General features: G+C 47.7%; 7 protein-coding genes and 1 long non-coding RNA gene across 38 annotated transcripts; 7 read left to right on the forward strand and 1 right to left on the reverse strand.

Moving 5' to 3' along the window:
* The first annotated feature begins 4,070 nt into the window (after positions 1-4,070).
* On the forward strand, positions 4,071-44,918 carry CORO2B (coronin 2B). 4 transcript variants are annotated; one of them, XM_065076799.1, is made up of 14 exons: positions 4,081-4,314; positions 11,086-11,175; positions 16,639-16,705; positions 24,414-24,614; positions 36,518-36,634; positions 39,460-39,609; positions 40,314-40,478; positions 40,993-41,109; positions 41,207-41,311; positions 41,668-41,764; positions 42,260-42,372; positions 43,011-43,101; positions 43,184-43,323; positions 43,829-44,918. In XM_065076799.1, the coding sequence occupies exons 3-14, from the start codon at positions 16,655-16,657 to the stop codon at positions 43,958-43,960; spliced, it is 1,479 nt and encodes a 492-aa protein (XP_064932871.1). In that variant the 5' UTR covers positions 4,081-4,314; positions 11,086-11,175; positions 16,639-16,654; the 3' UTR covers positions 43,961-44,918. The 4 variants fall into 4 exon arrangements, with proteins under 4 accessions (XP_064932873.1, XP_064932874.1, XP_064932871.1 ...); XM_065076802.1 differs by lacking the exon at positions 16,639-16,705 and having other exon boundaries at positions 4,078-4,314; XM_065076800.1 differs by lacking the exon at positions 11,086-11,175 and having other exon boundaries at positions 4,085-4,314.
* A 5,562-nt stretch (positions 44,919-50,480) lies between these two features.
* Positions 50,481-71,515, reverse strand: ANP32A (acidic nuclear phosphoprotein 32 family member A). Its single transcript, XM_013369961.3, has 8 exons — positions 71,034-71,515; positions 56,780-56,929; positions 56,506-56,628; positions 54,863-55,061; positions 54,558-54,656; positions 53,009-53,106; positions 52,081-52,141; positions 50,481-51,884 (listed from the first exon to the last, which is right to left on the reverse strand). The coding sequence occupies exons 1-8, from the start codon at positions 71,085-71,087 to the stop codon at positions 51,823-51,825; spliced, it is 846 nt and encodes a 281-aa protein (XP_013225415.1). The 5' UTR covers positions 71,088-71,515; the 3' UTR covers positions 50,481-51,822.
* Positions 71,475-117,880, forward strand: NOX5 (NADPH oxidase 5). Of its 13 annotated transcripts, XM_065076803.1 has the most exons (23): positions 71,912-72,661; positions 72,938-85,839; positions 87,742-87,793; positions 88,723-88,800; positions 89,170-89,290; positions 91,058-91,162; positions 96,668-96,737; positions 97,152-104,108; positions 104,513-104,663; positions 105,659-105,869; positions 106,713-106,947; positions 107,368-107,521; positions 108,346-108,521; positions 109,086-109,268; positions 109,888-110,020; positions 110,673-110,815; positions 111,240-111,359; positions 112,037-112,081; positions 112,364-112,488; positions 113,224-113,308; positions 113,469-113,568; positions 113,712-113,878; positions 114,159-117,880. In XM_065076803.1, exons 8-23 carry the CDS (start codon positions 103,800-103,802, stop codon positions 114,288-114,290), a joined length of 2,469 nt encoding a protein of 822 aa, XP_064932875.1. In that variant the 5' UTR covers positions 71,912-72,661; positions 72,938-85,839; positions 87,742-87,793; positions 88,723-88,800; positions 89,170-89,290; positions 91,058-91,162; positions 96,668-96,737; positions 97,152-103,799; the 3' UTR covers positions 114,291-117,880. The 13 variants fall into 13 exon arrangements, 1 of the variants encoding a protein (XP_064932875.1); XR_010475442.1 differs by lacking the exons at positions 104,513-104,663; positions 105,659-105,869; positions 106,713-106,947; ... (10 more) ...; positions 113,712-113,878; positions 114,159-117,880 and adding an exon at positions 85,954-86,040 and having other exon boundaries at positions 72,938-85,044; positions 85,751-85,839; positions 97,152-98,221; XR_010475448.1 differs by lacking the exons at positions 104,513-104,663; positions 105,659-105,869; positions 106,713-106,947; ... (10 more) ...; positions 113,712-113,878; positions 114,159-117,880 and adding an exon at positions 71,475-71,613 and having other exon boundaries at positions 72,159-72,661; positions 97,152-98,221.
* A 3,345-nt stretch (positions 117,881-121,225) lies between these two features.
* GLCE (glucuronic acid epimerase) lies at positions 121,226-170,362 on the forward strand. 8 transcript variants are annotated; one of them, XM_065076816.1, is made up of 6 exons: positions 121,231-121,369; positions 135,044-135,146; positions 161,035-161,386; positions 161,461-161,576; positions 164,160-164,405; positions 166,574-170,362. In XM_065076816.1, the coding sequence occupies exons 4-6, from the start codon at positions 161,513-161,515 to the stop codon at positions 167,596-167,598; spliced, it is 1,335 nt and encodes a 444-aa protein (XP_064932888.1). In that variant the 5' UTR covers positions 121,231-121,369; positions 135,044-135,146; positions 161,035-161,386; positions 161,461-161,512; the 3' UTR covers positions 167,599-170,362. The 8 variants fall into 8 exon arrangements, with proteins under 8 accessions (XP_064932882.1, XP_064932888.1, XP_064932887.1 ...); XM_065076810.1 differs by having other exon boundaries at positions 121,226-121,369; positions 161,035-161,576; XM_065076811.1 differs by lacking the exon at positions 121,231-121,369 and adding an exon at positions 121,643-121,704 and having other exon boundaries at positions 161,035-161,576.
* Positions 170,363-171,686: 1,324 nt separating this feature from the next.
* KIF23 (kinesin family member 23) lies at positions 171,687-188,876 on the forward strand. 4 transcript variants are annotated; one of them, XM_065076805.1, is made up of 24 exons: positions 171,687-171,840; positions 171,967-172,033; positions 172,166-172,294; positions 173,674-173,779; positions 174,393-174,529; positions 175,169-175,278; positions 175,803-175,973; positions 176,952-176,993; positions 177,413-177,525; positions 177,665-177,786; positions 178,343-178,445; positions 178,579-178,658; positions 178,742-178,861; positions 179,379-179,538; positions 180,082-180,249; positions 180,483-180,640; positions 181,019-181,192; positions 181,935-182,114; positions 182,487-182,792; positions 184,698-184,928; positions 185,921-186,003; positions 186,297-186,378; positions 186,485-186,555; positions 188,066-188,876. In XM_065076805.1, exons 1-24 carry the CDS (start codon positions 171,797-171,799, stop codon positions 188,079-188,081), a joined length of 2,973 nt encoding a protein of 990 aa, XP_064932877.1. In that variant the 5' UTR covers positions 171,687-171,796; the 3' UTR covers positions 188,082-188,876. The 4 variants fall into 4 exon arrangements, with proteins under 4 accessions (XP_064932877.1, XP_064932879.1, XP_064932878.1 ...); XM_065076807.1 differs by lacking the exon at positions 182,487-182,792; XM_065076806.1 differs by lacking the exon at positions 176,952-176,993.
* Positions 188,877-195,240: 6,364 nt separating this feature from the next.
* Positions 195,241-208,447, forward strand: PAQR5 (progestin and adipoQ receptor family member 5). Of its 5 annotated transcripts, none has more exons than XM_065076818.1 (9): positions 195,241-195,598; positions 197,681-197,732; positions 198,441-198,673; positions 198,986-199,113; positions 199,199-199,404; positions 200,151-200,277; positions 204,334-204,430; positions 204,940-205,081; positions 205,708-208,447. In XM_065076818.1, the coding sequence occupies exons 3-9, from the start codon at positions 198,623-198,625 to the stop codon at positions 205,929-205,931; spliced, it is 975 nt and encodes a 324-aa protein (XP_064932890.1). In that variant the 5' UTR covers positions 195,241-195,598; positions 197,681-197,732; positions 198,441-198,622; the 3' UTR covers positions 205,932-208,447. The 5 variants fall into 5 exon arrangements, with proteins under 5 accessions (XP_064932890.1, XP_064932891.1, XP_005511299.2 ...); XM_065076819.1 differs by having other exon boundaries at positions 195,250-195,598; positions 198,966-199,113; positions 206,006-208,447; XM_005511242.3 differs by having other exon boundaries at positions 195,252-195,598; positions 206,006-208,447.
* On the forward strand, positions 207,436-239,897 carry LOC135580532 (uncharacterized). Its single transcript, XM_065076351.1, has 9 exons — positions 207,436-207,683; positions 209,140-209,710; positions 209,816-209,882; positions 222,844-222,987; positions 224,226-224,279; positions 234,598-234,643; positions 235,828-235,923; positions 238,921-239,110; positions 239,618-239,897. Exons 1-9 carry the CDS (start codon positions 207,436-207,438, stop codon positions 239,651-239,653), a joined length of 1,452 nt encoding a protein of 483 aa, XP_064932423.1. The 3' UTR covers positions 239,654-239,897.
* A 32,965-nt stretch (positions 239,898-272,862) lies between these two features.
* LOC110365234 (uncharacterized) lies at positions 272,863-279,784 on the forward strand. Of its 2 annotated transcripts, XR_002424575.2 has the most exons (4): positions 272,863-273,381; positions 276,445-276,667; positions 277,453-277,589; positions 278,419-279,784. It is a non-coding gene; the product is annotated as an uncharacterized LOC110365234 (long non-coding RNA). The 2 variants fall into 2 exon arrangements; XR_002424574.2 differs by lacking the exon at positions 276,445-276,667.
* The last annotated feature ends 1,872 nt before the right edge of the window (positions 279,785-281,656 follow it).

The raw sequence follows: 281,656 nt of genomic DNA on the forward strand, positions 1-281,656 counted from the left end.
ACATCTTGCTTTCAAGTCAAAGGGTTTGGGTTTTCAGTGCAGTCAAAGTGCCAGGTTCTACCAAGTATTGTTATTCCAGATGAACTTTCATCAAAGCAGATGAAAGCCTGTGCCTGGACTTCTCTATAAATTATCTGGTATGACATCCAAACACGAACCTCTGTATAATTCACAGCTGCAGTAACTCTGGGGATAATCCAGGACAATTTGCCATGCACAGACTGTATGTGGTGTCTGTGCTATATTTATTTCAATGTAATTTTAGCCAGCGCCAACAGTGCAATCAGCTTTGGCCACTCTACTACACCAGTCCAGTGATGGGAATGTCTCTGAGAACTGTAACTTTTTCTCATGGGGCAAAGAACCAGTTTGGTGGATTTTTCCTTCAGAATCAAATATTTGCTAAGGGGGGACCACACACTCTTCATTTCAGTGGGACTGGCATTGCTGAGAAAGAGCATGGACCTGGAAGATGTGAAGGTTTGTTTCACCTGCCTCTCGGGCAGCTCATGCCCATGGCAGCACTGGGGCCACCAGGTCTGATGGCAGCATCGACCACGGTCGGTCCCTCCAAGGCTAAGGGAGCCCAGCCAGTCCCAAGCACCAAGAGGTCTCATCTCTTGGCCAGCCAGGTAGACACCTCGTGTGGGAGATTTGGGGCCTGACCTGTATCCCCAGAGCAAAACCATCCTGGGCTTGCAGCAAGCGACTTGCCTGGCTCCATTCATGAATCACCTTCTAAGCAGAGCTCTCTGGTGACACAATCATTATGTGTTGCAGCGTGGCTTTGCTATTATTCTCATATGTCCACAAGCACAGCCTGGTGCTATAGAGATGTGTTTTTCCAAGAGTTTCATCAAGTGAAGGGCTAAACTCATCTGTGGTGTCACCACGTCAAGCTCGGAGCTTGCCCCACAGCTGAGCCTGGCTCAGGCAAGCCAAGTAGTGAGTAATGGGTTGATGAATCTCTGCAGACGTACGATTCAGGATGGGTTCGGCAGTGTTTCTCTCAGGAGCTTTCCTGAAGACAGACATGCGTCTGCAGCGTCACATGTCCCAGATCTCCTAGACACAGGCACCACGAGCTCAGTTCTTCCCGCAGCACAACCAGACAGGCAGGCTCTGATTTTCCCCACAACTTGGTTTAATCGGTCATGTCCACCCAGGCAGCATCTCCTTCCTGTCTCTCAGCAGCGTCAGTAAACTAAACACGTGGATAAACAGAGGCATGGGATAAGCCGCATGGCAGGAAGGACGGAAACACAGCCGTGCTCCATGCGTGAACTCCAAATGCTGCAAGGCAGGAGGTGGGGGGGGCACAGTGACCCCTCAGCTTGGTTTTCAAAGGGCTTTTATTAATTAGCCCAGCTCAGTCGCCTGAGCATCCATCTGCCGGTTTGCTCTGCTGCAGCAATGGTTATGGACTTCTGCTTGTCCCAAGGGATATGCACTGCCACCTGCCACCCCGCAGTGTCCCTGGTGTCCCCTGGCATCCTCCATCCTGCCCCCACGTCATCCGTATCAGCCAGCGCGTGCTCACAGGCTTGTGAGCTTCTCATCACCACAATACACGCAACAATTTCATCTCGGCAGAGCCGGGAGAGGGAGCCCAAGTCACCCCACAGCTGTGCTGCCCCCAGCACCCCCAGAGCTACTCACCCACCTCAGCACCTCACAGGTTCCAGCATCACCCACCGACATACCCAGCACACCACCCTCCTTGGTACCCAATCAAGTCTGGGGCTTGGATGGGGTCCCCAACAAACCTTCAGAGCAAAACCCCAGTAACAAAGCTCCTACAATCTATCACCGGCTTAATTTTGATCCAAAACATAATAAAATCCTTTCCAGTCTGACAAAAGCTGGATGATTTGGGGTTGGAGTTGCTGTGCTGCACTGGTGAAATGAGGAGCCTGGGCTGTTTTCCCAGCCATGGGGAAAAGCTAAGGGCCCATTTGTCCCCCCAGCTCTCAGTGATACCTCACAGTTATTAATTCCAGTTTTTGGTGGGACTTGTGCAGAAATGGTTCAACGGGTGCCCTCAGCAGGTGCTCAGCCCAGGGAATTGCATTTCTGGGCTCCCCCCTAGCAGCAGCATTTGGGGCTTGGGGAGTGCTGGGGGTTAGCACCATATGGAAAGGCCATATGGTCACAGTCTCCTTCCATCAGCAGGATTGGGCCCCCAGGAGCCAACCAGAACATGGACCTTCCCAGCAGCCTGTCCCTTCTCACCCTACCTTCACCAGATGTCCTAGTTCCCCACCCCAGGCAAGTTGTTTTAATCAGCTAATTGGTGCTAAGTAATCCCAGAGGCTGCAGACAAGCATAGGGGGTGCAGTGGCCCTGGGGGGCTGCTACTTCCATGGCATGAGTGACAGTGGCCAGGGCACTGTGGCACTCCTAAGGCTTTGCAAGAGCCTGGTTTTTTCCTGTTTGGCTTATCTGGGACTTGATGTCCTCTGTCTCGGCTACCTCCCCAGCTCTGTTTAATTTTAAGCATCATCTCTGCCCACAACAAGATTCCCGCTTCCACCACCGGCTCCTGGTAAAAAGGGTTTTTTGTTGGGAGAGGTCATTGCTGGGTGGTTCGGGAATTAGAGATGGCTTCTTCTGCTGGCTAATGTCATTAGCTGTACATTAATTGCATTAACCTCTCACAGTTTCCAGTCCAGCTCATGGCACATGGTTTAAAAACGGAACTGTTTTTCAGAAGAATACCAGAGGACAGACTTTTTTTACAACTTTTGGTATTCCCTTATTATCAGATCCACTAATATTTTATGGGAAGTCTCAGCACTAGAATAAAACTCAGTAATCTTTCATCAGACTCTTGGCTGAATAATCTCCTTATAAAAAGGAAATCCTTTGTTTATTGGCAGAGTGCTTTTCTTTAAGGGGAATTGGAAATGCCTTTGGTATTGGCCTCAAGTATTTTTAATTCAGCAACAATAAAATAAGCTGGTGCAACATCTAATCTAACAGCTGGATAATTCTGCACCTGGGCTGTATCCTGCTGGTTTCACTCCCATGCAAATGCAACCAAGAGAAACAAGCTCAAATGTTACATATAAGTGCTGTTTCTCTCATCTCCAATTATAGGGAATTTAAAAAAATGTGAGAAAATTCCTGTTTCATGGCTGGGGAAAGGGTGTGCAAGGGTATTCTGTCATTTCTGCCAGGTGACGCAGGCCGTGGCTGGCAGGGATGCTCCAGTGCCTCCTGGTACCCTGCACCCTGAATTTATTTTAAGTCATTGCTGTCAGGAGATTGGTTTGCTCAGCAACAAGAAGAGGAAGTGGGATAAAATTACATGGATTTTTTTTCCTGCATCACTGGCCTTGTAGAAGCTGTTTGAGTCCTGGTCTGGGGGTGTACCTGGACACCCCCCACATGCTAGGACATCAGAGTCCTATGCCATCCTGTGTGCCAGAGTGCCACCGCCAGTCTGGGCCACCCGTCATTTGTTTAGAAAATGGGAATGACAGCTCTGGGACAAGGCAGTGGTCTCTGCGCTTGTCACTTGTCACTGTTTATAATAAGGGGAAAAAATAATAGTCTTGTATATGAAGGGGAACAAGCACATGGATGGATGCTTATGGATGCTATAGGACCCCACCATGATGCCCAGCTGGGCCAGCAAGCAAAGTGTGAACCCTGCAGCAGAAATCTGATGATAAAATAAAACCTGTGGCTTGGTTGCAATCGTGCTGCAGAAGCTGGAGACACAGCCTGTATCTGCTCCATGCCTGGCAAACAGCATTTGTTTTTATTGTTTTGGAGAAAGGACCTTCTATACACACTGGTCTGACTGGTCCCCACTGTTCTGGGGGCAGGTCGGTGGCCGCTCCCTTGCACATTACCGCAGGGGGGGCAGCAGGTGCCTCCCCCCGAGAAGGGCAACTCGGGTTGGCAAAGAGTTAAAAAAAGGCTTTTTCTCCCTAAAGCCGAGCGCGGGGAGCCCAGCCAAGGAGGGACGCTCCCTCCGCCCCCCCGCCCTGACCGGCCTTCCAGCCCGCCCCGCCCTCCCGCTGCTACGTCACGGCGGCGAGGGCTGACGTCACCCCCGCCGGCTGATGTCATGGGTGACATCACCGCCGCCGCCGAGCACCGAGCGCTTCGGGCGGGCGGCGGAGGCTGCGGGTCCAGGCTCTGCTGCCGCTGCCCCCCCCGCCCTGTTCCTCCCCCTTCCCCACCCCCCGGCGGCCTTTCTGCTTCTTGATTTTTTTTTCTTTTTCCTCCTCTTTTTCTCTCTCCTCCCGCCGCCCGCGGAGCTCGCTCAGCCCCTCCGCGACATCCCGCATGATTGTCCCCAAGGTAAGGACCTGCCGTTCCCCCGGCTCGGGTGCTGCGCCCACCCCCACGACAAGGTGCTGCGGAAGGGGGCCCGGCCACCGCCCCCCTCCCCCGCCCGGGTTTTGCTTTTGATTTGTTATTTTATTTTATATTTTATTGTATTGATTTTTCTCGCGTTTCCCGCTCGCTCGCCGCCCTCCCCAGCTCGCAGCTCTGCTGCATTTTTAACCCTTGGAGCCGCCGGGAGGGGCCGGGGGGGCTGAGCATCCCCCCGCGGGCGCACCCCGCTCTAAGCCGCTTTTCCGCGGCCGCTCGGCAGATGCTGCCCAGACCTCTACAGGTGGCTGCCGGCTTGGCTAGGAGGGGGAAAGACCTCGGGAATGGGGCTGAGGGGGGATTAAGTAGCGGGCTGGGGGGGCTGCGGGGTGGAAGGGCTCGTTAAAGCCACCCCGAGTGGAGCTGGTGGGTGTGGGAGGTGATGTGGGGCTGCTTGGGTCCCCCCAAATCTGCCCAGTGCTGGAGCAACCTGGGAGCTCTGCTCTCCCAAATTGCTGCCGGGGCTGCAGAGGGGAAGGTTTTGCTCTCTGATAACTGTTTTCTCCTTTCTCCTCGTCCCCATGATCCCTCATACTGAATTCATCACCTCCCACTTGCTCCCATCCCGCAGTGGGTCAGGGTTGTGCCAGGGTGAATCTGCTGCCCTGATGGTCCAGAGCACACAGCATCCTGCTGAATTAGTGTATGACACGGCAGTGTCTGGGGAAAGGGGCCACCTCTGGGCTGTGTGAGCCATGGGACTTTGGGAACAGAGCGGTCCGAGCTGGACCTGCTTGGCCCCATCCTTCCTGCCATCCCGACACGGGGATTCGGTTGTGCTGATGAGTCTAATGATTCACGCACTTGAGGGGAAACAGCAGCTGCCCTGCCTTGGGAAACCCCCAGAGAAAAGGTCTGATGAGCCTGAGGATGCTCCAAGGGAGAAATCACTCTCTTCAGTCTTTGTCCTCAGCAAATAACTTGCATTTTGCCTGCTTGGCTTTTGCTGGGCCCTCACCAGTGTCTGCATTTGCCGTTGGGTGTTTCTGTGCTCCTCATGCTGCATCGTGCTGTCCCGCACCTTCTGCAGCTCAAAAGATCCACCAGCACCTGTGTTCAAGAAAATGTGTGTTTGCAGCAATTCTGAGTGCTGAGAGAGGGATTGATGGACTGACCCGAAAGGTTGGGTTGCAAGAACTACAAACTTACTGATATTAAGTGTCACAGTTTTGAGTCAGGCTGGCTAATTTGTAGTGCTCATTAACAGCTTTTTTTTTTTTTTTTTTCCTGAGTGCAAAGAGATTTATTCACAGTTACATTGAGAAAAGCTGCAGGGCTATAAGGAAAGTACCTTCAGTAGGACAGGGAAGGACTCGGCTGTTAATTTTCAAGGAATAGAGGTGTAAACTGGGAAGATCTATATCATGTGTACAAACTATGCTTTCACTGAAGCAGTATGAAGCTCTAATGCATCTGGTAGATTTTATTTCCTGCAATATGGACTATCCTGATGCAAGGTAAAGTGGGGGGTTTAGGGACTGGGAATCGTGTGTGTGTGTGTTCCCATGGTGGGGCAGATGAATGGCGGAGTCCCGGAGGACTTGCGGGGTCTTTACATCCTGCCCAGCTGTGGGTGTCTAGCTAAAACCAGTAATGGTGTCTAACTAAAACCAGTATAGCCCACAGCTCCCAGTGCTGCCAGGGACAAGCATTGACTGTGTTCCTGCAACAACTCCTCCCACGCTGGGACCATGTCCCAGGGGTTGCTGTGAACAGGAGCCATGGGTAGGATTTTACAAACTTTGCAAATATTCCTGAGCAATTCATCTTTAGAGAAAAACTGATTTGAAAATCAGGTACAGGTGCCTAATGCCACGCAGAGATGTCCTAACGTTGGCTCGAGGTGTGGGGAGGCACAAAAATCTTTTTTTGGGGTGTGTGGGAGACTGGGGAAAGGTAGGGAGGGGGCAGAAATACCTGCTATCAGTATGTGAAACAAGCTGGTGTCATCCATGTCCCAAGCCACCCCCTTCCTTCCCACAGGAAGAAATGCAAGCAGCTGCAGCACGTTGCCAGACCTCGCTCTTGGGAGAGTTTGCTACCCGGGAGAGAGTTTAGGCAGGTTATAAATAGGATGGAGAAAGATGGATTGAAGTGCAAAAAGAGCCCACGCCTCATGCTTAGGGATGTACCCACATTTTGATGCTTCCCCAGCATCATTGCATGGCCGGGCACGGTACAGCATTGCATGGCATTGCATGGAAAGGCACAGCTGTGCATGGCATTGCGTTGCATGGTGTCCCCTGGCATTGCATTGCACGGCATTGCATGACTTTGCATGGTATTGCATTGCATTGCATGACTTTGCATGGTGTTGCATGGCATTACATTGTGTTGCATTGCATTACACGGCATGACATTGCATGGCACGTGATGCCCTGTGATGCCGGGCCATGCTGTGCTGTGTGCCATGCTGTGCTGTTCCACGCTGTGCTGCCCCTACATGAGCTCTGCCTGGCCAGGGCTTTCTGTGGCTCTGCAGCAAAAGCCACCAAGGTCGTGACCTTCAGCTGAGAAGGAATCAGGGACAACTCCATCCCTGCTGCAGATCAGCTGCTCCTTGCGAGGGGCTGGGACTCAGGTTTGGTCTCTGTTGTTTGCAAACAGAAAACCAACCCGGATGTGTTCTGTGTAAAGAAAAAGGTTCAGATGTGTTCTGTGTAAAGAAAATGGTCCATGTGCCAAAGCTAAACAAGTCTGAAAAGCAGCAGGCCATCAGTGCTGACAGGCTTGGGCCTCGTGGCAAACAGGGAATTGCTTGTTGGCTGTGGTTTACCAGGGTAATTCCTCACCCCAGATGACTTTCTGCTTTCCATTCGTGAGCAGGACGAGCGTGGAGCTGGGCTGGTAGGGAGAAGTGATGTGAGTCATGGGACAGAGAGCAGAAAAGGGAGGAAAGAGCCCATGGTTGGGCTCTCTGGATTTATTTGCCATTGAATGGGATCTTTGGGGATACCCAAGTGGGAATCCAATGGTCAGAGAGGGCCCAGACAGATTTAACCTCCGAGCAGGGGTTGTGCTGGGTGCGTTTTGGCAGGCAGAGGCATGGCAGGAGTCCCTTGGTGTATCACTGGTGCTTCCAGCTCCCACCCATTGCTAGAGGGTGTTTCCAAAGACCTAAATATAATTAACCATGAGCACAACTTAGTGGGAGCCTGGGGGCATGTTAATATGGGGAATATAGTTTTAAAATGTCTGGAGGTTTTTCTAAAAGACACTGTTTAAAAGAAGATGCCATATGGGAGGTCCCACGGTGTGCATTAGCCTGAATTATCCTGTGGTCTCTGCTGGCTTTATTATCTATTAATTGGCATTAGTTATTGAGCCACGCTGCCTCGATAATGGCTTATCCTTGCAGTTCAGTGAGCAGACGAAGCCAAAACCAAGACCCAGAGACGAAACTGCAACTACAGCCTGTCGTGATCAAACACAGTAAATAAATTATGCCTGAAGAGGGGTAAATAGTAATTACCGCAGAGGTGCTTGATTGGGCAGTTACGGTTCCAACACCGTGACGGCGGCAGCCGAAATGACATTCTTGATGGTGCTGAAATGACGTTCCTGATGGCAAATCACAGTGTTCTCTTCTCGGTGGTCTGGGGCAAAGGCTGATCCCATGGAAAAGCTGATATCGGTTTAATCGATAGGAAGCGTGACTGAAGGCACTGGGCCATGTTATCAGGGAAAACGGCTTTGCAGAAATCAGGCTTTGGACAGCACAGCTTAATTTCATTTCTGGGGAAATAATGGATGAATTCTTCTCCAGGCTGTTCGCTAAAAATGAATTTGATGAAGCACTCGGTGTGCTCTGATGCTTGAGAACCAACTCCAAATAATATTAATAAAAGTCATGTTAATGAATTGGGTGCAAGCTAACTGACATCTCTAGGAAACAGATTAACAGGATTCATTATTGCATGGGGTTTTGCTCATGGTGTGCAGATCAGTTGGGTGTTTTTAGCTCTGAACCCAGCCATGGAGGCAGCAGTGAAGGAAGAAATGACACATGGAGGGTGCGGGAGGAGCGGTGCTTTCTTTGCCTCTTGCTACCTTAAAATCCATATAGTTTTAGTTGGGTTTCAGCAATGTGGCGGTTGGAAAACCCTCATTTGTTTGGGTTGCCCAGGCAGATGTTGCTCCTAAATAAATAAATGTGTAAAATGCATTGCTGAGGTGGGTTCAAGGGAGGGATGGAGATCATGTCCTGGTGTGCGGTGCCACAACTGGGAGAGGGGAACGAGGCTGTGTTGCTTACCAGCTGCTCTGCGATGGAACAAGGCGGTCAGTGCTGAATTGTTAATTAAGTACAAAACAAGTTGCCTTGTCTCTAGCAGCATGGATGATCGCTAATCGTTAGCTTGGGTGGGATTTCTGGGGGTTGGAAACAAGCATAACGGGCCTCTTTGAGGCTAAAAATGGAAGGTCCCCATTTCACCAAGTATTGCTGTCATCAAAGGCAATTTGTCTGGCCCGCAGCTTTTTAATGAGTTTTAATTGTGATTCAATGCAGTATTAATATTGCCCGTCTGTGGCCAGCGGGCTCGCTGGGCACTGTAATTCATACCCTGCAAATGTAATGTGGGATCGCCCCCCTTCTTCTTCTTCTTTTCATGGAAATTTTATCAAATGATGAATAGTCCAATTCATTACTGAGCTCACAGAGAGCTCGAAGGAGTCGAATCCTGGATTCCTATCTCCCGAGTCAGTGTGTAATTATCCAAATCTGGCAGCAGGCAAAAATCTACGTGACAGAGCCAGCTGCTCAAGTCCCCCACAAATCTGTGAATCCCATCGTTCCCGAGCTGGGAAGGGACCAGTGCCAGGCTGGGAGGTGACCAGTGCCAAGCTGGGAGGGGAACGGTGCCAAGCTGGGCTCCCAGAAACCCTGCACTCCTTTTGTTCGTCGCAAAGCTGTTGGCAAAGCTCCCTTGCTGCAGCTCTCCGGCCTCAAGCATCGTTAGGAAAAGCTCCAGGGGCAAAACTGACCAGGGAGAGACCGTGCCAGGGCGGTGTGAGAGCAGCTGAGGTGCTGCTTGGGTTTCCGAGACCAGAGAAATAAGGTTAAACCTTTCTGATTGCGGTCCCACTATGGCAAACAGCTGGTGAGCACGACAGGGACCCTGCTTGATGGGAAATCTGGGCATCCATGAGCTGGCCAGGGCTCCCCAGCTTAAGCAGGACAAGGAATTACTGGAAAAAGTCTAGCGGAGATGCTGAGGGGTCTGGAGCATCTTTCTTAGAAGGACAGACTGAGAGAGCTGGGGCTGTTCAGCTGGAGAAGAGAAGCTGAGAGGGATCTTATGTTGATCGATATCTCAGGGTGGGTGTCAGAGGATGGACCAGACTCTGTTCAGTGGTGCCCAACGACAGGATGAGGGGCAATGAGCACAGACTGAAACACAGGAGGTTCCGTCTGAACATGAGGATAAAATGCTTTACTTTGAGGGTGACAGAGCCCCGGGACAGGCTGGAGAATAGAACTATAGAACAGTTTGGGTTGAAGGGACCTTCCCAGCTCCCCCAGTGCCACCCCTGCCATGAGCAGGGACATCTTCACCAGCTCAGGTTGCTCAGAGCTCCGTCCAGCCTGGCCTGGGATGTCTCCAGGGATGGAGCTGGGGGGGATGAGGGTTCCCTTGCAGCTGTGGCCATCCCTCCAGACAGCGCAGCCCCGGCTGCCTTCTGCTCTGAGCATCCGTGCTCTCCCCGTGTACAATAGCTGCTCTAAATTCCCCATGGAATAATGGGCTGTCTGTCCCAGAACAGGGCTCTCTGTGTGCCCACCCCGAGGCACATCGGCCCTTGCAGGGGCTGGGTGGTGGTGGTGCTAGGGACACATCCTGACCTGTTGGTGCCAGCAGCTCCAGGGGGTGGCTGTGATGCTCAGGGGTCCTGTAGCTGTGAGCAGGATGGGGCCATCTGTCTGCTGGCACCCAGAGCCTCTGCACTGGGTGATTTGGGGCTCCACATGCTCACTGGTGGAGGCTGGGGCTCACCCCATGCGATGGAATTCTTCCTTGCAGGGTGATAAGCAACAGTTTTGCCATGTGGAGCTGGAGGCTGGTGATGAGGAGGGGGGCTGGAGCTAATCCTGATACCACTGGCTGATGTGGGGGCTGGAGCACAAGTGTGATGGGAGCGGCTGAGGGACCTGTGGGAGTCAGCCTGGAGAACAGGAGCTGAGGGGAGACCTTCTGATCTCTGAACTGCCTGAAAGGATCTTGGAGCCAGGGGGGGCTGGGCTCTGCTCCCCAGGAACAAGCGCCAGAATGAGAGGAAATGGCCGCAAATTGCACCAAGGAAGGTTGAGGTTGGATCTGGGGAACAATTTCTTCCCCAAAGGGCTGTCAGGCATTGGAACAGGCTGCCCAGGGCAGTGGTGGAGTCACCATCCCTGGAGGGGTTGAACAGACAGAGATGAGGTTCTCAGGGACATGGGGGAGTGCCAGGAGTGGGGGAATGGTTGGTCTCAATGAGCTTGAGGGGCTTTTCCAACCAAAATGATTCTATGATTGATTCTATCATCAGCAATTAGCTGATGGCAGCTGTGCCAGCGGCTGCACCCCAGTTCATTTTGACAGCCAGTGTGTCTTGAGCACGTTTGGTGAAGCTGAGGTTGGGGTTTTGTGCCTGGCCGGGGCTCGGGGCAGGCGGCAGCAGTTGCTGCTGTAACCAAAGGGTTTCTCTTTCTTCCAGGACCGAGGAGAACCCACGGTTCCCTGAGCCCCTCAACCATCTCAGGGTGTCAGGAGGCACCCGCCAAGCCCACGGAGAAGAGCAGGGCAGGTGAGCACCCTGCACCCCAGTGTACCCCGGGATGGCCCTGGGAGGGGACCCCAGAGGGATGGAAACAGCCCAGGGACATGGCAGCCCCTCTGATCCCCTCTGTGCCATCCCCATTTGAGGCAGTTCCATGTCCAGAAAAGCATTTTTTATCAAGAGGAGTGCAGCAGCTGCTGCAGCTCTCCTACCCCCAAAATCTGACCCTGTACCCCAGAGATACTCCATGCACCTGATGAGGGCGAATCTGTGGAAGATTCGGTCCTTATAGAAATACTGAGTCCTTTAAGCAAGCGACCGAAAAGCTGAATGTACAGAAATATTTCTGGGTGAACACAGGTGAGGCCAGGGTGTGCATGAGCATCCTGTGGGGGCTCAGCCTGTGGGACACCGGCTCCCGGGGGGTTCACAGCTCCAGGGCGCTTCACTGCAAACCTCTGGCAAAGAGAGTTGCTTTGTCTGCTTTTATAATTATATTAAGTGCAAAGGAACCTGATTCTAGAGCACTGTGTGCTAAAACACAAGGAAAAATAGGGAAAAAGTGATATTTGAGGCTGTGGGCATCACGAGGCTGGGGAGGGATATTGCAAATGTTCCTCTGTGAGCTTCCCTGCGCTTTTGTTCGTGCCTGAATAACAAGTCTCCGTTTCTCTTCGGTGGCTGGTTTCCCCCTTCCTGGGAGCCAGAGCACAAGGCAGAGCTTGTCTGGGCTCCAGCTCCCCCCGGGCACCGTGGGCTGGACATGGGGGGGTCGGTGCCTCCCGCATCCCGGCCCCGGCCGCCCCGTGACCTTCATCCACCCCGGCTCTGGCACTTCCTCACGCTGGCCAGGAAACAGGTTCCTGAAGCCTGAAATATTTAGAAAATAGTGTTTGTTTTTCTTTTTTTTTTTTTTTTTTTTTTTTTTTTTTTTTTTGTTGTTGTTGTTTTCTCTTTTCTTTCCTTCTTCTCTTTTGGAAAACTTTTGCCCCCAACTGGGATAAACTTCCAAAAAACTCTTGCGGTTTTGTAAGCTGTCCAGGAGTGAATGGGATGGGAAAGGAGCTGTGGGATGCTGCCCCGTGCCCCAAGGAGCCCCCCACAGTGCTTGTTCCTGGGGAACATTTTGGGGCCTTTGGGTTAAAACAGCAAATCAAGGAGAGATGCCTGAGCTGCTCACCCGTGCGCTGTCTCCCTGCTTTAGAAAACGCCTCTTTGCCAGGATAAATAAGTTTCTATGGCTCATGTCCTGTACAAAGTTGGGGCTTGGTGAGGATTTTTTTTCAGGCTATCACAAAAGTAGAAATGTTAGTGCTCCCAGCAGTCCTTTTTACCTGATTTTTTTACCCTCACCCGTCCCACAGCATCTTCCCAAGCAGTTTCTTACCCATGGGGTCCCTCCAGCCCTTTAATACCTGTGCATGTGGCTTTTCACCTCTTTGCAATTAAAAAGCAGGGGGGTTTAGGAGGGGTTGGATTCATGGCATCCTCCCACCGGAGGCTCTTGCTTGTTATCCAGGCTTATTCTGGTTAAAACTGATGGATCCTGGGTGGAAAAAACCTGTTGTAACCAAGTCTCGACTCAGATTTCTTGATGACGTGCAATGCAATGTGAAATAATGCTCATGGATAAACGGCTAGCTTGGTTACCCGCTCATCTCAACACATGGACAGAGACTTCCTTTCTCCTCTCTGAGTTTCCTAAAACTCACTCAAGTTGAGAAAAAGCAAGCAATATTTTTACCCTCAAGGAAACATTATTCCAAGAAGCTGGAGGAGGGTAAAATCCTGTGGTCAGTGACCCAGGGCAGCTCTGAGGGCGAGAAACGCTTTGTGCTTCATCAGGATGTTTCTGCTGGCTTCACGGGGTGGGAAGGAGTTGGGAAACAGAGTGGGAGGAAAATCGTGCTTGTTTACAGAATTTATTGACGAGCATGAGATTTGTGTTTCTTCTCAGTACGCGGGCCCAGGAGAGGTTTGATTTGCCTCCCCCAGAAGGTTTCCTGGGGGGAAAACGGTCCAAAGTGGGGCCTCTGATGGTACCGCAAATGCTGGTGCCAGGGATGCTTTTTGCATCGTCCGTGACATCTGCGGGAATATGTGAAGGGCCTGGTGTGTGTGGGAAGCAGCACCGTGGGCAAGGAGGGATGGGGACTCATGGTAACAGCCTGGCCCCATGTCTAGGGGACATCTGGCCTCGCTTGGTGCTTTTTTCCCAGCGGTTTGTGGGGAGGAGACAGACAGTCAGGGGTCTCTAGAAAGAAGAAATCATTGAAAAGTTGAGCTCCAGGGAAATCCCAGTCACTTCCTTCCAGGCTGGAAAAAACTCAGCTGGCAGATATCGCTGCAGAAATGTTCATCTGACTTTTGTCCTTTGTTTAGACCACGTTAATGGGTTTAATCCTTAATATTTATTAAATCATCTATTGCTCTTCACAAGTTTGAGAAACACAGAGCTCTCTTTGCCTCTTCTCATCCGTGCACTATGGACAAGTGGCTTTCCCAAAGTGAACTGTACCTGCCAGAAATGCCATTTTGCCCCCTGCCCCCAGCTCCGGGGTGACCATCGGGGAGCTGGGGTGCACCCACCACCCCAATGGGTGCAGAGGCAGAGATCTGCTCTGCATCTTGGCAACTCAGCCCCGCTTTGGGGGGACCAAATCAGAGCTGTGGTGGGGGTCTCAGCCCCTTGGGAGCCTTGCCCTTGGCTGTACTGGTGTCCCAAGTCTCTGCCAGAACATTGTCCCAGTGCTAATATCATCACTGCATCACACATCTGTTCAATAGCATCCATCCATCCATCCATCCGTCGTCTCACCGTTGCCCTACAGCAAACAGGCAAATGCAAAACCCCACAAGTAAGGGCACAAGGAACTCAGCATTAACTCCCAAGTCTATTTTTTTAATGCAACCTTAACGCAATGTTTGGTCTGGGGGCTCTGCCGAGTCCATGCTGAGGATGTCCCACATCCCAGCAAATGGGAACATCCCTGGAGAAGACAAGGCTCCAGGGAGACCTTATTGCAGCCTTCCCGTACTTAAAAGGGGTCGATAAGAAAGATGGGGACAGACATTTTAGCAGGGCCTGTTGTCATAGGACAGGGGGTGATGGTTTTAAACTAAAGGAGGGAGATTCAGGCTGGACATGAGAAAGAAATTGTTGCCCCTGAGGGTGGTGAGAGCCTGGCCCAGGTTGGCCAGAGAGGTGGTGGATGAACCATCCCTGGAGACATCCCAGGCCAGGCTGGACGGGGCTCTGAGCAACCTGAGCTGGTGAAGATGTCCCGCCTCATGGCAGGGGTGGCACTGGGGTAGCTGGGAAGGTCCCTTCAACCCAAACTGTTCTGTGACTCCATGATTCTACGATCCCCGGCTGTGGTGTGGCCTGTGAACAGGCTGGTGCTGCCAGTGGGAGCTGCCATGGGGATGCTGGATATGGTGACACCCAAGCTAAACCCCACACTGACCCCAGCCACCTCCATCAGATGGAGGGGATGGGAACATGACAGCTGGTTTTATAGAAACATGCTTTGTTTTTTTGGGGCCCTGCTCGGTGCATTTATTCCGGTGTTTATGAGAGCCCCAAGGTGTTTCCTGTGGTAGGCAGAGCTGAAGCATTCCTCCGCTTCCCTCTGCCACTCCAGCTGGTTGTACCATCAGCCAGATGCAGAAATAAGGAGAAAACGAGGAGCTTTGCTGGTTACTGGAGGATCTGGGTCTCTGAAGTGTTGTCAGGATCCGGCTGAAGGGCTCTGCTCTGCTCTGCAGACTGTGTGTGTGTCAGGGGCTGGTGGGTTCCCTGGGGAACCACACTGTGTCTATAAAGCAAAAATTATGCTATTGCACATCAGACTTTTATGGGGATCAAACTCATGTCAGGACCAGGAAAAAAAGGCTTCTTCCCAAGGAGGAAGAGACTCTTTTCTCTGTCCTTGAACATTAATAACTAGTTTGGGATATGTTTAATAATTTTTTTAATGAGGGATCAAAAGGTGTGGACTACGTCTGAAAGGAAACGCAGCTTCAGGATGCTGATGGCATTTGGGACTGCATCCCTGGCAATGGAGCATTTCCAGGTGACATTTCTGCCTTTTGCGTCATGGAGGGGCTTGCATGGGTCTGTGTGAGACCCTGGGGCTGGACCCTCACTGTGGGGACAGAGCTGTGACTGTCCCCAACCCTGGCCCGGGATGCCCCATGCTCTCATGGCAGTGGAGATGGATGGGGTCCTGTGGCACTGTGATGTTATCTTGGAGCCAAAACCACTGAGACATTCCAAACCATAAGAGCTGCGTTGGAATTCAGTGGGGAGCTTTATTCTTCATTATCGACATAGTTATTCTGTAACGGGATGTGCAGTTGTGCCTGTCTCATAAATACCCATCATCTGCTTTTTAGCAATCAATAAACCTGAAGTGACCTCACACAACTATCAAACCCCTTCTTTCCCTTCCCACCCCTGTAACTTTCTCCCACCAGCAGGACTTGGTTTCAGGGTTCTGGGCATCATCGCTGCGTGTTGTCAGCCCAGGACAGGTGTGCGGCGCTCTGGTCACCGTCCCCAACCCCTGCATCTGCTCCTCTGGGGACATGGGCTGGGAACACATCAACGAGCTGCATCCATCAGCCTATGCTGAATTTCATGCAAACCACCTTTTTTGAAAAGTCAAGCAAGGGCTTCTTGCAGAGAGGAACAATTCTAAGATTGCAGCCTGTGGAACCGCGCCATTTAAAAAGTTTTGCATGGTGTCATAGTGCAAAATGGCTTTTTCCCAGAAACGCCCCAAAACAGCATTTCTGGTGCTTGCAAAAGCTGGTTGTACTGCAAATACCTAGCAAAAAAATGTTCTCCCTTTTGTGCTCCCCCAAGAAAGGGGCTGCCCTGGGTGGGGGTTGTGTGGATCAGCTGCTTGGCTGTCACAGCCACTGTGGCCCCACTGATGTGTCACATTGTCCCTGTGGAGATTTGGATCCTGCCCTGGCCGTGGCACACGAGGGGTGATTGTGCCCACACCGCTGCTTTGGCAGCTCTGAGCAAGCGGCTGGCTTGCCAGCAAACTTTTTATGAATAGGTGTTGTTTTACATCCCGCTGTGGATGCCAGGGTTTCTGGACAGGTTAATGGGCATGTTACTGGGCTGGGGATGAGTCAGGTAATGTACCGGGTACGTAAATGCCTCCGTTTGCTATCGGTCTCAGGAGCATAAACTATTTGTGTTGGAATTACAGTGTTCTTTAGAAGAAAGTAGGCGGCAATACGTAATTATGCTAAACAGGCCTGGCAGTCACCGGTGGGGAGGACACAGGGGTCGGTGTGACAGCTGTGGCCGGTGGCTCGTGGGGCTCGGCATCGTGTCCTGCCACCGGTGATGCTCCGGCTCCTTCCAAAATCCCCCAGGAGCGTGTGGAGAAGCAGGAAGGGTTTGTGTGTTTTTTATCTCAGCCTCCTGGGATGGTGAATTGAATGTTTTTGCTTTCCCTCTCTGCACAGAGCTCTTGTCGAGTCAATGAGAGACCTGCTCAAGTCTAGCGTGCTGGGAAGCAAGCACGGCAGCCTGGTGAGTGTCCCGCGCTGGGCATTTTAATAAGGCTGGGACAGAGAGATGCAAAGAGCCAGCAGCTGAGCCTGAGCAAGCCAAGAGCCCAGCCGGCTGGCTCTGCTCTGAACACTCCCTGGCACAAAAGAGAAACCACTTAATTTACACCGGCAGCTCGGCATTTCTTAGCCTGTTTGCTTTTAAGTCAAGCTGGGGCTACAAACACACCAGGTGCCCTGTCTGGAGCGTTGGTCAGTCCCGCAGCAATGCTGAACAGGGACGTTGAGACACGTTCCGTGGCTGAATTGCTCCTGCACACTACGAACATGTGTCACTCTCTGTGGCAGAATTGTTATTAAAATGAAGAACAGGATGTGCCTAAATGTTAAATCTTCCCGAACCTCGTTAGTGTGAAAGCCATTAATGTGAACAAAAGCCGTTTTCAAGCTTGAATTGAGAAGCATCAGAGCATTAGAGTGCTGGAGAGATTAAAATCAGCATTTGTTTGGCTCTAATCTAATGTGCATGGAACAATAAGCATTTGATGACTAATTTGGGGAATGCTGGGTATCTTATCAAAATATAGCTGTTTAATTTCAAGCTTTTTTTTAGGTAGTGCATTCCAGCAGCATAAATCCTACATAAATGCTTTGCTAAGGCACTGGGCATGCAGTGAGCAGATCCCATCCTCCGGGTGCAGAGCAGCCTGGGCAGGACCCGTCTCGTGCCAGCACCGTCCTGCCACCTCCTGCTTGTGCGTTTTCCCCTCTCAGTGGAAAAAATATTGCTTTTGCTCAAGCAAAGCGAGCAGGAATGGGGTTGGGACAGGGAGGTGGCTTTGCAGTGGCTTCCCAATCGCATAACTGTTGCAGGGACAGTGTTTTGCTTGGTTTAGGTATGAGCACAGCCCTGCTCATCCCATCACTCCACAATCACAGGTCCCTGGGGCCTGGGCTGCCCCTCAAGTCAATGGCCAATATGTACCACATCCTTTGGGAAGGGATTTAATCCTAAATCCCCAATTTCCCAGTGCTGATGCTCTCGGTGTGGAGGGGCACCAGGAGCAGAGCAGGGTTGTCCTCACCTCACGGGGACTTTGGGGACTTCAGCTCTGTCCTGGGAGGGTGCTGGGTCTGGTAGTGACTTTTTCCTCTAAAACAATCCCTGGTGAGCTATTTTGATGTTTCCTTCCCTGCTTGCTGCATGAGGGAGCTGTGGGGAGCATCCCTGGGCAAGGGCAGGGGGCATCGAGCAGCCCTGTGCTTCCTACAAATGAAGCTGTCTCTTGGTTAAAACCTGCCAAAAAGCAGCTCTTCGGTTTTGTTTTTTTTTTTTTGCACAGTAACGCTTCGTTGCCTTAATGGCTGATCAATATTTGAAATGTCAAACTCGAGCGCCGCTGACCTTTCTGATGGAAAATAACTTCTGCCCAGCGGCTCCCAGGGATGCGCAGGCAATGCGTTGGCTCTGGAGAGATGGAAAATAACCCCACGCAAGGGGGGAATGAGGGGGTGGGTTTCAGTTGGATTTGGTTTTGTTCATTAAAAACTGTGCCTTGACTTTAACTGGAAGTTCCTGGATGGGGGATGCCAGCCAGAACCTCTGCCCGTACCAGGAAGGGGCATGAAAAAAAGGAGTAATGTGATTGTGGATAGTCACTGTCTCCTGCGGTGCCACAAAACCCCTCCTGGAAGCCCTAGATTTTCTAGGTGAAAAATGAGTGTTGGATTTCCTTTTCCCAACATGCTTTTTCATGCAAATATCTTTTTCTTGCTAGTCAACCATAGCTCTGATACTTAACCATGGGCAAAACAATAAATCGGGGAGAAGGAGCACTGGCTTCCCATTAAAAACCTCTCTAAGGCCATGGGAGACGCTATGTGCCATCATGGTAACCCAAAGACCCCCCTTGTCACCCCTAGCATGCTGCTGGGGGGCATGAGAAGGGGGTATTTCCAACCCCCTAAAATTATTGCTTCACCCAGGTGAAAGCAGAAATTCATTTATCTGAAAGCTTTCACGATGGAGGCAGATTAAATGGCGCTATATATAGGCTACACCGATCTTTTGGGGGATTACAGTCGCTCTGTAAGTGCCTATTGCAGCGTGAGGCCTCTTTGCGCAAGCTCTCCCTCCCAGCTGCTGTTGCCAAGACTCCCGATGCTTGAAAAGATGCATTTAAAAATAAACACATAGAGACAAGAGCTGTGTCCTGCTGCTGCTGGTGGGCAAAGGCTGGAGCTGCCAGCAGATCAGAAAAGCCTCCAAAGAGGAGCTGTGGTTTTGCTTCTTGGTTCTTTTTTTTTAGTTTACTTTAAATGCCATTGCTCCTGAAGCTGGTATCTGCTAAAAAACTGAATGGCAGCCTGAGAAGGATAGAATATATGGAGTTGGAAAGGACCCATAAGGATCATCAAGCTCAGCTCCCTGCTCCGTGCAAACTGTATGTGACTTTACACAACTGTAAAAGATTTCAGTTTGCTTTTAAATAATCTTAAATTTTTAATTGTGACAATAAATAAGAACAATCAATGCAGGGTAAAGAAATTCTGCAGAGCAAGTGGAAGCTGTTGCACAAGGTATCTGCCAAACCTCCTGTGACACAAGGCCTTGGATTTCAGTTTTTGGCACTGGATTCCAACAAGTCTTTTGCTTCATTTATATTTTTATTGCCAAGTAAGGTGATCCACCTTTGTCAGGATTATTCAAAATCATGATTTTTCTGTGGGCTGCTCTGATTTTGGCCTTGCCAGCAGATGGACTTACACCTAAAACAGGACTAGCTTCTCCTACCAATTTCCGGAGGGTTTTTTTTTCTCATTTTCTACTCATTTCTCCCCATATCTGCTTTTGCAGTGGGGCAGGGCCAGAGTAAGATATTAATATAACTTCATCCTGAGATGTGGATGCTGGATTTTGGGATACGCTCCTCCTTTCAAGCACTTAAATAAGTAAAACATTGCAATGAGCCTGAAAACACCAGAACAGAGAATTTCTCTGCTGGTGCTTGTTTCGTGAGGTTAATGGTGATGCTGGGTGTCGTGATTGGGGATGTGATGTGTTTTATTGCCTCATTTCAAAGTGTGTTATAGGATTCTCACTTTTCATGTGAGTTCTGTTCAACCAAAAACAAGCGAGGACATTTGCAATGAAAGGAAAAAACAGAGTCCAAGAATAATGCAGAACTAGAATGAACGTTGGAAATGGTGGCACATTAGTCGGATTCTGGAAGTGGATGGAAATGACTCCAATAAATCAATAATGTTTTTTTTTTTAATGCCTCTGAGCCATTGAGAGTGAAGTGATGGAAAAGTAAAAATACCCATTAGTGTCAGCAGAATGTAAAGAATTACTCAAAAAGCGAGTTTTGTAAATATATATATATTAGGAGGATTGCAAATGCTCTGGAGAGTAACTTCCAGAAGGGCTGGATGTGGCACATCGCACAGTGACAGGGCTGGTCCCTCTCTGACGGGAGTTTGATCACGGCTCCAGGGACAGCTGTGGCTTCATGTGAATGCACCAGGGACAGCACAGGAGCTAAAATGAGCAGGATTGTTTTATTTTTTCAGCAACGTCTGTCTTCACACAGAGCAGCCGGCAGCCGCACATACATCGAGATGGTGGCCTGGGGGGTCACAAGCATCCCTGAATTCACCCCGAATTTCTTTTTTGTTTGTTTTTCTGTTGTAAGGCAGAGAGAAGGTTGTTTGTGGGGGGAAAATAATTTGCCATGAAAACGATAGTTTCTGAGCAGACATAATTTTGCAAAATTAAAGTGAAAATCCCGCGAATAGCTTGTGTAGGAGAGGAGAAAAATGAAAAGAAACTCGGAAAAAAAAACCCAAGAGTTTGAAATGCTGTTGCTGAAATGCAGATAGAGCAAGGGTTGAAACTCCAGGGGAAAACAACAAATGCAACATTTCTCTTTAACCCGTGCAGAGCCCCTGGCCGCCGTCGCCATCTCCCCCGGGAGGAAGCGAAGGGCTGAGGGGCTGGCGTGGGACCGCAGCCACCGCGCTTTTTCCAGCTTTTCCTCTGTTTCGGGCTTTGTCTCGCCCGAGTTGAGCTCCTTTGGGGAAGGGGCTGTTTTTCCTCCCTGTCTGGGAAATGTCGGCACCACCTGCAAAATACTCGGTGCCGGTGCCCGAAGCATCCCTGCATCCCCCTCCTCCCCACCCCTCCTCCTTTTCAAAAGCCTTTGGTCAGGAAAGAGGACGTTTGTCCTCCAGAAGGGCTCTGCAAAGCAGCATGTGGAGGGAAAATAAATACGTGAATAACAAAACTATTTCCCATTTGAAACTATGCATCTACCCTGGATTGCATAGCCTGCGGGATGAGAGATTTTCATTCTCCCGGCTAGAAAATTTGGCTTGTTTTCAACAGTTTTCCATCAGAAAGTGGTGTTTCTTGTGAAACTGCGTATTTTCCTGGCAAGACTTCCCCACGTGCAACCCATCAACAGCCGTGTTTGTAGCATCTCCCTTTGCACATTGGTTTTCCATTGACTTTCTTCATCCTGGCATCTCCCAGGTCACTTGGTGGCCTTGTGTGGGGGCTTGTGCCCTTGTCCGCATCCTTTTGGAGCAGCCGGGTGCCAGGAAATCTTTGCAGATCGGATCTTTGGTGTCTCCAGTGGTGCAGCCACCATGGGCTGCCCGCAGAAACCAGTGGGCTCGGAAGCCCCATGCGATGGCACTAGCTTTAAAGAGCAGGTTTAAGTATATATATATACACACAAATGGAGGAATGAATAATAAAATTAAATGGAAAAATGAAGCTTGCTTGTAAACTCAAGTATTTCATCAATCCAGAACTGAAACACCGCTCACAAAACACCCAAATGTATAACGCGATGGGAAACTGATGATTTTTCAGCCAGAATACCTTTCTAGGGTTTTATTTGTAGGCAATGCCTCCTGCACACTGCAGAGCAAGACCCCACTTTTGCAGGACACACAACCCCTGCCAAAGCCTCTGCTGAAGGACCAGACATGAAAATGATGATTTGGAAGTGGATTTTTCCTGCTCATCACCTTGTTCCAGTGATGGGACCAAACCCCAGCAGGAGCAGCCAGCTTCTGAGACAGACAAAGGGGCAAAGGATGCTGAGCTTTTTATTTTTCAACCCCAACTCGGTGCAAAACTGTCCCATTAGCTGCCTTTCCCCGCAGTGCAGTACTCTCTCCATCCAAAGGCTGATGCTCCCCACAGCTGGTGGGGATGGGACCCCCCGAGACCCCCGACTCTCCTGCATGTCACAGGAGCTATTTCTGGTGTGGAAAAGCCTCCACCAGCTGCCAAACCCAGAAATATGCCCTTTGTCAGGGATTTTGCCAGTGTTCCCGTGCTGTCTGCATCCCTGGGGTGATGTGATGCTGCTTACAGGAAATACTGGCTGAGGTTAAAGGAAAGAAATTCTGGATTTCTCCAGCGAAACAGGCACTTGAGCTTATTGCTTCCTCCTGGCATGGTGGGGGCTGAGTGGAGACTCGCCCAGATTTGGGGGAAAGAATAAAACAGGGAGGGCTGGAAAAAACAAATAAAAGAGATGCCAAAGTGCTGAGGTCCTGGGAGCAGCATTGCTTTCATGTCTGAGACCACGACAAGGAGGGAGCATCCGTAGCGCATGCACAAGGATCCAGATTAAGGGTAAAAACACATCTCTGGGCTGCTTGGAGCTTGTTTGTGCTGGAGCTTCGTTTGGCAGCAACTCATTAAGCTGAAGTTCTGCGTGCAGAAAATATTGTGAGCCCCATTTCTGCTACCCCTGCACGCAGGAGGGGTTTCCATATGGGAGGTCGGGGGTTTTCTCCTGCGTGGGGATACATGACGAGGCATCTGGAAAGATCAGTGGGGGAAGGATTGAGCAAATGGCCCTTTCAGTAGAATGTGGGGCTTTTTTTGCAATAGGTCCAGATCAGAGAAGCACAGATGGCAGAAACGAGAGCAAAGTCAAAGTCCTGTGATGATGGAGCAAATTGAGAGCTTAAAAAATATCAAAATACATTTTTGTGGTTTTTTAACATTATTAAAAAAGTACTTTCAATCTGAAAACTCATCTGTTCAGATAAAGGAGAATGTAAGATGTAGTGAAAGTCTCCAAAGCCACTCCTCAGCTGTGGTCGGGGTGTTTTTCCTGCCCTGCCTGGCTCCCACCGCTCTTTGGCAAAGATTCCCAGTGCTTTGCTGGACGTGAGGCTGCATTTCTTTTCAAAGCAGAAGCCTTTTCAGCGAAAAAAAACCATCTCTCTGCTCTCATTTTGGGTTAAATCCTTTAGGATCTCTGTCCTTTTTTCTTTGCAGCCTGGGAATGCTGACAGCCCTGCTGCATCCTCAAAAGGATGCTCACAGCATCTGGGCTGCTGGGGGGTGGAAAATACAGCTGGGATTTGGGGTGTGATTCAGTCGGAGTTATTTAAGATCAGAGCAGCCACTGGAGTGCTTTTTCTGGTGTTGTCCCTCGCTGAGAGACGCTTGCAGCACATGACCCAGTGTTTAAGTACAAAATTACATGATTTTATCAAAAGATGCTGGTTATGAAGACGTGAGCAACTACAAGGCCCTTAGGTGTACGATTACTATGTGTGTTGATAGAGCTGAGTATTTATGTTGCTCTAAGGTGGCTTAAGTGCTTTATGCTCTTCTGCACACCCAAAGTGCCTTAAATCTGTATAGATAGAATCACAGAATCACAGATGGTTTGGGTTGAAGGGACCTCCCCAGCTCCCCCAGTGCCACCCCTGCCATGAGCAGGGACATCTTCACCAGCTCAGGTTGCTCAGAGCCCCGTCCAGCCTGGCCTGGGATGTCTCCAGGGATGGTTCATCCGCCACCTCTCTGGGCAACCTGGGCCAGGCTCTCACCATTCTCATGTCCAGCCTGAATCTCCCTCCTTTAGTTTAAAACCATCACCCCTTGTCCTATTGCAACAGGCCCTACTGAAAAGTCTATCCCTATCTTTCTTATCGGCCTCTATTAAGTACGAAAAGGCTGATTTTATCATGAACACTTCTGCTACCATAAGGATTGTTCAAAAGAAGACCAAAATGAAAAATGCAGTCTTTTTTTTTTTTTTTTTTTTCTACTTAGAAAAAGCAAGGTAGTGAAGACAAATGAAAACACACTCATTTCTGTGCACGCACCTTGGACTTGGGGTGTGGCAGCAGGATGAGCCAGTGAGTCCTTGGGATCCCTAATTCCTTTGGGATCCTTGAGAGCATCTCAGCAGCAGCAATGCTGTGATGCTCTGAGTCAGCCCACCCAGGGACCCCCCCGCAAAATGAGCCGAGACAACTGAATGCAGCATCTCCCAGCTCTGCGATGCTCAGTCCCTGCCCGAGTGCTCTTCTTCTGCCCCGATGCTTTCATGTGCTCCAGACCAACCTATTTCCAAGTCATCGCATTAAAAGCCTTAATTCTTTTGTCATACGTACATGAAGTAGTAGTGCTGTGCGTTCTAGATAGGCAGAAAAGGAGATCAGCTTAAATTTTGCAACAGTCGAGAGCCTTTTAATGTCTTTTGTGAGTTGTACCTTGCACCAGGGAGACATCTGACATTTTTTCAAGGGTATTATTATATATTTGCTGATCTGGGCTGCTCTGATACTGCTGTACCTCGTCAGGCAGAACCCCTGTTGCAGGACAGCTTGGAAACTGGAAAGCAGCTGGGAAGCAGCCTGGGGTGGGGTATTTTTGGAAGGCTAAACCCTTTGTGTTTGCCTGGCAGATGTCATGGCGCCCGCAGTACCGCAGCTCCAAGTTTCGAAACGTCTATGGGAAGGTGGCGAGCCGGGAGCACTGCTTCGACGGCATCCCCATCACCAAGAATGTCCACGACAACCACTTCTGCGCTGTCAATGCCCGCTTCCTTGCCATCGTGACAGAGAGTGCCGGCGGCGGCTCCTTCCTTGTCATCCCCCTCGAGCAGGTAGGACGTTTGGCCCCAGCCGAGGTGATGCTGATGCTGATGTGGAGCCGGTCCCTGAGCGCGGGTGTGCGGATGCAGTGGGATGTGTCCCAGTCTCTGCTGTACTTTACTGGGGTTTTCCCATTTGGGGAAGTGAGGATTTACAGCTGCCTTTGTGAACTGAGATTTTTCCTTTAGGAAGAAAAGGAAACATTTGTTAAAGTGTTTTTGGCATCTCTCAGAGAGCATGTGCTGGGCAGGTGCTGGGCACGTCTCCAACCTGTCCCTTCACAGTGACAGAGGCCACTTGGCTTTGTGACCCCGGTATTGAAAGGGCTGTTGGGCATTGGAACAGGCTGCCCAGGGCAATGGTGGAGTCACCATCCCTGGAGGGGTTGAACAGACAGAGATGAGGTTCTCAGGGACATGGGGCAGTGCCAGGGGTGGTGGAATGGTTGGACTTGATGGCCTTGAGGGTCTTTTCCAACCCAAATGATTTTATGATTCTATTTCCCAGAAAGCAGGGGAGTCCCTGTAGAGCCCCTTGTCCCATGGAGCAAGTAGCAACCCTTACCTGTCATTTCAGTTTGTCCGTATAATCTCAGCCCTCAAATTTCACACCCTGCACAGCCCAAGAAGGTGAACACGGCTGTGCACCCAGTTTTCCTGTTGCAAACCCCAGGGTCTTTTGCTTTGTGCCCAGCAGCAAATGGCACCTCATGTCAGATTTATTTTTAAGAACCCATCGCCAAGCAGGAGCCCCCCAGGAGCAGCCGATGCCCAGGAGCCATGTGCTGTGCAGGGGGGGCTTCTGTGTGCAGCTGTACCCACCTAAAAGCACTTTGCGGGGAAAAGCAGCACACATGCTTCTGCGCTATCGATCCCCTTTGCAGCACATAGCCTTTCTCCCCACTGTGCTGAGCTTCTGCTTCCACAGCTAAGACTTTTTCCAGCTCTTTGCATCACTGCCCTTGTGAATCCACACATCTCCTGCTCATGCAATTTTAAATTCCCGGCAGTTCAGCTGATGCTTCAAAAGCCGCCCCACGGGACCACGCTTGGTGTGCAGAAAGCAGTGCCCAATGGGAGCAGGAAAGCCAGGCAGCAGTGACCTTGAACGTGAAATAAATATTATCTTTGCTTTGCTTTTCTCCCGAAACCTGAGCACAGGGCACTGCTGCACAGTACCATGGTTGTGCTGATGCTGCTCCTCTCCCACCGGTGTTCCAGTGTGTGGATCAGCAGCTCCAAACTGGTACCTGCATTCCATCCCCAGGCATTTTTTTGCCCCTGAGGGTGGTGAGAGCCTGGCCCAGGTCACCCAGAGAGGTGGTGGGTGAACCATTCCTGGAGACATCCCAGGCCAGGCTGGACGGGGCTCTGAGCAACCTGAGCTGGTGAAGATGTCCCTGCTCATGGCAGGGGTGGCACTGGGGGAGCTGGGAAGGTCCCTTCAACTCCAACCATTCTGTGATTCTGTGACCCTGCCCTTGCCCCATGGGCTGCAGGAGGGGACATGGGGCTCCCAGTCACTCATTTTCAGGAGTATTTTTCGCATCAGAGGAGCTGCACCCCTTAAGGATGCACCTACCCCATGTAATTTAAAGACACACTGCGTGTGAAGATGTACGATGTGCATGGGGAGAAGGTCGTTGTCTCTCAGGCTCCCAGACAGAAAAATTGCCATGCCAAACCTGCCAGGATTTCCAGGACGGATGGGAGCTGGTGGAACCAGCTGTGATGGGATGGGCATTGCTCCCCTCTGAGTCCTGTCTCTTCACACCCTGGCATTCCTCTGACTTTCCTTATGTATCATTCACATCTCTTCTGAATCCCTCTTTAATTTCTGGAGCAGAATCAGCTACAGATGGAAGAAATTATAATCAGTGCTTTAATTGCCGCGCACAGCTTGACTCTTATTAATATTCGAAAAAGCAGGAGCTTTGTCTGAGCACTCAGATGCTCCAGCCCCATCTCTGTCTCCCTCCCACCACCAAGCCTGCCCTGGGAGGATCCATCCACACACTGCTTGCTCCTGGTCCTAAATCCTGAGCTAATAACCCCATATTGCCAGCTAATTACCCTTTTTTTCCTGGCAAACGTAGCCCAGTCCCAGGGGGATAAGAGCAGAGGGAGCGTGATGCCGTTTGCAACCTGTTCCGAAGGGACTGACAGCCCCACATGGAAATCCTGGCAACATCGCACCCAATAAATCCAGCTTGGCGCCCCATGTCAAGTGGCTGCATACACCTTTGTACAATCTAATAATTTCATTATTATTTTTTTTAAATACAGACTGATTAGCTCATTAAGAGTAAACTAATTTTCTTTGGAAATCAGCAGCCCTCTAATTAATTGGCATCCATATTTAGCTGAACATAATTAAGGTAACCTAGATACTGCAGATCTACTCAGGGTTTGATTTGTTGCCATCTTTTTTTTTTTATTTTTTTTAACATTTCTGCCCTCTATTCAGCTCAGAAATGCTCACCAGAAACCTCTCTGCTTTATGCTCCAAGTGACAATGCATTTGCATACGCTTGTCCATATGCCCCTCTGCCTGCACACCAGAGATGCCGGTTCCTCACATATTTATGGAGCGATCAAGGGGATGGGTAACTGCTTCTGCAAGGCTGCGTAGGTTGGGAAGATGGAGCACGGCTGCATTTTGCTCCCCCATCCTCCCCAAACTAGATTCACTCCCCAAACCGTAGCAACAGAAAGATTTGGTCCAGGCTTCAGCTGAAGGGAGACCACATGGAAAAATGGTTATTTTGAGTCAGCAACAGCAGGTTGAGCTCCATCACCACGAGCAAAATCCAGCCTTGCTCAGGCAGTGTGATTTTGCAGGAAAGCAGCTCAATGCAGTTATGTCCTGGTCCAGTATGGACCAGGATTCTGCTCTACCTCCTTCAGGCATGCACCCAGCACCAATTATTAAATTAAAAATAAATGGGTGTGTTTGTGCTGCAGCTCCCCTACAACAAGAAAACTGGAAAAGCCCATATGCTTGGGGCAGCTCTGGGGCTTTATTAGTCCTGGACTGGGTGAAACAGGTGGGGAAAAACAATCTCCAGCTGTATGTGGATTTATCTCAGCTGTGCCTGATTTGATTAGCTGCATATAAACTGGGCTGGGGGGGGGTAGAAGGGTACTGGAGGCAGTATTAGAATCATAGAAGGGTTTGAAAGGATGTTCCCAGCTCCCCCAGTGCCACCCCTGCCATGAGCAGGGACATCTTCACCAGCTCAGGTTACTCAGAGCTCCGTCCAGCCTGGCCTGGGATGTCTCCAGGGATGGGGCATCCACCACCTCTCTGGGCAACCTGGGTCAGGGTCTCACCACCCTCAGGGGCAACAATTCCTTCCTCATGTGCAGTCTGTGGAGGTAGATGTGCTGCAGTTGCTAGAGAGTGGCGGGGGGGGGTGATGTGGGGTCCCATGGGGCAGTGGGTGCAGGAGGAGCATGGCTGCCATCGCTTGCACAACAGGATGGTTTTTATTTCTGTAAGGGATGAAGATAACTTGTTTTGCAGAGCCAGACAATGTTATCTGCCTGCACGCCTGGAGGAAGCAGTGAGCAGGAAGGGGGAGTCTCTGTTTACACATAGGAAGCTCAAGTTCCCAAGTTGTTGTTCCCACCAGCGCTGGCTGCTGTCGCCATGGCTGGTTGTGTTGGAGCTGCTGAGTGTGGGGCAGGTCCCTCATCCCACTGTGACACGGGTGGCTGACCAGGAGGTCCTGGGGGGCTGGCAGGTGACTGAACCCCCTCTGTGTCCCCATGGGACACTGGTGTCCATTGCTGCTGCTGGGGGGTCTGTACAAGCCTACCCACGGCAGGGGCAGCCTGTGGAGGTGACAGACCCATTGCCAGTCCCCACGGAGGTCCCAAACCTCCATGGCAGCCCTGGGGACAAGAACAGTGGTTGGGCAAAGCCTAAGTCGTGCTGTAGAGAACCGCTTGCAAGTATTGTCTGTCCATTTGTCACCAAGGGATGGCACAGAGGGGCAGCCCCAGTGTCACCAGGAGCGGTGTCACTGTCCCCTGTGTGTGCTGGACAGGTGGCAGCTGGCGAGCGGGGGGGTGGCTGTGTGCCTCCCGCTGTGTGTCCTGGCTCTGGGGTGGCTTTTCTTGGCTCCAGGTCCTGGTGGCATCTGCTCATGGCATCGCCTGAGGGACCCCCTTGCATGTCCCCAGTCTGCCGGGACACCTGCTTGCCAAGGCTGGGCAGAGAACGGGTGAGCTCATCACACAGCTGCCCTCCTGGCTTCCCCGAGTCTCTGCTTCTGAGTACCGGGAGGTTTTCTGCAGGAAAAAAATAAAAAAAATACAGCATTTTCTCCTTTTCTCTGTACTATGAACCAATTTTAATGTCCTTGGAGATTTTCTACCTTTTAGCTCAGGACACATGAGGCTCCCTTAGTCTGTGCCACTTTTTTGCGTTGTGTGGATTTTTCTCTATCTGATTTTAGTCTGCAGGAGGTATTTCTTTTAGCCTAGAGTTGGCCAGAAACAAACAAACAAACAGACCTGAGGCTTACAAAAAAGCTGACACTTCAGCATCAGTTTTCCACATCGGAGCACAATCCAGTGTCCCTGGGTTTATCAAGGAGATAACGGGAGAGCAGCTGTGGGAAGCCCAGAGCTGGGATCTGCCTGGTTTGAAGTGTCGGGATGAGTCAAAAACTGTCAATGTGAAATTTTAAGGTTGCCCTGAGAGCTGGTGAGGGATCAGAGGAGGAAATGAGGTTTGAAAATGCAGGTTCTTGGAAGGGAAAACCTGGATTTTTGCCCCATTGGTGCTGCTGTGTTTGCAGCAAAGCCTGGGGTCGAGCCTGGGGAAGCTTGGCTTTGCCTGGGCTGCCTGCATTCCCTGCCCCCTCTGCCGGTTAAACTAGAGAGAAACCCTGTCCTCGCTGGGGAAAAGTGGCTTTTTGTTACCAGGAAACATGAATTTACCTTTAGTGTCTGTAATCCCATTTAACAGGGGCATTATATGGGTTTTTGTCTTTTTAATTAACAAGCTCGAGCCTGACTACTGGTTTTATGGTGCAGATAAATACCTCTGCAGCAAGGCTTCGATGTTTTAATCAGTGCAAATTGTTGGTCAGGAGCTGCTGTGTGCATTTTTGGTGGTTTTTAGGGCTTACAGTGTCTGGCATGGCTGAAGCAGCTCTGTGATGGTCCCTGGGCACAGGGAGCTGAGTGCTGCTCATGGCTGGGCACAACCTGGGGTGCTTACAGCCCACAACGGGATTTATATTTAATTTAACAGTATTTCCATCCACACAAGAGGACTAACTGATACTTAAACCTTCATCCTGGCACGAATGACATCCAACAATGCTGATTTCTTTTCCAGTTTTTTGACTTGCAGGGTTCGGTTGTATAGCAAAAAGAGTGACGAAGGCGTCTATCAATTGATGTAACTTTTTGTGGCAAGTAACCTGTTAAATCTGGGACTTTATTCCAAAGAACCCCCGAACATGGAGTTTGCCAGAGACATCTCTCCTGGGGAAACTGAGGCACAGAGGCTTGTGGTGTTTGCTGGGGGCGGGAGCTGCACAGGCTGTAAAATTCATAGGGCTGAGCAGAAATCCTGTGCACCTCCTCTGCTTGTTTAAAGAACACAAACACTGTTTTAGCAGGTGCCGGAGGATGCACAGAGCACGTCTCCATCTCTTCCCTTGCCCACTGGAATTTCCCAGGTGTTACAGGGAAAAGGGGCAGCAGTTCCCACTCTAGGCGGTATTTTCCTGGGATCTACACCTGGCTGAAGAGCTACCTCCCTCCAACATGCCACAACATGAGCCGAGCTTTTAGAATTAGTTTACTAGAAAGCCTGGGCTAGCGTTTGGCTTACTGCTCTCATTCACAAGAGCAGTTGGAAGCCTGGCAGCAGGTTCACAACAACTGGGTTACTCTCAGTAGGACCCAGGAGGGCATTCAGACATTTCCAGCACCTGGAATTGATATTTCAATGAACGATACTGTTGATTGCATGCATGGATTTCTTTGGGTTTTTAGAATCATGGAATAGAATCATAGAGTGGTTTGTGCTGAAGGGACCTTCCCAGCTCCCCCAGTGCCACCCCTGCCATGAGCAGGGACATCCAGCTCAGGTTGCTCAGAGCCCCGTCCAGCCTGGCCTGGGATGTCTCCAGGGATGGGGCATCCACCACCTCTCTGGTATCTCTGACAGTGTCCATTCTTAAACCATGTCCTCTGTGGTTTGTATATACTTATGTATTTATTTATTCCCCCCCCCCCCTAAAAAAGGAAAACAAAATCTTTCACTTCTTAGCTCTGTAGATGCCCTGCTTGGTGTCTTCATTTCAGCATTAAGGCACTTCAGAAGAAAAGCACTTTTCTTAACAAGCCCCCACCCTGCACCAAAATCACCCACCAAAAAAGCAGGAAAGCTCCTTGAGTCATCTGTCTTTGTATTTATTCAGTTGTTGGAGAGAAACATCTCCAACAGCAGCACACTTCCACCGGCACGTGGCTATTTCCTCAGGGAATTATTTGTGGCAGCATCGTGGCAATGACTTTTCTGGGTCCCTGCCAAGGGTTTGCCCCATTTCTCTCTCGTTTGTGCTGCTTTTGTTTGATTTGGTTCCTAATGAAGATGGGTGAACCTACAGCGAGCTTCCCTTGTATGAAACCAGCCAGGGATCTGCCCCAGGGCAGGGAAATCTCTGTAATTTCCTCCTCTTTGGCTCTCAAGCAGGACAGACCTTCTTTAAAAAGACAGCAGTAAATGTATTTACTCTTAATCTCAGCCACTGGAGGCTGGTGTGTACTCAAGGATTTCCTAGGAAACCCTGTAATTCCCCTTCTGCTCGGGCAGCACTTCCCTGAGCCCCTTGAAAAGCTCATCAGGGTTTCAGGGTAGAACTGAATGAAGGTTTTTACCATGATCGTAGTGCTTCATGGGAAACGTGAGGGTTTGGAACTGTTCTGGGTTTGTGTTTGCAGGGAAACTGGTGAAAAGCAGGTTTTATGAAATACATATATTAAAGTGATTTATCTGAGCTTCCTTCTGATTGATTGTAAAGTGAATGTGGAGTCTGGAAAGATTAAAGCAAATGGTGAGACTGGAACTTGTGCTGCTGAGAGGGTCTGAAGTTATAATGTGTCCCATGGCCCCAGTCTGGCGATGGCCAAGAGGTTCCCAGGGATGCACTTTGGAATCAAAATTGCTCATCATGAGCTCACACGATTCCCAGCAATGTTTTGATGCCTTAGAGTCCTTAGAAGTGATGCTTCTAAGGATACAGAGGCTTTGCTCCTCCCCGTGACAGTGTTCCCCTTCCCGGGATGGTCTGAGCTCCTGGGACCGTGTGTCCGTCTCTCCTGCTCCAACCATTTTCAGGGCAAGGTTTCCTGCTCAGCCACCAAGCAGCAAAATCATGTAATTAAACCAACTTTAAAACTGTAATACAACATCCTTCCTCCCCCACACGTAATACAAATACTTTTCTCCCTTTCAGGTGCTCCTAATTGTTCCAGTGAAGGGAGGGCTTTGAGGGGCTGAATTTGCTGGAATATTTGCAATTTCCAGCCCATGCCATGGAACACGTCAGAGCTGCTGGAGCCCAGAGAGCTGCGACATGTCAGGCTCCGGCTAAAGGGACGTATCTGGGTCACTGAGCTTCTCCCAGCCAGGGATCCAGATTAGGATTCACTGTGGCTTAATGCTCGGCAGTTGGTGAGGTCCCTCTGAGAGTGACTCCATGGGAAGCTAGAGCACGAATCCCTGAGTTTTATTTATTTATAAAATTCTTTATTTCCTTTATTTGGCTCATTCTCCTCTTTCAGGTGTCCTGAGCATGAGCACAACCCACCCCTGCTCCTGTGCGGTCCTTTGCTGGATTCAACTAATTTTAATCAAAACTCTTCATTTCTTGGGCAGAAACTATCCCTAGTAACCAAACTCTTGTTTTGTCCTCTTGAGAGCCTTATGAATTTTAACAAAAAACATCAAATCCACTTTGCAAAGGAAATCACTCGGGTGGTTGCTCAAAATTGAAGTGATTGCATATTAACTTGTGCTGTTAAAAGGTCCGTTCGCCTGGAATTTAACAGCTGCTGCATGAATTTCTGCTCTAGACAGTGTGTTAATAATGTCATGGTAATGCAAATATGAAAACAGGGGGAAAGCTTGATAATCTGAGCCATTTGGGTAAGTGATGTCTGCTAGCGTACTTAATATATTAACCCATAAAGCTGTGCTTTGCATCCCATTAATTCGCAGGGGGCAGAGCTTTGTGCACTAACGAAGCATGGGTGTTGCTGTGTTTCTTTCCACCTTCTGTGTCTTATTTTTAGGTTTTTCTCCCCAAATCTTGGCTGCTTGTCCCGGGGCTGCATCCTTGCAGCTCGTGTTTTGATCTATGTGATGCTCAGGTGCAGGATGGGACCCAAAGTGCCTTGTCCTCTGCCCAGGGCTGTGGGACTGAGCTCTCCCCACCTGTGAAAGGAGAGGAGAATGTTGTGAGTTTTTTTTTTTTTCCATGGAAAAAACTTAAAGAATGTGAAAAATCAGATTTTTCTTCATAACTTTGCATGGTGTCGTGTTTGCAGTGGAGTTTGGATGGAGGCAAAAGCTGCCCTGGGTGTCCCCAGACCATGGGCAGCTCTTGTCCCATGTCCCCAGCATCCGTCAGGACAACCAGCCCCTCCTGAGTGACTGGCAAGGGGCCCAAGGAAGCAACTGCTGACTGTGAATGCTGGTTTTAGATATTGAGATGCTTTTAATGAAAAGCAACATTTTTGTAAATCATCCCTTTTTGAAGATTCAGTTCAGTGGAAAACTGATTTTTTGATCAAAGCTGTTTTCTAGGCTCTGCATTGGAAAGACTTGATTTTTGTTTAAATGAAGGGTTTATCTTCTCTAATAATTTCCCTTGCATTATGACCTGTATACTCACAGCACTTGGTCAGTCAATGCTTCTCCTTGGATGTCACTTTTCCTGGGGACCGTTGGCTCCCCTCATGGAAATCTGTACCTTGGGGGAATCCCTGGGACACTGGGGGCTGTGGCAGGTTGGGTGTGACAGGGACTTCCCAAGGGGTTGTCCTTGCCACTGGAAAAAGGAAAATTTAAAATCCATGGGTGATGCATGCTTTAATGCATTGCCCGTCCTATGGGATGCTCCAGTTCAGGGGACCGTCCCTCCAGCTGCGGCTCCATCTGGAGTCCTGGGTCTCCCTGGCAAAACTGTCAGAAAGTCACTTTGCTTGTTTTTATCCTTTCAAACCTGAACGGATTTATGACAGCACTAATAAATCCCAGGTCTGGGGCATTAACCAGGAAAACGTCCTTTCAGCTGTTCGATAATGTCAGAAATGTTGTGTAGGTCAATCACGACTACTTATGTGGGGTGAAGCTGCCAGGTAAATGAGGGGAAGAAACCACGTCAGTGGAAGGCAAGAGGCAGTTCAGGGTCCAGGGCTCACGTGGCAGCTCAGATCTGAGCCACATTGTTGCTAATGGTCAGTATTATCAAAATTTGGGCTCTCTGGGCGAGCAGAAGTGATGCTGTCGGCAGCTGAAGGAGGAGACAGATGCAGCTGCCTTGTCCTGGCACTTCCATTCATGCACCCATCCATCCATCCACCCCTGCCCTGGCACCCCTGAAATTTGCCCTAATGGGGGTTAAAATCCCCTGGGCAGGTACGAATCACTGCAGGGAAAATGAACCCTGTGCCCTACAGGGAGGGAATTTGCGTGATGTGCCCTAATTAGAAAGAGCTTCATGAGTTAGAAATCAGCCTTGCTTTAAGTGCTTGTCGCAGAGTGGTGAACGAGGATGCAATCCTGTGCTCATCACAGGCCAGGGAGTTAATGAGTGTTTGTGAGACTCTGTAACGAAGGGCAGAAGTGAACGACTGACTGGCTCTGACCCCATTACCCAGCCAGCGATGGAGCTGGAGGTGTCTGTGTGTTCATGGACTGAAGGCAGTGAAAGAAAGCACCAATTTTATTTTGTCCTTTACCTCAATAACTAAAATGACCCATATATGTAAGTCCCCAGTGTTTTAAGCCCAGCCCAGTTCTCATCTTATATATGGGCTGTGTCCAAGGGATGACTTAGAGCTGCTGTAGCAATTTGAGCAAGAACGAGCTTTCCACTCTAATCATAATGCCCATGAAAAGTATTTTAAAATTGATAAAGCTGGCTGAGGGAGGGTTGTGCTTGCCAGTGTTTCTCAGTGCCTTGTGCGATGGTTTTGAGGCCAGACCTGAGAAGAAATGTTTACCACTGAGGGTGGTGAGAGCCTGGCCCAGGTTGCCCAGAGAGGTGGTGGATGCCCCATCCCTGGAGACATCCCAGGCCAGGCTGGACGGGGCTCTGAGCAACCTGAGCTGGTGAAGGTGTCCCTGCTCATGGCAGGGGTGGCACTGGGGGAGCTGGGAAGGTCCCTCAAACCCAAACCATCCTGTGATTCTATGATTCTGCATTGCTGTCCCTACTAGACCGAATCCAGGTGGGCAGACCTGCCCTGCTCATGCATCCCATGCTGCTTCCAGCTGGTGTTCACTGGGACTGCCTGACAATTAGTGTCTCCCTGGGACCAAATTAATTCAAATAAACCTTCCCAGCAGTGGTGGCACAGGGGTGAGCCCCTGGGCCTGATCCGGCCACCCTGAGTATTCCTGGTTGGTGAAAACGCTGTGTGTTCTCCTCAGTGGTTTTCTTTGTTCATGTTTAAACGGAGGCAGGAGCTCGATACGATAAAAGGTCAGCACTGGAAGGGGCTATGAAATATTTAGTGGCTGTGTAGTGCTGATCTAGTTAGTTTGCAGGCTCTGAAGCTCTGGGCTGCTCAGGAAGATGGTGCAGGGGACGGAAAGTGGTGGGGGGCCATGGAGGGACCTGACAACGTCCCTACAAAGAGCTTGGGCTTCCTGAAACCCATCTCAGGTCCTCGCTTGGCTGGGATGGCAGGACTGGACTGGTCATAGAAGCCTTGTAAAGATTCCCATAGAAAAGATGTGGGGCAATGGATACAAGGTGCTCCTGGGGAGATTCTGATGGGACATAAGAGCGAAATTTTTAACAACCAGATGTTGGAATAATCTCCCCAGGGAAGTGGTGGATTCCCCAGCACTGGGCATGTTTAAGATTCAGCTGGACAGGATGCTGGGCCAGCTTGTCTAGACCGTGCTCTTGCCAAAAAAGGTTGGACCAGATGATCCTTGAGGTCCCTTAAACTTGGGATTCTGTGATTCCATCCATGTGGAAGGATCCCCAGAGAGGTAGGTGGTGGATGTCCCATCCCTGGAGACATCCCAGGCCAGGCTGGACGGGGCTCTGAGCAACCTGAGCTGGTGAAGATGTCCCTGCTCATGGCAGGAGTGGCACTGGGGGAGCTGGGAAGGTCCTTTGCAACCCAAAGCCTCTGTGATGTTGTAAGTGATGTACCATCTGGGTTATTAGCATTGTTAAACAAGTGTTCATGATCCCAAAGTCACTAGGCATATGTTCTCTGGAGTAGACGTGCATCCCTTGCTCAACATCACTTCCAAAGTCTGGGAAGAAAGTACCGAATATCTCATGCATGACTCAATGGCCGATTTGCTTTGAAGATCAGTTTGGAGCCTCTTGAGTCCCTTCCAGCTCTTTTTGCCCCTGTTTTTGGATGGTCATGCAAAGATTTCCTCCTGGGGGTGGGCAGTCCCATGGGGTTGTGATTGCAGAAACCCCTTCTCATACCTGGAATATCAATGGGGTAAAACCCATCCCCGACTCAGCTAGGCATCTCCTGTGGCTAAAAGACCCATCCCAGCATGAACTACAGAGCTCTCTTCCCTAACAAGGCTACAGCCATAAAAAGACCAACTTTAACACTAAACACTAAACTTGTTTGTTTGTTTGTTTGTTTGTTTGTTTGTTTGTTTTTATTTAAAATTACAGACAGGCCGAATCGAACCCAACTACCCCAAAGTCTGTGGTCACCAGGGCAACGTGCTGGACATCAAGTGGAATCCCTTCATTGAGAACATCATTGCATCATGCTCCGAAGACACCTCGGTGAGCTAGGATGCTTGGGGTTGTCACCTCCCAGGGGGACAAGCAGCTCCATGCACCCCCTGCCTTTAATTTCTGCGCCTGGAGGCAGGGAAAGGGGCTGTCATGGGTGGGAAATGCCTCAGGAACAGAGAGGGGGTAAAGACTGATGCAGAACAGTAGGAAAATTGTGCCAGTTCTTGTCTCCTGTGTCATTGGTGCAGGGGCTGCAGTTGGTGCCCAGCTCCTCTGCTGTCCCCCGTGTCACTTATTGTCACAATGCTGCTCTTTCTGCGTCCCCTGCTGCAGATAAGCCATAGAGCTGTGCACAATGAGGTCTTTTTTTTGGCTTTTCAAGCCCAACAGCAATGCTATTATTAATCCTTGTTGCCATCAGGGACTGCAACTGCTCTCATGGCTTGATCCATCAAGCGACATGAGCCAAAGGCAACTTTGCAGGCAGGGGGATAATGAATCAGGTCATCTTTATGTAGCTGTTATTTGCATCCTCCTCCTTTTTATTTTCTGGACAGAAGTCCATCCCAAAGGCTGTATCATAAAGCAAAAAAAAAGCCTTTACACAAGGGAGAAGACCAGAAACCACCACCCATTCTGCATGGCAGAAGCTGGGACTTGGGCTGATCCAGTTTTTAACCAATTACTACAAATCTGCTTCGCCTGATCCTTAGCGTTTCACTGTGTTATCACCTAATGACTCATCCTCTCCTTCAGTTCAGTATATTGGCATTTTTTTTATTAGCTGAAAGCTTGTCAAGGAAGATATTGAGTGGGGGGAAAAAAATTCAGATCATGGCCATGAATCATGCTGAGCTGTCTCCTGCTTTAAATCATAACCTTTTATATACAGTCACCAGGGAATAGAAATGCTGGGAGAGAGGGAGGGAGGGGGAAGGCTTCGTGAGCCATCGTTAAACCTGGGAAATTAAATTAATTGCCCCTGAGGCTGTCAGGTGCGGGGGTTCGCTATCAAACCCGGATCCATCTGTATCTGTCTGTCCCCACGCAGATAACGGTGTCTGTCCTCCCTGATGCCCTTGGGGCACTGGAACCATTATTTCATTAGTGTCCTTGCAGGACAATTAGCGGCAGGGCTGACCCTCGAATCGCCCTTCCCGCTGCAGTGCTGCGAGAGGTTGAAATGTTGGGATGGATTTTTGGGAAGGAGCTCTTACAGGGCAGGACAAACCATGCAGGAGGATTAAAAGAGGAGTTGCCTGATCACCGTGAGTGTTTCCAGCTCGGGCACAGTGAGCCAATGTGGAAGCAGAGCTGGAGCGGGGATTTTGCAGCACAGTTGTTTGTTTGCAGGATCCATCTCTTAGTGGAAAGGTGTGTTTCAGGGGCAAATTTATCAAGAAGGTTTCTTAGGATGGGTTGGGAGAGGAAGGCTCTGGTCTCACAGGCTGTTCTCCCTGGTGTCAAGGGAGGAGGGTGGGAAGAGGCACTTCTGGGGATGTTCCTGTTTTTAAATTATAATTTTTCAAAAGCATTTTTTCCATCCCAGGATGGACCAAGAATATGAAACGCAATGCTTGAGTTTTGGAGCAGCTCCAGCTCTGCCTGTACTGGCACCAAAATGGCATTAGGGCTGCAACTGGTTCCAACACATCGAATTTCAGGTCATAGTGACCGCGGTAATGGGGAAACCTGCCTAAAATAGCCTGTCCCTGGCACTCACCTCCTGCTTTTGCAAGACACAAGGAGTGATGTAACTGCATTTGGAGCAGACCGCAGAGGTGATGCCACGCTGCAGAGCCCCAGCGATGCTTCACCGTGGATGCAGGACACATTTAATAACCATCCTTTAGAATCACAGAAGGGTTTGGGTTGAAGGGACCTTCCCAGCTCCCCCAGTGCCACCCCTGCCATGAGCAGGGACATCTTCACCAGCTCAGGTTGCTCAGAGCCCCGTCCAGCCTGGCCTGGGATGTCTCCAGGGATGGGGCGTCTACCACCTCTCTGGCCAATCTGGGCCAGGCTCTCACCATCCTCAGAGACAGCAATTTCTTCCTCATGCCTGGTATGAATCTCCCTCCTTTAGTTTAAAACCCCCACCCCTTGTCCTATCACAACAGACCCAGCTGAAAAGTCTGTCCCCATCTTTCTTGTGGGCTCCCTGCTGGTGATGTGGCTCCTGTTTGAGCATCCCCTGGCGATGCATGGAGCTGAGCATATGAAGGCTTCCCTGTGTCCCCCAGTGTGACAGGGCACCCCCTGAGCAGCGGGTACCACTCCGGGGTGCAGAGGTGGCCCAGAGCCTTCAGGGATGCAGATCTGGGGATTTGCTAACAGTTGTTGCATAACCCACCCTTTCATAACCGTTTACTTCAGCATCTGGCAATCAGGTTTCTGTCACTCGTTGCTCATCTTGTGCCTTGTCTGAAAACCGCTGATGCTCTCAGAATCATCCCTCTGAGCCAAACCAGTCTCTTAACCTTGTCTCTCTCATAAGGCTGTTTCCTCTGCACACTCTGCAACCTGCAGAGCAGCATCTCCCACCTCTAAATGTGCAGGTTCAGGCAGAAAACTCACTGCTCCACCCGTACATTTCTATGCAGATTTTTCACTGCAATGTTGCAAATTAGTTTTTACCCTCTGGGGAGCTGTGGGGCTGGCAGGACCCTTGGTCTCACTGCTGTGATGGGTGCAGACTGAGTGGGTTAGATAAAAGTGACCTGTCACCTTGGCTTTGTCTGCCACATCAGGATGCAGGATGATGCTGCTGACATTGGGGCACTGCAGAGATTCGGCAGCTCAGAGCTCCCGGGGCAGGTGTCGGGTCCTCCCGGGGCTCCCAAACCCATCCTGACACCATCCCCGTCCTGCAGGTTCGGATCTGGGAGATCCCCGAGGGCGGTCTGAAGAGGAACATGACGGAGGCAGTGCTGGAGCTGTATGGGCACAGCCGGCGTGTCGGCCTCGTTGAGTGGCATCCCACCACCAACAACATCCTCTTCAGTGCTGGCTACGACTATAAGGTGAGTCCTGCCCATCCTGCTCCTTGTGCTTGGCATTGCAAAGGCTTTTGTCGCTTGTGGCGTGGGTGGGAGTCAACCAGGGCAGGATCCTCCAGTCAGAATAAAACCGTAGAATCATTTTGGTTGGAAAAGAGCCTCAAGATTGAGTCCAATTGTTACCCCACTCTGGCACTACCCCATGTCCCTGAGAACTTCATTTCTGCATCTGTTCAACCCCTCCAGGGATGGTGACTCCACCACTGCCCTGGGCAGCCTGTTCCAATGCCCAACAGCCCTTTGGGGAATAAATTGTTCCCAAGATCCAATCTCAGCCTCCCCTGGAGCAACTTGAGGCCGTTTCCTCTGCTCCTGGTGCTTATTCCTGGGGAGCAGAGCCCGATTCCCCCCTGGCTCCAAGCTCCTTTCAGGCAGTTCAGAGATCAGAAGGTCTCCCCTCAGCTCCTGTTCTCCAGCTGAACCCCCTGGGTCCCTCAGCCGCTCCCATCACACTTGTGCTCCAGCCCCTTCCCCAGCTCTGTTCCCTTCTCTCAACTCGCTCCAGCACAAGGGCTTTCTTGGCGTGAGGGGCCCAAAACTGACCCCAAGATTCACGGTTTGGTCTCCCCAGTGTCCAGGACAGGGGCTGGTCACTGATGTAGGGGCTCAGAAGGGATGAGGGGTCTCCAGGAGTGGAGACGCTGGGGCAGCCTTCCCACTTCCTGCAGGTCCTCATCTGGAACCTGGACATCGGGGAGCCAGTGAAGATGATCGATTGCCACACGGACGTCATCCTCTGCATGTCCTTCAACATGGACGGCAGCCTCCTGGCCACCACCTGCAAGGACAAGAAGCTGCGGGTGGTAGAGCCGCGCTCGGGCAGGGTCCTGCAGGTGCGGTGCTTGTGCTGGGGGGGTTAGAAATAACATCTTGGGGAGGAATCCTACTGAAAACGCATAAAAACATTTGCAAGGTTCTGTACATACTTGTGATGGGATGATTTGCATGTGTCAGTGTCTGCAAATAATTCTCTGCTGTGTGGAGGGGCTGGTTGTTTTAATGAGGTGGAGATGATGGAAGGGGCTTGGCCTCATCCCAGCACAGAAACTGGAGGCTTTTATTCCTTTATTGATTAAGGACTGGTGGAAAATAGTAGAAATTAGGCTGGGAGGGTAGCAGAAATTTACAGAAAGAGACACAATTTGGAGGAGGACAGTGGTTCCTCAGCAAAGGTGGCACCCGATGTTTGGGGAGATGGGCATTTTCATTTTGCTGAATCGCGGTCCCTCCTCCTGGCATGGAGCCGCTTGTGACCGGGAGAGGTGCCGGGAGCGGCAGGGGGTGTTCAGCCACAGCTGGGTCTGGGGGCTGCGGATTGATGCTGACGAACACGTTTGGGTCTGGCAGGAGGCGAGCTGCAAGAACCACCGCGTCAACCGTGTGGTGTTCCTGGGCAGCACGAAGCGGCTGCTGACGACGGGGGTGTCGCGCTGGAACACACGGCAGATCGCTCTCTGGGACCAGGTGGGTGCCAGGACCCCCACTCCATCCCCACTGGGACCCGTGCTCAGCACCAGCACATCCTGGTTAATAAAACGTTTTGTTTTTTCCTGTTGGGCAGGAAGATCTGTCCATGCCCCTGATAGAGGAGGAGATCGATGGACTCTCGGGTCTCCTCTTCCCATTCTACGATGCTGACACACACATGCTGTACCTGGCTGGCAAGGTAGGGGCTGCACATCACATCCTGTGGCTGCGGGGCTGCAGCGTCACCAGGGGGGCAAAGGGGCCTCTCCCCAGCAAACAGCACAGGGAGAAGAGCTGGAGTTGCAGCAGGGCTGTGCTGAGCCCTGAGCAAAGCGTTGGGCAGCTCTTTGGCCACAAAATGCTGTTTTGGAGAGGTGCCCACCACTGGTAGCGGGGTGGGGAGCATCCTGCGGGGTGATAACCAGGGCTGCAGCATCCCCAGCCTGTATCCCCTCAGCACCTCCCAAGGACAGGGCACTGGGGGCTGTTGTCACAGTCTTTTTTCAGCCTTGTGTTTGCCAGAGTAGTAAAGCATCTTCCACATGCTTGTTCCAGGGCGACGGCAACATTCGTTACTACGAGATCGGCTCGGAAAAGCCCTACTTGAGTTACCTGATGGAGTTTCGCTCCCCAGCTCCGCAAAAAGGACTGGGTAAGGGTGGTTGTGCTGCTGAGCAGAACCCTAAATCACTCATCCACGACAGCGCGGAACACTCAAAAGGTAGATGATGGAAGGTGCTTAATTAAATGCTCCAGTCAAATGGGTTTGGAGAATCAAGGCTGGCTGCAGTGCCGGCAGGGCAGCGTTCCCGGTGCTGTGCTGTCCCTCCTGCCGTGATGCAGTCTGGCTGGGCACATGCTTGTGACACCCTTCCTGCTGTCACACATCACACAGGGCTTTACCGGGGGCATCAGTCAGTGATTCCTGTGATTTGTCCTTGATAAAAGCTACTCACTCCTTTCCCAATATCCTTGCGAACACCCCTGGTGTGGCCCAGGTCCATGCCCCAGGGTGACAGCAGGGATTAATTTGGTAATGAGCTAGGTCTCTTGATGGAGAGCGAGGACATTTTGGGGTGCTCTGTGCTGGGGATGTGGATGGGTCCCCGCTGGCTGACCGGAGTCACTGTCTGTGCCTCCTCCGCAGGGGTGATGCCGAAGCATGGGCTGGATGTGTCAGCCTGCGAGGTCTTTCGGTTCTACAAGCTCGTGACCCTCAAGGGGCTGATTGAACCCATCTCCATGATCGTACCCAGGAGGGTGAGTCCCTCACTGCACCCCAGGGCGCGGGGACAGGGTGTCCGAAGCGGGTCCAGTGTGATGGAGATGTCCTGACCTGTGCTGACCAGTCCAACTGCCGGATCACTTTGTACGAGGCTTAGCCCTCCCAGTCGTTACACTTCTCCAGGAACGGGCTTGCCAGGGGATTTTCACGCAGGGTTTAATGGGAGTGTTTTTAGGAAATGCATCTCTGCATCGCTCCTGGCCTTGACACACTTAGTTTGTGCAAAATCCACTCGGCCCAGTGCGATAGGCAGCAAAGGCCTTATCTCGCCTGAGGTTTGGGGGCTGTTTCTGGTAAAATACACCTTGGAGCTGGAGCAGGGTTTGGCTTTGGCCTTCCTGTCTGCGCAGGAGCTGGCCCCAGGCTCTGCCACTGCTCAGCAGCCCCTGCCTGGGTTTCCAGATCCACCTCCCGTGCCGTGTGCAGGCAGCGCTGGCGTTTCGCATTCAGTAATGGTGCAAACACTGATTTATTACTTCCCCAGATGCCCTGGGCAGCTGCATCTCTGCATGCCAAGGAGCAAGTGCAACCCTTTGCGGCACATCGCAACACGTAGTTAAAATCACGTGTGGATTCACAGAGGCATTTGCTTTTCTTTCCTCGTTGCTTTTAGTCAGAAACGTACCAGGAGGACATTTACCCCATGACGCCGGGCACAGAGCCGGCCCTGACGCCCGATGAGTGGCTGAGCGGGGTGAACAGAGGTAAAGCCACCCGCAACACGTTGGGGGGGACACAGAGCCCCCAGACTGGCCGGGCTGACGCCTCCCATTCTGCCCCACACAGATCCCATCCTGATGTCACTGAAGGAGGGCTACAAGAAGACATCCAAAATTGTCTTTAAGGCACCGGTGAGGGAGAAGAAGAGCGTCGTGGTTAATGGCATAGACCTGCTGGAGAATGTGCCGCCCCGGACGGAGAACGAGGTACCGGGGACATGGGGATGGGAGGGGACAGTCCCTGGCTGGGGGGACATTTTGTGGGTGCAGCTTGGGACACTGCCACCCTGCAGGGCTCTGCCTGTCTTCCCAAAGTCACGTACCTGGTGTTTCGCAGCGGCTGCAAGCATCCCACTCCACATTAACCACAGGGCATCTGAAAGGAGCAGCGTTAAGCTCCGAAATGTTATTTTTTTTATTAAAATCCTCATCTGGGAACAACATACGGAGGTGTTGGGGAAACATCAGTGCTTGGTCCTGGGAGGGATTTGTTTTGCTGGAGCTGAGTTTGCAGATTACATGCACAGGGTATCCCCAAGATGGTGAAATGGTAAATCCGAGAGAACGGGCAGCACAACAGATGAATTATAGAGTCCCCAGGTGGTTTGGGTTGAAGGGACCTTCCCAGCTCACCCAGTGCCACCCCTGCCAGGAGCAGGGACGTCTGTACCCAGCTCAAGGGGGTCCCTCCAGCTCCTTCTTTCCCTTCCAGCTCCTTCGGATGTTCTTCCGACAGCAGGATGAGATCCGGCGGCTGAAGGACGAGCTCTCGCAGAAAGACATACGAATCCGGCAGCTGCATCTGGAGTTGAAAAACCTGCGTAACAGCCCGAAGAATAATTAACTTCCAGGGACATTTTATAAATAAACTTTCTTTGTTTATACTCGCTCTTTAATTTTATTGTATCCACTTACACAGAATATGAGCCAGAAGCCAAGTGACCTGCCAAGAGCCCACTCGCTAACTGGAAACACGTCCTTCTCGTCTCGTCTAGCGCTAAAACCATGATAACCGACAGCTACTGCATGAGAGGCGGCTGGGGCATCCTCTGTGCACCCCGGCGATGGGCTTGGAGTAAGTAGCCAAGCCGGGTCCCCTCTGATGGGACAACCTGGCATGGAGGAGCTGCGGCAGCTGCTCCCCGGGAAAGCGTCATGCTTCATTGCTATTAATTTGTTTTTTTCCTATGCAAAAATGTGACAGTGGGTGCGGAACTGGGAAAGGGCTTAATTCACAAGAGCTGCCTGGGCAGCAGCTCAGGACCTTCCCGTGGAGCTGCCGTGGCACTGGCAGGAGCAGCCGGTGACCATCCCGGGCACAGCCCGGGTGGAGATGCTCCACGTGTGTGTGTGTGCATCCCTGCACACACCTACAGCCTGGTTTCCCAAACAGAGAGGGATATTTGCTCCCTCCACCTCAGTGCAGAGGGACATGTCCTCCTGGCGCTGGGACACCCACAGGGAGGGGGACGATCCACCTGCTCGCCCCAGGGATGGACCCCACAGGCACTCGATGGGTTCGGTATATATGTACAATCATGTTGGGTTTTTTTGTGGATTAGGCCTGTAGCACAGGGAACAACACCAAATACTGCTAGTTCACCTATATGTATATATATATATTTTCACTAAATCGAGTTGCTGAACTGCCCAGCACTCCCTGTGCAACAGTTTCCCCTCTCTGTTAATTTACCTTACGCACCCACTGCTGCCTCCCCCTTTACCTTACATGTGCTGTCATTGCCTCTTATTTATGCTACCATGGAATAGTGATGAAATAAAATGTTTTCAAGATACCAAAACCTTGCCCAATCCTTTATTTGCTGGAAGTGTGGAGGGGGGATGCTCACTAGAGGCACTTTCCAGCCAAAAATGAATCACAGGATGGTTTGGATTGAAGGGACCTTCCCAGCTCCCCCAGTGCCACCCCTGCCATAAGCAGGGACATCTTCACCAGCTCAGGTTGCCCAGAGCCCCGTCCAGCCTGGCCTGGGATGTCTCCAGGGATGGTTCATCCACCACCTCTCTGGGCAACCCCGGCCAGGCTCTCACCACCCTCAGAATAAAACATTTCTTCCTTGTATCTAGTCTAAATTCTCTTTTCTTTTAGTTTAAATCCATCACCCCTTGTCCTATTGCTACTAAAAAGTCTGTCCTTATTTTTCTTATAAACCCCCTATGCCAAATCCAGCCCCAAATTTGTAGGTAAAATGTCACAGCTGGGCATGCACCAGGCAGAGGGTAGTCCCAGGGATGCCAAGATGGAAATAGAGCTTTAAGCTTTATTTCCTTCACTTTCTGGCCTTGAGGAATGTGTTACCCTTTAGTGTCAGGACTGGAGATTCCTTGTTTAATTCTGGCTCATAACTGGAAGGAGAAGCTGCTGTTGAAGCGTGTCTGGGCTGCTCCGTGCAGAGCGGTGACGTCTCAGTCCTGGTTGAGGTTATTTATGTCTTGTGGCCTTATCCAAAGTGGGTGTGTCAAGATTTACTGTGCTAAATTATCACTTCTAAGGAAAGAGTCAATGTTTCTCCAAAGCCCCTCAAATCAATGCAAAATGAGCCCAATTACAGCTGCGGGTGGTGATGATTAATGAGGCAATTAGCATATCTGCAAACATCAGCACGAACAGTGCCGTCTCTACAGGTGATGGGGACATCCTGGGGTGCAGAGGTGACAGACACAGGACAGCTCTGGGGGGGTTTATTGTGCATTTATTTGCAAAGTGCTCACAGGGCTCCCAAAATGTTTGGGATTCACTGCACATGTCCATCCCGAGCCCTGGCTCTGAAGTTTCCAGGGCAAACCCTTCACCAGGTTCTCACTGTTCCCCTTCTTGCCCCTTTCCTCCCCAAATCACCTCCCTCAGTAACAGCTCCAGCTTTTCCCGACGCTTCCTCCTGCACCATCTGGGCGCTATTTAAAGCAAAAAGGCTCATTTTAGGCCACTTGATACATTCAATTTTAGCACTGAAGTCCCTCTGCTGTTGCAACCTCATGACTCGAGCGTGGAGCCAGGTAAATCCTCCATTACTGCTTTTAAGGAAAAAAAGCTTGAAAATCTCAGCCCCTTCCTTCTTCAAACGGGTGATTTCTTTCCCCCTCTGTATTAACTCTGTCCTCCGTGCTCATCCTTATCGCCCTGACCTACTTTCTGCCTCCCGGAGGTTTCGCTTTGTTTGAGGCTCGGCCTCCTCGTGCGCTTCCTCGCTGCGGGATGGTTGTTAGTTCTTTGTTTTCCAACATTTTGAAAAGATTTCTGGTGTTTAGCCTCCCCGCCCCCAATTTACGGATGAAGGTATATATCTTCTACACATTCATAAAATGATTTCAGATCTTCTAAGAAAACATATATATAAAATACTGAAATCTAAAATTAAGCAAATGCAGGAGAATCCAGTAGGGGTTTATTTTAATTAAGTGGGAGTTTCCCATCGATTTGCAGAGAACTCTGCTTTTCCCTTCTTTTTCTGACACCCTTCAAATCCAGAGGTGCTTTGCACTCACAGAACTCAGTTCAGCAGCTCCAGTTCGGGGACCCCGTCAGGAGCAAAATATCACTAGACATTTTTACAAATTTAGTGCCTTTTTAGAAATTATGCACTGCTGCCTTTTAACCTAAAGAGAGATCCCCAGAATCCAAGTTTTCAATACCCTCCCGTGGCTTTTGATCACTGAAAAGGGGAATGTGATGACCGACGGCCACGCTTGGATGTACCTGCCTCAGCCAGACGTGGCCACTCCAGATGTTTCACAGCATCTGCAAGGGCTCAGCAGGGAAACACATATCATCTGCCCTATTACCCAGCAGTGACTGGCTCTGAACAGCGCTGGAAAATCACAGGAAAATGAGCAATTGCAGGGATTTTTGGTGCAAGGAGCGGTGGTGTTCTCTCAGGGGAAGATGTCCACGGTGAAATGATGGGCAGGCACATCCTCTGCTGCCGCCTCCTTTCTCCATGCATGTTTGGTGAGCGCCAAGTGTAACGGAAAAATCAAAACTCCAAACAGAAAGCGTTAAAAAGTCTTGCCAAAAATTATTTGCTGGGTTTTTATTGGCTCCAGGCAGACGGAGAGAAGCCAGAAGTGACAGCAACAAGCTGAAAGTCGCACGGTGACGTTATCTGGACTGAGCAAGCAGAGAGTGAGAACTGCCAAGTGGAACAGAACAGCAGGAAAAATCCACTCGGGGAAGCACCGGTCAGAGCTACAGGGAGATGCTCGGACCAGAAAACACCACTCCAGTTTTCCAGTTGAAAAGGGAGCGATAACTGCAGCTCCCAAACCACACACACACACACACAACCTGTGTTCCCCCCAACACCAGACAGCGTTAATCCCCCCATCTCCTTACCCAATGCACGAAGCGAAGGAGCTGCTGAACATTTAAATCCTCCCTGTCCGATGCTGCTGCCGGAGCCTCGCTGGGAAGACAGGTGAGCGCTGTCGCAAGCAAAACAGGGCGATGGCTTCACCCGCCACCAAAGAAGCATTTGTCAGCAAGGAGAAGAGCTTTCCAGCGGTTTGGAAGGCGGGAGGAATTGTTTAGAAGAGCCAAGGAGGCAGGAAGGCAGGGAGAGCAGTGCTGGCTGCCCTGGGCTCTGCAGGCACCAGGGGAGCATCGCGGTCCTTGTCCCCGACCCACCTGCCGCCTCCCTCCAGCAGCATCTCCATCCTATCCCAGGCTGCCCACTTCTCTCTGTGGGAGCCAGGACATTTGTCATGGTCCAAAGGGGATTAGAAACAATTATTTTCACATCAGGATGAGCTTCATGCAGCTGGATCGCTAATTGAGTCTCATTTTTTAAGCACTCTGCAGTACATTTGTTCCCTTCACATTGCAGATTGAAAATCTTCAGCCATCTCACTCCCAGGGCTGAATTTCTTAACTGATATGATATCTGGCATCATCAGAGATTTCTAAATTTCAGCACAGGGTGATTCACTCTTACTAAAACACGAGACATCTTTAAAGACAACTGTAAGAGATTTGTGGTTGAAGCAGGATTGTCCCGCAGATGATTTAACACCAACCTGGGCACTGCGGGGCAGGAGACCCCAACTGTCATTGCTCCACATTTGGCAGGGATGCTCAGTTGTTCCAACAGGCAGCAAACCAGTGGATTTGCTGCTCCATATACCCAAATCTCAACTCAAAGTGACCTGGAATATGTATGTGGTCAAGCAAGTCACTGCCCTCACCTTGGGCAATAGGATGAAGGAACAGTTTTCCCTGTTTTTACAGAAATATCATTTAAACTAACGGGGGGACCCACTGCAGAGTCTGGAGCGAACTCGCAATCATCTCCTCCTGCATAACTGGGTAACGTTGACTATCTGGACTTGCAAAGCCTTCCTGCCCTTCACCAGAGTCTCTGCTTTAACCACAAACATGCAGCTACAAGAAAGCATTATCAAATCAGCCGAGGAGGAGCCGTCCCTGCGGGTGACAGCAATGCAAACACCCCGGCCATTATGTTATTGAGACTATAGAATCTGCAGTCCCCATACGTTCAGCTTGGCACGTAAAAATTGTCACCGAGAGCATCTTGTTCCCGCCTTGCTCACTGACAGGCACAGTGCGAGACCCAGAAAAACAGGAGGGGGTTTGTTTGTGAAAAGGGGTCACAAACGCAGCTGTGAAGCCCCAGCAGGACATTTGAGGTGGTTATGAGCTTCAGAACAGGCTCAGGACAGCAAAACAAAATAAAGTTCCCCAGGAATAAACTCTTGGGGTGTCTCTGAAACAGGAGCCGGGGTGGGGCTCTGCTTTGCCATTAAGTTTTCCCCCAGCACCTGACGTGTTCCAGGTAAAGCATAATTTCATGCAACACGTCAGGATGATTGTACAAACGAGAATAGTTTGGGCATCTGGAAAACACTCTGGGCTGCTGCATTATGGGGGCTCTTCAAATCACCCTGTGCTGAAAGAGCAAAGTGACACCAAAACTTGGCATTTGAATGAGCTGGACTCTCCCATTTTTCATTTCTGACAGTATTTCTACCTGGGTTTCCCTGCTGAACTGTTACAAAATATAGGGGTTTGGTTTTTTTTCCCAGGAGTTGGTGAGTTGCTGAGTAGCTTCAGCCAGCACTTATGTACACACAGAGCACTTGGAAAGAAAACAAGACCTTGTTCCTCAGCATGCCAAGACTGTACTCACATACTGTGAAATATGAAATAACTATGAAATTGTCCACACTGTGCAAACCTCAGTTTTGTTTTCAGGGGCAGGCAGAAGTCACTTGGTTTCCCCTCTCCCGGCACACAGAGCCAAAATCTTGTTCGAAATCTTTGTTCAAAATCCTGTGTCCCTCTTCACTCTCCCATATCTCCCAGATTGGTGCTTCAGAACAGGGAACAGGATGCTGCTTCACGGGGAAAGCAAACAAAGCTCTTACGGCTGCCATTTTCTTCAGAAAAACTTACTAATCTCAAAGTAAGCGTTGAAACAATTAATGCTACAAAGAGAAGTCACTGAAATGACACCGAAGAGAAGTTACTGAAATGACACCGGGCCATTCACTTACAAGAGGGGAGGAGCCGAAGCTTCTGAATGCTCCCGGGATTCAAAAAACTGCCTCGCAAGCCAACAAGTGACAAAGGTTCAACCAAATATTTGTCACCTCAGCATCACGGCATGAGCCTGGTGTTGCTGCATCCACTGCGCACCAAGGGGACGTTCGTCTGGGCATCCTTGTTTGTCACATCTCCGGGACCTGCCGAGGCTCATCGGGCAAAAAAGGTCGAGTCTGGCTGCTGCGATTCCTTCTAACAGCTCCAGGAAAAAGCTGAGTCTTTGGAAAACCTCCCGCGTGGCACAGAGACTTTAAGTAGGCAGGAATATGCTACTTGCTATGTCATTCACCTTTAATATGCGACTTGTTCACAAGAGAGGAAAACATGAAGATGTAGCTCTGGGCTGGCAGTAAATCACAGTCTGAGGTGACCAAATCTTGATATACTGACCCAAAACTCCATGTACTGACCCCAAACTCACACACCGAACCACAGCACTTCTCTCGGATGAAGGAAACCAAGAGTTGGTTCTTTTGGGCCTGGATAAACAGGGACAGGATTAAACAGCAGAAATGAACACGTTTAACTGCAGTAATTGTGCTGGTAACACAGGAAAAAGCCTCAACCTGAAAGAAAAATGGCACATGGTTATTTGCTTTAAAGCCACAACCTCTCCCTTGGTTTCACCCGACTGTGGTTAAGAGTAGTTTTTATGGAGCAAAACGCATCATCAGACTACTAAAAATATCAGGGAATTTACCAGACTAGCTTAGTAAATGGCTTTTTTCAAAGGTATGTGATTCCTTCCCAGTGGCCCATTTTACTCAAATAAGCCACAGAAAAATTGTATAAAAAGATTTATTGAAATTCATCAATGACAAACAGACATAAAACTCAAAGTTTGGCTCTTCTGGGAAAACAAAAAAAACCAAAAACCAAAACCAAAAACCAAAACCTGTTGCAAATGTATTTATACAGATGAAATATTGACTAGGAAATACAAGTCACTTCTAAAGCTATTTTAAAGAGGGATATGAAAGTAAAACTGTACATTCACTAGGTATTTTCAGTCATTTTACTGACTTCCACTAGGTAAGAAAATACAATTTTGTATTAGTATCTCGTGCTTGAGTGTATGAAAAGAAACCTCCTACCCTACATGCGGAACCGCCTCCTGTATTTAGGTTTGTAAAAATTTTCAAAGTATATAGCACAAGTGGAAGTAGTTTCTCATCACTTAAAATTGACTAGGTGTTATATATTACAGACCAAAATAGTACACACCTTATTTAAAAGGGTTGAAACATTTTTTTATTACAATTGTCAAATTCATTTCACTAGTAACTCAGGAATTAGGAACACTTTTTATATATATTTATATATATACTTAAATGCCTGCCATTTTCAGTGTATTGGCTATACCCTAGCCAAAAAAAAAAATATAACCCCAAAACAGAAAGGAAAACACACAACACACGGGGCAGGAAAGGGAACGGGACTGCAATTCACCCCACAAACCAGATCCAAAGGAACACCCCCAAAAAACCAACAAAAACATTTGGTCACTATTTACAAAGAGTGAAAGAAAAGGTACCTAGAAAAGCAGGGAAAGCGCTGGCTGAAAATGGCAGTCATTCACGGACAGGTCACAATGCCGCTCTCACCCTGTTGCTGCGGGGGGACGTGTGGCCGAAATTCGTAGCATCCCCCAAAAACACGCTCCCAATGGATTTAGTCACTGGCAGCGGTGGAAAAATCCCAACAGCCAACGCGATTCAGCCGCCTCAGAACAAAGTACGTGTGCTTGGGGTTTCATCCACTGATCTTGAAACTCTTATTTTTTTCTTAAAAGATGTCAAACTATCCACTCCAATAATAAGAAACAAATTACCACTTGGTTTATACTTACTATTGCAGTTACAGGGACTAAGAGAGGGACAAAAAGAAAAAAAAATCAAAATGAATAGGAGGAGGAGTGGCAGTAAAAATAGTATTTTATTCCCTTGCCCACCCAGTCTGCTTCTCCCTCTCGTTCCCACAGCAACATTACAATCAGAAAAAAAGAAAAAAAAAAGAAAAAAAGAAAAAAAAAAAAAGAAAAAAAAGGGTTGGGGGTGTGGGGAGGGGAAATACAGGGTAGAAACAGTCAAATCACAATAGGAAATTTTCAAAATAGGTTATTCAGTTTAGTCGTCTTCGTCCCCTTCATCTTCAGGTTCTCGTTTTCTCTTCTGTCCCCGTTCTTCATCTAGAAAATAAAACACAACTTGGATTATGTGACTGCGGAGAAGCTGAACAAGTTCAACAAGCTTCTGCTTTGGCAACTGGCTTGTTACCAAAGGAGCAGGAACACAAACACGAGCCTGCTTTTTACAAAATGGTATTTTACTTTTTAAAAAAATAAATTATTCTTATCTCTAGCAAAAACTGGATTACTGGCGTACCGGGCTCATCTTCATCTTCATCGTCATCTACCTCACCGTCGTTGTAGCCTTCTTCATCCTCCTGGATTATAAAAGGAAGAATTTAAGAAGTCAGTTTCAGTGCAGGACCTCTCACAATTTGGCAACGTCCAAAAGCATTTTACAACTGAGGGAAAGTCCTTGAAGCATCCTAAACAAAAACTGAACAAAGAGGCACACACTTCCCACATGCTTACATAAATGCAGAGTTTTGCTGCAGTATAACTGGACTCTGGCCCAAGTTTTATTGCAGAAAATCAGAAGCGATCGTAGCAGTCACTTCTAGATTTAAGTCCTCAATGAGAAAAGTTTTATACCTCACGTTGATACATAACTGAAAATTTTGTTACGATGTCCTGAGTTTAGTAAAGCTGGATGGCTGGTCAGCAGGAGACAGCACAAGTTCTGAGGGCAGAGTTAAAACACAACCAGACATCCCCAGAGCCTGAGGAGCTGCTGGTGCCATTGAGAAGAGACTGATCAACCATTCAGGAGTTAAATATTGATACATGGCTGGCTCAGCACACCCCACACAGAGCTGGACCGCACCATGGGGTTCAGCGTCCTGAGGAACCACAACGTACACGGCCAAGGAAGAACCTCGTGAGAGCCCCGAGTCAGTAATTCACGTACCACTCTCTCATCTGTACCCCCAGCTCTTCTCGGGACCCACAAACTTCCCTGCGGACGTTCCTGACAGCATTTTTGCCATGAGCCCAGTAAACAGAATGATTTCACGTCACTGGTCACTAGATGGCAGCTGGCTCATATGCAGGGATGCCTCAAAACCTCCCCCACCTCAAAAACCAACCACATGCTTCAAGTATGCTCCAACTTTTGGTCCATTTCTTGCCCAACTGTTCCCAGTTAGAGCATGTTCACAGCCATTATTAACTGCATAAATCCTTACCTCCTCTTCTCCACTCACATCCTCCTCTTCTCCTTCTTCCTCCTCCTCCTCATCTTCTTCATCTTCTACTACCTGAGCGTCATCATCATACTCCTCTTCTACACAGACAAACAAGATTAACCACTCAGACATTGAAAGTTTACTGTTTTTTTTCAACATTTCCACCCAAGAAGTGACCTCCTATTGACAAAAGGAGTGAACCGAAAGCCTCATGTAAGGGCAGGACTGAATTAAAGGCAGCTCTGCAGCTGCCAGATGTGGTCCTGAGCCACTTTAGCCTGGTGACAGGGCCGTGCGGCAGCTGCCCGCATGCTCTGAGGCGCTCTGGGGCTGTGGGGACCCAGCAGTAAGTCACGACAGCCTCGGGAACGCTTTACATTCAGCTGCTCCACTTCCCACTACTAATATTCTATCATTCTCATACGTGGTTTCGAACTCATGGGACACTCGCAGCTCTTCATCTGCAAGTGTCCATCTGCTCCCACCAGAACTTGGGCAGCAGAACTTTCCAATCCAACTGTGCATGGGGAACCCTCCCCAGGGGACACCCCTCATCTTGACGCTGCCAGAGTAACACTCAAGGGTCACACAATCCATCCTGAGGTCTGCAATCTCATTTCAAGAGGAAAGACATTCAATGCAACTAACACAAGCAACAAATCAGATTTCCCCCCCCCCCCGCCATGCTGCAGGACTGGTATTATGGAGCTTTTTTCATGCATTTGAACACAGGCTCAGACTCGTGCTCTGAAGCTGTCCCTGCGGAAGCCGCGTGCTCTGCCAGGCCCTGCTGCGGCACTCACCCCTCACCAGCGCTCTGGGGAAAACTGCAAGTCCAGCTATTCTGCTTTTGCTGTGCAGCTGGGTTTGGAGAGCCCAGCAAATTCCCCAAACTCAGCCAGATCCTCATCTAACGGGTACACTAATGCCACGGAGCCAGACCAGCACCTACAGCATGGTGGGACCCACCGTGTGTTCTCCTAACATTAAAAAGTTGCTGCTTCATTAGTGCTTGTCACAGACCTGACCCAGAAAGGCTCCAGCACACACTCTCCTCTCTGCCTGATACCAACCGGTTCACTTTGTCCCCACAGAGCAGCTAGTGCCTTAGCTTCCAAATTCCTTGACTCAGATACATTTTTGTATGCTCGATCTGGTTCTCCACCCGATCCTTCTCCACCAGGCTCTACAACTGCTCACCCTTCCCTGGAAAACCACAGCATGTCCTTTCTCACCTATTTCTCCCTCACATCCTCACCCCCGGGGTTTACTGTTCCCTGAACTCTTTCAGTGTCCTTCTGCTTGTCTTACTGCTCCTCCTGGCCCCTTTCTTCTCCAGCCTTTCACTAGAGGTACAGCTGAGAAAGCAGCTCTTCCAGGCCCTGCCCATCTCCCTTCAGAGGACACCAAGGTCCTTCTGCTGCACATCAGTGGGAAGGAGCTGCTGAGAACACCCTTCTCCTGCCAACACCCGAGCTGGAAGCAAAGCATACCACACAGCACATCAACCTTCCAACTACTGCACGCAAAGCTGCACAAATTCACGTACCATCTTCATCTTCCTCCTCGTCGTCTAAGCCCTCCACGTAGCCCTCGGCATCAGAGTCCGGCGCTTCTTTATCGTCCCGGTCTTTCACTAGAGATAAGACTGAGAAAGTAGCTCTTTCAGGCCCTGCCCATCTCCTTTCCCCTCGTTCCTTCAGAGGACACTGAGGTACTTCTCCTTTACATCAGCCAGGAAGGAGCTGCTGAGAACACCCTTCTCCTGCCAACAAGTCAGAGCTGGAAGCAAAATGTACTAGGCAGCATATCAATCTCTTAACTTAGGTACACTAAATAGCACAATTCACATACCATCTTCATCCTCCTCCTCGTCGTCTAAGCCCTCCACGTAGCCCTCAGCATCAGAGTCCGGTGCTTCTTTGTCGTCCCGATCATAGCCATCGAGGTATGTGAGTTGCGGGAGGAGCTTGAATACGTTTTCTCTATAATCGTTCAAGTTGGTTACCTCACAATTGAAAAGATCTAGACTCTTCAGGTTTTCTAACTTTTTCTGCAAAGAAAGAAAAGTCTCTGAAGTTCAGTGTCACAATAATTTTCTATCGAGCAGAGAATGCAACAGCAGCCGGAGTTACTGTGCTCAAGTGCTTCCCATAACAAAAGAAAGGGTTGTCTTGGTCTCTGCCTACTAAACTGGCATGGAACAGAAATCCACAATGCTTGGCCACTGCTGCTTTGGTGTCTGAGAGGGGAAAATCCTCTCTCTCACATTCAGCATCTCACAAGTAGAGGACTGAAGTCTGGAAAGAGGCAATGTGCAAAATTACACATGCTGCTAAGAATAAAGAATAGTCCAGTCAGTTACCCCAAAAGCACAAGGCAAGATATCAGAGCCAGCAGCCAGGTGTATTTAAACTACTCCTCTCCTTGGAAAAAGAAACAGACTACTCTGGACACAAGAATTTTGCTAAGAGATATTTCAAAAAACTTTAATGATTGTACCTTAGCCTTCTGAAAAACAGAAAAAGGCTTAGAAATGCAATAGGAATTCAATTCCTGGTTTGAATATTTTTTTTTTTGGTAGTCTGCATTGCCCACTGCACTTCAAAGGCACAAGCAGCTGAGGATTTGTAGCAATACCTTCCTTCTGAAGTTCACCATGTAGAGCACAGTGGCATTAAGAAAACAATGAGCCTGAAACCAGGAGCAGTTACAATCCTTTCTCTCAACTGTTTGCTCTGTGAGTTTAACGGTTCTGCTCTTCCCTTCTGCTGGGGGAAAGGAGAGCTGAGATGGACCGGCTGAGAACTGCTCCGAGACATTTTAGCAGCAAGTATTTTGGAAATAAGCAGGAGCCAAACCTCTTCATTTTTGGAGAGCAAAGGGCACACAAAGCAAGAACTAGAAAACAGCATGACCAGAATTGCTTTTTGGAACTGCAACCTGACAAACTTGATCTCAGCAATAAGCAGCACAAGGAGGGTGAGCAGGGGATGGAGAGCAGCAGGAAGGAGCTGGGAGCTGGGTGAGGACATGAGGAAAAGATTCTTCACCCAGAGGGTGCTGCACACTGGAACAGGATCCCCTGGGAGGTGTCACAGCCCCAAGCCTGACAGTGTTCGAGAAGAGACTGGACACGTCCTCAGACATATGGTGTGAACTGTGGGGTTGTCCTGCGCAGGGACAGGAGTTGGACTCTGATCCTTGTGGGTCCCTTCCAGCTCAGGACATGCTATGATTTTAGGGAACAGAATTTTTAGATGTTCAGGGAAAAACACACCGAGCTCAAGCAGAGTGTCTGGGATCCAGCCCAGGCCGCGGTGGAAGCCGCTAGAGGGAAGCAGTGCCCAGGCTGGCGGGACAGCCCCGGGCCAGGCTGAGCCCGCAGCAACCTGCCCACGGAGATAAGCTCCAGAAACGCCCCACTGCAAGCTGCTTCGGGCCTTCCGAGCCTGAAATGCCTCCTCACAAAATGGGGTTTGGTTTCAGCAACTTACCAGAGGTTCTATTGTACCGAGATCTTTTATTTTGTTGCCACTTAGATTTAGATGCGTGAGGTTCGGACACTTTTCTGCCAACACTTCCAGTCCTCCTGAGATTCTGTTGTCGCTTAGCTCGAGCTAAAAGGCACATAAACATCTTGAGTTTTTAGTGCAAACATGTACCACAAAGCAGTTTGGCCAGCTAACTGACATTTTTATACAAACAGCTATTTCACACATGCAGTATAGTGCAAAGAAGGAGGGATATAGCATAGGACATTTTATTTACCTTCTTAAGTTTGTTTAACTTTGGTAAGTTTGCCACTGAGGTTAAGCCTACGTTGATTGTACTTAAGAATTCCAGCTCTTCAAACTCATCTGTGAGGCCTTCAATTTTGCCTTCGTACGACCTACAGTTGTCAAGAACAAGTTCTTTAACCTGGAAAGACAACAAAGCAAGATGCGCATAAGACATTCTGTGTGGAAAACATGAAGATTTCACTTGCAAACAAAGGACGACACGGAGCAGGCAAAAATGAAAGGGATTCCGGTAAAGTGGCAAGTATGCAAAAAGTTATTTTGAGCGTCTGACTCCTTTTGCTGATGCGGTTAGCAGTGTCTCAGAAGCACAGATATTTGTCTATGCCTCAACTGCCCACCTGTGTGTTGTTCTATAAAAGATGTAGACAGCTCAAAAAATTAATCCTGGCTTAACTGATTTGGTTGTTATAAGTAGCGTGGTAAAAGTAAGCAATAATCAGACTGAAAAAAAAAAAAAAACAGGAAAACAATCTATTTATTTTTAAACTAACCTACAACTTTGACACTCCATACAACTCGTGTGCTATTACAACGTATCGTCAGTTGTTACAACAGCTTCTCTCTGCATGCAAAAATTATCAGAGCTTTTCAAGCGCGGAGAGATCACCATCTGCTCAGACACTCCTGAGACCTGCAGGAGGTTCTGGGGACCCTAAGCCAGGTTTTGGTGAGCGCTCAGCGCAGCCCTTATCTCACTGGCCCCTCTGCAGCAGGGAGGCTGCAAGGGAGAGGTGGAGATAATGTCCCCACGTCCCCGAGCAGCACAGGACCTGCGGGACAGCCAGAGCCGGGCGGCCCCACTGCTGTGTACAACTCACAGGCCGCACGGCTTTGTTGGGATTTTTTTTTTTTTAACCAGAACACCGCTCTTTTTGCAGTTGCTATCTTCAACAGACACAAACCAACAGCATTGATGCAAAAGAGATGCTAAACACACCCCACCCTGAATAAAACCGCTCCTTTTCACCATAACGCCAGGTCGGCCTTGCAGGATTTTGGTCCCTCAGCAGCCAACACGGTTTTGTGGGGCTCCAGGGAAGCTCTGTCACCAAGGACTATCACCCCAAGGGTGGGCCCACCCATTCAGGGAATATACAGACATGTTCACATCAACAGAGAATTTCTAGAGTTTATTTCTCTTCTATAAAATACCCAGGAAACCCATCGTTCCACATGCACCACAGCCCCCGTCCCGTGCCTGAGGTTTGTCTGTAGGTTTGGAAAGGGGCGGGGGGGAGGGTGCTGCTTTACCCCAAGGATCAAACAAACCTGCAAGAGCGGTGTGTGCAGGAACACGAAGCAACTCTTCCCCTCACACCAAGGACAGTTAATATGCAAATATTTAATTTTCTTAATTTTTTATTACTGTAATCCCGCAGCACAGAGAAGCAGCCTATGTAGCTTTATAGCTCCAAACAACATCCCTAGATTTCTAATTAAATCCCAGGCACTGAAGTCAATAGGGAAGTCGGCCCAAAGCAACATGAGAGCACAAGTGATTCATTGAGAGTAGGAGGATCAGCGTTAGACAGGAAATACATTTTCCAAGACTCTACAATTTTCCTAGAAGAATTATGATAGGGAATGACTACCCAAAAGTCTTCCAGAAGAATTTTAGGCTGTTAGAAAAAAACAAAGATCCAAGTCCCGATCCCACATATGTCTATTCCACTGAGGGGGAACAAAACCCCCAAGATGAACTACAAAAAAAAAATCCTCTTTGCTATTAAATTTGGACAGCATGAAATCATTTTAAATGCAAACATGCGTACCTTCTTACTGTAACAGTATTTAAGTATCACGAACCTCCAGTGAGATACATTTGGGAACAAATACAGAGTTTTCTCAGTCATCTGCTTCACACACACACGGAGTACCCGCCAAAAAAAAAAGAAAAAAGGTAAAATAAAGAAGCTCCACCCCAAAGCCAGAGCACAGAGCCTCCGCTCCCCGTTTGTCTCCTCACCCAGCAGCACCAGAGGCCCCTGCCCGCCCAGTTATCACCCCAGCCAGGGAGCAGCACCCACCTATGGACACGTTTTGGGGGCAGGACGGCAAATGAGAGCCCGTGGTGGTGCACAGCTGGACAGCCCCGATGTTTTTTCTTGCCTTATCCTCCTCACAAAGGAAGTTTGCAAGAGCGGGCACGGGAAGATGAAGCAGCGAGGCAGGAGGGAAATGCTCGCAGCAGCCAGCATAGTTTAGGGTCGGTTTTAGCTCCGAGTTATGCAGGAGACCAAAGGCACAGAGCTAAGCTGCACCTAAACCCCACACTGAGAAAGAACCGGCATCTGCTCTCACCCTGGAGCTGGGACATCCAGCGCTGCATCCTCCCAAGGATGGAGAAGAGGCAAATGGGAAACCAGACAGAGCCTTTCTGGGGGTGGAAAAGAGATTTGAGGGGGAGCTGGAAATAGTCACGGATGTAGAAGAAAAAAAAACCAAAAAAATACAGTGGCATGAGAGCCAACTGTCTTCTACGTTTAGTTTGCTCTTTTTAGCGCAAGACTGCTGCTTCCTCTCCACCTTCCAGAAAACTTTGACACAGACCTGCAATCCCCTCCTTTGCCAAGACCAGTACCAAGATACCAGCTCTAATGGGAAGCTCTCACAGTATAAAACCGGTCAGGTTTGCAGGGGGTGGAATGCTTGGTGGAATCGAAGGGCTCGTTTAGGAAGCGGCAGAGCAACAGGCTCCGAACACCCCGCAAGAACAACCGCAGCAGCGTTGTCTCAGTGATGTGGTCAGTGCTACAGTAACACGCTGAGTCGCTTCTGAGAAAGCCTGACTCCACAATGTAAAATTAAAGTCAGGATTAAGATGATTTTATGTTTGAAGAGATTTAAGAACCCTGTAGAAAACACACATGTGCAAAAGGAGGATGAACTGGGCTCACGGGGCTTCTCCCAACTCTGCTGCCACGTGCATACTCGCTGCACCATATCCGATTCTCTCACATACACTACAAGCAATAAAAACTACCATCAATAAGTACTAAAATTAGTCTCAGCTATTTGCCCATAACCCCTCAGCCTGCAGTCCTGAGAACCCCACTCTCACTTCCCATCTCCTCCCCAAAAACATGCTGTCGTGCTTCAGCAGCCACACTGTCCTCCTGGGGAGGGCATTGCCCCCAAGCCCGCTGGGGAATTCACAGGGCACTTTTCCAGGGTCTCTCCTCACCCCTGTGTGGGGCCGCTGGGCCACGTCCAGGCCCGTTCCAGCCCCGATGGGCTGTGACCATGTAGCCATATCTATACACAGATGGGGAGAAGAGGGAAGGTGATTGCAGTAAAGCTGCATCCCATCTAAACCAGCTCACTACCACGAACGTATGACAGGAGGGCTAAAAACCGACTCCTCGTTTGTTTTTTTCAGAAGTCTTTGTAATCTTAAAGGAAAATTCCAGCTCCTGAATCACTCTCCAAACATCTACTAACTTCCCTGAGAAGGCACAGTTAAGATACGGCTTTTACATTTCTTTCCTCAGATTCTGTCACCAAAACACAGAATAAACCTTTGCCGGATGGAAGCAGCCCCGGTGAACACGCTTTCCGAGTCTTGTCATGTATTAATACCTGAAGGAGATGAGTGGGTCTCAGCCAGTCTGAACTCATTTAGTTGTATCGCACTGCGGTCTCCAGAATATCAGACACAGAGAGGAACCGCCAGAATTAGGGAGGATGATCCGTTTGGAGAGATAGGCTATGTGTCCTCAGCTAATTTGTGTTTAGCTGCACCAAAGACAGGAAGATCCAACTTGCAGAAGTTTACAGGGTCAACACATAAGCAAATCAAAGCACTAATTGGAGTAAGTGCTAGTACAAGGTAAGGACTAGCACAAGATGAACCACGAGCTGTATTTTTCTTCCCTCTCCCAAAAATACCGCTCCATGGTGAGAAAGGGTGGAACAGCAACATGCCATCGGTAACCAACCACCCCAGATAACACCGCAACCCTTACCCAGCAGCCAAGAAGGCACCCGCAGGTCAATATCAAGCAGAAACCCTCAGGAGCAGCTGGTGAGGTTGGTTCCCGTGGTGTACAACCACATCTCCGATAGCATTTACGATAAGGCACCACCAGTGCTCGGCCGGGGATGTTACAGATCGTACAGCTCCCAACAGCCCAGCTCAATGTCCTGCCCTGTCCCCAGGGCTCTCCTGTCCCTGTCCCCCACCCAGTGGGTACCATCCCCTTGAGCAGGTGCCCCTGGGTGTCCCCACGCTCTTGCGCCAGCTGCATGCTGTGGCTTGCTGCTCTCAGCCCTTTTCTGCAGCCACATACAAGCAAGTAGATTGCTGCTTCTCCAACAAACTCCCCAGCCCACACACCTCGGAACTGCTCTCCCTGCTCATCCCAGTTTCTATTTCTGATGGTCCCAGACGCTTTCAGCACATGACATCACATCTCTGTTAATTGTGCATGACAGCATCCTCCATACCTCCTCATGACAACACACTCTGCATTACTACCTGCTTGATAACCAGGGGCTGTTATCTGTTTCCTAGTACAGTCAATGCATTATGCTGTGCTCCCAAATGCATATATGGTGTCCTTAAAATAGCCACGGGGTGCACTGTGGGACTCCAACCAACTCCTGGGTTAAGTACAGGCAACCACGTGTGAGCAGCCACTAGATTTCATGGGAGTCACCACAAGTGACATCTAGAAAGAAATTTTTTCCACTGAGGGTGGTGAGAGCCTGGCCCAGGTCACCCAGAGAGGTGGTGGATGAACCATCCCTGGAGACATCCCAGGCCAGGCTGGACGGGGCTCTGAGCAACCTGAGCTGGTGAAGATGTCCCTGCTCATGGCAGGGGTGGCACTGGGGGAGCTGGGAAGGTCTCTTCAACCCAAACCATCCTGTGATTCTGTGACATCTGGGACTCACCATGCAGGGTTCCCATCAGACCTTCCTCTGCCTCTCCATGAGGGCCCACACTCTCCAGTTATCAACACATCCACGATCAATAGAATATAATTATACAAAGATAACTACTAAGCTGCACACATTATCACCTTAACCTTTAATCTACATTTTTGTTGTAACATGTAAAAAGGCAAAGTCTCTTACTTCACAAAGACTACAACCCCTGGGGAACAGAGACCCACGAACTTGGGACCGAGTTCCCGAACCCTGCTCTGTAATTGACAGCTTAACAAGGTGACAGAAGGACACAGCTGTGAACATCACTTTTAAAAGATAAAAGGCAAAATTTACAAGTACAAACACCATTCTGCTGGCTTTACAAGCAGGAACAGCAAAGGCTGTAACATCTCATTTTCAGCACAATGGACCAGATGCTTTTGAAGTGTATGTTGCATATGGTACCCCTAGGACAGGAACATCCCACCGTGTGGCATTTTCATGGAATAAGGCAGCTAAAGGCAAGGGTGTTAACTCTTGTCTTGCACTGCTCCCAACCAGGTGATCCAGGGGAGCACTGAGAGAAGTCCTTCATACCCCTGAACCCAATGGAAATTTCATTTGGAGGAGGGCAGAGCTGTGGAAAGAAGGGAGGAGAGAGCAACGGAAGCCTGTTGTGGTAAGTGGAAACAAGTCCGAATTCCTTTTGAAAGCAGAGACAACTTGATTCTCTCCCAGATGCAGCAACATTTCTTCAAGACACCTGGGGTTGTGTCTTTGGGGGTTTTTGGTCTCAAAAGCCTGCAGAGTCCATGCCAAGCCCTGCATCGCCCCGTGGTACAGACTGACCGTTACTGCCAGGAGCTGGCTCCTTCTGTTCCCAGACTGGGTTCTAGATCTGTACTCACAGATTTGGGGATCCCTGACCAGAAATTGATCTCCTTGGGTTTCTATTCCACTTCATTTGTGCAGCAAAGTTTAGGAGAAGCCAGCCCTCCACAGTCACGATATTCCCGTTTGTTGGGGAAGGTGTGGGTGTGAAAAGGCTCAAGATAATGCCCAAGCCTTGCTGCAGCCCATCGTTCAAGCCTAGCTCCACAGTGGTGGGAAGCATACGATGTTCTCCATGCTCAATTTTACAAGCTTCCCCCAAGGTACCACTGGAATGAGTGAAATGTTGCATAATTTCCATTTCAGATACTATGTGGAACATGACCAGGCCAAAAAAATGCTTCAACAAGCGGCCTACTTAATTCCTTGGGCTAATGAAGCTGGTCTGAAGGCTCAAAGACACGATGCTATGTCTGCTTGAAGGTGGTCACCAAAATGTCACCAACTTGAAGAACCGATTTTATTTTTTTTTTTTTAAATGAAGACAGCACCGCATGTTATCTGCCACCTGCATTCAAGGCAGATCACAGAACAGAATCAGAGAATCATTTTGGTTGGAAAAGACCTTTAAGAACATCGAGTCCAACCATAAACCTAACACCAAGATCTTCCGTTTCATTAGGGATCCCCTAAAGGTTCCCTTCCACCAGTGCTCTGCAACCAGCCCCTTCGGTCCCCAGGAATTCACAACTGCTGAACAAAACAGCATCCAGCACAGTCCCGTTCAACAGCAACCTGCTCCACTTTTACCTCTTTTGCCTATTTTATATCCATTCGACCAAGCTGGAACTCCAAATTCTTGCAACGAGGTCATGTAAAACTACTGCTGGACCTCAGAATTCAGCTACGGTTTCTCCAAGTGATGCAAACCCATCGAACTTTCATATTGGAATTCCTCTTCTTCATCTCTTTCATGGAAACTCCCACCAATACTCTTGGATGCTCCAGCAGAGGGTTTTAGAAGCCCCAAATTGAGCATCTAGTATCACTTAATACAGTTTTGGTGCCTCTCACGTTTTTCCCCTACCAAGTCACATGGACATGCAGGGACACTGATGCTGCTCTGAACTATAACGCCGTGGTTCTCACACAGGTTTACTCCACGTTTGTAAGCTACACCCTACCAAGCACTTGGTATTTAATTCAGTTGATCCAACTATCACATGATGAAGAAATTCAGATTTACTCCAGACAAGGGTGCAACCAAGGAACTGCATGAAAACATTTGCTGAGGGACCAAGAATGATGCAGTGACAACATGGACATCTCTGTGGACACGCGTCACAGCTTGTTAAGTCACTGTCACCAAGTTCAAAGTGATGCAGTGAAACAGCAGTTTAATGCCACCTTTTCAACTCCCCTAAGCTGGGCTCTGTTTACAATAACTCCCACAAGGATGAGCACAATTAGTGTTCTTCGTTTTCCTGCGTCACCCCTACCCCGGCAAAGGGACAACAGCAGGGGAGGATAAACAGAAAGAATTTCCTATTTTATTTATTTGGTTGCTGTTGTGGGGATTTTTAAACCAAAGCTGCTCTGTATTCAGAGACAGCTTAAGGCTGCTCGCACAGCTCAGAAAAAACGTGGCTCAATAGCAACAAATTCATTTTAACCTTTAATATTTTACATAGTATAGCTATCAACCCTGAGAGCTATGCATATGGCTCCAACAAATTTTACGTCCCTTTGCTCTGTTCTGAAAGAAACTAAAGGTCCAAGGGAAATACAGAAGCGGCAGAAGGGTGAAGAGTCTTGGCAATTCTGCGTCTTACACTCGTATCTAATTACAAGGCATCTCCGGTACTAAAAAACTTCCAGAAAGAATAATCTACCGTTTTCTTTCTCAAAAAATAACAGCCCCAACCAAAGAAGCCCATGAGTCACACAAATACACTCTCACACGTTGAAAAGGGTCAGTGTAGCCATATGCATAAGCAACACGCTAATTAACCAATCCAGAACACACCCCGGTGACATGGAAAGCTGTTTCATTCAAAAGCGTGTTGCTACTTTTCATTTCAGTTCCTACTGTGAGCAGCATAACTTTGTAAAAACTCCAAATGTTTCTGTACACAGATTGTTTCCACTACCTAAGTGGTTAAATTGCTTGACCTTTGCATTAAATGCAGTTTAATATTCACAATAACGTTGCTTGCTTCTCTCTTCTCTACAGATGGAAGCAGCGACCCGCAGAGTGCTCTGTCACTGTGGGGGACTGCACACCAGGACTTTGCTCTATGCCTCAGTTTCTCTCTGTCTGAGAAACTGAGCACCTGACACCACATTCAAAGTGCTTTTCATTCACTGCCAGCTATTATTGAATAAAACAGAAGCAGAACAGAAGATTGCCTTGCACCTTTAGTTTGAAAATTCTTCGGCGAGAAATTTTAAGCGTTTTTAAGCTGAACCGCGCGGTTTGTTCAGTAGCATGTACTTTGATTTGCCCCCAGCAAAGGGCTGATGTAGAGACCCACGTAAAAAAGAAACACTACACTGAAATTAAGACTAAACTTAAGAGCTGCATATTTAATATACAAAGCAGTCTCTGAAGATGCTGGCTGCTATAGAACACACTGGCCAATCACACTTGCAAAAGGTAAGCTTTTCCCAGCCTTTTTTATGGCTTTGAAGGGAAAGCGTTGAACAGACCAAGTCACTGGACAAGTGAGTGCTCTGATAGAGAGCACAACTTTTACACAGTGGTGTAAAGGCAAACCACCAAGGTTTTTTTCTTCCTCTGGAAATGTTTCAAAGGTTGTACTTACATACCCAAGGGCTTCAGGACTGATTTTAGCAACCTAGTCAGAAAACACAGACTACATATTTACTAGTGATTTTGTCTGAAGGAGAGAGCAACAGAGGAAACAGGGAAAAATTATACACAGAACAAGTCTGGCAGTGTCACAGAAATAGCCGAGAAGTGCCCATCACTCCAAAGCACAACAAATCCATCGCTGCTCTGTCCCCACCTGAGAATCGGCCCTCGCTGCAGACACAGGGTTTGGTTCAGGGAGCTCAGCGCTTTGTCAGCGAACAGTGGGGTGCAAGGACTGGGACGTCCCTTCGTCCCGCCCTGCTCCCCCCAGCACAGCACTGGGACTCCAGAGGCGCCTGGGATCCTGGCCTGCAAACCACAACCACTCCCATAACCCTCCCTTACTTTTAATACAGTCCAAAAAGATTCAAGACATCATACTCAGGCATGTCTCACAGGTCTGTTTTTCCATTTTCAGGCTTCTCCACCTTACCAACACCTCTACCTTTATGGCAGGAGGATGGGGGGAGTCATCCACAGAATATATGAAGTGGGAAGCATCAGTCAACATCAGTCTTACGGGATGTAAACATCAAAGAAAACAGCCATGGATACTTTTGCCACCATTCAATGTACATTTAAAGAGGCATTGCTGATTTTTTTTTTAAATGCAGATAAATAATTTTAAAAGCCCTATATCCCTGCATGTGATTAATAGTATCTTGAAACGCTCAAAGCTTTTGGCGCACATTTCCAACAGAACGGCAGAAAAGTATATTCTATTTATTGATACACAACATACAAATCCTGCTCCAAGAATGCATTATAACTGCTATGCTTAACCCTGGAAGGTTTGCACTAAGAAGCTTTATTTTTTTTCCTTGTTTCAACAACTGTTTCATCTGGTGGGCAGGATAAGAACCCTCGTTTCTTCAGGAGATGTGTTTCTTGCTGGACTAAAACACATCAACTAAACCCCAGCATTTTTATTACGCCAGTAGTGGGACACAGACCTGAATCATACAGGAAAATTAGTAACTGTGACTGCGCTTTATGCTGGTCAAAGGGAATTCTCAAGAGGAGAGTATTTAAAAAAAAAAAGTACGGTTGGTACTTTCTGGCAGAACCACAAAGAAATGGGAAAGTTAGGCAACCAGTTTTAAATCCATATACTGTGTTTTTCAATTCTAAGTTCATTGCCCCTTTAATATGCTTTAAAACTTGGTCCAGGTTAAGGGAATTTGCCAAATACCCCTCTGGTCAGCCATGAAACGAGCCTAAATTTCAGAGAGGACAGCTCTCACATCGCAATCCTCCTCCAGCCTCATTTCCGTGGGCTGCCACCCCTCCCAGATGAGCATCCACGCAACAGGACCCTTGTTTTAGAGGCTTGCCTCTGGAAATGCAGAGCCACGAATGCCACCTGCCACACACACCTGGGGAGGCTGCAGAAAAGTCAGCAACACCCTGTGCACAGACATCCGCTGTCACCCACGATAACCTGTGCACACCGCAGTCTGTACGTGCTGGTCTCGTGCCCCCCAAAGACTACCGTACCCCCCTCTGCTGCAAACCAACAGTGCATCCCCATCCCATTCTGAGCTCGTTCAGCCCGCAGAAAATAAAAAACTATGTATCTGCACCCATACACAAGACCAAAGTATTTTATTAAATGCAGGTCTTTAAGTGACGCGTATCACTTTAAATTATTTACTCTTATTGCAAGTATCACAGCAAGGAACTAGCTAGGGGAGAAGAGCCTTTTTATTCATATTCTTTATTTGCAAGACGCTTTGTATAGATGCTTGCACTGAATCTCCCTTCAGTGTTAAAATCTACAGAAAAACAGACAGAAATCAGACTAACGAGTAAGTTTTAAAGTGCAACATAGAAGAACTGTAAGAAATACCTGGTGCTACAGTCAGTATTTTACCACTGTCCCAATTTCGAGCTGCTAAAGCACTAAATCCTCAGACTAAATGAACTGGCGTGGTAGCACTAAACCAAGGAAGATGAGTTTTGTGTGTAATTTCAAAAACCTACCTGTGCGTCCCAGGGCTGAGAAGAGCCTTAGCATGGAGCTTGTTTCACAGTCTTTGCGTTTTACTAATGAGTTTACGATGGGAATTAAACAAGAACACCCACAAACGTGCCCAGGCAAGGTCAGTACTTACACTGCTACCAGGTGATGGCTCTGGGGGAAACCCACATAAAATAATTGTACTTGGCCAATTTCAAGCATGAAGTTAACTATAATCGAAAACCATATTGATAAGGTAAGCAAAGTGACAAAAGCTACAGCAAGTGCACTATCGTAAGTGGCCATTTAAAAAGAAGTTGAACTATCTGGGGAGAAAGTAGATGCACAAGCTCCACTCTGGCTGTACAACACAAAAAAAAACATAAAAAATTCAAGCAGCAAAATCCCAGACCTCACACCAACACTGAATGATATAAAAATGGAGAGAGAATTAAAAAAAAGACAACTAAAAAAGGCTGAGGAAGAAAAGGAAGAAACAGCTGCTATACAACCCACTTCAAGACATTTATATTATGTTTTATTAGCCAAGATGTAAATATGATTTAAGGGCTGGCATTAGCTCGCTCAGATGCACAGCAGCACCATATTCTACACAACAACTGTATTGGCCAGATCGAACTATAAGATATCAATATAGGCACAGAAAGAACCACAACACCTTATCAACATCCTCTTATCTTTGATTCACAAAAAGTTTTGATCCCGCACACTCTGATATCAGCATATATTAAATACAAGACATACCACAAGACTTGAGCACATTTGGGTAGAAGCTTCAAAGCAATTATATTCACTGTTATTTTCACCAAGATTTATTTATATTGCACTTGAAAGTTTGGAAATAATGATTCCCCACAGAAGGGGAAATACTGCTGTAAGAGACTAATGAAAACAATTTACAGAACCATCCTGCTCATACCCAAACACTTACTAAAATCCATAAATAAAGGACACTGGCATCGGAATAACTTCTAAACTCCAGTTCCAAGTATTTTAGCTAAAGCACTAGCTGGATTTAGCCAAACTTTATTTTAATAGGTATTTTAGAGCAACAGACTTCAAATCGTATGCTGAATTCTCCACCACGCAAACGTCCATGCACACATCTGTAGTCAACGGCTTTACAAAGCGGAGTCTAAACCAAACACCATTCCCCAACGGCATCTCTCTCCCATTTCATATGAAATCAGGAAGATTTGGCTTTACAGCTGAGGGGTCACATCTGCTACCTTGGCAGGACTGACACACAGAAACCATCGACACAGGTAAAGGCTGGCAGGTAAAAAGTGTCAGATTAAATAAGCCTTATTTACAACTAACTACTGTATATTTCTGAGTTACAATGAACTCCCACTGGATCAGAGGTTTCCCAACTTTGGCATAAGCCAGAACTGAGCAAAACCTGATCAAAATCCAAGCGTAGAGGAAAAAAAGTCCAGTTTAACACCTAACACACTGCGGATCAAGCCTTTGAACGGCAGGTCTGTTTAAAACGGTGAATAAACCTCCAGTAGCAGGAGTTACAGATTAATCAGCCGAAACTAAGGAAAAAAAAAAAAAAAGAAAGAAAAAAGGAGGCCCAAAAGCTGAGACCTACGTTCGGCAGGGCCCTGCCCAGGGGGAAGGCGCGTTCCCCGGCCCCGCTCCCGCCCGGGCGGGGCTGCAGGTGCGGCGGCGCTGCTGGCCCGGTGGGGCCCGCTCCCCGCGGCAGGCCGGGGCGCGAAGGCGGCCTGTGCCCCAATTCCCCCACGAGATATAATAAAACTAATAAAAATAAAGGGGGTGGGGGAGCGGCGGCTTTTTACCCTCCTGGCTCGTCCCGCTGTGGTCGTCACGAGCCTCCTCCCGCCCCGCGCTCGGCGACGGCGGCGACAAAATGGCAGCCCCGGCGGCTGGCAGTCATGTCGGAGAGGGCGCCCCTCCGCCCGGCCCCGCCGCCGCAGTCGCAGCGCCGGCAGGAACAGCCCCTCCGCCAACGCCTCATGTCGCACTTCCACACACCGCTGCTACCCCCGACCTGCCAGACCGGGAGCCGCCGGCGGTGGGGCGAGCCGGGCCGGGCGGCTCCCCCTCCTCCACGGCACGGCGGGCACAGCCGCCGCCCGCGCCCGCTCGTTCCCTCCGCCGCAGCTGAGGAGGAGGAGTGGAAGAAGCGAGGAGGGGGGGGGGGAGGAAGAAAAAAAACATGGCGCCGCGTCCTACTTGTGGTGTGGCGCTGGCAACGCGGGGCCGGGAGCGGCTCGGCGGGGCGGGGGGGGCGCTCGCCTACCGGCCCGCTCGCTTCATTGTGCCCCCCGCGCCCGAACAATGAGCTCTCGCGGGCCGCGCAGCGCCGGGTCGGGCCCCACCGCCCGCCGGGGACGGCGGCGTGTGCCGCGGCGGTGGCGGGAGCCCTCCTCCTTCCCCCCCCATCCTTCTCCTCCTCCTCGCCCAGGAGTTTTTAAACTTTAAAGAGCAGGTTCCATCGACCTGCCCCGCCTTTGTCCCTCGGACACCGCGCTCGGCCACCGAAAAGCCGCGGGGCCGCGTCCCGCCGGTTCGCCTCCGCCCTCTCCCCAGCGCCCCCCGGAGAGGTACGTTCCCCCTTCCTCCCCTTGCGCGGCGGGGCCGGGGCACACCTCGCCCTGCCCGGCCATTATGCAAGGGCCTGGCGGGGCGGGGAGGGGAGGAGGGGGCTTCCCCGCGCTGCCTTCCGCCTCCCCGCGCCCCGAGTTCGCGCCCCGCCTGGCTCCGGGCACCCCCCGCCACCGACTCATTTTTGGGGTGGCTTTTTTTTCCCCCTTCCCCTTCCCCCCCCTCCCCGCCTTTTTTTTTTTTTTTTTTTTTTTGTCCTGACAAAGTTTTTCTCTCTCTCGTTTATTCTCCGAGACGCGGAACAACAACCTGAAGTCCGGCCCCGGGGAAAGGCGCGGGGAGGGGGGGTGGAGGGACAGAAAAACACGCACACGCACACATCCAGCCTTTTTGTGCGTGTGTGGGGATGAAGGGGGTGGAGAGTGCGTTTTATTTCTTGCAATATTTTTTTTATTCAACGCTCGCGCTACCGGCGGCGATACCCGATCGCCAAAAACGCTAAGCATTGGTTTAAAATTCTTTTCTTTTATCTTCTCAGCATCTGGAGAGAGGGAGAGAGAGAGAAAGGGCGCGTTCATGAGGACTACAAAGTTACAAATATGGCTCCCCAGTCTCTCTTGCCTGATCACTGCAAAGAAATGAAGACGCACTTTAAACTAAACCATTCTCAACTCACTCGCAGTCCCTGTCTGCCTCTCCCTGCCCAGCACCCAGTACAAATATTTGCCAACTAAACACGCTGAGAGAGGAGCAGCAACTTATTTTTTTTTATTTAATGCACGGCGAGCACCCTCCAAGGCATCGCACACCGGCAGAGTCAGGAACAGCCTCTAGTTTCCCCCTAGACCACAACGCGTGCGCCTCCAGGCACCCCCAAATCGGGGGGCCCCGCCGCACACACACACACACACAGGTAGGCACCTCAAGGGCAGCAGCAGCGGCCCCGTCGCCCCCCCCTCACCGCCGCTGCCCCCTCCCCGAGCGCCGCGGGGTTGGGATGCATCCCTCTCCCCCCACCAAAAAAAAAAAAAAGTGGGATGGATTTTTATTATCGTTATTATTATTAATTTTTTTTTTTGCATTGCTTACATCTGAGGGCGTCCTGTTCCGCAGCTCTAAGTGGATCCTTTTCTTCATGTCCATGTCCGTGGCTGGCGGGAGTCGCTTGCTGTCCCCGGCTCCGCTCGTGCAGTGACACCGATGTGGACCCCCCCAAAGCCAGCGCGGTCAGGGACTTTGAGGGCTCAACCAGCTCCGCTCGGAATCCCGAGCCCCAGCACCGCGGCGAACACTAACCTGATAACTGCGGAGGCGGGCGCTCCCGGGGGCTCCGGCCTGATTGACGTCCTTCCCGACCAACCGCGACGCCGCAACGCGAGGCCAGAGCCAATGGGGCGGGCAAGGGGAGGTGGAAGCCAATGGGGGAGCGGCGAAGCCGGCCAGGGGGACAGCCCGGCTGGGAGCGGAGGATCATTCCGTGCTGGTGGCTGATGGGGAAGGAGCGGCGGTGGCTCAGCCGTGGGGATGGAGCGCGCCCTGATTCCCCCCCGCGCCGCTCCGCTTCCCCCGCCTGCCGGATCCTGGGGGAGGCGCCGAGGCGCGGGGCGGGGAGCGGCGCTTAGAGCCGGAGCCGCCCGGGCAGGGGCGAGCGGCCAGGAGGGAGGGAAAGGTGCGGAGCGGGGCGGCTGAGGGGCGGCGGAGCGCGAGGAATGGCGCGCGGGCCGGCGGCGGCGGGGGGCGGGGAGAGCGCGAGGCGGGCGGGCGGACCGGCGCGCGGGGGTGGGGCGCCGATCTCCTCAGCGCGGCCCTGGCCGGGAGGGGAGGGGACGGGAGGCGAAGCGGAGTCGAGCAGCTCTGACCTTTCGGGAGCCCCGCGGGCCCTGCCCGCGCTCTGCGGGGTCGCCCCGACGGCAGAGCGCGCAGGGTGTCGGTGCCGCTTGGCGCCGGACGGAGGGCAGTTGGTCAGCGCGGGGCGGCGGCGCTCGGGCCCGCCCGTGGGTGAAGGAGCTGCTGAGGGCTCCGGGCAGGGAGAGGGAGGACAGAGATCCCGGGCCGGTGGATTCCCGTTCTTGAAAGCTGCTCTGGATGGGGTGTCGCCTGCAGCCGAGCAGTCTCTGGGTAGCCTTTTGCTGTTGTTAGTGTCCAGTTGTTGGATGAAGCGGTGGGGCAGGGTCTGTGTTGCCAATGGGAGGTATGTTCTCTGTCCTCTGCCAGGCAGGCTTCTGAAACGAGGTGCCAAATATGTCCTGGCAGGGCTTGCCGTCTGCATCAGGTATTGGATCCTCCGGCGGTGACAAACCCCCGTGCTTGTCTCCGTGTACTTGTGACTGCTTTTAGCAAACATACGAGACCGTTTTCATTGGGTTTCAGTGGTAGGTAAAATGTGTCTCATTTGGTTAATGAGATTTTGGCTTGTCCGTTTGTGCAGTCACTGGAGTTGGGGTGGACTTGTTAACCTTGCCTGCACCTCAGGTTAGAAAAGGCAGGGCTGTAAAAACCCTGAAGAGTTGTTTGAAACATTTCTTATTCAGTATCAACAAAAAGGTGAGAATTGCTGGAAAACTGTCTTGTCAAAATATTTTGCAGTACAGGATGGAGATACTTCTTTTACCTGCAACATTTGTGGATAAACTCTAAGGAATGCAGTTGACAACTAAACGCAAGATCTGTTGAGAGTGTGTGAGCTGGGAGAAGGGCCGTGCTGGATCCAGCCTCAGGTAAAAAGTGTAACTTACAGTATGATATCGCTTATGTTCTGCAATAGGTTAATGTTTTTGAGATGGTTTAGGGTCTCATGGTTGAGCTGTTAGAGTCGCTGGATTTTGGTTCCGTCTGTGGCATGGACAAGTCATTTTATTTTTTGTTGCATGGCACTGGTTTCAACATAATAGGAGTTACTGCAATAGTTTTAGAATATAAACTTTACAAATCATTTAGGACTTCCGGATTAGGGTGAATTTTATTTTAGCTCTGTTTTAAATTCTCCTTCACAGGTGTGAACAAAGGTGGCCCCTGGGCTGAGGCTTCACAAAGGAAGTTTGGTCTGGAATTTGTTTTCATGGCACGGGTGAAGACCTTTGGAAAAGAACTTTTACCACGGACACAAAGTGTCTATAAGTATTAACTAAACAAACATAATATTAGAAAAAAGTTTCAGAGGATACAGAGATAGTTTTTCCTTTGTTTTCTCAGACAAATTGTGTTGTGTGTTCTAATTGCATAAAGTTGTGTAGAATACCCTCTCCAAACTATTGGGTCAAACTTAATCAAAGTTCCAAGCCAAAATGAAATGTTTAAAAGTGTTGGTTTCCCCTCTGCCCTATTCATGTGCATGCTGCTTGTATTGCAAGGGTTTGAGAAGTCTTGAGACCTGTCCAGAGGACTAAAAATGAGTGGAACTGTTCCACGGGCCATGTATCTCTGTGTCCTATCACAACGGTAAATAAATAACATCTTTACAGAGTACAGGTTTTCTTAAACAGCGACAAAAAACTGACTAATACTTTCAGGATACAAAACCAAAGTAAATCAGCTTTAAAGATGGATATGATTATGCCACTTAAACAAAGGATCTGGTTTTGTTATCTTTGTAGTAGAGGAAGAAGCTGTTACATTTCGATGAAGCAATCCTAAGTCTCAGCTGAGGAATTTTTATGATGTGTTTCTGTGAATAAAGCTGTCAACTATCTGCTCTAGATGTCATTGTTTAGAAATGCTGCGTACTGACAGTATATGGAATCCTGTCTTGCTGCAGTCCTTAGCAGAGCAGAACAGCAAAACTGGTCTGAGCTCTGCTTACAGTGATGGGAAACTGCTCTGGAAGATCCCTGGTCGGTCTCCCAGATCAAAGAAGAGATCAAAATATTCTCCGTTCTTATCTATATGTTCTGTTTTTTAAAGCTCAAGTACAAAGTAGTTCATATTGTAATTCCTGTGATTGCTACAGTTAATGTGTGATTTTTGTACATGGTTCACATATTTGTCCAGTTTCTTCATTGGTCAAAGTAATCGGTTGTTAATTATATGAAAAGGAAATAATAAATACAGGTTTGTGTGTTGAAGCTGATCTAAACACCCACTGTAGAAACTCTTCAGCTGTTGCTGAGCCTGAGTTTGGTTTTCATGCACTTCTAGATGATTATCTCTCAGGTTTTCTTTTTTGATCTAGCCTTAACACCTATTTACTGTAATTGCTGTTTGGTCAATTATGTTATTTCATTTTGTTTATGTTTTGTTAAGGGTGGTTCTCCATGTTTCTCTTTTTTTTTTTTTTTTTTACATGAATACTGCAGCCTTACATTAACACAAGTTTCTAGTGAAGTGCTGCCATACATTAAGCACATGGATCATGTATGAGATCCTCCCGTGTTCTACGTCTGTAAAATGCCTGGGTAGCTGAGCGTTTGCTAAAATGAGCTGCCGATTGTGTTTTGTGGCTTATAATACGCCTTTGTAAATGTGCTGGGATCTTGTTTGTCCCTGCTGCATCTAGACAATGCATTCCTTCATGTTTTCTGTAACATCTTCTGCAGTAATTTCTCTACATGTAGATATGGTAACTGGAAAGAGAAAATTATGTTCTTAAATTGTTCCTCTTCCCTCCCTTAACTTTCCCACCCCCCAGTGTAGCTAGAATGTTGGTCATTAGGGGGGGATTTAGAACAGCATTAGTTGCTGGTATCCAGGAATTCTGTGGGAAAGGGACAAAAATGAATGTTGGGAAACTATACAAATTTTCTGTCAACACAAACTTACAGTGTGAAGCTCTTAAAAACAACAGGGGAATGCTCCAGGAAGAATTAAAAAAAAAAAAAGACAGAAGAAGATCTCAAGATGTTGTCTCTGGAGCTTATGGCCGTTGTGAGAGGCTTGGATGTTGGTGCTATTTCTTCTGCCTGTTGTTCAGTTTAAATCTCTCCCAGAAGTGGTTGGCAAGGTGTAAACTGGTCAAGTCTAAACCCAGCAGGGTTCTTGTCTGCTGCTATTTTCACATTTTTTAAATGTAATCAGCTCTTTGAGAGAGTAGGCAAGTTCAAAAAAAGTATGGTTTTCAGTGCTTGCTTCTGGGAGCGGTGTATAATTGCTCTGGCTTATGAGTGATTCCTATTGGTTTCTGCATTAATTGCTTGCAAATAATTTACATTTGTGTCACAATATTCTGTTTTCTAGCAGTGTTTCAAGTGAGAGATTGATACTCAACTGGGAAGCTCAGAGGAGAAATGAAGAAAGATTATTTGAAGCAATGGATGGAATGGGAAGCAGCTCTTTTAAGTTAGCAAATTAGGAGAAGAAGAGGTGAATACTTTTGGTATGTCTCAAAACTGGCTTTTTTTTCCAGAGTTGAGTGTAGGATGCTGTTTCCCTTCTTATTTGCCCAATATCAGGCATACCAGCAGAGCCTAGAAATACATAATTCTGTAAAATATCCATTCCCTTGTTTTGTTAGTTATGCTGGTCTGTGGGAATAGACTGATCAATATATATGCTTGTAAACCTTCCATAATGTGTACACCAGTTTTAAAAATAGTTTAAATAGTTTTTACAAGTCTTCTGCAGTGCACCACTTCCTCCCACCTGTCCTTGTCGCCCAAGTCCTGTTTGTCAAATTTGTTGTTTTATTTTGTGCCTAAATGTTGGTGTAGTTGGCATGCTTTTAGGACAGGATTTAGATGAGTTTTGGAGGTTTGTTTCACCTGGGGATGCACTGCATATATTCTAGCAGAATAAAACAAAAAATCAGAGGTAGGAAAGAAACATGACAGTTTTTAGTACAAAAAGTTAAAGAAGGCAACAAACCAAAATTCAAAGCTGAAAATACATGTTAATGTATTTTGGTGGGAAATACAGTTAATGATGATGTCAAAATAAAACTGTATAAAATGAAATTTGTTAAAATGAGTTTGCAGGATTGATTTAGCCATTCCTGAGGATGACAAGAAACACTTGGAAGACTAATTAAGATAGAAAATTTGGAGATACTTGTCAAACCTGTGCGTGTTTGGATAAATAGAAAGGTGGTGGGGTTTTTTGTTTGGTTAGTTTTTTGGTGTTGTGGGGTTTTTTTGTTTGTATGTTTGGATTTTTTTGTTTGTTTTGTTTTTTAATGGCAGTTTGTCTGAGTAACCTAAAGCAACAGAACATTATGTTGGGTTTTCACAAGGCCTGTGCACCAGCATTGTGAATGTACTTGAAGGTACCGCAGCCTTACTGTTCCACTAGGACTTTACAAGAACTTTTGGGAGTATTTGACCGGTTGTGCTCTTTTCAGGGGGAGAAAAAGGAAATGTACTTGTAGTTTTATACTTCACAGAATGATTAGGTTTTTATTGAGCAGAAGTACTTCAGAAGAACAGAGTGCATTTCTTTCTTGCACTCAAAATAAGAAGCACCTGCTGTAGAAAAAGCATATTGTACAGACCTTGCTGCCGTGGATGGGGGAGCGTTTAGGTCTGACAGTTTAAGTGGCGAAGACAGAAGTGAGGACAGTTCTTGGGCAAGGGACTTGGAGAGGAATGTGATTCATGGGACATCGTTACTGGCGTAATTACCGGTGCAGCTGCCGTAGTAACTTCTGCCAGTACTAAAAAAAATCTGTCATGTCCAATGCTTTACTGGTCGTAGTGTAAGTAATAAAGATGGGTGCTGTAGGACTGCGATATCTTGTTCCATTTGCCAACTTCAACCCAGCGGACGGAACCATTTCTGCTGGGCTTCAAACTGATGCCCAAGCTTCACAGGGCTTTCTGAAGTGTTCAGGCTGGGCTAAAATTTTGAAATTGTAGGTGGTAAGATTTTGGTTTGTCGTTTCTGTAAATAATAGTGAAAGGGCAGAGACTGAGTTACTTCGATAAAGAGTAAAACCTGTTGAATTCACGCAAGAAAAAAACAACCCTTAAACATATATCTTCTATTTTTGCATTTCATTACACAAGGTTTTATTTCAGTAATAAGTTTATTTGTTTCAGTATTGTAATAAATAGGACCTTTCTACTTCTCTGTGTGATAATACTTTCTATTTGCCATTCCTTAAACCATAGGTCATATACCATAGGTAATTTAGAGTGAGGAACTCTTGGAAAAATTTGGACGGATGAGGGATAAGGAATGTTCTGCTAGACACAGGATTCCTTCTAATATCAATACTAGTACAAATGAAAAAAGGTTTTACGGGGAAGTGGAAGCCTTCTGAAATACCCCAAAACGTTATTTTCTCTAACGTGTCATCAAAACTCACTGTTCTAGCATTTAGTAAGTGCAATTTCCACTTCAAATTGTTGAAGTGACTCACCAGAGGTCATGCATCAGTCTAGTGTCAGAGCTGGGGCAGGAATTCAGGAACTCTGCCTCTTCCAGGCAGCGCAGTCTATTGACCTGCCCAGCCCAAACATCTGCATTAGCGGATCATAAAATTTTGTCTATGCGGTAGAAATAATTCTGTGCTATTTCAGAGAATCCTTTGCTTCTTTCCCACCTGTTCTGAGTATCAGCAGCACATAGGTGCACACACGCAACCTTCCTAATTTCGTTCAGTCTTCCTTGTCCTCTTCAAAAAAATCTCCAGGTTGGTTCTTCTCAGCCTCTCATCTGCTGGTTGCTTCACTTCTGTCATTTCCACCTCCTATTTCTGAAGCACTTTCCTCCTACAGCTTGTTCGGCATTCTTGAGCAAAGGCTTTTGTGGTTTGATTCAGGAAAAAGGTAAAGGAGGGGATCAGAAGTTCCAGTATATGAAGTTATCATGAGATTGTTAGTTGTTCCATAAAAAATGCTCTGTAAGCGTCTCCTGAGTGCAGTGGTACCATTCCTACAGACTTAAATTCAGGCACAAGTCTTACAAAAGCCCTACTGCAGGACTGAGCTCTACTGTAGAGTGAGACTCCCTGTACTCCTTGAAGGCACCTCCTGACCGCACACAGAGCCATAGTAGTTAATGTATTTCTGTAGCTTACACATCTGGCACGTATATGTGTGCATTGGGGCTCAGACCAAAGAAAAAGACCTTTTTGGGGGCAGCTATATTGCATATTTTCTTTGTTATAGATCAGTTTATGGAATGAGACTCACATGGCGTTTTTGAAAATGCCATTAAAAATTAAGATTCTCCACAAAATTTATTTTTGCCTGGAGGTTGTGGGTTTGTTGGTTTTGTTTTTGCTTTTTTAAAACAATGAAAACCTCAGGCCTGAAAGTTGTAGTTTAATGTTTTTTCCTGTGCCATCTTCAAACCTCTTTCCAACACAGAAAGCAGAGTGAAAACAGATTATTTTAAAAACTTTAATCTTTCAAAGCGAATGAAACTGAAGTAGTTCTAGTTCTAGAGTAAAAACTACGGTTTCAGCTGGTGTAGAAGATCAGCTCATCCCTGAGTGGTTTTCCTCAACAATTAGGTCTTCAGTCTCCAAAGTAGGTTAATAGAGTTTAATAATCCTTCGGTTTCTCTGCTTTTTTTTGTTACATATTAATTTTCCTGCCTAATGTAAAGGTATGGTGCATTATACATCCATCATATTTTTTTTCCCCTCAATTACATAAATAATTCTGTTGTTAAACTCTGAGGTCAACTACAGGTGGTGAAAGGATACAAAAGGGAAATCCAGAGAGATCAGGATTTACAAACCATGACCCAGCAGAATTCCCCTTCCTGCCTGCCCAGAGGGACTTGGTGCTGCTTAGACACGCAGGTGTGTCTTCAGGTGCATCTTCTACTGGTTTTTATGCCCAGTTATAAAAATAACTGCAGCTACTTTTAAAATGCAGAGGAAGAAAATGAAAAGTTAATATAAGAAATTGAAGATTTGTGCTAGATTATGTGCATACTTCCTTTATTCAGAGACAGAGTGAAGGAGGAAAGAAGTAAATTCCATAGTGTAGAAGCTATTATCAAAACCAAATTAATGTTAAAGTAGATGGGCCTTTTTAGAAAGTTAGAAAGCAGGATTCTTGTGTGCCTACACCTTAAATGGAGGTGATGTGTTGGAATAGGTGTGAGTTGGTGCTGACCAGGAGGTTGAGTGCACACTGGATGTGGTGACCTGGCTCATTGAGTTAACGGAATTGTTGCCATTGGCCTCATGAGCGCTTTGGTTTGGCCTCATAAGCCACTTACAGTTCAGCTTTTGCAGTGACAATAGTGAAAATAAAGAACAATCGGAAAGTTTGTACAGAAGCTGCTGGTAGACATCAGCCATGAGAGCTAGCCTGGCATTTAATTAAAATGTAATTAAACAAATGTTTTTCTGTAAAGAATTGAGAATCCTAATCCTCTGGCTGCATTGTGGTGTTTTCCCTCCGAGGTGCATGTGGTGTTTCTGGGCGGCAAAAGCAGGAGTTTTACAAGTAAGCCCATGCATTCTGTGCTGTGCCGCTGCAGTTCAAGTCCATTTGTGTCTGCTAACACAACAGTAGCTAGAGAGTGAAGGAGGACTTGGACAACTCATGTTCATTTTTATTGAGATAATAGAATGAGGGTCCCTACCTCCTCATGGAAAGGGAACCCTAAGTCATCAGAAGTGCTTCATGCACCCCCATGTAGATGGCGGCCTCTGCCAAAAGCTCAAATTCAGTACACTGCTCCACTGACACGCGTCACACATTTGTTATTTTCTGGGTAATGGCCAAATCATCTGTGGTCCCTCCCCGCACATACTCCCATTTATAAAGGAAGTCTTCTGTCTTTTGAATGTCACACAAAACTGTTCAAAACCAGACTTGAGCAACTGAAATTCAGTTAGTTCAATCAGAGCAATTCAATTGATGCAGCTGAGTTCTGTGATCTGAACAAAAGATTTTGCTTTAATTGTGTAGGAGTATATAAATGGTGATGTGATTGTCTTGCTCACAGCCCTCCAGATCAATGTAATGCATTTTAAAGTTTAGTGGTATACACCCCATTCTGCTACTTGAGGTTTTAGTGGTGCCTCAGCCTTTCATAAAATTGCAGGTGAAAACAGTTCCCTGGAAAACAAGAAAGTATTTGGGTTTAATGTGGGCAAGTCTGGTGAATGTTGGGGATTAACAGATAATACTACAACTAAATTCAGTAAATGGTCTGGTCATCCATTCTGTCTTGAGATGTGGTGTTGTAACATCCATTTGCAGATGATAGATTATTTGAGGTTGTGATGATGTTCAAGTCAAAAACAGAGCCTTATCTCAGAGCAGAAGAGGTTATGATGTCTGATTTTTCTTAAATCTATTTACACTGGTCATTCTACAACATCCAAAGGGGTGCAAAGCCAAGTGATGCTGCGGAGGGCGTTGCCCAGGATGATGCTTTGACATTTTATCCCTTTCCTGTGCTCTGCTCTCCTGCTGTCAACAGGGAGTATTTTTCCTGATCTTGGATCCCCCACTGCCTTATTTCTCATCACCTCACCTTAGTCACCCATGTTTCCTGATGCAGTGTGCCATCCTCCCTTGTCTGCTTGTTGCATTTAAACCATCATTTTCATAGGAGTATCCCATAAACAACCCCTTCTCCTCAACAACCCTTAATTTTCCTTTACTATAATGACTGCAAAAGTCTTTATAGTTTTTTGTTGTTTGGGGGCTGTTAGTTCTGTCAGTGCTCTCACGATTTCTCTGGGCCTCCCTGTCTATTCTGCTCTTGCCTCTTACATTTCTTTTTTGTGCCCATTGTGGAATTTCTGTCACATGTTTATCCTGTCCCAGGATTTGCCATGACTCAGTGGCTACGCTTTATAGACATTATAGTAAAACAAACAAATAATGACAGAATATGAAATAATCAAACATTGACTCATGAGTATGCTGTCCTTGCTAGTTGTAATGTCTAACCCGACTCTTCCTGCAGTGTAAGCTCATTTATTCTCATAGAGGTCAGGAACAGGGGGGAAAAAAAAAAACAGGGTTTGGGTGTTTGTGTGTGCCTATTTTTATTGTGGTTTTGTGGGTTTTGGTTGGTTGGTTTTGGGGGGTTTTTGTTGTGTGTTTTTTTTGTATGTGTGTCTGTGTTTTGGTTTTGTTGTGTTTGTTTTGTTTTGTTTTGTTGTGTTTTTGTTTTTTTCAACACTTTAGAAAGGTTCTTACAGAGTTTGTGCATTTATCAGGCTATCCTGTTTTTCTTCAGCCCTTCCTTCTAGGCTGTTTGCTGAACATTTGCTGGTTCTTGCTGGTTCTCTGTACATACTCTGTGTCAGGTTCACCTCTTCAAGGCACTGCATTCCAAGGCTGGGTGCTGCATACAGCTGAGACCTGCGTTACATTTGTCTTTGATCCCCATAAAGTGCAGCGCTGCTGTCAAAATAAATAAACACCATTGACCCATTTTCACCTTGTAATTTCTTTGCAGCCATTAGATTATTTTCTGTAGAGTTATTCAGCTTGTTCTTTCTGTCCAGTATTTGTGATGGAAGTGGCAGTAATAAGAAGCAGCTGTAGTTTTTCCCTCTCAATGAGGGTCTCTGTCTGGATGGTCAATATGTCAATGAAAACTCTTCCTAGAGGAACGTGTCATCAGCACGAGGAAGTGGCCTTGAACTGGAAACAGAACTGGAAAAGATGCTGAAGCTTTTCAAAGGCCTCTGGTGGATATAAGCCATCTGATTTTTTCATGATGCCTTGGCTGTATCCCTGTAGTCATGATATTTCTTAGATCAAACGCTATCGCCTCACTGATATTTATCCCTTGGGTATGTAGAGGGAGGAATTTTTATCCTTTTTCATGCTTCTTTGTTTTTGTGGAGTGCCCATATTTGATGAGATCTGTTACAAAGACAATCTTACCTGTTCTTCTCTGGACTTGTTCTTTGCTATTGAGAACAATTACATTTTTACTAACTTTCTGCTCTGTTTCATCCTGGTTGTCACTCGGAATGCGAGGGATCCGGGTTTTGTTGCTGAATCTTGAACCTTAGAGATAACATGAAGAAAAGTAAGTATATCAGATGGTACTTTGAAGAGGGAGTCAACTGGCCAAGAGGCTGAAATCCATTCTTCCCATCCACACATCCCAGGGTGCTGCGGTGGGTGAGGAGCAAACTGTGCTGATACTGGAGCCAGCAAAAGCTGACACGGATTCTCAGCCTGGGAAGAAAAAAAAAAAAAGCCAGAGGTGACAGAGAAGGTCTGGATAGAAAAAGAGAGGAGGGATTTCTTGTTATGGATAGTGATTAATATTGAGTGCAGTGCTACTGCTCTAGCCCTTGGAAAATGGCATTTTGTTTTCTTTCAAATATGACAGAAGCAAAACCTAGGACTAAGTGGTGGATGTTAAATATTGAATATTCTAAAAGGGTTTGTCGTCTCCTAAGCATAAAAAGACTTCAAAAAGAAGGAGGCTGGTTAGGTCCTATATGTTTGTTTATTTTTCTTCATACATATCATGTATTCCCATTTCTGTTTAAGCAACATTTACATTTGGGTAAATGGAAGCACTTTGCAGAAATGCTATTACAAAAATATTAAGTGATTTAATCAAAAGAGCTTCACAGAATATTCACAGTTCACCCTCTTGTGAGTTCAGTGTTGGACAAACAGTATCAGAAACATTTTGCTTAGCTGGCAGCTGGTTAAGTCAGATGCACGAAACACCCTGGTGAGCATCCGATGCCGAAATAAAGTTTTGATAATTTAGCTTTCTTCCCCACTGCATTTGTTGTGGGGTCAGACTTTTCAGATAACGCCTCAGTGTTCTGTGCATCTTATGTGGGAAGCTCAAAGCGCAATCTTTACGCTGCAGTGTCTGCTTGGAGATGAGCTCGGGAAATACTCTGAGGCTCTGTGTGTTACTGCTGCTTATGTGCCACATTACTCCTCTTGAAAATTCGCAGAGCCTGCAATGTGTATATTTTAAAGCCCCATGAGGGGAGGAATAAAATACATTCTTCTTTTTTCCTCCATACTTTGTGAATAGCTTTTTTGTTGAAAATATAAAATGATATAACCTTGTTTATTTTTGTACATCTACTGTTTTTAGAGTAATCTTAAAAATGTACTCTCTCTGTCATTGTTCCTTAAATATTTGCTTTCCTATCTCAGCCTCACAAGTGGAAAGCCAGAGGAAATGGATATTTGTGGCTTATTAATGTTTTAAGTCCTGGTAATTGAGAGTTCTAGAAATCACTGTAGTATGGGCAAAACAAGTAGAGTTGCATTTCCAAATATTGTTTCTGTATGTGGCAATTCTGTGGCCACCCTCTGTTTTTTTTCAAGGCGGTTCCACAGGTCAGTCGAGCATTCAGAACTCCAATTATTGTGTGTGAAAATGGATTTAAAAAAAATCAGTTGGAAGTTATGGGCATCTTGCTACAGGCATCAGAAAACAGAAGAATGCCAGCCAGCATGAAAGTGTGTGCTTATAAAAAAAGGTGTTCATCTGAGGGAATAGATAGACTCATAGGATCAGATTCTGAAAATACAGCAGGGCTGAGGGAGCATGTGCAGGTATGCAGTGGTGTGTGCCAAACGGATCTGCGTGTTTGCAATGGCTGTCCATGCAAATTGAGCTTTTGGAGATGCAGATGAACTATACTGGTTTTACTGGGCATATCTGATTCACACGCAAGTTCGTGATTAACGATTTTACAAATGAGGAGTCAAATGAGTTGGTTTGTGTTGATGAGTATGTTCGTGAACTTCTAGAACACTGTGATACATGTGGTCACATATATTTGAAGATACAGCTCTGCTTACAGGTTACTAAAGGTAAGTTCTAGTACCCACAAAAGTGTTAGAACGAGGACAGTACAATGACATAAACAAGTCACATTTGTGTTTTATTCTGTGAGGCAAAATGGAGGGATTCTGATGTATTATTTACTAGCTAGGAATGAGTCCTAAATGTGGCTTTTCATTCCACTCAGACAGTGGCTCACCAGCTTCTGGTTTGCACACAAACTAGCAAAATATCTTCCTCTTGGTTTAATTTCCAGCTTGTTCCAGCTTTCCACCTTCCTTCTGTAAATACAGTGTGTCTTTACTCAACATCTCTGAACGCAAGGGAAACTTGGGTGGAACTCAGAGCTATGGGTAGGAAGTGAACTTAAGCTAAGGGAGATACTACTTGAATATTTTATGTATTTTTTTCTTCTTCTTCTTCTGTCACAATTGCACTTTATAACCGTAGGGCAATGTTGCACTCTCCAGAAATATCTGAACTCAACCCCAAAATGTCCACAATACAGGAGGGACAGGAGTATAAAAGTACCTATGCAGCCTGTTTTTCAGACAACAGCTGTGAAGTGCCACAGTGGTTTTAACCTCCCCATTTCTTTTTGCTTCAAGGTAAGTGTGTGTGACTTGGTGTCATGTGGCTGTAACTTAGCACTGGAATGAATCCATTGCCTAGTATACGTAGTCAGATATTCCAAAAACAACAGAATAGTCTTCTCTTTGTGCAGTGACTGTGACTGTCTGGTGAATGTCATCTGTGTTAATGTGCTTTTAACTTGTTGCCCAACAAAAAATGTGTTATAGCAGCACTTTGTTAGTATTAACATTTTTCTGGCCATATCCGTTGCAGTTTCCAGGGTCTTATCTTATGTTTCTGGCTCTGGAATTTGACATCTCTGGATTTCTAGAAACAGAGTTTGTTAATCTTTCGTGCATTTAATAAACACATATTCCACAGCAGACTTTATTTTGTCTTTTGCCTGGGGGCTATGCACACACAGCACAGCATAAACTTTGCTAGCTGTACTTGATTTCAAGAAGTGGAAGTAATTAATAAGGTGAAATCCTTAGTGTACACAAGTTTGGACCAGGAGGGATTAATATTCTATGAAGTTTGCATTAAAAAAGGGCATTTCTGGCTGTCTTTAAATGTAACATGATTTCATATAAATATATTCCTAAGGCTTTTGTATTGACATTTCTTTTTGCCAGTGCTCCATGATTTGCAGATGTGTTGTTCCTCAACAGAAATAACTGGCTTGGCTATTTTGTAATGTTATTGTGAGAAAACCCCAAAATAATGCTATTTAGAATCACCTTCTGTGAAGTTTACTATTCCACCGATACTGATCTTTGGCAGATGCAAAAGATTGCAGACTGACAGAATTGACCTGCCGGAGCACTTAAACAGGAGTGAAAAGAAGGAACAGGGGGATTGAGCAATCTGTGTGGAACATTGAGTTCTCCAGGTGGGACTTCGCAGCCACGTGTCCCCAGGAAGGGGTTACCAGTATAGATCAGGCATATGTAATACCTAAGGAAGCATTAATCAGCTCCTCGACTCGTTAGCAGGCTGCAAAATGCTCTCAGGAGCAGTCTGCCAAAGAATGCTGATGATCAAGTGATTCTTAACTTGCATTTCATTGGGGAAATGTGGTGTCAGTCAATATCTCGCCAAGCAGGTTTAATGGGGTAGAGATTCTGGGAAAACTGGTGGGACTGGAAGTAAGTAGCACTCTTCTAATATTAAAATTGAGTTAGGCTTCTGAATAGAAAGTGATTATTTGCCTAATTTCCCCTCAGATGTTCTAATATACACATGGGTCCAAAGCTAATTCTCTGACTATTTAATAGCTTTCAGCTGGTTAAGATGCAGACCTTGGGATGGGGGGGGTTGGGGAGCAATGACAGCTTGTGGCTGGGAAATCAGGTAAGTAGGAAACTTGGGAGGTTTTTTGTTCCTTCTGTAATATTTTTCTTCATGGTTTCTTTTATTTCCAGTTCTTTCATTCCTTTGTGATTTATTATTTCTATGAATGTTTCTCAAAAAGCTGCTATTCCTGCTTGTAGCATAGAGCAGAATGGTGAGAAGTGGTTTGTAATGTCATTTAAAAAAAAAAATTTCCATGATGCCTAAAAAACAGGATGGATGAGAAATTATCTTTGTCTTTTCAGAAAACTGGCTTACATTTGTTTTCCTGTTGGGAGACTGTGGATAACCCAGAGATGGGGGCTGTTGGCTTTGTAAGCCCTTGCTTGGAAAGGTGAGGATTTGAAGTCTCAGCCAACATTACTTCTCCCCAGGTATCTGAGTTAATGAACATAAATAGAAACCAGATAATTTTAAAACACCTGTAGTAAAGCAATTTCCTTTACAGAGCAGATTTTGCTGCCATCTCTCAGATTCTGACTACGTGTCCCCCATGGGAGAGGAAACTTCAGCATCCAATGGAAGATCTCAGCAGGCAGGATTTTTTTAAAAATTATTTTTATTTTTAAACAAAATGTAGCTAGTTACACTTCCCCTTTTGGTTTTAGGGTATGTAAAGAAACTTCAAACCAACCCAACCCAGCAAGCAAACGAACAACCTTTATTTCCCCCAAATGAATCAATTTGGAATATTTTTGAGCAGACTGACTTTCCCTGTACCTGCGCGTGCCTGGTTTATAGGCTGTTTGCATTGTCCAAAGACTTCCCAGTATTTAAGATCCTCATTCCTGAAGGTACCATGTTTAAAAAAAAAAAAATCCACCAACCTATTGAGGAGTTCCTCGAGTGCATCCACAACTGAAACTGGTCTCAGTATTTGCATTAAGCATTTTGCATTTCAGTCATTGTTCAGAGAGCCTGTGGTATACAGGTACGTGATGATTAAGCTGTTTTAAGTAATGCTGTAGCCAAAGAGCCCAGTGACGTTGAGAAGCAGGGAGTTGTGGCTGTGGTGGAGAGGTCCCACGTGTTCTGGCAAAACGTGTTGGTGTTGGATGAGTTGTATCGGGATAATTGAAACTTGGGGCTTCATCTCAAACTGAGCAAGCCCTGTGGTGCTTCTTGTTTTATACTGTAACTTTTCTTGACATTACCCCACCCCGAAGCAGAGGTGGGCCTCAGCAAAGAGGAAGAAAATAATGAAATCATTTTGGTTGGAAAAGACCTTTAAGATCATGGAGTCCAACTGTTCCCCACACCTGGCACTGTACCATGTCCCCGAGAACCTCATTTCTGTGTCTGTTCAACCCCTCCAGGGATGGTGACTCCACCACTGCCCTGGGCAGCCTGTTCCAATGCCCAACAGCCCTTTGGGGAAGAAATTGTTCCCCAGATCCAACCTCAACCTCCCCTGGCACAACTGGAGAGATGTGCATCTGCACCACGTTCCTCACGCTGGCGAGTTCAGGCCAGCTGCTCCAGCCATGTGTAAAGATGGGCAGTAGATCAGGACCTGGTGACACTGAGAAAGGGGCTGATGGGGAAGAACATGCTGCTTTTTTTCTGTTTTATTTTGTTTTTGTTTTTTAATGGAGAAACAAATGCCAGTTTGGGAGTCAGCCAGCTGACCCTGCTGGGGGAGTGCTGTAGGTCTGCAATAAGAGAAGCTGAGGATGTCTAGAACGATTTTTTTGTCTGTCACAGACCTTGCTTTGTGGCTCCACAATATTTACATGCATTCACTCCTGCCGCCTCTCCATCAGCAAGGCCAGATCCAGCCAATTCAGTATTGACAGATAAATCACTAGGGCTTTTCTAATGGAGCCAGCGCTGCTGACCAGGAGGTGTTTGTCCCCCCTGGTTTATTTTTGTCTGAGTAACGCACAGGAACTTGATAATGCTTTGAGATTGTTTCTCCTTTTTTTTTTTTTTCCCCAGTGGAATTTCCGAATTCCACAAAACTCCGCAATGGGACTCATTGCAGAATCATTTAATTTGGAAAGGACCTCCTCAGATCAACTAGTCCAACCGAAGCAGGGTCAGCTGCTGCAGGTTGTCCAGAATTGTGTCATGGCAGGTTTGGAGACTTAGACCTTCTCTCTCAGCAGCGTGCTACAGTGTCTGACCACCCTCACAGTAAATTTAACAAACAAACACACACACAACAATAAACCCAAAACACAAGTGGTTTCTTGTGTGGAGATGACACTTCCTTTTTATTTTTTTTTTTTAACAGTCTGACTCCAACGTGTTATTCAGGAAAACCTTGGCTTTGTCAGCAATGACAGGTAACTGACGTTTTCTCTGTCCTCTCTTCTGTCACACTTTATGGAACTTTTATGCCATTCTTCCACTTTTGCGCTCTGCTTTGGCCAAAGCAGGCTCTCATTTTGTGCCATTTTGTGCCATTGTTCCTTTAGTGTAGATTAGCCAGGAATTTGGAGACATCAGCAGCTTTGTTAGTAGCAGTTACCAGCATAGTCAAGTAGCTGGGAGCAAAAACAAGAAAATGAATTTTGATGGTCAGGAAGAACAAACCAGTGGAGGGTCTGACGGGGGGAACAGCCCTTGGGGTCCCGGTAAAATCCCAAGTGCTTCTAAATACCTGTTGTTTCCTAAAAATTCTTCTGTTTATCAGCACAGGACACTTTGTAACACCAAATGGCAAGCACAGCTATAAGAAATTTCTGAGTATAAGCAAATTGTTCGGCTGAATGTATTTTTCTGGAACTTATTGCCATCTCTGTGTTCCTGTTATCTCATATTCCTAATTTAGATTTGTGATCTCCGAGGGGTTCATTTGAACATACTCTTTACTAGCACTTTAAAAATGTCAGGCATATGCTTGTCAAATTTAGAGCTGGTTTAAGCACAATTATGCATGCATTTAAGCATAGTAGTTAAGTGATTTCATGAACTATATCAGTAAGTTTATACTAATATAATTATACTGATACTAGCACGTTTTATGAATTAACTGTATTTGTTTCCAAACAAGTGTAGTCGTATTGGTACAAAATCTGTGCACAGACAAACCTTTCCTTTTGCTAATTATACAGTATTACAGAGGTGGGATGTGCTTTGTAAGCTCCTAGAATCTCAGCATCATTTCAGTTGGAAGAGACCCTCAAGAGCACTGAATCCAACCGTTCCCCCAGCCCTGGCACTGACCCATGTCCCTGAGAACCTCATCTCTGTGTCTGTTCAACCCCTCCAGGGATGCTGATGCATCATAATATCCTTTTTCTTAAACAAGAGGACACCGGGGACTTGGAACAAGATACTTTAGTAAAAAGTGGGTGTATATTTTTTTTCTCTTTTATTTTTTTCGGGGGGTGTTTTTGTTTGTTTGAGGGGTTTGGTTTTTTGGTGGTTTTTTTATTGGTTGGTTGTTTTGGGGCTATTTGTTTGAGGGGAATAGGGAACCGTAGATTTCAAGGAAGCAGCGTGCTTAGCAGCAATCCATGAATTATTTCAAATGTACCGTAGTCAAAAAAAAGTCAGAATGAGTTTCTCCGGATGCTGACGGGGAGGTCCTGCTGCAAGAGCCCCATCCCTCTGCTTGCTTCTCTCTGCATGCTGAAGTAATGTGACAATCTGCAGCCCCTGGTGTGACGTTCCCAGAATTAAATATCAAAATTAGCCTTTTCCTTCTGTTTCCCAGCTCTGCAAGCCCTGTGCAAGCGCTGCCATCTCCAGCCTTTGGGAAAACTACTCTACTTGTCTGCTGCTGCCACCGACAGCTGTGTCAGCCCCAATCCATCTCAGAGATGCATCTTCCAGGGGTGAGCCTACATTTCTGTATTTGAACAGAACAGAAAGGCAGGCCAGAGCCTGAGCTGCCAGCTCTCTCCACAAAAAGAAATTTTATTTTAAGAGGAATGCAGTAAAAAGTCCAGTCTTGTCTGGAGCAGATGTCATCTCCACTCCAACTGCTTTGCTGGGAGAGGAGCCTCCCAGGATCAAATTCTCAGTGATTCACTTTAGGGACTAAACTGGCATGGGCACAAACATTTGGACAGAACTTCCTATCAAAGCATCTGTTTTTTAAAATTAATGTGTTTGTTTCAGTAATGTTTGGAGGGGGAAAATGTAAAATCTTCAAAAACTGAAAGTGTATTTTGGTTTGCCTTTCCCATCTCATTTTACATTTGATAGTGTAAATGGTCTTGCTTGACTTTCAGACTTCAGCTGTAATTATTTTCTGTATTTTGAGGTGGTTCTCTTTTCAGCAGTTCCAGCCAGGTGCCGGAATTGCTGTTTGGTCCCAGCTGACTCTGAAGCATTTCTTTCCCTCTGGGTGCGGTGCCGATGTGCAGGATTTACTGCGCGGGTGCTTGGGGGGATGTGACAGTTGTGTCCCCTGCTCCCAGTACAGGGCCACCCGCTGACACTGGGGCCGCTGCTGGCTAGCCCAGTCTTTTCTCCTCTGTTTGAAATACAAACATCAAAGTGAAAGAAATGTTCTAGTAAACTTGTTTTGAAACTCTGAAAGAAAACTTTCCTTTTCCCATGTGTTTTCTATTTTGTTAGTTTTGCAATATCAACTTTTTATCCCAGTTCAGACTTTTTTTTTTTTTTTTCCAAAAACAAAACAAAAAAAATCTAGTGTTTTCCTGGAACAGAAATCCCATTTTCACACATTCATTTCCATTGATTTTTGTGAGACTACTCACGTACATAAACAGCTACAACATGTTATTGAAATCACTGCCATAAATCTTGAAATAGGTTAAAAGTGTCCTCTCAAACTGTGGATAATAAATTCTGGTTCTAATGAAATTGTTCATAACTTTTTTTGGAAAAAAAAACAAGACTGCATTTCCCCTAGTGATTTACAACAGCTAAATTCACTTTACATTTAAAATTATGTAAAATACTTGTATAAACAAGCAGTGATGCTGTGTTGGCCATACTGCCATCTAATTAAATATTTACCTCTGTATGTGATGGTTGATGCGCCAGCTGCGACCTTGGCCAGCCGACCCGTGCCTCCGCACCCTCGCCGGGCTCTGGCACTTCTGGCTTGGATTTTATTGCCAAAAATCTCTTTGCCAGGTGAAAACGCCTGTCTCTGAAGTTCCCCGGAGAGGCAAATTCCCCTGCGCTTGGCAGTTTGCTGCACCAGTGCCTCCTCCTCTCTGTGTGTAAATGTTTCTGTTTGCTCTACGAGCCTTTTGCCTCCACTATGCTCTAAATATTCTTCATTTAATGAAGTGAAGTTCTTTAATTACTATTTTTCATTGTGGAATGGCTCATGGTCCCTTGGCTTTTTGATAGTATCAGACTGAAAGGGAGAAAAAAAATCCTTTAAACAATTTTCTGACTCCCTCTAGAGGATTTCTCTCCAAGCCCAGAAATAGCTTCGCGGTGGGAGAAGCCGAGTGTTTAGTCCCTGCTCTGGCACAGCCAGGTTTCAGTGCCGGTTACATCTTTTCCAGTACCCACAGACTGCCTTTTTTTCTTTTTCCTTGTCAGTTGCTGCTAACGTCTCCCACATTTTATTCCCACTGTTCTTTAAATATAAATACTCACCATCTATTTTTCCTTAGGCAAGGCCAGCCTGGCGTTCTCTGCGGCAGGGCCATGCTGCAGCCATCGCTGCCCATGAACAGCCGTTCCTGTGATGTGCTCGCTCCTCTGGACCAAATTTGCAGGTACTGTCAAGTAGAAAGCTTAATTTTAACACCTTTTTCTCTGGCACGTGTTTAAGTGACAAGGAATTTATTCCTCATATTTCAGATGCTTTATCTTATGTAACCATTCAGTACCATTATCTTATTTAACCATTTCAGATGCATTATCTTGTTTAACTAGGGGAATATTGCTAGCAGTGGTAGGAACAAGCAGTCCCAGACTCTTCTTACTACTCCTTTTCAGTCGAAAATTCTTTCAGGCTTTTCCTTAGCCTGTGGATAAGGGCTAAGGGCTGGATTAATGCTGCACTAAATCATTCTCAATTTGATAGAGGTTGCAGCCACCTCTAATTCACCCTCTTATTTCCTAAAGGAAATGTTAACTAGAACAATCACTTTAAAAGCAGTAGCTAGTGATGGCGAATATCATTTGATTCTTTTAACATACTTACAATCGAGAGAGAAGTAAATCACAGTGTAACCAACTAACATTGCCATGGGTCCCTTGGACAAGGAGTCTTCCTCCTCAATCCTGTATGCCCAGTTCCACTGTTTGGTTTTTGCTTCTTTTTGGAGATCTGGGAGGTGAGTCCTCAATCTGTTTCCCATCCCCGTGTGTGGGGCAGGGGGTACTGGGTTGGGTTTTTTTCCCCTTTTTTTTACCCATACCCCACAGGTCTGATGTTTTCTGGAGGGTAATGCAGGACCCAAGCAAAGGGGCCGTGGTCACTGATTTATCAAGTAGCCGGTCCTGAGTTCATATGCCTGTTTACTTCCCCATCCTGGCTTGTGCTGTGCCTTATTAGTGGTGAAAAGCATGTAAAAACAGATAGGAAGCTTTAGAATTATCCATAATGGAGGTGCTGACCTGCTTAGCCACATATGTTTGGACAGAAATTGTGTACAGAATCATAGAAAATGATTCTATGATTCTATACACAATTACTCCTGAAATTAAAATGCTGAATACCAAAATAAATTTTAAAGGAACTGTCATGCTAGTGATGTTAGATATACTCTTTTTGATATTTCCTAAAACTCCTTTTTAAAAGGTGCTTGTAAGTGCCTAGAAGCCATGTAGATTCTGTGTGCTTATAAAAGTTTATTTATGTCCTGTCAGTTATAGGTTAAGGGTTGTTACTCCATTGCATCACGAGGGGCCCAGAGGAACATCATGTTCACGTATTTAGGGAAGTGGGGAGCCGAAATAGCTCTTCTGTAGCACTCAGAGCACAATCTGGAGCGAATAGTTGAGCTTTTCTGCCACCAAGCGAAGCTGAGCGCAAAGTGATGAGTGACTGGCCCGTCTCCTCCCCATAGGCATCATCTCCTGTGAGTGATGGTGCTTTAAAATTTCATTTTCTTCATTACAATTTCTACTTGTTTCTTCAAATTCTTCTCTCATTTCAAAGCTTGTCATTTGATTCACTTAAAGCATGCATTTGGTTATGCCCCAAACCACAGGTGTTTGCTTAGTAGTAGTGCATTATTGTTAATGGAAACAGTAAATAGATCCAGAGTCCTCTTCGTGCTGTCGAGGAGGCGGAACGTGTCTGTGACCGCAGTTACCAGCCTGGGGAAAGCTCATGAATTTATTCCACTTTGAGCTCACATCACTTATTAACCTTTGAAAGGAGCAGGCACAGAAGAGATTTTATATTTCTGTTTGTACAGGGGACCCTGTCTGGTGCTTAATTGTACGAGTGCCTGCGGGAAGCCCTCATTTGTATTAGTTGTGCTGCATAAATCACCTTTCTCTCTTTGATTGTTTGCTGAGCAATGGCTTGTTAGAGAAGGCCAAAAAACTTTACATTTTTACTCAGAGATTCAATGAACCAGAGAGTAAATCTATGGCTTTTTCACAGAGTCTTCTGTGTGCTTTTTTACAGAACATATATTTTAAATGTGTAGCCATTATAGGAAATGGTACAGAAATAAAAACAATACTAGGCTTTGCCTCCTGTATAGTAATAAAACTTGTATGTTGTCTCCACTAGCTTGTACCTGAGTAGGCTGTTAAAACACTGTTCATACTGCAATGCAAGATAAACCTGTTCAAGGGCATCTATTACCTGAAACCTCTCCTTGTTTCCATATACTGTTGCCAGTGGGGTAGAAATTCACAGAATCATAGAGAAGTTGGACAGCTGTAGCTGTGTAAGAGATAAGGAACATTTGGAAAGAGCAGAAGGCACCTAAACATGCCACTCAAGTTATAATATTTCTGTTCAGTTGGCACTTTACTCAATGGTAGCATTTATAAATGTTTTCTGTTGATCTAGAGGAGGAGAAATACCTTGTTTTCTTTACAGGCCGTATGATAGCTGTACCTTGGAGTCCCCAGCTGACGGTGTTCAGTCCGTCAGCATCTTTATGGGCTGGCAGCCGCCGTTTTGGGGGGTGGAGGGTGTTTGTGGTGAGCCCGTGGTGTCCAGCACAGCCCACGGCCCTTTGCTCTTGCGACTTTTGCTGCTCTGCGGAGCTTAGGGGGAAACGTTAGAGAAGACAGCTGAGCACAAATCAATATTTTCTTGACAGTCTTGATCCTCTTCCTCTCTTTCCAATTTATATCTGTCCTCCAGGGATGACAAATCGCAGTGTAGGAACCAGAGAGGTTTTCCATCTGCTGGGTTACGGTGTGGCTTTGGGGGTGTTTTTTTTCTTGTAATCCCACGGACAAAATGGATTAACCGGTATATTTCCTTCACTGTTAAACTCTTTGGGATCCTTTAGATTTTTCAAGTTCTCCCATTGCTTGAATAGGAGTGAAGCTGTAATTATTTTTTCCCTGTTCTCAGGTTAAGTTTTAGTCATTAAGATTGTTCATCTAAATTATGAAATTAGAACAATTCATGCTATTGGAAGCGCTGCATGAAATCTCACTTGTTACAGAACTGATCATGTGAGGAAAGCGCTCTATCATCAAAGGTCACATTTATTTTCTTTTGTGGTTTCAGCCTTGCTCCAAATGTGATTTCTTCTGTGGATGCTGTTCTTTAAATACAGCTTTAGCTGAAAAAGTTACAGAGTCTTATTTATTATGTACATGTTGAGGTATTGCAAAGCCTCACGAAAGACATGGGACAGCCAGAAGTTTATTTGCATTCTTTCAGCAAAAAAATTACACACCCTTTTTAGCAAATAAATGTTTGCGTAACATTTTAATTTGATTTTATAGCAGTTAGTTTTGTTTGCAGCTCTGTTTCCTAGATATTGCTTCCTGATTAACCATGAAGATTTCAGCTGTGACATTCTTATTATTTTACGTTATCTGTCTCTCAGAAAAACATAGAATTAGGAAATAATTTAAAGTATTTTATGTTGAGCAGTTACTGTAAGACAGCCTTGCTGTTAAGCTTCAAGGTTCAATATTGCCTTTGACATTTTTCCCTTTGTGTGTCTCTTTAATTTTAGAGCCTTGCTGAGGTGCAGTTTTTAAATTACCTGGATAGTGCTGTGGCCATTGTACCCATCACATTGTCGAAGCAGCTGGACAAACGCGGTCCAGTCCTCTTCTGCCATGCAAATAATTTAATAGCTGAGGTGGAAACTTGCAGACGTCCTTTATCGAGCAGGAGAGATCAAATCTCATTTTTATATTGCCTTTCATGTATTTTTCCCAAAGCTGCTTTTTTGTATGGCTCAGGAGGGACCACTCAGATTTTTCTGTACTTGTGCGGTGTCACACAGGCAAATTGCGACCAGCTTTATTTCTGACTCGCTCTGGAATTAGGATGAACTGATCATGGGTGGTGGAAGTCAATCCCACCAAAATAAACCTCTGAGCTTTTGTGAGCACTTTGAAATATGTACCTGGGGGATCATGTAGGGAAAGGAGATGTCATATTATCTACAATTGGGAGTGGTTAGACTGCATTGAACCACGAGATAAGATGCTTCAATATAATATCATTATTAAGATGTTACATGGGGAAATAATTCATTTTCTCTTCTTTTTAGAGGTTCTGATCCTCTGAATCAAATTCCATCTTTGGAAGGGAACCCGTGTTTCCAAAAACAATCCATACAAGTTTCAGAGGACTCATGGCTATAAAAAGCACCACTCTCTTCTGTTCTTGTACAATAAAGCTGTGCAGCTCTGCTCTCTCAGAACAGCTTATGACATGGCAACTTCTATTCAGAGCAGAAGATTATAAAGTCCAGAGAACAGCAAATTCAAGCCTGTGTATCAAATTGAGATCACGTTGTTTGTGTTTGTGCTGAGTGACTGATTATGTTTCTAAAAAATTCTGTTTTTTTTCTTTTTAGCATTGCAGCATAATTTCAGGCACATGAAACATCTAAAGATAATTTTAGCGAGGGGATTTTGGAACATGGATGTGTTTATTTCTTATTGATGAACCGCTGTTTTGGTACTACCGTGTATACAATAAGCCGAATTCTTCTGCTCTTCAGACTATTAGGAAGCTTTTTATGGGAACAGTTTCAAGAGAGACAAAAAGGAATCCTAATATGTTCCCAGTATGGAAAGACTTGCATGAATTTAATTTTAAAATCCGCAAGGTGGAACCTTTCATGAAGACACTTATTCCTAACAAAGAGGATTAATTTTACCAAGTGGCAGTGCTGTGTCACACTATTCCAATGCTGGAATTTTAATGGTGATGTAGGAACAATAACCATAACATTCTTTTCTCATTTCATGTTTTTCAAATGGAACAATGTGGTTTCCATGTTTTTTCAGAAGTTTGTGACATGCTGTGAATTTTATGACATTTTATTTTAATTGTTAGTGATGACCGACTTGGTTCAGTATTTCAGAATCACTCTGGCTAGAGAAACTTTGCTGCTTCTGGGATGCAAGTAAATTTTAAAGTAATTTTAAAGAGTGCACGGTAGTTCTTGTAGTTTTACATTAATCTTCAAAAGTTGAGCTTTCTTAGTTGTGCCGTACTATTAAAAAATACTAAGTCTAATGATAAGATAATAGACTATATACATGTATGTCCACTGACCTTATATGAAGCTTTTAGGCCTGAATGGACATTAATTCGTATTCAAATTTTTGAACCTGTTGAAGTTTGTACATATATTTCTTGCATTTCAGCACACAGACCAGGTAGATATTTAGGATCTACCTCCTGTAATCTTTTTCCAATAAAAAAGGCAGGAAAGCAAAGTCTAAATTAAATTGTTCAGTTGAAAGCGTTCATTTGCAAGTTGGATTTTGACATTTTTAAACTTGAAAACCTATCTTCTCCCCCATGTAGTGCATCTAGAAGAGAGGCAAAATTATGAGTTGTGAGTATTATCAAGAATATATTTATGAATATACTGGGGTTTTTCTTCTTGGCCTGGTTTGTTTGCTTCTTTACTAAAAATAGTAGCTTTGAGTTTCCAGGCCTCTCTTGGCATGTTTTGATTAAAGTTGTCTCCTTCCACCCCAGTTTTTTACAGTAGCTTGTCTTAATTTGAACCTAAAAAATTCAGAGCGATGATACGGGGATGGATATTATCACTTTGAGTGGGAAGTCCTGATGTGACTGAAGTTGTTGTGTTTGACAGATGATGGCACCTCATCCATTCTCATCTCCGGGGATTTCGGCTGCAGCCACGGTTGGTGCTACAGTCCATGGTAAGAACTTTTGCACAGGAAAGATCTGCAGTTCAGTTGCGCGTTAAGCATTAAGGACCTTCTTCAAACCAAAAAACTCTTAGGGAAGGTGTCCTGTGGACATTCCCCATGCTCATTAGGGCATAAAAACTTCAGCTTTCAAGAGTGGGGTGGAAAAAGCTACATTTCACTGCAGAGACAGAGTGAACTGGAGGATCCACTGTGTTATTAATCTGTTCAAGAAAGCAGGGCCACCATCTAGTATGGCAAAACTAATGGGTTTCCTGTAAAGATGAAGATGATAATATTCTAGCAAAAGTGCATTTGTACTGAAGGTTGTGTATTTGCGATGGGACTGCATGGTGAGCATGGCAAATGTATCTCTGATATCTGCATGAATGCACAACTTAAAAACCATTTAATACTCTTTTGCAGCATCTCAACTCCCTCTAGGACAGAAGTAACTAAAGGGGAAACCTTGAAGAGCCTCATGGACGTTCTGCAGGATGTAATGCAAAACGTGTCCACGCAGGACACAGCAGCTCCATGTTTCGCTGTGACCATGCTCTTCATGCTACTATTGATGCTCTTTGGTTAAAAGTCTACAGGAAACATGATAAAAAGAAAAAAAAAAAACCTAGAAAATGTCACGATGACAAGAAAACCTCCTCCATCTTCACCACCATCAGTTTTGACACTCCAACCCAGATATTTCTGTATTTTATGTGTTTATGAGTCTACTCAGCTGGCAACAGCACCAAAAGAGCTGGTCTTAGTATTTCAGACTGCTGCTGCAAAAAATTAAAATAAGACTCTTGAACAGTTAGTAAATGGATTTAGTGAAATCTTGGAAGAATGGTTTTCCGAAAAAGAGTGTTAAATATCAACCCAGAATCTACCAGCAAAATGATGAAAACATTGCACAAGCCTAAGAAGGTGGAACATCGAGCTGTAGACAAAGTCACCTTGGGTATGATGGACACGTTATAGAGAGAGTGTTAAACAAACTGCATCTCCCTCTCCATCCCTCTGGCCACTCAGTCTGGGAGAGAAACTGACATCAGGAAAATAAGAACTTGGATTAACCTACTTGATGATTTTGTCATCAATTAAATATATATGGTGACAGTTATGTTGAGAAAAATATTCCAGCTTTTAAGAATGGTGAAAAGACTATAAAAATAGTTAAATACTAATATTTGGAATATTGTTGTTGTCTTTCTTTGAGGTTTAAATGATCGATTTTCAGTTTTGTTAGCCATCCAAACCAGATATAACTATTTATCCCAGTAATTAACATTTATCATTCCTAACTGCTTTTACTTACATGTGTTATGTGGCAATGGTAAGTTGGAAAATACAGAGTACTGCTCAGTGGTTATTTTTCCAGATTTTACTGTTTCACATGTGCAGGTAAGAGATGACGACTCCAGTCACTCACATTTTTACAATGCACTTGATGTTCTATGCTAATGGCACAATAATAAATTTGGTCTCATAATTTCTCCTTTTTTGTGTGTGTGGACATATTCCAACTTAAATTTCATCCTTTGAAAATATGTTCCTACTTAAAAATAGCACCATGCGATATTTACATTTTTCTGCTGCTTGTTGCCAGATTTTTGGAGCTCTAGACTGCTGCTGTTTTCTTACTGTTTATTTGGCTTTTCTTTTGGTTCTGGTTAAATTCTTAGAAGGCTTCTGTCAAATATTGTTCTTTCTTGAAGCGTAGCCTTCTGCATGGTTTAAAAGCTGAAAATGGGAGGAGTTTTTTTAATTTTTTTTAAACATAAAGATGTTTTTAAACTCAATATATTCACCTGAATCTCTTAGTTCAGTACCCATGATGTACTTCAGTGCTTTTTCCATCAAAAATGGGTTCATACCATGATACAAGACTTGTATTCAGAGAAGTACAATGTGCACATTCTTGGTATTTTAATACCAGATAAAGAAAACAATTTTATTTTATATTTAATTTAAAAATATGTTTCTAAATTTCCATTTTAGTCATTATTTCATAAATTGGGCATATTAGTTAAAAATGTTTTCTCAAAAACATGTTTTTCTTCTGCATGATGAAAATTAAAAGCTTTAAACCATTGACCTTTAATGGATGCAAATAGAAGTGGTAAAGTAAATAAAAATACAATGTGGAGAGAGCAAAAAACATCCCAGGAAGCAACAGAGTTTTGGTCCTGACTGTTGTGGGACAGAGTTTCATAAATATGGAGAAGCTTGGTCAGGGGGATGGAAACTGAAGTCAGTGGGGTCAGAACTGACCTGATGAGGGAAAGTTTGGGAAGAGCCAGGATAAGGAATTGGGAATCTCATTTGTCTGCTCTGGGAGGAGCAATCACAATGAATTTTTCTGCTTTTCCGCTTAGAACTGTACAGAAACAAATGGGCTTTTTGATTGTGTGGAGTAGCTGCGTAAATTCTTAATGAGAAACAAATGAATTTTCAGTATGTGGTTTATTTAAATTGTTGACAACTTTGATTTTTCATTTATGATTTATTATTATTATTGATGTTTCTTGTTGGAAGTTAATAATTCCTGTCCCTTCAGTGGGTCGCTGCAGCTCTGAGGCAGGAAAATAACAAACAGTGAATACTCTGAACCACAGGGTTTATTTGAAGTGCAGGATTTTTGGAGAGTCACGTTCTTCAGAACAGGCACCTTATTTTCTCCTGCTTGTACCCATATAGGCTGATATATACGTGTGTTTTGGTGAGGAGAGGTATTTTATAGCAAACACACCGCCTCTATTATGCGGGAGCGCAACTCGTGGCAGAGGTTTGTGGCCATAACGTGCTTGGACTCGCGCCCGTCGAGGGGAATAAATGGTTTGTAAGAATTTCTGCAGGACCCGGGGAAAGAGTCCCTTGTGAGTTCGCAGGGTTTGGATGCAGAAATGGAAACAGCCTCTGTGGTGAATAGATTTCATGCATCCGAGGAGCCATGTGCTCGCTGCTGGTTTGCAGAGCGTTTAGACGAGGACCCATAAGCCACTTTCCAAGTCCTTCAGAAATAACCAGGGAATGATGGAAATGTCGCAACCAGATGCTCCTTAATTGGCTCCATTTAATCCTTTTTTTTTTTTTTAATTTGACATGAAAAGCTTTACCAGGGCTGACTCGGTGTAAATCTTTAAAAGGGGACGTGGCTCTGGTACCGTCATTAAAGGCTAAATCATCTAGATTGGAATCCACAGCGAACTGAAGAGCTTCAAAAAACGAGAATAAAAGAGTTATCAAACAATTGACTTCAGGTGAGTGTAAGTATTAACATTGTAGTAGTGTGTTCTTCAAAGCATTGTCATTTTTTGCCACTCTTCATATAATTTAAACATCATTAACTTTTCTGCTTTGCAGAAACATTTGTATAAATCTGAGCAGACTTAAATGTTTGTAGGTAATAATTGCATAATTTGTTAATATATGCATAAATTTGTGCAGTAGAGCAAATACTCTGAGAGTTGGTAAATACAAGATCAGCTTGGTTGGTTTTGTTTTTTTTTAAAGGAAATAAAATATTTTGAGGAAGGTTCTTTAGATTGATACATATTGCCCAGTTGTAATTTTACGTGAATTGTGCTTAGTTTGAGTATGTAGATTTACATTATAGACTATGGTTTGTGGGATCATAAAGGGATAAAGTACGTTTAACTTAGTTCTGAGAAAAGCAATATAGCACAGCACTTCAATTGTGATGATTTGTGCGTATTTTTACCATGAAACAAACACTAAATTGTCCTGGTGAGCAATTATTTAGATTTTGTTTCCTCAGAAATTTTTTGATAGGACTTAATATATCTAAAAGTTACTCTCCATTTAAAAGATATTAGTTTGTCAAATCTAATTCTAAATTTGTAAATATTTTATTTTTCCCATGTCTATGCGTATTTCTTTTTCGTCTGTCTTTACCTGGAACTCAGCATTGAGCGAATACACTGATAGATTTTCTCCATTTTCCTTTCAAAAGGTGCTGCCAAAGTGCAGTTTTTAATACTATAATCAAACATGCCCCTGGGATTAGGCTGAAGAACTTCAGAGTATTCCCAGAATTACCAAACACCCTGAAATCACGAGGCGGATCCTGTAAAAACTGGGCTTGTTTGGAAATGGAGATTTCTGATAAATACCAAAAGTTGGGCCCTTTTTAGCAAACTCCTGGTTTGGGGCATTAAAATTTGTGTTGTGGGGACATTGCTTCATCCGTGGGATGCTGCCTTCGATCAAGTGACTGACTCACTTCTCACCTAAATTCTTGCTCAGCAGCATCACAGGGACATTCCTCGTCTGCACTAATTACAGCCTCTTCATTAAGCGGGTTTGAGCCTCGCTCCTGCCTGCCCAGGTTTTATCTGCTCATCCCCGGGTGTTTTGTCCATTCTCAGAACATTAAGTGTGTTGGTACATTTGATTTTGGTCCTGGAGTGACAGCCAGTTGAGACACCATCCTATAAAGTTCTGCAGATGTTTAATTAGTTTCTAGAAAGTAGCTATAATTAGCAATTTAAAGGGAAACAGACTGCACTGGGCTCCACTCTAGGCTTTTGTAGGACTGGTCCTTGCCTTTAACTTGCATGGCTTGGATCACCTTTATATAACACATTCCTGTGCCAGGCAGAAACTCTGGCTTTGCGGTTGTCTCCGAGAGGGGAATCTCTGCTGGCAGAGAAAACAAGGGGCTTTTTGAGAGCTTGACTCCCCCTGCTTATTTTCCTAAACCTATATGAGGAATTTAAGACAAGAACTGCAATAAAACCGACTTGTGCTGGTACCTCCCCCAGCTCCAATGGGAGTAAATAATCCACATCCCACCCTGCGCAATGTCTGATGTCTTTTTATAATTTATCATGTTCTCTTTGTAGCAGCCTGACCACAACTTATTGAGTCATATTAGCAAATTTGAGCTCTCTTTTATTTTAGATATTTACAGTGTGGTTGTATAGGTGAAATACGAGGATAAAGGGACTTGTGTCTGTAGGATCCAGCACACGCTTGAAGATGATTTATATTTTACGCTTTTTTGCCTGGTGAATTTTGAATTTCCCGATATTTTTCCATCGTGATACCGACTCTGGAGGGAAAAGGTCCCTCGGGCTCTGGCGAGGAAGCGAAATTCTGCCGCTTAGTGTACAAACCATCTCCCTGCTTGTTGTGTGCCTGGAGCAGCTGTGACACCAGCCGGAGTAAAACAGAAATGTTTTACTACCTGGTTTCTGGTTCTGACATCCCCATGGCAACCTCCTCCCCAATTTAGTCGCAGCTTAGTGCCGCACAAGTCGGGTTTGTTCAGCGAGGAATAAAGGTGGCAGTATGGAAAAGACACTTCCCCATGTGTTCCTGGCGGACGGTAAATAGAGATGGAAGCGCCGGGTGAACACGAGGCCTTTGGGTTTGGCAGCGAGAGCTTCCCAAGGTTACGCTGCTTAACAGCGCGATAAATATAAAATGAAAGAAATTTAAAGAATAACATCCAGCAGCTGCAATTAGCGACATTTTAAATGTTATGTAGCAATGGCATAACCGGGCTGCAGCGACAGACTTGGTGGCAAAGCTGGGTTTGATGGTAAAACAGGAGAAGATGATAAATTAAACCTGGTGTGAAGCAGGACGGGGCTCAGGATCGACCTCCCCGTGTGCGAGCAGAAGTTCGAGCCTTGTTTGCAGCTGTTTTGCCCAGATTTGCTCTATCCTGCCCGTTCTCCCTGGGAACACTGTGTCCCTCTGCTGAGACCCCCGGTTTACGTCCCACAGGAGCTGTTTGAGCAGGTAAAGCAAAGGGAGTCGGGGAAACACAGCACAGGCTGGTTCCCTTGTAAAAAGGCTCATTGATTTTTCTCTTCATTTCCCAAGATAATGAGAGCTGGTGGTAATTTTGGGTTCTGTTGGCAAAGCTGCTGACAGAATCGTGGGAAATTCAGAGATGTGGAGATGGGAAGGGGGACGGGGATGCAGGGACCGAAGGGAAGGGGATGCAAATGCCAAAGTGATGGGGATGCAGGGACTGAAGGGATGCGGCCAAGAAGCAGCAGCAGAGGAGAGGGAAGGGGAGAGACACCCAAGTGCCTCCAGGGTTCAAAGTTTCCCACCTTCCTGCTCCATTTTTGTTTGCAAAGGAAACCCCAGAGCATCTTGCTGCTGCCACCCCTCTCGACAGTGGAGCGGCACCTCCTGTCGCTGGGAGCTGAAAGGGTTTGGGAACAGTTCAGTCCGTAAAACAGAACTCAGAAAAGCTGAAGAACTCCTGGGATTAAGGTGGGGGTATAACAAGCAGCTCAGCCTCTCCGAGGGAACACTAAAACACGTTGGGGTGTGCGATGGGTGATTAAAGCACCTGATGCACCTGGTTAACCCGACAGACGAACTGCAGAGGCTGCAGAGCAGCCTGGCAAATGCATTCACTCTTATTAATATCAACTTGTGTGCTGGTGCTTGGTAATTTGGGTCCACAAACACAACCTAGAGTCTCACATGGGGTGCAGGCAGGGAGTGGCTCCAACAGCCTCATCGTCCCCCTATGCTGGGCACTGGGGAGGCCAAACCTCGAATCTGGGGGTCAGTTTTGGGCCCGTCACATGCCAAGAAAGGCCTTGAGGTGCTGGAGCGAGTTGAGAGAAGGGAACAGAGCTGGTGAGGGGCTGGAGCACAAGTGTGATGGGAGCGGCTGAGGGACCTGGGGGGTTCAGCTGGAGAACAGGAGCTGAGGGGAGACCTTTTGATCTCTGAACTGCCTGAAAGCAGCTTGGAGCCAGGGGGGGTCGGGCTCTGCTCCCCAGGAACAAGCGCCAGGACCAGAGGAAACGGCCTCAAGTTGCTCCAGGGGAGGTTGAGGTTGGATCTGGGGAACAATTTCTTCCCCAAAGGGCTGTCGGGCATTGGAACAGGCTGCCCAGGGCAGTGGTGGAGTCACCGTCCCTGGAGGGGTTGAACAGACGGAGATGAGGTTCTCAGGGACATGGGGCGGTGCCAGGGGTGGGGAACAGTTGGACTAGATGGTCTTGAGGGGCTTTTCCAACCCAAATTACTCTGATTCATCCCAGAGCAGCTGCTGCAGGACACAGTCCAGGCTCAATGGTGAGGGATGGTCAGGAATGCTCTGTCCTGTGGGCAGAGAGCAGCTGCCCCTTTGCTCTACAGCATGAGGCTGCAGGTGGTAAAATCGTGTCAGGAACAGTAAAAAAGTGGATTTTGAAGGCTACAGGGGGGGTTCTAGGGGCTGCTGCCCATTCCATGCTGTGCCCTCTTGCAGGTTCCTGCACCATGAGCGCGGCCAAGGATGCCGAGTGGCTGCGGTGGGTGACGAAGCAGTTTGGGAACATCGCGGGGAAGGACAAAGAGATCAACTTGGAAGAGTTCAAAGCTGCTCTGCAAGTGAAGGAGGTGAGTGCTGGTACGGGGTCCCTTCCTTGGGGCAGCACTGGCTGCCTGATACCGAGCTATGGTCTCCTAGAGAAAATTAAGCTTAAAAAGTAGAATTATTTGATGTTGTGAAAGAGAAACCTCATAGCACTCTGCAGCAAACAAGAGTGGAAAACATGGATTAACTTTCTGCAGTGCAAAATCGACTGGATATCCACAGTCTGTCTTTGAACACGCTTGAATATTCTCTTCAAGCCACCTGCCACCCCATCCATCCCCACGTCCATGTCTGTCCCCAGCACTCCCTCCCTCCCAGGGCCAGGTGATTCCCATCGCCAGTGGTGGCAGCTTTGGTTGTAGCATCAAGATTTGGCCGGTGGAGAACATCCCACTGCCACATGAGAGCGTTTGTCCTCCTCCTGCAGTCCTTCTTCGCCGAGAGGTTCTTTGCGCTGTTCGATGCAGACGGGAGTGGGACCATCAGTCTGGAGGAGCTGCTGAAAGCCCTGAGTCTGCTCGTCCACGGGAACGAGATGGACAAGCTGCGATTCCTTTTCCAAGTGTACGACGTGGATGGTAAGACGGTGAAAATTAGATTAATTTGTGTTTTTTTTGAATAAAGTTGTGATTTTCGGGGCAGCACAGTTCTGCTCTGAGCATCCCAGTGTGGGCATTGGCCTTCAGTCCTGGTGTCACCTATGAGGTTGAGCACAGCTGGGTAATGGGGTAGGTTGGTCTTTGCTGCTGGATCTTCACTAAATGTAAGAGTCTCTCTGGCATAACACTGCTGCCTTCGTCCTGTGGTGAAACCACCAAAAATCCATCTGAAAGACAGCAATTAAACTGGCCGCACATCAGGATTTCCCACAACTGGCTTTCACCCTCGGCCATGGAGAGGAGCAGCCTCTGCTCCGCTCACACATCAGCTCTCCATCCTGTTGACATCTGTGAATCCCAGCATGGTCTCTTCCTATATCACCTAGGAAAGCTGGAAATAACAAAAGCATAGAATCATAGAATGATTTGGGTTGAAGGGACCTTCCCAGCTCCCCTAGTGCCACGCCTGCCATGAACAGGGACATCTTCACCCAGCTCATGAGCTGCTTTTCCTGCTCTTACCTGCTTGGGTATTAAATGCTGGCCAAAGAACTGCAAGCCAAGCCTCTCACCTCTCTGGTTTGCTCTCCTACTTGGTTGCTGGATCATAAAATCATAGAACAGTTTGGGTTGGAGGGGACTTTCAAAGCTCATCTGGTCCAAGCCTCAATAAGATAAGTGGGTTGGCAGCAGTTTGCTAGTGCCAAACTCTGCCAGACGAGGGACAACACGGCTGCTGCAGGTAAACTGCCGATTAGGTCACCTTTTTATTTAAAACCAGATGGTTTATGAGAAGTGGCACAGACTTGCTCTGGCTGGGCACAGTTTCCTCCTGAGGAGCCTGCATGGGAGGAAGGGAGGTGATTTCTGAATTAAAAGGAAGTGGTTTTTGCATTAAGGGTGCAAGATGACAGTAAACTCGCGGGGTTCCAGGGCACTATGAGGTCCCTGCCCTGAGCCTGGTCCCCACGCAGGCAGTGGCTCCATTGATCCCGAGGAGCTGCGGCTGGTGCTGCGCTGGTGCCTGCGGGAGAGCGCACTGGCCCTGCCAGAGCCGCGCCTGGCAGACCTCACCCGTGCCCTCTTCGAGGCCGCCGACAAGGACCACAGCGGCTCCATCACCTTCGAGGAGCTCCAGCAGGAGCTGGAGGCTTTCCCAGGAGTCATGGAGAACCTGAGCATCAGGTACCTGCTGTGGCGGGTCCCTCCAGCAGCACCCGGGGCCGTGGGTACCCTGTGAGCACCTTTTTCATCCTGCACAGAGTAAAAAAAATGGGATTTGTGCTCTCATGGGGTGCCCAGATCCCGAGGTGCTTGACCAGCACTGGGAGCAACCCAGGCACCCTCTGTTGCCAAACGGGGTACTGGGTTGGGATGCAGGTAGAGGTGCTGAGATGGGTGCAGGGATGGAGTTGCGGTGGGTGAAAGGGTGGTGCAGGGATAGGAGTTGGGCTGAGTGCAGGGATAGGAGTTGGGCTGGTGCAGGGATGCTGCTGGGCTAGCTGCAGGGATGCTGCTGGGTTGGGTGCAGAGCTCAGACACAGAGCTGGGTGCAGGGATGCTGCTGGGCTGGGTGCAGGGCTCAGACACAGAGCTGGGTGCAGGGATGCTGCTGGGCTGGGTGCAGAGCTCAGACACAGAGCTGGGTGCAGGGATGCTGCTGGGCTGGGTGCAGGGCTCAGACACAGAGCTGGGTGCAGGGATGCTGCTGGACTGGGTGCAGGGATGCTGCTGGACTAGGTGCAGGGATGCTGCTGGGCTGGGTGCAGGGCTCAGACACAGAGCTGGGTGCAGGGATGCTGCTGGGCTGGGTGCAGGGCTCAGACACAGAGCTGGGTGCAGGGATGCTGCTGGGCTGGGTGCAGGGATGCTGCTGGGCTGGGTGCAGGGCTCAGACACAGAGCTGGGTGCAGGGATGCTGCTGGGCTGGGTGCAGGGATGCTGCTGGGCTGGGTGCAGGGCTCAGCTGGGTGCCCGCCTGGGTGCAGAACTGCCCCAGCTCCCCATCCCTGGTGCCTTTGCTCCCAGCGCAGCGACTTGGCTGCAGCCCCAGCTGCCTGCACAGAAGAGTGGCCGCCCACAGTACCTGACCTGGCTGTACTGGCACAACCACCGCAGCACAGTCGCCTTCCTGGGGGGCTACATTGGCCTCAACCTTCTGCTCTTCGCCCTGGCCGCCCTCCATCACGCCGGCCTTGGTGGGTGGCTGGTGGTGGCCCGGGGCTGCGGGCAGTGCCTGAACTTCAACTGTGCCTTCCTTGCAGTGAGTGGGGTTCCTGGAGGGTGCTGAGCTCGAGGTGGGTGCAGGGTGATGGTTACTGGCACTATTTACAGTCATATTTACACCACAACCTTCTCCCTGTGCTGGGGGCTCTGTGGAGGGCAGTGGTGGAGCCTGTGAACTTCTGCAGTTGTGGGACTAGGCTGCGTCTTCTAAATAACGATATATAAATCCTGGGTTAGGGAGGCTCTGAGCTCCCTGGGACAAGAGAATTCATGGCACCCTGCAGATGGGTCCTTGGTTTCTGTCCCTGGGTGCTCTCCAGGCTGACACCCTGTATTGGGCGGAGCTGGCTGTGGAGCCCCAGGGGACAAGCCCCTGGCTGAGCCCCCCAACATCTCCGATTGTCCCCCAGCATCTCAAATTGCCCCCCCAACATCTCCAACTGCCCTTCTCCCGGAGGTGCTGATGCTGCGGAGGTGCCTGACCTGGCTGCGAACCACCCCAGTTGCTGAGGTTTTGCCGCTGGACCAGCACATTGCATTCCACCAGCTGGTGGGGTACGTGGTGCTGGCACTGGCAACCACTCACACGGGCGCCCACGTCGCCAACTTCAGTGAGTACCAGCCCTGGGGCGGTGGGGCCCTTGGGTTGCAATGGGGGGATCTCGGGAAACACCCCCTTTAACCCTGCGGTGGGTCCTTTCCAGTACTGCTGCTAAAGTGGGAAATGCCCCTGGGTGCCGGGGGCAGCACCTGCGCTGTGCTGAGGAAAAGCTGCAGGGGTCTGGACTGAGGCCCGAGAGGGGGTGCTCATGTTCCAGGGGAATGCTCGTGTCCCACAGGGATGCAGATGTCCCAGAGAGGGGATGCTCATGTCCCAGAGGGGTGCAGATGTCCCAAGGAGGAGATGCCTGTCCTCCAAGGAGGGGATGCACGTGTCCTGGGGGGTGCACAGGTCCCAGGGAGGGGGGTGCAACGCCTGGAGAGGGGATACACATGACCAAGGGGGGCTGAGAGGTCCCAGGCAAGGTGCAGGCAGTCGGAGGAGGCGTGCGGTATCGCACGGTCTGTGCGCTGGCTGTGATCCCCCTCTAGTGGCTTCCCAGACAGGCAGCAAAGGGCTCTTGCTGGCCCCACGCAGCACCTGAGTGGGGTCTGCACCCCCAGCTCGGGGACATGAGCAGCACATGGGGGGACCATGTCTGTTTGCACCACCGGCTTGCACAAAACACCTCCCTTGCAATGATGCTGATCCCCTGAACAGGCTTTGGAGAGGAGGGATGTTGCATTTTGCAAAATGTCAAAAAAAAATTTTGCAAAAACGTCCAAGCCAAGCACTTGGGTGCTTCTTAGTTAAATGATTTGCAGCAGTTTGGTGAGTGTAGCAGAGCTCTGCGTGGGTGCTGTGGGTGCCCTGTTCCCAGTGCGGTGTCCCCAGGCAGGCTGGCACAGCAGGACGGGCGTGATGTCCTCACCGAGTACCTGTTGTACCCCCATTCTGGCACGGGGGGGCTGGGGGACACGGCGGCACAGACGGGGCTGGTGCTGCAGGGGCTGCTGGTCGCCATGGTCACCTTCTCCTGCCCCTGCATCCGCCAGAGCGGCCACTTCCAGGTGGGTCTCGCTGTGGCCCCAGGAGACCTGGAAACCCTGCGGTGCCCGATTCTGTGAGGGTCCAGTGGGTGGGTGCCCGTCTGGGTGCTGCCCTGTGGGTGGGGGGAGCTCCTGAGCAGGTGTGGTGCCCCCTATCCTTCCCTTGGATACCGTTACACTCCTCAGTTTTGCAGTTTTGGGGTTTTCCCGCTTTTCTCCATCATTTGGGCTGCCTTTGCACATGGGGATAGAATCATCAAATCATTTCTGTTGGAAGATACTCTCGAGATCATCGAGTCCAACTGTTCCCCCAGCCCTGGCACTGCCCCATGTCCCTGAGAACCTCATCTCCACATCTGTCCAACCCCTCCAGGGATGGTGACTCCACCACTGCCCTGGGCAGCCTGTTCCAATGCCCGACAGCCCTTTGGGGAAGAAATTGTTCCTCAGATCCAAACTCAATCTCCCCTGGTGCAACTTGAGGTCATTTCCTCTCATCCCATGCCCTGGCACAACCCCACCACAAAGCACCATTTGTTTCCACCACCTTTTTTTCACACTTTGCCTCCCACTCCCTGTCCGCAGCTCTTCTACTGGACCCACCTCTCCTACATCTCCATCTGGACCCTCCTCATCCTCCATGGCCCCCACTTCTGGAAGTGGTTTGCGGTTCCCGGTTGCCTCTTTGTGCTGGAGAAGGTGGTTGGTTTGGCTGGGTGGCGCACGGGGGGGCTGCACATCGTGGAGGTCAACCTGCTCCCCTCCAAGGTCTCTGTGCTACAGAAATACCTGTAATATCTGAAAAGGGGTTCATAATTTGGGGAAAAGCACTTTGCAAGTGACTGCGATGGTTATTTGTTGCAGGGGAAAAGGAGGGATGGTGGGACATGGGAGGAGTGACAGTTTGCACGGTGAGCTGGAAGGGGGAGGGATGAGGGGCAATTAGTAGCTTATCTGGAAAATAGGCAGGTTTGGGTTGCTGCAAGCTGCACTGGTGAATGTTTGCAGCAAGAGGTAAGAGATATTCCTTTGTTTTCAAGGCACTATTTTTTTAATTTAGATTTTTTTTCCCTATTTTTCAATTTAAAAAAATCTAAACTCAGGACAACTGGAGACTAAATGACTCTTGAGTCTTAGTTTATTCAAAAAAACTGTTGTTTGAGGCCAACCCTAACTGATATTTTTGTTTGATAGCAAAACTGGGTAGTGAACAGAACAAACCCCTTTTTTAGGTCAAAGCTGTAAGTCCATCTCATTCTGGCCACTGTTTGAAATGGGAGGCAAGCATAGGTGCTCCTGGGCTGCAGGGCACTCACCCAGCAGAAACCGGCCAGCGTGATGTGTTGGCTGGATGCTCCGAGCTTTCCTGCTCCTCCTTTTCCTCCAGGTCACCCACCTTGTGATTGAGAGACCCCAGTTCTTCCACTACAAGCCTGGAGACTTTGTCTACCTGAACATACCGGCCATTGCTACCTACGAGTGGCATCCCTTCACCATCAGCAGCGCACCCGAGCAGCGAGGTGAGCGCCAAACCTTGGCTTGGTTTTTATTGCCAGGTTGTTTTACATCACTGGGATGATCATAGAATTGTTGAATCACAGGATGATTTGGGTTGAAGGGACCTTCCCAGCTCCCCCAGTGCCACCCCTGCCATGAGGCGGGACATCTTCACCAGCTCAGGTTGCTCAGAGCCCCGTCCAGCCTGGCCTGGGATGTCTCCAGGGATGGTTCATCCACCACCTCTCTGGGCAACCTGGGCCAGGCTCTCACCACCCTCAGGAGCAACAATTTCTTCCTCACGTCCAGCCTGAATCTCCCTCCTTTAGTTTAAAACATCACCCCTTGTCCTATCACAACAGGCCTTGCTCAAAAGTCTGTCCCCATCTTTCTTATCAGCCTCTTTTAAGTACAGAAATGCCACAATGAGGTCTCCTCGGAGCTTCTCCAAGCTGAACACCCCAACTCTCTCAGCCTGTGCCCAGCTCCACATGTTCCCAAGTTTTGGGCTTCGGGCTTCACGCAGCTCCTGGAGCAAACCCATGCTCTGCTGCAAGCCTGGGGCTGACATGAAGGATGTCGGTGGGGATCGCTGCTGGTTTCTCAGGGATGGAGCTGTGCGGTACATGGATCATGCTGTGCAGGATGCTCATCTGCTGCCGCTCCATCCCGCAGAAACCCTCTGGCTGCACATCAGGTCGCTGGGCCAGTGGACCAACAAGCTGTATGAATATTTCCAGCAGCCCGAATTGCCCAGCCCAGAGCTGAAACCGCTCAGCAGGAGCCTGAGGGAGAAGAGAAGCTGGTGCTGGACACAGGTTGGTGGGGATGGGGCTCAGCTTTTGGCAAACGCAGAGATTGGACCTTAAAATGCTGCTGGTTGGCAGATGATAGAATCATAGAACACAGAGAACACATAATTGTTTTGGTTGGAAGAGACCCTCAAGATCATCGAGTCCAACCATTCCCCCACCCCTGGCACTGCCCCATGTCCCTGAGAACCTCATCTCCATCTGTTCAACCCCTTCAGGGATGGTGACTCCACCACTGCCCTGGGCAGCCTGTTCCAATGCCCAACAGCCCTGTGGGTTTCAGCTGTGGGGTGTCTCTTCTGGTGTGTCCCCCCCTGCAAGGTCCTTGTGTCACCTCAGAGGGTTTCACATCCCACCTGAGGCCGGTGACCCTGAGGGATGGGGCAGCAGATGCCCATGAGCAACACTGCTTTTGGCCTTTGGCTTCCAGGGAGGTGTCTGCAGCTCAGAGGGGGGTTCAGTGGCCACTGGTGGGGATGGAGCCATTCAGCTGACGTCATACAGAGCCACTGATGCTGCCTTGGGACAGGAGGACCCACCAGTGGCGGGGGTGAGCACCGTGTCCCACCCCAGACACCCAGTGCCTGCAGGGAGGGAAGGGGGTCTGTGCTCTCAACACAGCAGCTGCCAGAGGAGCAGCCTGGAGAACCATGGGGAAGTATTGCTTCCCAAATGCCCAAAACTCATTAAAAAGCTCTTTTTAAGAGAAACTTCTGGGACATAAATCATGGCAAAGCCAGGATGCTCAGAGCCACCGTTAGCAGCTTTTATCCCCCAAAATGAGAAGCTCTCAGGATATTGATTCTGCTAGGGCTGGAGGAGCAGCCCTTGCAAAGAATGAATTTACATACACTGGTTTTAATCAGTTTCTCCCCTGTTCCTCTTTTGCTCTTATTTGTCCCCTGGGAAGCAGAGTTTCCCCATGCCTGGGGCTCCACCCTCTAAACCTCTTCTTCATCCAAATTCTCACACAAACTGGGGGGTAATTGCCTTTTTAATCAACACTCAGACCAATTACCATCCAGATAATGTCATCAGGTGGCATGTTCCTGATGTTGGACATCAGTGAGGTTCCCACCAAAGCACTGGGCTTGGCTCGAGCATCACCCTGGGTCGGACCAAGGGAACGTGCAACCCAGATAAAACCAGATGGAAAAAATACAGCATTGGCTGTTATGGAGCAGTTGGGGTGGGGAGGAGTTGGTCGCTGCTCTCTTTACCTTGCAGGACTGTGCTGGGCTGAGTGAGACCCATCGGCTCTGCAGCGTCAAGGTGAGGGACGTCCTGGTCCTCCCCAGCCCCACTCACCCCACACGTGCGTCCCAGTCACCCCACACGTGTGTCCCTGTGCACAGGTGCTCCCCCTGGGGCTTTTGCAAACCCTACGCTATTGGGGGTTTGGTGCCCCTGCCCAGCCCTGCTTTCCTCTGCTCCCATAAAACTCCCATAAAAGACCCCAAATTCTGCACACTAACCCTGCTCCCATCTGCAACCCAACAGTGGTTCCAAAACCCACGGGCTGCTGGAATTCTCCCTATTTCTTGTCTCTCCCAGTGCTACGTTGACGGACCGTACGGCACACCGACACGGCAGATCTTCACCTCGGAGCATGCCGTCCTCATCGGCGCTGGCATAGGAATCACCCCCTTCGCCTCCATCCTGCAGAGCATTATGTACAGGTTGGTGCCATGGCAGCAGCTCAGGCTGAGCTCCAAGGTGGTTTTGGGAGGCACAAGACATGATGTGCGCCATGGTTGAGCTGTCCTCCCACACTTCTCCCTGTGAGATGAGCAGCATGGGCAGCACCCATCATGGGTCCTCCTCAATTCCAACCTAACTTGGACTGAGAGAGCTGGGACTGTTCAGCTGGAGAAGAGAAGCTGAGAGGGATCTGATCAATGGGATCAGTATCTCCAGGGTGGGTGTCAGAGGATGGACCAGACTCTGTTCAGTGGTGCCAAATGACAGGGTGAGGAGCAACGGGCACAGACTGAAACACAGGAGGTTCCATCTGAACATGAGGAGAAACTTCTTTGCTTTGAGGTGCCAGAGCCTGGACCAGGCTGTCCAGAGTGGGTGTGGAGTCTCCTTCTCTGGAGACATTCAAACCCGCCTGGACACATTCCTGTGTGATCTGCTCTGGTGATGCTGCTCTAGCAGGGGTTGGGCTGGGGGATCCCCAGGGGTCCCTTCAGCCCCAACTGCTCTGTGATGCTGTGATACTGTGACTCATAAAACGTGGCCACCAGACCCACAGCTGGGTCCTCCCTTGGTCTCATGCTTCTCCATGGGCATTTCTGCTGCAGAAAACCCACTGCACCCGTGGGCACCCACCAGGGCTGGTGGCTCAGGGTTCCCCTGCAATGGTCCGAGGGTGCGGGCCGGGGCAGGCAGGTCTGTATCTCCCTGTGCAGGTACCGCCGGCGAAAGCAGAGCTGCCCCAGCTGCCACCACTCATGGTGTGAGGACCTGCGGGATGAGGAGATGATGCTGAGGAAGGTAGGAGCAGGTGGAGGGGGATGGGGGACCAAGGTCTGCCCTGGGGACAGGGCCAGGAGGGCTGCAAGACCCCAGGGGTGAGAGCCATGAGCACCCCTGCCTGGTCTGGGGGTGGGGGGCTGGATTTGGCTCCAAAGCAGAGGCTGCTGCATCATTCCAGGTTGACTTTATCTGGATAAACCGCGACCAGAAGCACTTTGAGTGGTTCGTCAGCCTGCTGACCAAGCTGGAAATGGAACAGGCAGAGCAGGAGCCGGGAGGTGAGTGGGGAGGAGGGAACAAGCCGGTGCAGCCCCCAGCCCTGTCCTTGGCATTTCCCCTGGGACAGCCCAGCCCGACCCAAGGGGACAATAGTGCCGGGTCAGACCTCCCAGTCACAGCCAGGCTCCTCTTGAATGCCCAGGACGGTTTTTGGAGATGCATATGTACATGACATCAGCCCTGGGCAAGAATGACATGAAGGGCGTGGGGCTGCAGCTGGCCCTGGACCTGCTGGCCACCAAGGAGCAGAGGGACTTGATCACGGGGCTGCGGACCAGAACCCAGCCCGGACGTCCTGACTGGAGCAAGGTGAGGGCTGAACCTGCCCTGCTGCCAAAATCATCCTCAGGCAAAGGGAACCGTGATCCCCAAACCCGCTCTTTGGGGGGACACCATGGGAGAGCCCCATTTTGGAGCAGGAGGATGCACAGGGATATCCAGATGCAGAGAATCTTCACTTCACCATGGGAAAGCGAGTGCTGGGGATGTTGAGTTGTGCCAGGCAGTGACTGCCAAAGGGATCTGGCCATCCCTGGGGCAGGACCAACTGCCCCCCCCGCCTCCTCTGCTCCTCTTGCCTGTGCCCCAGGTCTTTGGGAAGGTGGCGGAGGAGAAGAAAGGGAAAGTCCAGGTCTTCTTCTGCGGCTCACCAGCACTTGCCAAGGTCATCAGGACGCACTGCGAGCGCTTCGGCTTCCGCTTCTTCAAAGAAAACTTCTAAGCGACAGCCCTTGCCTGCCTCTGCCAGCCCTGACACGGTGCGATGGGCTCCAGGGGCCAGATCCTGCTGCATTGTCCATGTGGGCACCTGGCTGCTGCTGGGTCAGGGCTGGGGAGGGTGGGATGGATGAGTGAGGGACAGGGAGAGCAAGGGGCTGGGATGGACCACGGGGCTTCGGGGTGGAGGGGACAGGGTCTGGGAGCCATTTGGGGTATCCTGGAGCATCAGTGCAGGGGTTTTGAGGGGGGGGAAAGGACGAGAGTCCCAGAGCACTTTGGGAGGGGGGCACAGGGTCCTGCATCACTTCACAGGGCTTTGGGATGTCGGGACAGAGTCCTGCATCACTTTGCAAGGTTTTGGAATGGAGCCCTTTGCGGGGACGGGGCCAGAGTCCCGCAGCCCTTTGGGATGGGGGAGCCGGCTGTCCCCCAGCACCTCGCAGGGCTCCGGGGTGCCCACAGGAGGGCACTGCAGACCGGGCAACCGGGGCTGTGCTGCCCTGGGACTGACTCCCTGTCCCATCCAGTCCAGCTCCGGTTTGCAGCGCTCAAGGGGGATTTGCCTCTTTGCACCAGGGAAACAGATATTTTGGCGGTGCCGAGGGGGCTCAGCACAGCCCACCTGCCTCAGGATGGCTGGTGGGATGGAGCCGCTTCCAGAACACTGGACGCAGTGTGCGGGATGTCCCCCTGTGTGGCCAGTGGTGCTGGGACCAGTGGTGGCCCATGGGGACCTAACAAAGTTCAAATGAAATGGTCGCATGAAGCTGCCTTCCCTGTCTGATGGATACAGCCTTTTTAGGGGTGCCTCTGCCATGCACTGATGCTTTTGTGTGTGGGAAAAAAACAAAATGTAGGTGACGCACTGGTCTCAGCACAATTACTGGGCTGGGTAATGATCCCCTCTGGGTTACGTCCAGGGCTGATGCGTGATGGATGGAGAGGCAGCGGTGAGTGCTCAGCACCCCGCAAACATGCAGCACGCAATGAAGATCCCAAAGTCAAGTGTCAGTTTTTCTTAACCCTGGCTAATGGGGCTCCTCACCTCCTCCATTAGCAGCAGGATGGAAATGTAAGGCTGAATTCAGCTCCTCCGTCCTCTTCATCCCACTGCATCCCTCAGACAAGGGTTACTCCAGCTTCAGCTCACTCTGCAAAGAGTCTCATCAGCTCCATGCTCCCCCTTCCAAGCTTCAGCCGAGGAAACCAAACCCACTTAGAGCCTTTACCAGAGCCCCACACTGTGACATGGAGCCGGGATGTGACCCCAAACCCATGAACCAGGGCTCCTGTTCACCAGCATCACTGCAGTGGCAGCCCACGCACCATAATTAATGGGGCTGTTTCAATCAGGGGATGATGGAAATCCTGTATGCAATGTCCAAGGGAAAAATCAGGACAGCTGCAGGGAAATAAATCGCCCCCCCGCACACGGAATTTTGGTGGTTTAGAGATATCTTCCAGCTATGTGCCCAGATTCACTCTGTTTCTGGGCACACATCGACACTTTCATGTTGCCAAAGATGCCAGGAAAACATAACGTGGCTGGATATGGCAGCGTCACGTGGCCAAGGAAAACACACTCATCTCGGTCATAAAGAAGAGTTAATTACATCTCCCCGTTCTCCCTGTGTTTTGGAGCAATTATAAACAGAATGAATCATTATGTGGCTGCTGATAATCATTTCCATTCCGCATCCCCGCTGAATTGCAGGGTGCCGAAGCACTCTGGTGCTCGCAGCTTCTCCCAGAAAAAAAAAATAAAAAGCAGATTTAGCTGGTTTTGAGCATCGTGGCACCTGGGCACCCAAAGCAGAAGGATTTTGGGGAGAAAATAATGCAATAAATGGTGATGCCGCCTTGGTGAGAAGCTTTCAAAGGGCAAGAGGGTCCTGCAAGGTGCTCAGCAGATGGTGAGGAGACGTTCTCCAAGGGGGATGGAGGCAGCATCAAGGTCACTGCTGACATGCTGAATCCTGAGCTGCTCACATCCCAGCCACAGCCATGAAAAATTAATTAATTTCTTCCTTTCTATCTGTAGAAGCTCTGTCAGCTGCTATTTTGCCCTGGATCTCCGGTCTGTCGGATGTTTCCTTTGGATTCGAGGAATAAATGATTAAATTATGTGGATGGGGAGGGGGAGTTGGTGCTGGCAGCAGGGTACAAGCAGCTTCAGCTCCTTGACCAAACCAAACCACGGCTGGGAAGTGGTGCTGTAGCCTCCAAACCTGGGGTCTGCTTTGGTTTTGGGGTTGTTTTTCATCTTAAAGCAACAGGAGGCTCCAAATCGGGATCTGGGGAGGCAGGGGGTGAGGCTGGATAATGATATCCCTCCTGATTAATGCCTTCCCTTGGCTGGCTTCGTTAGTGTGATTACACTCGGGCCGTAGCATAGCAACAGCTAATTGTTGGTTGGATGCAAAGTGCATCATTCCCCATATTAAAATTTTATTAAGATATAATTGCATTCGTCTTGCAGGAGCGGATGCTTCAAAGATGCCGAGAAGAGGCAGCGGCACTGGCTGGGGCTCTAAGCTGGGCTCACCCTGAGCTCCAGTTCATGGGTTTTGGGTGACAGTTGATAGATTTTGGATGACAGTTGATGGGATTTGGGTGATAGTTGACGCTCAGGACACCAGGTCTCATGGTTGGTATGTGGGGGCTCCGGAGAGGGTTGGGTGAGGGCACCCAATCTGTGACGCCTCTTGCACAGAACATTGTGTGCAGAATATTCCCCAACAAACCCTCAATATAGAAATTTTTGTCCTTTGACAGATGAAAACGAGGATTTGAGAGGTGATGAAGTGCTGCTGGGGGGCTGCAATGGGTGCCTGCTATTGGCACGGGGAGGGGTTTGCAACCTGGTGTTCAGAAGAAACTAAAATGAGAGTTTGAGGAGGAAATTTTTTATACTGAGGGTGGTGAGAGCCTGTCCCAGGTTGCCCAGAGTGGTGGTGGCTAAACCATCCCTGGAGACATCCCAGGCCAGGCTGGACGGGGCTCTGAGCAACCTGAGCTGGTGAAGATGTCCCTGCTCATGGCAGGGGTGGCACTGGGGGAGCTGGGAAGGTCCCTTCAACCCAAACCATCCTGTGATTCTGTGATTTACAGCTGCTGAAAGCCCTTTGCTCCCCTCAGCTCCTCTGAAATCCAGACAGAGAGGAAAACCTTAACGCAACTGTATTTATTACCAGTATGATCACACTTGGCATATTGTATCACTAAGTGGTCCTGGTACATAGATATTATTCACTTAAATAATCAATCACTGCCAACAAATTACAGGATACAGGGAATGGAATTAGCAAAGTGAACTATGGATGTAAAATTCATTTGAAATTCAATTTAGGAGCAACATTAGCTTTCAATTAGTCTGCCCAACTGTTTGAGCATCATTTTGTCTATCAGATTTTTAAATAAATGTAATTAACCTTTGCTGTTAAATTGTTGTTGATTTCATCGATATAATTATTATGCGACTCCTAATATTTTGCTTGGATGATATCTCATTAGCCAGTGGCTTCTAATTAGGGAGATGAAGGACCAGTGGTGATTTCTGGGTTTTCTTGGTGGTGCAAGGGAGGGAGATGCTCCAGAGACAGGACTTTGCGTGTGAAATTTTGAGTTTGCATGTGAAATTTTGCACAGGCAGGGGATGTGACCAGCCCCTCCTGTCCCCAGCACAACTGGTCCCAAACTGGTGGAGCTGGGGACTGAGGGGGGATAGGGACATGGGGCGCAGGACAACAAGGGTGACGGAGGGTCCTGCAAAGGAAAGCAGCAGCATCCAGATGTTCAACACTCCTTGGGCACAGCTGGAGGGGCTGACAGCACCTTTACCCTGGGCTATTTGCAGAATGAAATTAATTTCTTATTTTTGGGCAGGAAAAACTGTTTTTAAAGCCAGATTCCCCGCAGGGAGGTGGGTTGGGCAGGGGGTAGCGAGAGGCTCAGCCCTGGCCACTGGCTTCCCCTGCCCAGGAGATAGATGAGACAAGGAGCTAATTAAAGAGCAATAACTTGTTACAGCCCTGTTTGGAGAGTGGGGATCCCCCCGTCATGGGCAGCCCTCATCACAGCCAACAGCCCCAATATTGGCTTCCCCTCTCCCCCCCAAAATAATACCTTTGACAGTCGCTCAATTCCCACCAGTTATTTTTAACAGATGCAGTTTTTCCCCTTTAGCTTTGTGCAGTTCTCCGAGGTTATAACTCAAGCTAATATCTGATCTATAGGACTAATTCTGCCCCTGCCGAAGCCGATGGAAACGTTTCCATTGACGTCAGTGGGAGCAGGATTGATCTCCACGCGCGGACTATTTGTTCCTGAGGTTTTAAGAATTCATTTCCTCCTTGCATTGCCAGAGACAGATAGCAGCAGTGGAGGCAGAGGAATCATCTAATAACCACATATTAATACATGAATCATCAGCTTAGAGCCCAGCGCGGAGGGATGCTGGAAGGAGAATAACCGAGCTCGATATCGGGCTGGTGAAAAAACAATAAGGATTTTGCAGACAGGGTGCAGCAGCTAATCGGGAACACGATAATAATTGCAATGTAAATTTTTTTTACGCTAGCATCCCAACCACATCGTTTAAGCTCTATTTAAATGCATTACGGCAGACAGGGCCTCTGCTGAAATCCCCTGTCCTGGGCTGGAACAAGAGCACCTGCGATATTTCTTTACCATACACTTTGAGAACATTATTTACCTTTGGACAGACTCCAAACAGCACTTAAACAACCCAGGGTACCCAGCATAGGGTAGGCAGGAAGGGGCCTTGAAGTTTTACCCAGACACCTTATTTTTACTTTTGCATTTTAATGAAGGAAACTGTGTTGATTTGTTGTTTTTTTTTAACTTTGCCTCCTGTACAGCACTTCAAGAACTTCTCATATGAAAGCAGAAAGATGTATTCTGCTCGACCTATTATATCCAGCAAAGGATGTAAAAGCGTTGATGGGATGTTGAGCTCATTTGCAATGGAAATTTCCCGGCGCGGCTGGCTTGGGTCGCCCGCTCCCCCCGCACACAACCAGGAACAGCGGAAGGCAATAACCTTCCATTATCTGAAAACCTCTTTGCATTTCACCCTATGATTTTGTTTTCATGGTGTGTGACAAATAAGACTAACGAATAACTTAGACAAAGGAGTGGGGTGTGTACGTGTGTTTATTGCCATGGAAACAACCTTTGGGCCAAGCTAAAAGAATAATTCTTTGAAGACTATTCCTGCTCTGCAAAGCCACCAGAATCCCAGCGTTTGCAAGGTTCCTGCAGCACACGACCTTCCCCAGCTCATGCAATGTAACCGAAGGTCAGCAGCCAATTTTCCACCTTTTTATACCCATTCTTGCGTACTGAAGTGCACCCCAAAACGCCCCCAGTGAGCCCCGCACCCACTTCTGCTTGTTTCCCAGACCTGCACCCCGTGTGCTGGAGCTCTTCTCATGTTTGCACAGGAGATGAGAGCGAATGATGGTGCTTGGGAGCCCCGGGGTGAAGTGGTGAGGGCAGCACAACAACGCTGAGCCCTTGCCGCTAGTAATTACCTTCCTGAGTTTGCTAATGAGTGGTAAAGATAATGCTGTAATTAAGACACTCACTGAGTGTCTTCTTACTTGGTTAATTTAAAAATCAGTGGAAGGTCAATCCACCCGTTCCAGCTGGAGATCCTGAAACCTGGATTTTAGCCCGGGGAGTCTGTAGAGGTAGAGAAGACGCAGAGGCAAGTAGGCTTGGATGATGGATCTACCTGGAGTTGTGCAAAGCATCTGACACTGTCTCTCACAACATCCGTGGCTCTCAGCTGGAGAGACGTGGGTTTGAAAGGTGGACACTCAGTGGATGTGGAAGTTGCTGCTGGTCACACTCAGAATTGGGGTCAATGGCTCGATGTCCCAGTGGAGAACAGTGGTGTCCCCAGGGTCCAGCACTGGGACTGGTGCTGTTTAACGTGTTTGTCAGTGACACGGACAGTGGGATCGAGTGCCCCTGCAGCACATCTGCCCACAGCGCCCAGCTGAGCGGTGTGGCCGACACGCTGGAGGGAACGGAACATCCAGGGGCACCTGCCCAGCTGGAGAAGTGGGACCGTGTGAACCTCGTGGTGTTCAACAAGGCCAAGTCCAAGGTCCTGCACCTGGGTGAGGGCAACCCCAAGCACAAACACAGGCTGGGCAGAGAATGGGTTGAGAGCAGCCCTGTGGAGAAGGACTTGGGGGTGTTGGTTGAGAAGCTCAACATGACCCGGCAAAGTGCACTCGCAGCCCAGAAACCACCCATGTCCTGGGTGGCATCACCAGCAGCGTGAGCAACAGGTTGTGGGAGCCAATTCTCCCCCTCTGCTCTGCTCCCTTACAGTAAACGGTTGCGGCAATGATTTCTGCATACTGAATAGAAACAGGTAAAATTTAGTTCCCATAGTAAGTAGTTACCTTTAGTTCAAAAGAAAACTAGACAAAAATGTGCAATAAAATTTGTAAAAGGTGAAGTTTGCAATTGCTTCAGAAACCAGACTGCAGCTGCCGAACAGCCCCCTCCCAGGTCTTACTGACAGAATTCACACCTAAAAGGAGCAGAGCCTGGGAGTGGGGAGAAGTGTCCACACCAGTGCACAGCGCAGGTGGGACATGTCAGCTCCTCAGTAGGAAATCGAAGGCCCTGCCACAGGAAAACAGCTTTCTACAGGGATGCTTAAAAAATGTCAGGTTATTTTAAAACAAACAAGCAAACAAACAAACGAGCAGGCTGAGCAGCGAGCCCCGGCGACCGCTCCCAACCTGCCGCCCACGTGCTCCGGGCGCGCCCCCGCCACGTGCGCGCGGCCACAGGGCGGGGCGCAGCGCAGCCAATAGGCAACGCTCCGCACCCGACAAGCCCGCCTCCCCGGTTCGCGCACCCCATTGGCCAGCGGCAGGCCCCGCCCCCCCCGCCGTTCTCGCGGGAAGTAGGGGCGGGGCTCGGCTGCCTGTTCCCTCTGCTCTCCCCGCCGGGGCTCCGCTGCGGTCGCTCAGCGCTGCCCGGGAGTCCCCGCCGCCCGCCCCAGCCGCCACCCATGTCGGCAGCACCGCGCAGGTAGGGGCGCGCCGGTGGCTCGAGCGGGGTGAGGCCGTGGCTGAGTGGGAACGGAGTGGGGGCAGCATAGGGGGTGCCCACGGTGCGGGCGAGGCGGCGGGAGCAGCCCCGCCGCAGGGCCAGTCTCCCCGGTGCCACCGCCCCTCCCGCCCGCCGCTCCCCGCCCTGCCGCTGTCACGGCGCGGCGCGCTCCCCGCGCCGCTCTCTCCCATTGGCCAGGGCCTTCGCCGCGCCCCGCCTCCTTCGCTCTTATTGGTGGGAAGGCGGGGCGGGGCGCGGCCTCTCCGTGCGCTCCCGCCGCCGGGTTCCGCCGCCAGCGAGGCCCGTGCCCGCAGGTACGACCCGGCCTGGGCTCACGGCCGCTACCCCGCTCTCCCCGTGAGGCCGCTCTCAGCCCCTCCGGAGGAACCACGGCCCCGCGCCCCCTCCTCAGGCCCCTGCGGCCGCCTCTTCCCTCAGCGGGTGTCCGGTAACCGCGGCCTCGGGGCGCTCGGAGCGGCATCCAGCGGCTTGGGGAGGCGTCTGGGCCGCCTGGGGGGCTGGGGAAGGGGCCTGGGGAGGGGGCCTGGGCCAGCCGGCCTAGCCCCGCGCCGTCGTGTTCAGCCCTGTTTGGGAGATACGGGATTTCTGGTGAGAAAAACGCAGGAATCGGGGCTGCGGTTTGCGAGGGCACGCGGGGGGGACCCCGTGTCTTCCATCCGCTGGGAGCCCCGCCGGGAGAACCTCCAGCTCAAGGTGAAACAAACTCTAGAAAGGAGTAATTACACTAATTGCGGCCTCCCCATCCCGGTAAAACCTGGCGTGTCCCTGCGGGGGAGGCGATTTCTGTGTGGGCTTGGGGAATAATCATTAATTGTGTTTAATCACACCGTGCAATCCAGCTTCTGCCACCGGAGAGGGAGCTGGTGTTTTTGGAGGTGCCGGACACAACTCGGGCAACCTGAGTGAATGGATTTATAGGAAGAGCACCTGGTCGGGTGCTGGGTTGTCCCTGCTTGGCTGCTCTGCTCTGTTAAGGTGTTTTGCGTGTGTTTATGTCCATACTCAGGACGCTGAGGTGTAACAAAAACAACGTGAAGGCTCTGGCAGTAAGGCTGAGATGCTTAGTCTGGTGTCCACAAAGCTTAGCTCAGAATACTTTATCGTTCTGTAGTTTTTCACAAGGAGCTTCAGGTGCATCGGACAAGCTCTGAGGCTGCTGCTACACCAGCAAACAGCGGGTTCCCTTTGCTGGGATTGGCAAACAGCCATCTGTACGCTTACTTACGTGAAGCATCTGTGCGGCAGGTGTAACCAGGTGAAATTATCTGTGTTTGGCAGGCTGCAGCTCAGTGAGTTTTGTGTTGGAGCTTTGTTAGTACGTACGTCACCTTCTTTAATGGGGCTTAATTCAAAGAGATGCGGCCTGTGTGTGCTCTTCATTTTGCCTTCTGGAATTCACACCCACTTGGACAGTGTGAACAGGAGAAAACCTCATCAACGTGCTCTCTGGGAAGGGGAAAATTAAAATAATACCTGTGGGTTTTGTCAGAGCTGGGGTGAGTGACTGCTCGGATAATGAGGACAGCACGTTCCAGGATCATACATATTGTGTCTTTATTTCAAAACACAGCGTGCAGATCAGCTGCTATGGACCTTGCATGTGAGATTGTGAAAAAAGTCTCTTGTAACAAAAGAGATTTTTGGATGCTTCATCGTCAGGCGAAGTCACAAGAACGCAAACAAGACGTGCTTATGCCGCAGTTGCAGATTGGAGTGTCCGTGGGCTGTTCTGCTTCTGCACGTTTTGAGAATCCTAAGAAGGATGCATGACGGCAGTATGATGATGTAAAGTTTCAGCTCATATATTATGCCTTAAAGCAAAATGTTAATGTTGCAAGGGCAACTCCCTGGTGGGTTCCCAGGCAGTGACGAGGATCAGGGCACATGGAGGACTGTGATCTTCCAGTTCTTCACATGAGGCTTCGGGGAGGGCAGCACCTTCAATCCAAAAGGTATCTTTGGCTTTTTAAACCTTTTGGCTTGTTTGTTCAATACAGGAATTGCCAGTAGTTAATAGTTCTCCTGGTTAGAGCTGGCCAAACAAGAAAGGTTTTTAAGGGCCTTATGGACCTCTCAGCTTGGCCAGCTGTCACAAACCTTAACTATATTTAATATGTCTGTGGAGGCATCTTGTCCTGCTGCGATGTTCTTTGGCATATTGTGAGGTCTGGGTGAAATACCACACTTGGTGTTTATTTAAAGGCTTTATTTTCACTCTGGTGAACTGCTAACCCTTCTGATACAGCTTGTGATCGATAAGTATAATTAAGGTCAAAGGCATCTCGATTATCCAGGTGCTCTTTGTACCTTTTGGAAAAAAGAAAACACAACCAAACTTAATCCCTTTTTTACTGAGTTAAAGTGTAACTTCCTTGACTCTTTTGTCTGCCCAGCTTGTGGAATGGCTTTTGATATTGAGTTTAATAAGGCAGGAAAACTTGCTTTAATAAGGAGATATTGGCACGTGTCCCTTCAGGTGGTGCCTTAGGAGGCTCTTTAACTTTTTCTGAGGTATAATGTTTGGGATGGTAGCTATTTTTTTCTTTTAATAATAAAAGTATCCTAAAGCTCTGCCTGGATTAATCCATCCCTTTAGTGTCACACAGCGTGTTACACGGCTAAAAATTAGTAGAGACCTGCAATGATTAGTATCTGGCTGGTGGCCCAGAAAGAGGGAAAGCCGGGGCTGGCAGCATCTGACAGTAATTTTCTGTAAGACAAGTGTCCTTCGCTCCTTCATTGTCCAATTGATCCTCTAACAGCAGCGATCCCGTTTGTAACGCTGAGTCTATAGTGCAGGAGGAACGAGACGGGCACAATACACAAAAAAACCCAAAACCCAACCCAAACCAAGAAAACCTGTTACTTTCTGCTCTTTTTGCCTAACAGTCTTCAGCATTTTTCTTCTTTCTGTTCAGGATCTCCACTCCTTTGGTAAAAAAGAAAAACAACAACAAGCTACCAACCAAACAAAAAACAGCTAAGTTGGATTTCATGAGGTGACATTGAAAGTAGCTCATTCTCTCTGAACATTTAATTGAGCCATAAGATGAAAAGGCCTGTCCTCACGGTGTTTTCAAACGGGTTGCTTTAGCATTGGGGTGTGTTTTTAATGAAGATTTTGTGTCTGAGACGCAGTCAGAACTTTAAGGTCTCATTTCTGCAGCTTTTCAGAGTGAGTTGACTCATCAGTTCAGCCTTTGCTGCAGACCTAAAATGTCGGGAGATGTTCCCCTTTCACAGTATTGCTGTTTTGTGATCCTCTCCCTCCTTCCCAACTCTAAAATTATTATACTCCGTAATAAAATTTGGGGAATAAACAGAGTTTGGGGAGTATTTGCTCCTTCAAGTAAGCCTAGTGCAACTTTAGCTCTTCTGTAATTATGCTGGATTTTTCCAGAATGAGATGTAAATATGTTTTCTTACCAGCACTAGCTGTTTTCTGGATTCTCCCCACTTCGTGCTCCAGTCACAGCTTTTCCTTCTGTGTTTTTCACCTTGTCTCCCCACCTGGCTGCTGTGTTTTAAATGTTCATACTGAATTTGAAATATTGGAGGTGGCAGATAAAGTGCACGGTAATGAAATCCTTCTAAAGAAAGCTCACCACTAATTCCAAAGGAAATGAACTTTTAATTAGTGTCTTATCTCAAGTGTGCCACCTTTTTTTTTACCTCGTAGATATTGCTTGTGTTATCGAAGACCAGCTCGTGTTCCCTGATACGGGAACTGGTTGGGTGGTGTCTTGTTATAAAATCTGATTTACAGCCTCTTGATTTCTAAATAAATTGTTTTGGCCATGCTCTCAGGAGTTAATGTTTATTATTGCCTAAAGTCGCACTTTTGGAAATGGAGATGTTCAGGGAATGCCCATGTTGCTGCCCGTGAAATATCTATGATATAGATACAAACTTGAGAGCATTGAGTATTGGCTCTTTCAGGAGTTACATATTCCCTGTTTAGTTATAATAAAAACCTTAGCGCAGAGTTTTCTGAAGCAACTGTAAACGCCGCACAAAAAAACCCACAAAAACCCTTTTATGACCTCAGGAAGGTTGAGAACAACGCGGTTTATTTTCGATTACATTTCTTTTCGAACGGCCTTTCCACAGCAATATTAGTGTAAGAACGGGTAAACCAGCAGGTACGGGGCTTAAATTCATGGTTTGGATCAGACGTGTGTGGGTGGGTTGGATTAAGGAGCAAAATCAGCCTAACGAAGCTCGTTGAGCAAAGGGGTTTGTGTCTGGCAGGGTCCCATGTTTCTGCTCAGAATTAAAGCTTTTCTGTGTCCCTCGTAGGGAGATTTTTTGCTTAGTTTAGCATGGGAAACGGGGCTGTTGGTGTGTTTCTTTTCCTCTTTTTAATTGCATTAGGGGATGCAGGAAATTCCAGAAGGTTTTGAAACAAAAGCGGTTTATCAGGAGCTCTTGGGGCAGCTGACGTTGTGGGGCTGCCCCGGGAGGTGAAAATTCAAGATCTTTATTTGCTCTTCTCAGTGCTGGAGATACGGAAGGTCGACCTCGCCGCAGTGAGGGTGTTTGGTATGTGAAAAGGCAAATTTGATCCCCTTGAACTTTGGTTTCCATGCTGAAAGTGAAATGATTTCTCCATTTCTTCCTGGTTGTGGTTTTCCTGAATGATTTTGCTGTTTTCCTTCTTATGTAGAAAAAAAAATGAAGTCTGAATCTGAACAGAATCAGCTTATTTTGGCAGTTTTTATAGTTAATGAATGTATGAATTTCCTATAGAAATCTTCTCAATGATACCAAAAGACACCAGATAAATCTTTCGAAAAATGCCTGAAGAAATTAAAACTTGTTTCTCTCGGTCAGTCAAATAGGCTTCCCAATCTGGGCAGCCAGTATTTCCATTTAGTTTTTGAATGCTTGTAATATTTGCGTTATTTTTAGATAGAATGGGGTTATTTAAGTGGACCTGAAGGTTTTCCAGTCGGGTAGCTTTCGCACAATATTTAATTTTACCTCTGTATGCATGCCAATTTTCCTGGAAAGCTGTTGGATCGCCTTATGTAGTTTGGTGTTATACAACCTGTCCAGATACCGTTTTGACTGAATAAGAAATAATGGGTGGCTGCCGGCTTAATTTTCTTTCTAATGGTTTGTTTTAAGCAGCATTCAAACAGATATAATGATTAATTGTCTAGTTGTTTATTGAGCTGACTCTGGTTTGCATTTGCAAGGGGAAAAATGAGTGACCTGACTGGATGTGTTTAGTTGCTCGGTGTCTCAGGACTAAATGGAGAGACGATGTGGAATATCTGCAGAAGCCTCTGTCGAACCAATGTACTTTTCTGAAAACAGGGTTCTGCGTTGTGGTTTGAACTGGAGGGGACTTGGAAAATACCTTTGTGTTTTTTACTTTGATAAGCAGAAAAATTTTTCTTGAGCATATGTTGTTTTAAAAAGTCAACTTCGATTTTTGGACGTCTGAGCTCCGACTTCAAGATGTATTTATTCATCAAGCTCTCCTGAATGCAAAGGTGAATACAGAAGGTTGTTAGTTGTGTTGTCTTAGCTGATTTTTGTTAAGTTCTTTTTAAAAACAAAGTGTTAAAGTGTAGTGTGTATCTCAAGCTGGAGGACTAATCGGCTCTTGCCGTCCCTGCTGTTTAATGTGGGCTTTCTTAAACACCCTAAGAAGCTTTCCTCTGCTCGCAGGGCTTTCAGATGTCTTGTCCTAATGATAAATGTCAACAAATGGGATCAGAGCATCTTCTGCTGCGGGAAGGGAGAAGTAATTTTCTCCATGCGTTGTGTGGTAGACTTTTTTTTTTTTACATACTCTTTCTCCATGTAGCTGAGAAACCAAAATAGGTCGCGCACTGCAAAGATGACGAGTGTTTTGGCGATGGGTGGTTGCCAGTGGGATTCACTGGCTGCTCTGGCACCATCTGGTTGTACTGGGGGGAAAATCCATGTACAGCAGAGCAAACCCAGGCCATGCACGGGTTGTTCCAGGGATCAAGAAAACGAGGGATGAGACACCTGAGAAAGGTGCCGAGTGTGACTAGCACTGTTGTGATTCTTTTAATCTGTTCTTAAATAGAGTTGTGTGCCTCTATTTCTCACTATAACTGGTTTAGAGCATGTTTTTCCTTGCCCACGTGAGGTATTTGCGCTGGAGCTGCCACGAGGAAGATGAGTTTTGATAAAATCCTGGTGAGATGTCAGTCCCACAACGGAGGTGTTGGAGATCGGCAGGTTTTGTGCAATGACAGCCACCGTCCTCCACATCTCGGTGGGTTTTGCTGTATTTTTCATGCACTGGGTATTCTTCCAGAAAAAATCTGAATTTCTGAGGAAGTTAAACTGTCAGAAAATCGACTCACTTTTGGGTGGGTGGGGGAAGATCTTCATCTTGCTCAGCCATATGTGAGCAGGAACCTAAAGCCAGCAATGTTTTGGGATTGGAAAAGGATGAGAATCATGGAATCATAGAGTAGTTTGGGTTGAAGGAACCTTCCCAGCCCCCCCAGCGCCACCCCTGCCATGAGCAGGGACATCTTCACCAGCTCAGGTTGTTCAGAGCCCCATCCAGCCTGGCCTGGGATGTCTCCAGGGATGGGGCATCCAACACCTCTCTGGGTGACCTGGTACAGGTTCTCACCACCCTCAGGGGCAACAATATCTTCCTTGGAGAATCTGGTCACCTCCACAAGCTGGACAGACCAGGATCTTCAGCACTTGGTGTTACAGATTTATTTCTTTAGCTTGCAAAAATGCTCCTTCCTTCTTGCTCTTTCATTTTTCTTAAGCATTGCCACCTTGGGCTGTTTCTCACCCAAATGTGCCGCTTCTGCTCCAACTTGCTCTTGTGCTCATCTCTCTGCTCACCCAGGATTCTCGGACGTGTTGCATCCAAGGGATGTGTTGTTCATCTTTATTTTTTTAAAGCTATTTTCAGCACTTCTCCCAGCAAACAACCAGCTTTCTGCACATCCCTGCTCTGCAGCTGAAGCTTCGAGTATCTCGGTGCATAAGAACATGGCACCGACAGCAGGGCCAGCCGGGCCGCAGTGATTCCCTGTGATGAGATGTGGTGAGGGTAACTGGAACTCCATGCTGGGAGGCCTGGCGAGACCCACTGTGGCGTTTGGAGGGCATCTGGCGATTTTGGCGTCCCCATGATGTGGGTTTGTGCAGTGACGTGCCGCGAAATCTCATTGTGTTACCATGGGGGTGATTCATGGCGTGGATGCTCACGCACAGCCCATCCTGGCTGGCCAAGCAAAGTAGGTCGGTTATTTTTAAGTGTTATGATTAATTTATAAATGCCATTATTTCTCAGAGGTAAGGCAGGTCTAAATACTCAAATATTGTGTGATGGGCGGCTGTTTGCGACAGAAAACCGGTGCTTCGCAGCCAACACTTTTTCAAGGGAGAACTTGAAGTAAGCGGAAAGGATTATTTTTAAACTTTAAGCTTTGCGTGCCTGGAGATTTTTCTTTAACATGAGATGGTTTTAGAACAGAAAAAAAATCTTTCGTGGTATGTAATGCTTCCAAAACCCTTGGCAGATGGGAAACTTTGTTTCCAAACATCAAATGTTGTAGCTGTTTAATGCCTGTTTTTGAGCATGAGCAGCGCTCTCAGAGAATGTTCATATTAAGCCTATGGAGAATTAGACTTTTAAAAGAATTGTTCCTGTTATCATGAAAAGTGAAGAATTAGGGAAAACTTAACACTTGGGCTCCTCTGCATAATATGTAAAATAACATCAGACTGGAAAAAAAGAGGGGAGGTACAGTTGTGTCTTGGTGTTTAACCCTCTGTAATTGCTGAACGGTGTATATTTGCTTAGGGAAATTTGCCTTGTATCAAAATAAGCTGCTCATGCTCAAAAACCCCATTTTTGACATTCAGCATCAAAAAATCTTCAATGCTTATTGTTAAGAGCAGGATCAGCGTCTTGCTGGGAGGTGAGAAAAGGCAGAGTTTTGGGTTTAATGTCTGTCAGATCCTTTCTTCGATAGTTACGGGTTTTATTTCCATGAGGTGTTTCAATAGTCTGGACAGGAGGTTGTGTGTCCCTATTGGTGTGATGTGGAGAAAAGCAGTCACAATACACATCTAGTCCTTAAAGTCATGTTTGATCTTTGAGCTACGTCTACAAGTAAATATTTGGTGCCTTGTATCTCGCAGAAGATGAATTTCATCCTGAGCTTTAAGTGTAGCAGCAAATACCAGCAGTGAATGTTACTCGTTAGACAACAGATTTTGCCCAGTTCTGGCTTTTTTAGAAAGGCAAGTCTTGGCATCTGCGTTCAGTAACAGTGAAGTGTCCTTGGTATTTGTGGCGTGTCACATTTATCGAGTAATAGCTATGCAAACAGGCTGCCACAACGCTGTACGGTAACGCGGAGCTGTGATGTGTTTTTTGCTGTTAGCAAAAATTTGCTTTTTTTGCAAAGTGAGATTTATCAGGTCCTTACCTTTTAAAGATTAATTCTCAAGCCTTTTACCTAAATATGTTGGGGTGATACACTTTATGGTATTAGTGTCTAGGGAAGATGAAAGCTCACGGAACCACCATTGTTCGCATTCAGAAGACTTAAGGTGATGCTGCGTTTCTCTGACACTTCATAAATTGCTTCATCTCCTGTCAGGTGTGTTTATAAGAAAGGGCACAGTATCAGGAAGTCAAAAATTGATCTTTTCCATGCCGGGAAACCCCAGGAACAGCCAGGTTTGCTGTTTCAGTGTTTGCTGGGGGTGCGATGTGTGCGAGGTGCATGTTCTTGTGATGGTGAAGCAGCACAGTGGGTTCTGGTTTTGTCAACCCAGCATTCCCTTTTTGCCTTAAATCCACATCTGTCATCCTAAAAAACTACTTACAAAACCCATGTAAATGAAAAAAGCACAACTATCAGTCTTCCAGTCTTCCCCTTTTTTATAGTTGATGTAAACGTTTGCATTTTCCTGACATGGGTTGTATGGTGTGCGGGTCTCATCCCCAAGGGCACAGCTCGTGGCTTCTGCTTGGAGGCTTAATCCTTGTTGTGACAACTGCTTTAAAATGAGCACCTGTAATGCTCTGTGGTGATGTTCCTTGCTCCAGAAGGACCATTGACCAATTAAAGTTTTCTTTCCCCCCACCCCCAAGCAACTACAATTAAACTGGTCCTGCCAGTTCCAGTCCTTACATTGTTTCATTTGAGCAAATGGAGTTTACTTTTCTTGGATTTGACCTGTGATGTGCTGCATTTTAATACTCACGGGATTGTTAACAACTTCCCTGCCTGCTTGACAGTGCATTTCAAATTTTGCTGCTAGAAAGTTGTCCTCTTCTCCAAGAAGATTTAAGCTGTCTTTGCAAAATGTTGCAGCATAAAAAATATCTAAGACAACATACATCTAGATCAAAGATGTCATAATAGAACCCAAATCGGCTTCTTAAATGAGTATTGATTTAAAACAAAAACATTTTTTGGGGGGATGGTACAGTATTAGTGCAGCTTTGTTGCATGTGGGTTCAGACAATTAAGAATCCCACATCAGCTTTGAATGTCTCATGAATATTAACGCCGTCCTCCTACTGAGCAGTTAATTGGGTGCGATCACTTTAACTACCTTATTTAAATTGAAAAGTGCTCTTAATAAATGACGAATGTGTGAAATTTGGGGTGTTTGGGGCACTGAGAGCAGGATTTTCTCCTCTGCCCTCTTCCAGCAGAGGGTATAATACGTAATAACCCCAAACCCTGAGATACCAGGTTGCAGGTTCCACGTCGCTCACCTGGGAGGTGACAGAAGCTCTGCGTTATGGAGTAAACCTCTGTTGGGTTTTTGACTAGGGTGGGAAAATGTTTAAAGGCAGCTGGAGAAGGAGCCGTCCTGCCTGTGGCTCAGTGTCAGGAATGTGCAACAGCTGGAAGCAGAATGGAGGTATTTTTTTCCCCTCTTAAAAGTCGTGGGTTGTAGAAATAACTGACAAAATTCTGTTTTGTAGATTGCCGAAGTAAAATATATGAGGTTTTGTTGTTATTTTTAATAGAAACCAGATAAAATCCTCCTATCAGGGCATGAAGAGAAAATGTTATTTTTGTAGATTCATGAGAGTAATATGAACAAAATTAGTTAAACTGGTTCTGGACCGTCTCTTGGGATGTGTCCTGAGAGGCTTAGGATGAGATTCTGTCGCTGCTCCTCTTTCAAGTCCTTCCTTGGGCGGTTGAGTCCTTGTCTCCTCGATTCCCTGTCTGTGAGCTTTGCCTCCTGTCAAACCTCCCGTTATCAAAGATGGGAAAGTCTTATTCTTCTGTGTGAGGCTCCCTCCAGGGAGCAGCTTCAAACCTCGTGCCAAAGCTGGATTTATGCTGTTGTCCACTGGAAAGGCTGTGCTTCCTGGGGCAAGCCGTGGGCAGTTACAAATAGTCCTCTTTTTTTAATTAGAAAAAAAAAAGTAAAAAAAAAAAAACAAACCCACAGCAAATCCTTGCTGTTTTCAATGTATTTTAGGGTACTGCTTTCCCACAGTGTTCTATAGAGTGCTAGCCTGTACCTAGAAACAGGATTTCGGCTTCGGTCAGGAGTTTGGAATTGTGTAAAATCGGCGTGTTGGGCTGTTTGTGTTGTCGTTCTGAACCCCCGTTGCTGTAACACCGTATTTAGCCCCAGCAGGTTATTAGCACGTTATCCGATCGCACTGCTGTGCTCGTGCTGAAATTGCAGGTTGCAGGAGAAGGCTCCTAATCGCCCGTACGTGAATTAACGACTTGCCAAACTGTGCTGGAATCACTATAATTTCAAGAATACAGCAAAAGGAACCCAAAGCTTTGTTTTGGTGCCGAAGCTGGGTTTGGAGAAGTGAAGCTGAGCAGAGCAAGGCTTAAAATGAAGCAGGTGCCTTGGACCAGAGCGCAAAAACTTGTCTTTACCTATGGTTGGGAATCTTTTATGGATGTATTCATAAAAGCTCTTGGTAAATGTGCAACTGCTGAACGTCCAGCTGCACTGAGATCTCCATCCCCTTTGGAGGCACCGCGGGGGTTTCGGCGCCATCACAGTGATGTCCTGGTCCGGTGTGAGCTGTTTGTGTGAGCAGTGGGGCAAAGCACCTGCTCGGTGCTCCCTGGACCATCTCCTGGGGTTATTTCCAGGCTCTGCAGCTGTTGTTTCTGCAGACAGAAGCATAACTTGGCCAGATTGCCTCTCCTGACCGTGTGCAAGCTGTTGCGGTGATGCTTCTTGTTTATTCTCCGCTGACCTGTTTGTAAGGGACCAAGGGAGACCTGATCTGTGTGTAGGTGTTGAACAGGATTACAGTGGTTTCTGGAATTTAACCAGTTATCTTAGAGGGATTTCTCTTCGCTGAAGAGATGCAGGGAGATTGCTGCTGCAGAGAAACAAGTGTGCAAATCTAAAGTGTCAATGTGTCTTGTCTTTTGAGTCAAACACCTCAAATGTGTTCGTTGCTTTTAAAACTTGGTCATGAGACACAAGGTAAAAGGATTTTATGGGCAGAATCCTCCTGATGGGTTCAATTTGGGCAGGAACTGCGTTTCTGCGGGGCTGGATGTTTTGTCTCAGGCTTGGGCTGGTTCAAATGGTTCCAAGATTCAACCCTGTTGAAGGAAATTTGGGCACCTTTGGCAGTAGGTGGGAGTTTAAGAGGAGGAACCTGTGGTGCGAGAAAGTCGATTGACTCCCAGATAGAAATATTGTCAAAAAATGAGGTGTTAAAAATCCAGAGCACCCTTAGGAAATAACTGCAGAGAACCCCAAGCCATCATCTCCTCAGTGTGGGACATGTAGCGTGAGGTTGGCACCATCTTTGTGTGCTGTCTCAGATGGAAATATCAGTGTCTTCTCCAGTTAAAAACTTGGATTTCTGCTCTGGGAGTAGTTTCCATACGGCCAGAGCGCAAAATGGGTGAGTTCTCACCTTGGCACTTGAAGGCTGTGGGGTGAACTCTTAAATAATAAAAGTAAATGTCCTGGGGGAGCCAAGTGGAAGGTTTTCTGGTGGATGTGATGGGGCAGTGTTTAAAAATCCATGTTGTGTGGAGGGCGGTTCTCATTGTGCAACCTGCTGTAAGGAAAATTACACGTGGTTCTTTAGTGGGATCTTGGCTTTGTTTGCTTCAGTTTATAAAGAAGTGCCACGGAAATGATTATTTTGTTGTCAAGATGTTTTCAAGGCCACATTTTTTTTCTTTAAAGAGAATCGTGGAAGACGAACTGACAATTTAATGGTGCGTGGTGCACTAATAAAAATGTCTGTGCGGTTGCATTTAATCCTTTAAAGGAGAGAAAAGAAGCGCAGGAGTTATCAGCATTCATAAGGCAAGACAGGGGCTTAAAAGTATGCAAAGCCTTGGAGAGAGACGGGGGAAACGTTCTGACTGCTGCTGAAAGCTCCTGACAGGCACGTCACATCTTTGAAAGTAAGATTTGAATTATTAGAGCTGCCTTTGTTTATTAAATAGAGCCTCCAGCCAAAGGATTATAGGAAGAAATACTGTGCAGGCTCACGTTGCGTTTGCATAAATTTTAATGGGTGATAAAATTTATTTTATTGAGCTAATTCAGTAAGAAAATTCAAATGGATTTTTTTTTAAAGATCCAGGTGTGTATTGGATACCTAAAGAAATAGACTTCAAGTGCACAAATAAGCCTGCTTTTGTGGAATCCAGTTTGCTTTTGGTGACGGGTAATCCTTTTAAAACAGGGCTTCTCCAAGGCAAACTCCAACAGAAGAGGTTTTGTTTAATTTAAAATTGGGAATGCGAGGGAAGGGTGCAGAGGGCTAATAGGAGAGTAATTATACACACTATTGCCAAGCTGAGGAAGGGCAGAGACCATTAAAATGCCATTTCAGGAGTTAATTATGTGGTGTTTCAAGTCGATGCTGGTGTCCTGATTTCCATTTAATCCACATATAGCTTGTGTTTAGGATGTTGTGTTCATGACTTCTCTTTTGAGGAACTTTAGGCCACTGTGTTTTGAAATACTGTCCAAAAAAAATAATAATCTTCCAGCCTCCATAGGGTTTGTGCCTGTTGGGTTTGATTAGGAAAAATGCAAAAGCAATAAAGGAGATGAAAAACCTTAGCAAATATTTTGGGAGCGACACACACACCATAAATAAAGCGTTGCAGTGGCATTTGCTTAGTTAAATCTCTTCTGAAGCTCATTTAATAATTCTGGAGCCTGTGCTAGCGCTCAGACGCAGGCGGCTGTAATTTGTTTCAAGGTTGGTCTCTGACTTGTGTTTTATGAGCTTTTCCGTTTATATTCTCCCACTTGCGCAGCTCCTCGAGTGAGACAGCGTAACGGCTTAGCTAAAACCGGGATCCTTTCCACGGGGGTTTAAACGGGGGTTTGAGCGGCGTTTGGCGGCAGCTCTGCGCGAGTTCGCCTACGGGTGGGGGGAGCGGACCCGGCCCCTCCGTGGGGATGTGACATTGATGCTCTTGATCCTTCAGTGATTCTGCACATCAAGAGCTGAGCCTTGGAAGCCGTCAGCGATGCCGTCTTAAGAGCCGGCAGGACTGAATGAGGGGATTTTTACAGACATGGGAAAAAATTCAACTCTGGCTGTTGCAGATCCTTAAGTACTTCAATTCCACCCCCCCCCCCTTTTTTTTTCTTTCCACATCTTTGCTGTAGGAAATCAGAGAGGGGAAATCGCTTTAAATCACCAACCAAGATATTTTTGAAGTTGGAAGCAATCTGAGATGCATTAGAATTCAGAGACTTCCCTTTGCTTAAGGTAAGAAAAGAGCTGATTCTCCCTTTCCCGTGCTTCTTAAGTGTCTGTATCTGCTTAACTCTGTGTCTGGAGTTCCTGTGATGTGTTTAAAACCTGCTGCCGATGTCTAAATGGTTAAATGTTCATCCTGTTTAATAACTCACAGCTGCAGGAGGCATCTGGCTGGGGGTTTGCGGGGGTGGGCGATACCCGGGGGAGGGACACATGGGGACCCCCCACCCCAGACATGGACGAGCTGCTTGCTTATTTTTGTTCTCCAGCTGAAGGGCCGTCATACCTAAAAACCTCAATATTTAGAGGTTTTTATTTTCCCTGTTTGGAAGGTAAGTGAGCTGGGTAACTTCTGAAGGATGCTGGTGGGGGGAACAGGGTGGAGGTGGCAAAAAAATCTGATTTTAGGGAGGTGGTAGTTGCGTGAATTTGCTGGAAGGTGAGACTTGGTGAGCTGTAGTTACGTTACCATGGCATCCATAAATTACTCCAATGTGAGGGCTTGTGAGTATCAATGGAGAATTATTCCGGGTAAGGTGGTGCGTGAGAGCAGGTCTGCATGCTATTAGCCTGGCTGTTTGTTTTTATGTGAGAAGTATGTTAATTACCTTCTTTTGTACCTCCTATGGAATTATTCATGCTGTAAGCATGAGCTGGGTAGCACAGAGGAGGCAGCATTTTTAACCTGTTGTACTTGCAAAGAGCCTTTGGGATAATATATAAAATACACGTATTAAACCGAAGCTTGGCTTTCTGTGACTTTCGAGTAGAAGTTTCTCCTCATGTTAAATGTAGTGGTTATTTTTCGTACCTAAATAGTTTCTTTACTAGTTGTGGTGTGTCTTGCTGTGCACAGCTTTAGGAGACCCTGTTTAGAAGGGGAGATGCCGGAACTGGAAGGTAGAAAATATCGTTTGGGGTTTCCAGCGTTGGCTCCTGTGTCACAGCTGAAGAGATAAAAGCTCTTTCAGAGCTGCTCCACCAGACGTGATTTCAAAGCATTTCAAAATGATTAAAGGAAACTTTAAACTTCTGCCCAATAATTAATACATGCTGCTCTTGTGTGTTTAATCCGAAATCGGTAAGTTTTATTTTTTGCAGGCTTTTGCTGCCGAGTTTGTTCCGCTCGGGGTGAGTACTGCGGTGGATCTGCCGGGGTTTATTCCAGAATTTGATGTACAAACGTCAGGCGTGCGCTGGGGGATGTGATCTGTCATTTCCAATTACTCTGTGCAGCAGGACTGTCTCAGGCACAGAATGGCTTAAATCCTCTCATTACTTCTGAATGAGCAGAAAAGAGCATCTCTGTGAGCAATTAAAATCTCCAGTCAGAAGTAGGAAATGAATTTTTAACCGGAGAGACAAACCTGTTTGGAAATTAAGGTGTTGTCTGCAGAAAAGCATCCATTTTGTGTTATTGCACTGTGCCTTTCTATCCTTTGTGCAGCTGGAGTGGAAAACAAACACACCAAATCCCTTGTGGTGGGGGTGGTTATTTTTTTTATCAGTTGCTTAAAACGTTCACTCCTCTATCACTTGCTGTGTTCTCCAAGTCTACTCCTGAATTGTTTGACTTGTCCAACTCATCATCCTTCACAGATTTTTTCAAGCTTAACTGATCGTACAATATGCTTTTTATGAACATCAAGGCAATAGAATCTGAGAGAATACTCCTGTTTAGTAGGGGAATAAAGTTTTGCTGCCAGGTTTTAAATATATATCCTCTTAAAACATGCTTAGCAATCTGCTTATGTGAGCATCATGAGGTTTTATATTTAAAGTGGAGTGATTTTTTTTTTTTTTTTTTTTTCTTTAGGATGAAAGTAGTTGAAGATGGGAATTGTGAGGGACAGATGAAATTAAGCTGCAGAAGCAGTGATGACAATCTCCAAAGCTTTAATGTGTTAATGTAGTTTAGGCACTATACGTATTTAGAAACAGTCTAGATTGAATCCTGGAGAAAAGCAGAGTTATTCATAGACTTCTGTCTTGATCGTGTTTTCCTGTGGGTGATGGACAGTATGAAGCAGTGCTTTGAAGGAGATGCTAAAGATGATTTTGCTGCTGTTAGAACTGTATGGGATATTAATTGCCCTCAAGTTCAGTATTGGTTTAAAAAAATACAGGGAAGGGTGGTAGATGAAAGAATGATGTTTGTAAAATCTCCCAGCTTTGTGTAGACTTTTTTTTTTGCCTTCATGATTTATTCACATTTTCAAGTTTGGTATATTCCTGCATGTAATGTGTTTTAACCGACATTGCATCAGTTAATATGGTGATGGAGAAAATCTGGGTGGACTGATAATTAATCTACTAGGGGAACAGCAGCAGAGAAGCTGTTGACATAGACCAAACAGTTTATTTTGTACAAACAAGGAGCGTTTTGGCATCTGCTAAAAGGGTGTTTTGCTGGAGCAGGACTGGGAAGGTCTCTGGTGGGGGTATCTCAATTCCAGCACGTTGTCCTGGCCCTGGCTGGAGCCTCGGGATGCCCTGCGCTATAAAGTAATAATTGATGGGCCCCCGGTGGGGTCGAAAGAGAATAAAGAGTGAATGCATTGAGTTTCTGGATGGAAAAGGGAGCCTGTAGCATCCGGAAGAAAATAGGTTAGTATTAATTTTGGTTTTATGCTTGAATATTGAACAGTGGTTGGGCAGAAACTTGAGGAGAATACTCTGTTCCTGGCCATGAGGCCTGTGTGTGGATACAAGTTAGTAAAGGAACTTTTATTGCTGAAAACAATGTTTTGCCTGCGCGTTCACTCGTCTCACTCGCTACTAGAGGCACCAGGTTACTACAGGTAGAAACAACTCGCTGGCTGCCCGTGAAGATCAGGTATTGTCTTCAACTTCTGCATCTGTCCATCCTGTGTGTAACATCTGCAGGTTGATACTGCCCTTCCAGCGCAGCAGGGTGCTCTAGATTATTGTTGGAATCTCCTCATCCTGGTTGGTGGCCTCAGTTAATGTTTCCAGGCCTGGTTGTTCAATGAGCTTTTTCTGTAATAATTCTGTGATGGTCTGTTATTCTCCTTGTGCTGCCTCAGTGGTAACGGTTCAGCTGTAATAATGAGATGAAGTCCTTCTGGGTTGCTTGATGTATCGTTTATTTTAAATAACTGGGTCTGTGCATCCACAGGGCACCTGCTGAAGTTCAGGATCCTCTTGGTAAAACGTGGGTGGCCTTTAGATTGCAGAGGAGCTTTAAGCTTTTCATTTTGTATTTCTGCTTGGTGTTAATCATGGGGGACTCCAGATGGGCAAATCCAGAGCCACTTCTCCAATGGGGTGTGTGGTGTTCGCTTTTGGTTTTGTTTTATACTTGTGTGTTGGTGTTTTTATTATTATTTTTTTCTAAAGGACCATCCTCTGTTTGGAAATTTCCCCAAGCTTGGTGTATTTTGTTTTTCCCCTGTGGAGATGAGCTGGGCTGTGTTTTGAGGGCTGTGTCCAAACATACACCTTTCTGTAGCTACTGTGGAAATATCACATTACCATATTCTATTACCCTAACGCAGGAATTTGTTTCTCCAAGCAGATGACAGAAAGGTGGTTTGGTGAATTTTTAGCTACTTGAAATAGGTCACTAAATGTGCATTAAACCACTCATTTATTAGGCGAGAGCACGTTACTGGTGGATAAGTGGTGGTGTTAGATTAAGCTCAAACACTGAGGAACTGGGCTGGTTCTGCAACTAAACCAGAACCAAACTGTTAAACTGTCTCACAGCTGTTGGAGCCTGCAAATAATCAGACTTTACAAAGGACCGTGATGGCCACTTACTCTGAGAAATACTTGCCTCACAAAGAATTTTTCTAGTAAATTTGGTGTTTCTCCTATAAGATCTCTCTTGGGCTGTTTGCTTGTGGACTTGGTTTGTAGGGTGAGATACATCTGATGGTCATCGAGCTGATAACAGGTGCACTATGGCCTTTATTTGACTGTTGTGTATAGTTACATGCTGTCCCTAGTCTAGAATTAATCTTCTGTCATGGCAAAAATATAGAATCATAGGATGGTTTGGATTGAAGAGACCTTCCCAGCTCCCCCAGTGCCACCCCTGCCATGAGCAGGGACATCTTCACCAGCTCAGGTTGCTCAGAGCCCCGTCCAGCCTGGCCTGGGATGTCTCCAGGGATGGGGCATCCACCACCTCTCTGGGTGACCTGGGACAGGCTCTCACCACCCTCAGGGTTAAAACCCTCCGCCATTGCAGTCAAAAACTGGTCTTTCAACTATGGCCTTCAGAGAAGATGAAACTGTTTTATTTTTTTTTTCCTTTTGGAGAAAACATTTGGTAGAAGGGATAAAATCACTTAATAGTTTGCTAACCCTAATTCTGTGAAACCTGCAGCTGAGTAGTGTTTTCTGTCCAGCATTTCAGACTTTGTAAAGCGTGGTCTATAAGCAGGTGGTTCTGCTCCTGTGCTGCAGCAGGTACCAGGTACAGCAGAGATGCTCGTTCTGTTCTGCACAGCTCTCATTGCCCCGGGAGTCAGTAATGCTCCAGGTGTCCTGATGGGACTCGCTGCAGCTGCAAATCTTCATCTTCCCGCTGTTCCTGCGAGTACGCGGCTGAGGAAAACATGCAGGCCGACTCAATGTGAGTGATAAAGCGTGATTCAACTTTATTGCCCGAGATAGCGTGCATTTATATCAAATACCATAATTATGCATACTTGTCTCTATCTAATAGGCTAAGCACTAAAAGGTTACATTTACTTACTCCACCTACTTGGGTTTAGCTAGCTATGCGCATCCCGCATTCTTCTGACTCTTATCTCTTCAAGGATATCCTGACCCTGCCTTAGTTAATACTTTTCCGTTCCCCCCTTTCCCATGGCCTAATAGACAAGTTAACTAAGGCCTACTTATGTCAACTAAAATGGGCTCTGCTCGTGCAGTTGCTCGGTGGACTCATGTCCACGCTCCTTGAGCCAATCCCTGACAGTTCCCACCTTGGCAGAGCATCTCTGAGCATCGCCAAGTGGTGTAAAACGAAATAAAGCTGGCCCTGGAACCAGCTGATGGCTCGGAGACATCACTGTGACCTCTCCTGATTGTGTCCTGAGCTGGGTGAGCAGTTTCTGCTGGATACAACCCTCACCACTGAGAACAAAAGGGAGCTGAGCTAACAAGAATAGCAAAAGGGAAACAAAAATATTTTTTGGTCATGTAATAACCTGTTGTCTTCTCTTTGGCCAAGTGCTTTTTAAATTCGACCAGAGAAGCAGCAGGAAATACTCAACACAGAGTGTTTTAGAATGCTTGATGCATTTTGAGGTTTCCATTAGTGCCAACTAATTACGTGGGCCATGTTGCTCTAGAGTTGCAATTACGTTGACCGATGTACAGTAATTAGCTTTAATACACGTTTCCATGCGTAGGGGAGATTTAACTGCTTGCTGGTTTTTGACGAAGATATTGCTATTTTCTGTAATTGGGTTTCTCCTGTATTCTGCAAGTGCCTCTCAAAAACCAGCAACCACTCGAACAGGAAGATACAGCCACTGACAATTTCTTTGAGATGAATATGGCATTAGAATTCTCACTGGCAGCTTTGCTAATGGCATTTTCTATGTCTTTCTCACAAGCAAATACTTTGTCTTCACATCCATCTACCACCATGAAGCCTTACAGGCTGTAACACAGTGCTGGATTCAGCTAAAATGGGTAAAGTAACCAGGAGTTTTAGCTTTTCCTGCCTTTACTTGGGATCTTGCAGGCACCATATTTTCTGAAAATTATCAGCAATGCTAGGAAAAAAAGTCAAAACTCTATTTGCATTATTAGTCAGTGCTCATAATGGGTAGAATAGAAATGCTTATAAGGCGTAAAACAGAAATGCTTATATATGCATAGAATACTGCGGAATGCTTATGTTTCTGCTTAAAATGTTTACTTTGAAAATTCTTTTTGTTTAAATTTTGGGTAAAGCTGCTAGCGCAGAAGTGGATCCCTTTATCCCGTGTGCGCAGTCTCTTTTTGCAGCGCATGTTGCTGAATGTGTTCGGCATCAACGCTGTAATCAGCGCCGCTATTGTCAGTGCTTAATTGCGAACTGGATCTCTGCGTGTTTGCAGAATTCTTTGGCAGTGCCGTTGCCAGTCGTTTGAAAGAAAAACACCTCACAAAAAGCCCACTTGTGAGTGGATTCTGCTCGCCGTGCTACGTTTGTCAGCGGCAGACCTGTCACTAATAATACAAACTTCTAAAAGTAACTCAGATACAAAAATAAAGCCACAACAAATATTAAATACACACTAAATAACTTATAAAATTTCAGATGGTGCTTTGCAGTATGTTGCTAATAAACCACTTTTACAGTGGTGTGATGAGCTCCATCTGTAAAGTGATTTAAGTGTCTTCGTCTTAACGGCTCTTTTGCCTGTAGCGATGATACGTGGTCAGGATTAATTATGAGGTAGAGCATCATTGTCAGTCCTGACACATTTTTTGATATATTTTCATTAGATTAATGACCCCATTGTAGGACAGACATAACCTGTCTATAAAGCAATCGTTATGTTTGTATATAGATTGATAAAGCTCTTCTGTCACCAGCACCAGCTTTTTCCAATATTGAAGTTTTCCCCTCTCTTTTCAGTGGAGAGGGAGGTTTTGAGGTCACCTCGTGCTGTTTCCAAACACTCTTGTCTACGTTTCCCATTTATAGAGCTGACCTGAGTGTCTGAACTACGAAGACGTTCCTTACATCTTTAAAAGAAAACCTGTTGAATGGATTTTCATCAAGTGGAGATTTCCTTAAGCTTGTTGAATGCTGGAGGATTCATTCTGAATATATTTTGCCATGGTTAAATAATTGTATGTTCTTGTATTTTAGTCAAGATATTTTCTTTTCATTAAAAGCTCTTCCACCAAGGGGTAAACTTATTAAAATCTTAAAAGGCTTCAAATCTAACCTCTCTAACTATTTGTGGAATAGAAACTTGTGGTCTCTAGAGTATCTCCTGGTGACCTGAGCATCTATAATTTTTGCTGTTCTGGGATGCAGTGAATAGCACTGGTTGTTCTCTGTGAACCAGCAGGAGTGCATGTAAAGCACTGTTATCAGAGGGCTGAACAAAGATATTCAAATATTCTATTCCCAGTTTAGAGCTGGAAATACTATATTTATTTTCTGAAATTTGCGCAGCAAAACCAGATATTTATACTAATGTAAAAATAGGTAGAAGTGTTGCAGTTTGTATTTAGATGAGCACTTGAGGACCTGCTGCTGCAAAATCTTTCTTGCTCTAACAACAAAAGGTCTTCTAGGAAACCTAAATAAGTGTTTCAGATGAGGAGGTAACATTTAATTAGATCATCTCTTCTCCCTCCCTGGTTCCTCTGTTGATGAGCTGCGCATTTCATGGATTAGAATAGATGATGTGGAGAGGAGGGAGAAGGTCAGTGCTCGTGTAACCAAATTGCTTGGGAACCTTCCTGCCTCAGTATTTTCTGATCAGTTTTAGTGTTTGTAACTTGGGACTTTGCTGGGCAGAATATCCTCTGCGTGGGTTCTAGGTTTCTGCCCCAGTGTCTTAGGAAAACACTTTTTTACCATTGGAAAATGTGTGGGATTTGAGGGGAAAAAAAAGCCATCAGTTGAGTCATAGACACATCAGTGGCTGCAGGTGACATTTGGAAGGTTGAGGGTGCGCAGAAATTGAGTTCATCTTCAGAACGACTGTGAAAGTGTTTGGAGTTGGCTTGGGGTGTTTTCCTTGCAAACAGAATTTTTGCTGATCATTTTGGAGATACTTTGCAATGAAGGAGTTCTGAATTATATTGAATTTACTTAAAGGAGCTTTAACAACAGCTTAAAATTTTAAGTTTGCTTTGCTTCTCCCCAAAATAGTAAACTCAGTTGCATCCGTCCTGTTGGTTCCTCCTGCCTTTGGAATCTTGGGTGTGATGGGCTCATGGCAGCGATGCCGCTGTGGGGAGGGGGGAAATAGCTGGGTGATGGTTCCCAACAGTTTATCTAAAATAGAACAATTGACGCCTACTCCTGCACAGCAGAACTTGCGTCGGAAAAAACAGGTAAACCACAAAACTCAGTTGTTTTTAGCAACAGGAACAGATGTGTAAAGTAGGGATTATTAAACCTATTTTGGAAAAAAAGAGAATGTTTTCCTACCAGTTCTGACTTGCTGTCCCAATATGTTATAGGTGTGTGTTTGTATGAATACATATCCATATGTTATTTATAGGCATGGGAGGGGTTGGTGGTTTACAGTCACTGGACTCAGTCTCAGAGCTGTGATCAAAGACCAACATCTATCGCAAATCGTTCCCTTTCACCTGCAGCGCTGGCGGGATGGAGGGAATTGTGGCCTCTTTTTACAAGGAAATATAAGAGAAAACTGCCTTTATCCTGCTTGTTTTGTGTCAATAGCTGTTTGTTTGTTTTTCATAAATGGAATTCTATAACAAGTGGTGGGTAAATCTTGGGATTATGAGGATTTACATTGTGTGGTTTGTGTGAAAACGTCCCTGTCTTTTGAGGGTGTTAAATGCATCTTTGCTGGTTTAAATGGGGTTATTCACAGTATTTGCTGTAAGTCATTCGTCTTTGCCCCGCGACAGGGGGGCAGGAGGACTTTGCAGCTCTGGGCTGGTGCCTGCCTGGGTTTCCAGAACTGAAATTGGGTTCTTCCTGAAGTCTGTAGCAAAACTCCTGTAGGTTAATTTGTGTAAAATAAGGTGGAAGAAGATGATAGAGGAAAAAACCTCCATGTTGGGGAGTTGGTGCAGGGAAAAGTCAGGATGCCAAGTGCGGGAAAAAAAGAACAAACTGGTCTGTTCCCTCAACCGTGTCTCCACCAGAATCCCACAGTGTTTTGATTAAGTTGCATGGCAAGCTGCAAGCCAATAAAAGGTCTGTAGTCAATGGAGCTGAAGAGTCAAAGATGAAGAAATGTGTGCTGATCTCATGGTTTGTTTGGTGATACGGCTTTTCCAAACAAATCACCTGCTTCTCTGGGAAAAAGGGCAAAGAGCAAACCCGCTCCTAGTGAAACGGGATTTTTCTCTGAAGCAGACAGTGGCCTTCTCCCCAACTATTCACTTTTTTTGACATTTGGTGTGTTACAAAGCAGAGGAGACCCAGTGCCAGGTCACCCATCCCGTGGTGCCAGGTGGTTGTAGTGTGACAGGTTCAAGGGTTTGATGGGCACGAGCATAATCCAGACAGTGTTACATGCAAGCGTGTCTGACAGCCAGGCCATGAGCTCAGCTCATCTGGGGTGTTCGGAAGCGTTTAGGGACGAGAGTTATTTGGAGAATTCATTGACAGCAGCTGCTCGTGTGCCGAAATAGTTTAAAGATGAATCGTTGCTGCAGGGGCATCGTTGAGCACAACGTCTCACCCTGATGGCTGCACAATGCTCAGTGTGTCCTCCTGGCACTGGAGGTACCAAACCCCCAATCGCAACCCAGCAGCAGCTCCAAAAGCCCCATCTCGCTTATTTTTCTGGTTTTTTTTTAATGCAGAAATCCAGCTGGGAGTATCGCTGGAGGGGCTGCAGCTAAAAGTTAATCCAATCAAGCTAAGAGCCTGTAGAGGAAATAGAAACCATCGTGTAGCCGCAGACCCAAATAGGCCTGTGCTTGTGAGGATGGAGGTTATTCCGCTGCCAGTTATTTCCCTTGAAACACGTGAAATATCTGTTGTCCAGGTCCTTTGTTTAATGATATCGCTAGACTCTACAATTGACTCTGGGGTTCTTTGCATGAGACTGATCCCAAGCAGAAAAATTACGTTGTCAAGAGAAATAAGTTCAGGTTGCAGCTTTTCTATTCTTGTGAGCTACTCAACATCAAGAGGTTGAAGCAATTTGAGGGCCACTTCTTAAAGAATAGCGACTATACCTTTATACAATTATAATTTGGCGTATTGCAACAGGAAGAACAGCGAAAATCTATCTGGAGAAATGGAGCCAAAGATGATCGTTAAAGTCCCCCTGGATTAGTGTTGACTGTAAATCTGCATTTGGAGCCAAGCAATGTCTCTTCGTAAATTATTTTATTTACTGAATATACGAAACTGCAGTTGAGACATCTTCAGTCCCCTAACTACAGAGGTGGAAGCGAGGAGGAGTCTTGGTTACAAAGGCTAATGGAGAGCAGTTTTCTAAGGAAGAACTGTTGCATATAGTCAGGATATTTGTGTAAGTTTATGATTTCTGGGGTTTTAAGAATTCTTTTTTAATTGCTATGACTGAACTAGTCCAGCACTTGCACAGATGGGGTGCGATTGGAGGGATGGTGCAAACCTCCCGGAGATGATTCTCATCTTTCGGAGTGAGCCGAGGACTTTGCATGGAGACAAAGAGCTGCCTCCTGCGCATGGACGTTATCAAAAGCCTTTTCTCTCCAAATGGAAATGATGCAAGCCTCATCTTCCCAACCCATTGTGAACCCGTGGAGTTTGGAGCGATTTCAGCTCTTTTCTGAGGCCGTGCGAAGCGATCCAGCGCAGCTGTGTCCCATTGGGGGTGGGGGGGGGCGGGACGTGGGGCTGCCAGGGAACCCCCGGGAGGGCTTGGGGTTCTCTGCACACACCAAAAACCATCAACCCCTCTTTGCAGGGGCCTTCAGGACCCCCTGAGGGCAGGGGGAAAATGACCCAAACCCACCTCGTTGTGGTGGGAGCGGGTTGCACCCTCTCCTAATTATGAGAAGGTGGCAGGAGGGAGCAAAATCCAACTGGATTGTGCTCCCACAAAGAGAGAAATGGGTCCATGGCACCCAGAGCTGGCTCGATGGCCAGAGGCAGACCAGGAGAAAATCTGTGACACTTCCATCTCTTTATGTTCCAGGATATTAATATTTTCCCCCCTTTTTGTCTTGAAAGGCTTTTTTCTTTTTGAGGTTTGAATTACTGTGTCTTGATGTTGAGCTACAGAAGGGGAACTTGCTCTGGGAGGGAGTCTGAGAGTTTAACTATTTGTTAGGACTTTTCTTTCTGTTAGGTTAAGTGTGAGTTAACCTAAATTCTGAAATGCAATCTGGAAAGATGTGTCCACCAGGCCATTTCTGCCACAGTACAAAAGCAGCTTCACAGGCCTGGACTTGAAGCTGTTAGACAAGCTGAATAGAACCATTATTGTAATATCTATTCTCCATTGACTGTTTCTAAATCTTGTAAAGCACTGTGAATTTTTTTTCTTATTTCAGTGCAATTATTACCTCTAGTGAAGGATATGAAAAAAGGAGTTTCTGGAGGGGATGTGTGGACACGCTGCCTCTTCTAAGGACAAACCACTTAAACTGGTTCGAGTCTCATTAGATGGGGATGAAATTAAATCAGCTGCTCCAGGAAATGACATAAATATTCAATTTAAGGAAGAAAAAAAAAAAAAAAACATGAACAAAGCAAAACAATGAAAATCACACAGACAGAAAAAACAACAAACAGCTTTGTCTCATGTTAAGAAATGGTTTTGGTACCCAGGCTGGAGCAGGATCCTGCTGCATCTCCAGCGATGCTGGGCAGAGCAGTTAGTTCAGCTCCTGCAGCTTGCAAACCATGGCCACGGGTACCCCCATCCCCTTGTGGGTTTTACTTTGACAGCCTGCTGGGGTTGGGATAAAAACAAGCACCAGAGCCCTCCTGTTTAGTGGGACTTTTGTCTTCTCGCTGTGCAGCTGGTTAGTCCCATCTGAATAACTTGCATTTGTTGCATTTTTTTTTTTCCAGACTGCTTTCTAGTTTATTAAGCATCCTGTTTTCCACTGTACTTAAATGCTTTCCCAGCTCTGCAGATGTTCTGGGCAACGGAGACTCATTGTTAGTAGAAAACATGGGAAAAACCCCGCAGATGATGCTCTGGGCTCTTCCACTTGATGCTTTTGCTGGTGATCTCCAGGATGGTGCACAGGCCCACAGGTCCATCCTCACCTGGCCTGGAAGCTTCTGCATGTAAATGTAGTTTGCTGTAAGTCGGTGTTGCTGCTCTTGGTCAGGTAACACACCCCGGGACCTGCTTCTGCTGCCCTGGAGTTGCTTCTTAGGCTCATCTGTGGTGGGTTTTAAAAGTAGAGGTTTAAATCATGGGTGAAACACTCCTGTCTGCAAATAGTAGAAGAACTGAGATCCTGATGCTTAAAATATCAGGTTAGAATGCTTGTAAAATGTGAATTTATTTTTCAAGCAAAGATAGGCACACAAAAGTCACAAAAATGAAGAATTTGGCACTACAGTGGAATTTTGATGTCTGGTATTTCCTGTTGCCTTTAGGAGTGGAGTCTGTCGTTTGTTCCAGCTGGCAAAGCTGTTTCAACTTGGCCATGGCAGCAGAGCTGGGGTGCGGGGGGTCCCCACCAGGTCTCTGCTGCTTTTGGTCTCTGGTCCCACCTTGTGCCTCTGAAAAAGAATTTGGAATTCTGTTCCTCACAGGGAAAAGCTGTCTCGACTGATCAACTTACATTTTGTTTGCTAGAATTTTAAAGCTACAAATCCTGCCAGGCCTGTGTTATGTTGTGTTGTATGTCCAAATCTATAATAGCCATAGCTGTGCATTCAGGTTTTGTTGGGAGCAAAGAACTGAAGGAATCTCAAAAATCAGCGGAACACAGGAGCCATGGCCAAAATATTTCATTTCTCCCCATGCAACAGTTCTCAGCACTTTGCTGACTGTGTCTCTTCCTGAGGAGAAAAGGCTTCTCTGAAAACGTTTTATCTCTTCTCAGCAGTTGTTCTGACCTTTCCTTTCACTGGTAATTTTATTTCTTGTCTATTGATGTTTAATAGTAATCACCTCGTGTACTTCAAAATAAATAATTCACTGTCATAGATATACAAAATAGCAAAAGGCTTTGGCCATGAATTATCAAGTAGCTTTCAGTGTGCTTTTATATTGCTTCTAATTTTGTTCTGCCCTCCTTTTTCATCAGCTCTTCTAAGGAGCTGAAAAGTGGGATAAAAAAAATAAGGTAAAATAAAAGGATATCTTTATCTCATACCTTATTACATGCCTATGTGCGTTGATGGGCTGTATGCTAAAAAACGGAGTTAAAAGTTCCTGTTGCACCTTAAGTGAAAGGCAGCTCAGCCTTTGTGGTGAACTTTGATAAACCAGGGTTTGTCTTGGTGTCCCCACCCCAGCGCTGCTGCCCCCCAGTGACCTCTGGGTGCTGAATGTGAAAAGAAATCTCGAAACAAGTTTCCAAACACATTTGCCAGAGTCTAAACATAAACTCTGTTGGGACACTCTGTTATTTGGAGAATGAAGTACCGGATAGAGCTTGATTCACAGGATTAGGAGAAGAAAACACAGCAATTCTCCCCAGAAAGAGGTGTCTCAGAGTTGAGATCCCGTTCCTCGCTACCCACAGTGTGGACACTGTTCCCTCATGCATATATTTTTGAGTTGGAATCCTTAGAAATTGCTATTCCAGAAGTGGGGCTGTGCACGGGTGCTACTTTATTTTGGTGTGTCTAACTAAGCTGAGCTGGAAAACCCACGGCAGTGGTCTCTGCCCTCACTATATGTTCTTCAAACCCATGCGTATGGAAAACTCGGTGCTTTCTGGTGCTGCTCAGCTCACGTTTGCTGATATTGAGGTTCAGCCACTGCTAATACAGCACATGATGTACTTTGAGGAAAAGTATTTTCAGTGATTTATTTTTTCCTAAGTGAAAATTATGAGAAAATACCTGTGAAAGCAATTAAAATCAAAGCTTTAAAACTTCTGTTTTTTAAGTGGCATCGCTTATTGCTGCCCACAACATATTCTTTAGCAATACTTAGTTGAAGCAGCAAAATGTCACTGAAACCTTTAATTCTGCATTTGAGTGACTACTGTGAGTAACTCCTTTGTTGAGAACCATCTGCACGGAGTGCCAGGGTTTGCTAAGCAAGAAAAATTAGGCATTTTTAGCCGGTTCCTTTAACTTAAACCAGATTTTATTTATTTCTCTGCTGTAAAGTGTTACTTCCTTAACCTTTGCTTTTTACATAGTGGGGGGAAAAAAGCCAATGAACATGTACATTTAGGGTATGTAAGAGTACAGCTGTGAATGGTTTATGCCAATAATAAACTGTAAGTGTAGGTGAACAAAAACTGAGGAAGATAAGTTGTGATTAACGGCAGGAATTACATGAATCCCATTAGCAATTGCTAAACTAAAACACGCTCTTGTGAAGATGTTGGACTGTGTTCTCCAAGTTCATCTGCTTGATAGGAATCGTGTAGTTTTTAGGATGTGCTCTCCAAAGTCTCATGCCCGCTTCTTTTGAGTGATGACAGCGTTCAGAATAGAAGGATTCTTCTATTTTTATTTGAAGGTTGCATGCGAGCAGGCATGGCAAATATTTGCCAGCTGTCCAAGTTGTAATTTGGAGCACACTTTCTATTGAATTCTTGTCGATGTTTGTAATGAGTTGGCAGCAGAAGCGCTGGCGTCTCCGGCCATGAAACCCCATCGGGAAAGGAAACGCTGCTCTGTCTTTCCCACTGAAATGCAGCTTGTACATCAGCCTGCTTGATGGCAGGAAGAAAATGATGATGTTTGAAATAATCAGGATTTTTTTTAGTGGAAAAACAAACAAACAACAAAAAAAAAAACCAACAAGCTGGCAGGGAAGAAACAAAGAGCACAAAGCAAACTTGGGGCTTTGTGGTGGCAAGAAGAGTCAATGTGTCTAACAGGGTCGAGGCCGCTGAGCTGTTGGCACCAGGGTAAAAGATTTTCCTTTTCTCTTGATGTCAAAGGTCTCTCGGAGCATATGCTGAGAGCAAAATAGATGAACACAGTTTTTCAGAATGAAGGCAACTCGAGCTGCTTTGGCTGCTCCACACTTGGAGATGTTATTTCCCAATTCCTGGGCAGACCGAGAGCTTGGCTGTGAGTCACGGCAGTGGGTGCATGAATTTCCTTGCAGAATGTAGTTGCTTACGTGAACATAACTGTGTGAGGTGACTTTCAAGCATTTCTGATAAGCCAGTAAAATGATAGTGAAAAATCTTGTTTTGCTCTCAGATTGTGTGTTCACTTTCTGGGAGTTTCCAGGGAAGACACACTGGTTTGTGGGATCAGCAGATGTGTCACTCCGCGCCAGCAGCCAGGCAGCTCCTCGGGTCTGCCGGAGAGGTTTTTATTGGTATTGACCTCTTTTTATTTAAAAAAAAAAAAAAAAAAAAAAAAAGAGGCAAACAAAGCTTCAGGCTTTGTGTTTTAGATCATTTGATATATGTTTGCACCTGAGACGGGTAAACAAGAGATCCAAATGACTTCCCAACATGAAAACCCTGCCCTGAAGTGAGTGATGCCATCGAGTGGGCTTCAAGGAGACATGGCTCTCTTGTTTTGGTAAAGCAAAGGGTTTATGTTATTATTTAAGTTCTGCTGCTGTAAGCCGCAGCTATGTGCAGGTACATAACTGCCTGGATGCTTTGTCCTGTGCTGCTGTGGTCTGCACACCTTAGACACTGGGGCTTCTTGTATGATTCCTAAATCCAGCCTAGAATTAGGTTGGAAATCCTATATCTGTGCATTGAAAAGCAGGGGTTTGTTTCTCTGAAATACCCATCAAAACTTTACTCCGGGTGTGTAGATTTGGTAGCTCTCCACCATGCCATGAGAAGGGAAACAGGAGGGGAGCACTCGTAATTTTTTTTCTGTCGTATCAGCCTTGAAGATGTACGTGCACAGCGCTGAGCTGCAGAAAAGGGTTTCCAAAGTAGACGTGTTCTGACGTCTTGGGGCTAAATAGACCATGAGTTATGCGGCTTATCCTCTCTCCAGTGGCATGAGCGAAATCTAAATTACTGCTGCCGTGCTGGACTGGTCCTGGCGTCAGAGGAATTTCTCCTGACGCGCTGAGATCTGGGCGATGAGTCTCCAACCTGTTCTTTGGCCGGGGTGTCCCCTCTGTCCCCACGTCACCCGCACTGCGACACCTGCGCCTTCAGTACCAGGCTGAACATTATCCATGCGCTTAGAAAGCGTGTGCTCTGTGACTGATTAAATGTGCTGTCTTTCTTTTTCGAAGGGTTTGACTGTTCCTTGGCTTTGGCTTAAACGTAAAATGCCTTTGCACCTCTAAGATAAAAGTTAGAATGATTCAAGCGGCTGGCACGTTCTGCAGCTTTCTGTCGGCAAAGCTCTCTTAGGATATACGGCATGTCTGTCCATTAGAGATAATGCCAAAAACGTGTGTTCTTTGTATGTTAACACATTTGCACAATTATTCTGTATAACAGAGCTGGTATGTGAGAGTTTGGGGATGTGATATGAGGATCACATCTGGAACGGTATCTGTTAAATGTTCTGTATCACGCTCATTCCAATAAGCAGTTCAAATAACTTTGGACAAAAATAACTGAGCTCAAATGCTTATATTTTGGGAAAGGCAAATAACTGCAGTGAAAACCATTGTGCTGTTTGGGGAGTGCGGGTACCAGCAGTTCCATAACACACGTACACGAAAAAACTGCTGCCAGAGCAGCACGGGGATGGGGATTTATTGTCGTTTAAAATTGTGCCACTGTCCGTCATCAGGATAAAATGTTTAATAAGTCAGTAACAAATAGGAGCTGACACGATGATGTAACGGTTGCCAGCACTGGTGATTAAATGCGACCAGACTGCAGGACTGGAGAAGCTGGTCGCAGAGAGAGTGTGGAGGCTGCTTTAAAGGACAAAAATGGTGTTAATCAAGGTATCTCACATAAAGAAGGATAGGATAGGATAGGATAGGATAGGATAGGATAGGATAGGATAGGATAGGATAATTTTGGTTGAAGGCATTTATGATCATTGAGTCCAACTGTTAACCCAACACTGACAAGTCTACCACTAACCGATGTCTTTTAAACTCCTCCAAGGCTTTTTAATGTAAATAATGGGTTAAATGACAGTCCCAGCTCTGGCAGGAGGGAGATGGGAGAGGAGGTAGCAGGGAAGGACATGTGCTTGTTCTGAATTTCTCGGTGTGAAGTCAGATGTTCCTCCGCAGGGCTGTGATCAGACGCCTGGTCAGGAGGACGTTACTGATGATCCCGAGGAACCAAACGACCTGGTTGCCCGTTCTTGCTGGTCAGGCTGCACAGTGGGATGGAGCAGGTGATAGATCTGTGTCCACAAAGCAGCAAATGCTGCCTGCAGCCATTTTATTCCACTGTTATTTTGTTTGCTATGAATGCTGAACCCACAGTGAGACCTTTCCCGACAGCCCACTCATCACAGCTCACCCAGCAGCACCGTAAAGAAAAAGGCAGACAGGGCTTCCCCCCTTCGGTTTGTTGTGGTTTTGCTTTATGAAGACAAATAGTTGGAATAATGAATTTTCCGTTGTTCTAGGAAGGTAATAATGTGTTGCTGAGCAGCAGAACAAGCAGCTCTGCTACCTGTGCCTATGCTGGCTCCTCCAAGGGATCTGACCAGGAAAAATCAAACAAACCAACCAACAAGTTAAAGACTGCAAGGCCAAAATCGAGCTACTTGGAACTTATGATCCACAGAAACAACTTGTCATTGAAGATCCATACTATATATGTGCAAGAAATTATTTTGATTCAAAATTGTGTATGTACAGTATATAGTATTTCCAGATCCCACAGCTGACATGTGGCTTATAATCTAATGTTATACAAAGCCAAGTGTAAGCGTATCTTTTCAAATGGCTTAACAAAACAATGTAGATTATTGGTATAGAAAAACATGTCTTTATGCTTACAACAGTTACTTAAATTTAAATAATGCAACAGACCTATATTTTAAATATTGTGTGAAACTCTTGTGGTCAGCTGTATGACAATGTAATCAGGAAGGCAGAGACAAAGACGTGGTCAAAGAAGTTGAATGAATCAGCCGAGAACAACCAGTTCTTAACAGATTAACCTGCTCTGGGTGAAGATGTCCCTGCTCATGGAGGGGCTGGACAGGGTGAGCTGGAAAGGTCCTTGCAACCCAAACCACCCTGTGATTCCATTAATATAAGGGAGAGTGATGGAATAGTTTCATCTTTTGCTTCATTAATCTGTGTGGTAACAGTATAATACCTGATAGCTTGGAAAGAGGCAGTGTAGTGCCTCTGTAAGCAGCAGCAGGATTCTGGAGTTATTGTTTGTGCCATTAGCGAGGGGTTTAATAGCTTAATCCATCTGGAAAGCAAGGAGATTTATTAGACTGTACAATAAATAGGTTCATAATTACTGCAGCAATACCTGCTAACTGGCTTTCCTGATATGGCCTGAAAGCGTGATACACGAGTAACTTCATCTTCAGAGTTTTGTGGTGATATTGTGCTGGATTTATTAGAAAAACAAAGGCACCCGGACAATCCGTCCTTGGTGCCCGAGAGCCTTTGCAGCGGCTGGTCTGAAGGCTCATGGGGTGAGCATGCAAAGAAACCTGGATAAAGCCACGGGGAACACCCTCCTGGCATCTTAGGAAAAATAGCCTTTTTCTCTCTAGTTGGGATTACGATTGGTCTTTGATCTGATTTTTTTAAATTAACACAGGCTGATAAACGAACAGCGCACAGCAAATGCAGGAGAAAGGAGACGGGTGTTCGCTGGGTAGGACCAACAGGAGCAGATCCCGTGTTTTCAGTCGACTGGATCAACGCACCTTCAGATTTGTGCGTTTTTCTGTGGATTCACAGGCAAGTGGAGCTTGCAGGGGACATCTGGAGATCACCTAGCCCCCTCTCCTGTTGGAAGTGGGGCTCAGGATGGGTTATCAAGCACCGTGGCGAGTCTTGAAGCAACTCGTCTGCTTCATTGCACTGATGCGTGCAAGTTTTTTCCGATTTTAGAATTTTTTTCCAATTTTAGATCCTAAAACATTTCAGATTGCGTGACAGTCAAAGGCCTGTGAGTCACTAAAATCCCGCTCTTGTGTGGGGAAGTACTTTGCTCTAACTTGTGTTAACTGTCCTGCGTGCAGAGAGATGTCTGTCTGTCCCTCTGTCTGTCCCGAGGGCGCTGAGCAACGTGCGGTTGCTCCCTGCATTTCTCCAGACAGCAGCAAAACCTCTTTGAAAACCTTACAAATTGTGTAGCTGTGTGGATACCAGCACTGAATGTGCCTAATGCTGAAAGCAGATGCAAATCGCAGTTTCTAATAAGAAATGATAATGTCAGTATGTATAGAAAAGTACTTTGACTTTTTGAATTAGCTGTTATATAGCAACAGACTTTGCTAATGCTTAATAATAGATGTGTTGATACAAATAAAACTGCATTAGGCTCTAATTGGACTGGAAAAGTGTAGGATGAGCTGCTGGATATGGCTTCTTCGTTTTATATTTCAGATCCCCTCTGTCTAATCACACACAGATGGAGCACTGGAAGCAGTGAGGATTAGATAGTAAATCTGCACTAAAGAGCCAGCGGAGGGGCTGGTAATCTCGATTCTGTTCTGGTAGATACATTAGTTTTTGTTTGTACAGACTTGTAATTTCCCAGCACTTAAGGAAAAAACAAGCAGTCTTGACAATGCGCCATGTATTAAAGTACAAGCTGAGCACAGGCTCTGTGCGAATCAAGTATAAATAAAATATTAGCAGCCAGGCTTGTCTGTTGGCAGCAGCTTGCCCAGGTTAGCGTTCTGATAGATTGTACGGGCTGTTAGGATGGTTTTTAATGTTTTTCCTCAGTGCATAACACCTGCAGGGCCAGTGCTTTGCAAACCTGTGCTGGGGTGTGTGCAGTGGGGAAGCAAATGAAGCAGATGATGGGAAGGATTTCCAAGGAGCCAACACAAGCAGGTTGAGCACGCAGGTAAAACGTGTTTCGGAAATGTGGAGCTGTGAGGAAGTCAAGTGATTGCTAAATAGCACATTTTAAGACATAAGTGAACTTTGGCAAAAGATCTGATATTTTGATGTTGTTACAATTATGAAAAAGAATTTTCTGCGGTTAGTGAAAACAATTCCTGAGTTTTGTTTTTTCTCTAACGCAAGATTGTCATGACCGGCCTGAATAGTATTTTGCCGTGTGTAATGAACAGGAAACAGGAGGAAAAAAAATCTGTCTGAGGTTTATGTGCAACTGAGTATAACTTCGAGGTCTGGGTATGTATTGAAGTTCTGGTCTTGTTGCTTTATTTTGTTAAATTGTGCGGTGTATCTTTTCTAAATATTGAATTTAACGTATCTCAGATTGGCAGTCGGTGTTCAGGGTTGTTTTTCCTCTATACTAAATAGCTTAGTCTGGCATAGAGGCTTCAAAGTAAATAGGTAGCTTATCACTATTCAGCAGAAATCCCTGGTCTTAAGGAAAAATACTGTCTTTCTTCCTACCGAGCAAACACAGAGCTGGTGTGTTAGATTATTCGGAGACCTCTGAGACTCAGCGGGCAACTTACTTTTGATTATTGTTTAAACGCAGAGAATTTAAATGCAAATTCTTGAACGTGCTGCCAGCCGATGCATTCTTGGGAAATATACTCTGTGGTGTGGTTTCTGGAGTCCTTACACAGTTATTTATTGAGGAAAACATCTAGTATTTTTTACCAGCTTAAAACTCTTGGTTTTTTGCTCATGCTGGTAGGATGGTTGTGGGATCGGGGAGATCGGGCTCTTGCTGCACGTGATGCATCCTCTGGGGCTTTTAATTCAAGTTAAATGTGACTCATCTTTGTGGGTTGGAGAATCATTGATCTGGTTTATTAAAAGCTGATTCAGGCAACATGAGAGAAAAAAGATGACAGCACTGAAGCAGCCACCGGCAGCTCGTATCGCATGTGGCTTTGAAAGCGCAGTTTGTATCCGTGTCACGCTGGTGAAACGGGAATAATGGTTAAAAATCAGTAAAAGCACATGGCCAGCAGCAGTGTCCCTGTTCACATCCCTCCTGCTGTCACTGTCACCGCGGTGTCACCGGGAACCCACACACATGGGACCTCGGGGAGCTGGGAGATGCTTTAGATAATTCTCGTGTCCAGCCTGGATAAAATGCATCAACCTTTTTGCAAAGTGCGGTGTCCATGTGGGTACGTGGCATTGCTTTAATGGTCTTTCTTTTTTAACTCTGAATGCCAGCAAGACTGGACAAACACCTGAAGATGTGGTTTTTCGGAAGGGCAAGTGCTGGAGGTAAAATGCTTTTGTGGGCAGCAGCAGCACCGAAATCGCTCTGCAAAAACTAGATCTCACTTTCCGAAACAAGGCTGGGATGGTAAGGCCGAGGATTGCAGCAGGACACGTCTTTCCACACCCCATGGCTTAAAATGAGTTTTTTCACATCACCTCCACCTGTCACCCTCTACACTCCCACCCAGCACTCCTGGCCTTTCTGCTGCTGCTTTGAGGGACTTCCAGCAAGAAAAGAAATTGCATTTTGCTTTTGTGAAGGGCCACGAACAGGCAAACTACATAACAAGGATTGCAGGTTAATTATTGTAGCTCTCTTTAGCAAAATGCAATATGAAAATGAATTTGTCTTCAACCCGTCCACCTCTGCTGCGCTTGTGAAGGAGCTCGGGGGTCAAACTTGTCCTGCTCACACCAAAGCAGGATCCAAATGATGAGGAGCTGACAGCAGCGCTGCTTTTGGGGCTGGATGGACAAACATGCAGGCAGAGATCTAGTAAAACAGCTGAAATCAGGAGTGGCTGATCTTTCAGGAAAAAAGCCTTTCAAGAAAACCCTCCCCGGTGACCCAGAAGCAGCAGGAATCTTCCTTTTCCGTGGAACCGCGGCTGCTTTGCTTCACCTTTTTGCAGCATTTACTAGAGAAGTTGCTGTTCTTCTGTTTCTAGGTTTTATTGTTCTCTTTGCTTTTGCTTTTTTCTTCCAGAGTTGTTCAGACCAACGCGAGGGCTGTCCTGTTCCCTGGGTATTGGGTATTTTATGGAGAGCACAGAAATGGTGCAGGAGAAGCATCTTTGTTCATGTCCTTGAAGTTTTACTCTGTCTCAGGATTTTCAGAAAGAATCCTCTTACTGATTTGTGACAGCAAATACAATCATCATCACGTTATATAAAACGTGGTATTTTATAATGCCAAAGGCTAATTTAATGTTGATAGCATAAACTTTTAACAAAATAAAGCTGAAGGACAGAAGTTAATGAAATGTCAGTGGTCAGATGAGTTCAAGAAAAGGCTCTGACATTCAGTTAAAATGAGGTTTGGCTTAAGATCTTTGATAGGTGCAGGTAGTGTGGGATGGAAAAGTCTGAAGGATTCAGCGGGCAAAAGTGTTGCATCGATCTCATCATCACTGCCATGGAAAATCTGTCTCTGACAGGGGAGGGTGTGATCCAGCCTCTGCTGGAATGGGACGTTTTCAGACTAACGCTCCCGTGTAACACCCACTGAGGTATCTGAAAGAAGCTGGAATGCTTTATTGAAATAGTTGGATTTAGAGACACTGATTTTCATGGTAGCTCTGCAGTTAACTCCTGCACCTGGAGGGAGTGAAGTGATGAACCGGGGAATGACAGTTTGGGCTGATGCTGGTGTCAATCAAAAGGAAATACTCACTGAAAAACAATGTGTGCGTATATATATATGCATACACACATATATACATACATATAATCTCAAGTACACAGAAACCTCGTAATAGCCTGGACTTCAGGTAAGTTCTTACTTCTAATATATTCAACACAGCTTTGCAGATCAAGAAAACCTGTCTTATAAGTAATTTCCTAAGAGAGAGAGACATGGGTATTTTTAGAATGCGAATAACTGGGGTTTATGTAGGAGCTGAGGGCCAGGTCTGGATCTGTCGTTCCGAGCGGCACAGCTGGGACTGTGGGTCCACAGTTCCCGGTGTGGAGTGCTGAGATTTGTCCTTTTCCGGGCATCATTAATGCAACAGAGGCAGCAAGGTTTTATTTTTTGTTTAACCCAGTCATTCTTTATATGAAAAACAGTGTTTGGGAAGCCTTGACGCCTCACTGGAGTTGGCCAAATGAGTTTCTCTGACTGCAGTGCCTATTCTGGGAGACACTTGAGACTGGGCGTTCACTCTGTAAGAAATGCTATTTCATTGCATCTTTATTCAAATTTATATAATGATTTGTACCACAACTACGGAAGTGTAACTGGTGTAAAACTAAACTATTATTAATTTATAGATGATTTGCGTTGTTGTCCAGCACAGTGTAAGTAACAGCAGTTCGTGGCTCTGCTGCAGCCGCTTCTGCCCCCCAGCAATTGAACATGGGAATTAAAGGAATTTTGACTTCACAGAAGTATTTGCCCTTTAAAACCTGTAGTTTCAATATTACTTAAGGGGTAAGGTTTGACTTTTATGATAAAGAGCCGATACCGTCAGATGCAGGTGGGAGATGTTTGGGTGTGCAGCCCTGGAGAGATGGGTACGTCACCCTGCAAAGTGAGGAGGAAACAAGCGTGGGGCTCGTGAATCTGTTATTTCATCCCTTAAAACTACTTTCTCATGTTTTACTCTTTAAATCTTTAACGTATGGTATGATGAAAACCTTTTCATAAGAGCAGCAAGGGAATAAACCAGTTTAATACAGGCATTTCGTGGCTTTAAATTACCTCTTTCTACTGTTGAAATCCTGAATTTTTTATTTTTTCTGCAGTTGAATGAAAATCCATCTGTCCATTTAACATGTAATAAGCATCTCTCCTGCACTGATATGTCTAGATATTTTTTCAGTGGCTGGTGAGACTTAATGCGGCAGTTCTCTGAAAAGACTCCACTTTTCTTTCCGAGCCCTTTTCAGTTCATTTATAGTTCATAAAAACTAAATATTTCAGCAGTGTTGCCAGGAAGCCGTGGATGCGGCTGGACCTGACCTGCAGCATCTTCTGCAAAGCAAGCGTAGGAAACGCTTTGTGCTGCTCCCAATTCGCCATAAATAAAATCAAATCTGTGTAGAATGGCGTAGCCAGGACCTTTTCGCAGCTATGGAGTCTGTTTAAAATCATGGGGTAGGAAGGATGTGAAAAGTGTGGTGATGGAGTTTCCCCTTCCCTCGCTCCCCATCCCCTGCTAATCCAGATGGCTTAATTAATTTTGAGTTTTATAGACAGGGGTGAAGTGTGTCAGAAATGCTGTTCCCTATTTAAAAATGAATTATCCCTCTGTGTAAAAAGAGCAGAGCATATTTGTTGAGGTCATCTTGGAAGTATCATCACTAAAAATTATCTGCTGGTGCAGAAAATTGGATTTATTCTTCTGTTAGCATTTCCATAAAAATACAATTATGTATAAAACTATGTTCTCTAAAAGCTTGTAGTAAACTGGGCTTTCAGAAAATAAGACACTTATCTTTTAAAGTCCAGTTTTAAATGACCAGATGGTCATTTTATCCAGCAAACATAAAACTGGTGAGAGAGAATTGATTGTTGCCATTTTAAAGCTGGAGGAAGCAACTCGAGGTGAAACTCCTTTTAATTGCTGTGTGGTTAACTCGTGCCCATCAACAGAACATCTGCAAAATCTACGGGACCATCCTGGCACATCTGGGGCTGCACGACCCCCCCCAGCTGCAATTAAGCTTAAATTAAGTTAAAACTTAATTCAGCACCTCTGATATTGCAGCTTTACTGGGGAGGTGAAATTAAACTTGTGTTTAATAAGGATTTTATGAAGTGTATCTTCAATATTCCTGCGCATCTGAAAAATGCACATCGTTTGTTTGAAGGACTTTGTTCCTCAGCAAAAGTTGGGTCTTTGGAGCAGTTAAACCACTTCAACTTCTGGATTTATTTTGGTGCTGCTCAGCCTTGCTCCTTGTCGGGCTGTAATGGGGGAGTCAGAGCACGCTTCGTGTGGGAGGAGGGTTTATCTTGCAGAAAAAAATAATAAAATCCCAAAGAGAGGGTTTAGATGGTTTCTGTGTTTTCCTGGGGGAGCAGGACACATGAGGCTCCGGGAGGTCCTCTCCCCGGGGGCAGCCCTGGATTCTCCCTATCCCTCCTTGGCTTCTTCTGGAGGCTCTGGCTGTAAATGCCTCCGTTACCAGCCCTGTTGCTCCTCCTCATACACATTATTGGTTTTAAAAGTGTGGGGGGGCAAAACCAAGCATCCATTTTTACAGAAGTAAATCAGTGATTTCAGCTGTGTGAACTATGAATATTTCCAGGGCCACTTTGTTGGAAATCCCCCTGTCCTGATGCTGGGTGGGTGCTGGTTATATTCTGCTGAGGATTTCTCCTGTGTGCCGAGGAGAGAGTTTGTTCACTGATTGCTGGTGGTTGCCGAGCGTCTCATTAACCTTGAGCTGTTGATTTAGAAGTGGTTGCCTTGTGATTGCTGCTGTTCCTTTGCATTTGGTGAGACCATCTGGTATTGCAGCCAGGAGGTGAGTCATAGAGTCACAGGATGGTTTGGGTTGAAGGGACCTTCCCAGCTCCCCCAGTGCCACCACTGCCATGAGCAGGGACATCTTCACCAGCTCAGGTTGCTCAGAGCCCCGTCCAGCCTGGCCTGGGATGTCTCCAGGGATGGTTCATCCACCACCTCTCTGGGCAACCTGGGCCAGGCTCTCACCACCCTCAGGGGCAACAATTTCTTCCTCATGTCCAGCCTGAATCTCCTTCCTTTAGTTTAAAACCATCAGCCCTGTCCTGTCGCAGCAGGCCCTGCTCAAAAGTCTGTCCCCATCTTTCTTATTGGCCCTTTTTAGATACGGAAATGCCGATTTTATCATGAGCGCTTCTGCTCCTGTAAGGATTGTTCAAAAGAAGACCGAAATGAAAAATGCAGTGTATCTAGCCTGAATCTTCCCTCTTTTTGTTTAAATCTATTCAGTTGGTACGTTTGATCTTGTTGCTTATGGAGAGCTGGAAAAACCAAAATTCTTTTCTAGGTACCCACTTCCACCACCTTCCTCCTGATGTATGTGGTGGTGCTTCCAACAGATGGACTCCACCAGGGCTCTGAATCAGCAGAACTGGCAGCTCTGTCTATAAACACTGTGTTTTAAACCCCTCTCCCCTCCCTGTTTTGCAGGTATGGTGTGAATATGCGTTGCTTGGCAGCTCGGGTCAACTACAAGACTCTGATCGTCATCTGCGCCCTCTTCACGCTGGTGACGGTGCTGCTTTGGAACCGATGCTCCTCAGACCGGGCCGGCCCGTTCCCCCACGGCCTGGCCCAACGCCGGGCGGCCGCCGAGAGCGACCCAGGGCGGGCACAGAGCGAGGAAGCGTCGCCCCAGGAGCAGCAACGCGCTCCGCCTGTCGCCGGGGCCTTCAACAAAGCCCCGGGGCCCAAGTACGAGGAGATTGACTGTCTGATCAACGAGGAGCACACGGTTAAAGGAAGGAGGGAAGGCAACGAGGTCTTCCTGCCGTTCAGCTGGGTAGAGAAATACTTTGAGGTTTATGGGAAAATTGCGCAGTACGATGGTTATGACAGGTTTGAATTCTCTCATAGCTACTCCAAAGTATACACACAGCGAGCACCTTACCACCCCGACGGGGTCTTCATGTCCTTTGAGGGCTACAACGTGGAGGTTCGGGACAGAGTCAAGTGCATAAGTGGTGTTGAAGGTTTGTGCCAAGTATTAAATGATTTTTTTTAATAGTTGAAATGCTTTTTAAAGTCTGCTGCCATCACCTGAGATGCGAAGTGATCTTAATCTGGTCATGATAGTCTCGATAAAAAATACTTTGAGAAGTCGTGCGCAGTCTCCGCTTCGTGCCAAGTCTTCCCAGCTCCCATCTTGCATCCCGGGGTTGGACTAAATGGTATTTAAAGGTCCCTTCCAACCCAAACTGTTCTGTGATCTCTGGTTTTACTGGTTGCGGCAAACTTCAGAGGTGCCAGGGCAGTGCTGCTGTCAGGTTTTGGCATTGCCTTTGGCACATCTGTTAGGGAGCCACACTTAATATAAAATTACAAGAAAAAAAGCCTCCTGAAGGAGGCTCCTCCATCCTTGTGGGCACAGATACAGCCCCGTGCTCTGAGCAGATGCCGCTGCCAGCACCCGTGGGACAGCCCGGCTGCTCATGGGCAGCTTAGTATTTGGGATTTTATTTGGGGTTTAACAATATCCCGTCTCCCCACGGTGCTGGAGGTGCAGCAGTCGAACCTCCCTCCCAGGATTAGCTCTTGCCAAAGCTCATCCTGCACACGGTCTGGGTAAATCGGGTCCTGCAAAAGGTCCCGCTGCCCACAGCAAGGTGAGGAGGTTTCAGAGAATGGTCAAAAAGCTCTTCAGCCACCCAAGTGTCCCTGGATAAACTTAACATACGGTAAAACCTTTCCAATTTGCGTTTTTGCTGAAGTGTGCAACCAGTAATTAGTGCACAGGGTCTTCCAGTGGCTTGGCAAAGATTTGATCGCAGAAAATTCTTGTCGGGTTTCATATTAAAAAATTGATGACTTTATAAAATTATTATAGAATGTGACACTGCGACCCTTCAGAAATTAAAGACCAACTTTCACTTAAGGAATAAAATACATTAATTTTCATACATCTCAGTGATCGAGGATGCTCTGTGTCAATACGAGCTCTTCCCTTGACACGGTCACTGCAGAAAGCTGCTGTGTCGCACAGTTAATTTGTAAAGGATTCACATAAACAAATGCATAGGATATGTCAGTTGTGGGAGTTTATCTAAGGTTACTCTCACATTTTTATTATTAACTTTTATCGTCATTATATCTGCCAAAGGAGGGAAACAGGGCACTTTTTGTGATGGTTTTCTGCAAAAAGCTGAAATTCAGAAAGAACTAAATGAATTGGGACTGATCCTGCAGCCTCTTGCCCTGCAGACAGTGAGAGGTGCTGCTGAAACTGCGGGAGAGCAGCGAGTTTAACGCTCGACGATGTGGTTATTTGGCTACAAACTTTGCCTTTTGGCAGCCTGTCATAGAAGAGCTGTAATCGTGGAACTTGGGGCCAGAGCCTGGGTTTTGCAAAGGCAATAGAGTTATTGGCATCCAACAAACAGGTCGGAGAAGAGAAATAGTTGTAGTTTGTAAGGCAAGAGTTTTAATGTTAAAAAATGTTCTCAGACATGTTTTGCATCATTCCAGCCCTAGAAATTCTCATGTTGCTGCATGATGGGGAAAAAAAAAATCGAGGTATATTTTCACCTTCTCCCTTTCTGCAAGGTTAACGTGTTGTTATGTCCTATGACCTGGAGAATTTAATCTTGTCATCTTGTATAAATTTCAAGTGAAGCTCTTACAGCACATTTCTTTTTTTGCATCTTTCAGTCTCGATGAATGCACCCGTAACTGAAAATGCTTAGCATTAATAAGTGAGTTGGCTTCCAGGAGTTGAAATAATACATGATATTTAAATATTCCCTGTGATGGTTTTCTCTTTAGGCAGCACTAAGCCATCACATCTCCATCAGTCACATTTATTAATAACGCAAAGCACCGAAATATGTATGAAAATGTGTCTTTTTATATTTAGTTTAAGTAATCTCTTCATTGTACCACATTTCTGAAGAAATTGGTTTCTAAGCTTGACATTGCCAAGGGGGAAAATGGTGCAAATGTCAACTTGTTTATTTTCATCTGCCTTTTTCTTTTCTTACATGCATGCAAAGGTTTACAGAGCTAAATATCCTTGGTTTCCTGCTAGAGGGTCATGCTGATATATTCCCATTTTGGATTCTTATTTAGAGATTGAGAATTCTTTCCAAATAAAACTCAGGGCTTCAGGAGAATCCTGGGTTTATCTGTATTTTAAGTATTGTGTTTACTTGCTCATGGAGGTCTGTGTGTAAGTCAGGGGTATGTTCTGCAGGTGTTGCCTGGAGAGCCTGGCTGGTTTCTGCAGGTTTGTGGACGCTGGGGAAATTGCTCTGTTAGCATGAAATAACTCTTACCAAAATGTGATGATAACACATACACTTAATTTGCAAAGATTTATGTGACATTAAAGGGATTGTGTTAGATGTAACATCGGTTAGAGATTTAGTGGTCTCTGGGGCAGGGGGAAAAAATCTGTTAGGGTATTTTAAATGTATTTTATTAATAAAGTAAGTATGATGCTTCAGTAAACAATTAAATGAGAATGTATGGAAGACCATAAGGACTTCTTTACAATTCAAATCAGCCTTTTTATTTGAAAACGTGCTGATAAACCTCTCATTTTCCCTCCTCTCTCACAGGTGTACCGTTGTCCACGCAGTGGGGACCTCAAGGCTATTTCTACCCCATCCAGATTGCGCAGTATGGGCTGAGTCACTACAGTAAGAACCTGACAGAGAAGCCGCCTCACATTGAGGTATATGAAACGGCCGAGGACAAGGACAAGACCGGCCGGGCCGCCGAGTGGACGGTGCCCAAAGGCTGCTCCCTGTCCACAGTACCCGATAAAACCAAGTTCACCAATGTCAAACAGTTTGTCGCCCCAGGTGTGTTACCCCAGATGCGCAGCACCCAAGTCACATCTCTTAATTTTTTGCACACATGGTACGAGGGGAGCTTTAACTTGCGGGGATTTATGTATTTTCATTTATCCCGTGTGATTTCCTAACCTTAAGATCTCACCTGTGAATGTCATCTTCTTTCTGTTCTTCTGGAGTTTTTTCTTCTGTTTTCCCTCCATCGCTGCTTTTTCAATGCTGTTTTAATGATAAAATGAGTGGAGGTACACGGGGAGAGCAGTGAGAAGCCACAGTCACACCTCCTGAGCCTTTCAGCCTCTATCTCAAAATAGAAGCAAAAAAAACCCCGACATTACAGAACCAGTTGTAAAGCCTGGAAACTGGCAGTGACATGTGATAAGCAGATGTTGACAGATGATAGATAAGGGCTATTTTCAGCCCATAGCAAGTGCAGCATGTGCAGTTACCCACCCAGACCTCCCATCTCTCTTCTTTGGGCTCCAGCTGTTTTTGCAGAATTTGGGATCTCAGTTCTGGTTAACCCAAGTGAGTATTGGCAGAGGACGGTGAAGTTCTGGGGCTGGGTACAGGTGCTCTGCTTCACCTGCAGACATCCAATGTGCATTTTATTGCCATCTCTTGAATTTACTGTTTTCTGTTTAGTACTTAGCAGGGAAATTCATTATTTCATGCAAGAGTTTCCTTTGTGCTAGGACAGGCTCATTAATAAGGATGTAATGTATTTTTCCTCAATCAATACCCATTAGAATTAATGAGTCCATTACTTAAAGAGACAATGAAGTAATTTTGAGTTGGCACCTTAGGCCTGGGTCTCTAGGGAAAAAATTGTCGAACACTCTTATGTCTTTGTAGTAGATAAATATGGGGAGAGGAAAGGCTGAAAGATCTGTTATGTATTCTCTCCTCATCCTTTATTGATGGCAGAGTAATGTGGGGGCTCGGAGGCCGTGGTTTGCATCCACTCGTCTTCGGTAGCCTTAAGTAATGGATTTATAGGCGTTTATGGCAGTGCAAACAACAAGCAGCCTTTAGTTCTCCTTTGCTTCTTAAAACTCTTTTTCCCCCTCTATTGCAATTCCCTTCATTATCGCACAAGCATTTATTTGCGTGGAACCATAAAACTTATTGACAGACTTTGCGAGTGAGGTTTTTTAATTAGATTTTTCATAGGAGCAAAATGTGTAACAAAGCGCTCAGTTTCTTCTCCTGAAGCAGATGCTGTTCTCCAAAATTCAGAGTAGTGAAGCTTTTACTTTTAAAGGCTGGAAAACATGACATTTAGTCAAAACAATAGGTCCTGTACAATAGCACCATACAGCAAGGGGTGTGCAAGAAATAGCTGACCGTAACTTGAGGTTTGCATGTAAAAACATTTCTAGGGGATAAAGGAAACAATTGCTGCACATGGGAGACTTTTAGTATATAGAAAGCTATTCATTGAAGATGTTTTAGAGTGTTTATCATCCCTCTGTGCCTTCAAAGCTATAGGATTTGCACACAGCCCGACAAAATAATTAGCCCTTTGATCTTCTGGTATAATTTTTTGGGCAGGAGTTGATTTTACATTTTTAAATCCAGCCTGTGAGAGAACACTGGATTTCATTATGTGGTCTTGCCTAGGAGCTTTATTTAATACCTTTTTTTTTTTTTAATTAAACAGAGTTTTGCCAGTGAAGAGGCTAATAAATACTTTAACACATTAGTCTTCCTGTATTATTTTCTTCTTTTCCCCCCATTAAACTGCTTAGCGCATTGTTTTTTGATGCTGTCAGTTTGGCCCCATTGGTGGCTCTTTCCCTTACCCCCAGCCCTGTGGGTCTCTGTTGCATTTCTCCATCAGTCGGGTACCAGAAGATCTGATCAAGCCATCGATCGAGCCCCAGGCACTTCTGCCCTGCAGCAAAGTGCTGCTCTGCGTTAATGTGGGATGCAAACGAGTTCTCCCTGGTGCTGCAGGAGTCGGCCTTCGCTCACGGATTTACTTTTACCCTTAATTAAATAATATATGATAGTGCGCAGAAAGAATGATTGAATTATTGATGGGCTGGCCTAAAAGCTTTTGGATCCTGCCTCGCGAGAGGGTTTACCTCTGGAAGCTGCACTTCATACCTTAAATGTTCTGGAGATACAAGTGCTTTACCGCTGAACGAGGCTTTTGTTTGTTTGTTTTGCAGAAAATACTGATGGGGTATCTCTGCAGCTTGGGAACACCCGAGATTTTATTATTTCTTTTGATCTCAAATTCATAACAAACGGGAGCATTTCCGTGGTTCTCGAGACGACGGAGAAGAACCAGCTCTTCACTGTGCACTACGTGTCCAACACCCAGCTCATCGCTTTCAAGGACCGAGACATCTACTATGGCATTGGGGCCAGGACGGGCTGGAGCACCCTCACCAGAGACCTGCTGACCGACCTGCGCAAAGGCGTCGGGCTCTCCAACACGAAAGCTGTCAAGCAGACCAAAATCATGCCCAAGAGAGTGGTGAGGCTGGTGGCCAAGGGCAGAGGCTTCCTCGATAATGTCACCATCTCGGCCACTGCTCACATGGCGGCTTTTTTCGCCGCCAGCAACTGGCTGGTGAGGAACCAGGATGAGAGGGGTGGCTGGCCCATCATGGTGACAAGGAAACTGGGGGAAGGCTTCAAGTCCTTGGACCCGGGCTGGTACTCGGCCATGGCACAAGGACAGGCCATCTCCACACTGGTGCGGGCCTACCTCCTGACCAAGGACCAGGCATTCCTCAGCTCGGCCCTGCGGGCCACGGCGCCCTACAAGCTGCCATCAGAGCAGCGCGGGGTGAAAGCCGTCTTCATGAACCGGCACGACTGGTATGAGGAGTACCCGACCTCCCCCAGCTCCTTCGTGCTCAACGGCTTCATGTACTCCTTGATCGGGCTGTACGACTTGAAGGAAACAGCCGGGGAGAAGCTGGGGAAGGAGGCGCGGGTGCTGTACGAGCGGGGCATGGAGTCCCTCAAGGCCATGCTTCCCCTCTACGACACTGGCTCGGGGACCATCTACGACCTCCGGCACTTCATGCTGGGCACGGCGCCCAACCTGGCACGCTGGGATTACCACACTACCCACATCAACCAGCTGCAGCTGCTCAGCACCATTGATGAGTCCCCCATCTTCAAAGAGTTTGTCAAGAGGTGGAAGAGTTACCTGCGTGGTGGGCGGGCAAAGCACAACTAGAGCTGGCAACCAAACTGCGGCCCTGCTGCCTCCCTGGGGACAGCTGCAAAGGCTGATTCCTAAATTTTCTAGGGACTGTTTCAAAGAAGTGATCCTTAAAACTGATCTCCTGAAACCATTGCATTCCAGTGGGAAAAGGTTTGGGTTTGATGGGTTGAATTCGGGAACATCACCTGTCCTTAGTGCTCCACTATCTGCACAAAGCAAAACTCCTTTGTGCTTCTGAGTTTGGGGACAGTTTTTGTTTGGTTTTGGTTTTGGTTTGGTTTGGTTTGGTTTTTTTTTTTTACCTTTTTGTAGGAAAATATTTGCAGAAGCCATACAGGTCTCTAAAGTCCAGCACTTGCCTGAAAAATCAGTCTGTGGCCTCTTTTAAAATGGAGTTATATGTGTATATGTTGGAACAGCATAACAGATCATGTGACGTAATGCCATAAGTGTGTATTTACTCGTAGCCTGGGTAGTGGACAGTGTATCTTTCTAAGGGTTTGCTGTTTTTTTAATATGGATTCTTTCTTTTCTTGGGGTGAAATATACACTTTATTTTTTTTTCGGTTCTCTGTCTGGAGATACTTTAGCTGTGTGGTTTCTTTACAGACATGTGGATGGAAAACACACGGACCACGCGCAGGCTTCGCGGCCGTGTCACGTAAGCACAACTCAGTGGGACTCTGGGACGCATGGAGCCCGTGACTGTGTCGCCCCCTTCTGCAGAGCCAAATTTGCTGTCGCCCCTTGGGTTTGCTGGTGCCACCTCCTCCTCGGTAGCTGGAATCTCTTGTCCTGGATCCCAGTGTTTTGTACTGTATTTTTTTAATTCCATCAGAGAAGTTTCTCTGAGCTGTGACAACTTCATTCTTGTCTGGAATTCCTGAGTGTGACCTGGAGCTCATTCTGAGCAGCAAGCAGGAAATTCAATTGGAATTCATCAAGGTTTTCCTATGGTGATTTTCTTCTTTAATCTGCTTGACTATATCAAGCATTCTAAAAATTAAAGTCACCCAGAGGGCTTTCCAGCTCCACCTGTGCTTTAATATCAAGTTTCACCTCCACCAACTGTCTTACTCGTGGTGTGAGGGCTCGTTACATCTCCAGCACCACTTTCCCGGCCGGGCTTTGTGTTGATGGCTCTGCCAGGCCAGCGAGGGCACCCAGCGATAACCCATGTCCCAACCCAAACACTTCCACTGTACTTGTCGGCATGCGGAAGAAACAGTTTCTTTTCCTATTTATCCATGCTTACAACCACAGTTAGTCTGTTGTCTTGCTGTGTAGCATCCTGGTTGAGCCAGAATAAAGCCAACCAATTGCATCATTAGATCGGGGTGTTTCGTTTGGTAGTGCAGCAAGTCTTATTGGCTTTTCTTGGTGTTTGCTGTAAGTCGCAGACTGGAAAGCTCTCGGCGTGAGAAGGACGTAGATGAGCTTTGGGTTTTTTTTTTCCATTCATCCTATTAGTTGTACATGTATGTGGGGGTTAAGCTTAAGATGTTCCTACTGAGGACAAAGTTCATTTGAATCACAGAAAGGCTAGGCACAAGGACAATATGCATCTTGATTATTTCTTTTTTCTTTATTTTTTGATGCTTTTTCTATTTCTCGCGGATATTTGAAACAACTTGTAATTACTTGATCTTTGCAAACGCGTGCTACGATCATCTCAATTAATATGAGACGTGGATGTCACAGGAAGAATTTCAATACCAAAGGTAGCAGAGGTTAATTATTATTTTTTTTTTACGTACACGTGTATACACACAGACACACAAAACCCAGAAAATGTGCTTCCTTTACAAACGACTGGTCCTTACTGCAACACAGAAACATCTTTCTCCTGCATGTTTCTTCCATCTTTTGCCCATTTTGGGTTTGGAGAACCCAGCGAGACTCTTTGGGTGCTGCTCTAGAGACGGCATTGGTGCCTTACAGAGGCCACAATTTCCTCTTTTTTTAAAAAAAAATTAATTAGTGCCAGTTGAAAAATGGCTGCATTGCTGATGTTTCAGTGCTTCGTGAGAGCCGGCCCGGTGGCTTTGGCCATGCCAGCGCCATCGGTCCTGTCACATCACCTCGTCCCCAGCATCTCCATCACGTTTTTGTTGGCCTTAGCACACGTGGAAATTAAACCCAACCGAAGAGAGTCAGTTTGGGGAATTCTCCTGTTATTTTTTTGACTTGTGCAGTGGAAAGAGGATCTTAGGACATCAGTGCCCATGACTTCACAGAGTTCACTTCAGTTGGGTTTTGTTTGTTTGTTTTCGGTCTTCAAACTGACAAAGGTCTTAGGGACTAAGACCCGTTTAATCTCGCCATGGGGCTTTACTGTACATAGACTTCATCGGAAACATGGGTATATGCAAACCAGTGACACAAGCACAACTGTACCATGTGGCAGTGCTGTTTTCCTTGGCCATCCTGCAAGACATTCACTGAAGGCTGCTATTTTGATTCACTTATAATTGTACTTTATTTTTCCTACTTTTATTTTTTTTTTCTGTTACATGTGGGGTATACACCATGTGTTAAATATGCAATAAATTGTTTACAGGATGCCCTTGTGAAGGGTAGTCCTTTGTAAAGCTGTACAGACTTTGCAGGTTAAGCACAATGTGCACACGTTAGTTTTATATACGGCGAGACATGACTTTTTGCAGAGGGAAAGGTTCTACTATGTTTATATACAAAGTAAATGGATCAACGTTTGTGCTTAATGTAAAGCTGCTTTATAAGACTGTAAAATAAATCTTTTTTATCTTAAGACAAAGGTGAGGCATTGTCATTATTTCATTTGGTACCTTCTGCCCTACGTGTGGTTGCAGATGAGCCCTGAGGAGCAGTTGTCTTAATGGTTCTGAGATGCCTCTTTTTGGGAATTCTAGAAGGTTTTTTAGGAAAGATAGAAAATGTTCTTTTTTCAACAGTTAAGAGTTTGCTGATTTAAGGTAAGGAACACAGATCTACATTCTCTGCTCAGTTAAAGTTCACACAGTATGTTGCTGGTATGGGTTATTGCTGCTAAGTGCGTCTCATTTTGGGTTCATATGATTTTTTTGGTTTAACAACAATTTTAACTAACTGTTCGCTAAAAAATGCTCTAACAAAGACAAAAGGTGGGTCTGCTGAGGTTGCTGTAATGTGCAAGAAATGCACCACTCTCTTAATTCCTGTTTTCAACTAAAAAGATGCAAGTCCTATCAAAATTCCCCCCAAAAATCGGGTCTGAGGCCACCTCTGTCTCGGCCGCTCCACACCTGAAGTGACGTTTCCCACCTCAATGCAGAAACGCTGTTAAATCAGGGCTGGTCGGGGGAAAGTTGGTGCCTTGTTGGCTCTAAGTGTGACCTGCACCAGTATGTCCTGTTTGATGTGGCCGTGGATAATTTTGCGTGATTGAAACGCACGGAGCAAATCTGGAGCTGGGCAGAGCTTGGGGGTGGGATCCAGCCGCCTGGGTGAAAACATTGATTTTCATTACTTAGCAGTTTGTTAAAAATATATGAATTGAAAATAGAAGTCGGATTTAAACATGTTGTGTTGGTGATGAACTTGAATGTTTGCTGCTCTGTTTGTGGTGAAAGGAGATACATTTACCATCTGCCCGGAGTGATTGATAACTCCTGCGGATGCGTGGCGCTCCCTGAATGTTAAATAGCTCCTTCAGGACTTCACTAATCTCTTCCCCAAACGGCAGGAGTTGTTTAAATGCCAAGCACTCAGCGATTCTGCCGGTTAAGCGAGGTGCAGTTGTGTGTCGGTGAAGCTCGAATGTTGAAAGACATCCCGGCACTCCCCAGCTTCGATCTTGGGGACGGTAAATATTTTAACAGCTCATCTTGTTGAATTTGTCTCTCTAAGCAGCTTGCCTCGGGGCTCCCGGCCCCTCCCTCCGGGCCCGGGTCCCACTGGGCTCCGGGGCTCCCGGGCCCCCGCCGCTGTCTCCTTGTCCCGGGCGGCCCCACTGGGCCCAGCAGGGGGCGCCCGCGCTCCGGACCGCGCCCGTTGGCGTCGCCATGGCAACGCTTGCGGCCTTGCGTCTCGGGGAGGGGCGGTTGGACGGCCTCGCCGTGACGTAACTACGCGCTGCGCGGTGACGCACGGGGGCGCGGCCGTGCGCGCTGACTGGTTAGATTTGAATCACAGCAGCGCGCGAGCCGCCGGTCGCAGGCGGCGCGGGACCCGGGCGGGAGTGGTCGCCTCCATGGCGACAGCGCGACCCCGCGGGCACGGCGACATGAGGGCGGCGTAAGTCCAACCCAGCCCCTGCTCGGCCTTGGGGCCTCGGTCCCGTCTCGTTCGTTGCGGTTCGGTCCGGCCCCGTCCCGTCTCGTGTGGGGCCGTCCCTCACGCCTTCCCCCCTTCTCCCGGTAGGGCCAGGACGCCGCGCAGGCCGGTGCCCAAGAAGCCGTCCAACCCCAGCCTGAAGGATCCCGTGGGGGTGAGTGCGGGGCCGGCTGGCGCGGAAAAGGGCCGCGGTCCCCCGGGGGGCTGCCCCCTGGAGCTGGGCCGGCCCTCTCCCGCCGGGTCCCCTCTGAGGGGCCCCGGGGCCCGTGTCCCCCCCGTCCCCCAGGTGTACTGCAGGGTGCGACCGCTCAGCCGCCCGGACCAGGAGTGCTGCATCGAGGTGATCAACGAGACCACGGTGCAGATCCACCCGCCCGATGGATACAGGATATTCCGCAACGGGGAGTACCGGGAGGTAACGGCCTGGGGGCGGCGGGGAAAGCCATGCGTGTGCCCCGCCTTGGGGCTGTGCCGGGGGACGGGGCTGAATTGGGCACAGAGGTGCTTTTCCCCGCTGTCGAGGTTTCCTGCTAGCTCGGGGGGGTCTCTTGCAGTGTGTAAATCAGCAGTTTGTGGTTCTGCAACAGCAAGTTTTCCAGACCAGAAAACCACTTAAAGCACAAATGCACCTTTAGCTATCAAATATTTCTTACTCTGTATATGAAAACATCACTTCTGCAGCGTGGAGGGGAGGGCAAAAGGAGCAAAAGCAAGGCTGGCAAATGTTTAGACTGTTTAAAGGACTTTTTCATGTAGGACTACCAGCTCTAAGCTAAACCAGACACAAATGAGTTAAGAGTTGATTTACCCCCAACTTCAGTTGGGTAATAGAAGCAATATTCCCCTGTTTATATCATATATATGGGTGAAAGCTGTAGGTTATGTTTAATATATGAAGTGTAGAAAAGTAGGTAGCAGGTCACAAAACTGTTCATATTGTTCCTTGATCAATACAAATGCTTCTTAAAAGAGGACAGTTTAGGCCATGAGTGCAGCAGAATGAGGAGCCAGAGTAAGGCAGCACTGAACAGGATTCCGTAGTGGAACAGTTAATGCAGGTTCCCAACAGGCTGTTGGAACTCCAAGGGAGACAAGGTCCTAGTGTTTAAAAAACAAAACAAAACAAAAAAGTTAGTTGGAATGCAGAATACTTTGTTTGCGATTTCAGTCTGGGATATTCTTGCAGACAGTACATAAAGTGATCTTCAAAGGCTTAAATAAAATAGGCAAAGGTTAATTAGAACCTTAGTAAACAGATTCTTGCTCACAAATTTTATGTGTTTACAAAAGCAGGTGTTTCAACTGAAAAGTGGCCAGATTCGTATGAAAATGAAAGTATATTGGAGTCTAGACTGGAAAAAGACACAGGTTTAAAACAAAATGATTAAATGCTGGAACAACTCGATTTTGGCCATTGTGGATGTTCCTTTGCTCAGTGCTCGTGTAGATGATGGTAGGAGCTCAAACAGAAATTTGAGGTTGAAGCTGTAAATTGTGAGATTCTCTGGTTGCTGGGGGCTCAGGCTCTGTGATGGTTCTGGTTATTTCTGAACTTAAGCTCTGTGAGAATGAGAGAGTTGCTGCTCTTCATTATGCACGTCTTATTCTCACAGTAGTTCCACTGGAGCAACTGCCCGTGTTCAAACACTGGTAAATTCCAAAAGCAGAATCTTTATCATTCTGATAAGCTGATGGAAAGTGGTTCTAAGGTATGAAATAATGAAGCATTTTGAAGCAACAGACTTCTGGACAGGGATAGTTAAGGTTTAGGGTGGTGTATCTTCTTTCCTTCAGACACAGTACTCGTTTAAAGAAGTGTTCGGCACCCTTGTTGTTCAGAAGAAGCTTTTTGACGTGGTGGCTAAACCTCTAGTGGAAGATCTCATTCGTGGGAAAAATGGTAAGCGAGAACTTTTTCTCTTTTCTGTTTGTTACTGTACTGTTGCAGTTTCTTCTATTGCTGTGATTTCATGTGTCCCAAGGTTTCTTGGCTTGTGTAGAGAAGAACATGGATATCTTGTTTGCAGTGGAGCAGTTGTGCTTCAGCTCCCCTAGACAAGTTCTTGCCTTTTGTTACTTCTAAACCCATTTACCTTTGCTATGATGTGTGTGTTCCTTGTGTCAAGGTCTAACGCTTGTATACACTATTAACTGGATAAGCTTTTTTCTGTAGAAAAGGATGACTTGTCCACCTAAACAATGACTACAGAAATAAATCAGTTTTTAGGCTTGATTTCCTGGGCATGGTTTGATATCATAGTGCTGGTCCTTGAACTGTTTGGGTCAGGTCAGGCTCCTCATTAACAGTTAAAACAAATCAGGTCTCCATATCTGGGATTTAGTGATTTCCTTCCATTTTGGCTTCCAAATGTGCCCTTGACAGAGCAGATGATCAGTACTGCCAGGAGTCATTTTTTTTTCCCAAATATATTTGACCCAAGAAAGACAGGACTCGTGATCATAATTACTTGTTTGGGGGCAGCAGGCATGATTTCATGAATTCCCTTTCCTAGGTCTCCTTTTTACCTATGGTGTGACGGGCAGCGGGAAGACTCACACCATGACAGGATCTCCTGGGGATGGAGGGCTTCTCCCGCGCTGCCTCGACATGATCTTCAACAGCATTGGACCCTTCCAGGCCAAGCGATTTGTGAGTGGCTTTGCACTGAATTCTCTGCGCTGTTGCTTGTAGCAGCCTAAAAACGCTAGAAAAATGTCCTGTTCAACGTATTTCTCTCCTGTCTAATCAGGTGGCTGGAACACTTTAAGAAAACCAGCCCCCATGAAATTTGAAGAGCGGGGCCAAGGAGGCAGGAGTAGTAGTTAGGACAGATATTTCATGAGGATATATGACTTTCTTTATAATTGTTGTTCATTCTTTAATTAACTTTTTTAAAAACAATTAAAAAAAGAAAGAGGAAGCTTCCTGAGTTATGGAATTAAATCCATCTACAAAATTAAAAAGCCCCAGGAAACTATATGTAATCTAGGTGATGTGAAACTTTTCTTATGGCCAAATATCTCTGGGGTTTATGATACATAAATATATTTGAAATCCTACTGGAATGCTTTTCCTCAGTAGTGTACTCGCTTGGAAGCTTTTATGAAATATTATCTTGGAAATATCTGTTTTCTGTCAGATCTACTTCACATTAGCCAGAAGATTGAGTGTTAGTGAGGGGCATGGTATTTCCTGCTTGCTCGACAGCTCGATAAAATAATTTGTTTTGCTGGCCAAGAGCTTATGTTCTCTAGTGTTTGTTGTTATACTGTCTAAACATGCTCACAGGTTTTTAAGCTTGATGACAAGAATGGTGTGGATGTTCAGTGTGAAGTAGATGCTCTATTAGAGCGCCAGAAAAGAGATGCCATGCCTGTTCCAAAAACTCCATCTGGCAAGTAAGTAACTAATGTAACGCACAGAATGAATTTAGTTAATGTAAATGGTATTCTGAAATTGTGGTTTTAACTTACTTTGTTTTCTTTATCCTTCCTTTGAAGAAAGGAATAAAAAATATTAATGGAAAGCTAATGTGTTTTGTGTGGTTTGAGCAATTGCATAACTAAGTATTTATACTAGAAGACTTAAACCAAAGTCTATTTTTTGTACCTGTTAACCCATGAGTTAAATGCTGTGACTTCGTCAAGGGGGAACACTGGGAAGTTACGTTTGGGGATATTTTGCAAGACACTTCTTACTGCACTGACTACAGCAGTGTCAGAGGAGAGTTGATCTACCGACACTTTGAGTGCTTTTTTATATCTAGTGTGACTGGATGCATCGTCACTAATTACAAGTGTTACACTTCCACACTCCAATCATACTATCCATTAGCAGACTTGCTCTCGAACTGCATCACTGGCTGACAAACCAGCTGGCTGCGCACGCTCCATTACAATAACTTATTTTGTGTGTTCAACAGGCGACAAATAGATCCGGAATTTGCTGACATGATCAATGTGCAAGATCACTGCAAAGTGGAAGATGTTGATGAAGATAATGTCTACAGTGTCTTTGTGTCTTATATTGAGATCTACAACAACTACATATACGACCTCTTGGAGGAAGCTCCATTTGAGCCTATAAAACCCAAGTTAGTTCTATGAATACCTTTAATTCTACTTCAGTTACATTTTTGCGGGAACTACAATGTGTCTTTGTGGCTGCATTCCTGGCCAGTCTGGCTCAATTTGTGGAAGTCACTTCAAAAATCACATGGAAAAGGAGATGGCCATGGAGTCCAGACTGTACTATTTACGTGTTCCAAGCACTGATGGTTGTTCTGTTGCTGCTAAGGCTTAGTGCTCCCTTCCTCCTTATAATGGGAGGTTAATAAGCAATTATTTATTAGGCAGTGTGCTGTATCACACTGAGATTCTAAGTCTATTCATGGTATTTTGTGAGTACTGTTCCTAGCAGGTGACAGCAACTTGAAGGGTAAGCCATTCCATAGCTGACTTTTTTCTTCTGGAAAGAGTGTATTGTGCAAAAGATGTTATTTTGTTACTTCATAGTCAATGCAAGTTTGAATATTATTTCACTTGATGCAAATCATTTCCATAGAAACAGAAATTAATAGTCTTATAAATGAAATTCTGGGTGTTTTTGGGAAAGGCATGTGCTTGGCTGATGTCTAAAATCGGTAAATCTTGAGACATTCAGAAAAACAGTCTGCAAATTGAACTTGGAATATATATATATATATATATGTATAATTTTTTTTTTTTAATTCTAAACCCATTAAAGAAAACCCTAGGCCTATCCATCAGTACATGTGTTAATTAAAGAGTTGGCTAGTTTACAAAGACTAACTAGAGCAAAACATGCTATTGGGCTGAAACATCAAGAGCTGTCTCCAGGGTACTGATTTGAAATGAGTTTGAATTTCTGCGAATGCTTTTTGGAGAAGAATAGAATTATTTACTTTAGTCCTATGCTTATGCCCAAAAATCAGCCTATGAAGAATTTTGGACTGTTTCTATTTATAGAAACTACAGTGTGTTATATATGAAAATATTTTAGACACAAGCTGAATTACTTAATATTTTTTTTAACCCTGTTTTTTTGGTAGGTGGAACAATTGCAACACTCCTGTGCGAAATGGTGACTTTATGTATGTGCCTAAGCATATTATTCCAAATACTGAAAAGTCAAATTTTCTTTTAGTAGAGCAGAAAATAAACCCAGATTGGCTCCCTATTTCTTCTTGCTTTGCTAGTGAATATAGAGCGCTGTCGAAGCTGTCTTGCTTCTGTGTGCATGTAGAAAACCGATAGCTGCCATCCAGACCCGTGATTTCCAGTAACAATTGCAATTAAACATAGCTTCTAAATTAAAGCAGTAGCTGAAGTGTAACTAATCTTGGCTGAATGTGTGTCCGTGTACTTGCACTTCCCTTCCATCTGCTGTGTGGATAATTGACAAGAGTCTGAATTTTGTACTTAAACAAAAGCAAATGTGCATGACACGGTGTATTGCTGTACAGAAAACTCCAATCAGTGGTTTTTGTTTTGTTTCCTCCCTGTCCTTCAGACCTCCACAATCAAAAATTCTCCGTGAGGACCAGAATCACAACATGTACGTCATGGGATGCACAGAAGTAGAGGTGAAATCTACAGAAGAAGCTTTTGAAGTATTTTGGAGAGGTAAATCTTAGAATATAACTTGTTAAATTCCCTACAGATGTGTAATCCTTTATCATGCTGAAACCAGAATCGGCTCTGCCAGGTGGCAAGTCTGTTAAATAAAAGAGGTTTTTGGAGGGATTGTTTCTGTTCTGAACAGGTCAGAAGAAGAGGCGGATTGCAGACACCCAGCTGAATCGAGAATCCAGTCGCTCTCACAGTGTTTTTATAATAAAGTTGGCTCAGGCACCACTGGATGCAGATGGAGACAATGTGCTACAGGTGAATTCTGGGGCAGGTGGCTAAACGAGAATTGTGCACACATATGTATGTACGTGTAGGTTAGAAAAGGTGCTCAACCTTGCGGCGTGGCCTACCAAAACAGTTACTGTGTCTCGAGCGTATGACTCTTGCTCATTAGCAATTTCATTTTGAAGGAAATAATAATTATTAAGTTTTGAGTCTTTGCCAGAATTAATCTCCTTTTTGTAATGGAAGTAGAGCATTAAAACAGAGCGTGAAGCTGCCTATTCCTTTGGTTTTTACCTCTGCTTCTTTCGAGCAAACACTGTTCAGAATCTAAAACTTGAATTTTGATATCTATCTTGTGGCCCAGGGCAGAATGGATCTGCTAAATTAATGTTCAAGAAAAAAGCCAGTGGTGCACAGTTGCAGGCATTAAGGGCTATAAAAACACCCTCAGACTTCGTTTAAAGGTGCAACACGTTATTTTTAAATGTGCATGCTGACTCGGGTTTGTGGGGATTGTTCCCCCCCACTTTGTTAGAAGGAATATAGAGCTAATCTTCAGCCTAACGTGATTTGTTTTCTGTAACAGGAGAAAGAGCAGATTACTTTAAGCCAGCTGTCTTTAGTCGATCTGGCTGGAAGTGAACGAACTAATCGAACAAAAGCTGAAGGGAACAGGTTACGAGAAGCAGGTATATATCACCTTTAGACAGAAATCTCAGCAATTTATTCTTAACCAAAACTGTTAAATAATTTGGGAACATGATCCAAGTGGCTGATTACAGTTTTTTTGTCCTTGTGGCTTGTGTTGGGTTTGTTTTTTAGGCAACATTAATCAGTCACTAATGACATTAAGGACATGTATTGAAGTTCTGCGGGAAAACCAGATGTATGGAATGAATAAGGTATGCAACCCGTTATCTAATTATCTTTGATTTGATGAAGACCTGGTGTAATGAAAGCTTAGAGGTCTTTTGTGTACTTTAAGATGGTCCCGTACAGAGATTCCAAATTGACTCACCTCTTCAAGAACTATTTTGACGGTGAAGGAAAAGTGCGGATGATTGTGTGCGTGAATCCGAAAGCTGAGGACTACGAGGAGAGCCTGGTAACTTCCACGCAGATCTTGCCTCATTCCTTCCTGTTCTTTTTCCATGTTTATAACTGAATTACTGTACTTGTTTAGTAGGTGATAGGGATGGTTATTTGCGCACTAGTAATCAAATATAATATTATAAGGCAAATGTGCTCTCCAAGTCTTATTTTTCCTCTTAAAAAATGACAGCTGCTACTTGCTTGTAAGATAGGGAAAGTTTCTCTTATTTACAGAAGTCCAAATACTCACCTGTATTTAGGTACTTAATTGTACTATGACAGTTCTTACATAAACTTAAGCATCTTCACTGTTTCATGGTTCCTTGGGGGCTGAGGTTGGGGAGGTGTTACTAGGAAGGTTTCGGGATGCTCCGCTTCAGAATCGCGAGCTATCGAGCTGGGAGCTATTTGAGATTGTAGCTTGATAACATGTCCTCCAATGCTTTTATTGACCTGAGGTACCACTGTCAAACTTACATGGGGCCACTCCTGGTTGGTTCTGTGGTTAAGCTGCTCTGGTTCTTTTGCAGCAAGTCATGCGCTTTGCAGAGATGACGCAGGAAGTGGAGGTTGCGAGGCCTGTTGACAGGGCCCTGTGTGGGCTGACCCCAGGACGGCGCCTCAGGAACCAGGCGTTCCAGGAGGAGCTCTCGCGCAAGCTAGAGATGCGGGGTGGCCCCATAAATGAAGGTAAGCGCCAGGTGATTATACATTTTTCTGTTGTTAGGTTTGAAGGCTGTTTTCAAACAGGTTTGGGTTTTTTTGAGCCTTGAAAGTGCAAAGGAACTTCACAGAACTGCTGTTGTGAGCCTTCCCTGCCGTAGGTACTGCTCTTTTTATGTTGTGAGTAGTACTGCAGTATGAACCTGGTTCTTGTGTTAAGTCTCGAAGTAATTCTTTGTTATTGGTGATGAGGTGAATTCACGGTCCCATTATTGCAGCTCCTGAAAGGAAAGTGTGCTGAGGCTGATACTTTGATGTTTTTTTGTGTGCTTAGGGCCTACTTTAGAAATCAAGAGTTGCCTGGGGTTATTATAAAGCAATGAATCAAGGATGTACTATTTAATCTTAATACTGTCATCTCTTCTGAAAACTTCTAGTTCTCGTAAATTATTCTACGTTCTGGCTGCTTCGTGATACTGTGAAATGAATGATCTGTGGCTGGGTGTTGTCAAATGGAATTTTCCTGTTCTGTAGCTTGCTGACAGACTTTCTCGGCTTTCAATCTTGCAGAAACAGAAGAGCAATCTGTTGCAGAAATGTTTTTGCAGAGCCTACCCCCATTGCCTTCGTGTGAGCTATTGGACGTTAATGACGATCAAACGCTTCCAAAGCTTATTGAAGTCCTGGAAAAACGCCAGAAACTACGACAAATGTTATCAGAAGAGTTTGCCAAAAATGGTAAGAGTTTGAATATCAGCATGCAGCTAGAGTTTTTTGATGCCCTTATTACTATTCAAAGGATCTCTTCTGTACCAACAGGAAATAAGTATCTTGTCTAGACTGATCATTTAAAAAACCTTTTTTGAGGTAATGAAGTAGGTGTTAGCATTAAATTGATAGGAGAAAAACAGAACTGCTTTTGATATCATGGAGATAGGGTGAGAAGATAAAATATATTGATTCTTTTGCAGTGCTCACATTTAAAACAATGCTGCAAGAATTTGACTCCAGTGTTGTAGCCAAGGAAAACTATCTTCAAGGAAAACTGTCTGAAAAAGACAAAACAATAGCAAGACAGAAAACAGACGTAGAACGCCTGGAGAAGAAAATTAAAACTCTGGAATACAAGGTCAGTTTTTTCATTGTCTAAAGCAAAGCACAAAATGTGTTTTCTGTGTACTGTTTGTCAGGCTTCTAACATCAGAAGCTGCTTGAAAGATGTATATTAGAAACAAGATTAAAAGTATTTTGTGGGGAGCTTTACTGAACACTTGTAGATTTTTGGTTTTCCAATGAGGCGATTCTTAATACTTGAAAATAGGACAACTTTCTTATAAAGTTGTAAAATCTCTGAATTTTTTTGGAACGTGGACTGTTTATCTGGGCACACTTGTACAACAGCTGATATATTCTAGTGTACAGTAACAGAGAAATATAACCGTATATTCTGTGCTTAGATGGTTGTGCTTCTAAGCAGCATAGCCAAGTCCTTCCTCTCTTCCCCCAGATTGAAATTTTAGAGAAAACTACAACAATTTATGAAGAAGATAAGCGTAATCTTCAGCAAGAACTAGAAAGCAAGAGCCAGAAACTGCAACGTCAGGCTTCTGACAAGCGCAGGCTGGAGGCACGGCTGCAAGGCATGGTGGCAGAAACAACCATGAAGTGGGAGAAGGAGTGTGTGAGTACACTGCCGATCTGCTAGAAATGTGTGAGGGAGCAACACTGAGGGGAGCGTTCTCATCCAAAATCCAAAACTCAGCACTATACCAACTACTGGGAAGAAAGTTAACTCAGCTGAAAATGTGTCTTTTTTTATATAGTAGTAGCATGAAGAATGGAGATGTTTGGCTTTAATTACCAACTTGAACAGACATTTTGAACTTTCACAAATATGGTATGGTAAGATAAATTTCTCAGCTGTCTGGTGCAGCTAGAGCTCTTCAGTGCTTAGCCACTTCATTTCTGTATCTGGAATTTGCTCTTTTGGGTTTGTGTCTCTCTGAGGAGTGATGCTCTTGTCCTGTCAGTAGAAGCCTAATGTCAGGTTCTCCCCTTTATCCTCATGCGAACACTTGCTCAGTTATGCACTTGACAAGCAATAAGGAAAATAAATCAGAGAGATTAATTTTTACTATTGCAGGGCTGTTTACTACTTCAGGATTACTGGCAGAACTATAGTTAGACCTGCTCCCATTTGTCATAATTTAGGAAGCAAACCGATTATGACACCAAACATGGTAGTATTTTATAATCCAGAAAGTGGTCTCTTAGCTTTGATATGTCACTCTTTCCTATAGCTTGTATCTCTCTGGGGCAGAGTTTCATTCCATGTGGAATATGCAGTTCTCTTCAGGCTTTCAGCACAATTACTCATGCTTTTGTGGAAGGTACTTCATGCTTTTCCTCCCTTCCCTGGGTAGGAGCGTCGTGTAGCAGCGAAGCAGCTGGAGATGCAGAACAAGCTTTGGGTCAAAGATGAAAAACTGAAGCAACTGAAGGCCATCGTTACTGAACCAAGAAATGAAAAGCCAGAGCGGCCTTCGCGGGAGAGAGACCGAGAGAAGCCCGTCCAGAGATCAGTGTCTCCATCACCAGTGCCTGTAAGTTGCTTTTAAATCACCTCTTGATATAGGGGCAAGTGCATTTAGAAGAATGAACTAAAATGCAGGGCACTTCTACTTTAGTGGCGAGAAAATAGTTCCCAAGCACAGAATTTGGGTAACTGAACTTGCTTTGAACTCTTTCTCTCCTGTTGTATTTATCAGTGCTCTTTATTTGTGCTCTGCCTTCTCATGCCACCAGTACTGGAAGGAGACATGATCCTCCTGCTGTCACTGCAACCCTTGACCTCTCCAAACCCATTAGCTTGACTAGCTGAATTGGCACGCTGCACATTGTCACTGTTCATTGTTTTATTGCCTTATTAATTGTCAGACCTGTGTGTTCACTGATTTCTTTCCTGTTCTCTCTAGATTTCTAGTAACTTTATTACTCAGGTTCCTAACAGCCAGCGGCCTGTGAGCAACCCGCAGCTGCACAGACGTTCTAATTCTTGTAGCAGCATTTCTGTGGCCTCCTGTGTCATGGAGTGGGAGCAGAAAACCCCTTCGCACAAGCACACCAGTGGCACTTCTAATGCGAGGAGTAGACAGCAAGAACCAGAACAAAGTAGAGACTCTAACACCTCAGACAGAAGGCGAGGGATGTGCTGGACTGGAGTCATTGAGGTTCCCAGGCGTAGACATGAGCTAGAAATAGAAGAGGATCAATGCTGCAGGGTTAGTGCTGCTCCTGTCAAAAGCTAAACGTAGTGTTGCTTAGTCTGGCTCAAAAGCTCGTTACAACTGCTCTCTTACATCCAGCACACCTAACATAGATTGGAGTTTTCCCCTAAATGTATTTCTCTTAGAACAATGTGTTTCCGGGTTGAGTCTCACTACTCATTCTACCTGTCGTCTTGACATTTTAAAAACTCCTTAAAAGCAATGTGTGTGTTTCTTGCTAGTGCATAGGTAGCACTTGTGAGGAACTCTGAACTCGCTAGACCTTTTCTCTAGCTGTGAATGTCCTTGTGTTTTAACTTGTGTCCGTCTCCTCCAATCTGTCTCGCAGCCTGCAATGTACCATAGTCTGTTTGGGCAGCTTAAAAGGTGGTTTATGAGCCGTATCTGCAAATATCTCTTGGAAATGGTGCTCGGACCAACATCTTGCTTGTGTAACTGTTAACTTTAACTCTCTTAGAATAGTCTTCCCTAATTTTCATCTCTGCCTTAAAACTGGGGGCTTTGCTTACAGGCGGGAGACTTTTTTATTTTCCTTATTAAACTGATGCGTGCAAATGTTTGTATTGGTGGTGTCTCTATCACGTTGTAGCACCGTTGCAGTGGCTCAGGCAAATCCCAGAGAATTTACCACCTCAGCCTCTCTAGAGAGCTTGAGAGGAGGAAAGTTTATCATGGCATAATTAATTTTTGATCGTTTTCTCAAAATGTCTGTCACTTGCTGGCCTTTTGAAGTCAGGGACCTGCTTTTAAGCAAATACTCTTCCAATTAACTAATACACGAATCGCCGCCAGCAAAGTGAGGAGTGTGGGCTCTGCTGCAGTAAAACGTGAGCAGCAGTATCATGCCCTCTCCTTGGAACGTAATTCCTAAGGCATCTTGGCAGAATTGCTTCAAAACTGTCAATGGAAATAAGTACTTGCCCACTAAAAGAGGGGAAAAATGTATTGACTTTTTTTTTTCAATTTTAATGGAAGATTTTTGCTGAAAGCCACACTTCCCTATATATGTTTAATTTTACAAGCTGCTTGAGACTTGTAAGAGGTTTATCTTTGAAGGGTAGAGCCAATCTTATGTCTGCTGGTCAAGGAAATCTTAACTGGTGCTCATCACCTGAAAATACAGCGGATACAATTCAAATTTGTAGGTTTGGGTTATGTAACCTCGCTGTGAGTCAGAGGAGTCTCAAATTAGTGTGTCGATGGAACAAAGCTTGTAAATATTATTTCAAAAGTCCATTCAAAGGTCTTGAAGGCTCCCAGGTTCTTAAACAGGCTTCCAGATTTTTTTCTGATTTCCCTGAGCAACTGACAATAATGTTCATAAATTAAAAATATACGAACATGAATCATTTCTCATGGGTTTTCAACAGCGGAGCTCAAGTGATAGCAGCAGGGCGGGGGATGCTTTCTCTGCTCTGTTTACTCACAAGTGTCGTGAGGCCTTGTTGGAAATCCATACTCAGCCTGCTTGCTTTGCTGCCTCAGAAATTCATTTTGATCCACGAATGCATCCAGGGAATCATAAATTTCTCTTTTCTGGTTGGTTAATATGTTCGTAACAGTCTGTTTTGAGTTGGAAACTTGGGAGGAGCATTGCCAAACAAACATGTCCTCTTTGAGGAAACTTTGGTATGTGTGGAATGCAACAGATTGGATAACACTCAGCTAAAATTTACAAAAAAAAAAAGCAATTGGCACAGAAATAATCCATTAATACTTTTATGTAAGGCTGTCTATAGTGGTGCCTTACAGGGCACACTCTGAAAGCACCTTAGGAACGAAGCTTTAATCTCTGTACAAACACATCTTAACCAGACCTGCACCGTTCCCCTCTGCTAATGATGTCCTCCGAGATTTACCGTGTGCTGATTTCTTCTGATTCTCTCCTGCTCTGATCAGAACGCGCCTCCGGTTCGCCTCAGACACAGACGCTCACGCTCAGCTGGGGAGCGCTGGGTGGATCACAAACCACCTTCTAACCTGCCCACTGAGACGGTCATGCAGCCGCATGTCCCCCACGCCATCACGGTGGCAGCCGCCAGCGAAAAGGCGCTGGCCAAGTGCGACAAGTACATGTTGACACACCAGGAGCTTGCCTCTGATGGGGAGATTGAGACCAAACTGATTAAGGTAAAGCAAAACTCGCGATAACCTTGTCAATACTATTTCTGGCAGTGCATTTGTGGTCCGGGCTTACTGGCTTGCAAAAGGACATGTTTGACTCAAGCTGCTGAGAGATTTGATTTGAAAGTTTTGTGCTGTTGGATTTAAGGGATTTTTAGAGTCTGAAAATATTTTTCTTGAACTTTGTCATTGCTTCCTATAAACTTGTTTATCCCAGTCGTCGTTTTCCTTGGAAGTAATTAAATTTGTTTTCCCTCTAGTAAAATGCAATAATCCATTTGTAGTGAAAGTTTCTCAGGCTTGTAGCTGCAGCTAATCTGGCGGAGTCGGTCTTGTTGGAGTGATGTTATTTGATTTCCACTAGCGGTATAAGTCAGCTTGCTGCAGTGATGGAAGCTCAAATGCTCCAGGACATAATTTCTAGTAGTCAACTGACAAACAAATTGGTGAGACAGCCTTTGCTTTGAACGCTTGCAATGTTTGTGTCCCAAAACACCAACTGTACCTACCTCAGGCAAACCGAGAGCTCTTTCTAATTTGTAGGAAGAAGCTTTTGGTTCATTTTTCCTATAGCCACAGACCTTCAAATGTTGTCTTTTCTATTTTAGTTTTAAAAAAGCTCTCTCTCCTGGGAGGTAACATCGTAGTTTCTAGAGATATTTTCAAAAGCAAAGCTGATAACGTACCTGTTCATGCTGTGGAATGGAACTATTGAAATGAATCCTGTGACGTGATTTCTGTGGTATTACTTGGTCATCATGATCATACAAAAGTCTTTGTCACTGTAGTGCATGATCATCAGGGTAGATGGTGTTCACTGTTTATTGTCCTGTGTGTAACAAGAGAAGATATATCATGGGGGAGAGGGTACTTGTGCACATGTGCTTGCTGGCTACAAACCTGCAAGGGAATGACAGTTTTAATGTGAAGACCAGCTCTGTAGCCATCGTGCTGACCCAGTGACTGACTGTACCTTGTGAACTGCTTTTGGTTTCCAGGGTGATGTTTTCAAAACCAGAGGTGGTGGACAGGCTGTGCAGTTCACAGAGATAGAGACTCTGAAGCAAGAATCTCCAACGGGGTAAGCTGTGGTCCTGATTTTAGGTTCTGACACTGCTGGAGGTGGGGAACTCCAACAGCGCCTCTGTAAGTGCTTCTGGTCCACATTATGGAAGAGAAAATTGTTGCATCTAACTTGAAATCATGTAAAAGTAACTCAGAGAGGCCTATAGATACTGTAGCTGCTTTTAAGGTTGGTTTGCTGCTAAGAGCAAGGTACTTATTTAGAAAGTATAAGTTGTATTTTTGTTTGTGAAAGTCTGCCAAAATATATGACGGTTGTGAGTATTTTTTCCCCACGTACTCCTCTTTTAGTCGAAAGCGAAGATCTTCCCCTTCCAATCCTGACCCAGCTGAGGATGCTACAGACTCTGCATGGACTGATGTAGAAACCAGAGTAAGTTATAAAGAAAGGGGACATATCATAATTGATCTGGATGAGAATTTGGGGTGATGCTGGGGGGAGGGTTAGCAATGGACTCTGATTTTCTGTGTCCCCTCAGTGTTCTGTGGCAGTGGAGATGAGAGCAGGATCAGCTCTTGGACCTGGATATCAGCATCATGCTCAGCCCAAGTAAGTGCATCTCTCCTGTGCAGCTGGGCTATTGCATTCTCTTTCCTGGTAACATCTCAAGTGTAAGAACTTTATTTTTTCCCCCCCTTGACCTTGCCCTTCCCACTTTATCTTTAGGGTGCATGTCTCTTTTAATACTGTAAGGTAAGTGGGCTTACTCAGTGCTGGAAGATGGTGACAGGATAGATCTGTAGGAGACTGTAAGTGGAATTATTGTCTTTTGGGTAAAACAGTGAGCAGAGTGTCAAGTCTGATCTTGAGCTACCTTGACTATAAGAAGCTGGAGCTGTAGGATGCCCAGCCGGTCTGGAGTGGAACAGGGCGAGGGGTGGCAGTGACAAAGCACTGAGCTGGATCCCTCTCCTGTCCCCCCAGCCTTTATCAGATGCTGTTATAGTAAAGAATTCTCACTTTTGTATGTTTAGATAAATTTAAATTAAACGAGGTTATTTCAGTATGGTGTAGGGAGGAGGGAACTGAGGCAACCATAGAATACACCTAATAGTATAATTGACTGTAGCTAATATTTCAGCTGCTACCTGCTGTGTAGTTAAGGTGCATGCTCAGGAACCATGGGCTTGTGCTAGAAGAAACGTTCCTGTTTTTCAAATGTGAAGATAAGTCTGAATTCTTCAGGGCTGTCTTATTCTTTAATGTGTTGGGATCAATAACAGTGACACACCTGAACACCGATTACCAAACCTGAAGTTCCAATTTCTAGCAAAAAAAGTCCAAATGATCCTGCAGTTTGTGAGGCCGGTACCCAAAACTTGAGCCCTACATCTAACAAAACACTTCACTGACTAAAGAAATGCTTCGGATAGGATAGTTTCGTTAAAGTCAGTGTTGCAGAGCAGAACTCAATCTCCAGATCTGGGCACTTGCAGACAGGTGCTGGCAGTGCTGCCAAGTCACCCGGGCAGCTCAGGGGAAGGAAATTTGCAGATTTGCAATAAATGTTTGCAGGCAGGAGAGAGGCCTGGAGAGGTAAAGAGGTTTCTCTGAAGCCAAAATCAACTGAACTTATTGCTATTATAGAACTATGGTGGAAGGGTATTTTGGAGAGTATCTGAAGTCAGTGATCCCTCTTTCAGATGAAGTGACAAACATGCACCTGTTAGACACTTTATTATATCTCTTACTAGAAACTGGGGCGTGCTCAATGTGGCTACTGCTACTTGCAGCCTTCCTACAACCTTGTAATATTGTAGTAAATCCTTTTGTTTGCCTATGTATTGAGTTTGAGCTTCTATTTATCTAAACTTATTAAACAATAGAAATAAAACTTTGGTTTAGGCTCACGGCTGTTTAAAAAAAGGCAAAATCCACCTGTTTCTTGATTAATAAGCTCTTGAGTTTTCTGATGTTAATTGTAGTATTTCTTAGCATGGGACATGTGAGACTTTGCATGCAGCAGAGCAAGTCAAGAGGCTGGGAACTGCTGTTAAGGAAAACAGCTGCTGTGCAAAATCTGAAAGCTGTTTGTGGCTTTTGTTCTTTTCTCTTTTAGGCGAAGAAAGCCATGAAGTCATTGTGCTGCCTTGGAATCCTCTTGATTTTTATCACTCACGTAAACCCTCTATGCTTGATAAACTTAAACTGTTTTGTTTTCAATAAATGCTGATATTTCTATGATGGCCTGTGCTAGGCATGGATCAAATGGGAGATACCTTTTTCCAATCCCAAAGAAGCCCCTGTGTGGGAGTGTGTATTTTCAGTAGGTGTAGGAGGTTCTGCCATTGTGTCCTCTGGATTTGTGAAGAACTCCTGTCTCATATGTATGAAGCCCTTGTTATTAAGCTGTATCTTTATAGACTAATGACACAAGGCTTTTGCCTTGCATATTTTTTCAACTTTTTCTTTTTATAGTGCAAAATACTTCTGTTCTGGTCTCTATCTCTTCCTGGTCAGGTCCTCTGTTTTGCAGAGGCATAAATGCTGCTATTTATTTAGATGCAGTTAATGCACTTTAACAGTGTTTCTATGCCATTTCCTATTTTATTATAACTAGCAACAGCTTGGTAATATGGATTTCTTCTTGGAAGATATACCTTTGATTGTTTAATATGCAAATCAGCTTGTGAAAACAATTTCTATCTTCAAACCTTCCCAGTAATGAAGCAAGAATACTGAGATGATGGGTAGTGGTGACTTGACATCAGACCTACTCTGTTTTGTAGTGCAAGTAAATAATTTAAAAAGTTTTAAATCTGTAGATATGTGGTGAAAGGGTAATTTGCTCACAGATACGGTGAGAACTTTGTATGTGTGGCTCTGCAAGCATGTTAAAATAAATACTTTTTTTCAATGGCTCTTACAAACCATGTTTGTGTTACGTATGAGTGTGCTAAGCTGCAGAAATGAAGATAAAGCACCACAGCATCTTGACTGTATCTTGTGCAAAGGGCTGTGAATAAATGCACCTTTTGGGAAATTTCTGAAGTTTAATCTGCTTGGATCCCAGGACAGGTTTTGGAGAAGCTTACCTTTGTGTCTGCAAATTGCTTTCCAGGGCAGTTGGTTCCATTTAGAGCAACTGCCTCATTAAGATAGTGAAGCTTTAGGCTTTTTCCAACATAAGAAAAACTTTTGTTACCAAGTAGTTTAAAAACCATTTTTTATAAAGCCATGGGAATTTGGATTTTAAGGAAAGAAGTGACCAATGTGAGTGCCTGTTTGTAGCTGGTATAAACAAATCTATTTTTTAGGTGATCCATGAGAAGCTTTATATTCTAAACAAGCCCCATCTTTTCCATGACTCTTGTAGGGCCACAGCTGGAGCAGAAACCTGTAGAGCAGCAGTGACAGCTGGTGCTTACACCATCCGCTGTGGTGGTCTGGATGCTCACCTGGCTTAATTGTAATCCCTCCACAAAAGCAGGAGGCAGAGCATCACTCTCCTGCCATCTTGAGCAGGCAGCGCCGCTATCGTTTTAGAGACTATGCCATGGTCTGCGTGGCAGGTTTGTGTGTGTGTGTGTGTGTTCAAGATGCTGGTTGAAGTAGTTTTGCTTTTATTTGCTGCCTAATTAGTTAAATGCAATGTCTTAGAATATAGCTAATATAGCATACAGAAAAAAAAATGAGGGCAAGAACCAGCCTGAAGAAACAGCATGGGGTTTGTTGAAGAGGCTTCTGTGAACCGGAGCACAAGGGACAAATGTGCTGGAGCTGCATGGTGAGCTAATGCCGCTAGATGGTGTGAAATAACCATCAGCCTGGATCCCTGTTCTGTGCATGGGGCAGGAATCCCCCCTCTCCACCCTGGGACACCCCTGACCCTGATGGGTCCCCTGCACCACCCATGCTGCTGCCTGGGGGAGGACAGGGACAGTAAGGGCAGCTGACAGAAAGAATGACAAAAGAAACTGAAATCAGGCCTGTGCGTCTATCTTTTGCATCTAAATTAATTCCTTCGCATGCACTAAAATAATTGATCTACTATTAATGATGAGCAAGCTGTCAAAGACATTATCTCTTTGATTTGAATTCAGTCAACCTGTCATCAGTGTAAGTTCTATTGAAAGTGTTACTAGGGAAACCTGGGAGGGGGAGACATGAGAAACTGATATTCAGAACTTTGTGAAGGAAAATATTTAGCTACAGAATATGGCTTTGTTTGGGCTGTTTCAAAAACAATGGGAATGAGGCATTCTAAATTAGCTCTCAAAATGCTGGTTTTTATATTGCTGGTGGCAAAGGATGAGTGGCCAAAGTGCTTATTTCTCAGTCCTTGCCAATTTCTGTATTTTAACACATTAAGTTTTGTAAGAGCTTTGTTCAGAAATTTTGTGTTTTGAAGGCGAAAGCTGTTGAGCACAAAGAAAACAGTTACTGCAGCCACCTCGTCCTCTCATAAAGATTAACCAAAAGCACAAATAGACCTTGCTGAGGAAGAGATCTGTCCTTGCCAGCACTGCGAGGAGGGTGGCAGCCTGGGAACAGCTTCTCTCGAGCTGTGACTTGTTCCTCATGTGCCTCAACTGCCCTTGAGGTCGATTGCTGAGCTAACTGTGCAGCCCTGTGCTGCTGAGCTGAATTGAAGTGTCTGCTCAGGGCTGGTGGTCATCACCCCTGTGCAGCCAACACAGCCTACTGTACCTCTCTCCTATCTTAATTAGTTACATCTTTAATTACTGCCTGGTGGAAAAGGCCCTGGAGGTGTTGGTGATGGTGGCTGAACATGAGCCAGTGTGTGCTCAGGTAGCCAAGAGGCCACCAGCATCCTGGCTGTTACCAGCACTGGTGTGGTTAGCACGCTTAGGGCAGCGGGCACTGGGGAGGCCAAACCTCGGATCCTGGGGTCAGTTTTTGGCCCCTCACACCAAGACACACCTTGAGGTGCTGGAGCAAGTTGAGAGAAGGGAACAGAGCTGGTGAGGGGCTGGAGCACAAGTGTGATGGGAGCGGCTGAGGGACCTGGGGGTTCAGCTGGAGAACAGGAGCTGAGGGGAGACCTTCTGATCTCTGAACTGCCTGAAAGCAGCTTGGAGCCAGGGGGGGTCGGGCTCTGCTCCCCAGGAACAAGCACCAGGATGAGAGGAAACGGCCTCAAGTTGCTCCAGGGGAGGTTGAGTTTGAATCTGGGGAACAATTTCTTCCCCAAAGGGCTGTCAGGCATTGGATGTTGGGTTTTTGTTTGTTTGTTTTTCTCCCCAAACAAGGCTGGATTAGCAGCATTTTCTAGCCGGACAATGTCCCCCATACAGCCTCATTCTGCACCCTCCACGGTGGCTCCAGCCCTCGCCTCGTATGCCTCCTTACCCCCCAGCAGCACAATTGCTGCTCTCAGGAGTTCTCCCTGTTTACATGCCCAGTCTGATCGCTGCCCTGAGCCACAGCGATGCCGTCGCCTCCAGGCACGCCCTTCTCCGTGGATTCATCAGGGTTTAGCAGCTTTCTGTCACCCTGATGAGGAAATGCAAGAGATGGTGCTGATGGATGGAGCAGCTTCAGGAGGGAAGGCAGCAGCTGCTTCACCGTGCTAGGAGAAATAAATGTTGCCTGGACACATTTCCCAGGCTCAGGTGCCCGTTGGCGAGGGAAATCTCGGCCAAACCTTTCTGGGTGTGAGCAGAGGCTTTGAGGATGCTTGGGAAGAGGCTCCTTGTGCAGGTGGGGGCTGCTGGGATGGAGATGTGTGTGCGTAGGGCTGGATGTGTCCTGCCTTGGGGACATGGGGGACCTGGCTCTGTGCCCCCTCTCAGCACCCAGCTCTGCTCCCCACAGCTCTTTTCGTGCTGGGAAATCAAACTGCCTTTTGCACGGTGCCCTTGAAGGTACCAAATCAGCCAGGACCACACCAAGCACCCCCTGGCACCCCCATGCTAGAAGCATCCTCACAGCCGTAGTTCTGCAAAGCCCATTACTGGGACTGGAAAAAAAAAAATCAAAGTGGCATCGCTTGGGTGGGGAATACTAACCCATTAATGTGATCATAAAGAAGCCTTTTTACTGAAATCCCCGGCGCTCGCAGGGCTTGGCTGGATCTTATTAAACGCTCCGATATTCCACTGTAGCTTTTTATTTTCCCTGGGCCATGTTTGAACAATCAAATGTCAGCAGAAGCAGCTGGTGGTAAATGCCATTTCCCTCTGCCCAGGGACCGCGGGACTGGCTGCCGGGCGCTTCACCCGGAGTTGAGCTGCTTAGAGAGAATTAAATATTAATGTGGGTATTGCTCTCCGTAATGCACCGGTGCAGAGCGGGGCTGCGTCCAGCCGTGCCTGGGCAGGCAGTGCTGCAGGGGCAGCTCTGGGGAGGTGATGATGATGATGATGATGATGATGATGATGATGATGGGGGGAGTGTCAGGAAGCACTTTCCAAAGGCAGGTTTACATCTCGGGGAGAGGGGGTCCTGTGCTGGAGAGGAAGGGCCAGGGGTGATTTTCCCCATGAAGTCCCAGCCCTCCAGCCAGGGTTTGGCTCCCCTCCTGCAATGTGGCTCGTCCTCGGCCCCTGCTGCCCTCCACACTGGTTTTCTGCAACCGATGTCCCCCCTCTCCCCTCTGGTCCCTGCAGCATCCTGGCAGCATCCCTGCTCCTCACTAGGGCTGATGCACCCCAACGTCCTCCATAAATTTAATAGTCATGTCAGCACCAGCACATTCCTCCATCTCACACACCCTATAAGCAGAACATGTCAGCACACTAATTTTGTAATTAGAAATATCAATTAAGGCAGGCCAGAGCCAGGAATGTGTTGGATGAGCTGGGCTGTGCCAGTAGCAGGGGACCAAGGGGGAAGGGGGTCCACGTTTTTTTTGGATTAATTTAAAAATTTTCAAAAGTTTGGGGGTTTGTTTTATTTGAGTGCAGGTGCAGTGCTGTTCCTGGTGTGACCCCATCCCGCAGCAAAGCCCCCGATCACTTTTGTTGGTGTGGTGTTCTTGGGGGCTCATGGCGCATTGGGGGAGCCTGTGGTGTTCTCGGGGAGGGTCACAGTGTGTTTGGGGGGCTCACGGTGTGTTTGGGGAGCCTGGGGTGTTCTCAGGGAGCCGCTCACAGGTGCAGGTCCCACTGGCAGCAGGTGGCATTAGCACCCACCGAAGCTGGTGGCCATGGGACATGCTGCAAACTCGACACCAGCCCTGGGTCACCCACGGACATTTTGCAGTTCTACATGTCAGGCACATCGTGAGCTCGGCACCGCTTTGCTGTAAATGAGCACAAGCTCTGGAATGACAGATTGCCTTCACGTAGAATAGCTCCAGCTCACAGCACCGATCTTCACAGACAGCTTAACCCCCTTTTATGGGGACAAACCAACTCGGAGCAGCGGAATAAACCGTTGCACTCACATTCCGCAGTTGCCACCTTGTGAGTTGTTCCCTGTTGGTATTTGCACTGAGGAGGCAGCGCTTGCGGTAGACCATGAATAACATGGTGAAGAATTAAATGTGTGTAATTAAACGTGTGGGCTTAGGGCTAAATTAAATATTAAGCAGTTCTCCTGTCAGCGGCTCTGCCGTGGTGCTGCCGGGGTGTCCCACGGCTGCAGTCATGGGAGGTGGCTCCTCTGTGTCACCTGCCCAGGGGAAGAGATGCTGGTTTGTGCTTGCTGCTGGCTTCCTGGCCCCCCGGGACATCCCGCTCACACGGTCATTTAGAAGTATTTCATGGTTTTATTACAGTGCAGCAGCAGAACTCATCCTTTCCAGATAATTTGACCATCTGCAGCTCTTAAACCCAGACTGGCGAGGGGGTGAATAGAGTAAATCTGTATCTGAGTCTCTGCAGGCAATGGTTTGGAGGGAAAAAGAGCCCAGGAGATGGTATAAAACACTCGCTCATGCCCAAAGTATGGGGTGTGCAGAGAGGCAGCGTTTTCCCCTTCCTCGCTGCTCTCCTCGCCTGTAGCCCAGCGGGGATGGGGCTGTGGGGGTGACATCAGTGACAATCTCCCCCAGGAGCCAAACTGTCGCCTGCCTTCTATCTGGGTGCAGACGTGTGTGTGTCCAGCCTGGCTGTGGCCTCATCCACCCTGTGCCTGCAAAGCAAACCCTCATTTTGTGCCAATTTGCCATCAAAGCGGTGAAAAAACACTGCAAGAGCTGCTGGTGACCTGGGGACACCCAGTTATTCTGGACAGAGCTCATCCTCCGAGCCACGTCCAGTTGGAGCATCTTCCTTGCACAGCTTGGGGATGCCTTTACATCCAAACCAAGGGCAGGTTTATAAAGCCAGCCTTGCATGGGCTCACACCGTGGTGTGAGCATCATCTTCTCCGGGCACGTGTGCCCCCCGCATCCCTGGCTCATCCCTGCCAGGGCGAGATTGTCCCCAAGCTCCTGTCTGCTGCCAGGGACAAGCTTTGTGGCAGCAGAGGCTCTGGTCATGGGGTTTGGGCTTGGCTGCAGGATCTGGCCCTCGGCACGAAGCTCACTTCGTTAAGGAACCCGTTACTGGACCCACTGGTGCAAATCCCTGAGCCCACCCTATAGCTGCCCCTTGTTGCTGCAAGGCTCTGAAATTGGGAAACAGGGACAATCTCAGTGCTGGGACATCCCTCCCGGGGGGGAAGCACCCGAAAGGAGGTGGCAGAGCCCCGGGGAAGCTGTGCCAGCAGGGGAGGGTTAACCCCCTTACACCTAGAAATGGGTGTCAAGAGATTTGCCCTTGTGATTAAAATGCACGTTAGTGTGCACGCTCACCAGCCCTGATCTCAAGTGACCCTTCTTGCTGCTCCCAGTGTGTTACTCTGGCTTCTGGTTCTTCCAGCCACTCACTAGCAGGAGCAACGCCTGTGCATCCCTCCCAGCAAGCCGCCGTTCTGCCTGCCGCTCTGTTCAAACATTGTGAAACACGGGACCAACGGCTGCCATGAAAGCAGAGGCTGTATCGGGGGGGCAAAAGGGAAATGTTTGGGGTTTGAGGGTTTTGTAGCTGGTGCAGAGGTGGGGAGAGCTGGTGGCCAAGGGGACCCCATGTCCCGGTCAGCTGTGACCCCCCCATCCAGCTGGGGATGATGCAAGAACTCTCTCCAGTTTGGGAGTCCCTGCTTCTTCATCTGTGGGGGGATTAACTTTACAGGCTCCATGGAGACAGTTAAGCAAGTTTTGGGTGTTTTCCAGTGCTGCAGTGGAGGGACCTGGGAGCTGAAGATACACAGGGAGATCTGGGAGTTAATATTTTTTCCTGCCCTTATTCCGCTTCCTTGCAGCCCGGCTGAAGCTTAATCCCCAGCGCGATCTGAGAGTGTTTGGCCACAGTTATTTCCGGTCTTACTTTCTTGACTTTTTTTCCTGTTTCACTAAAAGACGAGCCAGAATTAATTTGCTCCTCAGCTGGGAAAGCAACCGGCGGGGTCTGACCTCGGCCAGCTCCTTCCCCCTGCCCAGCTGGGGTGCAGGGACCAGGGTGCCAGCGGCTAAGCCAGGCTTTGGCAGAGCCTCCTGCCCTTCCCGCCGGGCCGCCAGCTTTGGCAAACCTGCCTGGGCCATGTGGGCCGTGTTTGTACACAGATGAGTAACGCGCTCGCCCGGAGCCAGCGCCGGCAATAACGCAGCATCCGACCCAGCCCTGCGCCTGGGAGCTGCGCCGTAAGTACCGGCCACTCGGCTTCTTCCCCCGGGATAATTTCACCTTGTTTCTTTTCACGCTGTCTTGGGGATGCTGAGGGTTTGCATGGTGTGAGCTCGCTTGTGGGGAGGTTTATAGACGTGTTGTGAAAAGATGAAGGTGGGACAGAGCTGTGTGTGATGAGGCCAGTAGTAAGTTGCTTTTCCCTGCCCTCCCACAGCACTGACAGCTTGTGGCTATGCTGCTCGTTTGCAGAATCTATGCAAGTTTTGCTCGGCAGTGGTTTAGGAGCAGGACAGGGGGCTGGGACGTCCCCCCAGGAGGACGGGTGAAAGTGCTGGGTCTGGCAAAGAGCTCGAGCACGTGCCTGGAATGCCCTGGTTTTGGAAAGCTCTGGGCTCGTGTGTGTGCTCAGAGCTGGCTGCTCGTCCCGGCACATCCCAGCAGCAACAACAACCTCCAACGCCTCCGCTGTTCTGCTGGAAAAGGTCTCGGCGTGTCGCAGGCTGCCGAGTGCTCTGAGGAGCCCAGCTGCTGCTTTCACTGTTCAACTTGTCTCTGTCCTTGCGCTGCCGTAAGAAAGTCATAGAAGTTAATAATTAACAGCTAAAATATTTTTCCCTCCACTGAAGGCTGGTGGGGAGAGCTGTGCTGTGGGGAGCCCAGACACGGCAGAGGGACAGTGACAGGGTGACAGGGGACATGTCAGGGCTCCTCTTGCCAGAGACAAACCGCACTTTTTACGGGTGAGAGCTGGTGCCAGGCAGGAACCTTCCCCGGGTGAACGCGGCACAAACCAGGGGCTCCCAGGCTGGACCTGCACCCTGGGGTGCCTGACATCTCTCCATGGGGGGCTGAGGAGGAGGAGGAGGAAGATCTGTGTTTGCGGCCAGCCAGGTAAGCCTGCAGCGTGAATAACCTGCTGTTTGTTTGCAGAGGTCAGGGCTGCCGTGTGCACCCATCCCTCGTCCCACGCCGCTCCCTGGCTGGGAAAAACAAGAGGAAAAGCCAGGACTACGGGGTGTGCCGGGCTGCTGCACCCTGCGGCTCCATGACTCATTTTGTCTTCAAAACACAAGTTTTTGGTGAAGCCTGGGGCTGGTTCTTCCCGCGCGGGTGCATGACAGGGACCAGCTCCTGCTCTGGGGATGCATTGCCCGGTTGCACCAGAGCGCACCCAGCCTGGGGGTCCTGTCCAAGGGCTCTTGCAAATCAGAACTCCCGCACCCCACGCCTGCCTTTGTGAAGAACCTGTGCCGTGTCCTCGCCTTCACCACAATAAGAGACATTATTTTTGTTCTGGCCCATCATCACCTTCATTTGTGTTTGTATGAGACGTGCGGCAGGGTTAGAAAAAGGCAGAGCTCTGTACCAGGCTGCCCTTTATTTCTGGAAGATGCAAATAATCAATGGCAGCTCTCATTCCCTGCCCTGGTTCCTCACTCCTCGTTCCTCATTCCTCAGTCCCTGCCCTCAGAGGGCTCAGGTCCCTTTTCCAGTGCGGGGATTCCGGGTGGCTGCAGGCTGCGTATCCCTTCGAGGCAGCACACCTGTAGCACAGAGGCTGAGAAAAAGCTCCAGATCTAAGTATAATCTTTAACTAAAGGCATTTCTAATTTTATTTTTTATGTCGGTTTATTGCTCTCCTGCCTCGTTAATTTTTTCCCTCCTGTTAACACCTCCCAGCCCCCTCCCTCTCCCAGGCACTCCCTGCCCAGGCGTTTGGCCCAGGCTGGTTTGCTCCATTTGCACTGGAGTTGCTCGTCTGCACGGAGAGGTAGAGTACGGGGTGGGGGGAGGAAGAACAGGGGAAGATGAAGGGTCACACCAGGAGCTGGGCAAGGGCAGCAAAGGGGTTTAATTCGGACCAGGGTGTCCCTGCAGCACTGGCAAATTGTGCTGACGGCTGGAGCTCGGTGCATCCTGCTGTGAAGCTATGGGAGGGCTGAGGCAGCTGAAACACCGTCCCAGGAGCAGCTCTGGGGATGCTGAATTCACAACCTGGCCCTTGGGCTCCCTTCTCACCCGGCTTCCGCCGGCCCAGGCGGTTCCTTTCAGGAGGGCACAGGAGATGATATTTTTTTTTCACCTTTATTTGACAGAGTGAGGTGGAGATGGAGGGGGCAGGGGTGGCGCTGCCGGAGCCGTCAGTGGGTAAGAGATGAAGACGTGGGGGCTGCACCATGGGGCTGGGGTGTTTGAAGAGGAGCGGGTGGGGAGAAGCAGCCTGGATGCTGCCTGGGACCCCATGTCCTCCCCGAGTCCCCAAGGGGACCTGCCTGCATCCCCAGCCTGTGCCCAGCGCTTTCTGTGCAACCTCGAGGTGTTCTAGGGATGTGGGTGCTGTTCTGGCATCTCCTCTGTCTCTGTTGGGGTGATAACAAGGGGCTCAGTCCCTCTGGGTGGTGGGCACAGGGACATGTTGTCCTTCTTTTAGGATGAGAGGAAATGCCTCAAGTTGCACCAGGGGAGGTTGAGGTTGGATCTTGGCAACAATTTCTTCCCCAAAGGGCTGTCGGGCATTGGAACAGGCTGCCCAGGGCAGTGGTGGAGTCACCATCCCTGGAGGGGTTGAACAGACGCAGAGATGAGGTTCTCAGGACATGGGGCAGTGCCAGGGGTGGGGAACAGTTGGACTCGATGATCTTGAGGGGCTTTTCCAACCAAAATGATTCTATGATTCTCCCCCTGCCCCTTTCACGTACAGGTGGTACAAGGGGACCCCAACATCCCTGCAGGGATGGTTGATGTCCCCCATTCCCATGCCATGGGAACCCCCCAGGAAGTGTTCGCTGTGTGTGGGTTTGGGATCTCCCATGGGGACACTGTGCCACATCCCCACAAATGCTCATCTCCCCTCAGGCCACCTGTCCTAACTGCTGAGAGCATTGCTTCAGCCGTCACGGAGCAGCTGCATCCCTGTCCTGCCGCTTCCCCGGTAGGGGGTGAGATGTGGCCAGGAGGAGTTGGGAGGCGCCGCATAGCTCGTCTCCAGGGCAGCTGAGCCTAAAACGTCCCTTGGAGCCGGAGCCCCGACCCGCGTGATGCTGAGCCTCAAGTTACCCCGGCTGCTCAGCATCCACCAAGTGCCCAAGGTCAGAAAGGAGCTTCTCTGCCCTACACCTGGGCTGAATGGGGTCTGGGGAGGTGACAATTGGGAGCAGTGTGCTGGGGTGGCTTTGTCCCGCCCAGGACAGTGATCAGCCCCTCCATGGGACCACCCCCATGGGGGGAACACTGCTCTGTTCTCGCAGCAGGGTCCTGGGTCCTGAGTTATGGGCACCTTCCTTTCAGCAAACTTCCTCCTCTGATTTGTCCTTCCTTCTCCTCCTGTTTGTCATCCCTTCTCCTCCAATTTGTTGTCCCTTCTCCTCCGATTGCCACCAGCACCCGTCCTTCCCTTGCAGGGGTACCAGGAGCAGGGGATCCTCTTTGGGTATCGCCCCCCCCGAAGCTCAGCAGCAGATTGCCTCCTCAGCGCCTTCCAAATGACAAATGAAACTCTAAATATTTGGACACATTTTGTGCCCGCCTGGTAAGTACTGTGCTCCAGGTCTTCAGCACCCATGGTGGGACGGGGACACCCAAGGGTGCAATGTTGACCATCCCCCCACCCACAGGTACTTTGTGTGGACGCTGGTGGGACGGCTGCGGGGGCCGGGGGGCTGGGAGGACCCCCAGGCCCGGCCCCTCCTAGCCTACCTGCTGACCTGCTGCATCTACCCACTGGCCTCCAGCTGCGCCCACACTTTCAGCACCATGTCCACCCATGCCCGTCATCTCTGCTACTTCTTCGATTACGCAGCTCTCAGCATGTACAGCCTGGGTAAGGACGGGCAAGGGCCGAAGGTTTCATAGAATCATAGAATCACAGGATGGTTTGGGTTGAAGGGACCTTCCCAGCTCCCCCAGTGTCACCCCTGCCATGGACAGGGACATCTTCACCAGCTCAGAGCCCCGTCCAGACCTGGCCTGGGATGTCTCCAGGGATGGTTCATCCACCACCTTTCTGTCCAACCTGCACCAGTGTGTTACCACCCTCACTGTAAAAGATTTCTTCTTTATGTCCAGACTGAATGTTTTTTCCCCAGTTTCATTGGGTGCTGGTCCCCAGCTCTTCCCTGGGTCTGCAGGAACTGCGGCGCAGGGAAGTGTCAGGGACGGGGCTGAACCCCATGTACTCTGATGGCTCAAACCCATGGGACAAGCAGAAACAGCAGCTGCTTGTGTGTTGTTCCTGCTCCTCTTCCTCCCTCCCTGCAGCCCCACGCTTGGGAGGGACCGTGACCCATCTTTGACACTGCCACAAATAATGTGGGGCTGGGTTTTGTAGCCAGCAGCACTGGAACAGAGACCTGGTTGTGTGACATTCCTTGGTGTTTGTATAAATAGAAAACCACACTAAAGACCACTGCTGTCAGTGAAGTCGGTGGCACCTCTACCTTCATCCACACCCCCCTTTCCTCAGACCCCTCAACGTCAACGCCAGTTTGGGGGGTCACGGCTGTGCCCAGGAGGGTGCTGAGGGTCCCACAGGACCTGGCACTGACCGGGCACCTCCTGCGTCCCCAGGGTCCGCACTGGCGTACTCGGCGTACATCTTCCCCACGGAATGGGTCAACAGCACCTTCCACCACTGCTACGTCCCCATAGCCGTGTTCAACACCGTCATCAGCACCAGCCTGTCCTGCTATTCCAGGTAAGCTGACGCTTTTTCTGCCAGCATTGAGTAATCATTAGTATTATTAATAAAGCTTTTCAACTACAGGCTGTTTTGTAACAACATAAGCCTTAAGCTCAGGAAGGGGAAGAAGAGGATGTTTGTTTTGGGAAATGAGTTGCATGCTGGCACTAGGAGGGTTTGATGATCAAAACCACAAAACAAATGAAATAGCTTTAATTTTTGGAAGTTCAGAAGGTAACACCTCCAGCACCTTGTCTGGGCTGCTGTTTTTCTAATTTAACCCGTGAAAAGGGGTGGGCTCCAGTGCACTCAAGATTTCAGTGTGTTTGGGTTTAAACATGAGCCCGGCCCTGACAAAGACATGGGTCAGCCCAAGTGCTGCATGGCTGTTTATGTGTGCATCTGTGTTTATGTGTGTGTGCAATGGATTTGCAGAGGGGGAACCTCTACCTTTTCACAGCCAACTGAATAACTTCCAAAGCACAAGCAGCGTTGTGCGCACAGTATTTTGTTCCTGAATGGCATTAGAAACTTGTTTGGAATAACTCAGATGTCTGAAAGACTCAGCTGATTCCCAGCGATACATGCCGTGCTAGATCTCTATCTGGATGGGTTTTTTTAATTCCCGGTAGATACCCCCCTGAAGGCTGTGTTTGTAAAGCACTCGTGCCTGTCGTTGTGACAACATGCATTTTGCTTTGCAAAAAGTACAATTCCTGTTTTCCCAAGCAATGCAAACCATTTGGCACTATTCCTTCCTTCTCTTTCGGGGTGTCTCTGTATTTTGGGCTGTCTTTGGCAGGTGGCTGCTCTTTGGCATGTGTTGATTTGGACCTATCCCTGGTATTACTGAGCAGTACAGCAAAATCAAGGATCTGTCTTGGATCACTTTGTGGATGATGCCGGTTTGGGCTTAGTATTTTTTCCTGATATTCCTCATTTCTTCCTCTTTCTTTTTGTCTCTTTCCCCCCCTCTTATTTTTGTCTTGTGCGTCTTTTTATTGTCTCATTAGACAGGTTTAGCAAACGAAGCTCACTGACCATGTGCTAACCCTAGTACTTGCCACTTGAAGATAACCCTTAGGAAATATCAGCAACTTGAGATCAGTTCCAGATTAATTTGGATTGTTTAAAAAAAATAAAAAAAGGACCTGTAAATTTAATTGTCAGCATCTCTCCACTACAAAACTGTAAGTACAGTTATGTCATAGAATCACAGAATCACAGATGGTTTGTGTTGAACGAACCTTCCCAGCTACCCCAGTGTCACCCCTGCTATGAGCAGGGACATCTTCACCAGCTCTGGTTGCTCAGAGCCCTGCCACATCCCCGTGTCCCTCTGCACATCCCACATGTGTCAGCATCACAGCTGCATCTGCATCCTCTGTCTGTCCCCTGTCTATGTGTCTGTCTGTCTCCTTTCTCTTCTTTTGCAGCTTGAGGCTGCAGAGGGTGCTTGGTTTTGCTCCCCCCTCTGCTTTGGTGCTTCCCTGGGTTGTGTAAGTGGCTTGTGCTGGGCTTAACCCCAGGGCACCCGCACCACGGCCAGCGGGTTGGAGACATGGATGCGGTGGGTCTGGCTGTCCCCGAGACCCCCACGAGGCCACCAGCACCTGGGCCACCCCGGTTCCTCCCGCAGGGCACTGCTCACTTCAGTGTCACCCTGGGCTGAGTCACACCAGCCAAAAGATCTCTCCCTGGCATGGGGGCGGCTGGATGGGAATTGTGCAGTGGGTGGTGATGTAGCAAGTTGGGTGCACTTGGGGGGCCCTGCCTGGGCACCCCCATTCCTCCTGGCTTGCAGAGGGCTTGGCGGCCACACAGGAATGCTGTTGGGCTGCTCCAGCAACCGCACCCTGGGCAGGGCTGCTCCAGCACCAGGAAGGTGTGCGGCTGCCTCGGTGGCCTCCACGGCACTGCCAGGGACTGGGGTCACTGGGGCAGAGAGAAGGAGGATGCCGGGCTGTTTCTGAGAGGTTCAGATGAGGGAAAGGCTCCAGACCCCGGCTGAGCTTCTGCACCGCAGCCAAATGCAGCTCACCTTCGTGCAGGCACCTCGTGAAGGTGGATGGTAGCGCAGGTTAAGGTGGCGGAGGGTGAGCAGGAATGATGAAGGCAGGGACTTATCCTGGGGCATCTGGAGAAAGGCATTTATTGAGCTGCTGCATCGAATTGCATCAACTTCTCAGGAAAATGTTTCAATCCTTGATAGCTGTTTGATGAGTCAACAGTGACAATTTTTGATTGGTTGATTTTTGCATCCTGTGCCTTGGGAACATCAAATTGCCAAACTGGAAAATGTGCAGATGCACTGAAATAAGTGGTTCTATCCTTTACATGACATCAAATACCCCTGTCACTCTGAAATAGCATCTGACTGCATTCCCCTGCCGTGATGCAGGAGGAGCAGCAGCACAAAATGTTCTTTCATGCTTGAGAATTCAACATTTCCCTGCGGACACACCTGTTAAAGCAGAAAAAAACCTGGATGGGATTTTCATGAGGAGAAAAGAGTATGTCCGAGCTCCGCTACATCTCTTACCATCCTCTGTGAATGGGGTAGTGTCCCCGGGGTCACCGTGTGCCCAGGCTGCGACCTGGGGCTCTGTTTTGGCAGCAGAGGGGCTCAGGTCAGTTGGGTACGAGGCCGAAGGAGTGGGAAGGTGCATGGGAAGGGTGAGCACAGCAGGGCGGGAGTACAGCACCAGCAGGCGAAACCCCAGTAGGAAAATACAGCAGAAATCCTGCAGAGAAATACAGGAGAAAATAGAGCAGGAGGCATCTCAGCATCATCGTGATCTCTTCTGAGCAAACCACAAGTGTCAAACCAAGGAGGAGCAAGACAAAAGCCCTTCTGCAGTTAGTGGGTCTTGAGCATGAGTTGAATTGTTGGGGTTTCAGCCCATTTTTGGGGTCATATAAATAGAGCCCTTCTGCTTTGCAGGCAAGTGTGTTGGAGATCTGCTCAAGTTACTCTCTCTGTTTACACATTTGGCTAAAAACCTATAAAAGCTGGTGTTTCCCTGGTCCAGTCTGCTGGGGGCTGCACCAGCAAGTGCTGCTGGGCTTCCCCGAGCTGTTCTGGGCTTCCCCCCCCCAGTTGCCTTTGAGTTGCGGCCCCTGTGTGGCAGGAGCAGGCTTGGCTTTATAATGTTTTATAGTATTTTATTGGGATCCAGGTGGTCAACTCTTTTATGATTTCAGATATGAAATACATCCTGTATTTCAGCAGTGCGATTTCCTGGGGAACAAAATTCACAATATTACTCCCTACACAGAAATGGGCTTTCCTCCTCATATATAGTGTGATTTTAACCAATAGGCTGCTTCTTCCACTATAAAGGCGATGTCATTAAAAAGTAACTTGTTAAATTAATTTACTCTGTGTTTTGCTAACTCTCTCCCTGCATTCTCTGAAATGACAATTGTGAAGTCTTGGCAGGATGTGAAAAAGAAGGATGCTGTGACATTTCATGCATTTCTGACATAAGTTGCAATACAGCTTAATTAACAATCAGTGTCAATGCTAGCCTGAGTGCTGCATTACCCCCAAAGTCTCCCAGCCCAAGGCAGATGTGTTCTCCTTGATTGCTGTGCCCAGAAAGCTTGATTCAAAACAAAAGAGTGAAAACTCAGTTAAAAAACAACTGCAGGAGCAGCAGCTGTTTAAAGACCAGCCCTGTTCCTGTCTGCTGATGGGTAACGGCTAACAAACAAGGGTGAACGAAGCAAAGTCAGCCAGGACCATGTGGAAAATGTTGTTTTCAGAGCTGCTGAGATGCAACCGCAAGAGCCAGAGTGTGTAAAGGGGAGGGTAGCCCCGAAATCCTTCCTTCCCCAGCTCAGGGTTCAGCCACGTGAGCTGAGGGTGGTTGCAGTTTTAATATAATCAGCAGACAAAACCATGCTGAATTCACAATAATCCACGGGAGGATGTATGTACAGTCTGTATATCGCAGTCCATATACTGCAATCCCCAGTCCCCAGCAAACAAACGACAGGCTCCAGCATTAACCTAATCCGAAATTCAGCTCATCTGCCACATGAAATACTTTCTCTGTTTTCCTCGAGGTTTCTGGAGGTGGAGCGGCCTGGGCTCAGCAAGGCATCCCGCACCCTGGCCTTTGCCTACCCGTACCTCTTTGACAGCATCCCTCTCTTCTACAGGGTATGTACAGCACCAAGACATCCGCTTGCTGCAGGGCTGGAAACATCAGCTGCTTCAGCTTAGTCTGAAAATATTTGGGAAAATACGCCAGCCTTTTTTTTTTTTTTTTTTTTTTTCCCCAAAGGAAAGCAAACTCCAGCAGGAAAAGAGATTTGGTTATTTTTTCCTGCACCTATTGATTGGCAGATTCCTTACACTTCAAAGCACCATGCTCAACCTTTGCTCGTGCTGGAAAGTCATTGCCTTTGAAAGCTGCGAGTTTTCCAGTTCCTAAACTGGAGTGGGGTGGGAGTTTTGCTGCAGTGAGCTCTAAGGATGGGAGATGCAGGACTGGGAATTGCACACAATGGAGGCGACAGCTCTTGTATCAGGCCCTGGGTCCTGCACCGTGTGTTCGGGTGATGGGCAGACAGAAATGATGCGGGCTGGAGGAATGGTGCTGCCGCCTTTAAAATTGTGGGTTTTCTCTGTTTCCTTTACTGGTACCCTGTGTGGACACGGCTCTGCAGCTGTACATGTGCGCGGCACAGAGATGCACAGACGCTGCCATCCTGCTGCACTACAAACACACCGCCTTGGCCTTCCTCACCTGCTTCATCTTCGCCAGCCACCTGCCCGAGCGACTCGCACCAGGACACTTCGACTACATCGGTAAGGGCCAAAAGGCACAGCTGGCATTATCTTAGTATTTTCAGGAAGAAAAGGCATAAATGCATGAGCGAATCCCAGAGGTTAGAATATATTCCCTGCTGGAAATTCCAAATGTTGTTTTACATACAGGAGACAGCAATCCTGCCAGGTAAAGCAGAACAGCTCCAGAAGTCTGCTTGTTCTAAAACGTTTCATGACTGTAAAGCACAAGTGTGATGGGAGCGGCTGAGGGGCCTGGGGGGTTCAGCTGGAGAACAGGAGCTGAGGGGAGACCTTCTGATCTCTGAACTGCCTGGAAGCAGCTTGGAGCCAGGGGGGGTCGGGCTCTGCTCCCCAGAAACAAGCACCAGGACCAGAGGAAATGGCCTCAAGTTGCGCCAGGGGAGGTTGAGGTTGGATCTGGGGAACAATTTCTTCCCCAAAGGGCTGTCCGGCATTGGAACAGGCTGCCCAGGGTAGTGGTGGAGTCACCATCCCTGGAGGGGTTGAACACATGTGGAGATGAGGTTCTCAGGGACATGGGGCAGTGCCAGGGGTGGGGAACAGTTGGACTTGATGAGCTGGAGGGGCTTTTCCAACCAAAATGACTCTGTGATTCTAAAGAACTCATTTCTCATGCAAAACAGCTCCCCTGTGTCACAGAGGTGTGTCACGGTGCCAGGTCAGGGCTCTGCAGGACACAGGATGGCAGCCCCAGACACATGGGGGTTCCGTCTGTTCCCCCGGCACATCCTGTGTGCCAGGAGCGCAGCACACAGCTGCACGTCCCATTGCATTTTGGAAAGGAAGATCTCTGCGCTCTGGCAGCACAGTGATAAAAGCCACGGAAATTAGTGGAATAAATATTTAAAGGCAACGGATGCGAGGCGGGAGGTCTGCTGAGCCCAAGGGGTTTCTCCGTGAGCGCTTCTGCCTTTCTCGCAGGGCACAGCCACCAAGTTTTCCACGTCTGCGGGATCATCGGCACGCACTTCCAGCTGGAGGCCATCCTGACGGACATGGCGGAGCGGCAGGGCCGGCTCCTGCCCCCCTCGCCGCTGCCCTCGGCCCTGCAGACGCTGGGCTCCATGGGCGTCTGCGCAGTCGTCAGCCTGGCCGTCATCGGGCGCTGCTCCCTGGCCCTGCACTTCCTGACCGAGCCTCTGCCCAGAGAAAAACCACACGGCCATTAGGCTTCGGCTCCCGAGAACGTTTGTGCTGCTCCACAAGAGACACCCGAAACACTGAGGGCATGGTATGAATGAGGAGGAGTTTATTTGCCTACGCTCTCTGAGAAAACGTTCATTTGGGATTTTTCTCAAGAGCGAGACACATTGCACTGGGTTTTGTACATATCGCTTTAAAGCTGGGAGCGGATCATGAAATGCTTTTAATCAAGTTGCTGTTTCACCACAAGAAATATTTAAAATAATCAACCTTTTTTCCGTAAAAGCGAGATAAGTGCTGATACTTTCCAAAGCACTTGGCGCTTATCGAGTCTGCCTTACGGAGCAATCGAGGGGGCAAGTGAACGTGGATGACGCTGGTGACACAGATGTCCTTCTCATCAGTTTGGATCCATAGCCAAGACTCCCTGGCAAAGGCGGGAGCAGGGGCTCTCCCAGGGGCTCCCTAACTACGGTTTCCGCCTTGAAAGTGCCATTAATTAGGGGATTAAAACCTCAAATAATCGTGCGATGCAGCCTTACGCTAAACCCAAGTGCCTGACCGAGGTGGGATGGAGAGAGACCAGTTCGCCTGCATTTTACATTCAGCTATTTTTAGTTGTTACCCGGAAAGATTTATTCCAGAAGAACTCTCCATGGGACACTCTTCCAAAACAGCTTCTTTTTGGGTCCATCTCCAGCGTGTAGGTAAGTCCTGGGAAATAAATTCCCAGGGGAGAGCTGAGCTCCCGCCTGCGCAGGCGATGCGGTTGCCGGCGGGACGGGAGGCACCGACCTCCCTCCTGCACCATCACCTCCATCCCCTGCTCCCTCCTCGGCTCCTTCTCAGACCTCGTCAAACACCAACAGAGGACGAAACACCGGCACCCACGAGGATTTCCTCACAAGCGCGCTTAGTGCCGAATGCTTAATGCGGGTGTGAACCTGCCCGCGGGCAGCTGGGCTGTTTGGAAAATGGGTTTGACACCTTATCGAGGGCGACAGCTGAGAAATTCACGGCTGCCACGTCCAGGTGTCCTCTCCTGGGGGTTTCTGGAGGCAGGACACGGGGTGGGACTGATGGCGGAGCCACCACCTCCGAACCTCTCACCCGCAGAGAAGAACGTTTTTCTTTTCAGGAGTGAGCAGGACGGGGGTGTCTGGGGGGAATAAAACGTCAGCTGACAAGAAGCAGTGGTCTGTAGAGAGATGGGCGCTGCCGGGTGCAAGGCGGGATTTGGAGCAGCTGAGCTGGTAACGCGTGTGGGGCCAAAGCTGTGCGATTTTAAAGCACTTCCAGAGCTAGACCTGGCTCACCCAGCAACAGCGCTGAGCTCCGGTTCCTGCCCTGTTTCCTCTGCTGCTGCCTCTGGATTTCACAAGGAGCCGCAGGGGGAGCTCGGCCGGGGCTCCAGCGATGGAACCGGCACCTTGAGTTTACCCAATACCCGCGGGAGGTACAGCAAAGATTCAGTGTGATCGCGCTTCTTGTTAACCATACGGGTGTGTAATTTGTTTTGTGTCTAATTACCTCTAAAAAGATATAATTGAGGCACTTTTGAGTGACAATCAACAACTCATTAAATATCTTCTGGGACAAATAAGTGTTTTGAAAAATGGCTTTCTTTTGAAAGCTGACCACGATTTATATTAATATTTATAAGCAGTGGAACATAATTGTTTATTCAACAGGTTTGTTTCATTAAAAGAGAAAACTAATATAACTATCACACTGATATATGCTAACCTGATTTGTATAGTTCTGTGAAAATTAATCACTTCAGAGATAAGTGCTGATAATCACAAAGCTTATTAACCTTGTGTACTCATGCGGCTGGAAAGGAATCTGTGTAAGACTTGATTTTAGAGTCTGTAAAATTACATGAATCATTACAACTTTTCCCTTGGTTGTTTAACTTTTGAATTTGAGAATTCCTCTCGTCCTCTTCAGGTGACATTATTTGTAGGAGAACTACATTAAAAATGTAATGCCGTATTACACATTTTTACCATAATCGCTCTGGATACTGCAGCACTTTCCACAACCCTTTGTTTGACACATGCTTTACGTACTGAACGAGTCAACATTTGAAGCAGCACAGGTCAGCCAGGTTTCTTCTTCTGTTGGAGACAGGACTTCAAAAAGCTTCTCAATGTACTAAATTTTATTTACGTACAGAAATAAAACTCTGTGTTGAATCGTTACAAGAAAATAATATAGGATATTGACTTGCTGGAACATGTTTCATTGTATGTCTGTGCCCCGTCCAGAGCAAATCACAAACAAAACCATCAACTTCATGACCAAATCCCAGAAAATATCACTCATCTGCTCTTCTTTACTTTTTTTGTTTGTTTGTTTTACAAACGTTCCTCCTGTGAGGAGGAAGAAAAAAATACAAAGAAATGCCAACAAGCCAGGACATCGTCTTCTTCTGATAATGGTCACACTAAAAGGCAAAACACTGCTTGTTGGGATTTCTTTGTAATTTTTCTTTCCCTCTCAAGGGGGTAAGCTCACTTGATTTAGTTAATCTGCACTAAAACTGAGAACTGACTGAAGTCGGTGGTTTAAGTGACAATAAGCTCACTGTCTGGAGGCCTTTGGAGCTGCTGGCAGGGTTAAACACAAGTTACTTCGCTCTTTATCCCAGTTTCCCCCTTTGAATTAGATTCTTCCTTCCCAGGAAGAACGTCTTCAATGGACTTGTTCGGCCAGGCTTTTTATGCCTGTGTTCACATTTCAGGCTTTGTTTTCCACCCTTAAGCATTTCTGACAGGTCAGGAATTAACGAATTTACCTCCGGGCAGGCGGTGGCTCAGCCACAGGGAAGCCCTGGGAGGGTGAACTTTGCTGGATGACACCTCTGTTCCTGAGCCCCCGCCTTTATTTACACTGAAGAGATAAACCAGACAAACACAAGCCCAGACACGGCCCGGGAGCGGCTCCCGCAGCCCGGGCCGTGAACTCCAGCGACATCTTGTCTCTGTCCCTGCTCCAGCGCATGGTGGGGCCGGCGTAGCCGCTTCCTGCGGGGCACCCGGAGGCCTCGGCACAGCGGAGCCCGGCTCCGGCCTGCAGACCCAGCTCTGGGCCCGGCCCCGGCCCCGGGGATCGCCACAGGCCTCAGCGAGGCCTCGGAGCTCCCGGCCCCTCCCCCCGGGCCCGGGTCCCACTGGGATCCGCGGCTCCCGGGCCCCCGCCGCTGTCTCCTTGTCCCGGGCGGCACCACCAGGCCCAGCAGGGGGCGCCCGCGCTCTGGGCCGCGCCCGTTGGCGTCGCCATGGCAACGATCGCGGCACGGCGTCTCGGGGAGGGGCGGGTGGACGGTGTCGCCGTGACGTAACCACGCGCTGCGCGGTGACGCACGTGGGCGCGGCCGCGTGCGCCGATTGGTTACATTTGGACGACAGCAGCGCGCGAGCAGCCAGTCGCCTCCATGTGGACAGCGCGACCCCGCGGGCACGGCGGCACGAGGGCGGCGTGAGTGCCACCCGGCCCCTGGCGGCCGCGGCGTCCCGGTTCGTCTCGGTCGTTGCGGCCCGGACCGGCGGGGCCGCCCCTCACGCCTTCTCCTTCTCCGGGTAGGGCCGGGACGCCGCGCAGACCGGTGCCCAAGAAGCCGTCCAACCCCAGCCTGAAGGATCCCGTGGGGGTGAGTGCGGGGCGACTCAAAAGTGCCTCAATTATATCTTTTTAGAGGTAATTAGACACAAAACAAATTACACACCCGTATGGTTAACAAGAAGCGCGATCACACTGAATCTTTGCTGTACCTCCCGCGGGTATTGGGTAAACTCAAGGTGCCGGTTCCATCGCTGGAGCCCCGGCCGAGCTCCCCCTGCGGCTCCTTGTGAAATCCAGAGGCAGCAGCAGAGGAAACAGGGCAGGAACCGGAGCTCAGCGCTGTTGCTGGGTGAGCCAGGTCTAGCTCTGGAAGTGCTTTAAAATCGCACGGCTTTGGCCCCACACGCGTTACCAGCTCAGCTGCTCCAAATCCCGCCTTGCACCCGGCAGCGCCCATCTCTCTACAGACCACTGCTTCTTGTCAGCTGACGTTTTATTCCCCCCAGACACCCCCGTCCTGCTCACTCCTGAAAGGAAAAACATTCTTCTCTGTGGGTGAGAGGTTCGGAGGTGGTGGCTCCGCCATCAGTCCCACCCCGTGTCCTGCCTCCAGAAACCCCCAGGAGAGGACACCTGGACGTGGCAGCCGTGAATTTCTCAGCTGTCGCCCTCGATAAGGTGTCAAACCCCTTTTCCAAACAGCCCAGCTGCCCGCGGGCAGGTTCACACCCGCGTTAAGCATTCGGCACTAAGCGCGCTTGTGAGGAAATCCTCGTGGGTGCCGGTGTTTCGTCCTCTGTTGGTGTTTGACGAGGTCTGAGAAGGAGCCGAGGAGGGAGCAGGGGATGGAGGTGATGGTGCAGGAGGGAGGTCGGTGCCTCCCGTCCCGCCGGCAACCGCATCGCCTGCGCAGGCGGGAGCTCAGCTCTCCCCTGGGAATTTATTTCCCAGGACTTACCTACACGCTGGAGATGGACCCAAAAAGAAGCTGTTTTGGAAGAGTGTCCCATGGAGAGTTCTTCTGGAATAAATCTTTCCGGGTAACAACTAAAAATAGCTGAATGTAAAATGCAGGCGAACTGGTCTCTCTCCATCCCACCTCGGTCAGGCACTTGGGTTTAGCGTAAGGCTGCATCGCACGATTATTTGAGGTTTTAATCCCCTAATTAATGGCACTTTCAAGGCGGAAACCGTAGTTAGGGAGCCCCTGGGAGAGCCCCTGCTCCCGCCTTTGCCAGGGAGTCTTGGCTATGGATCCAAACTGATGAGAAGGACATCTGTGTCACCAGCGTCATCCACGTTCACTTGCCCCCTCGATTGCTCCGTAAGGCAGACTCGATAAGCGCCAAGTGCTTTGGAAAGTATCAGCACTTATCTCGCTTTTACGGAAAAAAGGTTGATTATTTTAAATATTTCTTGTGGTGAAACAGCAACTTGATTAAAAGCATTTCATGATCCGCTCCCAGCTTTAAAGCGATATGTACAAAACCCAGTGCAATGTGTCTCGCTCTTGAGAAAAATCCCAAATGAACGTTTTCTCAGAGAGCGTAGGCAAATAAACTCCTCCTCATTCATACCATGCCCTCAGTGTTTCGGGTGTCTCTTGTGGAGCAGCACAAACGTTCTCGGGAGCCGAAGCCTAATGGCCGTGTGGTTTTTCTCTGGGCAGAGGCTCGGTCAGGAAGTGCAGGGCCAGGGAGCAGCGCCCGATGACGGCCAGGCTGACGACTGCGCAGACGCCCATGGAGCCCAGCGTCTGCAGGGCCGAGGGCAGCGGCGAGGGGGGCAGGAGCCGGCCCTGCCGCTCCGCCATGTCCGTCAGGATGGCCTCCAGCTGGAAGTGCGTGCCGACGATCCCGCAGACGTGGAAAACTTGGTGGCTGTGCCCTGCGAGAAAGGCAGAAGCGCTCACGGAGAAACCCCTTGGGCTCAGCAGACCTCCCGCCTCGCATCCGTTGCCTTTAAATATTTATTCCACTAATTTCCGTGGCTTTTATCACTGTGCTGCCAGAGCGCAGAGATCTTCCTTTCCAAAATGCAATGGGACGTGCAGCTGTGTGCTGCGCTCCTGGCACACAGGATGTGCCGGGGGAACAGACGGAACCCCCATGTGTCTGGGACTGCCATCCTGTGTCCTGCAGAGCCCTGACTTGGCACCGTGACACACCTCTGTGACACAGGGGAGGGGTTTTGCATGAGAAATGAGTTCTTTAGAATCACAGAGTCATTTTGGTTGGAAAAGCCCCTCCGGCTCATCAAGTCCAACCGTTCCCCACCCCTGGCACTGCCCCATGTCCCTGAGAACCTCATCTCTGTCTGTTCACCCCCTCCAGGGATGGTGACTCCACCACTACCCTGGGCAGCCTGTTCCAATGCCTGACAGCTCTTTGGGGAAGAAATTGTTCCCCATATCCAACCTCAACCTCCCCTGGCGCAACTTGAGGCCATTTCCTCTGGTCCTGGTGCTTGTTCCTGGGGAGCAGAGCCCGACCCCCCCTGGCTCCAAGCTCCTTTCAGGCAGTTCAGAGATCAGAAGGTCTCCCCTCAGCTCCTGTTCTCCAGGCTGAACCCCCAGGTCCCTCAGCCGCTCCCATCACACTTGTGCTCCAGCTCCGTTCCCTTCTCTCAACTCGCTCCAGCACCTCCAGGTCTTTCTTTGTGTGACTTGGCCATGCTGGGTTTACAACTGGACTCTTTGTTTTTAAAGGTGTTTTCCAAGCAAAATTATTCTGTTATTACCTCCTGTGATTGACAGCATGGATAACTTTAAAGACTGAAACCTAACAAGTGAGAATAAGCTTTATGAGCTGCCCCGGGTTGATGTTTGAGAAGAAGCAGACCTTGCATGAGGACCTGGCCAAATCTCATGGAGCCCATTCCCTTGAGGGAGGAGAAGACAGGAGGAGCTCAGCATGCCTGTCAGGTTCAGTCTCCTAGGCCAGGTATAGCAAAGCTGCTCCATCAGCAGAGCTGCCTTCAGAACCGCTCCATCGCATTCCTCTGAAGTCGTTCCTCATGTCTTTGCATCTTCTTCACATATTTACTCTCGCACATAGCACTGACAGTGTTTACTCTGCAAAGATTCCTCTAAGACTCAGCTAAGCACACAATTTACTCAGCTAACAAGGCCTGGCATTTATTGTGGGGCTCTTTGTGTGCTTGTCATTCTTTAGTCTCCGTTGACATTCAGTGGGAAGCATTAAAACAAACAGCAGCACGCAGTAGGAGGGTTGCCCGTACCAACGCTCCACTGTGAAATAGCTGAACAAGGATGTTGACCAGAGCTGGCTCCCACCAGTCTGCTGTCAGGAGGTGGGAAAAGCCTTTTTGAAACAAGTGGGCTTTGGGGGAAAAAAATTAACATTTGGAAATTCAGTCTTTTTTTTTTTCCTTTGCAGATTGTGTATACCTTTATTTTTCCTTTGAGCTTTGCAGTGATTGCAGCTAACGCTTCCCAAGAGCGGTTAAGGAAATAGGCCTATGGAGTAGCCCAGATTTCAAGTTTCTAGCAAGCAAGCTTTGAGGGATTTAGCCCTCAATTTGTTATCGCCCAATAACAGAGTGATTTCTAGAGGAAGGGCTCTGAACTGAGGGTGGCTCGCAGTCAGCAGCAGGAATGTTTGCTCGGGCTGTTTGCTCTGTGCTTGGCCCACTCACCTCCCCGTTGGGATGCTTCAACCCGTTGCTGAGGAGAGCTTGGCAGCACATGGAAACAGCAACCAAAGGCATGATAATTTATGTGATTAGTGCTTTTCTTCATTGCATGTCCTTGCTTCTGCCAGTCCTGTTGGCCAACAACGTCACACCATACCCCAGTGTGGTACATCACGCTGTTTTGCAAAGGCTTGTAGCCCACTGGTGACAGCAGCTCTGCAGTGCTGTTGTTCTGAGGCTTGTTTCGGTGATTTCTGGTCCAGCTAGCTGTAAGCCTGCGGAATTTCAGCACTTCCAGTCAGCTGATGCTTCTGGAAGGGAGCTGATGAACAGCGGATGCCCTGCTTTGTCAGAGAAGAATCCCCATTGGTTTACTTGTCCTTTAGTTCCTTGGCAAGCCAGACAATTTGTCAGGAAGGCAGAACGGAATTCATGTTTACCTTTTGAGGTAAGAAATTCCTACCACAACAGGCTGAAGTCTGCAGCTAACGCTGCCCGATCCCCCTGCCAGTTCTGAATCATCAGAGTTTCCTACTGGCAAAAGGTGAAGGCTCTGGACTCTGTTGCTTGGATGTTCTTGGCATTAATTGGCTGCAGCCTCTGCTGAGTAATGAAAAGCAGAAGAATAACATGCAGGCTCAACCCTGAAATTGTATACTCAGGGAGGTGGAGTGAGACTGTTCTCAAACTGGGGCTGCGCCAAAGTCTGCTGTCAAAAATGGGTTGAGATAGGGTAAGAAAGTTCAGGACACCAATCTTCTTCCAGGTTGTGCTCTGCCCCTCTGTGGCAGTGAATCACCATAAGGATGGAAGTACCAGAGCCTGTGGGATTAGCTGAGCTCTTCCCAGGGAAGTTAACAGGGTTTTACAGGCTACCCTGCCGGCCTGCCTGCTCTTCCTGCCAAGTGCTTTGCAAAAAAATCTAAAAGGTGGCTGCACTCTGCTGCTGTGCAAAGCGTTCTGGCGGAGCCCGGGCTGTGTGTCAGGCAGGCTGCCAGGGAGGAAAGCGCTGATACGGAGGAGCCGGGTTGCTTTTGGACCTGGCAGCTCCTGTGTGTGCTTCACACTTGCGTGCTGACATGCTCCAGCCCTGACCTGAGTGCAGCAGCTGTTCTCAGCTCCACTGGGACTGTCAGTCTGCAGAGCCGCCCGGCTGGGCTAGTGGAAGCTGTTTGCAGAGAGGGATCAAAGGCACGGCCAAAAAAACTGACTGTCTGGGGGTAACAGAGAATGTCTGAAGTGGAAGTCAGCTCTTGCTTCAAAGTTGTTGCAGAAGTGTGCCCAGGTGGCCAAGAGGCCACCAACATCCTGGCTGGTACCAGCACTGGTGTGGCCAGCACGCCCAGGGCAGTGACTGTCCCTGTGCTGGGCACTGGAGAGGCCAAACCTCAAATCCTGGGGTTAGTTTTTGGCCCCTCACACCAAGACACACCTTGAGGTGCTTCAAAAAGTTGAGAAAAGGGAATGGAGCTGGGGAAGGGGCTGGAGCACAAGTGTGATGGGAGCGGCTGAGGGACCTGGGGGTTCAGCCTGGAGAACAGGAGCTGAGGGGAGACCTTCTGATCTCTGAACTGCCTGAAAGGAGCTTGGAGCCAGGGGGGTCGGGCTCTGCTCCCCAGGAACAAGCGCCAGGATGAGAGGAAACGGCTTTAAGTTGCACCAGGGGAGGTTGAGGTTGGATCTGGGGAACAATTTCTTCCCAAAGGGCTGTCGGGCATTGGAACAGGCTGCCCAGGGCAGTGGTGGAGTCACCATCCCTGCAGGGGTTGAACAGACGGAGATGAGGTTCTCAGGGACATGGGGTAGTGCCAGGGGTGGGGAACGGTTGGACTTGATGAGCTGGAGGGGCTTTTCCAACCAAAATGATTTTGTGATTCTAACATCTGTGCTTTGGCCCGTTCTCCCTGGCATGTGGCACAGCCTATGTTGGCAGAGCTGGGTGGTGTCATGTGAGGACAATGCTGGGAGCAGCATCCAAGGGGTTGTGGGTGATGAAAATCACCTTGATCCTCACTGCTCCAGGCAAAAGCGCTTCTCTTACTGGGGAGGAAAAACGACTGGTGTCTGGGAGAGCTCTGCAGAGTCTGCGGCCACAGGACAGGGCTTTATCCTTGTAAACAGGGCAGGTGTTTGTGGTGCTGGCGGCAATCCTCCTGCAGGCAGGACCTGCTCTGGCAGCCTGGACGCCGTATAAATAACAGTCTTTTCCAACGAGCTGCTCTGTGCTTCCCAGAAATAATGTTTGTCTCCGATGTCTGCCTTGATTTATGTCAAGTTCAGATGCTGTTAAAAATAATCCACCCACAAACTAAAATCATGTTGTCTCTGATTATAGTCAGCTTTGTGGATGAAGCACCTATAAAAAGATGAATGGAAGGGTGCTGGTGGGGAGCAATAGTTGTTTTTTCTAGGAAAGATGTTTGTCCTTTGGCCAGAGCCGGTGTCCAGGTACAGGGCTGGTGCTGGCACAGCAGGACCACCCCACACCAGCTCCCAGGGAACAGCAGGGGCTGATTCCCATTCTGCCCCTGCAAAGAATTCACATTGACTCCCTGAAACTGGACATGCAAGGGTTAAACGCATCATTTAACCTGTGGTTCAGATGAAAATTCTTTAATTAGGAGTTCTAATCTTTTGAGGACCCTTCCAGTCCATAACATTCTGTGATTCCAGCTGGTAGTGCAGAAGCCTTCTGCCCCACAGCTTGGTTGCTCTGGACTTTTGGATACTTGGATTTGTTTTTAAAATACCATGAGCTGCTCTTGTTGTTTTATTAGGAAAAAAACCTAGAGCCTGTAAAATACAATTCCCTAGGATAGAAGGCTAATCCTCTTATTTCTACACATTTCTGGATGATTAAATGGCTGGATTATTTAAGTAGTGATTTGTTACTAGATTGCATCATCAAGGAGATCTAAGGCATAAATATTAGCTTTGGGATTTTGGCTCTTTACTGTTGAAAGGGGTAGAAGGTGTTCTGCAGACAAAAGCCAGAGAAATTAAATTAAATGAGCATGTGAAGCAGCGGGTCACCGCGAAGTCCCTAAACCTGCATTGGCTTGCAGAGCTCTAACCTTTCCAGAGAACGGATACAGTAAGTAACATCAGCTTTGCCTAGTAAATCTTGTATCCTGCTGTGTTTTGAAGTGAACCAACCCTTCTGCTTGATTTCAAATTGTTTCCGAGACCATTTGTGAACTTTTGGGGCTTGTAGGAGCCTTTTCCTTGCACTGCTCCAATTCTGGTTGTGCAGCCTCTGCTGGGCTTGAGGTCTGGGGGGATTTGCACCAGCAGCTGTGGGGTTTGTCCCAGCCCCTGTGGGGCTGCCTCCCCATCCCACTGGTGCTGTGGGTCCCACAGGGCCACTGGTCCATGCACAAGCAGGACGAGGTGGCAGGTGGTGCTCAGTTGTGTTGTCACCAGCTCTACTGCTGCCACCCCTAACTCTGCCTACCGCAAAAAGCCTCTGGGACCCCCAGAACGGCAGATGCAGCCTTGGAAGGATGGTGAGGAAAATACTGGGAGTGGTTAACGAGGATGCTGGAGATGCTGTGGAGAAGGGCGGATGTGTGGAGCACCCACCTTCTCCTGGCCGAACAAGAGCCCAGCAGATGGGTGGCTTGGTTGGGTCCTGCCATGATGCCGGTGAGTTTTGAAGAGATATCTGCTATTTAATGATAATTTTGGTGCTTTGCTGCTCTGTTTTTGTTTTAGTATCCTCCAGCTGGAAATCCCCCAAGTTATTCCCAGGCAGCCTGTAAGGAGACTTGGGCATTAAGGAGCGTTTTGTCAGACACACTGTGGACTTTGGGAATGGTATTGGAGCAATACGGAGGGTTTAGGAAGAACATTTGTTCACTAGGAAATGTGGTTTTGTTTGTAGAGAGGGGAAGGTGAGTGTGTGTGGTTTGGCTCTTTATGAGTGGCAGCAGATCTGGGGTTTTATTTCTTCGTGTGATATAAGATCTAAGATCAACTGTTTTGAATGTTCTCAGGGCTGTTGGCTGGGGGGATGATAAGTGGCTGAAAATCAAGGAGTGCAGTTGGCAGGGCAGGATTTCTGTTTTGGGTTTGGGTTCCTGAGGCTTAGAAGAAACGCCATTGGAATGAACCAATGAAAAAAAAAAAAAAAAGTTACAATAATAGAAGTATTGTAGAATAATACCAATACTAAAATTAGTATGAGCAGGAAGAGTCTTTTGCTGTTGAGTTGAAACCAGAGCAAAGTTCCAAAGCACAATTCCTCAGCTGCTCCAAGAAATTCAATTGAAAAATAAGACAAAGTAAATATTTACTTGAGCTTGGACTATGCAAATGCATTATTGCATGGGGCGTTCTGAGCTCTGGTACGTTGATACTTTGATCTGTTGTGATAATGAACCCTGTGACCGTGGGGCTGGAGCCCCCGCCGTACCCGGCACGTGTCGGGGCTCCCGTCGTCAGGCACCCCCAGCTGCTCCGGAACCTCGTTTAAACACAAATTCTGCTTTTTTAAATCAATCCAACCTTCAGTGCAAATGAGATTCCAAATAATAAGTAATTAACTTTATCAAATTGACATTACCGTTTCAAACAGAATGTCAACACCGCCTTTATAAACAAGGCAGAGCTGCTGTTTGCGGAGCAGACTTGGTAGGAAAATGCAGCAAAACCCAGAAAAAGAGTAAATGGTCCTTTCTTCTTGGTCTGTGGTTCCTTTGCTGCTGTTCATAGGGGCTGGGGATGTCAGGTTGATTCCTCCCATCCCCCAGACAGGGCAGGGATCACAAAAGCCATCATGTTATTCTGAATGAAGCTTATGGATATTTAGATTTTTCTTGGTGTTTAAGTGGAAAAGCAGCATTTAGCTGATGGTGTTTCCAGAGGTGTAAAATCCGGAATGAGGATTCAAACCTGAATTTCCACCTTCCTCTCAAGGGCTGAGTTTGGCAACTCGGGTTTTATAAAGAGAAAAAATAAGTTATGGATTAGAAAATTTGTCTCTGGAGTGGAGGTCAAACCTCTGGTTGATGCATGGCCTCATAAAAATGTGAAAATTTGCAAACTGGGGGAGTTCCTTTAAAAAAAAAAGCCAGTGTAGCTAAAGAAAGAAGTGTTTACTCTGACATATGGAAAGAAAATCACTCTTTGGTGTGCGTTGGTGACAGTATTGTATATTTTCTTGTTAATCAAGAAATGAAGTTACTGATTTACCTCCAGTGTCCTCGTGGGTGGAGGTTAATGGCAGCAATAAGGATGAAGTTAATCCTCCCCCCGAAAGCACAAATCTGAGATTGCGGCATCGGGGCAGAATTTAAACACGTAAAACTGGAAAGTCTCTGCCCCAGCAGCTCCTGTGAAGGAAGAAGGAAATATGGGCTGTGCTATGACTTTATAAGGAATTATTTTCATAAGGGAAACAACCCATTTTATTGGCATGAGTGTTTCTGTGAATGTCTGTTTATTTATTTAAACTGCAATGCAGTGTTTCTGGCAAAGGCCACCAAAAATTTGACAACAAAAAGCAAGTGCTAAAATTCTGTGGACCAGGAGCCCAGGGGTGTGTGCCCCAGGGAGTGGGTAATATGGGCAATTAGAAGCTTTAATGCTTCCATGGCCCATGTGCAAAAAGAGTATTTTTGTTTTTCTATTTAGAGTCCAACTACTCAAGAAAATACCAGTGGGGTTTGTGGCCTTTCTTTTCAATTCATAGAATCATTTAGGTTGGAAAAGACCTTTAAGATTATTAAATCAAAAATTCACCTCCGGGCAACAATAAACAGGATAAAGCTCAGTTTAAAGGATAATTTATTGGGATTGGGAAGAAAGGGGAGGGGGCAGGAGAGCAGGTCCCACCTGCAGCGGAGCTGCCGCTTTGGGGATGTGAACCCATTTGAAAACACACTTTTGTTCCAATCCAAAAATCCATCTTCTAGTTAAGATTAAAAAAAAAAAAGCCCCAAACCCACACATTAATCTCATCAGTGGAAATAATCATGTTGGGTCTATGATCTTAATCTTTTATGTCATCCACATCTGGAAAAGTAATTCGGGGGAAATAATATAAACTTCAGCTAAGCTGTATAAACCCAAGGAGCGATTTCATCAAGCAGCGGCTCGGTGGCCCTTTGTCCCCCGCCTCCCTGTGACAATATTGACTTTCTAACACCGACACTTTGTTCTCTTCCTTCCCAGGACAGCCGCTAAGTGCTGCTAAACCAAACATCACATGCTCCACGGGGCTCCGACAAGGTTTGCAATCAAGCGCTCTCTAATAACAGCTTAAATACTCTCATCAAGCTTGTCCTTGCTGTTTGCTTTAGGACACAAGTGTTTTTTCTCTCCCCTCTGGATTTATTCCACACCAGCAGACAGTTGGAGCTGGAGGTCATGCAAAGTAAATGCAGGTGATGGTTTTTTTTTGCTCCCTGGGTTGACTCTCATTGTTGAACTTGCTTTTCCCCATCAGCTGAGCGGATGTGGCTCGAAAAGCATCGCTTTGTGTTGGTTTGGGTTGGGTAATCTGCCCTGAATGCAAAACCTTTCTGTCCTGGCAGGTTTTCAAAACCAGATGAACAATGACAAGAGAAATAACAGCTTCTTTAGCAGGAAGAGGGGAATCCACACCATCCGTGCACAATTATATCCCCTCTTTGTGCAGCCTCCAAGGTCAGCAGATACTGGACCAGTGGCTTGCGAGAGACTGGAGAGTGAAGCAGAAAAAACCAAGAGGCTGTTTGTCTCTGTCCCAGGGCAGCAGCTTTTCCTCCACGGGTCCCTGTCCCTGCCTGGGGACACTGAGGGTTGATGCTGCTGCTGTCTGTTGGCTTTTTGCTTTGCTTAAAGCCACTCTCTGATCTCCGTGCAGCTGCAGCCTGCGCTGTATGTACGGCAGGTATCGTATGGGTATGTACAGCAGGTATTGTATGGGTACGTATGGCAGTTATTTTACAGGTAGGGCTATAGGGTACCAGTGGCTGCTGAGTTATCCCCGTGGGAGCAGCTCCATCCTGTACCACCCAGCGAGCCATGTCCTGTGTGCTGCACCCCGCTACTTCCACGTTAGTGTTGGAAATGGGAGCTTTATGACCAGATAACATTTTGTCTGAGGCTTTGCAAAAATCTGTGCCCCATTGTCTTGAATCGTGCTGGGCTCCGGTAGCTCATGTTTTGGTGGGGATGGCAGAAATAAAAACAGCCTGTCCACCCCGGAGATGTGGTCAGCATGGGTCTGTATGCAGGGCCGTGCCTCTTGCAAACCGGAGCCCAGTGGTTATTCTCCCTTGCCAAGCCAGGCTTGCCAGCCCATGTGCATAGCTCAAAATCAAAATAACTGGTTATTCAAAATTAAAATAACTGGTTATTTCAATGGGCTGACCTATTGCTGGGGAGGGGATGGGGAGAAAGGTGCTCTGCTCAAAAGCACCTTGCCTATGAGAGATGTGCATAAGCTCATGAAAGGTTCAAATATGGCATCCAGAATGACTTCTGCTGTTCATGGGGGACAGCAGAGCCGAACCCCTCTGTCCTCTCTCTCCCCTGGCTGCAGTGATGCTGCTCAGCACCGTGTCCTGCCAGGCTGGGGAGCAAGTGCTGGGCAAGGGCTTCCCCTGCAACCCCCTTCTGTGTGGCACAAGCAAAACAAGCTGGTACCAGGACTTCAAACATCCATCATTATTGTGGGGGCAGGGGAATGGTCCCCCATTCTCCCTTCAAAGATATGCTAGAAATTAAAATAACCCTAACAAAGCCATGCAGGTTTATCCTGATGCACCCGGAAGACCAAGCTGAGGCTGCTGCTGTTTCTGTGCTTTCCATGGAAGATGGGCTGGTAATGTCGGCTTCACAAACCTGCTTGCTTTGCTTTCTTTGTCCTTTTCCCTGTAAAGGTTCCTGCTCCCGCGCTGAGAGCTCTCTGTGCACACACCAGGCAGTTGCTTCCACACATCGCAGTCCCCTGGGGCTTCCAGTTAGTATCAAGGTGACTTTTCTGTTGCTAGTGGGGGGACGTGTCCCCTGGGCGATCCCAGGGTGAAGGGTGCAGGTGGGACATGTCTCTAATGCACCAGCAGCAGAAGGAAAGAGCTCGAGAGCAAAACCAAGAGGTGTCAAATGAGCCCAAACACCACATGGATCCAAGCAGGGCTTCTGGAGTCCTCCAGCCCCCAGCGCGACAGGAGCAAGCACTGGGGCTGGGGAGCAGGGCTGGGTTTCCTTCAGGTGGCCATTTGGCTGCTTCGTTTTTGTTTTTTGTGTGTTTTTTTGTTTGTTGGTTGGTTTTGGGGTTTTTTTTGTTTGTTTGGTTGGTTGGTTGGTTTTGGCTTTTTTTCTTCCAGGAAAACCAGACCTGGTCAAAACACAAAGGAGGGTAAAGGGGGTTCATCTGGGGCTGGGCTGCCTGCTCCGGGGTTTGCTCAGGGAGGCAGAATGGCAGGAGCGAGTGTGTTTTGGGTTTGGAGACTGTGGGTTTTGCTCTATTCAGTTACTGTGACCAGCCTCGCTCAAAATAATCAGGTTACACTTTTTCCATTTAAAAACAAAGGAAAATGCTGCGTATTTTCTTGCTTTCAAAGACAGGATTTGCTTGAGCTGAAATCCTTGTGTACCATGCCGAGTCCCTGCACGCTGGGTGCTTTCCAGAGGCCAGAGGGACCCTGGTAATGCAGGAGATCCCAGTGTGACACCACCTGAGTCCCCTCGGTGCAACTGAAAGCGATGGGCTGATGATGATGATGGGATGATGATGATGATGGGCTGAGCAATGTGTTTGTGTAAAGGGGGATCAGCCTGGCACAGGATCTGGTTGAGACCCTGCTGCAGACTGAGCCCTCCTGTTCTTTGGGTGATACTTAAACATGGCTGGATGTAGAAATTGAGTGCTCCTGGGCTGCGCCTGGATTTCCCATCATCTCATCCCCTTGGGAGCAGCTTCCAGAGGCTTCTGCCTTGTTCCAGGGTGATTTCACACACCTGTGTCCCCCCGAGCCAGTGGGGCCGCCAGCCACTCTGCTCGTGCTGGGGTCAGAGGCAGAGGCTGGTTCTTTCCATTGGGTCACAATTTTACATCCAGCCAAGTGCTTATTAACTCAATGCTGTTGTTTTTCTCAGCTCCCAGTTTCCTTCGTGCAACTGACCGCACTGGGGAAGTGTTTTTTGGATAAGGGGGGTGGTAAAACACTGGCCCTGGCTCCCCAGTACTGTATTAAATCCACCCCCAAACCAGTTTTCCCAGCCCAAATGGTGCAGCAGCTGCTTTGGATGTGACGCAAACCCCCTGTCCCAGAGCACATGGAGCTCCCGGGGCAGCACCCGCCTCTCCTGCACCTCAGCTTGAAGGTTAAAGTCTTGTTATGACATCTCAGGATTAAACCTCCCCTCTGTTTTCAATTTGAGAAAAATCTGCTTGCATTTTATAGGGAAGCTGCCACCCAAGAGGGGACAAATCCAGTGGTCCCCATCCCTCCTGCCAGGAATGCTCCATCCCCACAGCCAATCAATGTGGGGCCGGGATGAGGCCGTGAGATTTAAATCACCGAAGAGAGCATTTAAATGGGAAATCAGTAAGTGATGCACAAGAGATTGATTTTAAATAATTTTTATGACCGGAGACTTCATGCCGTTGTCAATATTTCTGCATAAATAATGAAAAACATTAAAAGAGGGGAGGTGTGCCTAGATAAACCTCGGGGCTGGGGGGATTGGAGGGAGGGGGAGCGCTGCAAATCTCGCTGCTGGCAGCTGGAGCTGCTGACACCCCATTTATTTTCCTGTGCTGACAGCACCAGCCCCTTCCTCGCTGGCACTACCAGCAGCCAGGCACTTATTAAAGCAGCACTGATTTAAAGGGAGGGGAAAGGAAAAAAAAATAAAGAGGTTATGATAGGAAATGATGAGCTGGGCAGATTTTATATCCCATCCCTAAGTGGCATTTGTGGATTTGTAGCAGCAGCAGCACTGCTGCCCTGGCTGCAGAAAGCCGACAGGAGCATCCCAGGGGATGCGGTCCTGGCCACTGGATAATGTATATTATGTATGTTATATGGAGTGGTGCCCACTCTCACATCATCCTCCATCCTGTCACAGCCTCCCCAACAATAACCAGGCGGTAGCTGGCACCCGATCGAAAAACATCCATTACCTTGGTCTCTGCAATCAAAAGCCATTTATAGTAAATGTGTTTGCTTTGTACTGAATTACTCACAATGCTGCCAAGTACAACCACACCAGCTGTTAATTAGAGTTTAGCTTTTATTACCAAAAAGTCTGCTCTGTTGATATGGAAAATGGGAATAAAAAGTCATTTAACCTATTGTGATGTGAAAATAAACGATGACTTGTTGGTTTAATTAAATAGTCTATTTATCTAGCTGTCAAAGTGTTTGAACACACAGATTATGAGCAGCATTACCCTGGCTTGTCTCCTGTTGTCGGAATAATCTGTGTTGTTTGTAGTGACAGTTACCTGCTAAATGGCCCATTGAACTCCACATGAATCTCTCACAGAACAGTCCGATGCATCACTTGGCTTGTCTGAGGTTTGTTGGTTTTCCTTTGCACCCAGGAACTGCCAACTCCTTCCCTGCATCCATGTGTGTGTGCACATATTTTCTGCTTCTCAGGAACATTCTGCTGGGCTCATTTGGGATGTATTGCATGGAATAAATCCTGCTGGTGTTTCCAGTATGGGCTCCATCTTCATCTTTTGCATCCTGATATTTAGGAGAAAGCTGATAAAGGAGTTTTCCATGATCAGATCTGATGACCTTTATGCTTTCTTGCCTTTTCTTTGTCCCTGCAGTGCTGTCTTGGATCACCAAGAAAAAACACAACGAACTGGAGAACTGGAATACAGGTTTGAACCCAGTGCATTGGGACCTGCCCAGGGTGAGGCTGGGATGGCAGCCGTGAGGATGGAGCGGCACTGGTTTTCCTGGGGGAAACAGGATGAGGAGCAATTCAGGTGTTGAAGGGAAAAATTGATTTTGAGGCCCAAAGGGAAATGTGGTGGTGGGAAGGTAGCGAGGATCACCACGGTGCTCCCAGAAGGGTAAGCAGCTCTGCACGGCAGCTCCAGTGACAAAGTGGCATCTCTCTGCCAGGGCACTGAGCAAGCCAGGGCACAGCTCTCAATTACAACAAGAGATGGACACAGGGAGCTGGTGCTGATGCGATTCAGGTGACTTAGGAGTGGGGTCGGGGTTCATCTGTCTGGTGGAGTGTTGGAAGCTGCCCGAGGACATAGTGTCTCTTTCTGGAGGGAATTCAAGGATCTTTACTCATCCGTGGCAGAAATGCCTTTGTTATTGCTACTTTTCCTTCTTCCACTTATGGAGTATTTCACCGTCTGCCAGCGCTGGAGGGAGGATTTCTTGCTGGCCAGGCCAGGGAGGAGGGTGGTGGGTCCCACCAGGGCTGTGGGGAGATGCACATGCTTTTCTGTCTCGGGTGCCTATTTGTTTAACACAAAACAGACAAAACAGTGCCACTGGGAATGTGTTTTGTTCCTGGGGACAAGGGTTTGTGCTCCTGGCATGGCTCAGGGGCTTCTATCTGTCCCTCCTGCCACATCTCCACCCGTCAGTCCTTCCCTGGCTCCTGGGGCTGCTGTTGGGATGTGATGGTGATGAGCAGCCTTGGCAGCTGCTTTGCACAATGTGGTGACACATCTGCATGTTGCAGCTCTGCCATGGTGCTCCCATCAAACAGGGGCTGTGCTGCTGGCCCCTGTGTCACCTCCAGCCCTGTGCCCAGCTTGGCTCAGCTCACAGCTGGTGGCAAACATCCCTACTGTGGTGGCAGGAGACACCAGGCGGAGGTGGCTGCCCTGTGTCACCCTGCTCCTGGCTTTGTACCCAGCTGAATTAGCACTGGCAAGATCTGGAGTGGCATGTTTGCCTGGGTGGATTTGCAAGAAGCAGCTGCCAATTGACAGCAATGACTCTTTAGGCAGAAATTCCACTGATCTTGGTTTTGCAACATTTTCCCATCCTGGGGAGCTGGGAGAGGAACTGCCTGAAGATAAACGCACTGATGATGCCACACACATTGTCCATCGATTGTTCTTCCAGACACGGGATGAGCAGGATGCTCTGACCCTGCGCTGTGCAGCTGGCTAAGGAAAAGCTTAATTGCAAATGGCTCTTTTTGGTGTCGGCTCAATGTTTCCTCTTTAAACCCTGCAGCAGTGGCTGGGAGCACATGAGTCTGACACAGAACTCTGTCTCCAGGAGAGCGCTAAACTTGTCACGGCTGTTTACTTATGCTTTCGCACTGTTTGTGTAGTCAGAAGTCTTGATCTCGTATTTATCTCCTATTAAAACAGCTACAGTTTATAGTTTAAACACATTAATCATTTCCAAGCTTTTAAAGGGCTTTTAAGTGGAGACACTGCTTGTTTGCCTTTTAATTTTTATTTCAAGTCTCCCTTCTGTATCAGAAGGCAAGTGCTTTAAAGGACATTGAAGGAGTGCAGTTGCATATAAACTGCAAGCTGATAAGTCTGGCCCCACGCTAAAAAAAATTGAAAAAAAAAGTACTGCAGGAGGTCATGCTTTGGAGGTTTGGCTCTGGTTGGGACCAGTGGCCAGGTCCCCATTGCTGGCGCTGGTTTGTTCTGCTGCAGCCTCACCTGGGGACGGGTCCCTTTTGGAGGGTGCAGGGCTCCTTGGGGTGCTCCTGGGTTCCCAGGGCTGCATCTCCAGCCCTGGGGAGCAATTTGTGGCCTTGCAGATGGTGTCATAGGTATGTTGGGGTGATGGTGCTGACTGGGGTTTGTGTGGTCTGGGTGCCAGGGAGGTGCTGATGTATTCAGTGGTTGACTTGGCTGAGCTGCTCCAAGGCTTCAATTTAGGTTTTTGCAGTCCCCGGGTCTTATAAAAAGGCGTTGTGGTGTTTTAGCTGAGGGTTAGAGCTGATCAGAAGTGCTGGCGAAGCACAACCTGTCTAAGGAGATAACTAGTTGCTGTTTGGGGTCTGCGTTGCTGTTTGGTTTATAACCCTCCCGCCCCAGCCCTGGCAGAGAGGTACAGGCTCTGTCAGCATGAGCAGAGACATCTTCACCAGCTCAGGTTGCTCAGAGCCCCATCCAGCCTGGCCTGGGATGTCTCCAGGGATGGGGCATCCACCACCTCTCTGGGTGACCTGGACCAGGCTCTCATCACCCAGGGATCCCTTGAGCTTTTTTTGGGAGCTCCATCACTCCCCAGCAGGACATGTAAAGCCCTTCTCCTTTTGCAGCAGCCAGTGTAAAATGACACAATAAAGGCTAATTGCATTTAAAGGACATCCCAGAAGAAGCAAATCAAAGTCTGCATGTGTTTCATGCAGGACCTGAGAATTACCCAGTGATGGTCCGGAATCAGCTCAAACCGACTGTCTCAGCCCAGGAGGTGGGTTGGTGGGTGGGCAGGGGGATGATGGGGGGCGATGAGCAAGCAGCAATCCCAGCAGGGATCCAGCAGTGAGATCTGGCAGGCAATGTGCGTTTGACATGCTCACTCGAGGGCTGTGGCTTCCCAAACTGGCACATAAATCACAGTGAGGCTTCGCAAACCCGGTGCTCGCGGCTGCTGGAGGCAGCACCGTGCCAGCGCTCTCTGTGCCTCAAACCAAAACCAGACCCTGCTCAGCACGAGGAAATTCCCAGCGAGAACAAGATCCTGCTGAACTGAGGGCGGAACCCAGCAGAAACCCGAGGTGTGGGGTTTGACATGGCTCTTTACACCCCAGATACCGATGAGCAAACTCTTTAAGTTTCTTATTAAAATTATGATTGCCTAATTATGCTTTTGCACCAGCTTTTCTGTGCTCCTTTGGTGTCTGCAGGGAACGTGACCTGAACGCTGGAGCTGTAGTTGGAAGGTTGGAGCAGTTTCTCCCCTAGAAAGCTTTACACACCTGAGAGACTGAGAGTGACTTTGTCCCATATATTCCCTTTTGGCCCAAAGCAGGGGAAAAGCCCAAATTTCTGTTTCATGCTCCAGTTTCATGTTCCAGTTGCGTGACTGATGTTTGTCAGGGTTTCTCCACTTTCATCTCTTTCTGTAGCTCTCCTTGCAATTTGGATAATGCTATGGATATCTTTATTAACTACTGTACCATAGGCAGCTTTTCTCCAAAGTGTTCCCAGTCTCCTGAAGTTTTGACCTGCAATATTATAACGGCAACAGTGAAAGGGAAGACAAGAAATGGTTTGAGGACCAAGTCTGTGGGTGCTGGAAGCACCTGAGGGCTGCACAGCGATGGTCTGGTGGGAGGAGCAGCTGGTGCATGGGAGGAGAGCACATCCCTGCACATGAGAAGGTTGATGCTGCTCAACTTCTGCTCCTTTGTTCCTCACGTTTGCCCCTGAATGAAGCACTAGCTGGTCACTAACTGGTGTACTTGTGCTGCTGATGGAATTGGTGTTGTAGCTCCCGGAGATGCCAAAACGGAGCATCTGAGGCGAACCCCCTCTGCATTATCCCAATTCTGAGCTGCATCTTCCTGCTCGACATTTGGATTAGATATTGGGAACAATTTCTTCCCCAAAAGGCTGTTGGGCATTGGAACAGGCTGCCCAGGGCAGTGGTGGAGTCACCATCCCTGGAGGGGTTGAACAGATGTGGAGATGAGGTTCTCAGGAACATGGGCCAGTGCCAGGGGTGGGGGAACAGTTGAACTTGATGAGCTTGAGGGGCTTTTCTAACCAAAATGATTCTGTGATTTTATGATCTGTTTCCGGAAGGCAGAGCTCAGAAGGTGACTTTTTGCTGGGAAAACCAGTGAGATCTGTACCTTCCAGGGCGATCCCACAGCCGGCACAGCCCCCCCGAGCAGGGACGGGTCATCTCCCACCCACCAGCAATGCTGAGCCTCGGGGGACCTGTCTGCATCTTCCCAATGCTCTGCAAGTATCAGCTAATTAAGTGGTAGCAACCTTATCTAAAGGACACTTGTGCTGGCATTGGTCGTGACCGCAGCAGGTAACAGGGAGGATAAATTCCCAGCACTCATTTAAAAAAAAAAAAAAAGAAAATTAAAATAGTGTTTGAGCTGGAGAAGGATTTTAGCAAAGTTTTTATTGGCAGATTTTGCTAGTAGGACTCCCTGGTGCCTGGTGGGGGTGGCCTGAGGGTGCACAGCCCTGGGGATGGGGACATCCCCCTGTGACTGAGGCATCCTTGTTCTGCCTGTGAACTGGATGGCTGCTCTCTGTGATGTTTATTTTAAGCGGTTTTGCTAAATATTGTGAATTATTCCTGTTTATTGACTGGTGGTGATCTTGAAAGTGATCTAAGAGGTTCAGGTGAGCTTCCCTATAACTTGCAGTGAGATTACTTCTGCTTCTCTGCAAAAATCTCTTGTTTATAAAAGGTGATGGGCAAACTGCAGCCTGGGGATGTTCAGCTCTCCCTGGGCTGGTGATGCTGCTCGCACATATTCTTATTTTACAGAGTGAAAGACAAAGTGGCTGTTTGCCAGGGGGCTTTATTGCAGTGAAGGGCCATGTGCATGTTGTTATCTTGTGCCTGGTAACTCAAGATTTCCTCTTGCTTCCTTCATTAATTTTTAGCAAATTCTTTTTCTTGCAGTAGAGGTCTGTCAGTGCACTGAAAGACTTCTTATTTTTTTAAATAAAATTATCAGAAAGAAGTGCGACTGGAGGTTAAGCGGTAGGTTTGCAGCTACAAGACATCTGGGTTGTGCCAAGCAGTGAGGGGACTCAGAGTCTCACTTACTGCTTTAATTGCAGAGAAATTTCGTTGTGTGTTTGTTTGTTTCACACCTCATAGCACAGCATACAGAAACAATTTTATTAGGAGATGATTTGCAACAAAATTCAGACCTTTACATTGAAAAATCTGTCCTTTTAAGTGCCTTCCCAGCTCCTGCAGCTCTGCAATTGTAACCAATGCTCTTTCCATAAGATGTCAGTGTGGCACAGGAGTTCAGATGCTTGTTTGTTCGCTGTGCAGTAATCCATCACCAGCAAGCCACGCAAAGGCATCTTCTGGACCATCACCAGGTTTCAGCTCATTTATGGCTCCCAGCATTAATTTTTTCCATTGGTGGAGGAATTGCTGTGCTGATCCGGTGCTGTGAACAGATCGCTCACCCACAATGTTAAAATGGATTGAGATGTGTCTGGTCAGCCCAGGTCTCTCCTCGTCCCTCCGCGTGTTGGGGACTTTCATCCTGCGGATTCCATTGGGCTTCATTCACACCCCAGAAAATCTAGCCTTGAATGCTCTTTCCACCATTCTGTGCATTTGAAACAATAAGCAGGAAAAAATGTTGGTGTTGTAATAATATTCTGGATATATTTTATGCACCAGATGTAACCAAAATAGGGAGGAAAAAAAAAAAACCCTTACTTAGTGATGCTTTTGGCTGCTGTTTGACTCCAGTGGTCTATGAGGAAGGGAAGGCAGGACTCCTGAAATGTGGGTAAATGTGGATATTTGGGCAATGTTTTCTCTGACCCTTTCCTGAGATATTCTCCCCCAGAAGCTGAGGTGTGGGGACAGCTGGAGGTGGCCTCGTGTCGGGCCAGCCGGGTGCTTCACTGCCTGAGACACCAGTGAGCCCCGGGGAAGAAATGAGACTTATTAGGAGAAATGCAGCCTTAGAGCAATTGGGGAAACCAGCCAGGGCTCCAAGCCACGAAACACAAGGAGCAACCCCACAAGGCTGCGGCTCTGACGCAGCAGGAGTTTTGTTCAACTACGTTGTGCTGTTTTCACGCTAGAAGGGTTTTGGTATCAAGATTTGGCTCCTAACGTGGGACCGAGCTTGTCACTAGAGCTCTGTGCCAGCTCCTCCTGCTTGCCCCAGCCTCAGTACTCCCGTGGAGATGCTGGGGTGATGTCCATGGTGACGTCTGTGTTGGTCTTCATAGTGATGTCCGTGATGCTGTGTGACTCTGCCCATGACTCTCCATGATGTTTACATGGCAGTGGTGGAGTCACCATCCCTGGAAGTATTTAAAAGACATATAGATGAGGTTCTTAGGGATATCGTTTAGTGCCAGAATTAGGTTAATGGTCGGACTCGATGATCTTGAGGGTCTCTTCTCCATGGGCTGTGGCCACCAGCCCTGGCAAAGGGACAAAGGCTGCTTGTTCTCCCCGGCTTGGCCACCTGTGGGCAGGTGGGCTGGTGACAGCAGCTCCTCCACTCCCGGCATGGGATTAATTGCCTTGCTGGCGAAGCTGTGCTTGTCTGAGGGTTCTTAGCTGTGGATTTGTTAGGAAGGAGCAGCTCCGCAGGCTGCCGAAGCCCGTGGAAAGCCTCCTGTTGACCTCATTAAGGGCTGGATCGATGCCGAACGGCAGACAAAGGGCTCTCCCTGTGCAGCGCTCAGCCCCCCCTTCCCACAGTGAGGACTCCGGGGGCCGAGGGGATTTATTTTCTCTCCGGGTAATGGGCACACTTGGATAGCTCAGATATTGGATAGTCCTTTTCCTTCTCTAGTTTCAATTCGATATTTAAATCCAGTAATATGTGTAATAATCTGCATGTCTGGGATTAATATAATGTTATATGTTTCTTGAAAGCCTTTCTGATCCCACAGTTAATTTGATCTTTTATTAACATTAACTAGCTCATGTGGTGTCCAGCAATCCCAGGAAGCACGCTTTCCAATACCAACAGATGACAAAGAGATGAAAATATAATAGCAGATGAATTCCTGCTTTACCACAAAAGCAGCAACGACAACAAGACTCCAGCAAAGAGCCTTCTTCTGCTTGGAGAGTATTGTCTCACAGGCAGAGCACGTACTGCTGCGAACGGCAAGGAATACTTATTGTTGAGGCTTTGAAATGGTGAAGGAACTGATTATTGAAAGGCGGATCTCTGGCCTAGGAGCAGCCTGCACTTAACAGCTATCAATGCACGAGTGCCAAGAGGAAAATGTTAACCTCCCTGGTGCCAAAGAGACTCCACGGATCCATTTTTTGGCTGCTGTGCAACATTATAAAATGGAAACAATGGCATGTTGGAAAATGGCCATTTCACTGCTACAAACGCTGCTCCTGTGCAGATGCCAAGGCTCTGCCTCTGACAGCGGCACGGTTTTGCTGGACCTGGCTGGCGAGCAGCGCTGAGCCCGTTCCTGCCCACCTGGGTGATGGGGCAGCATGGATCACACCGGGCTGCACTTCGGGGTGACTGCGGCACCTGTCCCGCTCCAGTCATCCCTGCATCGCCCGTCCCTGCATCACCCACCCCTGCAGCGTCCATCCCACTGCAGGCATGCCCTTCAGCTGCCACATCAGCCCAGACCCCAACCGCTCCGAGGAGCAGCGGGTACATGAGGGTGGCTGGCAGACCCTGCTGCCAGTGTCCCCCTGCTGCCCCATGCCACTTGGCCAGCTCAGCACATCTGCCGGCAAGCTACAGTGAAACGTGGAGGGATCCAGCAGTTTCATTAATTTCCAACTGAATTTTTGCTGGTGCAGCTCACTTCTCTCACTAAACCCAAGCGGTTCGGCGCAGTTTGCCATCTCTGACACGTCCCCATGTGGGGATAACGCCGACATTGAATCCAGATGGGGAAGGCTCTGCTCCGGCCGCACAGAGGGAACCCATTAGCAGCACACCATATTCCAAGGAATTCCTTTTCAATTTCCTTCCCAATTATACCACTTATCCCCAAGCACTGAACCCTTCCCTGATCTCCCTTTGTTTTTTTTTCCACACTAACTCTCTTGAACTTGTGCATTTTCTTTTCACTTCATCCTATTTTGGCAGTTTTGCAGCCCGGATGGTCCGTGCCCGTGGGGAGCTGGTCTGTGTGGGGTGGTCTGGTGCCTCTTTGGGGATGTGCTGGAAGATGGACCATGGGGTACATGGATCACAGGGGCCTTTTGGGACTGATTTGTCTTTAATACAGAGTCCTACAAAAACATGGCACCTGCATGGTGCTCACTTTCCATAGAATTGTTTTGGTTAGAAAAGACCCTTAAGATCATCAAGTCCAATCATAACCTGAATTTAGCAATAAACCATGTCCCTAAGACTCTCTTTTAAACATCTTTTAAACATCCCCAGGGATGGAGACTTTTTAGTTGCAAATTTGGCCTTGAATATCCAGCATGGGCATTTTATTCTACGTACAACCAGCCCTGCTCTTGCACACTGCCCAAAAATGAGCACCGTAAGTGATGCACCATAGTGAATTTTGGTAATAGTGGAGGCTGGCAGAATACTGGTTAAACACCAGCTTCCCCAGGGCAATACATCCAATTTGCACGCTATGAAATCAGACCAGTGCAGGCTGTAAATGCAGGAAAATGGCATTAAAAAAGGAATCGGTATAAACAGGACGGCAAATGGGGTTTTCACTGGTTTAGTGAGAAGTTAGCAAATGAGCTGGAAAAGTCTGGGCTCTGTTTTCTGAGCTGTAAGCTACAGTTAAAAGTAAACTTTCGGGAAGTGTGGTCTCCTCTGAGGTCTGTGCTGTGGTGCTTTCCAAGCCTCAACTGTTTTTGCTGGGCTAATAAAAGTTATAAGAAGCGAAGGAAAAGACATAGTGGAATTGGGTGATGTGGGAGCCAGGACCTAGCTGAAACTTCAGATCTAGGCCCAGCTTTAAATAAACCAGACCAAACCCCAGCTTGTGGCTCCAGCATGGGCAACATGCAGCAAACAGCAGCAAAAGCCGTGAAACTGGCAGCCCCAGGAATCTCCATCCCCTGCCAATTTCCCGCAAGGTCTTTACAATTTTTCGGGTATGGGTCTGGTTTTAATTTGGGTTTTGTGCTTTGAGAAAAGATGCACCAGCATGCGCTCAGGGAGGTGTAAGGGGAGGACAGGTTGTGGTGGCAAAGCAAAGGCAGAGGAGGTGGAAAAATTATAGTCTGGGGGGAAAAAAACGACTTTTGCATATGTCTGGGGAAGGTTGCTAATTAGCGCAGAGTCACCACACAAGGGACCACGCATGAATGGTAGAAATCAGCAGTGCTTGGGTTTGAAGTAGCAAGGGAATATTAACGAGATCCACTAAACATCACCTTAAGACAAACCCATAAAGAAATTCAGGATTAAGTGCTGAAAAACTCTCCCTGAGCGATGCTCCTGCCCATCTCTGTGGACAGGGAGTGCAGGTCGGGATGGGACAGGACAGATGGGCTGTGCAAAAACCTGCCCGAGCACTTGGGCCTGGTGCTATAGTTAAGTCTAGGCTTTAAAACCCACTCCCAGCCCTTGCGTGCTCAGCGCTTGCACTGGCTTTCAGGATTCTGTGTGTCTGTGGGTTTAGGGACATTTGAGCGCTTGGGGTGCAGGTTTTCCCCACCCCAGGGAGCTGAGGATGGCAGCACCGAGCTGGGCTGAACTCTTCTTCACTGGAGTCGTTCCTGTAAGTAAAAACTTTAGTGCAAGTAGAATTGGGGTTTGGGGAACTCTTGTGTGTTACCCAAGCAGGACTGAGCCCCTCCCCAAACCCATCTTTGGGGTAAAGCTGCTCAAAAGGAGCTTTTCTCATCAGCAGTGTCATTGCTCAAACTTGATCCGGTGTGTCTTATTGCTCCAATGCACACCCTGTTACGTCTTATTGTTTAACGGGTACTTGGCACATCCTTGGGACAAAACTGTCTGGGACCCATCGGAGATAAACTCTCCCTCCATTAACATCCACTGGAAGTTTTTATGGGGTTGATGAAAAATATACCTGGGACGAATCATTGGTTTATGTCTTAGAGAAGTAAGAGCTAAGAGGCCTCCAGACAGGCGGTGAGAGAACCGTCAGCCATTAACGGGAAGGTGTAATTTGTCTCTTGTCCTCCTTAACACCGGGCTGAGGAATACTTTCTAGGTAAATACAACATTCAGCTGTCATCTTGGCGTGGTGGATAAGGGCAAATCCACTTCCTCGGCAGATTATAATGATGCACATTAGCCACCCAATTTAGTGAAAAATATTGTTTTCTCCTAATTAAGCAAATTGTTGCAAGCTAGGTCGCTGACTCCTGGGGAAGTTACAGTTTCTGCCTTCTAGGCTTGCTGACAAGAGAATAGATTTATCTCCAATTCAGATCACTGGAGAGGGTTCTTGGTATTTTATTACCACATGCAACTTTCTGGCTGTTACTAGGAGATTAATGAAGAAGGGAGGGCGGGGGTGAGGGGAGTTCAGCAACAGTCTGTGCATGACAAATATTAATTATATTTCATTTCATATGCAGATGATGCAATCAGCTGTGCAACACTGGAGATAACACGTTTGTCTAGGTTTGTTTTTTGACCTTGAGAGGCCATGTTTCTCCCCCCTTTCTTCCTACATATCAGAATTCACGTCTTAATTACGCTCTGTGATCCAAGTTCACTTTCGCAGGCACAGATTAGCGGATGTTAACACACGGGATAGACACGATAACTACCTGTGGGTCAGCAAATCCTGCCCTGGAAGGAAAACCATGCAGGACAGTCCTGCTGCCCCGGGGAGAAGGAACCACAGGATCGCAGGATGATTTGAGTTGGAAGGGACCTTAAAGATCATCTTGTTCCACCTCTTGCCATGAGCAGGGACATCTTCACCCGGATCGGGTTGCTCAGAGCCCCATCCACGCTCTCCCTTCATATGTCTGTTATGCGTATATGTGTATGTACGCATATGTGTAATTAGAAGTGTCTTCAAGTGTCCCATAGCAAAAATGGAGCTGGTGAAAGGCACGAATTTTCTTAATATTCCAGCCAAGCAGCTCTTGGCTGGAATTCCGGCTTTTTATTAAAATTTTATTCAAAACCTTCATCCACGGTAGTATTTTTTCTGTCTTTAAGATCTTAGTGCTTATAAATGTCAACACCCCTGGCTTTTATTTTGTTCCGTGAACTCTCGCAGACTCTGGGAAGCGACGGTGGTTTATTGTTCTAAGGAGCTGCCGGCCCCGGGTAGTGCCTGGCGAAGCCGTCCTGGTGCTGATGCACTATAAATAATCATAATGTAAAGAGACGCTGTCAGCTTAAATACATCAGGCTTGTTTGCTCACAGAGTGGCAATTTGTTCTGTCATTTATCGTTATGCAAAGTAAGGGTAAAATAGCAATATCCTCATCTGCTAATAGCTTGGCTGGGCAGAGGGAGGTGTTCGGGTGGAGGTGGGTGCAAAGAGCCGGGAAACTCCTGGTGTCTGCACCGCGGGCTCTGACAACTGATTAGCGTTTAAAACTCCTCCACTTAGGCGTTTTTCCTCACTGCTTGTGTTTCCCCAGCCTATTTAATTTGTTTTTCTAGCCCTTTGCACCCTGGGCTCCTAATTTTTCTTGTGCTCTTAGGTGAAGTTATTGTGTGATGGGATGGTTTTATATTAAAGCTTCTTAAAGCTGCTTTGTCTTGCATTTTGTCTGTAGCTATCAGTGTTGCAAAAATGCTCGGGGTGCTTAACACGTGAATGTTGAAGTTGTTTCTTCCTGCAGGAGCCCCCGGGTCACCCATCTGCTCTCAAAGCCCCCAGAGCCACAGGACCGCTGTCCCCAAGCCCGGCACTCGCACCCTGTAATATGCTGGCAGAGGTGAGAGGGGGATTGTTACCCCAGCGAGGATTTTGAGATGTAAGAGATGCTGCATATCGGCTAATCACCTGGCAGGCAAACAGACGAACTTTAGTAAGTGGCTCATTAAGTAAGGAGGGGTTCGTCCCATGGGTGGGACGTGGGTGTTGCTGCCCGGGCACTCGGGGAGGATGAGGTGCCAGGGAATGGGTGGATTACACTGAATTTCTTACTTATTGTCCTGAACTACCCCCAGGGATCCCAGGCACCGCGTGGGCTGGATCTGACCGTTTCCAGCCCGTTCTGGCTCTGATCCCCCAGAGGGTTTTTTCCAGGTAAATGTGAAGGTGAGTGTCTCTGGGATGAGCTGATGCTGTTTCCTCTGGCTCCTCGTTGCCCGAGGGATCTGCTGCAGGCGATGCTGACAGGGTTGTTTAAACTGTACCTGCAAAAGTGGCCTCGCTTGTGTGAGGAACCCCCCAGGTCCTGCCACCTGCCCACCAGCAAAACCAGAGGAGGATTTTGGCCCCCATTGCTGTTTGCAAGGTCAGAGTGAGGCGGGTTTTGGGGACTGTTTGGTCTGGAAATGAGTTTCTGACAAAAAAAGGAGCGTTTAAGGCCACACAGTGAATCCCCTGGTTGTCACTTTGCTTCAAAGTGAATCTACAGTGTGTGCTTGATATGCAGAGCCACTGGCATGTGAGAGTGGGATTTAGTGTCAAACGAGCTGTAAGAAATAGCAGCAACAGCCCCAGCTTCCCCACGGTGCTGGGCAGCGGCTGGGATACAAACCCAAGTTCCAAAATCGGTGTTTTTCCATTATTTCTCTCCAATGGATGTCCTGGTTGAGCATCCTCCTGCCTGGCTCTGCCCTGGGTTTGGTCCCCAGCCCTTACCTCTGAGCATCCCCCAGCAGCATCAGGCTCATCCCTTGGGACACTCTGCTCCCCTGGGAGCAAACTAATCCATGGAGTATTTAATAGATTCCTCATTTTCAGACTTCCCCTCATAGGTACAAGTGTTTTCCTAACCCGTCTAATTCATGCAGGCTTGTTTTTTCCACTGTGGATTTTTTTTTCTCCCCTCCTCTGTGCACAAACAGACAAGATAGCTTAAGAGCTCTTATCTGCAAAGGGGAAAAAAATAGTCTTAATCCCCATTTAATAACGTAATATCAGCAGGTAACATGTTCAATATGGCAAAAGAACTCCAGCACCAGGTCAATAGGGTAGCTATAATTTTTAGCAATAAACAAAGCCTGCTTTTAATTACTTCTGTGAAATTGCTTGATCCATGCATGATTAAATATTCATTCTGTGTAACTAGACAGTTTCTTTGTATATAGATCCATATTAAATTTAGCTGGCATCCTGCCCACACAACACATCTAATAAATTCCTTTTAATGTGCTGCAGCTTTGAAGATGTTTTCCCTCCCCTCCTCCCCCCATCTAATTTGTATAAATAGCTGATGTCTCTGCCTTACCTGGGTGACTGCACACTTGGGATACACATGGAATCTTTTAGGAAGGGAAATGATGGAATTTAAGGGAGACATGGGAAAAATAAACCTTCTGATCGCTCGATGATGAATCTGCTAGGGGAAAAAGTGACTCTCAGACCTTATTTTTTCACTGGCTTGCCAGCTAACTACTTTGGCAGCATGTGCAGGAGGGAAAAAAAAAGAACCCTCCTTTTAAAGTAATGCCAGGGCTGATGTAAATATTTATGTAATATTTTATTACAATCTGAATTTACTTCTTGATTGAAAACATTTCCTAGAAACCTTCTGGAAAATCAAATTAATATGTAATTTAAGTGTCTTGATTTTTTTTTTTTTTAATAGTGTTTTTACTGGGAATGCCGGTGTCCGTAGGTAGGGCAGAGAAGTTGGGTGATTGGTGCGGGATGCCTGTGGATGTGTGTACCGTGCCTGGATTTCAGTCCCTGCTCAGGAACAAGTTGCATCCTTGGGGACCCTCATCTTCCCCAGGGCTGGAGCAGCTCAGTGTCACCAGCAGCAAACCTCTGCTGCCCCTTTTTAATCCCACGAGGGCACATTGATTGATATGACACGATGCTGACCTGAGCCAAGCGCAAGCAAGCGGGCACACGCACCTCACCCGCGGGCTGTGGGAATTAATGGGTTCGGGATGTTAATCTAAACACCGCCAGCCTGGCATCCCTCGCTCTCCCTTGGCACCAGCACGGGGCTCCCGGCTGGCACCAGGGGCTGTTCCCCTGCCAGAAATGCCTTCAGCCCGCTCTGCCAGATGTGTGGCCTCCAGTTATTGCTGCTGCCGCCAGCCCCAAAGGTGTCAGGATTTGCAGGAAAGGGGTGACAGGTAAGCAGCAACAGGGGGGACAGTGGGTGCCAAGCTGGGCGAGGAGCAGGGGGAGCACTGGGCGTCACTCTGTGTTTGATCATGTTCAAGACACTTGGGGCCAAGTCTGGTATCAGCTGTTTGGATGGGCTAAATTCAGGAGTCAGACTTTGGCTGAAAACCATTGACTTTTCATTTAGCCCAGTGAATCCCTCACACCTCTGGTTGAAGGCAGCGGGCTGTGCCCGAATTCCCTCCCACATGCCTCCCCTGCATCCCCTCCTGGGCTGCCTGTCCATGCCGTCACCCCAGTGGGCATGCCCTTGGTTCTGGTGGGAATGGGAGGTCCTAGTTTAGGAGGACTTTGAATTCCCTGCCCCCCAGCAACTGGGGCTGGTTGGGAGTGTGAGCAGCTTTGAGATCTTGAGCTGTTGGGAATTATGGAGGATAACAATTTCCAGCTGACAAATGTGGTGCTCTCAGGATCCCTTTTGCATCTCCCATCCCACCTGCTGCATGAAGGAAACCCTCCCCTTCATCTTCACCTTCCTCCCCTTCACCTTCCTCCCATCCAGCCACTGTGCAGGCAGGGAGCAGTGATGGAGGGACCCAGCTGTGACTTGAAGTTTTCAAGTGATGACAAAATTATTTGCTCAAGCAAACCGCAGCTATGATTTGTGCTTCTGTGTTTCCAGAAAGAACAACAGGATGTCCGTGCGATCAGTCGGTTTTTTGGAGACAGAGAGAACCAGTTGGCTGAGCAGCTCCAGCATCAGTGATGCCTCCAAGCAGCAGCCGGGGGTCCTGGAGGTGCAACCCGGTACCCCGGTACTCAAGGGTCTCTGTGTCACCAGCACCCATCACTTCTCCCATGGAGATCTCCAGGTGAACCCTCCCTCCATCTGCCTTTGTTTTTCCACCACAAACCTCTTTATTGATACTGCAAATCGAATGAAATAGCTAGCAGATTTTAAAATTAATAATGTCTCTGTTGCTGTCATCAAGACTGCATTGTTTAATGAAATCTAATTCAGGAGAACATAATTACTCAATGGAAAAAAAAAATCTCTTAAATAATCAAATCTGTGCTGATAAAAAGCCACCTCCAGTCCTGCTTCCCAGCACACCTGCCGAAGCAGCGATTGGTACCCGCAGAGCCCCCCGGCCCATGGGACGGGGCTGAGCATGGAGCTGCTGCCACAGCACATCCCTGCTCACCCTGCACAGCGACACTGAGCTGAGGAACAGTCCAGTTTCTGGCTGAATTCACAATATTAATTAGCGAGCCTGCATTTCAGACTAGAACTTGTTAAGCGTTATCTTCTGTGGCAGCAGCTTCTGTAAAAGACTTTCTGTGCTTTTCTCCCCCTTTACTTTTATTCTCATATTCAGGCTTTTCCAATCAAAACAAAAGAATATTTCATCTAATGAGGATGCCACTAGTGTTTAGGAAGCATTATTTTTATTGTATGGTACAAAAAAAAGAAAAAAAAAATCCTTGGAGGCCCAATACTTAAAGCTGGAGTAACAGACTGCTTTTAAATTCGCCTATAAGGAAATATAGGACTTGTAATGAGCAGGCAACTGAACTAAATGGCTGGCAAGCCAATTAGCTTGCTTTAAAACATTGTATTCATTAGAATGAAAATAAAGCCAAACTTTTTAAAGATAATTGCATCTTTTAAATATCAGTATTCTTGATCCATGGTTGTCTCATAAATATGCATTATTGTATAATCCTTTAAAAACACATGCTCCCATTAATAGGAGCACAAAAAGTACTCTAAGTGTTTGAATTTATTACATGAAATGAAACAAAACAAAACAAAAGTAACAAAAGCAAAGAGGTTTGATTCAAAAAGCTCAGCCTGGAACTTGGCTCTCCTGTGGCATGCCTGAGCATCGTGGTGTGCCCGGCACTGGAGGAGGAGACATCGGGAGGTGCTGCGGGGACAACGGTGGAAGGGATCGATCCTGCACCCCGAAGCCCTTGCTGAACTGTGCGGGATGGACTCAGCGGCACCAGGACCTGGATCAGCACTGGGAACCACAGGTAAGGGACCGCTGGGCTTCAGCTGCTGCTGGGAGCACTGGCCACATTGGCTCTTGCTGCATCCCAACTGGTTTGAGTCACCCAACAGCCACTGAGTCCCCTACGGTGTCCCCGTCCCATCCCTGCAGCAAGACCCGTGACCTCTGTGAGCATCCTTGCTCAAAGCTTCCTGTGTTGGGACTCTTCAGCCCAGCTTTAGCAGAGTTAGTCCTGAGCCTGAATATGCAATTAGTGGTGCAATTAGCAGCTGGCATATGTGGGGGTGACAGGGGGCTGCTCCGGGTGATGGCTGATGGTGGCTTCACACCCCTGTGACTTTCGCTGTCCCCTTGGGGAGGGGATGGAGGATTTTCATCTCTTCAAGGGTTCTGACCTCACAGAGCAGTTCAGGGCTCCCTCTTTGGGCTGTAAGGTTTTTTCAAGAGCACACTGAGGATGTTTTGATGTTAAAAATGTGATTTGCAGCCACAGACCCTTTCCCAAGGGCTGTGGGCTCTGGGAGATGCTGTGCCCGGACTCTGTCCTGCATGGCCAGGACGTCTCACACCCTCAGTGAGCAGGAACAAAACCAAAGGTGTCACGTGTGTCCCTGTGCCCCAGCCAGGTGTCCGTGGCTATGATGGGGAAGCCCAGGAGCAGAAACTTATGGTAAATTTGGGCCAAAGTCGTGGCTTTTCTCTTGCCAGACCCGCTGTGGGGCCAGCTGTAGTTTTCATAGAATCATAGAACAGTTTGGGGTGTTCATGCTCTGCTGTGTCATGCCTGTCTTCCCTGTACCGAGCTGAAGGTTTGACCTTGAACCTCACAAGCTGCTTTTTCCCCCGGTGTGTACAGCGAGACCCTCTTGGAAAAAAGAAAAACTGATTTTCCCCAACACTCCCTGTCTGTTGCAAGCGTCCTACCTGAACCCTGGTATCCTGCAGAAATACATGATAGATGTTGGCAAATGCTGCTGCCAAAAACCCGTCTGTGGGTGCAAGGGGAACAATGTGGGTTTGTTGAAGCCAGTGGAGCTCCAGGGCAGTGGCTGCGGGTGCCCTTGATCTGATTAATTTGCTCAGGGGGGACAGAGAACAACCCCCCCCGCACCACTCCAGCAAGCACAGCTCCGTAGCTTCCTGCTCGCTCAGACGCTTTCCTGATTTTATAACCCAACAGAGAGCATGTGATAAATTACCTGCAGTGGGAAAGTTTGAAACAGTCTTAATTTTGCAGTTGTGCCCAAGTTTGCCATGTCTGGCACGACAGCAAAATGAAGGTGGTTCCCAACGCCCTCTAAAGCGTCCCTATATGGCAATTAGGATGAGCCGGAACTAATCAGATATTTTCTTTTTTTAAAAAAGATTTCTTCTTCTTTTGCTTGTTTGGGTTTTTTTGTTTGTTTGTTTAAAGAGAGAAAATATAAAGGGGGTTCTATTCCTTGCCAGAGAGTGCAGGTTCTGTGCATGAGGATGATGGTGAGTCCCTCCGGTGAAGGGAAATATTTTTCAGGAGGGATTTCACATCACCTGGCAACCAGAGGGGCCAATATTGCATCAATCAGCAATGCTAAACATGAAAGCGTTAAGGTGAATAAAGACAGAAAGGTAAATTTAACTTCTCTTTCCCCCCTCGAGGTGATAAGTGCTCCAAGCTTTGCTGGAACATTGCGCTTTAAAGACCAAACTAATGTAAGTTGCTAGCATGTGCAATTTGGAGCTTACACTGTAAAAACTAAAGTATGCCCGGTGGCTTTTTATGTGTCTCTGGGAGAATTAACCTGGCAAACGAAGGGTGTCGTGGGCAGAGAGTGATCTGCCTTACCTGGGGATGCTCAAACCGCTCTGGTGTTTCAGTCCTGCTGACCCTGCACCCTTAGTGACGGGTGAAGATTTTACCCAAAAAACCCCTGTGATTTCAGGCTGATGTCCACCTCCCTCTGCTGTTGGTGTGGTGTTTGGAGTTGGTTTTCACATCGAAATTACACATGGCTGGATAATGCCATGAACGTCTTTAGGCACTGTCCTGCTGCTGGGGAATCCCACGGTGTTCAGTCTCTTATCCCCCAGGACTGGCCTCTCTGCAGCTTTTGCTGCACCAGGAGGTAATTTCCCTCCTGCTCTCTCTGTTTACCTGCAAAAATCAAGGTTTAAAAGACTTATTTAGTTGCCAGATGATGTAGGAGTTAATCAGCGTATGTCTGATATTTCGAGAACATAAAGCACGCACATTAATAAATTATTGTTCTATTATAACTGGAGGTTCAGCCTGACAAGGCGGCACGACGCCGACCAAGTGCAGCGGGATGTGGAACCAGCAGCATTTTCCTGCTGCTTATTTTTCCTCATTATTCCACTAATAAGTTGTTGTTATATGATAAAACAGGATAATTACCAGCTACCTTTTGGAAGGCAGATATAAGCAATGATTGCAGACTATATAGCGGATTGAATTAATTTTTTTGCCATTTTGCTTTCTTTTCCAATCTGTCTTAGGGTAAATAGTTTCCTGCAGTTTCTGCCATTTTCTATTCATTCTGGGCTTTGTGAGGAAAATGAAGCTTCAGAATTGAACATCTTGTCTATTTGGTGACTTGAAAATGTGTTGAAAATGTTCCCTTGGCTGGGAACGAGTCGGCCCCAGACAGAAAGACGATGCTCGCGGGGCTGTGTCCAACATCAGCTTCGGCACTAAGAGAAGATTTTTTTCCTTCTTTCTGCCCTTCTGGCATCTCCAAAAGTGAGTCTTTGATGAGAGGGTCCGGCTGGGCCAGGGCAGGAGCAGGGGACAGTGTGGGGTGGCAGCGCCGTCCATGGCACTGGGCACCTGGAACCGCTGTTGCCTCAAATTCCCCAGGAATTAGCCATGCAAATTCTGCTAGCAAAACACATGCACAATTGGCTGGCCAATCTGCATATGCAATTCCCAAAATTGCATATGTAAATGGCACAACTGTGTGGGAAAGCTTCCCGTGTGGCTCTGAGGAACACGTGCTCCCGGCCATTGCTCCACACTTCTCTTCCCAGCTACCAGGTTTGCAAAACGCTTGACTATTTTGAGAAATTTAGCTCAAAGCTTTTCTCATTTTTGGTTTGAAACTCCCAGAAAGTGATTTCCTGAGAATAACAAAGCTCGAAGAGTTGAGATCCCTGGTGATAGGATCTCCCTCTCCCAGGGGCTGGCCTGGATAGCCCTGCAAGGTGTTTAGCCCACACCAAAACATGGATGCTTTAACAGCAAAATCATCTTGTTCTTAGCTCCTGCTGCTGAAGGAGATGGTGGGGGAGATGGATTATCGGGTTTCCTTCCAGAGACGTTTTGCTTTATGGTTGGATTTGTGAGCTGGTGTGACTGGAGCCACCTTCTGCATTGCTGAGTGCTACCTACGGAGGGCCTGGCGTTAAAGAATAATGTTAATTTTTCTTAAGAGTTGGCAGTGCTAATGACTTTTCTTGATTTGTTCTTCTTGGCCAGCAAAGAACAGACATTTCCTAAGTGAACATGCAGGACTTCATGGGAGGAGGGGAAGGGACAGGGATATGACAGCTATGGTGATGTGGCATTTTCAGGTGGGTCACCCCTGCTCAAAAAAAAGCTGTAAATCTCAAACAGGGCTTATCTTGGTTTTTCCCTGGGGTCACTGGGAATTTTCTGGTGACTCGTGGAGCTGGATGTGACCAGGATGGTGCAGAGCGAGGAATAGAGCAAAGCTCTGAGCGTGGAAACCCCCACAAAACACCAGGACTTGGCACATCCTGAGCTCTGCCGGCTCTTCCCAGGCTTTGTGCAATTGTAAACCTGCGCTACTTGGGTTTAATAATTAGTCAAGGCTTTATTTAAGTCCAAGTCCATCACTACACTGTGCTGCAGTAGTGACTCATCAGATACGTTCTTACAGTGTGTACACTGTAATTTTTATTAGAAGGTACTTCTAAAGCAAAAAGCTGATCGTTACCTGTTTGTATTCAAACCCGTCATTAGTTACTATGTATCGTGGGTCAATACACGGGCATAAAACAATCCCTTTTCTTCTTTTGCAATGATTAACCCATCTATCAACAGCGTCTGTTTAATATCTCTTACTATAAACAGTCGTTATTTGCAAGTATAGCCAGATGGGCAGATAATTTAAAACATAACTTAGAATCTATTTTAGTTTTTAGAGGCCTAACTTAAAAAAAAAAAAAAAAATCACAGAAATGCCCATGCAATCACACGCCCAATTTGTGTGCGTAATTACCTTGATTACATGTGTGCTTGTGGTAATTGTCACCACAGATGGTATTGGGATGCATGAACGGTCACTTGTGCATGCAAAACCTCTCCGCATACCACACCAGGGTAATTGCAGATGCAAATTAAATGTATATCTGGGGCTGCAGAGTGCGGCGTGCAGGGCAGGAGCCGGGGCTGTCACCTGGCTGTGCCGGGGTGGCTGATTCACCACGTGGGGACATCCCATGGAGAGGTGACAGGTGGCTGCAGGGCTGTCCCGGAGGCAGCGGATGCACGTCCCGGCTGGGAAATGCCATGGGCAACAAGCGGGTGCTGGGGTGGTGCTGCCTTTTATGATAGGGGATCGCCCTGTCTGCCCTTTGAGTGACAGATTTGCCTTCAAATCCCATTTTGAGGTGTTTTCCCCCGCAGAACATGCAGGGCGGCTGCAGGGAGTGGTGGCTCTGGGTGCCCTGCGAGCAAGGACAGCCCTGTCCCTCCCTGGGGACCAGCGCTGGGCTGGGGACCTGAACAAACCTCTGGAGATGGGCTGTGCCCTAGGTTGTGTCACCCCATTAGTGCATCCCCATGCTGCCCTATTATTGCATCCTTGTGCCACCCTGTTGGTGCATCCCTGTGCCACCCCATAGTGCACCCCTGTGCCACCCCACTGGCACATCCACATGTCACCCTGTTAGTGCATCCATGTGTCAGTCACCTCATTAGTGCATCCCTGTGTCACCCCGTTAGCGCATCCCTGGGCCAGCAGCTCTCAGGCTCCTGCTCACCACAAGGCCCCATCCTCGGCTTAGAAGAATTAAAGCTGCCTCATGCTGGACTCAACAGGGGACGGGGGAGAGACTTAGGAGGCAGTCTATCAAAAAGTTATTATTAATTTTTATTGCTGCATGGATTTAGAGATTTGGAAGAAGATAAATTCCAAACAGCCATCCATTACTAACCCGACAGTGTAGCTTAAAGATAACATTTACATTCTGACGGTGTTTATATATATCTGATCTCACTCAATCTGCTCCCTGTGCAAACTTTTTGCCACCTTCAGAAGGATCAATACCTACATCAAAGGTTATATGAAGGTGGCCAGATTCTTTTAAGCTGTTTGCATAGCCCTCAGTTTACTGTGCTAACACAGCCTGGTACTTCTTCCAATAACTCTGTTTGCCTTGTATTAGGGCTGTTTGCTGAAACACCTAGCAGAATCCAATAGAGGACAGACTTTCTAAACATTTGGTCACATCTGTCAATCAATAACACCAATCGGTTTCCTGATACAAACAGCAAACTCTGCCAAATCTAATATTTGCCCAAACTTTTACTGACTCTTGCTGGTTTTAAACAGTAAAAGGCAACCGAGGAGACATTAGTGCAGAAAGGTTCTTGCTAATATTTAACTCTGGGCAAACAGAGAATAATTCCAGCAATGAAAGGAGCAAAAACAAACAGTGTAATTATTGTTCCCTTTTTATTTAAGATAATTTGCTTAAATGTACAGCTATTATCTGTTAATATGGTGAGGTGTAATTAGAAAGGACCAGCCCGGGGTTTGGCTGAGACACACACAGGCACACAGTGGGGCAGATTTCAACTCTTGAACCTTGCCCCTTGGGCTGAGTGCGTGTTTGTGCAGGTGATCTTGGAGCAAACAGGGAGATGTTATCGGGCTGGAAAACACCTGACTCGAAAACAACACACACACACAAAAAAAGAAAAAGTACTGGGAGGACTCCAGGCAAATCTGAATTCCTAATTAAAACAAAGAGGAACAATAGAGGCCAAATGTTTTTCTGGAGTGACTGCCAGGCTGGGATGGCCAGACAAAAATTGGCCCAAGTTCATGCCATAAAACCAGGAGATGGTTTTCATTTGCAGCCGAAGGAAATCAGAGCCGGGCTAGCACTGATGCCTAAGACACGAGCAGGGCCATGGGCTAGTGGCTGGATCCAGCCCGTGGTGGGAAACTGGGGACCCACGTGTGGACCTGGGAATGGAAACACCTTCATGCTGGTCCCTGGTTCCTGGTAAGGGGCCCCCAAACCGTGACACCAACCCTAGGGGATCCCCACACTGTGACACCCCCCTCCTGTCCAGACGGCTCCTTGTGCTGATCGGGAGGTGGATTGTGACAGCGTGGTTCATTTTTAATTCATGGTGTTTTGGAAGGAGAGCAAGTGGAACAGGTAACGACCTGCAGAGCTTTCCTTTTTGGTAACCAAATATATCCTTGTGATAAGTGACAATTATTCTAAAAGCTGCTCTTTACAGGTAAGGTTCTCCAGCTTGGCTGCCCCAAAGCGTCGTTTTCCCCAGAAAAGGAACTAATTGGGCTCTGATCGAGAGCAGAAAACACCTGAAAGATGCAGAGAACAATATTTTATCCAGCTAACAGCCTTTTCATTTTGAATGCATGGAGTAACAATACATGCACCGTGTAGTTGCATCTCTAACACTTTGTTTATCGCAGTGCTGCTAAATATTAGATAATGGTAGTTAGATAACAGGTTTTCTGGGGGAAAACAACAGAAGCAGAGAGGAGACTGCTGCGTGGCACGGAGGGACAGTCACATTTTAGGGATGGGGACAATGGTCCCCAAGGCATGGCCTCAAGTTGCACCAGGGGAGGTTGAGGTTGGATCTGGGGAACAATTTCTTCCCCAAAGGGCTGTTGGGCATTGGAACAGGCTGCCCAGGGCAGTGGTGGAGTCACCATCCCTGGAGGGGTTGAACAGACGGAGACGAGGTTCTCAGGCCATGGAGTAGTGCCAGGGGTGCTCAGAATGTTGCAAAATTTGGGGTTTTGGGGACCTGAAATGAACTCCCTCCTTTTTGTTCAATGTCAGGTGGAAGAATTGACACATTGGGGATGTGACACATGTCAATGGTCGCACGTGGTGCCCTGACACACATGTCAGAGGCTCCTGTGGATGGGCCTGGAAGAAATACTCACCTGTGGAGATGTGGGACCCCTGACCTGAGCCCCAGCCACGTGAGTGAGAACCTCGTTATTGTTTCTATCCAGACTGTTCTCATCTGCACATTGAAAATTGGCTGCGTTGCACCTGATTTTCGTTACCAGTTTATTGCTGGGATAGTTTTCTAGACACCAAGATGAAACAGAGCATTGCATCTCATTTTGTACCATCTACAATATATCTCCTGAAGAATGTTCAGAGTGTTTTACTATTGAGCAATTAACCTGGCTGCTCTGGGTTAGGAGCTGCTGAGCATCCATCAATCACAAGAAAACTTCACAGACGGGAGTGGGGAGGCCGTCGGGCACCGGTGAAAGCAAAGTGAGATTCCTTGTTCCTGTGCAGGCAGAGGGAGGCTTGGGCTGAAAACCACCCATCGCTTTCTTCCCTGAGCTTTGCCATTTGGCCAGGATGCAGCTTGCACAAGAGGATAAAACCCCAGCCCTCCTGACGTTGGTTGTGAAACAGTTTAAATGAGTAAGCCCAACTGAGATTTCATGCTACCCCGCTGCTCCCCAGAGTGTCCCGACATGTGCTGGTCACCATGCTCGTGGCTGCACCAGGATGGGCTCCAGGTCCTGATCCCGCAGCCCCAGCGCTGCTCGTTCCAATGGCTTCACCCAGGCAGACGCTGGCACTCGGGTCAGGACCAGAAACCAGAGATATGTTACCTGGTGTCACCCCTGCTGCCCTCATTTGTCCTTTAATATTTGAAATTATTTTTCAGAGATGATTGAAAAAAAAAAATCTGAATTCTTCATTAAAATTTATTTTTCTGCTTAAATATATATGAAGATCTTCAAAAGTGCACACTTTGGAAATATTGGCTACAGGAGGTGATATCTCCCACCAGCTGGGATGCTTTCTCCAACCCATGAGCAATTTTACTGCTCCAGAGCTCTTCCCCATCCCAAATCCAAACTATTCACCAAGAAATGTCCGCAAACTACAAAGCCAGTGTAAAATATTTTGCCTTTTTTCTGGAGACGGTCGGTCAAAAAGTCCAATTTCTGTTTTGATTTTCAAGTATGTTGAAACCTGATTTCTCTCTGGAAAACCCCCACCAGCCCTCACGCTGGTGGCTGCTGGTGTGGGAGCACATGAAGCCGCTGCCTCTGCAAACATGGGTTTTATTGGGTGAACTGGTGCAGATGCTCTTTCTGTCCCAGCGGAGAGGGATGTATGTGCCATCCCCATCTTCTCCCCAACCAAAGGCTCAGCACAGGAGGAGCTGGGTTATCGTTACACAGCATCTCTCAACAGTTGCTGTGGATTAAGGAGAGAAGCACAGAACTATTTTCCTGATGCTCTTCCTGGTAAGCAGACCTGTACCCTGGTTTGCCTCACATCATTTCCAGCAGACTCCCAAGTGATGATGTGCAACATCCCAACAGAACCGAGACTCCAAATACTACTGGGCTGAACCCTTTTCCATGGAGAACGGTGAGTGACTGCTCTCTATGGAAAGGACATTTGGTTCCCACTCTTCAGCCAGCCTGGAGGAAAAGTAGAAGGGAAAGACCTTGGGTTTCACAACTGGAACTCACAAGATGGGTGGGGAAGGCTGGGCTGGGAAGGGCTGTCACCATGAACCCCTCCTGCCCGTCCAGTCTGGGGACATGTGTCCCCATTTGCCCTGGATTACACTCCAAGACTGTGCGGGCAGTCGTGAGAGCCTTTAAATGCCACTGCAAGGCAATTTGCCTTATTATTTTAATTATATGTAGGATGCAATGCTGCCCAAAAAAAAGCTCACAGGGGTGTCCCACAGGAGCTAGGCCAAAGAGGGGGGACAGCCAGTGTGGGGGTGCGGCTGTGCCAGGAAGGACATGAGTAGTGATGGAGAAACCCCTAGTAATTAATGATCAGAGCCAATTGCTCTTCTGTGGGTGATCTGAGCTCAGAAATAGGGAAAACACCAGAATCCAGAGGTGGTGGCCATGCCAGATGTTGACTTGAAGCTCTGGTGGTCAAAGATAGTGCCACCAGCCAATGCAGTGGGTGCAGAAAGGACTGAGCTGGCTGTGAGGAGAAGATGAACAGCAACAAGCGGAAATGGCCTCAAGTTGCTCCAGGGAGGGTTCAGATTGGATCTTGGGAACAATTTCTTCCCCAAAGGGCTGTTGGGCATTGGAACAGGCTGCCCAGGGCAGTGGTGGAGTCACCATCCCTGGAGGGGTTGAACAGATGCGGAGATGAGGTTCTCAGGGACATGGGGTAGTGCCAGGGGTGGGTTATGGTTGTACTCGATAATCTTGAGAATCTCTATAATTCTGTGATTCTATGAACCCCGGGCTGTGCTGGAGCAACCCTGCGGAGAAGGGGTGATGGGGGTCTTGTGGGGAGGGAAGAGGGCAGGAGGTACCTGGGCACCCCCCCACGGCAAGGTGCAGGCCAAAGCATCCCTCCTGCTGGAGCTCTGCCAGCAGCCTTGTCTAGATAAAACCCTTGTGGAGGCTTCCAAACCACAGCAGGCTAATTGTAACTAATTATGAAATGTAATTGTTTGAACATGGCACGGTGCTTTGACCTGAATAATAAGGAGGGACACAGCATCATTCCCGTATCCCTCCTGCGTCCCTGGCTGAGGGGCAGGACCCCGGAGCAGCGGGGGCTCCTGCCCACATCTCAGTACAGCCAGGAATGAGCCCCATGGGAGCACTTGGTGTTTTCACCTTGAGGCAGATTGAAAACCTGAAGCAGGCACTGAAAGTTTCCCCTGTGATGGTGCAGATACAAAACACTCTGGGCTGGGGGTGGGAGAGTTTAATTGCTCCGATCATTACATGTGATGGTGTAAAATGCAATGGGAGTGTAATAGAAGGAAAGACAGGTCCAACACCCATCAGCCCACTCCTCACAACACCAAATCCTCCCCTCTGCCACATGCTTTTGCTTCACCCCAACAAACGTGCTTGTTAAAAGCCCCAGAGAACCCCCAAATTAAAGTGCTTTGCGTATTTTCCTGCGCACAATCGCTGTCTTTGTGGCAGGCAGGGACTGGAGGCATCAACACTGGGATTTCCTCTTCCCCTCCCAAACCCTCCCCCATCCCTTTTTTTTTTTCTTTTTGCCTTTGGCAAAAATTCCAACATTGGTTTAATGTTTGTAAAGCAGCATGAGACCTGAAATGAAAGGTGCTACATAAGCACAAAGCATAATTGAGAGCCTGTGTGATGGGCTCTATAGAAATACGTGTGTAATAATCATGACATTAATAACAGGCTGTTATTTGTCACTGAGCAGACCCAAGGCCTAGGCACACCCAGAACAGGCTAATAAAGAGCAGAAAGATTCCGTCTACATGCTGTTTTAAAATAATATAATATAATAACACCAAAATTGCTCTCCAAACCCCGATACAGGCCTGCTCGGGGCTCATGTGCAGCCAGTGAAGTTTCCCTGGGCCTTTTCCCGGGACACAAACAGCTGCAAACACGGTTTCATGAAACCAGATACCTGCTCTTCTCCTGCTTTTGTTAATAAACTAGTGCTGTTATGAGTCATGCATTGCCCAACTGTTTTTGTTTCTCCTTTTTTCTACCAAAAAAATGAAAGGGAGACATCTGTCTCCTCTGACAGTTGCAGGCACCTGGAGCAGAAGGTCAGTTCCATGTCTAGCCTCTATCATGTGCTGGAGGCGCATGTCACCCTCCCAGTTAGCGATTCCCAAATGAAGTGCCAATGGTTCCCCAAAACAGGGTGCTAATTTCATCAAAAAATATTAACTAACTGTGGCAACATCCTGCCATCATCACATCTGCTTCCCGCCTTTGCATTCAGCCTGTTTTGCTCATCAGCAGGTTCATGCAAGTGGAAATGAAGCTGCCGCCATGCTTTGTGGAGGTTATGGAAAAAAACATCTCAGGTCATCTGTGCTGCCTTGTCCTGGAGTGGATGTGAAGACATACCTGAAAATACTACAGGACGCATGTTGGTGCTGGGAGACACAGGTCAGGTAAGAGGCAGGATTTGGCCCTTTCTCCTGAGTTGCATGGCCTGGGGGTGATAAAAGCTGCTGGGAGGTTTTGTGAGAACAGATTTGGCACATTTGGCTGTCCAGGGGCTGAAGTGCAAAATGGGAGATCAGAGCAAAGGAGTGTGCAAAGGCCTTTCTGCAGCATCCCCAGGGCTGGGGACAGGGACAACCTCCCCGCTGCTGAGCACAGGTTGGTGCCACATCTGTGGTTTGCACATCCAGGGGGTGCTGGGGACACCATGTCAGGCTCCCGCGGTGGATGGACCAGCCAAAAACCACCCCCCTGGTAGCTCAGCCTTCCCTGGGACAGGAGCCTCACTGGAACCGTGTGCTGATGGGGAGGACAGGGCTGCAACAACTGTGTATCTGGTTGACCCAGAGAGCAAACCCAGCAGAGATTCGCTATAAAGGGGCACGTAAGAAAGATGGGGACAGACTTTTTAGCAGGGCCTATTGCAATAGAACAAGGGGTGATGGTTTTAAACTAAAGAAGAGAAATTCAGGCTGGACACGAGGAAGAAATTGTTGCCCCTGAGGGTGGTGAGAGCCTGGCCCAGGTCACCCAGAGAGGTGGTGGATGAACCATCCCTGGAGACATCCCAGGCCAGGCTGGACGGGGCTCTGAGCAACCTGAGCTGGTGAAGATGTCCCTGCTCATGGCAGGGGTGGCACTGGGGGAGCTGGGAAGGTCCATTCAATCCAAACCATCCTGTGATTCTGTGATGAAGGCAGCAGAGTGAGGGGAGCGTGGTGCTGGAGGCAATCCTGGGACCGGCCAGGGGGTCTCTGCAGGACACATGATCCCCCTTGAGCCCTCACTATGGTCCTTTGAGAGATCTCTCTGCCCAAACCAGAGATGCTGGGTGCTCTGTGTGGTGATGATTCAACCAAAGCAAACAGGAGTGCGTGCCCTTCCCCAGGAGCAGCCCAGCACCCGTAATTACCTCTTTGTTTCCTCCTTTTGCAGTTATTTGCAACAGAAAATATGTTTGCCCTTTTCCATTTGTTCACATGATTGGTTCTCCAGTGCTCTTCAGGCCTCCATGCCTTTTGTTGGTGGCCAGACGATAAGGAAGACGAGGGTCTCTCCCCTCTACTTTCCCCCAGGCAGTATCAGCCCCTGTCATGGGTTGCCAAGGATCCTCTCTGCCCACCCAGCTGCACCAGTTTGAGCTGTACTGGGAAGGGAGCTGGCTGATGGGCTGCTCTATGTACATCTGATCCGATGCATGGCTGTTTTATATCAGCTGGTGGGTGCATGTGGAAAGCAGAGGGCAGCAGGTACCAGCAGGACCCATGGCATGGGTGTCACCCCAGGTGTCACCCACTCTGGGCAGTGTGGGGTGCTGGTACCACCCATGTCCCTAGCGCGATGCTGTGCTGATGATCCATATCCCCAAAACCCCCAGCAGCCATCCTTGCCCCTTCCATCGCTGCTCTTGCTCCCCTTCCCAGTGCAGAGGGGTCTCCTCTGTCCATCCATCCATCCATCTGTCCGTCTGTCCATCCACGGTGCGGAGCCGCTCTCCCGCGATGCCAGGAGGCACGAGGGTGCCTTGACACGGGGCAACATTCACTGACCCAGCCCAAAACAACCCCCCTTGGGGTCCCACCCAAGGTGACAAGTGGCAGCGCAGACTTTCCGGAGTGTTTGCTCTGCGCGAGTGCACAATAACGTGGTAACCTTGGGCTGTTTGCACTAGCCAGGAGTGTCATTGCCAGCATTACATTCAACAGTTGTACTTGACTGAATAAGCGGACTTTTTTTTCCCTTTCCTCCCTGTCATAATGGCACTATCCCACGGAGGGGTGATGGATTGCTTTTTCGGTTGCACATGCTGTTATCGCTGTGCTGTTCTAATGCTAGTCAAACATTATTGTGAATAGCCAAACTCAATAGCAGCAGTGTTAGGCTGGAAAGTCAATATTAGCTGAGCAAACAAAGCAAATAAAGAGTTGCTATTTGCGTAGCTATGAGTATTTGTATGCTCTGCTGCTGAACAGGGTACTTTGAAATAATAAAGAAAAAAAATGTTTTTTCTTCAAGGCAGGGAATGTTTTTTAGTTAGGGTAGAGAAGTTGGCTTTTATTAAAGTTCATGTTTGCTTGCTTAAAAGTTGTGGCAGCCCCGTGAGCAGCACAGTCACGGCCAGCTCTTGGGGAGCACATTCGGGTGTGCAAGGTGGCTGCTGGCACTGCCGAGTCCCCAAGAAAGTGTGGGAATGTGCCGGGGCAGGCAAGCGCTGAAGCAGCAGATGATATTAAGTTATCCACTCGAATCCAGCTGTCCCAGAGGAGCAGCTCCAGGTTTCGATGCCGTCTCCCATAATTGCTCCTCGGCCCCGAGGATGCTCCACTGCCCAGGGAGCGGGGCCGTGCGTGGGAGCGCATGTTTCCTTCACATTTAATTTGCATTTCCCTGTTTCTTGTTAAGTTGCTGGCGCTTTTCAAGGTTTGCTGCGTGACCTTCTAAACGACACACGCCTATTTATAACCCGCTGGCTGTGGCCCTGTGCCATTTCGAGAAGCCCTGGGAACAAAATCCAATAAACTTCATGAATATTGTACAGCCCAACGTGTGCACCCAACGTATATGCTAAAGAGGGAATGCCACAGCCCATGTTTGTCCCAGGCTTGCTTTCCTATAGAAAGTTGTAAAATATCAATGTTGAGCAGGTTATTCCAGGGCAACAGGTCCTGGTCCTGGGGTGCCCTGTGCCCCTGGGGCCCCTGCCCAGCTGGGGATGGACGTGCTGAATTACTGGGTTATTCTGTGCAGCGTTTTCCATGCAATCTCCAGCCTTGGATACTTTGAAGAGGTAAATAACACAGCTGGGGGATTAAATAATTCATTCGAAAGAAGGAGAGTAGCTGTGTGGTTTTGGCTGAGCTGAGGTGGCAAAGCGCAGGCTGCCCCATCCTGGGAGGTGCAGGGAAGAGGATTCTGGTGCTGCGAAGGGTAAAAAAACCCAGAGGAGTTGAGATGGGGATAAAGTTACGGCTTTTGCAAAATGAGCAGTGGCGGGGGGGACAGGAATGACCCAGGACACTGTGGCTTTGGCGACAGCCCTTCTGGTGTCTCACGTTTGCATGTGTGCATTTGCTGTCATTTTTTTTGAGCATCCCATTATCGACACGTTGGATTGTCGGCTGGCATGTGTGTCTCCTTTGACCAGCCCTTCCCTCTGTCCTGCTGGTGTTCTGCATCCCTGGGCTTTCTGGAAACACAAAAACACCCGTTACTAAATTCCACTCTGTGAGTCTTGATATCATGAGGCACGTTTACTGTACAATTATAGCCCAGGCTAATGCTGTTTGGAATAATTAAATTGACATGACAACAGTAGTCGCATTAATTTTGTTTATCTTGAGTGGGTTAACAGGAACTAGCAATGGAAAAATGTAATTATTTCACTTCTAGGGTGCTGGGATTGCTGATTTGGAAACCTCTCCGAGACATATTCCTTAAATGTGGAATAGCAGCATGTGAAATGCATGAGGAGCTAATACAGTGCATAAAAATGAACATAATTTCTGCAAAATGGAATTAATGAGGCAATGAGACTGTTTTAATGAGCATGAGGTCTGCAGTAAATGTCACTGTTCCCGTGTCTTTATTCTAAATTATAATGTGCATTTTTAGAAAACAACTGCCTCGACACAGACCGGGGGAAGCCGCTGGAAGGGGCCGAGCTCAGCCCGCGGGTCTGGGCATCACAGGGAGGATGCACAGCCTGCCCTGAGCTTGCCACAAGCGATGCCTTTTGGATATGGCCTTTTTTCCTTTCTTGCTGGGTGAAGAGGGGCGTTTGAGGGGTTTTTGGCTGGAAGTGGGACAGGAGTGAACAGCCCGAGCCCCCGGCAGCTCCTGCCCGTGGTGCCGCGGCTGCTGCTGTGCTCGGGAGCCCAACGGGGCATTGATCTGCCACGCAAATATTAGCCAGGTCACCGGGTGGCTTCCGTGGAGGTTTGGTTTGATCGAAAGCTCACTCAACTGTTTAATTCCTCTTGTTTAATACAGCAGGTGAATGGCAAGGGAAATAACAGCTCCGGGCTGAGCTTCACTGCTTCGAATAAGAGCCGTGGCTGTGGTGCCACTGAATTCAGCAGCAGCAGCACCGGGCCCCATCTGCTCGAAGCCAGGTATGAGCAAAATCCTTCTTAAAACTGACTCATCATCCCAAGTTATTGCACGTTGTCTTTGTAATTTTATTCCCAAGCACCATCGCCAGGCAGGTTTGCAGAGGGTGGCTCTCCTGGTCAGGGCAGCTGGGATTCAATCTGGGCATTAACTCCCAGTGAGAACCAGTGGGTGAGGAGAAAGATCTTTTGCTTTGCTCCTCTGATCCCCCAGGGAAGCTGCAGCAAACCCTGTTCCTGCTGCCATGTCCATCACTGGGTGTCGAGGGGCTGCAGGGCTCCTGGGGCACACAGCCCCTCAGAGCACACAGGGTGGCTTCAGTAAACAGGGATGTTTCCTTTGCCAGGGTTGCCCTTCCCTGTCATGCTGCAAAATGCTGCAGAATGCATAGAGACACAATGCTCCAGAGCTGGCAGGTGACCTGATGCCACAGAGACAGGCACCACGAGAGGATGATGTTTCCTGTTCACTGTGCAGGAGGCCAAGCATCATCTCTGCCTTCCCCCATCCTGGCACCTGGTCGGCTAATTAATCTCTGTGAAATATAACCCTGCAGATCACCTGTCAGCCACCTCTGGGAGTCTTGGGTTACGGCAGTCCTCCTGATGCTGTCAGAGATGGTGACACTGGTGTCACCCCACAGCCAGTTCTGTCCTTGCCCCCATGCAGATGGGTGAGCATCCTGTTTCATCTTCATGGCTCGAGACCATTGTAGCCCGAGCGGGTTCTGCTTTGGTCAGAAGAGCTCATGCCCATGTCCCTCCTGTCCTGCAGCCCTGCTCCAGGCCCTGTCACCCTCCCAGGCTGGGGGTGTCCCTTTGAAAGTCTCTGCACAAAGCCCATCTTGCATCTCAACAGGATATATGCAAGTGACAGGACGAGAGGAAACAGCCTCAAGTTGTGCCAGGGGAGGTTGAGGTTGGATCTTGGGAACAATTTCTTCCCCAAAGGTCGGTCGGGCATTGGAACAGGCTGCCCAGGGCAGTGGTGGAGTCACCATCCCTGGAGGGGTTGAACAGACACAGAGATGAGGTTCTCAGGGACATGGGGTAGTGCCAGGGATAGGGAACAGTTGGACTTGATGAGCTGGAGGGTCTTTTCCAACCAAAATGATTCTGTGATTCTATCTAGCATGGCACAGGTGAGGCATCATCCCATGCCATGTCCTGTCCCTGCCATCAGCACTTCCACCAGGCTGGCTGGGATGAATGTGGCACTTGCAGAGGTCCCACCTGCCCAAAACCACGTGGGTCACTGATGGCAGGAGAGGCCACAACCCCCCTCACTTGTGGAGCTGTGCAGAGGAGCCTCCCACGTCGGATTCATCTACAGATGCATTGTCAGTTTTAAACCCACTGTAATTTTCCAGGGAATAGCCTCCCGATGTTTCAGACCTGTGTCTTTCCAATGAAAACAAGAAAGTTGTCACAGCTTTTCTCTGGAAAAACAGAAAATGTGATCGGCTGTGACAGATGCTGCTTGCCTGGGGGAACATCCCTGGCTTCCCACAGAGCTGTCAGAGGATCCGGGATCACCATCACCTGAGGAGCCGGAGCCGCGCCAGCCGTGCCAGCACCGCGGGACAGGCCGAGCTGGCACCAGCACCGACACTTTCCCGGGGAGCAGGTAAACCCAGCACACAACACGGGACACCCTGGGTGCATCCTTTCCCAGGAAGGCGGTTTTGTCCTGCGGGGGATATTTGAGGGTGTTTTAGGTATCGGTTCTTGTCAGCAGTGCCAGTGGCTAATTGCAAAGCTGGGGCTGGCAGGAGAAAACAGCAGCTCACTGCTTCTCTGAGGGCATCCTCAATGTCATGCTCCTGACTGCCTAAACAGGCCCGTGTTCCTCATTTTCAGGTGTAAAGTTTCTGGTAGGGATGACCAACGTGATGTAATTGTTTAAAAACCAATGCAGCCCTATCAGACCCCCAGACTCCATTCTCCAGCACCAGTTCCCCTTCCAGGATGGGGATCATGGGGCTGCTGAGTGCTCTGCTGTGGCACAAAATACAAAAGAAAAATACAGTTTAGACCATAAATTTAAAAAATATATGTTCTAACATAGGTCTTTCCTTCCTTTGTACTTGAGTTTCCCTTCAGTTTAAAAAGCAGGAAAATAAAAAAAAATTAACACAAAGGTAGCCTCAAGGAGGAGTATTTTTTCGCATTTGTTTCCCTTTCTTCCATTCTTCCATGGAGGAAAGGGGAGAAAAAGGATTCAAACCAAAGGAAATACTTTCATTTCCTTGCAAAGTGCCTGGGAGGTGCTGGGGGTGGCAGGCAGGACCAGGGTCCCCATGATGGGACCAGGTGACCGGAGCATCCCAGCCCGCAGGGAGCCGAGTCCATCCAAATCCCATATTTCCTGGGCTGCTCCACGGAGCTGACCAATCTGAAAATGGCTTTTCAAAATCAGGCTTTTTTAAACCCAGAAGAGGCAAGAGCTCTGTGACCAGCGTCTTCTGGCAAACGGCTGCCTGTTTACAGACATGTAAATACAACTTCACAATTGCCATAAATCCTATTGTGCAATAGTCTCAAGAACCAATTAGATTCTGACATCTGCTTAATGTTTAATTACTTTTTGACGAAGGAAATGGAAAAATTGACAAATAGTTTAATCCATCAAATGTCGGCCTTTTGTGAGTGTGTTTATATAAAGCTTACATGCCAACCTCTTTTAATTTTTCTTGCTGCTCTGGCAAGGGTAAGGACAAATATTTATATTCCAGGCACACAAGATGGCTTTCATATTGTTTTCATGTTTAACTGATTTCAAATGAACTAAGATGGCTCTTAATGTGGTTACAAGAATTTGCCATTAATTTTCACTTAAAATTGGATCCAGCTTGCTACACGCCTGCAATATATTAAAGTTAATAGAGATTTGTTTAGAAAACGCGGTGCTTACTGCTGGCTGATTGGCACACACTGGCTTGGTCGAAGCATCAGATTCCTATTATATTTAAATGATAATTAAGCTTAGAATATTACTCCTATTTTGGAGGGCTTCATGCAGGATATTTTTGTTAATGCTATGGGAAAAGACAGCTCAGTGTCCCTCCGTCACCTCCAATCCCCGGGAAATGCTCCTGCTTTGCCGTGGGATGCTCAGGTTCGTCCATCCGAAACTCAGGCCGGTCCCTTCTGGGGCTGAGCATCCATCAGAACGGCCGCACCGGGCTTGCATTTGCCTTTCCCTCCCCTCTGCTGCTTTTGGGAAAAGCGTGGGAGAAGGAAAGCAGCCCGGCTCCCTCCTACCTCGCTTACACATTTAATAAAAGGAATAAAATATCAGAAAGGCAGACGAACCTTTAATAATTCAGCAACATCGAGTTGTTTCATTACCTTAATATTTGCAAAAATTGCCAGCAGCTCTTGACACCTTTTCTCGCTCACGATCTGAGCCAAAAAAGCCACGAGGAAGTACAATTTATTCACCTGCCCTCATTATGCTAATCACAGCATTGCAAGGCTTGCTGGTGAGTGTCCTTGCTCCCCACCATGGAAGAAGAAGCGCAGCGCAATAAATTTGACCTAGAATAGTTGTTGGGAAGAGAAAAATGCACAGAGCATGAGAAACCCACTGATCTTCCTCATAGCATCTCTGAAAATGCTGTTATTAACTGACAATAAATCTAACAAACTTTATAATGAGGTTACTTCTTTCCTTTGAACTCCCATTGCCAGAGCCATTAGCTGGCGCAGAGCTGTGATTTATAAGTGAGAAGCAGCGCTAAGTTCGTCAGTTTATCGGCTTTTATTCTAAAAGACATTTGTTTTCCCGTCTCTGAGGGAAGGCTGCTGCTCCCTGAAGCTTCGTGGGAAGCTGTAACATGTCAGGTTGTTTTCTTTTCTCTCCCTGCTGAGATCACCAGCCAGCATCCCAATTAGTCCCAGCAGTGACGATCTCTGGGATGAGGGAAGTTGGATGGGGAAGGAGCAGGTTCCTTCCATCTTGGCCACCAAGGGGTGCAAGGAGAGCCAGAATTGGGTGATTTTCACCTGTTTTATGGATGTATGTGGATTTTGAGCCGGAACCATCTGGGAAATGGGGAGGAGAAGAGGTGAAAGTGCTGCTGAACATTTCCATGTTGAGCCTGTGAATTTTGAAGTTGTCTGATAACTCACAATAATTTAATTTAATGTTTAACTTTTATTTAATTATTCAGTTTATTAATTTATTTAATAATAATGACATTTCCCACCACTGCAGGATTCTAGGGCTGTCCCTCCTGTGCCTGCTGCCTGACACTTGTCCCATCCATGTGCAGCATCACCCACGTTCTCCCTCATTCTGCGGGGTCCCCGTGAGACCACCATCCCACAGCCGGTCCCTGGGTGAGAGACACGGGGGACCTGTGTGCTCCCCTTCCTCAATAACCTCCTCAATAACCCTCCCACCTGCAATAACAGCTTTCCTTGGGGCTACCACCATCCTCATATTTTTTCCACGCTAACTAAGGTTATTATTTGTTTGGGGGAGTGATGGAGGCTGCACTCGCCGTGGCGGGAGCTGTGCGTGGGCCAGGCTGGCTTGGGCACCTTTTGTGAACAATTTCTCCAAACCAGCCATTTCCCTGCGGGCTTTTTGCTGTCAGGTCATTGCTTTAAAAAAAAGAAGAAAAAACAACCAGCCCTACATGAAAAGGGTTCGATTTCCACAGCCACTCGGCGGGTTTTCCCACTGCCTGTGCTGACAGAAAGGGGTTTTTATTGTGCATCAATTACTTTCAAGTGAATGGGAGACATTATGTTATTAAATCCCACCCTGCCTCTTGAGGTGCTTTTAATTTGTATGTTTAGGTTTAAATTTCTTCAGGAGTGCCAAACCTTGTATTTGTTTTCCTTGGGCTATTTTCATTTAGGGTTTCGGTAACTGTCGAAGCCTGCGAGTTAATTGTAGCTCACAAGGTTATCTTTCAAAGCTAACTTATATTTCTGTCAGGAGCTGGAGCCAGTCCTTGACTGCCTATCTTTATGATATTGTAGATTTTGACTCTGGTAATTATCCTTTGAGTTTAAGCTGATTATGTAGACTTTATAACCGGTGTTTGTTTAATTTACCCACAGTGTGTTGTTTGTACAGTGGCTCCGAAAGTAAATACGGACCTGATTAAACATCTCTGCCTGCCACCCATGGCCGTTTTCCCAAAGATACACTAAAATAAACAGCGGAGGGGTTGCAGGGATGCTCGCTCAGCTTCTCGCACCTGACTGCAAAACAGCCCCAGCAGCACCACAAAGAACCAGGGCAAAATTCTGTGTTTTCATAAGCCAGGTAAGCCCAGCCTAAGGGCAATGTCCTCTGCTCTGGGGACACAGTGCTGGCACGGCCATGCTGGTGGCTGCCCTGGTGGTTTGGCATCGTGGGGATGCTGCTGCTGAAGGGATTGGGGTGTGCGGGGTCTGCAGGGTCTGCACAGCTACACAGGGTGACGTCCCCAGGGTCACATCCCCAGCTTCCCCGTAGGACATAGAGACCTTAGTGCACCTTTTTTTACTTAAACGGGCTGATAAGAAAGATAGCGTCAGACTACCCCTGTGCATGCTGTACCCCCCAGTATGGATGGTGGGGACTGGTCAGACTGGAAAGGCAGGCGGGAGGAATGGGACCCAAGGGCTGGCTGGGGTGTGCAGGGGCTGAGGGACATGGTCAGGGCAGGAGGGGCAAAGGCATCGCCGTCATTCCTGGGGCATGCAGGGCGGATAACCAAGAGAGATGAAGAAACGTCACTGGAGGACTCAAATGTGGCAGCCTGGGGTTTCAAGAACAGGGGCATGGGAAAAAAACAGATTTTTCTCCTCTGCTGGAGATGCCTTTGTCAGCTCAGCCTGGGCTGCAGCATCCCCCGCATCTTCACTCCCTCCTGTAGCGAGAGGTTTAGTCTCTGCTGAGCACGTTTATCTCTGCAGATGGAAGGTTGGGGAGCAATGAGAGCCAGCTTGGGTGACTCCGGGCTGTGTCCCGGCTCTTATCGGTCTCCTCTCCCCCACAGTGAACACCTCCCATCCCCACCTGCAGCTCCCTGCCCGTCCTCGGCACCTCCAAACCTCTCACCCACTGAACACCCCTCTGCTAGCAGGGCAGGTGCTCCTCGACTCAAAGCCAAGCTCCGGCACCAGAAGGGAGGGTTTTTATATTATTTTTCCCCTAGAGGTTTGTAGATGATTCCCTGAGCCAAGACAAAAACTCTCTTGCCAGGTCACGCTGCTCAGCACCCAAAGAAATTCCTCTGGCCCTCGTTAGAACAGCACCTCGGGCAGCCCTAATTACAGGCAGGGAGCTGGAAAGCACACAGATGTCATTAACCACCCTTGGGTTTGTGCTGCCAAATCAAACAGCGAAGGTGGGAAGAGCTTCCCCAGGAGGGCTGAGTCAGGATGGTCCTTCTGCTCAGGCAGGATGGTGACAGCACCAGTGACGTGGGGGTCCCAGTGCAAGGGTTGGGGTCTTCACCCCCCAGTGACTCACTGCAGCCCTGGGGATGGGGAAGGGTGGGAAGATCACAGAATCATAGAATTGTTTGGGCTGGAAAAGACCTTTAAGACCATTAAGTCCAGCCATTAACCCAACCCTGGCACTAAACCATGGCCATAAGAACGTCATCTACATGAAACATTTCATCTGTTAATCCCATGTCAGGAGAAAATATTTGAAAATACAACAAATGTAAAAAGATAACTTAGTAACTAGCAAATAATACAAGATTATAGCAGTAACTGAAGTATTCTCCCATACTATTTCAAACTGGAATACTGAAACCTAAAACAATTCCCGCAATTAAGCACTGGCACGGAACTGCAATACACAATGAATATAAGCAGGGAGGGAAAGCTGCTTTGCAAGAAGTAGAAAAGGTTTTATAAAATCTTTAGGCGCAATTCTTTGCAATCTTTCAGAAGCCATCAGAGTGTTACAGATCTCACGGACCTGCTCTGCTGCTGAAGGAGCTGTTGCATGTGCCCACCCCATCGCTCCCAGGTCTCTGGTCCAGCATCCCGGCGCCAGGTTTGCTTGTGGCTCAGTCTCTAAATCCAAGTCTGCAGCCTCTGGCCTGGTTTGCTACCTTGAGCTAAAGGTGATGCTGCTGTGTCAGTGGTGCACGTTGATATCTGGTTTTAATTATGTGCCATAAAAATATTTGTGGCGCATACTTCTTACTCCCCTTTCCTTTTTGGGAAAGCACCGGGTTCTGAGCCCTGTGCTGATAAAAGCCTTTCACAAGGGCGTTGTTTGCCCAGCCCCAGGGGTGGGTTTGATGGGGTGGGGGGCTGGCACGGGGGTATGGTAATGCCCACCCGGGTGCTGAGCACCCCCAGGGTGCTGCTGGCTCTGTAAATCCTGCTTTGCTGCCGAGTCCTGCCCCAGGGCTGGGAACATCACAAGCAGCGTTTCCTTTTCTCCCTATTTCTTTTTTAATTGCTCTTTAGCCTTTGTTCATGTATTTTTTTGTGGTGTGTGTCCTCATGTACAGGTGGGAACAGACAGGGAAGCTGCTCAGTGCCAATGCTGGGGGTGGATTCTTCCCAGCAAATTACTATCAGCCTCCAAGGGTAAAAAAATAAAACCCACAGCAAGCTGCGAGACACCCAGGAGATGGGTTTTTTCAGGAAAGTATTAAGAAGCAAGAAGGCAGTCAGGCTGCTGGAAAAGGCCCAACAAGTTGTGTTTTTAGAAGCTTGTTGTGTTTTCAGCATCTCTCTCCTGAAAGCACGGGCTGCGCTGGGTGCTCTGCAGAATCCAGGTGCGTGCATGGCTGCAAAGCAGAGGAGGGATTGTTCTTCCCTTTCTGTCTGGCATTGGAGAAAGCTCGAAAATCAAATCAGCCTCCCTTTGCATTTTAAACCATGAAGCCTTATCAGTCAGCCCCTTACCTTATGGGATATACGTGCAGTTCCCAACCTGTGCTAAATCAATATCTCTCCACAGATGGATAGAGAGATAAATTTTAAAGAATAAGCTTAATTTTATTACCATCTTCTGAGTGGCCATTGCATGACAGTGCAGCACCAGATTGACAAGAGTTTGATGTTGGGTAATAGCACATCAGTGGTCCCCGGTGCTTTGATGTATGATAATAGCGCATCACCAGAACAATGGTGTTTGGATAGATTGGATTAGAGCATCAGCAGAGCGATGGGGCTTTGATATATTATGTAAGTACATCATGGGAGGGGGCGGGCATGACATATCACCTCAGAACACTGTCAGAGCTGCCGCATTTTAACAGATTTCAATGATACATCATGAGGGCTGGGGGTCCTCAGAGCCGTGGTGCCACAGGATGCTGCAGGATGCCTACTCCAAAGAAACGGACTGGCTCTTGAGACAGATGGAGATTTATGAAGAAGGTCCAGAGAGGACACATGGGGGGTTCTGGGGTGAGCACAGCCCTGTGTCCGTGGGGTGGCTGTGGGGATGGGGATCCCGGTGTGGGGAAACCCCCCACACACAGCCCAGAGGGCAGAGGAGCATTGCTGAGCTACTGGGGTTGTGCTGGGACTGGGCTGGGGACTTGCGGGGCACCAGGTTTTCCAGGAACCGGATTTTCCAGGTGCCAGATTTTCTGGCTGCCAGGTTTTCTGGGTATCATGTTTTCTGTGTACCAGATTTTCCAGATACCACATTTCCTGGGTGCCAGATTTTCAGGGCTTTACATTTAGAGCAGCTGGCACACCCGGTCTTCCCATCCATGATGGGTGGGTGAGGATCAGGACACATGGTTGCATGATGGCCCTGATGTCACCTTCGCCACACGGTGCTAAACTTCAGGTTTTGTCTTCTGGTCGGGGAGATGGGGGGTGTTTCCAAAGGGCTCTGTAAGGACATGCTGGAGCGGGCAGAGGTGCTGGCAGCGAGCAGGGCAGTTGTTTGTCATTAATAGGGGAAGATCCCCATATTTTCCTTCCTTCACCCATTCCCTGCTCATAGACAAGCAATCGCCCCCCTGGATCTTACCCAGCTGTTCTCATCACCTCTGATCAGAGCATCCTCTGGGCAGCATTTTAATGGGAAGAGCTATCAGCTGCACAGCTGATAAAAATCACTTAATTTAATGTCCCTGTGGCTGAGCTGCCCAGGACATCCTACTGTAGCTCTTTTGCATCCCTCTGGGTGGAAGCAGAAAAGTAAGTAGCACAGGTATGTAGGAAAAATAATAAGAAATTCTGGAAATTTCAGCTTATGCATGCTGAGGTTTCACAGAACTGCTAGTCAATGTGACAGCTAGGTTGGATGTTTTCTTGGTTTAGGCTTTTTGTTGGTTGTTTTTTTTTTTGCTTTGGGGTCAAGCAGTCATTTGCACTGGCCTAAAAGCATGTCTTGTTTTCTGTTCCTCTTCACTGCAACATAAAAAGCCATCAAAAATGGGTCTCAGGTGAAACTTCTTTTTCTTCACTGAAATGGATACATTTCATCTCCCTGAAATGGAAACATTTCACTATGTTGGAGCTTTTTTATTTCTTTTTAAATTACTTTGGCTGCATCTAAACGTACTTCAAAACGAGGCAAGAGTCATTCCACTTAAGAAATGACAGAATAAAAACGTTCAGCTTTCCAATCTCTCTTCCGACAAGATGCGGATGGGGCTCTGCATTGCTGACCGGCCTCCCAAGACCTTTGCCAGGCCCAAGAAATGTATGTCTGAACCCAAAATGAATTCAGAAACAGAGAAGAAGGAGGCGATGCGGGGATCTGCCGAAAGCGACCTCTTGGAAGTGGAGAACAACGGTAATATTTTGGGAAATTGAAATTCCAACCATGAAATTGCCCATCATTTATCATCCCAAAACACCTTACAAAGTAAGAAAAACAGTCATTAAGCCTTATTGCTTCTTAAATACTTATGATCTCAGGGAAAAGCCGTCTAATCTACTTTCTTTAAGATGTATGCTATGAAAAATGTCCATAATGGTAATGTTGGTGTTTTTATGTGCGGTTACACGTGAAAACGCGATGCCAAGCTGTTGTCGGGGTGCTCGAACAACAAACCCCATCTCTGCGGTGCCAGGGCTGCTGTCACGTCCCAGTATCCCCAGTGCTGGGGGAAACAGTGCCACCTCTGAAACCAGACCCATGGTGCAGATCAGGACACCTGCTCCTATTCTGCCATAGAGAGTTCAAGAGCAGGTTTTGCTGCTGCTAGAGCATGTCACCAAATCGTTATTTTCTGATTTAAAGGCTGACGGGGTCCTGAGTGCTGTCCCCTTCCCAGCTGCACTGCTGCCCCTCTTGACCCCTCCTGGAACCTCCACGTTTTACCCCAAAACTTGCTGGTGTCGTTGCCAGGAGCACTGCTGAATATTCCAAGGGTTTTCATCCATGGTGCCAAGCTCCATGGGGCAGTGATGCTCTTTCCTCGCCATGGCACCAGCTGCTTTTATAACTTCAGCAGGTAGGAGTTTGCGGGTGTTGGGGGTGTACAAACTCTGTAAATGTTCGTAGCAGCTCCATGCGAAGCTGTTCAGTGCAGGTGCGTCTGTAATGGTGATGCATTGGAAAGGTTCGGTGTTCAGTAACTGTTTCTCTTGCACGGCCACCTGTGCTGGTCCCTCTACTCCAAGCCAGTACCCGTGACCATTCTGGCTGGTCCCCACCTGCCACTGGCTCCTGCGGGGTCCCCGTGACTCTGGGCACTATGTGCCTCGCTTTCTGCCTTTGGTTAAATTGCTTAACATCAGAAAAAGAAAAAAAAAAACCCTTGGGCAGTGTGGGGTGGGGTGTCAGGGCCTCTTGGACCCACACAACCCCACGGGGTGCCTCCTGGGAGGGAGGTGGGTGCAGGGTGACAGTTCCCCTGTTTCCCCAGGTTTTGGGGGGCTGCACCCCCCTACCTGAGAATCATGGGTTGCTCAGGGTGAGGGCAGAGAGGGGATGGGTGGGGGCAATAATTGCTGCACAAGCAGCTTGGCAGGGCTGTTGTCATCATCACCATCCTTTCCAGGAGCTGGTGGTGGCCGGAGGGGATGCTCAGTGTCCAAATAGCATAATCCAGGTTGATGTTGCTTCCCAAAGCACCAGCATGACCCACCAGGACCCCTGCAGAGTCCTGGGCTCCCTGGGGGCTGTGCGGGGAGGGCAACTTCTCCCCACACCATAGAGGGTTTGGTTTCCCCCGGCAAGGGCAGATCTTCACCTCCTCTTCCTCCTCCACGGGCACCATTTCAGAGGCTTCATCGTACACTGACACCTCATGCTCCTAGGAGATGTTGGTGTTTACCTGCTGATGGTCAACCACAAGGCAAAAAAAATAAATTAAAAGGAAAAAAAGGAAGCAAACAAACAAACCAACCAACCCTCGAATGATAGGGGAACATAAATTATCCAGAACTGGCAAGAAATGAAAGTGTTGCATGGTCCCCTGACAGCAATGGGATGAATAACTGATGATGATTAGTTAAATCATAACATTGCTCATGCCATGCATAAATGATGAGCCAACTGCTTGCGATGCCCTGATGAGATGCAGCGTTCTTCACTTTCTATCATTCCCACTTTGTAGCCCCAAAGAAACTACCACATTTCTGCATTTTTGTGTTATCTGGCACATCAAGCAACGCGACAATGAATATATATTGACCTTATTATAGCAGCCGGCTGCTTGTGCCAGAAGCAACCAGGCATACTTTGCACAAATTAAAGCTGTCAGCATGTAATTTATGGTTCATTGCAAAAGAGGAACAGAACTCTGAGGGGAACATTGTGGTTTGGGAAGCAGGTAGGTAGGCAGATGAATTGCATGATAAAATATCTTGCTAATGATGTGATGTTAAAGCTGAAGTGTCATTTTCATTCTGTTTTGCACATTTTTTTAGTTATTTCTTGCTCGAGATGATTTTCCCCTTTCCACGGTTGGGTTTGTTTTTTTTTTTTTCTCTTTTCTTTTTTCTTTTTTATTTTCCAAAAGCTAAATTACTGGTTATACCTGAAAAGGATGAAGTAGGTGTGGTAATTTATGAGCAGACAGCCGTTGTCTGAAGACAATGTGGTGGCATCTTGAGCGATGTTAGAGCCCTTTAACAGGGACTCGTCTTACAGGAGCAGCCAACAGCGTTGACATCGAGGCTGGGCGGGGATGATTCAAGTTTTGCTCTTTTTTTTCAGGCTAGAGAACAGTCTTGAGGAGAAATAAAGAAGTCTATCCATGTGCCTTCACTCCTGTTCACACACAACCGCACATCAAGGAGGATGCTCCACATTGCAAGCAGCACCTGCGGCACCAGCATCTTTTGGTTTTGTGGGTGCTGGGTCTTTCCTGCTTTTTTGTTTCACATCCCTCAGTGGCTGAGGGAAAAGGAAAAGGGGGGTGCAAAATAATTCAGAGAAATAGGTGGGGGAGATATTTTTGCATGGGATTATGTCACCATCGATAATGCACGGAAGCGTGGGAGCGGGGAGCACAAGAGCCGAGCAAGGAGAGTCTGGAGGAAAAGGGGATTTATCGCCTGCCGTGCTGGAGAGCTCTCTTTAGTCCAATAAATAAATGATAAAATAATTAACTTCTGAAATAAAACGTCGCTGAATTATTTAACGGCTCACCTAGGAGTAGCTGTGACTCCACCAGGCAAGAGCTGCTGTTCTACTGCCAAAACCAACACATGGTGCAGCGACGTGTGCTCAGCGTGTGGGGAGCTGGGAGCCGGTCCCTCCTGGAACAGTGTCTGAGGTCAGGAAATGTGGGGTTTGCTCCACCTGGGAGCTGGCCCAATGTGTGGGGAGGCACAGGAGCCTCCTTGTGGGTTGCGCTGGGGACTCAGTGAGCAGGAGGTGTTCCTGGTGTGGGACCCCCTTCGGTGTCCCCAGCACTCCAGGTCCTGTCCCCAAGGGGTACAAGCCCTGGGGCCACCACACTCCTCTGCACCCAGGCTTGTGGCAGGTTTGCAGCTGCATCAGTCATGACTTTGGGACTTTGGAGTGTCAGACTCCTCAGAAAGGCAGAAAATCATCCTGACGCTGTTATGGAAGGCACAAACGTGATTGCACCTTACAGAGCAAGACGTACGTGCCATGAGGGCTGCAGTGGGGCAAACCCCATCCTGCAGTGTCCTGGGATGTCCCCTCCTGCCCAGCCCCTGTCCCTGCTCCTGCTGTGGACGGGACTGCTTGGCAGAGCATCCCTCGAGCAGGATGTGCTCAGAAATACCAGGTTTGTTTTTCCTGTTCTTGGCAATCTCCTCTCTTGTGGCTGGGCTCCACACCTGCTGCTTACAGGTGGGTGTTTTATGTGACACAGTGAGGGGGAGCCAGGCAACACTGTCACTGTCAACTGTGTCCCACACAGGGCGATGCGGAGGCAGTGGCAGGGATGATGCATGGGTGCCGATCTGGGGTGCCAAGGCTGTGAGATGGAGAGGATTGGGCTGAAGTCACCACATTTGGAGAGAAGTGGCACGGCAATGGGAGGTGAGACGAGGCCAGGAGGTGTGAGTGGCAGTGGTGACAGCTGGAGGAGAGAAACTGGTGTGTCCTGGACAGCCCACCCAGCCTGGATCCGCTTGAGTTCCAGCTCCCTGGTGTCTATGAAAGGTAAACTGAGTCTGAGAGTGGGCTTAAGCCTTGCTAGGAGAGGCCTTGCTGAGCTGGGAGGGTTTCCCCAGGAGGTCACTAGAGCCACCACTTTTGGGGGATGTGCTAAAATGCACAATATGCAGGAAAGCCACAGGCAGACATCCATGGTCATCAACATGGATTTTTCCTCTTTGGACTCTTCCGTTACTGTTTCTGGGCGCACAGCTCATCAGTTTAGCTCCTTTGCCTGTGACAGGACGTTTTATGGCTGTATCTGGTATTGACTGGGAGACGACCACAGCCAGGATGTGTGCTTGTCACACCGGTTGCTGCTTGCTCATGCCTGGCCATACTGCTGGAATGGGACCGCATGTGTCCCTGTGTGCCATTGCACACAGCACGTCACTGGGCTGGCACCTGGGGACCTGGCACTGGGTGGTGAGAGCCTGGCCCAGGTTGCCCAGAGAAGTGGTGGATGCCTCATCCCTGGAGACATCCCAGACCAGGCTGGACAGGGCTCTGAGCAACCTGAGCTGGTGAAGATGTCCCTGCTCATGGCAGGGGTGGCACTGGGGGAGCTGGGAAGGTCCCTTCAACCCAAACCCTTTTGTGCTTCTCTTATAAGCCTGCACTGGCTTGGTGCTGGGGCTCCTTTGAACCAAATGTCTGGCTCCAGCCCGTGACAGCCCCACAGTGCAAGCGGTGGCAGCATTCACGAACTATTAGTGTTAAATTATTCCAACAAAAGCAGGCCTTGATGTTGTGCTGAAGTTGATAACTTGAGGATGTGTTTGAAAAGGATAAAAGCTTTGCCTTCAAAGGCTGGCTCCTCTTTTGTATGAAACACACTGATGGGCGAATTAACTGTTTTTGTAATGAATGCATCATTCTAGAGGCTAATTAGCAAGCTTTGGGGCTCTTGATTTGGTAACCGTACATTAAAATATAATAATGAAAGGATTAGCTATTTTGTTGACGTCCGGTGGCACATCTCGAACGCCACCATGCTGCCTGTGTTTACCACCAGGCACAAAACCCGCCCTGGCGAGCAACAGCACTGTGCTTGGGTTTGTGCCATCTGACATTGAACCCGGGCTAAATTTGTCCGGTTTACACTTGAGCAGAGTGACAGCCATGAGGAGAGAGAAGTGCCTTCCATTTCCAGCGCAATAAAGATATGATGGAAAAAAAAGTTGCGCGGTGGATTAGCACCTTTAAGGTACTTGAAGCTGTCGCTTACAATATGCAAGATCCATCGCTTGGCCTCTGCTGTGTGTCGGGGCGGGAGGGAAAGAAATGAAAAGAAAAAATCCTTTTACAGGATCCCTTTTGCAAACACGTGACAGTCCACAAATCAAGCCCGTAACATGCAGAACTTACCCAGTAATTAGTTTTATAAACACGCAATTCAGTTGATGTAACAAAAGCTGTAATTTAAAATTTGACACCATCTCACTTTGCCGGGGGCCGGCAGGGGGGAGGTTATTAATAGCTGGAGTACGAGTTTGTATTTTTCTTCTCCGTGGCACTTGGGAGGGGGGCAAATGACCTCAGTGTGAAGAAACTTTATTTTCTACTGCCTCTTGATTTATGTGGGGAATCTGTTGCATGATTAGCGCCTATCATCAATAACCAGGCGGCGCGGGCTGACAGCTGCTGAGTGGAATGAAGAAACCCTGTGAAGCAAATAGCTACAAATTTCCCTGACAGCCCTGGTTCGATTACATGGCGTCAGCTGCCAAAAGCCCCGTTATTACAGGCGCAGAGCCGTGAATAGCTGAGCAGGACGGAGCCCGGGCAGCAGGGGACACGGGCTGGAGTGTTCACACCCCCGGTGCCGCTTTCCCTTGGCGGGGGCATTCGGGGATGGTTTATTTACAGCGCCTGGACCTGCCGGTTGTGCTGATGCTGAGGGATCACCTCTGCCAAGATGAACCCATGTGTGAGTAGCAATGCTTTTTTCTCCTTCTTGCCAGAGATATTAACACTAGAAATAAGTTTATAACCGCTGCTCATGGCTTGGACAGGCATTCTCTTCCCTGGGTAAAGAACGGACTGGATGGCCAGGCCCAAAGTGTTGTGGTGAACAGCATCCAATCCAGTTGGCAGCTGGTCACAATTTTTTTTTCCCAGGGCTCAGTATTGGGGCCAGTTCTATTTAATCTCTTTATTGATGATCTGGACGAGGGGATCGAGGGCACCCTTAGTCAGTTTGCAGATGACACCCAGCTGGGTGGGAGTGTTGATAAGCTGGAGGGTGAGAATTTTCTGAGGTTCAACAGGGACAAGTGCTGGGTCCTGCACTTGGGTCACAACAACCCCATGAATGCTACGGGCTCACGGAAGAGCAGCTAGAAAGTGCCTGTTGGAAAAGGCCTTGGGGGTGTTGGTGACAGCGGCTGAACATGAGCCAGCGTGTGCCCAGGTGGCCAAGAGGCCACCAGCATCCTGGCTGGTACCAGCACTGGTGTGGCCGGCAGGACCATGGCAGTGACCGTCCCTGTGCTGGGACCTGGGGAGGCCAAACCTCAAATCCTGGGAGTCAGTTTTGGGCCCTCATGCCAAGAAAGGCCTTGAAGTGCTGGAGTGATTTGAGAGAAGGAAATGGAACTGGGGAAGGGGCTGGAGCACAAGTGTGATGGGAGCGGCTGAGGGATCTGAGGGGTTCAGCTGGAGAACAGGAGCTGAGGGGAGACCTTCTGATCTCTGAACTGCCTGAAAGGAGGCTGGAGCAAGGGGGATTGGACTCTGCTCCCCACTGCAGGCAGCAAAGCCCCCATCAGCAGCTGCTGTGCATCAGCCCGGAGATGCTGGGCTGCACCAGCTGGGGTCTGTGTGATTCCCCGTCAACCTGGAGCCCCAAATCACAAAGCTTTCTGCAGGAAACTCTCCAGGTGCCAATGAAATATTTATGAGTCAAGGCATACACAGCCTCCGATGTACGGAAAGAAACTGTTTTTATCGTGAAGATGAACTTGAGGGGAACATTTTATTAGAGAGTATGGTATTGTAAAACATTGTGTTCAGAGGAGGACAGCGGGTGATTTCCCTCCTGCAGAACGAGGCCCAGGCATGGAGCTGGAAACCCAAGTGTTTCCCTACCCGGTTGCATGATGCTGCCATGGGGCTGAGGTCTACTGAAGACGTGGTCTGCTCTGAAATGCAGATGAACAGTGGTGAACATCTTTTGCTTTCCAAAATAGCATTTTTGTCCTTCTTGCTGGTTTTTCCTCACCCTCTGGACCATCTGGTTTCAGTAGGGGATGCAACACCATTCAACACCCCGAAGAGGGCTCAGGAAGGCTTCCCATCGCCTGGGATGGAAATCCTTCTCATCATCTGGGGTGAAAATCCTTCCCTGGCAGCTGGGTACGATGCTCTGGAGCCGATTCCAATTTAACTCCTACCTGCTCAGCCAAGGTGAGCTCTGCTGCCTGCCCCTCTACCCCAGCCTGGGGTTATTGGTCAGGTTTTAGTTTCTCTCAGCTTTGCTTTTAAAATAATGGAAGCGTCAGCCCTGGGTTCACACACTGGTCAGCACTTTCATTCCTCCCTAACTTTATAAGGCAATTTCATGAATTATACAATGTGGTAAGAGAAGGAGCTAAATAAAGTTGCAACACTGGCTGTTTAATAAATATACCCTTGCTATCCACAGAAGGTATTGGCACACAAAAATATGGCACACGATGATCTAGCTGTCAATTGCAAATTTTTTAGATTACTGCTAGGTCAGCACTATTTTATGCTAAACCCCATCAACTCAAAATAAAAGGAGGAGGTTGTGCACAGGGAGCTGAAAAGCAGAGGCCACCCCACCGTGGGCTCCCTAATGCTGCAGATTTACCGAGGTAATGACCAGGCATAAACTGATAAACTTGTATTTTTTCTCCCAACAGGCACTGGGTAACCTCTGGGGAATTCGATAGGCCTGTTGCGGCAATGCCAGGAGGAGTTAATGACACAGGTGACCCACGCCTGTGTCCTGACCAGGGGAGGAACTGAGCAGCTGACCCGGGAAGGAGCAGGAGAGGATGCACAGGAGCTGCTGCTCCTGGAGCTACTGCTGAAACCCCCCGGAGGGGACAACCTGGAAGAGGAAAGACCTTTGCTGTCACCATGCTCAGCTGCTCTTGATGGGCAAGAAGAGGTTTCTGGAGGGCAGATCGGGCAGCGTGGGACAGCAGAAAGCTGGGAGCCAGCAGCTGCATCGCTGAGTCTCCACTATGAGCAGCAGCCGCCGCTTCCCACTGCCTGCCCTGCACACCTCTACGACAGCTGGGAGAGGTGAGGATCACTGACGTGATGTTGGCAAATAGCTTTGAAAAGATGCAATTGTGCACTTGTGGCAAGACTGTGTTTATATTAAGGAAATGTCCAACTGCGAGTATGTTTTGACTGTTTTTCTCCAGCAACTGCCAGCTTGTTCTTGTTCTGCTTTGGCAGCAGCAACTGGGCTCCTGCCTGCCTCAGAGCTGCTTGGGCTTCCTTGCACAAGCTCTGCAGGAGTATCTAACGGGGGTGTCTCGGCAGAGTCAAGCCCGGTACTGACCTGAAACCTGCACCCAGAACCGAGGGCAGAAGGGGGTGTGGGATCCAGCCGGGACTTTGCTCTGGGCAGAGTGAGGGGGTGAGGAGGCGCTAACACGCGTTTTCCTCTTCCCAACAGCGAGGAGCTGCTCTCCTGCTCAGCTAGTGATGGAGCGGGGGATCTGCTGTCCCCAGGATGTGCCCAGCCAGACCTCAGGACTCTCCCCATGACCCCACACAGGTCTGCAGCTCGCTGACATTGCAGCAAAGCCCTGGAGAGGGGCTTGGAGTCTGGCTGGGGCTCTCCCCATGGCTCAACACTCTGCAAACATAGGATTATAGAATCATTTTATTTGGAAGAGGCCCTCAAAATCATCAAGTCCAACTGTTACCCCATCCCTGGCACTACTCCATGTCCCTGAGAACCTCATTTCCACATCTGTTCAATCCCTCCAGGGATGGTGACTCCACCACTGCCCTGGGCAGCCTGTTCCACTGCCTGACAGCCCTTTGGGGAAGAAATTATTCCCAAGATCCAACCTCAATATCCCCTTGTGCAACCTGAGGCCGTTTCCTCTCATCCCATCGCTTGTTACCTGGGAGAAGAGCCCTACCCCCTCCATGCTCCATCAGCATGATGCCTTCCTGGTGACACTGGGAGTGATGCTCGGGGCAGGCGATGTCCTCCTGAAGGCGTTTGGCCAAGGTGGCCCCAGCACCGCAGGACTCGGGCTGTATTCACCACTTGTTTCTGCAGCAGCAGTGGACCGAGGGGGTTAAAATAGCAACATTTGTGCCTGTCTCCCTCACCACATGCACCGTAAATTGATCATTATTTACCATAAAGACAGACTGAGGGTGGTTCCACACTTTACAGAAATTAACTGGATGCAGTGAAGCTTCTCTCATTGCAACCACAGCGAAGGGTGAGGGTATTTGAAGGTCCCCAGTGCTTAGGCAAGAGCTTTACCTTGCTGGGCATTAAGCTGTGATCTGTTAAATTAATGACATCAGTCTCAGCTGCGAGTCGGGCAAACCCAGTTCTACCTTCCCATGCACACTGTAGAAATCCCAGTCTCTTTTACAGTGTGAGGGCAGAAAATTACTGAAACTGTGTCCTGGGAGGAAAGCACCATGAAATAGTCCTTGGTCATAGATGAGAAGTGTGTCATATGTTTCATTACCTGCTGAAAGACAGTTGCTGTGCGCTGGGGAATATTTATAAAGCCAATCTGTATACAGCTCTCTGCCTTTTCCTCGCAAGCACGCGGCCAGAAAGGCATTAATAAACTAGCCCTGATGATCTGAATGATTTATGGAGGAGCAATTCTGTAAACAGGGTTCAAACTTTTAAAGATTTATTTGTTTTCCAACAAAAAGTTGTCCTAGAGGTAGCCAATGTATGTGCTGTGTAGGTTAATTATGCTATTTATATCTGAGATAAATTGTTCAGCGGGCAGTATGCCAATGCACCAGTTCGGCTGGATGCTGATGTTTTCCGAGAGATTTTTTTTATCCCCCCTGGAAGTTTTGCAATGAGTTCATGTGGCTCTGCCAGTTACCGGGAGGTGGGTGTTGAAGCCAGACATCACAGCACCCCAGTGCCCTGCATGGCTGGGCCCTAATTCTGATTTCTTGTTAAGAATTCTCTTTGTTCCCTTGTGTGCTGTCGGTCCTTCCTGCGCTGACGCACAGGAGCAGCAGAACACTGTGTTGCATTTTGAAGTGCAGGCAGCTTTCTTTTCAAATGCCTCCTTTAAACACCCCTTCAACCTCGCAGCCTGCAGAAGTCCCCCCTTTCTGCCAAGCCTTTAAGTTACTTTTTGTCCTCTCTTCTACTTCCTTTAAGCCTGGTCCCCCTTCCATTACGCCTGCCAGTGGAACCCAGAGCAGAAAGCTTTCTACCAGCACCTCACTTGCTTTCTGCCTGCATCCCTCCAGCATCCTCCATGGTTACATCCCCTTGCTTGCTATAAAGGTCTCCCCAGTCTCCCCCTTGGCACCTCAAGCTGCAAATCCCACTTAGCACGGGGCGGGGTTGAATTTGTGCAGCATTGGAGTCTCTGGGGCTGGAAGGTTTCTGCAGCGGGAGTGGGATGCAGTGGGTAAGGCTGACTCCCAGTGGCTCACAGCCCTTGATCAGCCAGCACTGGCTCCATCTCCCATCCAGGCAATGAATCACAGAACTCTCACTCTTGGAAATTTTGCCCATGCGCTTAAGTAGATTTTTAGCCATTCCTTCCAGATGCTGCCATTCTAAGTACTCGTGTACGTTTTGTTACGGTTCCCCAGATAACAGCATTTGGAGTATCACTCCTTCAGAAAATCCATGCAAAACCATCTGTGATTTTCTGCTCTTGGATGGATAATTGGATTGTAGTGGGGCTTGGGTTTGTTTCCTCGCCTGAAAACTCGAAGGTACTTACAACCAGGCTCCAAGAGGCTTTCAGACAAAACCCAAGCCCGTTCCTGGCTGGAGGTGAGCAGTTTGCCACCAGCAGCCCCAGTCACTCCACAGCTGCCCCACTGGACATCTTGTGGCTGCTCTCGTACCACCACTCACCAGGCAGGAACCTCATTTTTCCTACTCTGGGCTTGGCCCCATATTTTAAAGCATCTTTTAAAGCGCTGCAGAATTTCTTTGATGCCATTTTACTATCTGTGGTAAGTTCCTTCAGGGTGATCCAGCTTTCTTTTCTTTCCTATAGATTAATTAATTTCTAATTATCTAATAATTTCTAATAATCTATATCTAATTGAATCTAAAAATTTCTAATATTTGGGTTCTAATGAAATATTGGCATTTCTAATTATCTACAGACAAGGCTAAAGGACTGCCAGCAGCGCAGCCTTTGTCGCCCACCCCTGTCATGGGGCACCAAGGGGAGGCGGCACCGAGGGGACCAGGATGAAGATGCTCCTGGAAGGGGCAGCAGATGGGACACAGCACATCCCAGACAGGCACAACATCATGGTGGCTGTAAATCACATCTTGGAGTGGGAGAAGGAAGGGAGATTGAGATGGGAAAAGACTGCGGGGAGGGTGAGTGAGGAGCAGCCCCAAATCACCCCAAGGTTGTGTTGCTTTAGACCTCACCAATTTCTGGGCAACTTGCTGGGCCATACTTCAAAATAAACCTCCTGGGTTCTGTACCCTCTGGTCAGAGGAGCCATCGGGAGCCGCTGGTGGTGCCCGCCCTGGGACGTTCCTGCTCACCTGATCTATTATCTCTGCTCAGCACACACAGAACAGGATTCTTCCTGGGAAGAAAAGTTGGCAAGTGGAGTCAGTCCCTTGGAAATAGCCAGCGTTTGTCAGAGCACCCATTCAAAGGAGCAGAGGGAGAAAGGAGAAAATCTGGAGCAGAGAATTTAAAAAAAAAGAAAAGAGAAATCAGAGGCACTTGCAAAGCTGGACTGCAGCAAGGCAGTCCGTATTTTGGGAAGGCTGGGACAGAGACCTGCAGAGATGAGTTATGCTTATTCAGAAAAGTAAACAGCAGACTCAGCCTTGGGTTTTTTTGCAGAATTACAGGAACCAGAGATGGAAAAGACCTATTAACTCATTTTTCCATTTCCCTCCAGGGCAGAGCAGGATTGCTCCCCGGAGGAGATTATTTTTAGCGCTCTGTCAAATAGAGTTTTCAACATCTCATAAGATAGGGGTTTCTATTCCAGGGATTTAGATGTATGAATGATAAACCAGGTCCTGCTGAAAGAAGTCTTGACCCAGAGATGAATCGAGGATCAAAGCAGTGCTATCAGGTTCAGAAATGTTTGCCAGCCTGTTTTCTGCTCTCTCTGATATGTTTCTGCATCTCTCTGCAGCCTGCCTCACCTGGGAAGGAAGCAGAGGCAATGAAGCCCCCGTTCTCCAGGGATTTTTGTTCTAACAGTAAAGAAGAACTGTGACAATTGCTCTGGAAGAAGCTTCACACGGACATCCCATGTCCTGGGGAAACATGGTAGGTATTTGCATTTATGGGGAAAAAAAGCATCGTGGCACTGTTGGGTGAGCAGCACAGGCAGTGCAGTGTCTGTGGGCTCAGCAGGAGGGAGGTTGTGCCCATGGGTGATTTCTGGCACCACTTTGGGGTGACTGTGCTCCTGCACAGGCTCTGCGGGGAACCTGCTGAATTGGCAATGGGACTGTACCCGCAGGACCTGCAACCCTGACACCCAAGGTTCAGGAGAGCCTTGAGCTCTCTTTTAAGACCACCCTTTTAAACACGGCCTGAATTAACGCCGCAGCCTTGGTTTGTGCTCCTGCACACTGTGCTGCAGCCACTCACTCAGGTTGTGCAGCACTTGCAGTGTCCCTGCCTCATTTGCAGCGTCCCTGCATCGCTTACCAGTGTCCCTGCACAGCTTGCAACATCCCTACTCAGCTCCTCCGTGCTGCTGCCATTGCCCCGGGTGCAACGTCCAGCAGCGGCTCAGCTCCTGCAACTGCTGCAGCTCGTTAAAAAGGAGAGACATGCATCAGGCACTCTCCTAGACGCGTCTCTCCCTCCTTCCTCCAACTCTCTTTGATCTTAAAATTCAAATTGCTTTCAGCCTGGAGTGTATTTTTGCTCGTTGCGGGCTGAGCGACGCCAGCCGAGCCGGGCTCTCGCTCCCCAGCAGCCCTTGGCTCGCAGGGAGTGGCTGCGGGACCCGGTGAAACCTGGTGTTTGCGCCCAGAGCGATTGCAAACAGTTTGCAAATGGTTTTGGTGGCTGTTTCGGTGGGAAGGGGAGGGAGAAAAGGGGAGGAACTGGACTTGGATACTGACTCCGAAATGATTGTTTGCAGGCCAGTAATTCAGGTTGCAGACAAGGCCCCATTGACTCTGACGAAGACGAAGAGGTTCAGTTAACCCTGCGTGCTGTGGGGCTGCAAGAGCTGGACTGGCCAGGGCAGCACGGCCACAACCTCACCTCGAGCTGCCCGAGGGGCTGGGGGGGTTTTGGGGAGTGTCAAGACTGCAGGGGTGCGCCCCAGATGTCAGTCAGGGAGGCTGGGAGCTCTGCACCCTCGCCGTCCCTTGATCTTAGCAACAGCACTCATGAGATATGCAAGCTGGCAAGCACGCAGGGGCAGAAATCCAGCCCTGCCAGGTCCACAGCAGCAGCTGGTGAGGATGAGGAGCTCCCTGTGAGGAGGAGGAGCACCCTGTGTGCCCTGACCTGAGCAGCCCGCACACCCGCCCATGCACGCTCTGCTGCAGACAAGGGGATTGCAATGGCCAAAATCCCAAATGGGTCTCGGCACGACCCCGTGGGGCACGTTCCTCTCGTGTTGCCCTTGACCTTTTTTCTCTGGAGGCTCCAAGAAGGAGGAAATGTTTGTCTGCAAGAAGCAGGTCTCTGGCTGAATTCCCCTCCTGCGGGGAAACCTCTGTCAGTCAGCGGTTTCATTTTACGTGGCTGTGCTTTGCCCAAAAAAAAATTAGCTTAACATTATCACAGTGTAAGTCAACAAATATGGAAAAATCCACCAAGGTTACGTTTTATCCACTTTTCTTGCACCTTTGGAGATGAAACTCAAGCTACTCTGCTAAGTCACAGTGATTTATTGGTGGGCTGAGAAGCTGGGTTTACATACTGCATCTTTGGGATGCTGGCAACCTCGCTTCTTATAAATCTGAACTAGTATTTCTAAGCCCTTTTATGCCAGCTGCTTTCATGTATTCAGAACCTTTTCCGTGCAGTAGCCTATGAAAATATTGAAACGATGCCCAGAGCAACACCAGGATATGAAGGGGAAAACTTTAAGATGTTTTGTAACTATTTTTTAACAGAACCTGCCAAATCTTAATTTTTCCAGTTTACAAGTAAGAGCCTCTAACCATCTGTTTGCTGTCAACTGATGTTTGTTTGGAAAGGAATTTTATTATTTTTTTCCATCTTGCACTCCTGTTCTTACAACTAGTTTACTGAACTTCATAAATGTCAGCTTTCACAGTTGTTTTGTAAGCCAGTTATGATTTAGGATTTAATCAAAATTGAGCAGTCAGTGTCTTTAATCAATCTGAATGGAGATCAAAACCAAAGAAACAGAGACTGAAAAATGAAACATTTAATGTACCCCAACAGTCTTTGAAAGAGCCTTATTTCCAACATAATAGCTACCAGGAATCATTATAACAAACTTTAAAAAAAAGAAATACCTTCCAAAATGGCTTGTCGTGCATTTTAAAGATAAAAAGGGCTAAGGCAATTTCAGGCTTAAAAGCAGTTCCAATCTTTTATCTCATTAAGTATTAAAAATAACCCAGCATCAACCGCTCTGTGGCTGTGAGTGGCTGCAGGGAGCTCTGGGCACTGAGGATGAGGTTGCTGGTGCCCAAACAGCCGTTTACTCATCCCATCTTGCCCGTCCTGGTCTGTGGTTCCTGCCTGGACTGCACTGTGCTCTCCGCGGGGATGTCAGCACTGGTACCACCACGTTCTGGCGCCAGCCACACATGTCCAAGGGAGATAAACTAGTTTATGGGATGGAAATAAAGCACAGGGTGGTGGGAAGCACAGCCAGTGTTCCCCTGGAACAAAATGACCCAGTGTCTTCTCTGGCTGAGGACTCATTAGCTGGTGCCATAGCCATGGTTAACGATGCGCGGGGCTCAGCAGAGCCAATGTGGGTCAGGAAAAGCAAATTAATCTGGGTGGGAAGTGGAGCAATACCCTGAGCAGTGATGAAGGGGCAAAACTGAACTTGAAGGGGCTCGTTGGTGCGTTGCAGCTGTGGTCACAGATGGGTGGTGCAGCAGATCCCACCGCACGGTGCAGTGAGGGGCAGAGTGAGCAAGGTGGTGTTCGGGGTCCGGCCAGGCCCGGCCCGGCTAAACGCGGCTCCGCTAAACCGAGTTTAGCCCGGCGCTCTCGAGCGCCCCCTGCCGGCTCATGGCGAGCTCGAGCCCATGAGAGGGGAGAGGGGAGAGAGGAGAGAGAGGAGGAGGGGGGGGGGGAAGGAGGGGACGGGAGAGGGGAAGGGAGGACAATCGAGGGGAGGAGAGAGGGGCAGGAGCAGGCAAGCACGCACATGGGTGAGTAGGGGAGCGGGGCAGACCTCCAGCCCCGGTGGATAATTTAACTTAATTAAACTATTAGTGGGTCTCTTGGGCAGCCCCGCGGGACACCTGCCGGCAGCGGGACGAGGCTTCCCTGGGACCCTGTGGTTTGATAAATGAAGCAGTACCGGGCCTTTGAGTTAAAGCCACCAAGTTCTGCTTTGTGCTATAGGGCTTTGCTTTTTCTTTCCTTTATTTTTGCTTGTCAGGCCCCATTCCTGGTTGGTTTGTTGGCTCTGGGGTGCCCATGTGGGTGCTAAGCAGCCCCTGAAGGACCTGGCACTTCCAGCATCCTCAGCTCAGGTCTGTCCTTCCCAAAGATGGGACCTGCTGCTGAGCCCTGCACTAACCTTCAATGGGGCTTTTAATGAGCAACTGGGCTTGGACTAGTGGGAGCAGGGAAAGGACAACTGGGTCCAGGGGTGCCTCAGCTGTAGAATGTGGTTCTGCAATTCGGCTGCGCTGAGCAGCTGCTCGGCACAAAGGTTAGTCCAAATCTGCGCCGGTGGGGTAGGGTGGGAGCCCCTAGATCAGGAGACTGACACTACACCAAGGTCCCCTCTCTCGGAGCAGAGCATTCCCCTTGTGCTGCGACATGACTTCTGATAAATGTTTTGATTTAGGCTCAGGGTTTGTGTAGCAGCAGGAAAGTCTCATCCCAGGGTGATGTTGTGTTTGTTCTAGCTCCTGGGTGAGGTCCAGGAGGGAGAGGATCGGAGCTGTAAACAAAATGCCGTTGGAATCCTTCAAGAGCTTTGTGCATGTGGAGGGGAGATGCGGGGACAAGGGAGGTCCCATCTCATCCCCTGGTACATGGACATGGGGTTGTGCACTGGGCAAGCTCCTGGCTGCCAGGATGTGGTCTTTGTGTCACAAACGTGCCCCAGGGACAGTGCCAGCCTGGGGGGCTCTGGGAGTGACCCCAACCTGCTGGAGATCCAGAGCAAGGGGAAGGTGATGGTTCTACTGCTCCTTCGTTTT

This window comes from Columba livia, chromosome 11 (genome assembly GCF_036013475.1).
Source record: "Columba livia isolate bColLiv1 breed racing homer chromosome 11, bColLiv1.pat.W.v2, whole genome shotgun sequence".
Taxonomy (NCBI): domain Eukaryota; kingdom Metazoa; phylum Chordata; class Aves; order Columbiformes; family Columbidae; genus Columba; species Columba livia.

What these genes read in the sequence shown, in the direction of transcription:
- GLCE (XM_065076815.1), top strand. Translation starts at nt 121,350, where the DNA reads ATGTCGGCAGCACCGCGCAG. An exon ending in GTGCATAAGTGGTGTTGAAG is followed by an intron (nt 161,577 to 164,159) that starts GTTTGTGCCAAG and finishes CCTCTCTCACAG; the next exon opens with GTGTACCGTTGTCCACGCAG. An exon ending in CAAACAGTTTGTCGCCCCAG is followed by an intron (nt 164,406 to 166,573) that starts GTGTGTTACCCC and finishes TTTGTTTTGCAG; the next exon opens with AAAATACTGATGGGGTATCT.
- LOC135580532 (XM_065076351.1), top strand. Translation starts at nt 207,436, where the DNA reads ATGGGCGCTGCCGGGTGCAAGGCGGGATTTGGAGCAGCTGAGCTGGTA. An exon ending in GCCTGAAGGATCCCGTGGGG is followed by an intron (nt 209,883 to 222,843) that starts GTGAGTGCGGGG and finishes TGCATTTTATAG; the next exon opens with GGAAGCTGCCACCCAAGAGG. An exon ending in ACTGGAGAACTGGAATACAG is followed by an intron (nt 224,280 to 234,597) that starts GTTTGAACCCAG and finishes TTTCATATGCAG; the next exon opens with ATGATGCAATCAGCTGTGCA.
- CORO2B (XM_065076799.1), top strand. Translation starts at nt 16,655, where the DNA reads ATGAGAGACCTGCTCAAGTCTAGCGTGCTGGGAAGCAAGCACGGCAGC. An exon ending in TGCTGTACCTGGCTGGCAAG is followed by an intron (nt 41,312 to 41,667) that starts GTAGGGGCTGCA and finishes TGCTTGTTCCAG; the next exon opens with GGCGACGGCAACATTCGTTA. An exon ending in CCATGATCGTACCCAGGAGG is followed by an intron (nt 42,373 to 43,010) that starts GTGAGTCCCTCA and finishes CGTTGCTTTTAG; the next exon opens with TCAGAAACGTACCAGGAGGA.
- NOX5 (XM_065076803.1), top strand. Translation starts at nt 103,800, where the DNA reads ATGGTGAGGGATGGTCAGGAATGCTCTGTCCTGTGGGCAGAGAGCAGC. An exon ending in GAAGCTGGTGCTGGACACAG is followed by an intron (nt 110,816 to 111,239) that starts GTTGGTGGGGAT and finishes TTTGGCTTCCAG; the next exon opens with GGAGGTGTCTGCAGCTCAGA. An exon ending in GACGTCCTGACTGGAGCAAG is followed by an intron (nt 113,879 to 114,158) that starts GTGAGGGCTGAA and finishes CCTGTGCCCCAG; the next exon opens with GTCTTTGGGAAGGTGGCGGA.
- ANP32A (XM_013369961.3), bottom strand. Translation starts at nt 71,087, where the DNA reads ATGGACATGAAGAAAAGGATCCACTTAGAGCTGCGGAACAGGACGCCC. An exon ending in CGAGGAGGAAGATGAAGATG is followed by an intron (nt 53,107 to 54,557) that starts GTACGTGAATTT and finishes TTGTCTGTGTAG; the next exon opens with AAGAGGAGTATGATGATGAC. An exon ending in TGAAGATGAAGATGAGCCCG is followed by an intron (nt 51,885 to 52,080) that starts GTACGCCAGTAA and finishes TTTATTTTCTAG; the next exon opens with ATGAAGAACGGGGACAGAAG.
- PAQR5 (XM_005511242.3), top strand. Translation starts at nt 198,623, where the DNA reads ATGCTGAGCCTCAAGTTACCCCGGCTGCTCAGCATCCACCAAGTGCCC. An exon ending in GCATCCACCAAGTGCCCAAG is followed by an intron (nt 198,674 to 198,985) that starts GTCAGAAAGGAG and finishes CTTCCCTTGCAG; the next exon opens with GGGTACCAGGAGCAGGGGAT. An exon ending in ACACATTTTGTGCCCGCCTG is followed by an intron (nt 199,114 to 199,198) that starts GTAAGTACTGTG and finishes CCCCACCCACAG; the next exon opens with GTACTTTGTGTGGACGCTGG.
- KIF23 (XM_065076805.1), top strand. Translation starts at nt 171,797, where the DNA reads ATGGCGACAGCGCGACCCCGCGGGCACGGCGACATGAGGGCGGC. An exon ending in GCCTGAAGGATCCCGTGGGG is followed by an intron (nt 172,034 to 172,165) that starts GTGAGTGCGGGG and finishes CCCGTCCCCCAG; the next exon opens with GTGTACTGCAGGGTGCGACC. An exon ending in ATGGAGACAATGTGCTACAG is followed by an intron (nt 177,787 to 178,342) that starts GTGAATTCTGGG and finishes TTTCTGTAACAG; the next exon opens with GAGAAAGAGCAGATTACTTT.